Below are 279,122 nucleotides of genomic sequence, written 5' to 3' on the forward strand. Positions count from 1 at the left end.
TCATTACAAATAAATGTCTGATAATATAAATTTGCCAATATCCGGCTGGTGATATATTGGACCGATATTTATCGTGCATCACTCATTTGTACATACAATGATAAAAGAAAATGTTTTTCGGGACTTCGTAGGCTCCTCAACAGTTTTGTTGCGGGGATGTTCACAACTTTATCATTCTTTCAGTACATAACGACCTCAGGTCTAACCTAAGTCACCTGTGAGGGTATGTGGGACCATTAATCCACAAGAGTCGATCATATTTAATAAGATAATCATATGTATTGTGTGTTTATTCAAAGTAACTTGTTAATTAATGTAGTTAAGTGAACAGTTCAATATTTATCTCTGAAATGTGAAAAGTAGCATAAATTGGATAAATATATATTGATATTATAGTCAAGCAGTACAAATGTAACATAACAGGATAGTTTTATACTATGGGACCCAAGAGGCCAAGCGGGGAAATCACAATGTTGTCAGGTGCCTGACCCTGGAGCCTTTATAGGTGATTATAAAAGTCTTACATTTGGTCAGTAGTGAGTGTTTAAAGGATTGATGAGACATGACACCTGGACCTGGCCAGAGGGTAAGCAGTAGCATTCTAGGCCACTTACAGCATATCTATGATCAATATATTTAAGAACTTATAGTCCAGCTAGGATGAAATCAATATATCCATCTCAGTTTAAGACACACCTGGTCTGGGACTGGTAGTGTTAAAGAAAATACCGTAACCTCTAAGGCTGTCTTACAGATGAAGATGATAAATCGATACATATAAAGGACATAGATTCTGCTCAGCGGCGGATTATTTTTTTTGGTAACTGATGAAGCTACCCATGAACAGGTGCACGTTTTATTTGGCTACATGCAGTGTTGAGCATTGGCAGCCTCCCAGTGAAATAACTTGGAACCCGGTGCTGCACAAAATACTGAACCGCGGAAGATTCACATCACTGATAACATAAGAAATTGTGTAAAATTATTCCCAAAACACATTTTTAGGGGCTTTAAAAACATTTGTTTTTATGAAAACAGATTATTTTAATGGACATACTAATATGTAATGCTTCTGTTCATACTGAAGCCTGTAATATATCATTAGATTGTTTATTGTTGCTTATATGTTTATTTATATGGAACTGTAAGCATTAACCAATACTGACATTTTGAAAAATACAATGTAAAATATAAAGAGGCTTAATTTGCATCCTTAGTACCAACACAACTAAAACAAACTGATAAAAAAACATTATACACAATAGTTGCAAAAATGAAAATCCCAATACTGTTCAAATAAATAAGGCAATAACGTTTGCTCCTGAGGGTGATGGTGGCTGCTCCGTTTTTCATGTTCCCAGTGGCTGACTTACATCACCAGCTGGAACAACCACACAACCCTCCAAAACAACTTTCACCATCACAGCATGGCAAATGTGGAAAGTTATAGATTTCAGCTTTAATATTGATGTCAGTGCATGCCTGCTGCTCAGAGTTGGATCTCTGTGTACACACAAAGCAATAAAATATTCCTTTTCCCCATAAAATGGTGCCGACATCTCCACAGGCATCAGGAGGCTCTTACAGAGAAACCATCTAACATTACTCCTAACTACAACCAACTCTGTGTTCTTAAGTAACACATCAACCCACTTACTTTCTGACAGAGCCTGCTCTCTCATTACTCTGCTTAAATATGCACAGTGTGTCTTCCAACAACTTCCTATTTTCACAATATGTGACACAGCATTTATGTGCTTTATAATCTATGTTGTCACAACCTGCTACTGCACTATTCCAGGGCTGGAAATGTCTTACTTTATGCAAAAAAACCTGCCTTCTCCTGCAGGTTTTGATGGTGAATATCACACTCATAACAATGAGCAATAGACATTTGCGATACATGTTGTTAAAGAGAACAATGTCACATGTTAACCAACACATTGAATCTCACAATTACAGAAATGTGAGCACACAGTCTGTGGCCACTGCATGTTTTTTTTCTTCTCTTTTGGCAAAATTTCTCAAAAGACTCCAGATTGTGTCTCCTTCTGTTGAAGCTTGAGTATCAATTCAAGTAGGTTCATCTGCATTGTCAGCTCCTGAATAACACACAACAGTGGAAAAAGCAATTAGTTAGGACACACATCGCCACCTGCTGGACATCTGTCTGCATCACAAGTGCATTATGGTTTTAGTATACATTACACTACAATGAGTAGATGGATGCAGACGCTAACCTGAGGATTGGTGGTGATATAAAACCCTGGGACTCCGGCCTTCTCCAGGGTGTTCTGCTGGTCTATCACTTTTTGATCCATTTCCGCTACAATCTTCTTATCCATCATTCTTTGTTCATCTTTCACACGGATTTCCAGAGCCTGATAACAAAACACACAAATGTTAGAAAACCAAAAGGCATATGGAAATTAGAGTCCAACTGATATATAGTGTAGTACATGTAGTCCGATATAAAAACTCTTTAAAGGGAAATTAGGATACAGAAAAAGACGCTTGGGATCGTTAATAATTATTGAATTCCAAATAAAGTTTACAATTTCACTGCACCTATGTCTTTATAGACATTCAAGTTAAACTTTAAAAATATCCCACCACTGTTACATATCCTTGACGTGATTGTTTGACCACATCTGACAGATAATAGTCAAAAATGTTGATATCACACTTATCCCTACTCCCAAATTCAGGGACTGGCATCTGCCACAAAAGTCTAAATAGAGTGAGGGCTCTAATGGGAACAACCCCTTTAGCAAGAGGTATCTGCATTTCAGTGTTTTACCTCTAGTTCTGCTTGTTGGTTTGTTTTGAGAAGAGCAAGGTTGTGAGACTTGCATGACTGCAGAGCATCTTTGTGTTTCCGAGTAAGATCTTGTTTCAGTCCTACACATAGAAGAAATATAAACAGTCAAGCATCACACTGGCATTTGCAATTACAAGTTTACACTGAGGGCCTGTTCCAGGAAGCAGGTTTGGTGCTTCATATAGGTCTTGTTTTGAGGGGATACATAGTTTTACTCAGTTATTCAGGTAACAGGCATGGACTTGCTTATCTGGACAGGCTGTAACAAGTCTATGTTTACAAGTCTATGTTCACAGTTAAGCAGAGCACCAACCTTGGTGTTCACAGTGCAGCTTCTGCCTCTGGTTGTACAGATTTTTCTCTGTCAGGTGCTGAATATCCAGGAGCCCCTGCACAATTTCATACACAGTCCCATCTATGAGTGCTAAGGCCAGGTCACTCAGCGTGTTGTAGGAGAGGCGCTGCTGGAAGGAGCTGAACATGGAGAAAGACATCGTCAAAGATGCAGTTATAAAACCGCCCGTCCAGGTAAAACTGAGGCAATTAGCTTACTGGTATAACTACTTCTGTCTATTTATGTGAAGGAAGTCTTCCCTGACGGTAAGGTAACATTACCTTGGTAAATCTTTGACTAAAGCCTGTAGTTCAGATAACAGGTAGTAATGTCTCTCTTGTTGCTTTGTGGAATCACCACCACTGACTCCGGGATAACCCTCCATCTCCTTAACTGATAAGATGAGAATACCGAAACATTCAGCTAGCTAGCTACAAGTATGGGCTAGTTGAACTATTTTATAGTTAAAAGTTTTCAGAAACAAGATAACTATGTTATCTAATGGAGACTAGTCTGATGTCTGTAAGTTAACAAAACACGGTTTAATTTTCTAAACCAATGTAATATGAAGAAAGTGGTTATTTTTAAGCTGTAGGTTTGTTCGTTGTTTATTAGCTTCCATTCACTCCGATGAGGACCCTAAGTAGCTGCCCGTGAGGATGCCTGTCTGTAATGACGCGTGCTGTAGCCTGATATGTTCGCCAGGTGGCGCCCTTTATCAAAGAAGAGACGCTCCAGAGGATCAGGCACTTACCAGGTAAGACCATACATTTACGGGGATTACAAATGACTAATTTAATTGTTGTACGACATGGTATTTGAAAAGGCAACAGCAGCAGTTACACACAGATTGTGAACGATGTTAAATATGAAAACATTACATCTCAAATGCTGCTGTAAATGCAATTTATCCGATCATGTTCATGTCAGAATGGACATTTCTGATGATTCATACATTTGTCCTGTTTAAGAAGAGCTGCTTTAAGACGGACATCGCCAAAACCCGGCTCATCTGTCCTCAACGTCTCCCACAGTGTTCAGCCTGCCGCACTGACTGGGATGGATGCATGCGCGCCTGTGTCGCGCGCTACTGGTGGGCTGCGCGCCGTCACGCGCTGAAGGTGCCGTGAAATGAAGAAAACTCAGAGGGGAGACCACTGTTTATAAGAGCGCGTATGGGAACATAGGAGGAACTGGATTAATAGCTCACTCGACTCAAAATGGCCAGAAACACATCTCTGTATTTCAGAATTGTCGAGGGCAGGAACCTCCCCGCCAAAGACGTGTAAGTAATCTCTGAATGGCATGTGCTTCTGTGCTCAAGTGTCAGAATAGACAGACTCGACATTGTTTAAATTCATCAGGGTAGTCAGATGAAAGAAAAAGTTAAGCCTCCATTTTCCTGGTCAGGCTGCATTCCAGTGAAACAGTTGAAGGAATTATAGGTGAGAGTCAGGTGTAATAGACCTCAGCGTATGTGGAGACGTAAAATGAAACACGTGAGCAGGTGACTTGACTATGCTTATATGTCTCATTCTTTATATTTTCTCTTCATCTTAAGCTCCGGGACCAGTGACCCATACTGCATTGTAAAAGTCGACAATGAAGTTGTGGCCAGGTGAGTTCTGCCTGATTCTTAATGAAGATATGTGCATGGAAAGCATCTTGTTTTATATCAAGCTGCAGCCAGAAGATATCAGTAGTCTGTTTTTGAATATCTTCATCCCAGGTGAGATATTTGCAGTAGTTTAGTGTGTGTGGCTGTGCTCCCGCTACTCTGCACATGTAAACCAGGCTGGAGTGTGTATGATCAGGGTGCTGGTGCCCACGGCGTGGCCCCTCCAATGCAGAGAACCTGATACCGGTCTGGCCTTTAAAACACCCGCAGGTAACCATGGAGAGGCTGCATCAATTATTGCAGGGAGATCCTGGTGTAAGCAAGGAGAATGCTGGGAGCAGAGTACACGAGTTCAGAGGTGCCTGAGTGCAAAAGTACAGATGAGTTCATCCTCCAAATTATTCAAACACAGCAGCTCCAGTACAGTTTATTTCCAGGTTGTGTTGTTTGACAGCCAGCCAGATTGCTCTCCAGAAAAAACACGTTTGCTGTTGGGGTTAAATTCAGTGGCTATTGTTCCATCTGGCATCATGAGGGAAAACAGCACCATGATTCACTGCAGACACTCACACTAATTATCTTGTACTTGTGGTGTTAGTGGCCAACTGACTCCTTGAGTGTGATGTTCATGGATGATGTGGCTGTTAGATCGTGTTGGGAGATAACGATTGCAGGACGCTCTTAGAAATACGAGGTTTTATCGCAACAATACAGGGTTCAGAAATTGTTCCGATTGTAGGTTATATTAAGGAGTACAATCATGTCTTTCTATGAAACACCTCTTTTTTAATTTAGATGTTTTATAAAAAAGAAAACATGAAATGAATAATATATAAACTTGCGTAAATGAAATTAAAATGTTCCAAATCAGGAACCACTGATCAAGGAATAGATAAACAAAACCACAAATCTGACCAGGCAGTCAGTGCCTGTATTCTGGACTTGTTTTCAGTACTATTTTTTTATAGACACATTCAGTCAGCATAAAAATGTATTGATGTTCTTTCCTATGTAGAGGCTGCAATAGTTTTTAAGCAGGACATCTGAACTCAATGTAGAGCAGTGATTGCTTACCTTTGTACCATGTCATGCCATAAAATTATGCATTGCCTGTTTGCAAAGCAGCATATGTCACAAAGTTTTAAGCAGACCTACTAAAGGGGGATTTGTCAGGATGTTTTCATTTAATATTTTCAAGGGCTAAGCAAGTGGAATTCACAAAAAAAGCTAATTTTAGATAAACATCAGAAAAAAACAATTTGATTTTGTACTTTTTACATATTACTTGAAAAGCATATGATCTGTTGCGGTGCAGTGCTGGTACAGAAAGATGTTGGTATCTGTGCAGAGATTTGGTACAAAATCTCATTGTTGATTAGTTTTTTTTTATAGCTTTGATACTTTAGATTGCTGTCGAAAGCAGATGTCATTTTGTTTGAAACGCATATTGAAAAAGCACTAAAGTATCAATATTTTGGCCAACCTTTTCCTCAGGCACACTACAAAGTGGGGAAATGAGGGATTATCCTGCTTTCACAAGTACAATCATGCCATTATTACTCTACTGGACTCTATTGTTGCATACATTCATGTGAGGTCTGGTTAAACCTCTCTTTTCAGGACCGCCACTGTATGGAAGAACCTGAATCCTTTCTGGGGTGAAGAGTACACGCTGCACCTCCCCATGGGGTTCCACTCACTCTCCTTTCATGTCATGGACGAGGACACGATTGGGTAAACTGTCATCCGAAGTTTTCTCAAAATCATTCCATCTTATTCAATCACAAGTTTTGACTGATGGAGCTTGGCAGTTGTTTTAAAGTCCTCTAAGCCAGGAGTGTTTTCTTAACTTGGCTTCTGATTTGATATATTTGGGTCAAAACCTCCTGTTCACTTCAAATGTTTGGGGAAGAAAAACACCAAGCTTTGAATAAACAAACATCATGAGGCAGATGGTCGCCCAGACTGAGTGATTAAAGGTTGTTTTTTCCTCCTCTTCTCGTGACCACCAGTTCTCTAATCAGCCTGTCTTCAGATTCACCTCATTTAACTCCAGCAAGATCAAACAACTTTGATCGTATTTTCAAACGCCTCTGTGTCATAATCTCTTCTTTTATCTGTTCCACAGCCACGATGATGTTATTGGGAAGATAACTCTGAGTAAAGATGCCATTGGATCTCAAGCTAAAGGTACGACTGAACAGATCTGCATCAGTCTGTCAGGCGGTGGGTGTATGACCAAAGCTCAGAGGTTACACATACATGGCTTCCTCTGAGCAAGTCAAAGGTCTGAGTGATTGAGGAGAGAAGCCGTTTTAAAACTGTGGGAATGTCTCTTAGAGTTCTCTCACACATTTAATTTGTCCAGGAGCCATTTTTTGTTGTTTTGTTTTTAAAAAAACTACATGGTGTTGCAGTTTGAGTTTAAATGTCACAATCACAGTACATCCTCCTTTATTTAAAACAGACATACGTATTTGTGTTATATGAGGATGCTGAGAAGAAAGTTATTTTGGATATTCAGGATGCATATACTAAGTTTTTTGATGCATTCATCACATTGAGTTGTTTTTTTTCACTTACTCCCCCTGCCGCAACCCAAATCTAAATCATCAATCAAGCCAACTCAACATGTGAGTGTTATTTACTGTGCGTTCATGTGCTGTCTGAATTATAGGACAAATTTATTTCCGAGTGGGAAAATTCCCTCTCAAGTTGGAACAACAACTTGGAATGTCTGAAAAATGGTGGAAAGTAAACATTGGGTTGATGATGAGAGACTTATACCAAACTCATGTATTGTAGTCCCTGTATCATTTCATTTGCTCTTCCTTGTCACTCAAATACTGGAAACAGCTGTTAACATGTTTAAACGCTCTGAGTGAAAAAAATGCGAAACAACTTTTGCGTTTTTTTTTTGGCGTCCACTTCGCTCCCACATTCTAACATGACACACATGAACACACCGAAGTCCGAAGTACAACTTCCGACCTTGGGGAATGGAACCAGCGGAGGAGCACGTGAACGCAGCAAGTCCACCCCTATAGGTGTCCATGAGGCTTAGCGACGTAACTGAAAGCCACAACACAAAAGTTGAAAATCAATCTGAAGACACACCACACTTCACCGGATGGATAATAGAATTAAACTTGTTGACTTTGACTTGTGAAACTTCAGGACGCACTGTGATTGCACATTTTTAACTCAAACATTGATTGACTTGTAGTTCTTTAACAAAACAACAAAAAAATGGCTCCCACAATTTCATTGGCTCACATTTAATGTAATGAAATCAGCACTCACGCTGATGACTCTGCTGGAGCTTGTCTGCATAAAGGGTTTTTGGGTTTTTTTCATAAACCGTCCTATTGTGTGGAGGCCCACAGCGCTGTTAAATGAGCAGAGCAACCAAAGCATTTTAAATGGCTCCAAACCATTTAATGTCTGGCTCTCTAACAAAGCCTTTAACATTCAAGAAAGTGCTCACAGTGTTTACCTCAGCATGAACTCTAGCACTCTCTGAACTGTCTTGGCCAGACACACAGCTTTTAAAATCACGGTATGTCGTGATGATGTTGCAATTTTATTAGATTGCCCAAAGTATTTACCAGAGTATGTTAGCTGCATACTGATGCTTCTCTCCTGAGAGCCACCTGGCGTGGCCTTCACTCCTGTGATTAATTGCTACAAATGGCGGTACTGAGTCAGTTACTCCCTCACAGGAGTCTTCTCACAGTCTGGCCTTGACATCGTACCCAAGCTTGTGTCTGCTATTTCTCAAGTGATGAAAAAGAACACTTTGAATTCAACATGACTGAAATGTAATTTACATGTTGTTCAGACTGCCAAGGACTGTACTGCAGGCTTTTCTTTGACTGTGCATGCCTTCACCTTGTCTTGTATTCGCAGGGCATCTGCTCAAAATTTCCTATTTTAAAATATGTACTTACCCAAACATGTAAAGATGAAAGATAAAATGGCCACTGCAATTTCCTAAAACCCACAGTGATGCAAATCCTCTCAACAGAGGAGCTGGAACTTTAAGTGATTATGAGAAAAGTTGCAGATTATTTTTCTGTCGATCAACTAATTGATTACGTGATTCTCTAATTTTACTTGCTCAGCTCTCTTTTTGTTGAGTTAAGAATAATTTTACATTGACAGTCACTGAAATGATCAGTTAATGAATCAATTTCTAAGTTTACTAAAAGCAACAATATAATTTGCATCCCTACCATTTATTATCGTTTATAATATTTAACGCAGACATGAGTGTTTTAATGAGTGATATCTCTCTGTGTGCTGTGGTCAGGGTTAGACAGCTGGGTGAACCTGACGAGGGTCGACCCTGATGATGAAGTCCAGGGTGAGATCCACCTGAGTCTGGAGCTGCTGAAAGATGCAGAGAAGATCAGCCTGCGGTGTAAAGTCATTGAAGCCAGGTAACATAACTGTGAGATTGAAATCCTTCAGCTGCAAGAAAATGAGCACATTTACAGATAGCTCACGACCAGGGGGGTCAGTAGACAGCATGTGCAAATATAGTTTCAAAGGGTGAGACTATCATTTATCTTAAATGTAGTTAAAGTGATTAATTTGTCATCAGTCAGAAGTTAAGTTTCTGTAGCTGAATCCTTGCAGTGCCATCACTGCTTCTGTGCTGACATCTTATCGGCATCACCCTGCAGGCGTCCACACCCCCCTTCTGAGTCATCCTGCCACTATCGCACCACTCACTGCCCCATCTGTGTGTCCCGGGCTACAGCTTCTCCCTCTCAGGCAGGGCACTAATGAGCATGTCAATCAGGGTTTGACACTGTGTGATTCAGACGTGCATCTGATGAATGTGAATTAAGTTTGAAAGGATGAGGTCACGTAGAAAGTCTTGTTTTTTTACTGCTGCCCCACACTAACTAATTGAATTTGCAGAACAGGTACCGGGAGCTTGTTGAGGTTTTTAGTGTATTGATCACTTCTGATGTCCTTTTGATCTGGTGATACCCGCAGAGACTTGGCTCCAAGAGACATTTCTGGAACCTCTGATCCATTTGCAAGAGTTATTTTCAACAACCACAGTGCAGAGACCTCGGTGAGCTCTACAGTATGTGTGTGAACGGACAGGACAGTATGTGTCGGTTTCAGCTGAACCTTAAAGGAACAGTTCACCCAAAAATGAAAATTCAATTATTATCTACTCAGCCGCATGCAAATGAAATAGTCAGGTGAAGTTTAGTAATCCACAAAACATCTCTGGAGCTTCACAGCAACAACTGAAGGCGATGGGGACTTTATAAAGTAGAAAAACAACTGAAAACAAAAAACATAAAATGACTTCATACAGCTTGTCCAGCGTAATCCAGGTCTCCAGATGCCCCAAGATCCTAAATTGATTAGGAAAGACGTTATTTTCATTTTTAGGTGAACTGTTCCTTCCATTGTAATTGATGGTTGTATGATGTCTTATTGTCTGTCATTTTATTTCATGTTAGTGTTGTGAAGTTTAGTGAAGAGAGATCTTGTTTTAGGGCTTCCTAACAGCCCTACCTGCTGGGTTTTAGATTATCAAGAAGACCCGTTTCCCTCACTGGGGAGAGACCCTGGAGCTGGAGCTGGACCCAGCGGAGCTGAGCGAGGAGGGTAGTGTGACGGTGGAGGTCTGGGACTGGGACATGGTGGGCAGGAATGACTTTCTGGGAAAGGTGAGGATGCCGTAATTAGTACGATAATCCATATTTCATAGATTTCATGTTCTGATCGTGACAGTACAGTACATTTTCCCCATTGTAAATTCTTTAATGAGTTATTTTTCCCTCCTGGTACTGTATCCATGTTTGTTCTTTATTTCCTCAGGTGGAAATCCCTTTTGCTTGTTTGCACAAGACACCTCTGTTAGAGGGCTGGTTTCGTTTGCTGCCCTTGGGAAACAATGAGGTTGACGCAGGGTGAGGATTATGGGTGTGCTTGTTTGTTCAATGTAGTGAGTTTGTGTGTTTGTATAACTGAGTCAAGAACTTTGCTTTAAGACTCATACTGATCAACAGTTTTCACACAGTGTTTTAGAATGCACTCAATGAAAGTGTCTGTTCCTCTCCATGCCGTCTTTCTGGCTTTTCAGTGAACATTCACAGGTGTAGAGCCAGGTCTCTGACAGCATCTGTTCCTTGCGATAATTTTAGAACAAAGGGAGCTGAGTGAAGCGCTAAAGGATGGCGTCAAAGTAAAGTGAATCTCAGAGGTTTATTAGGAAGTGACTCAGTTATTTAGGGGAGTAGAAGCTGGTTAGAGACCTACTTTTACCAAAGTAGCGGAAGTGTGTTGGCTTTTGAAAGCAGTGTGAACAGACCTTTTTCACAGTTTTCTTTAACGTAAGGACTAAATAATGTGTCAAGATTCTGATTCTGAACCAAAAATTGATGGGAATGATCTCTCAATTTTGAAATTAAAATCGGGATCAACAGTTCTCCCAATATTTTTTTTCTCTCCTCCTCCGCATATTTGTGCACACCCGAAGAAGAAAAAATATCGTACCAGTTGCCTTTAGCTGCGCTTCCGGGCACGTATCATGTGTACACAAAGACGATCAATTGACTGCCACCAGAGAAAGCTGTTGGGTTTATTTTCTTTTTCAGAAATCCTTTGGGAAGAGGGTTTACTTGTGACAGGTTTCAGAAAACAAACTTTGTAACAAACTGAGTTTCTATCTTTTGTTGTTTATTGTTGAATCCCAGAAGGGTGTTATTTTTGGTTGTACTCAGGGATCTTTATTTTTGGTGATTAGTAATTGAACTTACCTAAACTAAAGAGGAATTAAAAAATGTAAATCACAGTTATCAGGATAAAACCATCTGTTGATTTTAACTACAAGGAACTTTTCAGTGTTTATGAAACAGTCTTGTGATTCCTCTGATGAATATAAATGGCCTGTAACAGCAAACGAGACTGATATTTTTATATAGTTATTATTAATGCCTGTGCTCAGGTCTGATCACATATAAAAAGACATATAAATACATTACCTCTTCAAAGCACACGCTTCCGGCATGAGCTAGCAAAGATCTTCATGACAGCAGGCGCTGGTGTTGTACTGCTTTTGTAGAAAAAGGGCAGCGATAATAAACCAAAACTGAAAGTTCATCGTATTCACTTAAACGAATCCTGGTGCATAGCTGTCTGTGCTGGAAAAAAAGTTTAAATCAAAAGAATGGAATGGAATCGAATCGTGACCTTAAAATTGAAAGTCAAATCAAATTGGGAATTTTAAGAATCGTGCAATAATTTTAAACAAATCCAAAGATAATCAAGTGTCTAACTAACAGAAAAACAAAGTAGTCCAGGGGCTTATGTTTGTTAAAAAAACACCTTTCCCACATAAACATTCTGGCTGCTTTCAGATTCACCTTTCTCCTTCTCTGCCAGCATATTTTAAATGGAGACTTACCTCATAATAAGATCAGTGTGTGCAGAAAATCTCTCTTACTCACTCTGGGGTGTTTTGCTCTGTTGCCAGTGGCAAGCTGGGGGCTCTGCGTCTGAAGGTGCGTTTGGTGGAGGATCGGATCTTGCCGTCTGTGTACTATCAGCCCCTCATTCACCTTCTGGTGGAGTCTGTCATCTCCCCTACAGAGGTCAGCATCACAATTTGTCTTCAGTACTAATACTGAACCTTTCCCTTTACTTAATCCACACTTTTCTCGACTCAGCCCGGTTCACTCATTTTGTGTGGGATCCATATGACAGAAAAACGCTTTGTCCGTGTCAGCAGCATGTCTTGGTTTGACCTCAGTCCGCTTCTCACCAGGTGGAAGACAGCAGTGCGCTGACCATGCTGGAGGAGGTGACCACGGTCGAGAGCCGGCAGGATGTAGCCATGACCCTGGTGAAGATCTACCTTGGCCAGGGCCTGGTGGTGCCATTCCTGGATTACCTTAACACCCGGGAGGTCAACCACACCAGTAAGACTAAAGGAACAATATTAGAACTGCCAGCCAAATACACATCACATCCACAATGCATACGTCTTAATATGTAGACTGGGCTTAAGAAAAGTGTTTTTTGTTTATTTATTTTTGTTTACTTAGTAAATTTATGTGAAGTCAATTTGTATTGTTAATCTATCTTCATAGTGGGGATGCAGATTTTAATTCCTTTAATTGATAGTTGGCTGCCTTGACTATAGATGATCGTTCAGTCATTAGTAATATATGAAAAATCCTGTTTCCCTTAAATGTCAGTGGTTAAACTGTTAACCACTGACATGATCTATGTTCAGTGCAAAATTAGAATGGGCTACATTAGGACTTAAAAGAACAGATAAAGTAAACACCAAGTTACTTGAAAGATCAACTCAATATCACAAAATAATGACGTGATTTTAAATGTGGTGCTCCCCCGTCGCTATTCAACAACAACTAACCCATACTGAGGCTACTAAATGGCTAAAATGTAATAATATCACTTTGCATAGAAAGTCTTTACATACAATTACTTGTATTTTAATTACAGACATTTTCTCATACCAGTAATTTGTATCTTAAAAAACAAAAACAACAATAAATTGTGGTCTGAACCAAACCACAGATTTGGAGAAATGTAATGTTGGATATGCAAAGAGTCTGAATGCTGTGTACTCTAGCTTGTACTTCAGAGAGCTGACTCATGTGCTCTTGTCGCATAGAGAGGCATTATTTTAATTTAACGCCTACATACATTAGCTTAAGACATGTAACAACTGTGATTACACAATACTCAGTGTGCATAAGACCTAAGTTTATCTCTATTAGTCATGTTCTTATTAGTCAGAGTTTGGGACATGCGTGTTTGTTATTGCTCTGTTCTCCAGAGACCTTCTGAGGGCTGCTTCTGTTTAACTGTGAATTGACATGAAGGTCTCTGAACACCACGTTCACGGTCTGTGTGTGGGCAGCTTAAGTCTACCAGCACTATATTTACTAGCTCAATGCCAATTATTTACTCACCCAACAGTCTTTTCATGGCTTCTCTTGTGGTCTGTGTTAGTCATGTTTTTGCCTCCGCACCACGTCCCCATTGCTAATTCACACACAGAGTTTGGCTCTGGTGGTCTTTGGGTTCTGTTAGTGTAGTTTGAGATAATAAGCATAGTGCCCAAGTCTCCATAGCAACTCCACATGATCCAAACGCTAACTGCTTGATCAGGAATAGATGCTGTGAGCAGCCAGACATTAAAGTTAGGCTCGGGGGTAAAGAAAAGGGAAATGTACTGTACACCCACTGGGCTGCATTGAAAAACCCAGCCTTCCCCCATATGTCAGCATCTTTGAATCCAAAAAATTTTACCTGGCAACCAAGGCCTGTCAGCATGGATATTTTAGTACTGCCACCTGGAATGATACAAACACATTATATCTAACGTTTCTGCCTTTAAATGCTTAAAAATGACTAAATCTGTGTTATATATTTTATTGAGTTCTGTACTAACATTATCCCACGTGTTTACAACAATTTTCAAACCCAGAGAAATCTGATTTTACAAAAATGTTTCAGCATTGTTTTATTTGTTCGCCTGCTATAACTTCCGGGGAAACATTATATGATATGCAGAGAGAGGAAGGAAGATGGTGAACAAGACAAAACATAACGTGAATAAAACTTCAATACATTACCTTGTCCATAAACATTTCTGCCTGAGTCACTTCAGGTAGATAGAACAACTCCCATGATCCCACGCCACTTCACGACATCGTCAAATTGTTTTCAGACCCGTAGCAGCAGTACTTGTGAAACTCAGCCTTGGGTTGCGAAAATGTCAATCAATTCTTGGCTGATAAACGAAGATCAAACAGAATAGAAAGCATGCACATCTACCAGACCAAGAGCCTGTGCTGAGGGTGGAAACAGCCGAAGGATCCACACACTGCATTAAGAGCTTTCAATTAATTTAATGAAGCCATGTGTCATTATGTGCCTGATGAGGCTCTCTGTGAAAGCTTAAATGTAGCTTCATTACATTCATTGGAAACTATTAATAGAGTGGTGGGACCTTTTTCTGTTTCTGCCCAAAGATAAGCATCAAACTCGATGTCTTCTTAGGACTATTTGGGGCATTAAATGCCGTTTTCAGACAGACAACAGTAGAGAGATGACAGGAAATGAAGTCAGTGTTTTTTATATCTCATTATTTAAACTACGTGGAGAGAGCCGACTGAGATCACTTAGTGAAGTGACACAAGTAAAGTTTATGCCAAAAATCACAAGTTTATCAGAAGGCAGTTTTATATGGAGAAATTCTCCATCTTTGTTTCCTTGATTCAGATGGAGACAAATAAAAAAAATTGGGAGAAATTTTAGTTTTAAACATTAAAAAATAACATTATCAACAGAGTTTGAAGATACAACAGTGCTGTCGTTACATCAGACGTCTATGTAATGTGCTGCAGTGATTTCTACTGAAGTTAGCATGCTAACCAGCTAGCCCCGACCCGTCCAGTCTCCTGATAACACTTTGTACCACAAGAGGCGACAGTCTGACAGCCCCCGAGGTTTCAACTGGGAGATAATAGCTGCAGTATGTCAGTGGCGAGATTGTTACGTTTCACAAGCTCTTTTAGCTTTTAGTGTAATAGAGGAACGGTAGCTAGCTACAACCAAAGGTAGCTAGCAATGAGCAGCAGTTGTTGGTTACTTTGGTGATATGTTGCCTCCCGTATTTTTGGTGCTATCTTGAATTCTCTTCCATATTTGACAAATTTCACCTTTAAATGTTATTGATTAATGTATTTCTATAACTCTTACTCTCTGTTTTGCTCTCCTAGCTGATCCAAACACTTTATTTCGCTCAAACTCTCTTTCCTCCAAGGCCATGGAACAATTCATGAAGGTGTGTTGACGCGTCTCTTTTATTTTCTCAGACATTCTAAGTAATTGATTTTTCTGTCTCTGCCGTGAGTAAAAGCATGACTGTTATTATTATCTCTAACCTTTCAGTCATTGTCCTCCTTCCTCGTCTCTGTTACATATACGTTGAGTTAGTTTCATATCTTCTGCTCCCCTGCTGTATCATTCTGTGCCTTGTTTACGCTCTCTATGATGCGGATTTACACATTTAGAATGAAATCTCGTTAGCACAGATGCACATGAGATCTCTTCAACATATGGTATTGTTTTGCTGTCAGGCTGTTGGCATGCTGTATTTGCATGAGGTGCTGAAGCCCATCATCAACCGCATCTTTGATGAGAAGAAGTACATCGAGCTGGACCCATGTAAGATCGACCTGAACCGCACAAGGTAAAACACAATGCCATTATTGTATTCTGACCTAATAATAGTAACAGATCTGCTTCACAGGCACTTGTCTTAAGCCACAAATGATATGAGTGGATTTCTGGTGGTAGGTTTTTGTGTGTAGTTCACAATCTGTGTGGTAAAATGGTCGAATAGTAAAAGCTGCCACAGGAAAAAAACGACTTCCTTAACGCTTCACCCTTGAGAGGAAGACATCAATGTGAGAAAATGAAAAAAAAAAAAGGCTGGAAAAAGGGGGAAGGCTGTTGCTTGGCAACAGCTATGAGCCCCCTGAGATGTCTATCTCTGACATGGAGGGAGATCATCCAGGATCTGACATGCTCTACGCCTGCAGTACATCTGCCTGCCGTCACCTTATTTGTTGTCTCCACTCCCTGTGTAAATATGTCTCCAGACAATTCTGCCGTCAGTATCTCTGTTTTTCTGTCCAGTCGTTGAAATAGCATGCTCTGACATGTAATGACATAATCAGGAACACATAGGTTATCAGTTATATTGTAAGAGACATTGTAAATTTGATTAGTGAGCTTAATTGAGTGTGTTTTTTACGTGATTCAGTCAAATATATATACATAGATTCTGGTCCTTCGTCTTATTTGAGAGACTATGTGTACACAATAGGTGCTGACACAGGGATGCTCGCTGAAATGCGATCAGAATAGTTATCCAGGCATAAGGAAAATTGCATTTTAAGGCAAGGTGTAAATGCGTCTTCATCAGATCTGACTGACCACATCTGGTGCTAATTGGCTCGCATTGTGTTTGTATATAGATGTAAATGCAGTCTGTACAAGAGACACAACATAACACTGATACAGATATTTGCACGTAGAACACAAGTTGTTGTTTAAATTAAGAGTGACAGCAAACGAGAAAGCTAAAAGAAACACACCTCTAATTACTGAGTGTAATTGTACTGTGTGCCATGAAACACCCAGAAAATGCGTTATGCAGGCTTTCTGGTTTTGGATTCTTAATCAGACTGCTTTTGTTGCCTGCCGTTGTGATGCCTGCCTTTTTATTGTCTGTATTTTGTTTCCTTGGATTTCAACTTTATTTTATTAAAACACGCCTTTTGGTTTTATACAAATAAAAGAATAACATTTACATACCTATTACATTTGCTGAATTTACTGGAGGTGACAAATAATTGAAAACTTTTTGTAAACAGTGTTTTATCATGTTTATAGTTTCCTCCAACTGAACAACTCACAAAGTTCTGTGATTTTTTTTTTACATAGTCTGGGGCTGATTTGCTGCTACCTCAAATTACTCAGGAGCAGGTTTTGCTCAGGAGGAATGATCTGATCTCAGTGAGGATAATGAGAACACATTAAAAATACGAGGTTAAACACAAAGGCAAGATCAGATCATTTACTATCCAGATAACGTGTCTGGAATCAGACAGCATATTAATACAAGGTGTAAATGGGTTGAGGGACTCAATCATTTACAGTGTTTTTCTTTCTCTCCAAAGACGAATTTCATTCAAGGGTGCCGTGTCAGAGCAAGAGGTGCGGGACAGCAGTGTGGAGATGCTGCAGAGCTACTTGACCAGCATCATTGAATCAATCGTGGGCTCCGTCGATCAGTGTCCTCCTGTCATGAGAGTGGCCTTCAAGCAGCTACACAAGAGAGTAGAGGAGCAATTTGCTGAACCAGAGAATGAGGTCAGTCTGGAGGAAAATGCACAGAAGAAAAACAGCTTGAAACACCATCAGTGCATTATAATGTATCTGTAGGGATGTGCATTTGACATTCAATCGTTTTACATTAACATTACATGTTATATATTCAGCTACGGCTGTGTACCTGAGAGAAAACATTCAGGCTCATTAACTTTCTTGTCATATTGACTCCATTTGTACAGGATGTGAAGTATCTGGCCATCAGTGGATTCTTTTTCCTGCGTTTCTTTGCTCCTGCGATCCTCACACCGAAACTGTTCCAGCTGAGGGATCAGCACGCTGATACGCGTACGAGCAGAACTCTGCTGCTACTCGCCAAGGTACGATAAACAACACAGACATACACACAGACATTGCTATGAATAATTTATTCATGTCCAGACATCACAGTGCAGAAGTAAACAAGTGGATTCACTCAGTATGAGGCTACATGCTGTCTGCCAGCTGCGAGGAATTTAAACAAATAAATATGAAGCAGGGTTACAACATATGATGTTTCCCTATGTGTACAGTGCTTTTGTAGTTTTGCAGTGAATACCAGCACATATACCACTGAGCCGACTTTTTGCTTTTTCTCCTTGCTAGGTAATTACATGACGCTGGTTATTTAGCAATATCTAATTGAAGATATAACATTTCTGCATCAAAATGTCTAAAAATGACTGGACCTTTGTTATGTATTTTCTTGAGTAATGTGTTATTATCCCAAGTGTTTCCAACAGTGTTCAGACCAAGAGAAATCGACAAGTTCACTCAGGGTAGTGGTGTGTTTAATGTGGTCGCCTTTCTCCATTAATTATGGCGAAACATCAGGTGATATGTCAGAGAGTGAGGAAGGAGAGAGGCAAACGTTACTAACTGCAACAAAAAAAAAGTGCTGCCCACACCAAGAACAATCACTATTCTGTTCTGTTAATGACTTTAACTCTAACGATAACGATGTGAGCATCCACACTGATCGACAATAGCGATCTATAAACGGCGGCGCAAAGCGTGTGCTGCACACTCCAGCTGTGGCGACACTCGGCAGATAAGGAGAATGGATATTGATGACCTATTTTTCACAGCACAGAGAAACAAAAAAAAAAGAGAAATGCGTCAACAAAATTCTTCAGGGACGAGAGTAGTTAGAAAAATCCAACACCATGTTACAAGAGTTGTCGTCCTTTAACAACAAATTTGAATCATACCTTGTGTGAGTCGACATCAGTGGTCCTGGCGATCGTCAAAGAGCGCATCACTCAGCCATCCACTTGAGTTACAACAACTTTTAAAAAGGTATGTTAAAATCTATTGTTATAATTATCGTTCTCCGTGTGGATGGCCCTTAAAACTTTTATACATTACCTCGTCTGTGAACATGATTTCCGTATAAAGTCAGACAAAGAATGAATTACACACAACAACTACGAACAACTCCTCCCACGCTACTCTACTTTTGTTTTTATTGTTTTGATTAAGATACCCCTAGTGGCAGATGTATTATAATATGCGTTTGAATGAAATTTTAATTTTATGTCAGTGAACTGTAATTGTTAAACTAGAAACACAACATGGTGTTCGTGTCCTGGAGGCTGGAATTAGAGGAAGAAATTTGTGACAACTCAAGATCCTGCACAGCATGACTTACTGTAAAACTTTAAACAATGCCTCCTCACATCATGCTCTGCTCAAACATTTCTAATGGATCAAATTACAAAAGATACCACAGACAAAACATTTCCTTGTAACAGAAGAAAGGTGTCTAGCAGGTTATGATGGAGCGTTTAAATGTGAAATGGCCACACTCGATTAAAAACAGGGGTTTCCTGGTCACGTGTTAAAAGATAAGTGAAACCTCGCTGCTCTCCCACGTGTGGCTTTGCGTTTGCTGTCCATGGTACTGAAGTGCTGTTGCCATGGGTCCTCTACAGAGAAAGGGAACATGCTATTTTTACCTCTGTGTGGCTGCGACCAGACTCCGGTTCAAAGCCCAGCTTCAGAGAGGTGTGTAGGGAGGGACTTCCTGCCTGGGCGTGGGCCGGACAAAGGGCCTCACAGCATGCTTGGCCTCAGGGACCCTTTTGATCTCCGACTTTGAGATATGCAGTCACTCACACTGAGTTCTGTCAGTAAGTGCGGGTCTGATGTGCTGGAGATGTGAGTGTTGAGTGGATTTTGTGTCTTCGTGGTCGCCAGGCTTTACAGAGTGTCGGGAACCTGGGCCTTCAGCTGGGTCACGGGAAGGAGCAGTGGATGGCGCCTCTTCATCCCATCATCCTCCGCAGTGTGGCCTCCGTCAAAGACTTCCTGGACAAGTTGATCGACATAGATCACGATATTGGTAAGACTGAGCACAGTGAACACAACCAGAGGTGGAATGTAACTTACTACATTGACTGAAGTACTGTTCACAATACCAAGTATGAATTCAAGACTAGTAATTACAGCTTATACTGCTTGAGACTTCGACATCATGACATCCCAGAGAAATAATATTTTACTTTTTACTCCTCTGCATTTGTTTGACATCTTTAATTACTGGTTAATTTTCAGATCACAATGTTTTATACCCTTCATGTTCAGAAAAAGAAAGGTTTCTCCAAATGTGTTCATTTTGAATAATAAACTGAAGGATGAAGTGTTCCTTCATGTATTGAGAACTTCTCCTACTTCTTGAAGGAACAGTACGCCTAAAAATGAAAATTCAGTCATGAAAAACTGACTTTTTAGAGATACGTGGTTCTCCAAGGGCAGCCACACTACACACATATGATGATTTTATAGAATATGATGCATTGCTGTAGATTAAACTAGCCAACAATATACAGTATAAATGAGTTAGAATGAGCTCAACCTTAGAGTGATGGTTCGGGTCTTTTGATGAGGGGTTGTATGAGGTACTTATCCCCAGTCAGTGTATTACCTGCAGTAGATGACTGTCAGATCTCCCCTGTGTGTAGAAGCAGCGAGTAGCATTGACAGGCAAGCAGAGCATTGTACTGCTGTACAGAGCACCGTCAGCAAGACTTATTTTAGCCACCTTAAAGAAGGCCCTCCTAAAATATATATATCCGTTTAAGTGTACGCCATGTTCTGAAAATTTTTGATGCTTTACACGGCAGCAGACAGCCGCGGGAAGTCCAACCCAAACATCTGATCTGTGGTATTATACAGTGCGCGCCAGGCATGGCTGCACTTGTGCGTAGGAATAAGGACAATGCACAATTGAGGGAATGTGGTGCCAAAGGAAAGGGCTGTCTGACGGCAATGTAAAGCGCCAAAAATGTTTAAAATGTAGCGTACACTTAAACAGATATGCTACACGCTGCCTCTCCACACAGGGGGAGAGCTGACGGTATGAGAGCTGACATCTACTGCAGCAATACACTGACTAGGTATAAGTACCTCATACAACCCCACGTCAAAAGACCCAAACTATCCCTTTAAACATCTACAGCAGTAAAATGCAACATGTACATTAATGTAGCAGTACTATGAATCAGTGAATCATATGAACCAGTGTTGTAAAAAGTACCCAAAAGTCATACTTTAGTAAAAGTAAAAATATCATGTTACAATATTACTTTGGTAAAAGTGAAAGTTACTCATATGAATAGTACTTAAAGTATCTGATATTAAATGTACCTTAGTGACAAAAATAATTTTTCTATTTTTTCTAAGTATTAAAAGTAAAAGTAATTATACATGCAGAATATTTATATAAATGTATATATTGTATACTATGGGTTGGGTCGACTGACTAGCAGCCTGGACGGTTACCAGATCTGATATTCAGCATTTGGAATCAGTGTTTTTTGTAATCTCATAGCCTATAAAATGAATTAATTTAAAAATGTGGCACTCTGATGCAGCATGTGATCTGCAAAGTAACTAGTAACTAAAGTTATCAAATGAATGAAGTGCAGCAAAAAGTACAATGTCTGCCTCCAACATGTGGTGGAGTGGAAGTATAAAGTAGCAGAAAATGGAAATACTCAAGTAAAGTACAAATACTTAAACACTGTACTCTGGTAAAATACTTCATGAGAGTACTCAGTTACATTCCATCACTGTATAATAGCAAAAAGACTGAATGAAGAATGAATGCATGACATTTACCTGTAGTGGAGTATTTTCACACTACTTCCACCACTGAACATATCACTAAACTTGTAATGAAAAGGAGAGGAGGTCATGCTGTTAATCAGCCACAGACCAGCTGTTAGCGTATCAGCTCCGTCAGGATTAAGTGAAACAACACTATGGCTCAGTGGTGAAATATTCATAACTAGCTGGAAAAGTAGAAAAGAGATGACACGGTCAGCGAGCTGGCGAGGAGCTGGAGTGAGAAGCCGCAGACGCCGCTACACGCCACACTGCTTGCACAACGTGTCTTGGCTGCTTTCTTACTGTCATGTGTCAGCGAGGCCGTTTGTTGTGAAACATCTTCCCCCTCTGATGTATCATGTTTCTGCCTCCTTCTGCACATCACACCCACTCTTTTCTCTTAAAGGCCACTTTGACATTTAATGCTCTTCGGGTGGATTTGTTGGACAGAAGAGGATGCTTGTTAAGCCTCTTTGAAGCTGTCTGTCATGTGGTGATGGAGGAGGCTGAGGTGCCTTCAATAACAACGTGCTGAACATGAAGACTTGCACTGTACACGAAAAAAAGAATATCTGCCTACTGCCTATTAAGTATTTTAATTACATGTAAATTTCAATCTAATTCTATTACATAAGTTCGCTGTATAGTATCACATTTAATGCTAAATGTATCTGTCATGTTGAATTAATATGTATAAATTAAACAACCATGAGGGTGAGGAGACAGAATGACACATTTGTAATGCATTACTTTATGTATAATAGTTGAATAATGTAGAAGTTCCTCTTAACTTTACATGTAAAAATTGTATAAACAAATAAGTTTATGTTCAAGTCTGTATTATTTTACTTTAATCAGACTAAGTTATTAAATGTATTTATAATATTTACATTGACTCAACAAATGTGACACTTAACATTAAACTGTAAAAGTGTACATGTAACTAAAATTCTTTTCTACACATTTTTTTGTGTGTAGTTTAACAAAACAACAGTTTATTGTCACAGCACCACCTTGTGTTTATGTGGATGAACATGCCATTACTAAGTGTTAAAACTCTTGTGACTTCCTCCTGCAGTGTCGGAGGTGCCACAGAGGGCTGTCTTCATGCCCTCAGTCACTGTTAAAGAGGGGTACCTCCACAAATACAAGGCAGAGGGACCCCAACTGCTCTCCCGCTTTGCCTTCAAGAAACGCTACTTCTGGTTGACGAGTGAGACGCTGTCCTACGCCAAGACACCTGACTGGCAGGTTGGTAATTGAACCAATAGGACAGAGCTTTATAATCCAGCCACTGTGTCAAGATGTGGCTAGTTAGTGTTTGTAAGGGGAGACACTACAGATGACTACAGACCACGAATTGATATCACCATGACACTTCCCCAGTTGATTAAGTATATCAAGACAACTATTTCTGTAGTACTTTTTCTGAAATTTTCTGTTGCATGAAAATGCATGAATGTAGGATAAAGTTCCAGATGAGAACATTGAATAAAGCTAGGTTCCAAATTCTTGTTTCATTTTGCTAATATAGTAAAGTCAGAGATATTTACAGAGGGAATTTTGGATCTCTTTTTATCAATCCATGAATCAGAAAATACTGTCAACAGCTAGTCAACAAATATAGTCCTTGGAAAACTACTTTTGTGAAATAGCTAAGATATGTTAAAAAGTTCCATACAGTTTAAGACAAAAATGGTGAATAGGAAAACAAGATGTAACTGTGAAACTTCCCCAGCTGATTACTTACATTAAGTAAATAATTTTGTGTTTTAAATGTTTACTGAAATTGTGTGTTTAAATATGCAATTTGGGCATTTTCTAGTTAAAAATGCACTCATTTGCATACACTTTCAGAACAGAAGTCTGAACGAAAAATGTGTATTTTGGAGATTTTCTTTCCACTGGTCTGAAAGAAGACATTTTATGTGTAGTGTAGTGTCTCACCTCAGAGGAAAAGTTCACTATAGTCCACAACACATTTCTGAAGCTTCATCATTAAACAGCATTGCGGCATTCTCCTTAACAACAAAAGGGGGAAAAAATAGGGACTTCTTTTAAAATGTAAAAAACAACCAGAAAAAACCCCAAAACAAAACATAAAATGTCTCCATACCCCTCGTCCGGCATAATCCAAGTCTGCGGCAGCTCAGAGATCCCAAACTGATTCATAAAGAGATGTTATTTACACCCTTTCTAAGCTGAAATCTTCACTATAGCTGCTAAGGTAAAAGCGTTAGCGCGCATCCTGTTTGAAATGGTTTTGCACCAGCTCAACTGCACATCGAGGGTGTAAATACCATCTTTTCAAATCAATTTAGGATCTGGAGAGACTTGAAATACACATTATGAGCTGTATGGAGACATTTTATGGATTTTTTGGTTGTTTTTTTACATTTTAAGTCTCCAGCTACTTCAGTCGTTCAGAATAATGCTGCAATGCTGTTTTTCTCCAGAAATCTTTTGTGGACTTCAAAACTTCACCTAACTTTCTATCCACATGTGGGTGAGAAGATAATGACTGAATTTTTATTTTTAGGTGAACTTTTAAATCTGTCTTCTATCGTGACGTCTGGATATTCATTTTTAATAAGTAATGTCTACCAGAGAAATGCGTACTTATTATCTTTTTCATAAATACAAAAATAGATGTGAAAACTAAGAATCATGTGAAAGTGACTCATCCATTATTATTAGAAGCTGATCCGGCTTCTGTTGATGAATCAGCCTCTGTGTATTACCTCTGAAGGACATTTATCAACTTGGCTCATAACAAGAGGAAACATTTTAGTCGTCCCCAGCTCGCTTCATTATTTTTGTGTTGGTCTCCTTGTGAGAACATCATTAGCGTTATTAGCATGTGGTGCCCAACCCTGTGATAATGATCTCCTCTCATTCACCAGCCAGAGATTGAGAGAGAGAGAGGGGGGGACTGAGAGCGGAGCAGGCTCTCTCCACCCAAGTAAAAAGCTCTCTCTTTGAGCCAGTCTCGTCTTTGTGTGACTGGAATAAAGGCGGTGGGTAATTGAAGGCTGTGGATATTCATGCTAACATTGCAAATCAGATCGCAGACAATGTCCTGGCCCCTTTCCTCAATGTTGGAGCACTCCAGTCTCGGTGAGGCGAGCTCCCATTGGAAGTGGCTGATTTACACTTTAAAGTGGCCTTTGCTGCCATGCTGATCTCATCTTCACTTCCTCCTTGTCTTACCCTGTTCCTGCTCTCCTAATGTGTGCAGAATATTTCAGTATTAGACACTGCTCCACTAATTTGCTCTGTGATCAAATGTCTCTTTTACTTCGCTTAAACCTCCGTCTAAACTGCCTCAGGCAAAAGCACGATCCATCATTAGCAGCCTGTGCCTTACTCGTGGTAATTGGTGTTGTTGTTGTGGTTTTGTGGCTGAATTGTTGCAGGTGCGCTCCTCGATCCCCATTCAGTGTGTGTGTGCCGTGGAGAGGGTGGATGAAAATGCCTTTCAGCAGCAGAATGTAATGCAGGTCATCACCCAGGACAACGACGGGCAGCTGCACACCATGTGCATCCAGTGCAAGGTGCATGGGTACTGACACCAGCCAGTCACCAAAATCATTATTTCCTAAATCCATTACTTTGTTGACAGTTTTTAGATTAGAGTTAAGTAAGGATTCACTGAGGCCTTGTCCACATGTACACAGATATTTCTCAAAACAAAGCTTTTTCTGTGTGTTTTGACCTTTCATACTCACATAAACAGCACTTTTAGGTCACTGAAAACAGAAACTCTGTTTTCAGCGCATGTAGCATCATCGGCAAATGTGAACTCGGAGTGTGTGTTACTATATAGTGGAGTGTTTGAGTTTGTACATTGACGGAATGGACGTTGTATTGTCCACATTTAGAGAGACACAAACAGGCATTGAAACACAATGACGGAAAAGAAAGACAAAAACGGCCGATGATGATGTTTGAATAAAAATAGCATTATCCAGGAGGATTCTTGGAAGAGCAGTCACGTTTAGCTGCCTCATCATTTTTGTCCTATTTTCAGGAAAAATTACCTGTTGCCTTGGTAACAGCTGGTACCTGTAACTAGTGCTGGGTATTGTTAAAAAAAAAATATTAAAAAATGTATGAAATCTGTTTTAACAAAAGATTACACCACACACAAACGTAGTGAGCCCCGTCTCCTGGGCATAACCTAGTGTTTGTCCTGCGTGCCTCAAGACAGACACAATTAGACCTCGGCACAACAAGCATGCTGCATACTTGAAATGATGAGATTACCTCCTTAGGTATTGAGTATTTGAGAGAGAGAGTGTGTAAGAGTCTTACAGTTTGTTACCCAGCGCTACCTTTAGCATATTTAATGGAACTAAATGTAAAAGTAAGCAAGTACGGAAAAAGTAACCAAAATATAAAAATCATTCACAGTATTTTCTGTAACTAAGCCACCAAACACAGTCTTTCTTTTGTTTACACTGGCATGCACATGCCTAGTGCACGTGAATCTCAATGTCTCAATCTCAATGTGATATGTGTCTTCAGGTGTATTAGTATGGATGGAGATCATGAATTGGTGCTAAAACCCTTGATAAACTTCATTCTGCTTTCTTTTGGAAAAAGTAAAATTATTGTATTTATATGTTATTTCATTGATACATGAGTTTAAGAAGGAACGTTAACTTCAGGCATAAAGAAATAACAATAGTTTAATCTGATTACTTTTTGGTCACAGTATGTGGTAACTGGTGTTTTTCTGTCCGAACAGAATGTGAATGAGTTGAACCAGTGGCTGTCTGCGATCAGAAAAGCCAGCATCTGCAATGAGCGCATGCTGCCCTCTTTCCACCCGGGGGCTCATCGCAGTGGCAAGTGGACCTGCTGCCTGCAGGCGGACCGTGCTGGTAATCCTGCGCTCATTACTTCTGATGCTGCACAAACGAGGGCCGAGGATGTCACTGTTTAAACTGTTTTTAGTGTAATGTTTGAAAAATGTAGCAGAGCCACACCTACATATATGTTAAATTACACACAAGATACCTCCCGAAGGATCATCAGAAATGAACCCAGGCATGAGCAGTGTTGTCCATCAGCATGCAGTCTTTCATCCAGACCACAACAGTTCTTACTTTCCTCCTGGTCCACTAACTTGTACCCAGCTTCAAACAGCGCATGAGCTCCTGGCGATTCATATTTAATGGATAAACCCCCAATTTGTAGCTGCCATGTTTCTGTTGCTTCAGTGGAGAATGAGCCCTGAGAAACATAATATGATTTTCTCTGACCAATTACATTTAGTCGCTGTCTGAAAGCCTTTCTCGAGCAACAGTCTCATTTTATCAGCCACATGTATATGACGTGTTCCCTAATGTCAAGTTGAAGGATATGTTGTGTTGGCCTGTGTGTAGAGCACCGTGGTTCAATAAAAGGCTGGTTCTCAGTTACAGGCTGCAGTAGAACCCACTCAGCTGTGACTCTGGGTGACTGGAGTGACCCGCTGGATCCTGACGTAGAGACGCAGACCATATACAAGCAGATTCTCCAGGGCAGAGACAAACTCAGGTCAGTTCAGAAAACAGTCTGTAAACATCCTCAGTTTGGATGCAGTTCACTTACTGGACACTAGAGGTCTATGTTGCAGCACAGGAGCTCTGCTGCTGCTGCTGCTGCTTCCTGACAAGACAAACAAATGTTTGTCCCTCCTTGAAAAGACCTCCTTGCAAAGACTAAGCAGCTTCTAGAGAATAGTTTGTGATCATATGATTAATGACCTTATGATTCATGTTGAAACATCTTCCCCTTCTGATGTCTGATGTGTCACCCTCCTGCAAATCATACCTGCTTTTCTCTTAAAGGCTAGTTAGACATGTGATGCTCCTCAGGTGGATTTGTTTGGCAAGAGTGGAAGCACGTGACGTTATTCCTACTTGAATGTGATCTTATGATGAATGTTTCTGACTGATACTGCAGGAAAAAACACCTTGAGGTGCCCGACGGTGATCAGACGTCCGGCAATAAAGAAAACTCTGGCATTCTCCCAGGTATGGCTGCAGCATCTGAAGTGTATTTTTTACTGTTTGTGTCCTTATGTTATCATCATGATCATCTATTTTGGTTTGACAGCATTGCACACTTTCTTTTTCATAGATGGTGCAGAGTGCAACGTTCAGCTAATGAAGTCAGGTCAGAGCGTTGCAGCTCGGCTGTTGTCGGTGATAGAGGATCTGGAGCAGGCTCATGCCACTTTCCAGCGCAGAGAAAAAGAGGACGGCACTAGTGTCATTCTGAATCCCTAGACTCGACACAGACTGGGGTCCACTGACGCCCAAAAGAAGAGGGGGGGGGCCCAGCATCCTGTACCGACACGAGCAAGCATCAGAAATCCACTGTCTTGACTGTCAGGGAGAGTAAAGTGGCCATAGGATGCGATCTCCTCCAGCCTTTAAGTATATTTCCTCCTGTAAAGAGCAGAGGGAATCCTGCCACTTTGAATATTTTTGTATTCTCCAAGTGCCACCGGCTTCAACAGCGCCGGCTGGGGAGAGATTATGATACTTGACGATAAAGAGGGCCGAGGGACTTTGAAGCATGATCTGACTCGATATTTTTTATGTAGATAACAAGCAATCCCTTGCATGGCCTGCCTGCATCCACTTGTTGTGAAATGTGAAAAGAAGCTTTTATATTTTGAGATACTGTACAGGACCTCGGTCGCACATTTTTATGCAAAAAGCTTGTTGTAGTGTAATCTACAGTACCTGAATGTAAGGTGTTTTGATATTTTGCTTTTATCAACGTTTTGTTTTTTATTGAGTCAATTTATCACCATGGTTGAAAATGTAGCAGTGACATTAACATTATAGGTCAAACCACAATGAGTTTATGAAGCGCTGGTGCACATGCCACAGTATAACGCTGCCTGTACAGTAAGCAAAATGAATATGATTTTAATCGTTGCTTTGGTCCCTTTATACAAACCAATGTGCTTTTGTTTGGTGCTATGGCCAGTCAACTTAAACGTTTGGTTCTGATGTAATTTACTTACTTAATGTAGCCATTTCTAAAGTCATAAGGGTAATACTTACCTTTCCATACATATACAAGATCAGTCTTTAATATAACAGAGTCAATAGAAGTTACAATGATATTATATTATATAAGATATTCCTATTTGATACGTTTACATTTACTTAAGATTTTGGTGCCACTACATTGGGCTCACAGGTGTCAGGATACGTTTGAAATGCCAAATTTGTTTTTAAAAATGTTTAAGATTTCAATATCTAAACACTTGAATCACACAAGGACACACAAACTGTACACAGACATGTTGTAAAGCCATTTCCCGGTCATGATCGGTGTCTTTCCAGTAAACAGAGGTCAGTGATTGTAATGGAGATCAGATCTGTGATCTCTCATATCGCCTCTGCAGGCCGCCCTGCCTGTGGAGCTGTTTAGATTATATTCTGGTGCAGCTACTGTAGTGTCTGTCTTTCTTTTCTAGAGGAATAACTGTGGACTAGTTATGTGTGGAGTAAACATTTTCACTGCCTTAGAAGTAACACTGTCGTACACATTCCAGACATGACAATCAATAGGCTGCTTTCATACGGCGTTTTGATGTTTGCTGCACTACAACCTTTGTTTTAGTGATTTGCCACTTCAGATCTATCACACAATCTTTAAAACTAGAGTAAACATCAAGTGTTGCTTGTGAATCTTGATATTCCCTGAAAGAGGGCTTTTATTTTGAAAAAGAAAGAAGGGAAACACTACTGCCTGTACTTTATTTTGCAAATACACCATGATGGTTTGTTCCAAGTGGATTGTTACTGTGAACTAAACAACTGTATTATTCAGTAAACTCTTACAGCTCATAAGTCTAGGGTGTTCTCTTCTAGTCATCGGTGTAGTGGAACAAAGTACATTTGCAAGTACTTGCACTTTACTTGAGTCTTTCCATTTGATGGAACTTTGGGGAACTACTGTCCTTTTTACTCCACTACATTTATCTGACAGCTTTAGTTACTTAGAGTCTTTACAAATTGAAATTATTAATAAAAAAATATAACCAACTAATAAATTATTATGTATTATTCTGGACAAAGCTTCCCTGCAATACATGAAGTAGTTAAAATGTGCTCAGCCAGCTGCAACATTAGTGATGCTCAGTGATCAATAATTAAATTCCATTAATATAATATACTGTATATCATTCTGAAGTAGGCCAGTATGCATAATGAGTACTTTGGTCTTTTAAAGATATAATGTAAGAATTCTGTTTAAATTTTTAAAAACCACCAGCAAGTGAGTTTGACCAACCAGCCAGATTTCTGCACACTAGCTGCTAGTAAGAAAGCAACGCCGTGCACTGCGGGTGTGTGTGCATGTGTGTTGGAGTTCAGGTCAACTCTCATTGAACTCAGCACTCACCAGAGACTCCGGTTCCCTCTCTTATTTCCCCCTCTCCTCTCTGTATTGTTATGTTAATGAAATAAAGTACATTTCCCCTTCAGCTCAAGTTGGCAGTCAACTTTACAGAACATAAACACCCAACAATGGAGGGATCGTAGCTGCAGTCAGGTTGACTGGATCAACCTGACTGCAGGAGCGGAATGCCGCGTAACTCTGGGTGTTTATTCCTCCAGAAGGTCTGCCTCTGCACCCGACACTGTCCTCCAGAGCTAGTCAGCGCTGAGCAGCTGAGCAGTGGTTCTGCCCAATACCAGACACAACCAGAGGCAGACTTGCAATTGGGCAAAGGTTGACAATTGCCTTGGGCCCCGAGCTACCAAGGGCCCCATAAAACGGCTCATAAACTTATGGTTAAGAACCTTTTCTTTTACTTTTTGTTAGGTTTTTTTTTTTAACCCATGTGCTAAAATGGCATCACAATATTAATCCATCATGAGTTTCTCGGGGCCCCCTTCAGTCCCCACTACATTGGACTGCGCCATCTTACTGCACATGTGCTTTTCCTTAAGTAATATTTTGAATGCAGGACGGTAACTTGTAAGCGTAAGAGTATTTCTGCACTAGAAGGTTTGAGTACTTCTTCCATCACTTCATTAATTCATTGTGTAGAATTAAGAGCAGAAATTATTCATACTAAGTATCTAATATTCAGTCTAATGTCTATTTCTCTCCCAGTCAGTTTTAAAGTGGAAGGTCTGACTCAGTGCAGGCAGTGACATACATTCATGGTATTACAGGAAATGTCATTACGTGTCTGACAGATCCCAGAGCAGCCTCTGGTGTCATGGTTACCACACCGCCCCTTTGTTCAAATGAATAATTTAATCAAAACATCATAACCACAGACTTTACAATCCAACAGGAGTCAGAATCTAATGTGAAATCATATCTCACAAACATTGTTTATGTGGCATAAGCCGTTCCTCCTCCCGGCCTTATTTAAATGCTAATGAGAGCGGTGATGCAGCAGGATGAGTCTCCCCGCTAGCTCTCTCATTAGGCATGAGAGGTGAGCGATGAGAGGAGGCAGGGCAGGAGGGTTTAGGTACCAGAACCACGAGGAGACTGACCCCTGAGCCGCTGGAAGGAAGAAGGTGTTAGTTGAAGGGGAAGCTGATCTCCCGCAGGCCCCTGGTGAAAGCTTTAGTATGCACCAACCACAGCTCTTCACCACAGCGGCGACATACAGCAGCCGGTGACAGAAAATGACCGTAAAGCAAATTTACGGCCGGTGAGGACTGTTTCCTCTGCACTCCACAGCTCCGGCAAAGCTCATTTATATCCACATAACGAGGTTGTGGAGCGCAGAGCTGCTCGGGGAGGAGGAAATGGTGGAGCTAAGTGGAGGAAGGAGGGGGAGGAGAAAATGAGGAAGAGCCAAGGTGACAAAAGGTCAAACAAACTACCCCTGTCGAGGGCACATTTATTTTTCCACAAGAAACACACAAACATGCAACAAGGTCATCACAATTCAATAAAGACTGATAGATTAAGAAGCCCTTTATAGTTTAATCAATGTCTCTCGATATCTTGCTTTTAGTTGATCTCAGTTTGAACCATTTTCAAATAGCAATATGCGGACACTGCTGAAGAGAAATCAAACCACAGAAATCATGATTTGAAAATGTCAATTAAAATGGGCACTTAAAAATGCAAAACATTCGGATGTTTTACATGTCGTGGAAAGAGAGTGAGGAGAGCAGCCAAACGCTGCCTCGTCCCCCATCTGTGTAAATCAAACCTGATAGAGGAAAACACCTGTCTAACTAACTGGAGTAAGATGCAAAACCACAGTGCTAAATCACCAAGAAAGACCTGGGCGATATCTCTAAAGAAGCTATGATGTTTTCATACGCAAAAAAGCTATTGTCAATAAATTTGCTCACAGTTTGGTTAACATGCACCTCTAGGAGAACATTACTGTATCTGTAAAGGACATGAACCTAAGACTCGTTTACTAGACGCACGCTCGGCGCACACTCACACGCGCTCGCACGGACAAACGAATACAAACGCACAGTATATCAACACAAAATGTTAAGGTATCGTTTAGAGAGAGAAGTACAGTTTTGCAGTTGACGATATGAGAGAGTACAAATGTAAATACTTCATACGTTGGGACAAAGTGATTTCATCCCGCTTCTAATCAAATGGAAAATAGTATGGAATGAATCTTAACGAGAGTAATACAGCGATGTTATGTTATAGTTCTTTTAGAGACAATCATCATTCAAAAAAAGACATCAAAAATATATGTTTTCTAATATATAGCCCGTGAACATCCTCGGATCGCGACCCCTTTGTTTAGAAACCTGGAGGTAGGCACCCCATAAAGAAAACATCCATTGTCATTTAAAACCAAAAGAATCCGCCTTCGTGCTACACATTAAATCATGTATCAGATCTTAAAATAGTAAATTGCATAAACACCATCTCTCTCTCTTAATCAGACAAAATACCAAACCGTGTTTTTTATTCATCGTTCCCATAGAAGTCTGTACACACCTGAAAAGTCTAAAGGGCCTGCGTCGTTCACACTACAAGGCCGACACATGGAAAGGAAAAGTCGAAGAAGAAGCGAACATTTGGATTTCTCTGGTTAATGAAACTTCACTCAACATGGACAAAATTCCCTGATAGATTGGAAGCATTCTTTCTTGCTGATGTTTCATAAAGGGAGTCAAAAAGGTTGCGAAGGAGAAAACTTGAGATGGAACAGGCCGAACAGTTCCACACCTGCGTCAAAATCACACCTACGAATACTTTCAGGGGTTTGTTTTAGCTCGTGAAGGTGACAGAGAGTTGGAGTTTAAACACAGAATACAGAAAAGCCCCTGAAAACCTGGTGTTTCTCTCTAACATGAAATACTTGCGATTAAATAAGCAGCAATCAAAGGTAATATTTGAGAAATTTCTAATTTTAGCATAAGCTAGCTAGCAACCATATATGAAAAACTAGATACCAAATGCAACGATGGCGCCTATTCAGCCGAATGTCGCTGTATTATCCAGGTCTGAACAGTGGATTTATGCTAGCAACAAAAAATTGCTAGCTAGAGTAGCTTAGTGTAGCCACAAAATGTTATTGTGCCTAAACCTAACCAGATCCTAACCACAGCGCTGTGACATTAGAAAACACATTTAGACGCCGATAACACAGATGCGTCACCAGAAATATGCCGCCAGAAACGCATCGCCAGCAAAATTATTTTTAGAATATGTTCTACTTTTTGGTCGCACCGCTTTTCCCAATAATTACATATGATGGCCGAACGTGCTGTTTCGTCCTAAACAGGCTTTTCCGAAGGCTTTTGTTGCACAGCCTGTAGCAACGAGTCTCTGTGTGATAGGGGTCTTAATTTGTACAATGAGCACAAAAAATATATGTACAAATCTTTTCGCAAATCTATAGTTACTATCTCGCACTGACCGCTACTTAGCGTCAGAGATTGATTTTTTGAGGCAAAACAGCAGACACACAAGTATATACATTAAACAAAACCTCATGTAAAATACCCAAAAATGCTCTAACTTTGGGAAAAACTGAATTGTGTTTATGTAGGACCTATCAAGGGTTCGAGTTAGGAAATAATTGAGTAACCAGGTTTACAGGGCCTTTTGTATTCTGTGTACTGACAACTGACTGAGGTCAATCCCACCAATCTGTAGCTCGACTTGGCTAAAACAAACTCCAAGAATGATCTGGAGCTTTTATTTAACCCAGGCGCGCTGTTTTCATCTTCAAACTGAGCACAGAGTGCTGACTGCATCCATTCCCATGTTCAGGACAAGTAGAAAAAGAGAAATGGCCCACTTGGGGGGGAAACGGTCATCTTCATGCTGCTAAAGCTCCCCCACCAATAATAGAGACACATTTACTGTATTTATTGGGGTCCCACAGAGGATCAACTACACAGATTCTACATTAAGGTCACGACAGCAGCATACGCTAAGACTACTTGTAATATAAGACGTCCATAACATGTCGTACATATTTCAACAGTCCCTGACATACTGACAAATTCATCTTTGCCAGATTTTATGTATTCGTGTTAACATGTGCCTGTGTATAGATATGTGGGCCACTCGATATCTTTATATTCTCTATATAGAAGAGTATAAAAATAAATTAAACTTACACCATCGACTCAAATTGAGCTTGAATTTAAAGGTATATCACATCTGCAAATGTATATTATATATATTTTTCAAAGCATCGCAAGCCAGTTTATAAACAACAACTTAAAAAAAGACATACTTTAAGACATTTCTCCTAAAAATTAAACAACCGATTAAACAAAACTGTTGCCTCAAAGTGCTATGGAAGACTATGATTCACTCCGAAATTAAGCTCACAGCTGGGTGCCCACACGATAAAACCTTACATCAACAACAACCCCGCTCATTAAAATTGATCAGATATATTTATGGAGAATTATGCAGCGCTGGGTTATCTTTTATCTCAGATTAAAGAAACATCACAAGATCTCCACCAAGGACCTTCAGAAAGTCTCCAGCTCACGGGCATAATATCTGAGAGGGAACGAGGGGAGCGCGGGAAAAATAGTCCCCAGCCAACCGCAGACCAACATTAGCACGCTTCCTCCTAGAATCAAGCGCTGCTGCCGAGTAGGAAAGTGGGGGCGAGGCCATACATCAGGATCGAGTGAGCTCGCACAGGGAATGAGTTGTTTCTCTGCTCGCTATACAAACAGTGGAGCCCAATGCACTGCCCTGCAGCAAACAAGCTCACCAGAGACTTGTAGATGGCAGGCGAGCAGACGCTGCTGCTCAGGATGCATCTCCGAGGGGAAAACTGTTGGAGTTTGAAAGAGGGACGTCCATCTGTGAAGAGCCCGTTCAGCTTTATCTCCTCAAGGACTTCCAGCCAGCATATTAAAGCCTCAGTGCACGCAATCACACACTCGCCCCTCAAGTATGGTCAGCATGATGGATCGCGCCGACGCCTGGGTCCGCTCCAACAGGGAGAAATATAATGCAGGCTTTATATTCACAGAGGTCAGCGTCATCAGTGTGTCAACAAAACAAATGAGTTTAACCTTGGAGCGTGGCAAAGGCCCGCTTCAAACCTCGTAACAAGCATCAAACTGACTGGTAAGATGCTTGTTTCATATATTTCACATCTCCTCTCATAGACAGTCTACAAGGTTAACCATACAACATACGTTTATCACCAAACACTAATATTTCATAGCCTTTCGCTCTCTGGAATGCAATACAGAACACTTTCATTTTACAGAACCACTGGCCTCGTGTGTCAGAATCAGAAAAAATCTGAGACGCCCAGTGCAACTTTAACAGCCACAGTCTTTTCCTTCAAATCACAAAACCAAGTTTCACCACTTGTTACAGGACATCAATATTTATTAGAGAAAAAGGGGAGAGCAAATAATGGATCTGGATAAATTCAGACTGCAAAAATTCTCTTAAATTTCTCTTCACAAAATCAAGCAACAACAGATCTATCGACACCTCGCCCTATTGCAGATAATCGCCCAGCATTCATTATGCAGCGTTAGTCCGGGCCATGCATTCTGGAGTTCAGCATTTACAAATATGCCTTTTGTATAGTCTGGGCCCCTCGCAGAGGAACAGCTTCGGTTCGAATCTAAAAGGGGTTAAACAACGTTTACCTGCAGCTATTGACATCAAGACAGAAATGTCACCTTGTCTTTACATTCTTCAACCCTCTGAGAAAATCTGGCATGAATGCAACATGCTCGAGGCATGGATCAAGAGACAGCAGGGGGGAGATCTTAGGTTATACAAATCAAAGTGTTGATCATAACCGCAGCGTTTAATTAGCTTCCTTTGCTCTTGTGCCACCACTTCTGCAGGGTATTTTTGTTTGTGGGGAGTAAAGAGTTGTCAGCTGCATGTTGACCCGTCATGCAGTGTCCCTATTCTCTGGGAGAAAGCGGGGCATGGTGGGTAATGTTCCCGTGGACCAACTCAGCTGGTCATCAGTCCTTCAGGTTGTCCTCGCCGACTCCCTGGGCCGACAGCTCTGTCAGGACGTTGTCCAGGTAGTTGGGGTCGGGGTAGCCGTGGCCCGTCAGGTTGGAGCCGAATTCTGTCTTGTGGTGAATCTCGTTCCACACCACCGTGTCCGACTCGCCCGTGGTGCTGGACGTGCCGATGGTGAAGATGAGACGTCGGTCCCAGGCCATGATCAGCAGCTTCAGGACCTGGAGATACAGCAGCAGTTTTTGACTGGTTATGAAGCTGTATCGATGTAATACTGATGCCTCTATACGACCAACATGAACACAAGATTGGCTATTTCTGGATAGTTATTATAGTTAATCTTACAACTTATCTGGGCTGGATAAATTATAAAACAAAACTGTTTTTAATGGCGGAGTACTGAGAATAAATAAAGAAGCTGCTCTGTAGTCTGGTGGTCCAGCACTAAACAAGTTTACTTTGTTTCACTTTGTCAAATCAACGCTTGTTGTAGCAGCTTTATGTAAAGTACGAACAGAAAGAGCAGAAAAAAAAGTTCCCCTGTGAAGAAAAGAAATTGAAGCCAGGTTCACTGGGTTTTAATGCCTGTTGGGCCTTTAGAGTAACACCACTGTGTCCTCAGAGCCATGTCAGAGCTTACCTTCCTGCCTTTCTCATTGTCAGGGAGGTAGCAGTGTCGAGGGAACCCTCTCGCGCTGAACTTCTTCCCTGGGTTGGGGTGCTCGTTGGTCTGGTGAAAATGTCAAGAACAAAAACCAACGTTACAACTCGTTCTCTTCCAATTACAACTTAATTGTGTAGAAAATGTCAACAGCACCCGCAGGACGAGCTTTACTGTTCGTGCCGCTTACACTGGCCCTTTGTACAAATCATCTGAGAGCCGGGCTACTGTAAATATCCAATTATCTCTTTAAATATCAGATTTTACAATGCTGCTTTCAAGGCTCCAATGTGAAATGAGGATTACCGCCTCGCAGTTGTATACACAGCAGACAAGTTGTAGTTTACATTAATGTCTGTTCAGACTCGTATTATAAATGTGGTAAAGACTATTGTTGAAGAAATTTAATAAGAAGTATTAAGTTTAGTTCTTGGTGGAATGGAAGTTGGACAAATCCCCAGACTCCTTTATAAAATTGCATTTTTCTTTCATTGTGTAACAACATTGTTTCCATTCATCCTGGCGACGTTCATGTTTATTTGTATGAAGTGAAAACAGGAGGAAGATGTCGGATCTTACAGAACATTTCTGTTGGTTCTATATAGAATAATGAAATTAATCAGATATTCAAGAGCACCATCGTCTGGATTATCTTTTCTTTTACATGTTCGGGCTTCCTCTGGAAACCCATGGTAACCCTATGTTTAATGTTACAACGCAATGAAATGTGGATAATTCCCTAAAGCAAAGTCAGCAGAAATGCACACAAAAGTGGCTGGAAAGGGACGGACAGACAACCTGAAAACATACTGCCTCTGGCCACGGCTGGTGCCAGTGCAGAGAAGGAAGCACTGGTCCCCACTGAAATAACCACCTCTTACTGCACCCTCGCCAGACCCCCCCCCCCCATTAATGAAGAAATCCTATGTAGTTACAGTTGCCTTGTTAAGACTAACGGGTTGCATAATTTCCTCGTTCTCCTTATTTCTAGTGAAGTTTAAATCGTGTTGCATAGAAATAGCTGCTCTTCCAAGCCTGCCTCTATTAGGAGCACTAATTGGACGGACTAAAATGTCACTTTTTTTGCACTAACTCCCCTCTTTCTTCAACAGGGAGTATATATATCCCAATGAGTCCCACCAACAAACCAATCTGAGGGCCAAAGCAGCAGAAAACTACTGAATGTATTCATGTAGAGCGACACGTAGTGTCTTTTCTTAATGGTATTAGAAGGAGAGCTAACAGAAATGTTCCCTGGCGATACTGCTGCTGTGCTGACCTGAGTGGTCAGGTGACCCCCACTGTTCTCTGTCCCCAGGGACACTAATCCTGCTCCTCTGGTGGAAAAAGGTCAGTTTATTGACTCTATTAAAGCTCCTCTCAGCAGTCAGGATGAAATACGCAACCTTCTCATCTCACCGACTCACATCCAGGCTGCAAAACATGCTCTCCCCTTTACTGCAAATGTGATGTAAAATGCCCTTCACTGGATTAATCTTAGTTGTATTTCTCCGATAAATACACTAAACGGTGAATTAACGGCTTAAAAACCTGCATATTAATAGACGATGAAGACAAATCAGACTCCTAGACGTCTATCTCCACAGAGTGATCTCTGAGAATGCTGTTTCCTCAGTGACTTACACCTCACCCTACTGCACGAACAACCCAATGTCAAACTTAAGCAGATAAGCAGCAGTTGGAGAAAGGGCACAGATTCAGAGAGGTGAGACAGTGGATCAGGGCAACAAAAGCAGCACGGTGGATTTAGTGAAGTAGCACGGTTCTGACCTGGATCCCGGCAGGAATGTCATAGACGATGCGGATGGTCTTGGAGTCTGGGTAACCGGGCAGGCAGTGGGGGATGACGTGGTACTCCATCTTCCCAGGAGGCTGCGTGCCTGTTTTCTCCCCGTAGATGGTTTTGCATGTCGGACACTGAAGACTGCCATCCTGGTGTGAAGACAGATAAATGTAAAGGCTTGATTGACACAATAAGATGATAATGGCACTTACTGCTCGTTATCTTATTGTTTTCATATATGGAGCATCTTAAAATAATCTAGGAAGTGACATCATTGTCAGCAAAAACACCAATCTAAGCACTGGAGATTTTCTATCTCAAAAACTTAAAAGATTTACAACAGTTGAAATTACTTATGGAGTGTTAAAAATATTTTTGTTTACGTTTCCACATGAAATCTTTTGGATCGATACGCTTTGTGTGTTTTTTCAGTAATATTTGATAAAAAAAACCCAACACATTTTTATAATATTGTAAACCCACTGCACACTAACTGTCCAGAAGCAAACCACAGCCAAACAATATTAGCAACTAGCTAACAAACCAAGTGGACATTTATCAGGATATTTACCCCGTAGAAGTTAAACAAGAGTTAAAAGAAGAGATTCATCTGTAAATCCAAATCGCTGTATCTACTGGAAAAAATAGACAATTGTATGCTAACACATCAAACTCAGAAGGTCATTTTATCTCAATGTGGCCTCCAAGTGGTCAAAAAATCAATTTATGCTGCTTTAAAAAAAATTCAACAGCAAAGCTTCTTTCCAAAAACAAAGGCTGTTGACAGGCTGTTTGGTGAATTATCCAGAGTAATTCTGGTTTTCTTCTTTGACATTTTCAAATGTGGTCTTTCAGCGGTCTGTACACCACAGCAGGGAATGAAAACAGAAATCTTAAAACAGATCATCTGGAAATATAAAAACAAAACACATCTATCTATGTCTGGATACCACAATAGGAATGTAAGAAAATATGTGTGATAGTAATGAATAAACTGATTTAATATCAATAGAGCAACTACGTTTGTTCATGTAACTCTTGGGTTCTTACTAAATCTGCTTCCATTTGCCTCTTCTGCATTAACAAGCAGAACATTTGTATTTCATGTAAGTAAATGAACTGAGCAGAATGTAGATGATCTTACAAAGTGCTGTGCTGTCAAGACTGATATAACTGATCAGATAAGACAATATAAAATCCCCATCTGCGTAAAGCAATACTGAAGCCTTGTCATCTGCCAGTGCCATGTGATCCAGTCAAGCTGTAAGACATCGCAGGTTTATCATTTGAGCCCAGAGTGACATCACAACAACTCCTGGCTCACAAGCTCTTACCCACCTTATTGCCATTGTTGTACATGGCCACCAGGCACAGCAGATGGTACATGTGCCCGCACTTGCCAAGTTTGCCCACCAGCTCTGGCTTGATGCCTTTGTGCTGCAGGATGCCTTCATATCCCGATGACATGACCAGCCTCTCCATGCAGATGGTACAGTCCTGGAATAGCCAACCAAAATGCTTCATCTGCCATTCTACTGTACATGACTGCGTATTTATGACACTTTCACTTGGTGGGCTCAAAACTTCTCTTCCTCTGTTGGCGTGCATTTTTGTATCTTTTTCTTACCTCGTCTGGCAACACTTTAATCTTCTCCGTGTATCTTCGCACCACATCCTCTGGGTTTTTGCCTTAGTCATAGGACAAGTCATAAGAGAGATGTGCTGACATTAGAGAAAAACAAAACTTGCCCCTTAATTATACCCACACACCACAAGTAAATATGGAAAAAGGCAAGATGAAACCACTGGATTGTCATTCGAACACAAGAGAATAACAGCTAGATCTTGACGGATGACCACCTTTGATCAGTTCCAGCGGCCACTCTGCTCTGGGCCTCACTCTTTTCTGATAAAAGACGTGCGTGCATGTGAACGGAGAGTCTGTGATGTTGAGGAGGTCACCTTCAAACTAACACATAACAACCAGCCATCCCAGCGCTCTCTGATAATCCCTGTGTGCACCCAGGCTAGCATGGCTGAGAGCACACCCACAGCTTACACCCCTAATACGCTTACAGGCAACCTCTTTTCCCCCGGAGCCTTTGTTTGTTCATTTGAGGGACAGCCAGTGAACACAGGGAGGGAGCGCAGTGGAAAGAGACAGAGTGAGCAAAAAAACAATGTTAAGGTATAAAGGGCAGGGAAGACAGAGGAGGCAGGGAGCTACTGTATGAAGAGACGCAGGAGAGAAAACAGAAAAAAGGAGGAGAAAGAGAAGAGACTCAATTATGCTTTTTACGCTACTGCTATTTTGACGCCTTCATTAGTCGGATAGAAAGCCTCTCTGACCTTTTTCTGTACGGAAAGCAGAGCAGGCTTAGCTCAAAATCTCCCTGCATGAGAAAAAACACATCTCCATTCCCTCCACAGACCTCCAGTATCTCTGAATTCACACTCCGTCTGCAGACAGCACACACAGGCTGCACATTTGGCTGCTGCCTCATTCTTCAATCTACAGTGTTACACATTTTAAAAAGGTCCATCATTTCTAAACGATTTCTAGGAAAGTGTCATTTGGCATTAATTACAGGGAAAAAGAGAGAAATTGTTGGCATCGTTACCTTAACTTTAACCTGCTGCTAACGTCTATTTTTCAGTGTTTGGGTTGTTAGCTCGGTGGTTGTTCTTGCTGCCTCCAACAGAAACGGGGACTTTGGAAATGCTAACATGCAGATAGCACAAAGAAGCAGAATGCTGACTGAGATAGTAATACCCACAGTGAGTCAGACCAGCATTGCTGTAAACTCTTGTTTGATGAGATCATCAGAGGTTGCTGGTTGGGGAATGGGATCGGGTTTTTAGGAATTTCCATGAAATAATTGCTCCATTTAAATCCCCTAAAATATGTATTCATTTATTTTTCCTATTATTCTTCAAATACAGCATGTTGGATTGTACGCGGGCCTGTAAAAGGGTTCAAGGTTCTGTAGCAATTAATTGCATCTACAAGTGGACCAACTGAACACTGTCTCCATTTTCCATATAATTATTACCAAATTAAACACTATAATCCGCTGCTGGAAGCTATAAATTCCTTCCTGTTAAATAAGAGGAAACTATGAAACCCATGAAAAAGAGTGTTGCTGCATCATCAGTACTGTATGTAATGGAGAGCTCTGAAGGGTTGAAGAGGACAATCACATGGCAGGGATGGAAAACCAACAGCCTCACTGATCAATTAGGACAAAACATCCCTTGGGAGGCCGGCGGTTTCCACGGCTTCCATCGACCAGCACTTATTCAAGCCCAAAGCTGTCCGACTAAAACAGAGCCCCTCTCAAACCGGCTCAGTACAACAGTCCCGTGTTAATTACTTTCCTTACAACTGCCTCTGTCAATCTGCATGTAGCTTAACGTCTATAAAATTGTTACAGTAACATTTTCGCATTGCGTTGGCTCATAAATCTGACCTAGCAATCATCATTACATTTTATAGGAGCTTTTTGAAAAGGCTCATGAACGCTTTTCTAACTACTCACCAGCGACTTTGGGTGAGGTTGGATTTATTGTTACACCCTTACGGAGCTTAAATGGGAGACATTTAAAGAACAATTATGGCCCCTTGATCACAACACAAAACAGCTTTGGTTTTGTTGACACACTAAACAACAGACTCGCAGACAGCTGATACGGAACATCCTGCGAAGCTTGGCAGGACAGAGAGAGTCTGCTGACTGTCAGTGGTGGGTCTGTTTGTTTCCTCACTGCATTTCAAATGTATTCACCAACACACTATAAAAATACATTCCCCCTTCTTTGTTTTCGTATCATTTCTCCCCTCTTGTCTCTGTCTTACCTCTCCTCAGGTGCTTTTTCTTGGTTTTGCGGCGCATGCCATTGATCCCTGGCACGGGCTTCATGTCGCTCTTGTTGATGGGTGGTGGGTGCAGTATGGGCTTTGGGGCCCGAGTCAGGCAAACAGGCAGACCTGCAGCGCACATCAGGATACCTGTCATACCTGATGCATATGTAGAGCACACAGACACACACACACACACACACACACACACACACACACACACACACACACACACACATAGAAGAGTGGAAAAAGCACTGATCGTGAATTTCTTTCAGTATCAACAGGAGTAGACATTTAACTATAAACTGTGAACAACTTTGAAACTTTTATTTATCATTTTGAGGTAAATGCTGATTGCATATTGTAGTAATGGCTGTAGAAAATTGCACCATCCGGGTATAGATTGGTTCCCTATAAACCTTACGTTCATAATGCTATTTGGTTTGGCACCTGGCTGGATTTTTCCCTGAAAAAGGAAGGACGGATTACAACACAAACGCAAAGTCTGTTCCCCTGCTGATATGTGTTTCCTCTTACCACCGGGACTTGAGACGATTCAAAATCAGCATTCTTTCTACTCAATCAGTAAGTAACAAAATCTCCCTACTTATTAATATCACCACTCATATAGTTGTTTCTTGTTTCGGACAGTAGCCAGGCTGCTAGTGGTATCCATGTTGCTAACGCTATCATTTTGTGAATGCTGCTTTCCAGTTACCGTTGGAAGTCAGAATTTCCGAGCTGAAATTTCCAACTTCCAACCTCAAAGTGCTGCACAAAGCCAAAAGTTAACAAACAACTTTTAACTGTGCAGCCTCCTTGCACATATAAACACATGAAGTAACAGACGCCATTATACAATTTATTGAACCCTTTAGACTTTTATACTTGGGAACGTATCTCAATATTTCATTCACTAGCCTGATATGAACACTTTTGTCTACAAATCCATTCTGGTGTCAGATAACTGCTCCCTCATGAGGTCGGGGTACACTGATGTGCCCTAAGTTAACAAGCATGACGTCTGTCTTTAAATGGCATTCCAGTGCACTTTTTCTAGTGGGAAGTCGAAATATTCAAGCATATATAATAGCACAGGGAAACCAAAATGTTTGCTGTTTTCTAAGCATGTGCTACACAATGAATGTTGTCTAACCTGCTAGTGCTGGGTGCACAGGTCCAGATCCAGTCAGGTTCTTCACTGGCAGGGCAGGAACCCTAAAAGAGGAAAGAAAGAAAGGACTTTCTTGACTGATGTCTTTAAAGTACCTCATGGCTAACATCCTTCATTCATTCAGGGTCACACAACCAACTCCTCTGCGTGGCTAAGAGTACTTCATTTCATTTCATTTCATGCCAGTATTTTCTGGTTCATTTTTAAAAGGGCCCTGTGACCTCCAAAATGAACAGTAAAATTGTCACGATTGCGCAACACTGCCTATTACACAGCAGAGAATACTGAGAACAGCAGCTCGTTCTGTTCTGCACACCATGAAAAAAACTCGAGTTAAAATGTCACATGTGCTCCACCACTGAGACAGAGACTACCGAAATGGGATGAGACAGCTTGACTCATGTACAAAGCACTGCAGCAGAGCCTGATTCAGGGTGACATTTGGTGAGGCTGGAGTTCACAGCGAACGCAGACGACAAAGACAGTTGACTTGCGCACTCTTCAAGATCTGTGGAGCAGAGCGGACAAAAGCGCTTGAGGCATTAATATGAGCATACAAGTCAGTGAGTCTCTTTTCAGAGGGCCGGAGCCTCGATTCAAACAGCACCCAACAACAAGGTCCACTGAGCAGCAGAGAACAAGTTTCCTTTCCTCTGGTTAAATGTTAGCCCCAGCGTGACAAACCAACTCAAGTACTGAGTCATTTGATGGAGATGCTGGGTTCATTAAAACTGCAATTACAATCAACATCTTGTGCTAAATCAAATTAGCAACTTCTTCATCTATATCTGAACCTTACATACTGCGTCCGGTTGAAGCCGCCGTGTGTGGAATTTGTTATGTTGTTATAGCATCTTTCAAATTGCTCTGTGAATGACTTCTCTGACGTCGGCAGAAAGAAATTGAGATAATGTAACACAACTAAACATAAAAGGTCTGGTCATTTTCAGACTTTTACTGCCGAATAGTGACACATTATATCTTTAAGAGCCAGATGTCTTTATCAGGAGTGAGTGGAGACCAAAACAGAGCTGAAACAGTGTGGAAACTGAACTTCAGGTGGTCAGGTGATGTAAAGTACAACCCCAATTGAACGCTAATGTGGCTTTGTGTCTGCTGAACAAGTACATAGGCAATACTTTGATAAATACCAACATGTCTGCCATATTACAGCTGCTGTGAGTGTTGTCGTCTTTTTAGCTAACTTCCAGTCCGTTTAGCAAATCCCTCCTTGCATGACTTTGTTTTTTTTCAAGTGTTTTTCCTCTCTTGGCCTGTTTGGTAGTATATGGCGTCAACAGGAGGGCTAGAAGTGGTAGCTTCCCCCGTCCTGCCTTTGCAGGTAAACAGGAGGATCCTGCTCTCTCCACGAGCAGACAGGACCGCCTCTTTATAGAGTTCTCTGTCCTGATTGGATAAAGTGGGCAGGGATACCAGAAAATGTTCTATCCCTTTTGCGCATGAGGGGAGAGACCGGGGTTATTAACCGAACAGTCTATAACGGTAATTACTGTTGGATAAAGTTGATTTGCTGAAAGTCTTACAAACCTGCATGGTCTACGAGTCCTGTGCACTGCTTTATCGCACAACACTGCCACCTACAGTCAATCATGAAGGTGTCAGTTATGTTTTTGTTGATCTCAACTGGTAGACGTGTTTATACACCAAGCTAGTGTGATAAGATGCTTCAAGGTCTAATTAAGAATGATTTATGCATATTCATGGGTAGTTGATGGATAATTAGCCTTATTTGCATAAGTAATGAATACTTTATGATTCAAATGTCTTAATAACAAAAACAAGATGCATGCTAAAACTTCAGTTATTCGTCAGGATATTCATATTTGCTTTATTACTAACTGTGCTGTATTTGTATTCTCCGTTATGTTTTTTTTTTTTCTTTTGTTCTTTCTAGGTTTCATTTTTAAAAAGCCTCCTGTGGACAGCTGTTGTTAATTAGGATGTTACTTTTAAAGTGCAGCACATCTGTTGCTTGTGTATGACTGCGTGTTGCAGCACCAAGGTTACCATTATGTTTATGTCAAATAAACTAAACTAGACTTTGGTAAAATGCGGATAAATCATTTCATAAATCTACTCAGTTCATTCTCACTACCTCCACCCCCCCACACATGTGCATTACTGTCACATGCAATCGGCAGCCATGTGTACGCTGTCACTCACTGGCTTGTGATCGCTGGAGCAGTTGTGCAAAAGAAACAGCAGCACCAGGAGTGGTCAAAGCTCGACCTTCTCAAAAGTATTGTGGACTCCTGTGGTTGCATTCCCTAACAAGGGCCATTAGCTATCTAGATTAAATAAAATGTAGATGAAAGTCACATGAAATGAGTCATTTCTTAGTTATCTCACAGTACCAACCACACACACACTGCACATATACTTCTGAATCTTTCTGCTCTTTGACCAAGGAGCGACTGAGGTCTCTGGCTCTGCAGCTCCCGGGTGTTTCACAAATCCGCATCAAGAGACTGCTTTGATATTAGTGAGAGCCTCTGTTCCTGTGCCAGGGGAAGCCCTTTAATAAGCTGAGTGCAATCACAGAAAGGGACACGAGGCCTGGCTGAGGCTCATGTGTCTTATCGCATCTCCGGTAGGGACTCAGACACACTGTGTCTCACACCAGTGGAGCAGACACCAGGATCACCTGACTCCTGTTGTGTACGAGACCAATGTAGGTCCAGATAACTCAAAGTACAGCGGTGTGTAGCTGTGACAAACACCTCGTGTCAGAAAGTCGAAGTCAGGGGTGTGAAACCATGACAGGTTTGACTCTGGCTGCGGGATTTTGTTTTCGAGCAAAGACTACAGCGGGTGATTTCACACCTTCGTCTGTAGCAGAGGAATTGATGGGAGGACTCAGCTGCTTCAGTCAGCGCTTGTAACAAAAACGAACCACTCGATACATCACAGAGGTTTGCAGGCTATTCTGTCCGTTTGCTTGCACTGCTGAGGAGAATGCAGAAGGTGGAGGAATGCCAGCTCACCCAGAATTCTTTTCCTGTTCATGTCATGGGTTTTCTCAGGAAAAAAAATCATGTTAAAACTTTGCATAATCCTACAGATGTATTCCAAATAGTTACACACTTTTGCAGTTTGGTCCTCGGAGCTAGATTACATAGTTCTTGTGATTCTATGTATGTGTATTCTGGGCCTCACCAATCGCTTATTTTTCACTGGATTAACATTTGAGAAACCCTAAGGATAATTTGCAACTTGTATTCTTTTCAATGGAAATCACATTAATATCAATAAATATACACCAAAAAAGAACCTCTCCTTTAATTAATATCTACATTAGTTCTCATTTTCTTGCTGCCAAATTTTGATTCTGTGTATAATTAAAGGCTTACGTGTGAAAGGTTTTGTGGCTGCTAAAAATAATTATTATATCCCATTTCTGTCAATAGAGCCCACCAAATTCATCTCACTGGACCTTTAATATATTTCAATCACATCTAGAAGTTATTTGGTCATGTATAAAAAAACCCAAAGGGCTTGCTTAATACCGCTTCGGAGCTCAAAAGCACAGTTGTTATATCGCTACTTCATCATTTAATCATAATAAAAGAAACATGTTATGAACCAGGAGGGCCCGGTGAGTTGTAACGGAATGAATCCTTAGGAAACTAGAATAGTGATCGTCTAAAGCAGAACGTGATACTCAATAAAAAGCTAATTAGGTGCTGCCCAGCGGAGGAGTTCCTCATTCATTTAAGATGCACTTAGGCCTAAATCTAATCAAAACACACCGTGAACAAGATGCCTCCCTTTATGAGTGCATGTCTAATTTAGGTTGTTCACAGAACGCTGTGAACAAACAAATCATTTTCATTAGGAGGAGAAACACCACGAGAGCCCTCCACACCATCTCATTGTGCACAACTGCACACTCCTATAAGCACACAGTGAAGAGGATCCGTCAAGGATCCATAACATAACATTAATTAGGAAATGCTTTTCATCTTTATTGCTCTCCAGCTCAAGCAAAGATCCCAATGTCAGCTGGAGTGCCTGCTGCATAATAAATATGCAACGTTGATGCAACAGCTGCACACTGTGTGATTCCACAAGCACCAAAATAACACTCAGCCGCAGCTACTGATGATCATTATCTGCCACACACAAAAAAACAAGCTAACACACTTAACCTACACTGGTTTATTTTTTTACAAAATAGATAGTTCCACATCTTGCAAGCAATTTCCCGTCGCGCTGTACCTCATTATTCCTGCAAAGCTTGTGATTACCAATCTGTGCACTGCAGAAACTGCTCCTGCACCAGGCTGCACCTTTAACCAGCCGGCCAACCTGTGGCCTGTGTGCAGCTGCCACCCTTCATCTCATTCTGCACGCTGCTAAGCCCTTTTCTCCTGACTTGTTTTTGTAGAAATGTGCACCTCTGGAGGCACTGACCCTGTCTGTCCTGGCTGTGCTGTGAGCACTGGGGGTTAAGACACATGCCACCTCTTCACACTCTGCTGACAATCCCTAATGCTGGTTGACTTCAAGGGTTTAACTTGGGTTTAACTCCTCCCTCTGGCTCCTCGGTCCTCTCCTTAGGGCTGAGAGTTCGGGCTGGGCTATTTTTTGATATATCTTTGATATGAGACTATATGTATTGTCTTACATTTTTGATATGGTTATATCATGAAGTGGCCTTTAAAAACAGGAAAAGTGAGGTCTTTTTCCTGTTTTTAAAGGCTCTATAACAGTAAACTACTTGTTCTAATTAAGGCCTTTAGCTACAGTATTTAGTCACTGTATCCACATTACTGATGATTATTTATGGGAAATCTCATTTTTTAAATATTTTGTAAGAGGACCAATAGTGATTCCTACAATTTTGTTATCCAGTCCAAACATTTTTGAAGGTGTATGAGGAGAATTTAGAATATTGAGATATATATTGTGTTTTGCGATATAGCCGAAATGATTGTGAGATTATTTTAAAGGGGGTATGTAACACAGGTATGTTATTAAATAATTTACATCAGTAACATAGTTATTTTAACCCAATCATCATGTTTCCCTAAGCCTAACCCAGTAGTTTTCTAGCCTAAACCTAATGACCGTACGACGAAGGTCATGATGTTTTGGGAACGGCCGTACTATACATTACTCATTTTGGGAGTCACTGGCAATCAATCTATTGAATTGTTTAGATGTGAGGATGTGCTGCACCCAGAAGCAGAAGTGCACTAAAATCCATTGTCATTACTAATTTCTATGCTAAACAAACAGTGTGGGAAGTATCCAGTGATCCTGAACATCAGGCTGTGTTGGCTCATGCTCATATCTTGCGAGCAATGATATCTCATCATTAGTGTAATCAGGAGCAGACCTCTTGCCTTCCTACCACAACGCCGCTGCTCCAGCTCTCAAGCATGACAAGGAACATTCAGCGAACCAGACTGAACCTCGTCACCTCCGCATTTCTTTCGCCCTGCCAACTCTAATTTATCTCTTCCTCCTGACCGGTATTCACTTCCTCGCTCTCTTCTATCAATCTTCTCTGGATGAAAACCCAACACCTAAACCTTTGACAGAGGACAGCACTGTGTCTTTCAAACAAATTTCCTACGGAGGTACATTTCATGCCTAATGCTGTAATTTCTGACCTAAAACCAATGCAATTAAGTGATAAATCCAGCCCCTACATACCTAACCCATTAACACCACATTAATTATGCCCCCTGTCAGGTCAAGGCACAAGGGTCGCCGTCACTCTTCTGCGTCCTGCTCATCCACCCATTCCTGGGTGGAATCTCCGGCCTGCCTGGAGGAATTAATCAGACTGAGAGCGATGTGATTCCCCAAATAGAGAGACCACATTAGTCCTAGTTAGGAAAGTGCTGACGGAGTACTAATATCTCCTCATCTGTTTATTATGCACCATAAAGACAGTGAGAGGGGGTTGTATGGAGAGAACTCCACGAGTGCTTAATTGCATATTGATGCGGGTAGCGGGAGGCAGAGGCAAGCCCTACCCCCCGCTACACTGAGGGGGGTTACAAGCAGGGTAAAGTACCTTACAACGCACCTGAAGTTCCCTGAGAATGAACAATAACGACACCAAGAATTTCCAAAATTGCGTCAGTTCGGTGCAGATGAGCTCATGATTTATTCATTCATTTCAATATTAATTTTGGTCTTATGGTGAGCACCAGAGCGGAGCGGTGCAGCAGCCCACTGAGGGATAATGATCTCTGCACTCGACACTCAGCCCTCCAGTCAGAACTCGAGACGAGCAGTCTTAACACAAGGAGAGTGGAAGTTGTAAACACAGCCAGCAGCGGCGTGCATATGAAAACACACACTCTTATATTTTTGTCTAAAGAAAACCGGACTTCTTCTTCCTACTTCTCAGCTTTTCGCCTGTCTACATGCGTTTAGGCTTGTGCAGAAAAGCAAGACTTTACAGTTATTCTGTCTGAAGACGTACAGCACAGATCTAAAGTCAGTTACCACAGTGCACGAACACAGTGTGCACAAGAGGAAGTGGTTTGGCTGAGAAAAACGATGTGAGAAAATTCCCCAGAGGTCTTGTGAAATTCTGTCTCTGTTCATCCAGCTCTAAATGTGTCTTTAACGCAGACCGATGATTTAATGTTAACACTTCTTATCTCTGCATGTAATCATATCATGACAAGAAATCTCATATCGAGAGACTGCGGTTCACGTTTCAATTAATTTTACCAAAATACGTCACGTGGTGAAATACTTGAATAATGTATCTAGCACTTTATTCTAGTTAAACACCATGTAACCTGGGGGGTAACACTTTACTTTAGCCCGCTCTGTTAAGAATTCATAAGCAGTATATTAACATTTAATAAGTGTGTACGCTACAATGTAAACAGATAATGAATGACAGTATAGTAAAACACTGTGGTTATAAATAATGAAAATGTCTTCATATTTTATATTAACACAACAGTGAGAAATGTTGAACACTTCCACATCTTATATCTGCCATTACAATGTGTTACAAACCATTAATTAGATTTTTATATAGTGCTTATAAATGCTAAGAAGAGGGTCAAAGTAGTAAAGCTAAAGTATTATCCAAAACATGTTTGACTAGAAGGGAAATACATAAGTTTAACTTTATCTCATGTAAACTCAATTATAAATAAAGTAACATTTAAAATGTGTGAATTATTCTTTGATTTTAGCTTCTAAAATCTGCAAATTTGCTGGTTATCTCTGTCTTATATCCTTGTAAAATTAAAGCTACTGCAAGTAACTTTTTCTTGATGTTTCTGGTGGCCCTATTGGACAAGAGGTGCTGATGGTGAAACAAGGTAAACTTTGTTTCAGTGCCGTACCACCAGACTACAGAACAGCTTCTTACCTCAGGCTGTGTAAACATTTCATTTTATGGCTAATCCACCCTAAGTATTCAAAAACCTCACCCGCTGACAGGCATTAAATATAACTATAATAATAATGCAGAAATAGTTAATCGGCTGATGGTTCGCAATTGATAATGTACCGTATATAATACAGAGGCGTCAGTGTTAAATTGAGATGGTTTCTAACCGGTTAAGAACTCCCTGTAGTAAGTTTATATCATTTAATTCTCACAATTTCTACACCCAATTATTAAAAGCAAACAATTGGCAGATTGATCGATAACGCCAAAGCCCAACAGTCCTCTTTAATTCAATCAAGCCTAATTCAGTATCAAATTAAATACTCCTGTATCACTCTAAATTTTTAATCCAATCATAATTTAAGCTCAACAGATCTAGGATCTGCGTCAAATTGTACTCACTCATAGATACCCGCCACACAAATATGTCTGATTTTTTTCATCGTGATCCACACATTATTTACTGAGAAATGAATGAAAATGTTGAAAAAACATGAAAGAGAAAGGGAGAAAAAAAATCCCAACAAAAGTTAAGGGTGTGTACTCTTGGCCATCCAAGTTGCATGGAAATACATTCATGTTTGTGCGATGCTGCTGACAAACCAACAAACCAACAAGCCAACCAACTAACCAAAAAACCAACTAACCAACCAACCGACACGTATGAAAACACGACCTCCTCGGTGGAGGTAATGATCTTTAGCTGCAGCCCTACTTTTAGGTTTTACAGAGGGGTTAGTAAGCGCGGCACACAGGCTTTACCTGTTTCTGGCACATGCGACAGTGTAAACTGTGGGTGACCTCAATAATTCAAATTCAAATTCAAAATCTATGGCAGCCTGCACCTGTCCTTCTACACGTTCACAAACCACAGGGTCTCTGTTTATAGCAGGTGACATGTAAAGGCAGCTGGTGATAAAGGGGGCTGTGTCTACCCTGTAATAAGATAAACTGATGTGTTTACACGTACCAGCAGATGGTGCCACTTATGATATTTGCGCACGTAAGACAGATGCATGAAGCAACACACACTCCCCCTCCCCAACACCACCACCACCATCATTTACAGCCCGTAACCAGTGGTTTCTGGAGACAGTAAAAAGATCAATATTTGAACTGCACGCTTCACCATCAATGACACGCGGCTCATAAACACTCATACTGTGCTGTGGTAGCTTACGCAAAGATCAAATCAATCATATACAAGAGTGCTTTTATATATCGCGAGTATTTAAATATTATTATAGTAGAAACAGAGTAATACAACAGCCACATCAACTCATGTAAATAAGCCACAGTGTGCCAAACACCTTCCTTGTACCCAACACAAGTTGTATTAGGGTGTGGGTGTGTGAACAACAGATCTGATGTTTTACATTCTGTGTGGGTTCTTCTGTTATCTGTCTGCAGCATGCTTGTGGGAATTTACGAGGGAGTTCACATTTCAGTGTGTGTGTGTGTGTGCGTGTGTGTGCGCGTGTGAGCTCTCATGTCCTGCTGTGTGTATGTTAACCACACTCATCCTGTATGTTGAGCCACTCGACTGGGAACCTACACACTCTGCCTCACCCCGTGCCTCTACCCCCTTTGTCGCTCTCGCTCCCTCTCCGCAGAAAGCCTTTGTGCTGCCGAGAGGTGAAAAAGTCACAAATTTATCCACGACTCCGACGCGCATCTGAGCTTTCACTGAATTCTTAAAATACAGCGGGAACGTCCCTGAGTAGGTCAGTCAGTGCTGGTTTTTATCTCTCGCGCGTACACCTTCGCAGAGACACATCATTTCCCACCTGCTCGCTGCACGAAACAAGGTCATGGCCTGCTATGATGAGCAAAAAACCCATACGTTTCCTTTTGGTGACACAGAATTAGGCCAGAGAAAGTGAAAGCATGTGCGCCTGGGCGAAGGACGGTATTATTCAAACATGCAGTAAGTGTGTCTCTCCCCATGAGCGACAAGAACAAAATGGAATCAAATTAGATCAGGAGAGGGTTTATTTTAGTAAAAGAAAGCAGGATAGGGGACTGAAGTATCGGTTACAAAGCCAGACACACTTCTGTTCCTCGGCTCCTTTCGCTGAATCGCTCAGAGGTCAGAACGCTCTGCTGAAGCTCCCATTTTTCCTTGATCCATTATTCATTCTTCCCCAGTGGAGCTCTGCCTCCATGGCAAATAGGTTTCCACAGCTACACCAGAGCCAGCGTCACATGTCAGACCACACTTACACACACACACACATCCAGATACTCCACACACGACGTCAGAATTTTTCACATCCTACGACAGCCACAGCGTAGTGTGATAGTAACAAATTAGTTCAAAGCAGAAGCAACAGAATGATCAGAAGGGCTGCAGTATTTTACGCCTATTGGGGCCAACATAAGCTCATTACGAGGCGGTAACCATGGCAAACACATATTAGAAAGAGAAAGGCTCTTCTTCCTCTGTAGAGGAGCATCAGCTGGACCCAAGGCTTTTTTCTGTTCCATTGATCAGCAAGTTAACGAGAGCAGTCATAAATGAAAATGGGAAAGAGAGAGAATATGACAGAGAATAATACACCAGACACATGCAGGCTCAAGCTCTGTGAAGCAGACAGGCAGAAACGGAGATTGTCTCTTTGCTTTTTATATCCTCCCATTGCCTCAGCTGAACTGTAAATTCAACCGAATCACAGCATTATGCCCGCGCTGTAACAAGTAACAGGCTGCTGTACACTCCTGAAAATCCAAATGAGAAAATAAGGGGACAGTATGATTGTGTATGCAAACATCATTACCCTGGTGGGATGGCTCCTCTGGCAGTGCCCATGGAAATGCGCTGGGTGCCGGGCCGGTTCAGGTTGTTCTGTCCATTGATGGTGAGAGCGTGGTGGCCATGGGCGGATGAAAGAGATGGCATCACGGGGGAACAGGGGAAGTTGGCAGTGGACAGTGGCAACTGCACCTGTTCAGCTTTGGCATGCCCACCTCCCACACTTATGTTATTGTTGTTGGTGCCGGAGGAGGCGGATGTCGGGGACCAGAGGGAGGTTCCAGCAAAGGTGTTGCTCTGTCGCACCACGCTGAGGGTTCCCGCGGCGCCTGTGTTACCCGCTGTCCCTCCGTAGAGCTTACGCCGCTGAGAGGCTAGAATAGCATTCGAGGCGGCTCTCGTACTGTTGACCAGGATGCACTGCTGGCAGGAGCAGGGCTGGCCGGAGCTGGCCCCCACGGGCCATGACTGCGACTTGGGGATGGATCCCATGATGAGCGGGTAGGCCAGGTCCATGCGTCTCCGCAGGCGTCTCTTGCGCTGGCTCTGCCTGTTGGTCTGACACATGCTGTTGAAGTCGATGAGGTAGCAGAAGCCCAGGGAGGTCAGGTCGAGCCAGGGGTGCTGCTTCTCGTAGGCGTTCTGGATGGTCACGCAGATCTCCATGTCGTACGGCGTCCACGAGCCGTTGTCGTTCTCCCACTCCCACACCACGCCTTTCCCCGGGGCAGACGACGGCTCATAGAAGTTCCTCTGCACAGGTCTCATGGTGCCTAAAAGCAAAAGACACAGAAGAGAAGGAACATGATTTATCTTTTTTAACAGCATTTATCTATATCTCAAAATCCACTTGTGTGCCTGAAGTTGGCTTTTCACTTATATTTACGGGTGTAAACTAGAGTCTGACCGACTTTTGTAAATAAAAACATTCCGATATTGATTTTTCAGCTGATATACACACGTTTTTGTCCATGATCCTTCAAATGTGATTATCAAACACTTATCTCTGGCATCTTTCATTAAATTATACTCTCTAAAAAGAAATATATCAGCACATATTAATATATTTGTGATAGGTCAATATCAGCTGGCAATATTAGCCAACCAATGAATCGGTCTGGCTCCAGTGTAAACCATTTCTTATGCTCAGCTACTATACACGTCTAGGTGAGCAGGTTACTCAAAGGAGAGAATAAAGTCCTGATAAAAGACGATCACTGATGATTACTGTGCAGAACATTAGACAACCAATTTCTTCTGCATTGATTTTTTTTAAGTGCTGATTGTCTATGTTTTGCATCTTTGACACCTCAGAGGCATTACAGATTCAAGTCCATTAACTGCTCCACGGAAAATGTTTTTCATTTTGGAAGCCGTCATTAAAAGTGTACGCCTGCAATTTACTATGTCGCTTCTATAAAGTTGGGGGAATTGCAAGAGACGGTGATGTAATGAAAAATGTTTTTTAAGTCTCTAACAAGGGTCAAGCTCCATAAACTAAATCCTACATTTCCCATAACGCAACTGGATAACTTTCATTAGGCCTCCTGTGCCGTCAGTATGCCTGAATCTTTCAAAAAGCCCACACCTCCAGTTTGTAAGGCAGAATCTCTGTTAAAACTTTAAGTCTTAAGTCATTAGAGTTATTTATACAAACTCTGAAAAGCTCCTCAAGAGTGCCTCTTTAATCTATTTTAATTAACTGCTTCGTCCTAAAGGCAGAAAATGAGATGATGAGAAAAACACCAGATATTTTCTGGATATTTCACAGCTTTACAAACCCAGAACACTGCTTATAATTTGTCATCATATTTCACAGTTAATGAAGTAAATGAGTAATTGTGTAAATGATAAACAGGAAAAGCGCTGATTGATTAATGGTGACATTAGCCTGAGGAGGCGAGATGCGGCTTGAATTTTGCTTCAGTTTCAAGCTCATCAAGTCAGCTAACAAGTGTTGAGGCGGCAACTTGACCAACTGCTGGAGATGAGGTGTAACACATCAGTGTTCACTTCAGCCTGAGGGGACGTAGGTTGCAAACTGTAGTGTTAAGTCAGCGGCTCAAGAGTGATACAAGCATTGTAATAAGCTGAGGTGCACACGCGAGAATAAATCCTCTCAACTCTCAAAGCTCTGCCTGTGTTTTAAAGTGAGGAGCGTCCAGCTGCAGCCTCGCAGAGCGCACAAACCACAACCCTTACAAACCACTGCCCCTGCAAAACACCCCCACCTGTGCACATCGCTACAACAGAAGAGGAAACCACAGAAAATCAAAAATAAATTCATGTTATCTTAAGTAGCCTGATAGTAAAATGGAATTTAAGTTCCCCCGTTAAGCAGTTACGCTGTGTTTAAGGTCACTGGGTTTTATTGTGAAGGTATAAAAACAAAAAAGTCTGTCTGTCAACTTCTAACCCCCAGCTACAATATTTATGAACATTAAAATGTAGTTTTTGACCTTTTTTTGTGACCAAATCAGCCTATGAACCCTGGATGAACTATATTTGGAAGTCAAACTTCCTTCGACTTCCTTTAAGTTGGTGCTGCAGCTGCAGCTGGATGTGCTTGATTAACTTGACTACATGCACGGCCTCAACACAGACACCCATGATCTCTTCTGTCTCACTGTGCACTCTGCTCTTCTGTATGGTGACAAGAAGGGTGACACGAAGCCGGCAGCTTTGTACTTTGTCCCTCTGCTGATGGCCACTCAGCTCCCACCTCCATTATAACACAATTACTGTAGTCACATGGGAAATCAGGACACCTCTGCCTATCCATCTCCTCGCTGCACGTCAGCAAGGGTATCCAGGCACTCCGCCGGAGACCATCGCCCCCTCCTTCCCCCACCTAATTTAACGGGTAAATGCACACTCCCCTGCCAGGGAGGACCTGGGTGATAATGGAGAGATGGTGTGCAGAGGATGAATGGGTGTGGGAATGAGGAGAGGGGTTGGTGGGCAGCGGTAACCCCTCATCCGGCAGCTTGGTGCTGGCTCCGGAGAATAAAATGCATCAGCAGAATCAGCAAGTCTGACCTTGAGTCTTTGCTGCAGACTGCTGCTAAAGGACTCGGCTTGACGGCTAATTTCATTTGGAGCAGCTGAGAAACCACACACACACACACACACACACACACACACACACACACACACACACGCTCACGCTCACAGATGACTGCTCAGTGAGCCAGCTGCCTGTGTCTCTCACGTCTTCAGTCAGTCAGCCATGAACAACTTTCTCTGCCAGTTGTATCCGTGCCTGCTCACAGCTTGCTTGATTTCTTAAATTTTCTCTGAAAACAATAATGATTTTTCCTAAATGGATTTCAAAATAAAACAATCATTGATTTCCTCTGAGTAAGTAATTTTTCTCTGTACTTTTAGCTAAACCCTGTGATGGCGAGCCACATGTCTGAACCTTTTATCACTGTGTGCTCCTCAGGGATGCATTAGGCTCAACACTTTCAGCATGGCTGCGTGTTCCTGGCCGTGATCAATAGTGGCACAGCTCTGCACTGACTTGCACAGTGGTAAGTGTAACACAAGTTTCATAAATATTTGAACATGTGGAGATGTTTTATTCCCAGGCATCAATTTAAACATCTAAACTTTGGTGAGGGGAGATAAGAAGATCTGTCTTTTGCCTTTTGTGCTGGTAATTGTTCATGAGAGCTCTGATGGAGCCCGACGCTTGAAATGTGCTCAGCTGAAAGATTTTCTATAAACAGTCCAGTGGGCTCGGAGGGATGGTTGTTTGGCAGACGGATAGATTTCTTCAGCGTGGTTAAAGTGAGCAAGGACCGTACATGGCTCAGTATTCACAGACCTGGCCTGAGTGTGTGACTCTGGTGTATTACCATTCCAGTCACAGAGCTACGCATCAGATTTTCAGAAAAATTAATACCCATTGATCTTAGAAAAGCAGTCGTTTAACAAGACTTTGATTTCCATAACACCCATCTAAAGATCTGGATGAAAAAAAAAAACATCTGTTGCACAGTAAAAAGATATCGAACTGGTTTCAATTTTTTCAAAGAATGATGAATATTTATAGTTCAGTAAATCAGAGGCTTAGCTCTGTGATTTAATGGTGATACAAAACACGGGAGGCACAAACGGGGCCTACCAAGGTAAAGGAAATGGTGATGATTAGCTTATCTTTGCATGAAGTCCAGTGGCAGGGGAAACCAGTTAGCCTGTCTGTGTCCAATGCTTAAAGGTCATATGTTGACAAATCATCTTTTAAAAATACATCTGCAGAGCTTGTAGAAAGGTGCAGAATAAAAAAGTCTGTTTTTACATGGCATCTGTAACGTCAGCAATCGAGAGTCTGCCAGTTTGTAGGGGAAAAAGTAAAAACGGCCAAATTCTACGGTATGTGGCCAGTGTACTGTACCACCATGACGTTAGCTAGCAAGCGCTACCAATGTTAACGTTAGCAATGTTAACGTTAGCAATGTTAACGTTTGTTCCATGATTCCAACAACAGCGGCGTTGGGACATGAATGCAATGGAGGGGGGAGATTGAGGCCACATTTTCTGTGGCTGAATGTTACCAATAACACCTTTAAGAAATGCTTCTAAAACTACCTCTAATTTTTGCTAATCATTATTTCTCTACAGGCACCTTTGCCATGCCACAAGTAACTTCCCATAAAATCAGAGATTGTCATCTTTACTCTCATTTGTGTACTAAATGAGATCTAACATGTTGAAAAGTGAGTTTTAATTGTTCTAGCTGGTAAGTTTCCTGTCAACAGAGGTAAGGTAGCTGTTTGCCACTTGTTTCCAGCTGATGCTAAGTATTTCCAAAACGTCATCATCCAACTTTAGAAGTTTACTTTATACAGTTTTGTTTATGTTTCACCTTTGTTTTCTTTTCCGAATAACTCTGGCTAACCCTGGTGTTTCTTTTAAACCTCTTAGACTGTGTGACCGCTTGTAAGTTGCCCTGCTTGACTTCTTTTCACAAATGATCTACATTCTCACAGTTAACCTCATAAGTACAGCACTATTGTAACCAGTTGACATGATGGCCCAAACTATAAAAAATAAGACCATAGCTCTAACAAACCAGAGTTATTCTTAAAATATTTGCATTCTTCAGCAGGGACTCGGCAGGCAGCTGATCAGGGGCCTTGAGAGAAAGGAGCAAAGGCCACAACAACACAGGAGTCCAGGGGCCTCATGTGGGAAGTTTTACTCAAAACATACAGCCTGAAACTCTGCTAACTGCCTCCCACTTTGCTGTAATTTACTGCTGCGTACCTACCTCAGCCAAAAAGCCAGGCTGTGCTGTTGATGTTCTCCCCGTGACCCTCTGCTCTCCCTAACAGGAAACTAAGCGAGAGTGGCCACTTCCTGTCTGACCCTGTGTGCCTTCTGCAGCCATCTTTCCTGCCCTCCCTTCACTTCCCTTGTCCTCACTCCCATGACGTCCTCCAGCTGTCCTTGCCCGACAGCAGCGTGGTTCCCCTCGGGTGAGCAGTAGTCGTGTGATGTATTGCCTCTTCAGGCGTCGCAGTGGGACGTTAACCCCGCTGTCAGGCAGGGCCAGGTAGGTTCAGGGTGAGCCTGGCTGCCCTCTCACATAGTAGCCGGGGGCAAAACTTCCTGCAGCGTGTTGGCCATATGGGACCACGCCAGTCACTACCCTTGATAGGTTTGTTTTCGTCTGGAATTGAGGGAGGGCCTGTCTGAATCGCTCTTTTAAATGGAAGGACATGCAACATTAAATTGCAACATCCGTGAGTGCCCTCGGAGGCCTGCCGCTGGGAAAGATAGCAGATTGGCAAACTGATGCTTTGTAGTTCATTTTGGTGGAAGCTTTTATCTGAGCTGTTAACAACTGCAATTAAAGCACATGTTGAATTTTTTTTAAAGATATAAAAGGGTGGCCTGAAAACACAATTCAACCTCCAAGCAGAACTCCAGACTCTTTAATAAGTCAAGTAGGTAAGATAATGTTTTTATGGACATCTTTTGCAATTCCTTGCGTATGTTGCTGCTTGCAGAGGATGCACGTCTTTCTTTAAATGTATTGACTCTACCATCAAAGAACGGCACATTCTATGACCCATAATCTGTAACTCTGCAGGCTTATAACAGGAATGACAGATGCAATATTCTTTATCAACCTTTTGTGTTTGATGTCAGAACATAATATTGAGTTTTTTGCAGTACGGTAAACAGAAATCGATGCCTTTTAGCTGCTAACAATGAGTTGCCTTGATGAAAACAAGAACACACAGGCATGTATAGCCTACAGTGCATCATGTTTCAACAGCAACTGTGAAGTAAGAAATCTCTGGCTGTGTGTCTGTATGTGATTCACATATCTCGAGCACCATTCATCTGATATACTTCACACTTGGCAGGATTATTGCTGAGGACCCAAAGAAGTGCAGTGTCGAATTTGGTCCAATTTAAAAAAACAGAACAAAAAAAAAAACCTATTACCAATTAACCTGTTTACCTGTGTTGAGGCAAAACATCAACTATATCGTCTTCGTACCGTTTTCGACTAAGTATTTGTCGAAAAGCTTTATCAAATACTGTTTTACACAGCATCCAGACTTTTTTGGAATCAGGGTTGTATTATCTTCTCTAAATAACTAATAAGAAAAATGAAGAAGTGAAATTGCGGCTTTGCCATTGAGGGACCAAATCCACTCCTCTAGGAGCTCATCTCGGGGGTTAACCTGCTTCAATCCACACAGTGAGCGGTAAATCCCATCCAAACCTGTCACTGAAGTTATTGATGTTTGTGTTCCTCACACCCTAACACCTCTGTGGGCACACAGGAAAAGTGCGAGGAAAACACCCTTCATGGAAACTGCTGGTGATGCGTACCTGATGTGTTACCACAGGTAATATCTGAACAGCTGCTGCAAAATGCACAAGATTCAGGCTTCGTTGTCATGGAAACACTAGGGATGCAATCTATCCCGGGGGCTGGGAGTAGTGGGAGGAGGACGGGGGGTTGCCCATATGTATGTGAACGTTCCTACTACTCCTTTCCCTGAGCACAGCGCCAACAGAGTCAACTCCTCCTCCACTCACTCATCTCATCTGCTGCTGACGCCAGCTTTCCCCCGCTCTCCACCGTCTCTCCTGGCTCCTCACCAACACTGTCCCGCTGAGCCATTCTTCACATTTTCCACTCTGTCACTCATTGGACCCCGTCCTGCTCTCACACAACACTCAACTCTTGGACTGAGAGTGGAAATCTGTGTCATTGAATTAGAGCCCACATCACCTTGTAGTTAATGCTCCTCCTCATGCTGCTGCTGCTGCAGCAGCTGTGAGAGGAGAGGCAGACGAGAAGCGCCTGGATCAAGCTCTATACTATATCCTTATAATTGACAAGCCTCGTCAATTTTCCCTGGGGCTGAGTTGAGCCTGTTAAAACATAGTGCCGCATTTTTCCTTTTAACTACAGAAGGAGGGAGGCCAGTAACAGGTCCAGCATCATACGGCTCAATGCTGTCTGAGAGGTATTTAAAGCTTGCTAATTTATGATGTCTGCTGGAGAACAGGCAGACCTCTGACAGAGAGGAGATGCTGTATATACAGAAGAGAAAGCTCAAGGTCCCATACTATAGAAGGTGAGAATTTCATGTCTTTTTATAGTTTAAAACAGGTCCAGGGGCTATATAAATACTGTGAGAGTATCAAATCCATGGAGTAATGCACACAGCCTGATTTAAAAAACAAACAGGCAGTCAGGACTTCTTTAAGCTTGTGATGTCACAACTACACAGTCACCTACCTCAGCCCCGCCCCCAGCACGGCTTTGTTTTCAAAGACACAAACAGCTGATGCTGAGGAGGGAACACAGTGGGCGGTGCATTCTCAGGCCTGTGCAAGTTGACCAACCACAGCAGACTGAGAACGTGGGAGGGCTTTCTTAAAGAGACCGATACTAACTTACTAACGGACAACATTGGGATGCAACATTAGAAATAAGTCAAAAGTAAAATAAGTTAGCTGCCACGATTGTTTCATGCTCTTTATAAAGAAAAGGGCCGTATCACACTGAAACAACAGAGTTCTCATAACCCTCAGTTATAAGTATGACTCCGTAAAACCTCTAACCCCTCTATTCCAACAAGAATGGGGACACCCATACCCTTAATCTATTTCTATTAAAGGGTACAATATGTAAGAATTAGCTACCTGTCAAATTCAAACTCCAAACAAATGGGGGCAGCATATAGCTGCAGTTAGTTAGTTAGCTCATTTAGCAGTGCAGCTAGTGATCTGGACTGTAAGCTTGGAACACCAGGGGAGTTTCGATGTTGTTTACACAGCGCGTGGAGGAGCTTTGGACTGGGGGGTTAGCCGGTTAGCATGCTAACTTCAGTCAACATCTCTGCAACACAATAGACACCTTTGACATACCATCAAAACTGATCTTTTCCATAAATATACCTAATGTTTGAATGTTTTAAAGTAAAATTCTTACATATTGCACCTTAAATTGTGCAAAATTTACTTCATTGTGAACAGATACTGGTGACATGCAGTATTTCGTATTCTGCCATTTGTGTTTTGGAGGTATACTTCTCCTTTTCTCATGGACATTTAGTCAAACATACAGGTTTGTTTCCAGGACAGCTGCAATGCAAACTCACTGTGTAAGAACAGTAAAACTGAGACCATCTCTAGTAAATCTGGAGTGACGAACGAGAGGAAACAACACCAAATGTAATTGCACAAGGAGAGATTCATCACAGCAGAGACAGAAAAGTCAATTTCTACTTGAGTTCCAGCCACAGAGATGCAGCTTATCACGTGTGTGAAACACAACAACCCCCCTGTCAGTGGTTTTTGGTTATTTGAACAACAATGCAGAGAAAACCAAGGCATTGTTCTCTCACATTTACTTTACCAGAAAACCTTTTATGTTGTTGTTGCCTTGTCCCCGTTCTCTTTCAGACTACATGAAGCAGAAAGGTTTCTTCTCCAAAAGGTTTTGTTGCTGCTGTAGCTTCAGCAGCGTCGAGCCGCTTGGTTTGAAACACAAGGTTCTTTTTTTTATTTTTCAGTCAGTGGAAGCTGTTCTTCATTTCACTGAACAGTAAATCAGCTTTCGCTCAGACAAAAGGCCTACAGAGCTAGAAGCAGCACCATCAGTGTGCAGACACAGAACATGAATTATCGTCATACAGCCTTGGTAATATCCTACATATGAATAGTGAACCCATGATGAATATGCTAATAAACTCTACAGTATGGTGGAAATAAAATAATTGAAGCGCGTTTGATGTTTTCACATAAACCCCAGAGCACAGCTCGGGAAAAAGGACTTTCATCTCCCAAAAAGGCCTTCACAAACAATAAACCCAGGCTGGCTATTAGAGATGATGAAGAGACAGAACACTGCAGAGTGGTTAAAAATGCATCACAGGCTGAGAGAAAACATCTGGCTCAAAGAGATCTGATACTACAGAATGTGAATATGATAACAAGTGAACTTTTCATTTAGACGAGTGTGCCACTGAGGCTTTAGATGTAAAACCCCTCCTGCTCAAAAGGCGTTGTCATACCTGTACATCAAAGTCGGAGAGATCTGTAAGAGCATTATCTGCTCATTAACGAATACCCAGAGATCACACACCATAATAATGAGGATGACAGTCTGGCATTAAGCTGCTTTAACGGTATTATATGTTACAATATCGCCGCTCTCACAAACTCACACATTTAAGCTCATTTTCTTTACTGGAATGACACTTTCGTTTTCCCAGAATGCAGTTCTTTATAATGAGTTACAGTAGTGAATAGCGACTCGGATTCCCTTAAGCGTCCCGTTCTCTTTGTCGGCGATCGTGATGGATGAACAAAAGCCGGGGAGATGCCGCCGGTTGGGAGGCAGGGGGAGAAAGAGGGAGACACTGGTGGAGGATGAGAAGGAGCAGAGAGCATGAAAGGAAGGTGGAGTGAAAGAAAAAGGGGATTTGAAAGGAGGAAAGCAGGAAGAGGAAAGATGATGAAGGGCCAGACAAAGGAGACGAGGAAGAAAAAGGGGAAGGAATGTAAGGAGGGAGGGAGGGAGGGGATACTAAAGGAGGCATGTGATGAGGGGAGATTTTCTGCCAAATAACAATAAAAAAAGAGGATGTCTCACTTCTGCTCGGGCTTAGAAAGTGAACACTGCAGTAAAACAGGCCCCACTGATACAGTTCTGCTGCCAGGAAAGACAAAGTGGTGAGGAAAAGTGGCTTAACTCCCACTGCAAACGTCCTCATCCTCAGCCCCTTCAACACTCCAAACTCTCCCACACCCCCGGCCTGGGGAGCCGGCCAGTTACCGTGCACTTGTGCAGAGTTTGCAGTTACTGTAGTGGGGTAACAAAAAAAAAAAAGACAGAGTGGCTAAAAAAATCTTGAGAAAATGAAGTTACAGTCCTGTCCACCTGCCAGCTCCGGTGCTGCAGTGAAGCAACAGACCCTGAAACAACCTTCTGACTCGCTGGATGTCGTGACCGTCCTCAGCTGAGCAGCTTCAGCTCTGCCAAGGATGCTCACTGACTCACATGGTGTGTGTGTGTGTGTGTACACAACTACCAGTTCATGGGCAAGCGACTGTGTATCTGTGTACATGTGAACAAGAACTGCAACAATGAGTTGATTAATCTGTTATTTTATTGAAAGTAAAATTAGTATTAATCACTGAAGTCATTTTTCAAGCGAAATCGTCAAACATTAGCTGGTTCCAACTTCTTAAACATGGCAATTTGCTGCTTTTCTTTGTCATTTATTATGGTAAATGACAACAGAGCCAAGTACATTTCTGCAAAACCACAGACAAGTTAAAACTGAATGTTTCTTTATGTTGCAACTTTCAGGTTGTTCATGTGGAAATTTTCAAATTTCTCCTTTGTCACAGCGCTATGCTTATGCTGTCTTTTGGTTTTGACACCTCAAAAATGCCACCAGGTGTCCTTAAAAATATCATCTGGTGTGACTCGAACTCCCGTTGTCTGTTTGGCAGCCTTGTTGGCTCGCAAACGGCACCACCTTCCTCTCCACCTCCTGCTGCGAGGGGACTAATAAGCATATAATGTGAACGTGATATACCACATTTGGTACACGTCAACCTTGGATGTTACTGTATTTTGCAATAAAGTTAACTGGTAACATAATATCCTGGTGGCTGGGATATGTAAATGACAAATGTCATGTCAGCTGTTGTGTTGAGCATTTTTCACAGTTCTTTCTCGACATTTTATTGACTAAACGATTAATTGTGCAAATAATTGCCAGATTAATCGTTAACGCCAGAATTGGTGCACACCGAAGAGGTGAGCGTGCCTGAATGTGCGGTGCGAGCATATGTGTGTTTCACTGCACAGTCCGTCTCGTCCAATTCACACCACTTCAGCCTCATCAGGTCCAGCAGGAACCTCGTTAGCGTGTCAGCGCCGCGCCGTCACGTCACAAGGACAAGGGAGTAGGAGGCACAGCTCCAGGTTATACAACACACACACACACACACACACACACACACACACACACACACACACACACACACACACAGAGAGAAACCTGCAGCCTTGGCTACACATGACAACAGGCCAGCACTGCCAAGGAGCAGTGTCAGGGTTACAGTAAAACAGGCTTCTTGTTAGCAGAGAGGAGTCACTTTCACACACATGGAAAACAAAATCCCTCCACGTGATCGTTTCAAGTAAAGACGGCAGATCCTGCACACAAAACTGAAACAATGACAACTTCTTTGGTCGACGCAGCATTTGTCAACATTTCAGTTTCCTTCTGACGTATGACATTCTCTAATTTTCGGGGATTTTTGCCGACTTATCCCTCGTGAACTCCAGAGGCTTTTTATTTCATCACAACATATCTTCTCATCCCTGACAGCTGCCAACCAATGACTTCTTATTCCTGGGTGCTACAGAGCTTCTATATTCTGGCATCAGGCCAGTTTGAACTCAGTGCTGCCAAGTGATACTGCACAACATATTAAACATCAAATGGTAAAACGTGTTTCACCAATGTGAAAAAAATTCAACATTTTTCACACTTTTTTGACATTCTATAGGAAATATAACTTAATATATTAATTGATAATGAAAATAGTCATTAGTTGCAGCTCTAATATGCAGTAACCTAATGCAGAATGTTTGTGAATGTACTATGATTTTATGACCACACTTTTATTGTGCATACAGTAAATAGGATTCAGTTGAAACGAGTTATATGGAGCTGAGGTCTCTAAGGTGAAAAAGCTATGTGGACCTTACCGTAGATATTGGAGAGAGACGTTATTCACCATGACTCACTTGTTTTAACAATCTGACCTCGTACACAGTCAATTTCAAATGCACTGTCAGTTTGGACTGTTTTCATTTTGATAGAATGTTCAATGTCAATGTCAGGTTTTGTTTTCACCTTCCAGAGCAAGAGATGATTGAAAATGTCGGCCTAAAAAGTCATTTTACAAAACAGGAATGTCTCATCTTTTGGAATATGTGTGTGTGTGTGAGTGTGTGTAGCTTTGTATAAAATTCTGCACTAAAAATGTTATCTCTCAGTTACAATGATTTAAATAACATAAGTACTATATTTTCTCTTTTTCTTTTTTCTTTCATTTTGCTCAATCATTACTGTCAGTCATTGTTGTTAATTGTTGTTCTAAGTCATTGCTGTTGCAGTCACGGTTTGTAATGGCTGATTTTCTGACCGTTTTATTGTTAGTCTCTGTGCCTGTTTTTAACTGTTGCATTATGTTTTATTCTCAAAAGCCTGCAAATTAGCTACAGCTAGAGGCCCTATATACATTGCATCTGTTGCATTTTATTAAGTTGTAACAGTGCCCACATGTAACGTCCCTGTCAAGTAAACCAATAAAATAAACTCGCCTTCTGCAAGTAGACAACACCGTTTAAAGGAACACCTGGTGGATGAAAAGCCTGCTGTCAGCTGGAGGTTCTGCAGGTCTGTCTGGAACCAGAAAATATGACCCTTGGACACATTAATGAGGGTTTAGGGTCATAATATCATGAAGATGAGAGAAGTCTTCATGATATCACGAGAGATGGAGAAACTGTATCAAACAAATCAGTAAATAATGTTTTCATCTCTTGTAATATCTAACAATGGGACACAGATCATTGCTTTGTACATCAGTTTGATTATTTCATGGAGTGTGACTTCAGAGCTGCGACAATTAGATGATAAATCAATCAGTTGACTAAAAGAAAAGTGGTCCACAACTATTTTGAAAATCTATTAATTTTTTCAGCCATTTTTCAGGAGAGAAAAAGTCAAACATTTGCTGGTTCCAGCTTCTAAAATGTGAGGATTTGCTGCTTTCCTTTGTCATTTATGACAGTAAATGAAGAGTCTTGACAAAAGCCATGCAGCTTGAAGCTGTTACTCTGGATTCTAGACAAATTGTGATGAGCATTTTTCACAAATTGACATTTTTTAGACTAAAATAACTTATCGTATAGATAATTATAATTTGCAGCCCTACAGTATGTGATTTATGCATGCATTTGCCATATCATGGTATACGTCAACATCAGAAAGCATACAATATAGATACAAATATATTGTATGGTGACATTAATGTGATATCAATAGGAATATTGTGATGTTTCAAAATGACTCAGACCATTTAGTCCTACAGCTGACCTTGCACTGCTCCTCCCTCTATTCAATACAAGTAAAAGTGACACACACACACACAAACACACACACACACACACACACACACACACACACACACACACACACACACACACACACACACACACACACACACACACACACACACACACCACCCAGCATGCTGCTCAACTGTGACAACATGATATTTCATGTCAGCCGTCACGACAGACTGTACATCAGTGAAACCATTTTGCCCGCTCAGCAGAAAGCTGATTGATGGCCGAACCACGTCACATGAGAAATGGCTCACACGGCTCTCCATCAGATGACCTCTGCCACACTGTACATGCAACACTTAACTGCTACATGACTGGATCTGGTATCAATCAGTCTATGAGGTGTGTGCAGACTGCAGCGTCACTGAATACAATCTGAACTTTGCAAACTAGGGCAGCAAAAAGGTCAAGTTCTAGAAAGAAGAGGAAGTTTTCCACATGATCACCACCTCATCTCTTACTGTGGTGAATGTTTCAGACGTCATACATGTCTGACTCATTTCCACGGAACCTGTGGGTGGTTGTGTTCACATTAAATACTTATCATATACAGTATGAATCATTCACAATATGTGCATTGAACCTTTGAGAATCTTCTGAGAAAGGTCATTATCGGCTGCCATGTACACGCAGAAATATATATAGAGGAAGTATTTTGAGTAAAAGTACTCACACAACACTGCACAAACTCTATTACAAGTAAAAGTCCTGAACTTAAAACGTTATTTAAAGGAGCTCTGTGGAACTTCTGTGTTGTGCTGGAAGCTGGTTGTTAGTTTATGCCAGCGCACTTCATTTCTAAATGAACTACTGTTGCTCTGTGCTAGTGGAGTGGAGAGAGGCACTGAGACTAGGCACTGGAGAACCTGCACAAAGTCACAATCCTTTGTCCTTCGCAAAGAAATCCACAGTCCAGCAGCATTAAGGATATAGTAAAGTAAAAAGTACCATATTTCCCTCTGAGATTTGGTGGAGTACTGAAGTAGCCATGAAAACAAAGAAAAGTGAAGTAGAAGTGCCTCAAATTTGTAGTTAAGTAGAGTACTTGAGTAAAGAGTACTTTTTACACTTCACCACTGACAAACAAGGATACTTAAGTTCTGACAAATGATATAATAACATCAAAGCTGTTCCCGGGAAGCACCAAGAGGGAAAAGACTGCTCGGAATATTACATTTGACAAATAAAGGGAGGCTGAGTCATTGAGATGAACAGCGTGCAGTAAATGAGTTTGCTGAGACAGGCTTTTATAAACTCGCTTCATGGCTGTCAGACGCGGTCAGGTCTTATCAGAGGAAACGTCTGGTTACATTACAGCGAGTTGTCACCGCGCCAGACTACAGTGGTCAGCTCTGATCAGCAGTACAGTAGACATGGTGTGAGAGAGGTCAGAGGCCATGTGACCGCCCTGCAGGGAGGAAACGCTTGTGTCCATTTTGTCCATTTCTTAATAGATTTACCAAACACAACGTCTCCTTAACTGTGTTCTACTTTCCAAAGGAGGTTTTAATATCAGGCCCAGACCTTTTCCCTGCTGAATCACAAGTGTAATCACATCTCCTCTGTGTTCACACCACAAAATTAATGGAGAGACGTTCATTTTTTTAGTATTAATAGCTCACCTTAATAGCTCAATTATTTTTAATGCCATATTTGTGCAATGTTCACTTCCTAAATCTGACTATTAGGTCTATTAAGAAGAACAGAGAATATTCAGGCAACCAGCTCGTCGAGGCTAAGTGTCAGAGGCTTGAATAAAATCAGGGTCGTGTCCTGGTTGGAAAGTTGCTGTTGGATCGCTAAAAGCTTTTAGCGAGCTTAAACTGAACATGAGTCCAATGGGCTTTATCGAGACTGCAGAGGCGTAACGGTGCTACATGGACTCTGAGGTCAAAGCTTCTAGGAGAATTCATTTTCACAAATCCACTTTTTCAGAAGTCATCAGATCTGTGGCGGCGAAGGAGGAACTGAAAGCTGCTGATACGTGAATGATATTGTTATGGGAGACTGTGTATTGAAAGTACGATCCCACTGTATTATAATGAAAGGTTGTTTACAGGGTTATGTCAGTTCACGCAGATGACTTCATGTTCTCCGGGCTCTAATAGCTGCTAGAAACAGATAATTTATACAGAATAATTCAATTATGACTTTATGGGAAGGCTTAATTAGAACAGATGAGGGTCAGCTCTGAAATTCAATTTATGTTGCACTGATAGGGGCTGAGATTATTGGGCTTTAAGTGATACACTACCCAGAACACTAAAACTCAGCTGGACGAAGCGTTTGCAGTAGCCGGTTGTATGGCAGCTTTTTGCCGGCATCACGTGTACTCATTTGGCAGGTGAAAATATCAGCAGCCGAAATGTCCAGCAGCATATACATTTGTTTAGTGTCGGGCTATTTTGGCTGTTTTTTAACAAATGATTACCATGCCAATGTTTTGTATTTTTTGTGGCATACTGTATCAGCATATTGGACCCAAAACGCACAGGTCCCATCCCAATTTTCAATGCTGAAGGAGTTCATCTCATCAGCGTCAGTGAGCCAATATGTAGTGTATGCAGCATGCTCGCTGTGCCAAGATCTAATAGTGCTGGTGATTGGCTGTCTCTAGGCGTGCAGGAAAAAACACTAGGTTACACCCAGAGACGGGGCTCACCTCGAGTATGTGTCATGTTATCTTTTGTTAAAACGGATCTCAGAAAATTGGTACGTCAAGAAGTAGCGTTCAGGAACCAGTATTGAAGTCAAGGTATCTAACAATATCAAGCACTAATCTTGCATACTATACACATTACATACACAAATGTTTTTTTTTAAATAAAATGTATTTTAGTTTAAACCAGCAATTTTGACGGAACCTCTCTATGTGGCAGTTTTTTCACTGCTACGTCTTGAACCAGTCACATGATCTGATCACGGCTTAAATATAAACTTCTATTAAGCAAAAGTTTGGTTCTGCCTCCGCTGGGAGGACATGTGCGATGTTTTTTTCTCACACTGCACGTGTTTTTCGTCCCAGTACTCTGCCTGTGATTCCTGCCTGAAAAAAAAAATACATGGACGCGAGATTCAAAAGCTGCATACACCAGCAACAGCCCTGAGCTCTGGTTTGACAGCAGTACAACACGGTCTGAAGTGTTGAAGGCGAGGCAGACGTCCCTGGGCCAGTCTAATAAACAGAAAACAACAATTGATGGTGCAACAAGTGCTGCAGCCGAGGCCAGCAGAATCACAGAGAGCATCGAGCTCTGCTCATCAACAAATGAAGGATACGACGGCAAACAACAAGAAAATATGTCTCAAACCAGAGTGGCAGCAGTTCATCTGGGCAGCCAGTTATACAAATCAGTCAATCTTCTTGTTGATGGTTATGTTGGTCATATAGAGGCACTGATATCAGTTAAAGGTTTCTTGCAGTACGTTGAAGTAGTTTGCTCCACAGCGTGCTTTGTATCTCAGTTTTTACAGTTCGCTCATGACTCCATGAATACTGGCTTTAGTGAGGCCACACATTATCTAACATAATTCATTTTAACTCATTCTACGCTTTTTTTATCGTCTTTTTTCACAATCTGAAGAATGAAACGCCGGTTTTCTTTGTTTTTGACACTTTAATATTGGAAAAAAGATATTTATGCGTATGTACTTCAGATAATGCCTTATTTGCCTTTTTCTCAGACGATTCTGTCTTGTGGAGTTGTTTTCTGGAATAATAAATCTGCTCCGGTGTCAAGTTCCCTAATGAAATTATCACTGCTTGCGTGATGCGTTTTTTTTTAATCGGTTGATTTACTATCAGTCTTAACCAACAGGTATTTCAGGTCAAGTACATTGCTGAAGTGATTTCATTCCTTTCGTATGTTGACAAATGTCTCTGATTGAATGCATCCCTACAAAGGGACAGGGCAGTGTAGAAGCAATTACCACTGAAGTCTGATAAAAAATCACCTTGAGGCTAAAGTAATATAAATTCTGCAGGGTCTCATTAATAATGTCAGAAGAAGTGACAGTGTGTGAGCAGCTCTTTTGAGGGGCAACAATGGAGGTTTGAAGGAGTTTCTGCCAGAAGCGCCTGGCAAATATTCATCTCACAGCTTGCTGCAGGATGTTCCTCACACTCACCAGTCACAGGACTTGGACTCTGACCAGGAGCCATGATTTAGAAGCACTTACAGGTGACACGGAGAGAGGAGGAGAGCAGGGTGACCGGGAGAGAGAGAGACTCATATTGATATTCTGCTGAGCGCCTGGGCTGCAAACAATCAAAATAAGTGATTGTTTTCTGTGTGTGAATGTGAGGGAATGTGAACCTGTTACGTGCATGCGTGTGCTCGTCGCACTCCTTGTCGCAGTAATTCCTCCTCTCATTTCCATTAGACCGAAACCAGCCACTGTGCATTCAGCACGCAGGCGACGGCAGACAAAACCTCGAGAACAAACAACGCCTGCAACCAACCATGATCATTACTACATGTCAGGATATTGCAATACTATTGGCTCTACAACTACAATTGGCTCTACAACTGCTGTTGTTCAGTTAATCCTCTCAGCGCTAACTGTTATGAGACTACTACAACAGTCTACAGCTATGCTAACGGCTGCAGGTGGTGCTTTAAGCTAATGGCTAATGTCAGAATGCTAACATGCAGGTACAATCTTTACTAGGTTCACCATCTTGGTGCAAACCTTTGATAATTAGCACTTTTTGTAATTTTATCTGGATGAAAAGTCAGGGGATTGTTGTCACTAGAGCAACATTGCTTGAGAAAAAAAAACGTGGCTCAGTAAGAATTAGTTAAAGTTTTTTCCCATGTTAGCATTGAATTGCACTTGCAAGTTGGAAATAACCTTCCTTGTTTCATTTGGTAAGTTTTGTATATATAATTTATTGTTTTTTTTTAAACTTACCAATTCATGTCTAGGATTTTCTTGAGAAAATGATGTAAAAACTTACAAACTAATTAAATTCATGGGACCTTGCACAATCCCATAGCTGAATTTTGAAAGTTTGGACCATTTTTTGTATGGGTTATCTTGGCCTCATCAATTGCTTATTTTTCACTGGTTTGGGTTGAAATTTGCTTGAAATTTTCAAGTAAATTTAAATAATCCTTTTTGGGAAATTATACGGTCAAAATGTGTCAAAATGAGTGTTTTTTTTCCAGAGATCTGAGGCACTTTATTTTTTATACAAGACCTAGTAATTTCTAGTTGGAATAGAACTATTATTAATACTTCCAAAAAATCTAAATTTGTTTGCAAGAAAGTGAAAACTAGTGGAGATGATTTTGGAAATAGAAGATTTTTCGTTCATGGAAAAAATGATGAATTGTTATCAATTTGTTTCCTCTGATCATTCAACAACAATTTACATAAACACTCTACATGTTGTAAATTATTCTCAGGGTCTCTTGTTGAGGAGAAATCTCAACCCACTCCGGTAAAGAATAAGAGGCTTAGAATTGGTGAAGATTCCAGTACACATACACAGAATCATAAAAATGATTCAATTTAGCTCTGAGGGCCAAACTTCAAAAATTCATAACTAAAAAAGTCTTTGGAGTCGTCCCATGAATTTTTACATCTTTACTTCTTTTCAAGAAAATCCACGACATGAACTGGGAGTGCCTCGGTGAGTTGGTAATGGATATGTAGAATAAATAAAGTCCTATTTTAGACAGAGAGTGTCAGTGTAATCTGTGAAGAAACATACTGTATACAATGAGAAGATGTTGACAGAATTTACACTGTGGCAGCGTCTTGGTTGTTACTACAGTGTTGGAGTAGCGAGTAACTCCTGCCTGTGTGTTCAGACTTAAAAAGATCATTTTTGGCCATTACAGTGGCTCACACAGGAACAATGACGACCGTCTTACCACTAAGATGCTTTTGAGAAAACCATCCCGGTTTCGGCTTTAGCGATTTGTCATGCCGCCACTGCGCCGAAGTGAGCTAAGGGTGCATTTTTTGCGAAGTGAGTGGAAATACAGAGACCAAAACAAAAAGTCCCACTCTGTGTTTCTGCCTTCACCGAGACTGATCAAGAGAGCTCTGAACTTGGCTCGCTGCAACCGCTGGCAGCTTGAGTTGCGTCAGTGCAGCTCTGGTCTCAGTCAGACGAAGCTTTCTGTAAATGTTCGACCACGCACTCCTGTAGATCAAAGACAGTCATGTGTTACAGCAGCAGCACTCTGTCCCTGTTCAATATAACAACTACCTGACATCTGCTTTGTGTACAGAAGAGCTCCAGGCCTATAAAGCTACATAACATTGTTCTTTTCCACATAATACAGGTCAACATTCACTTTATTTATCACGTTTTGTAACAGCTCTGTTGACTCGAGTGACCATGACATTTTTCTGAATAAAATCCTGGATGGCACAACACACTTCGACAACAGATCTGTCAACAAATGTAACCAGGAGATGGATGATAGTTTACCCAAACAGTTTAGAGAAGATGCTCTACTCCTATCTTTGCAGAAGCCAGCTGATGGGCTGAGGCAGACAACAGCTTACAATCTGAGTGACCTCCCAGACTGGCCTGATAAGCAAGCGGTGCAGAGAGCAGCTTTAAAGCTGCTTCCCCGATAAAAGAGTAAGATATCCACTTTAGAAGTTAAAAGTGGTGACTCGCTGGATTAAAAGTTAAAAGCAGATCTGGAGAGACGTCTCTGCTCCCAACGCCGGAGGCTGCCAGAAGCTGCACGGACGGATGTGTAATAAGGATGTGGACGGGCGGACCAAAGTACTGCAACCCTGCAAGGAAGGTCGCTCTTAAGAGGGAATAGGAGCCTGAGTGATGTTTTATAGGGATGAAACAAAATATTTAATAAGTGTAGTGCTGAAAGTATTATTCGAATAACTAATGCTACTTTAATTTTCTTTATTGAATATATTTGGAAATGTTTGGGACAAAACAAATAATTTAAAGACTTCAACTTCAGCTCTGGAATATTGTGGTGTGGGGCATTTTTCTACATTTTCGGATATTTTACCACTCACTACCTCAATAAAGTAAAAGTATACTTATTAAAATGTTTTATTTTGCTGCTGCTTGCATTTTAGCTCCAGATATCAGTCATTGCTTCAGTAAAAGGAGTAAAGTGTCTTCAGAACTTGAGAAATTTTCAATTTTGCTTAATCTCCTACATTTCATGTCAATATAGATAAATCCAGCAGCCAATTTGTGTGTTATGCCATCAAGTGTCACCACCATTACTGCCGGGCAGCTCAGTGTCTGCAGCTGCCTGCTGACAGTGACAGCAGTGTGAGTATTTTGATAGAAAACATTAGACAGTGGCCCCGAGTTACTGATTGAGGTACCTTATATTGGTGATTTCAACATTATTCAGATTTGACATATTAGACATTGGTGATGACAATAGCCCCAATAGATAATGCAGAAATAGAGATAAACTCCACCACATTTCAAGTGATGAAATATATTAAAGGAGATCATATTAAGCTAATTTACAGATTCATACTTTATTTTCAAAAAAAAACATTTTATTTTTCTCATATGGTGCATCGCTGCAGCATCCCTTTACACACTGTGTCTTGAATGCTCTGTTTAAGCTACAGAGTGAGACACCTCACCTCTGTTCAATCTTTGGTGAGAGTTGCACATGCGCATTACTGAATGGTCAGGATGCAGCCAATCAGAGGCAGAGTAGGGCGGGTCATGCCGAGCAAGGTAGTGTGATCCAAAATAACGCCATTACAGCTGGTAACCATGGCTGCAGTACAGCCGTATATACTTTATAATATATATGCATGTTACGCCTGTTACATAGTGATGCACATAAGTTACGGAAGTAAAGGCTCGACTCCAAACCAGGTGATTCAGGCAGTGCAGGAAAACTCCCTTTGGCATGGACTCTGGCCTTTTTCACTTTGCAGACCTTTTACGTGCACAAAAATGCTACAAAACACAATAAAGGAAAGGCAAAAACCCAGAAAGCATAATATGACCTCATACTAGGCAGCTGGCATAATTGATTGAGAGCTGCATTTAATCATTACAGGCAAGTTACAAAAAATACTAGAATTGCAATCAGTAGAGTGCATACCTCTGCCAAGGCCCAACAGTCCCCTTTTGTATTTCCTCATATATACCAGCCACCTAAACACTTGACTTTTTTGCATCAAGATGCATGCATGACTCCCTGAGAAATTAACGAAAACGGTGAAATTTGCAATGTTAATGAAACTGAGAAAAACATCCTCGAGTAAAAGGAGTAAAATGTGCTTCACCACTTTAGAAATGCTCAGCTTTGCTTGATATACATTTTGTGTCAGTAAAAACAAAGAATCTTGGTTATAGTTTCTTGTGTTGGCTGCTTATCAGACCATATACAGTAAATGGCCTGTGACAGACATACAGTATGCCTCTTGTGTTTTCTTATTCAATATTCAGTGTTCTGCAGATCTGATTGTATTGTTTTTAAATAATTTGGCTCTCTAAATCTTCTTTTGATAATGCTGCAGTAACATAACAATTCCCCTCAAGCGATCAATAAAGTATATCTATCCATCGTGTTACATTCTCTAAACAAAATATTAAGTCAGATACAAAACGGCCGGATTAATTCTTAATTAAAACAAGCACACCTTGAGGCCCTGGATGGGGAAGTGTACAGCAACAAGACAAAAGCTGTGTGTGTGTGTGTGTGTGTGTGTGTGTGTGTGAGAGTGTGTGAGTGTGTGTGAGAGAGAGAGACAGAGAGAGAGAGCAGGGGAATGTGCACAGCTGAGGGTCTTTTCACTGTTATTATCCCTCCCTCCACCACTGACTGTCACTTTCCATCAGGAAAGCACTCCACCTCTCCCTCTGTTCCTCTTCTCTCCTCACCTCCATCAGCTGCCCACCCCCACCTCTTCCCCACCTCTTCCCTCTCCACAGCGCCGCTCCAGTCCCTTTCCTGCCGACATCCAAGTGGAATTCAGCCAGCTGCTTTGGGCTATAATGGACCCCTGTGTACAGTCACACCTTAGCACTGCGTTGGCTAAGCACCAGTTTGATTAAAGACCTTCACTGATTAATTACGCTAATTACAAAAAGCTTTGAAAGAAAAAGAATTTGGTCATTATGTCACGTCTGTTTATCTTTAGTCCAGACTGAGAATGTTGTCTGGAGGTGACTTTCTGCAGAGAGAAGAGCTGCTTAGATTAGATTAGTTGATAAGTTAGAAAAAAAATTAATCATCTTCTGTTTCGACAATCGATTTATCAATTCGGTCATTTTTCAAGCAAAAATGTCAAACACTTGCTTATTCCAGCTTCTTCAAATGTAAGGATTTGCTGTTTTTTGTTTGTCATTTATGACAGTAAATGAAGAGTAAATGCTGATTGGACGAAAGAAGCAATCTGAAGACGTCACTTTGGGCTCAGGGAAAGTTTTGTAGCCAGTGGCTGATTGTCATCAACTATTGGGCAACAGGGTTGTCATTTTTTATTCAAAATTCGTACAGTTGTTCGAATGTGGGGTGAAAAGTTAATATTCGAGCGGTAATAGCCTGTTTGAAATGTACAGTCTGTCAGTGCATTAGGCCGTTTGTTGTAGTTTACGATCCAGCAGAGGGCGCTCTAAAACTTCACCATCAGCTTGACTTATGGTTCTTTACCCAGCAGTAAACTAAGCTAACGACAACAGCGAGCAGGGTCATCCGGAGCAGACAGTAAAGACACCAAAACATCTGAGAAGCAATGTGTGGAAGTATTTAGGGTACCACACCGTAAATGGCAAAGTCACAAACAATAATAAGGCTGTTTGTTGACTTTGTAAAAGGCAGCTGTCTTACTGTTAAACAACAACAAATGTGCTAGCTTACCACTCAATTGAGGGAGCGGAGGCACAACAGACGAGCGTAGCAGTGCAAAGTGTACAACCACATTTGACTGCATATTATTCGGCTAACCTTGTTTTCAAGCTTCTGAGGCCGAACCAAGCCCCCAGGCTCTGAAGGCAACTTTCTTAGTGGCCAAACTGTGTAATTACAACACCACGTGAAGGTCTGGGGCCTAAGTAAGCTTATATTGTGAAAGAAGCAGCTGTAAAATGGCGGATACATTTTTTGGGCATCATGAAATGAGTCGTTTCACTCTCATAATTTGAGCCATTCGGTCCAATGACATTTGGAAAGTGTGAAAGAGACGCAAGATTAAATCACTTAGTCCTCATTCAAGTTAGTCGGGCGCCAAACCGGAAATTAGCCAGCACGGTTAGTGGAAGCCTGTAGTGCACACTATGGGCTCCACCACATGATCCAAGTAATTTTATACCCGGGATGTCGAGCATTTTTGGCTTCAGGTACCAATGAGAAGCTTTCATAGGAATAAATAGGGCTTTGGCTCCGCCGCTGCAACCAGATTTAAGTTGCTGTATCAATGGTCCAAACACAGCTAAGTTATGGACGTGTGGTGGGGAGACTGCGACCCTTTAAAACTCGCCATGGGGATGCATGCCGGACGCTCACTGGGTGAGACAGCTGTAGGTTGCCGTCAGAGCGCCGGTGGCAAACACAGTCATGTTAGGTTTTGTTTATCAGTGACTACATTGGTGTGCTAATTAGCAACTACTGCCTTATAGTGCTGTCATGGTACGGTAATGTCTATTTTTGATTGTATTTTTCGTGTGTATGTAACTTTATACATATAAGTATGCAAATGTCTGTATATGGGTGCATATATGTACCGTATACTATCCTTTCTCCTGTCCATACAGCAGTTATAGAGAATGATACATGATTGTGAAGCTGATCTTCTGATGTTAAAATTGAAATAAAAACACTGTGGCATAGAAGACAAATATAACAAGGCTTGTGTTCTGTGTGTTAAGCACAACAGGAAGTTAATTTACTCCTGCCCATGTTGGCACTACAGCTTGTATGTATTACATCACTGTCAGAGAGAAGAGTGCAAAAATGCAGCTGGTACTGGAGCATTGACACTGTGAGAAATGAGTAATGAAAACATTTCAAAATATTCAGTATCGATACTTATTTGTATTTCAGTGTTTTTGACAACACTGCCGTCTTACGGCAACTCTGAGGGGACACACAACGTCAAATACAGAAACACATAGTGACCCCCCCACCCCCAACAACGTCATCATCCATAGCACTGTGGACATGTGCCAACTCAGTAGACCTCACGCAACCCTATTGATGAGCAATACTCACAAATGATTCATTGTGACAATAATTGGCAGACTACCTGATAATGAAAATAACTGTTGGTGTCAGCCCTACTACAGAGTATTATACAGTATACTGTACATGGTCCGTCTTTAGATTTACAATCCGTTTGACCAAAACAACAGCCCCACATTGTAAAACATAAGAAAACACTTTGACACATTGTAATATAAAAGCTCCTGAGTGCCGGCTTCTGTCTCGTCTCTATTACTGCTTCTTTCTTGACATTTCTGTTCTAAATTCAGGAATTTAGAGTCTTTGGGCTCCACTCTTTGCTCACTCTGCTTTCTTCTGACGCAAGTGGGATTTCACAGTCAGAGCTGATGCATACAGCACCTGACCTTTAGCGCGTACATGGCGGGAATCCTTTTTACAGCTTCCTCCCACAGACCACCAGAACAGTTCCCACACACATTTACTACATACTGAAGTACATGAAAGACAAACAAAACCTAAAGCGCTGCCCTCCTCGGCAATCTGCAGCATTACATATGCTCTGCAAGTTTACAGGCAGCATCCAGACCACAACCGCAGCCTCTGCTGTTTGTCAGCTTAACACAAAACAGACATGAGAACACGACCATCTCATCTTTGTCTACTGGCGTTTTTTTCACTGTAAATCATTGTGGAGGGCTGTTGGCTGAGGGAAATAAGCCAGAGGGGAGGAGGTTCTCACGCCTGTGGAACCAAAACAAACAAAGGCCCACACCGGCAACACAGCAGCCAACAGCCGCTGATAGGGGTTATCTCTGCAGTCACACATGGACCATCTCACAACAGTGAGCACCAAACAGCTGTAATGGCCTTTACAACAACAGACACACAAAAGCACAGACTCACACATTCATCGTACACTGCACACCGTCTGTGTTGAACTGACATTTTGTTTTGTTGCCGAAAATGTAAACTGTAATGATTCTTTAAGTATTTATATTCAGTTTTTCAGACATTTGTGAAAATGGCATCAATGGTTCAACTCTTTGGGTTGAGGTTTTGCTTGGCAGAGATTGGCTGACTTCTTGTAAAAGAGATTTTAATCTCAATGTGACTTATGAGCCAAATTAAAGTTGTATTCATATATCTGCGGGCCAGCGTTGCTAGGCGACATGCAGTCAACTTCTGTGGCGCACGAAAACACGCCGCAGCACTGTATAGGTGACACACAGCGATTTCTCAACAAACCCACTTGGCTATCAACACAAAACTGATATTGTTTTACACTCAAGGGCCATAAAAACACAACTCCTGACATAGAATCACCTTTTAAAAAAGATATAATATCTAACATTTCTGCCTTAAAATGTCTAAAAACGACAAGACATTTGTTATTTTTTTGTTCCAACCCAAAGAAATTCATACATATACTTCCGGGAAGACATCAGATGATACGACAGGATGACGAAGGAAGTCTGCAAACATAACTAAACACAACATGGGTAAAACTTTATAACATTATTTCATTTGTGAACATTCTTGCCTGAGTCATGCAGAAAGATTTTAATGAGCAATGGTGAAGAAAAAAGATGTTACTAGGCAACGACTAACAATGTCTGTTTAAAAGGTCCAGTGTGTCAGCAAATATGGAATATAATATTCATGTTCTCATTGTTCTCATTAGTGTTTAATCACCTGAAAATAATACAAATTTAAATTAAGATTTTCATGTCGATAAAGCAGTTCTGTGTTGTTTTTGTCCAAGTGGTGTTGCCGTATGTCCAAAAAAGCAAGCAGCCACTCACATTGGGCAGTGACAATGGCTCTTCCACTGAGTCCGCCATGTTCCACCACCATGTTTCTACAGTAGCCCAGAAAAGACAAACCAAACACTGGCTCCAGAGGGACTTGTGTTTTTTTTTTCGCATTGTAGAAAATCATATACACACTGTACCTTTAATTGTGAGAACTGAAGTCATATTGTTGGAACACACAGGGATATACACTGACGCAACATTTTGTTTCAAAGATGAAATGCTGTTATATAAAAACACGTGTCATGGTTGAAGATGTGACTAAACAAGTAAATACTGTCCAATTTAATCAATTCAGTGATACATTTACGTTCCTTTCACCTTGTGAGTCAATGTCATTTTTCTGCTGCTGTGTTGTGTGTTTTGACCTGTTTACCGTGCTTTAATGATCGCCTGCTATACAGTAAGTTTCTCTTGCAGTCAAATGACGTCACAGCAGTGACCAGCGTGACCCCTCTTCATTGAATAATAATAATGTTTTGGGTGCTGATGTTACATCTATGAGCAATCATCACTGACTTATCCATCTTTCATGAACATGAACTTGCTCTTCTCTTTGCTTTGTGCCATCCCTCCATCATTTGACAAAACACAGAAAAAGCAAATGCTTAAAAGCCAGGCGGCAGAAGCAATAGCTGCAGTGTGAAATCCATCAGACAGGCCATAAGTGTTGGTATATGATGGAGATGGCAGATAAGCCCATGTGTTTTGCTATGGGAGTGGGTGTAGTGAAAGGGGATCAGTCCACAGCAGTGTTTAGAGGTTCAAAAGCCCCTCTGGGGAGGAGAGCGGATCGATCCGCCTTGGCCTGGAGCCAATCCTCTCCCTGCCCTCGGCCAGATATTCATCCACACTATATATAAGCCTCTAAGCCTTGAGTGATACTGTATATACAAAGCACTGGGGTTCAGGATTTCACCACAGACTGGTGTTCTTCTCCTGTATTTGTGTTACGGACTCCACGCCCTGCGTTTTCCAATGCCAACTAAATGCAGATGTGTTTAGGCTGCTCTCCACAGAGAGGGGCCCTGCCGTTTTCATCTGTGGTGTGTGCCTTGTCGTCATCCATGCTCTGATTAGAGGGAGCCATGGAGATAAACTATGGCTGCTGTCTCATTAGTCCGAGTAACTCTGCCCACAGGAGCTCCTCCCAAACCCACAGGAGAGCAGGGCACCCCCACACGGCCTGCAGGGACAGGACAAAAACACCACAGCTGCCACCACTGGCAGAGTGCACCATCGCACACACGTCAGCAAACTCACTCACATACACACACAAACACATGGGACAAAGCACACTCAACTCTCCTCCCAGCTCTTGGCAAAAACCAGCATCAGAGGACGATCACTGGCTCCGCGACAAAATGGGGTTTCCCCACAGGGACACTCCATAAGCCTGCAGCAGAGCGAGTGGCTGCGGGTGACCCGCTGCGCTACAAATATAGCAAACATCTGATGTGAAACAGATGCATCAAAATCCACAATAACACAAGCTCACCGAGGTCCTTGGTGCAGTACAACAACATCACTACAGCCTTGAAGCTAAGGCTCATGGGAGCTCAGATCGATGGCCGTGGCCTGGCAGAGGTTTGCCCACGTTTGGGGACAGGAACAGAGCACCCAGAGGAGGAGGAGGAAGGAGGAGGCAGAGGAGGCAGCGGGTGTCCATCAGGCCCGGCCGTGACAGGTTTATCCCAGCCGAGGGGGAAGGTAACACACCGAACGGCACAATGAGGACCGATAAACGTCAGGCCTGGCCGCCGCGCCGTGGTAATGGCTGACAAACGGCTCAGTGGCTCATCTCGCAGGCAGTCAACCTGAGACACATGTGCTGCTCAGTGTTCTGTTCTATCAGAGGGGATAACACCAACAAGAAGAAGCTCCTTACACTACAACCCTCCTGACAGTCAGGCAGAAACACTGCCGCTCATATTCAGCAGTTCAAACATGAAGAAATACAATACAAGGAACACAAAGAGTAAAGGGAGCCTAATATATCAAGTGCTATATATACACTACATGCTGTAAGCAGCAAATACTTCTCATATGGGGCTTCAGATCTTGTACATGCCTTCAGAGCCTTCACAAATGCTTTTAACTTTCTTTATGTGGCCCTTCTGTTCAGAAATATTATAGGGATTGACTTGTTGGTGTCTGTGTGTTGTTCTTCTGATGATGTAATAACTAAAGTGTATTTAAATATTCCTCTATATGGCTCAACAGTGTGTAATAAAGCATGTTTACTGTATATATGCAGCATTAATGAAACAAGTGATGTCAGAGCAGGAATAATAGCATGTTATTTATCCATAAAACATCTTTCCTTTATCATTTTTTTTTTTATTCTATTGATTTTTATTTTCAAAGGGGAAAGTATATGCAGCTTCGACCGGTGCCACATACCGCAGAATTTATAGCCTGAGCTAGCTTTGCTACGCCCGTCTGTAGATGGGTTTCTATAAAAACACACATGCAGTGTAACAAGAGAGCACAAGCACGAGTGACAAGAGCTGCAAGTGTATGAGATTTTCACGGTAGGATGGTTATTATTATATTGATTTCTTCACAGTCTGTTGATAGTTTTACTTAATTAAAATGTTTTCAACTAAAAATTCTTACATATTGCACCTTTAAAAGGAATGAAAAAAGACTATTTACTTTAATTTCACAAAATATAGTGTCCTGGCAGACATTAGCCTTGATAGAAACTTAAAATATATATTTCACCAATATGGTAGAATTCAATACGGTAGATACACAAATGTACACGGTGCAATCACCATCAATTTTCATACCATGGTATATCTTTAAACAGGTATATCGCTGCAACCTGCAACCACAACTCATTACAGTTGTGTGTACTTTTGCAGTTTTGACCCTTTTTTACATGTTGAATACTTTAGAAATCAGTTAGAAAGAAATAAATGCATTTAAACAGAGTTAAAAGCTTATTGTTTTTTATTTCCTCTCAATAAAACTATACTCATGTAAATCTTTACTTCTTTAATTTCCCATTGTTTCTCATAAATGACTTGTCTGCCTGTGGTGGGAGCATTTTAAATCTGATTTAAAGAGGAAAGAAGGTCAGGAGCCTCCTGATTTTACAGACAAGCTCTCTTCATGTGGCTCAAGGGTGTCCTGCAAATATAAATCTTAAATAACTATGGAAGAAATTGTTTCCAAATTTACTTGGCGACCCAAATAAAATATTCTCAGTCTCTGGGAATGACTGATTCAGAGAAACATTTCATTACATTTGGACAGTTTTTTACATAATCAAGCGTTTATTAGACTGACAGTTGGTCCGAGGAGCTTTCTGAATTTGAGCTCTACTCTGTTTACTCAGTATCCTTAAAAACACTGCCAACTCAGTCCACATAGCTTGATGCATGTGCAGATGAATCACTGCAAATGAATCAAAAGGTGACATAATGCAGCTGATGCACAGCGAGGTCACCTTCTGTACACCCCCCTGTGTATTTGCTTGTACCTCTTATGATGCTCTGATGTTACATAAAACCTTCAAGCAAGAGACTTAAAGTGAGGTTTTTACTCTTCGTGCTCCGCCTCATCAAAGAGGTGATGAAACATTGCTTTTTATTGCAGACATGACCTGTCCCCCGAGCGTCTAACACAGAATTCCCTTGACTTATAATTGCCTCTAACACAGTGATATGTAGCTGAATCAGACATGAAGAATAACTCAGGCAGCTGAAATCTGACCAAGGCTGGTTTTTAACAGATGCCTAAAACCTCCCCCACATCTCCGCTTCAAACACGGGGACAGCAGGAAGGTGAATCCACACACAGAGACAAACACAGAGAGAAAACATCTGGACATGTTTAAAGAGGTAGCAGAGTCACTTACAACTAAACAAAGACTGTAGGAGTGGATTTCACTTCATCTAAAGCAAAGTCTACTGCTATTACTGTTAAAAGGGATTGATCCCTTCTGATTTTTCAGATACAGATTATTAGTAATCAAGAAAGATACAGATAACTGATATTTGGAACCGCTGTAAAAATAAAAATCTCAGTGTCCAAATTTTGAAATAACCAGAATAACAATTACTTGCAACGTGTAACAAATCAGATAGTCTTGTAGGCAGGACAATGCGTGAGACCAGAGTTCAAACTACAGACTGGGCATGGGATGATATGAACTGCGACTGATGATATTGTACAAAACTCTATTATCACTTGTTTGGAAACAAACAAATCACAGCATCACAGATAGGACAGGAGATGGGTAGTAGCCTCTTCTCACTGTTGTTTTGTAGTTTGGAACCCACAGTTTTTACATCCGATTTAACTTACAATGTTCAAGCCGAGCCTTCGGCCGTGGTGACAAGCTGAGGCAATTCATAACAAAATCAATAAAACAACATACGTCTGTACGCCAGCGAGCTGGACGGCTTTTTAAAGTCGTTCATGTGAGGATATTCATGATTATCCTGAAAATTCTCCCTGACCAACTTACTGTGAGTGGTTTTTGTTTTTGATAGCTGGAAGGCTGTTACTTGTGACGTGCCACCAATCAGATAGTGTTGTGGGCGGGACGATGAGTGAGACACGGTTTGGTGACATCAGCCGGAGAAAGGATGTCGCATCAGAGACAAAGTATTGCATTTTTTAATGTATTTATTTTATGGCCAATCGGACACAAAAAACACTGATACCGATAATCTGAAAAATGCTGAATATCGTCCCCGATAATCAGTCATCTGATAATCAGTCTATCCCTAATCATTACTCTGACTATACTACTAGGGACGCCTGATATATATCAGACCGATACATTATCAGCCCAATACTGGGATATTTGTATTATTGACTATTTATCGGTATTGGTGAAATTCTAGCAGATAAATAGAGCCAATAATATAAAGCCACATAGCTGTCTTTGAGTTGACAAAGCAACATTTACAAACTCTGATAGAGCAGGTGAGAAGAAGAAGAAGAAGAAGAAGAAGAAGAAGAAGAAGAAGAAGATCCCCATCAGACATCCCTACTGTGAGCATGTCATGACGTAATCTGTCTCACCTTGTCCACTGGTCTTGTGCTTTCTTACAGAACACAACTTAAACATAAAACTGAGGAGAAACTTTTTATTTGACCGCTCAGTATTCAGGCATAGTGAGACATTGATTCAACCTCTAATATATAACCAGATTATTCCATATAGTGTATATTCTTTCCATCATGTGGAGTTATGTAAATTGAGATAACGTGGCGGAAACCATGAGCACTGTCTCCTAAACAGTGACTGCGTACAACATCACCAACCGCTCCTGTGATTGTCGTTCTTCCAAAGCAATGACAACACATTTTAATATCACAACAGGCTGAGGAGCGTGAGGAGCGTCACACTGAGCCCCGGCACTCATCTGCCTGATGAACGCTCGGCCCCCTCGAACACGGTGACCTTTGGCAAGGTCGTGGCATTCCAGCAGCCGCATAAAGACACTCATGAATGAATAAATTACTGCTCATCTGGCTGCTTTGTGTCCTGTTTGTTGCGTCGCCCCGAAGCTCAACCTGTGGCTCGTCAACACGAGTCCCAAAGCGGACGGGACATTCAGGACTCCCCTTCCCTGGAAGTTACATAACATGTGTGTAGCAGCCACATCAAGCTCTAATGAAATGGGTCCCTGTGTGACAATATGATATGATAATAATATGTGCATCATTTGTGGTGAGGGCAGCCAAACATAATTCTTTTATCTACCTATTTCAGACGTTAGTATTGATGTAAAGATAGCTGGTGTGTTTACGTCCACACTACCTGTTCTTTGGTTGACACCCCCACCTGTGACACGAAACCTTCACGTCTCTTACCTGTGTCCTGTCGGAACTGGTGCATGGACTGCAGGTCGATGATGTAAGGAGAGAGCTGGCCATCCACCTGCCCCAGCACCACACTTCCCCGGGCGTCCCCCTTCAGTACATTCTCAATATGGTGGCAAACAGCTGCGGTGTAGGGCCTCCAGCGCCCGTGTTCGTTCAGCCACTCCCAGACCACCACCCGGGCCAGGTTCTGAGGAGGGTACCCCAGCCCGTTGACGGGCACCAGCAGCCCTGATCCTGGACGAGCCATCTTCCTCTGTGGTGTCTGCGCTCGGGGCTCGAACAGCTCTGCAACCCTGCCAGTCAACTGGCACACTGGAACATTTTCATCAGCGGTGAAGAGAAAAAGCTAGACTCAGCGATAAGTGCGGGGGTTCTCAATTATCTCATGCTGCTCTCAAGCACGCAGCTCTGCTGGAGTCATCATCTACAGGTGACTGTTTGCGCTTTGATCAGCCAAAAGCAGCCCCTGTCCTCTCGAGTGTTGTCGTGTTTGAAGTGGCAGATGATGGTGGTGGTGGTGATGATGATGAGATTTGCAGCCGTAGCAGTCTCAGTCCTCCACGGCGGCGGCAGGTAGACAGGAGACACTCTCTGCACAAAAGACCAGGAGAAGAAAAGGACACACTGGTAAACAAACGATGTGATGTCTCCCAGGAGTTATTACTCCACAGTCTGTTTCAAAGGAGATGACACAAACCAGCTCTGTGCTCGAGTCCCATTAGTGGCCTGCAGCTCCTGGCAATGCTGTTTACTTACAAAGTGTAGTGAGAGGAGAAAATGCACAGGAGCCGTGTGAGCAGTTTCAGAAGCAGACTAACTGTGATTGTCATCATGTTTGTGTGGAAGGGACAGAGCAGCAGCCAGATGCTATCATAATCCTAGCAGACACCATATCACTCAGCCGTTTCCACACACAAAGCTGCTCAGGTGCAGTGGAGGCAGAGCAGGGGACGCTGTCTCTGTTGCTTCTGTGATGTGTAAACAGAATGAAACCTCCGGGGCTCGTTCTCAGTGTGTCTTGCAGCATGCATGGATTGATACAGACCTGTAGGCTGCAGTTGTGGAGCCACACATCTGTCAGGTGGAGGCTGCATCTCACGGGCTCCGGCCGAAAATCAGATCGCAAATAAGAAAGAAGAAAAAACAAAACGAGGTGCAAAATCTCGTAACGCACCTGCCTCTTCACATCTGTGAATTCTCCTCTCCTTCAAACTGAAATCTTCCTTCGAACCCTCCTCCTCCTCCTCCTCCTCCTCCTCCTCCCGCAGCTCCGCTAATCCAACGCTCCCGCACGAAACAAACCCAGCGAGACGTCGTTCTGTCCTCGTGAATGTGCCACAGACTACAGCAGCTTGTTGGTCCGCTGTGTTAAAGTGAATGCATGCCCCAGTTGCACGGCTGTCAGTGTGTGAGCCGCACACGCATCCCGCTGTACACGCGCATTTCTGCCTCGAACGCCGAACGCCGCGCGTTCACATAGTAAACACGCATTTTCTCGCCGCCCGCAAATTACGCACAAATGTCCGGGCGCACCTGTGTGGTCAGCCGCTGAAAATCATCCAAAGTGTCAATTAGAGCAAAACAAAAACACACACAACTTCCGGTGTCTGGTTTCAAAATAAAACCCCTGCTGATACAGACAGAATACAGTGAGGGATGTTAGATGCAGATGAACTCCTCTCAGGCATTTTGGCAAAGATGATCACATGGAGATATTTTATTTTTAAATGTTAGCATCTGATAAAACATTCAGGGAGACACGTGACATCCACCTGACACAACAACAACATACTGTCACCCTCAGAACAGGGACCATGGATGCACTTCACAGAGCCCACAGCTCAGGCTCCTGGGCTCCTGGATGTATGCCATCAACAGACCATGGGTACGTCCAGTGGTGGAAGTACATTTACTCAAATACTGTGCTTAAGAACAATTTTGAGGTACTTGTACCTGTGTATTCCACTCTACTACACTTTGGAGGCATATCACTGGCCAATTTATCTTTCCTGTTCGAAAGGTTCGACAGTAAAGTCCCTCTCCATCACATTAAAACAGTGAAATACTGATAGCCACATAAAAAAACAGTCTATCAGAACAGTAACTCCAGTCCTCTTTTGTCGATGAAGCAATACACAAGACAAGTACATTAGATCTGACAGTAAACCACAAGACAGCTGTACACAGAGGGCACATGTCTGTAAAATGAACCAGAAATCAACACTGTAGTCATACAATTAGCTCTAACCTTCACATCTGTCTCTATCGGTTATCTGTTTGTAACATGAACCTGGTTTGATGAACATGTGGATCCTTGTTTGAATAACTGAAAGAAATGAGAGGGTGATAATTACAAGTCTCAGAATATTAGAAATGTTCACAAAACTATGTGAAAAGTAAAAAAAAAATATCATACGATATTGATATTTTGCAGAAGCATTGCTATGATTCGTACATTGCAGTTTCTCATGGACAATGTTGACCTCACTGAGTTCATCATGATAGCTGATCTGAAGCTACAAGAGTGCTAGATGATAAAAGGTACAGATCTGATCACATCACTGCAGAACATCTAAGCAGTTGAAAAACTTGCTGAAGCTTATTTTGCTGGTGTTCTAGTTCACGGTGCGTCTGCTTGATGAGCTCAGTGCTGTTGGTTCCTGTCAGTAAAGATCAAATAGGTCACATCAGTAGTACTGACTTTGGATTGTAACCAATTAGTCTTGCTCGTATGATTTCCAAAGTGACTGTGAGAAATGTGATAAACAGAATTGCTTATTCGCAGATTCTTGCTCTAAAGCAAGATATTTTTTGAGAGTTTTGCAGTTGGTATGCCTTTAGAGGCCTTGAAAACTCTTTTTAATAAAAAAAAAAAAAAAGAGTACATGTTCGAAGAGAATCTTCATATCAAATCAAAAGTGGTGGCTGTGTTGGCATCAAATGATGCAGGCTGGATAGCAGCAATGATGCATGTTTACTCACATCATTATCGGAGTGACAGGGTGAGATATTATTGAATTCATGTTTAACTTCTATATGGATGACAGGTCAGTCTTAAAAACTCCCATAGATCAGTGTTTTGTACGCAGATGATTTGGTTAGATTATTTTCCTGGTGTGCTGTTCCTTCTCTTACTTTTTTGACTACTTGTTCATTTTAAAGTAAGCAGAAAGGTCAAATGTCTGAATCAACATTTTATAGATGATTTCAGTGAGGATTGTTGACGCTGTTGCACTAATGTAACATGTTTAACTGACGTCCAGGTCTGCCTGTTGCTGCAGCCTGTCTCAGTTGAATCATTTGATGTTAATCCTGCTAAATAAGACAACAGTACCATCTGCTGCAAAATGAATGTAACTGCAAAAACAAGGACTTTCTGGCTGTAATCAGCAGAATGGACTCTTTTGGTTTTCAGGTTAGATATGTAGAAGGTTTTATAGAAGTGGGGCCTTTATACGGTTCTCTCTGTCTCTCTAGACATGTTCCAACATCACACAAAATACATGGTAACTACATAAACTGCACAAATATTTGCATATTTACTGGAACAAATCCTTCATGTGCACACTGCCATCCAATCCACAACATTTCTTTCTCTTCTGGAAATGAAACCATGTTAAAAACGTACCTGTATCGCGTGAATGTAGCCAACAAGGATCTTGGCATTGATGAATTTCTCCATTCTGTTGATCATCACAGCTCTAAAAACAGCTTATAGAAAAGGATTAATAGAAACATTTATGAACTCAATGAACTTTAGATAAAATTATTAATGAAATAGTCATTCAGTCATCAACTTTTAAAAAAAAGTTCATTTCAGTGCAGTCTGACTGACTTGACATGTATGGAGTGTAAAGTACAGCAGAACTGTGAAGAATAAAGTTGTTTTTTTGAAGGAATTCTCCACATTATGCTTTCAATTTGGCTTCATTAAACAGGTTCACTCTGCAAAGTCAAACAAACCTCCCTCATTTTATGTAGGTTGGTCACTTTGGAGCAAGAATCTAGGAGATCATATTTATCCAACTCAAAAGCTTGCAATTATTTGGAGAACATCACCATCGTGTGGCCTGTTGTTGTTAGTAAAATACAGGACACTCAGCTCTGTAAACATGAGGTTGTGTTCAGCTTTGTGGAAGCTGCTGTGGAATCCAGTTTACCAGAGTGTTGTCCTCAAGAGTTGTTATGAACACAATCTACTTAAAACAGCCCAAACTAGTCTGTTTCTACATTGTGGAGTTCAGTATAAAATCATAAAGCTGTGATTCCAGTGCTGTACTAGTACTCTGTCAAAGTAACCCCGTCAATGTGACCTCTGAGGTGATTTAAATACACCATATTATTTTTATTTGGGACTGCTGCAAAATCAGCGACACCTAGTGGGCTATTCAATACACATCAGGGGCAGCTGCATACTGTATATTGCATGTTCTGGCATGTGTTTGTGTCTGTATTGCTTATTGGGATATTTGTCAAATTCACAATGAACTACTCACATTGTAGGTTAAGCCTATACAAGTCCTTCCACAAGTGGCAAAGTATATGTATAGTCAAGTACAGCACAGGTAAAACTGATGATGATGATGAGTGAGAACATTAAACCTTCATTTATCCCCCATATCATACATGAAAACATGGTGTTAGGAGGGTATATACTGTGTTTGTCTTTGGTTTTTTCATTTACACAAAAATGAATCTTTGTCAGGAATCATAATTCAATCAACATCATATCTTATAATAAAATAAAAATGTTTGTTTTTACTAACCGGCCCACCTGCACACACAATAAATACGAATCAGTGGAAAATGTTTAATAGTGAGTAAAATACATTGAAATCCTTTAAAAATCAAGCAACTCCTCGTTCAAGTCCATGTGAATACGTAACAGAATATAACTGTTATTTGTGCTTTTTTCCAATCAAAATTGAATGTTTTGATTTTTACAACATAGCTTTTATACAAATATACATACAGTAGTGATATACATGATCACAGACTTCTGGTGTTATTAGATCCTGCATCATTCACGGGTCATCGATGGCTCGACCTTAAAATGACTGTGAATGATATCATAAACATCATTAAGAAGAGACCAGATGGAACCAATTTATCTGTCGGTCAAACAAGAACTGCTGGTGAAGTAACAGTGCAGCCGGATATCTCACAGAACAACGTATATGAAGAGAGCCATGATGGCGGCACTGATCAGCCCGGAGATAGGAACTGTGACAAACCAAGCGATGAAGATGTTCCTGAACAGACGCCAGTCAACTGACTTCCTGGAGCGCAGCCAGCCTACAGCCACCACAGATCCTACCTGTCATCACATGATCAAAACATGTAAAGGTTGAATATTACATTTCACAGCAGCAAACAAGTATGACGTTTCTGCAAAGCGTGTTCACATCCACAATACATGTCATATCATGTTCACATAACATGTTTATGACCTGACTTTGTTATCAGGAGGTGGAGGCGATATTGGTGGAGTTGAGCTAGGCGAGAGAAGGCTGCCAATACAGTGACCACAATTCTGGATAGTTTTGAAGAAAGTTTTTTCAACATTTGTAAGCATGACACCACTGGATATTTTAAGGAGTCCTTGCTATGTTTGTGCCAACAGAACCTGATGTTTTAAACAAGACCTAGGGACTTGTCAGGCATGATGTTTTCCCCAACCTTAATCAAGTATTTTCTGTGGCTAAACCAGGAACAGCCTGACATTCCGAAACCCCTCCATCCCGACACACCCCACTCCGACACACCACTGTTCCGAATCCGACTTTCAACTTCCAATTACTTCCCAATATGGTTAGGGTTAGGGGTTAGGGTCAGGGGTACCACAATAGCCTTTTCGGAATAGCGGGGTCTTTAAAAAAAATGGGAAACCACGGCATTACGATGAAGCACAGTGTTATCACCACATAAAATTTAACCTATAGAATCGTAAAGTTTCAACATATCTGTGGTTTGCCGTAACATATGTTGCCAAAATGTATTCTGGCAACTGGGCTGAGTGGAGTAATGGCGTCCTGAACAGTTAGTACATTTGAATCCCTTGAAGTCTTTCCCATGTCAACATGGCAGCCTGGTAAGACACTTTCTCATATTACAGCTTAAAAGTACATTAAAATATGTTTCTGAAAACATTTAAAGATAAAAAAGAAGTAGGCTGTGCAGTAACAGAATCTTAATTCATATTAGATCAGCACTGTCTAATTTAAGAGTTTGATCTGAGATACATGGGCATCTGTTTCAAAGGACCCAAAATGGCGGCCGACTCGTCATAAACTTTCTACTTTTAGGGTGAAATAGTCCACTAAAATATGTTTCTGAAAACATTTTAAAAGATTATCAACAGAAAGTTAAAGAATATTAGTTTTGATGTTTTTTGAAAGGCTTCTTTGTATTGTTTTGCAGAGACATTGTGTGAAGTTAGCATGTTAACCAGCTAGCCTCCAGCTAGGTTCCTGTGCTAAACACTCCCCCATCGCTTGGAACTCATAGTCCGGTTATATTCGAGGCAGCTAATAGGACCACTAGCTACACAGCTAACTGAGCTAACTAGGCAACTGCAATTAGCCACAGTTAGCAGTTAGCAGTTAGCTTTTTGTTTTGAGTATGAACTCAACAGGTGGCCAATTCTTACATACCGCTCCTTTCAGTAAGAAATAGCCTAGGCTTTGCAGTAACATAATGTGATTTGACAGTTTGATGTAAGTTTTGTTTGAAAGGTTTGTTCAGATGGCCCTTTCTTTTTCCCTTTTCACAACTTTACTGAGTTAGTGACATGCACATTTGTTGTGGTCTCTGCTGGTGCTCTAGTGTGATATGTAGCGCCAGTGAATGTCGTATATTTCACCTTTAACCAACATGTGAACATTAGCTTCGTGACTATACAATTTTTTATTACACTGACTCAACTTTTGAAGATCATATTCATTCATTTGCGTTGAGGTTTGTTTCCTTACCTTGCAGTGGGTGGTGCTGACAGGAAGACCAATATTGGATGCCACAACAACTGTGAGTGCTGAAGCTAGCTCAATGCTGAATCCACTAAATTGAAAGAAAATGTGTTGGTACACTTTGACAATAATATATCAGAATTTTAGCTGTTGTAGGATGTAAGTGTGTGTCATACCTGGAGGGTGTAATGGGTGTAAGGTCTTTGCCCATGGTCTGGATCACTCTTCGTCCCCAGACCCAGAGTCCAGCACAGATGCCCACTCCGCCATAAAGAAGCAACCAAATGGGCGTTGGTGAGTTGGACGCCACAGAGCCGCTCTCGTACAGAAGCCACAGAGCCACCAGTGGACCGATCGCATTGCTAGTGATGACAATGTCTTCTGTAAGTTCTCTGAATGAGCAGCACATACACAAATCCCTGAGGAGAAAACCACCCTTGCCTACCTGACATCGTTCCCTCCGTGAGCGAAGGAACCAAAGCACGCCGTGAGTATCTGCAGGAACTGGAAAAGTGAGGAAACGGCTGGTTGGTCGACCTCCAGCTCGTCCTCCTCCAGAGCGGGGTCTGGGCCAGCTTCCTGAGTCACACTCCCGTCCTGGACTGTGCTCCCGCTGGTCACCGCTGAGCTGTAGCTGCTGTAGCTGTCCACCCTGGACCTTCTCTGCAGCCCAACCTCCAGGTCTTTGTATTTAGGATCTCCTTGGATACCATAAATGGCCATGGTGTAGGAGGTGTAGCTGTTGTTCCTCCTGATGGGTCGCTCCTCTGTATCACTGTCACCGATGCAGTCGCCGACCTTCGCCATGTGAAGCTTGTGTAGGAGATCTTTGTAAAGGCCAGAGTCTTTGTGGATGGTGTGGGAGCGTCCACTGTGAGGATCAGTGATCATCATAGCACCAACAGCGCCATTCAGACCTGTGAAAATAAAATGTTTATGTTCACGTGTTCATTCTAATGCAATTAGTGAGGTATATCTCCATGAATGCAGCCACTTAAGGAAATACATTCGAAATTACAACGTCAGATGAAGCATAAATTGGGTAATTTATTCCAATCCATTCATTTCTCACCATTGCCTATATCCAGGTCTTTGGTTTCCATATCATTGTTGTCCAAATCAGCTTCCTCTGAACCCCCAAGTTTGAAGGCCACCTTCTCACTTTCTGCTGGAGGAAGCTGGGGTCGCGGGTCGTGAGGTGGGGGCTGCTCTGCTGACGGAGGTTTGCTGGAGTTCTTCTCCATTAGTGGAGTTTCACATGGAGCAGGAGCTGTGTCTCCTGAAGTACATTACAGTGTTCAACTGAGATCAAGTGTCACATTGTAGGCAAGAGTGTTTGTGCGAGACAAAAAGTTTAAGTCCAAAATTTGCTATCGAATGAAGCAAGAAATTTAAAACTCACCCGATTTTCATTATTGTTCTTACCAAAGTTAATTTAATGCCACTTCAGCCACATTGACTCAATGTTTTAATACTGACCCGTGTGCATAAAACTGTTTTTCTCATCAAAATGCATTTGGTGAATGGAAGTCTGTGTGATTTACTCACGTCTGATTTTCTTCCTGAGCCGTGGACAGACAACGAACCAAACGAACAAAGCTGTGACGAGGGCACAGCCCAGTGCAATGCACAGTGTACCCCACCACGGCACTCTGTCAAAGCCCAGCACTGTGCACACAAGACATGAGAGAGAGCTCCGTCTCAGATAAAGAGTAACAGGAACAGAACACTTTTGTTTCATTCATTAACAACTGATGCTGCTTCTTTGAAAATAGTGACAAAAGAAACTGTTAGCATGTAAAAAATACCCAAATGTCATACTTGAGTAAAAGTTAAGATATCGTGTTAAAATATTAGGCAACTTTGGTTAAAGTGAAGGTTGGTCATACAAATAGTACTTAGTAAAGTAAAAGTAAACTATACAGTTCATATTTCATGTCGACTGATTATCAGCCTAGACAATTATTGGGTCTCATCTTAAGCATTTTTCTGATCATTGGGATCAATGGTTTTTTTTTAATCTTATCTTGAATAAAATTAATTAAAGGAACAGTTCACTCAAAAATGAAAATTCAGTCATTATCTATTTAGCCCCATGTGGATGGAAAGTCAGGTAAAATTTGTGGAAACAAAGCATTCTCCTAAACAACTGAAGTAGATGGGGACTGTTTTGTCATTTAGACACTTTTTAAAGACAAAAACTTCACCGTGGCTGCTAAGCCAACAGTGTTACCGCGCACTGCATCTGACATGGCTGCACGAGCTCTACCAGGCGTTGAGAGTGTAAATAACATCTTTTCAAATCAATTTGGGATCCTGGGGCTTCCAGAGACTTGGATTATGTTGGTCAGGCTTTATGGAGCCATGGTTTTTTTTTTTCAGTTATTTTTCTTCATTTTAAAACAAGGCCCCATCTGATTTGGTTGTTTAAGAGACTGTGCAACTGTGTCTTGCTTTGGAGCTCCAGAAATGTTCTGTGGACTATGAAACTTCACCTAACTTTCCATCAGCATGGTGGTGAGTAGTTAATGACTGAATTTTCATTTTTGGGTGACCTGTTCCTGTTGCACTACTTTGGATCTGATGCAGTATGTAATCTATGAAGTAACTAGTAACTACAGTTATCAAATAAATGTAGTGGAGTGGAAGCATTAAGTAGCACAAAATGGAAATACCTCAACGTTGGACTTAAGCATAGTACTTAAGTAAATCTACTTTTGTACACCTAAACAGTCAGACACATTTTAGGAGCATGACCCATATTACATTTTGCAACAGTTCCAAGAAGTTAAACATGATAATTTATTCCAGAGTATCCACACCCCTTCTATCTCATGAGCTGTTGCCATGTGACATGTCAAAACTGGACAACATGTCTCCATGGTCTGCTCCAGTGTTTCGGTTTGTCAGACAGCAGTATCAGCAAGAGAACACACTCAACCAGTCAGATAGTGAGGAAGAGACCAGCCTTGCAGCCAAGTGATAGTATACTGAGAGCACACTCACACTTCTAGTTATTCCACCTTTCTTTAAAGGCTAAACTGCTGCTGTTACTGTTAAATGGCAGGTTAGTATGACAATATTGACTTTTCCCTATTACAACTTACCTGTTTGCTCTTGTAGACAACAGCAGGTTAACAACAAATAAAAAACCACGTGGTGAAAGCAGCGACTTTCATCAGCAACATGGCTGAGAAGCCACACAAACACTCTTCCATACACAGCTGACGTGTGTAGGCAGAAAATATTGTTCTTTCTGTGTCTGTGTCATGAAATAAAGTGTTGGCTGGAACATGTGTGTGCAGTATCATTGTGAGAAGTGCACTCTGCATAGCAGGAGTTATGGTGTGTTATATTCCTTGACCACACACCGGCCTGCAGCCTTCAGTGAAGGGCCCAGGCCAGTTGACTTCTTGATAAGTTCAATCCTGCAAATGAAACAAAAAGGAGTGGAAATTGTCCTTTTAATAGTTGTATCATTCTTAAATTCCCATTCAACTGCTTTTTCTTTATACTTGTTGGTTTAAGTCTTCTGCAGTCCTGTCTTAATATGTGTCTGGGGGGTTTTTCACTGGTGTTATCTTTAAGGGAACAGTTTAGCAGACGGATGACGGAAATTAGGAAACATTTCATTTAAAAAAAAGATTCAGATTATGCATGTTTGGGTCATTCTGGAGATCATTATGTCCTCTGTGTCTCCAATGAAACTTTATTCAGACCTCACCTCGCTCCCGGCTTTTCAACAGCTGCTGTGCTAGAGCAGTGCGGTGAGGGAGAGTCAAAACACTCATGGGTGGATGTGTGGACACGGTACTCACGTGGTGCTCCTGTAAACATGATGGAGAAGAGGTTGATGCCCATAGTGATCGCATAGAAGACAGGAAGAGCTCTGAGGCCGTTGGGGACGGGGTCAGCCTGTGGAGATGAGTGTGTGAGACATGTCTGGGTCATATATAAACCTACTTAGCTAGCTAGCTAGCTGGTTAGCATGCTTCTGCAAGCAAATTCTGTAGACGTGACATTACATAAACATCTTTGCATATTGCAACACTGTTGTTCCTCCACATTCTGCTGATAATAGTCATTTCTGAATGATCTAAATTCTGGCCATATCTTACACATGACCTCTTTTAGACTTTTTGATAATAGTACCAATACATTTTCATTAAAGTGGCACCATGTAGTTTTGGAGAAGAAATTCAAACTCAGAATTTTAATATTCATAATATTAATGAGGTAATAATACAAACTCAGAAATATTATGTTTTTCCATAACTCAATAAACAAGCTGGTCTCAGAGGAAAAAAAGGTCCCCAGAAGACTGTTAGGAGGGTGGCAGGGTCTGCCAAATGTAAACAAAAGGTCAGTTTGTTTAATCAGTTTATTCAGTCATGAAAACAAAGAGAGTTTGTTTATTTAGTTTGTTTAAGAAAAAAACAAATCAGTCAGTGAAGCTCCTTCTCTTTTGATTAAAACGTCTTCTACAAAACTATATAGTGCACCTTTAATTTAGCCTATACTTTAAATACAGGACTTTCACTTGTAATGGAGTATTTAATATTGTGATACTGGTACTTCTGAGGACTTTATTTACCATTAGTTACTTAAAATTACACTCACAATCAACCATGTCCACTATTTAGTTTGAGGATTACACTCACCTTGTTCAGAATGAATTTGCGGACAGAATAGAAGAGGACTCCTGACATGATGCCTGACAGCACAGGTGACAGGAACCAGGAGGCCACTTTGGAGATCAAAAGACATTTGAAAGAACATTGATTCATAAGTTTTCAGCATTTATGTTTCTGTTAAAGCAAATACTTTTAAAACGTTGCGGATAACAACATCTATTCACCAATGCGCAGAATCTCAATCCATTTGACCCCTTGGTGACCTCTGGCTACCATGGAGAATCCAATTGTGGCTCCAACAATGCAGTGTGTTCCAGAGATGGGGAGCTTCAGGAATGATGCAGCCAGCTGCCACACAGCAGAGCCTGTGGGACAAAAACACGAGCGAGGCCTCTTCTCATAATCTGAAAACTCACTCGTCAAAAATATCTTCTTTACTTCATCTTTGTTGCACCTTTTAAGCAGCTCTGTGTAACATATGTGAATGCTTACCGAACATTGCACTTATGGACCCTGCCATCAGGACGTGTTCGGAGCCGTTGTACATCCGGACGTCAATGATCCCCTGCCGGATGGTCTCGCTGACTTTGGCCCCCAGCAGCACCGAGCCCACCGTCTCAAAGATAGTGGCCAGGATGCAGGCCTGACGCAAGGTGACCACTCCGGAGCCCACTGCAGTGCCAAAGGAGTTGGCCACATCGTTGGCTCCCACAGAGAAAGCCAGGACGAAGGCGATGACGAAGCCCAACACCAGCAGCCACGTGTAGCCTGACATGTCAGTCTGAGAGGCCACAGCCATGGTGGTGACAGCAGCCAGGCTTGCTAGAGTACTTGTATCCATCATTATTTAATGAAAACAATTTAAAAAAAAGCTAATATATTGTGGTTTGACAGCGACTTATGAGGTAATATGTTTTTATAAATAAATTTCTACAACACAATGGATGAAAGAACCTCTTGGCTCAGTTCTAAAGGTGCAACTGGGACGAAGTCAGAATGTTTTGTGAGCTTGGTATGCAGAGTTCATCTGTAGGCTTCACCATTAAATGACAGGGTTTAGAAGCAGGAGAGACACCCATTGTGACAGCGATGATACTCACTGCAAAAACACAAACACATGACTTAGTGGTTAATATTCCTCATTTACAGGGTCAAAAACAAAGGTTAAGTTACATATTAACAAGCCCAGAACCAAACAGCATCATTTCGTTCTGTGGGGAATGATTTACAGCATGCTGTGGCAAGGGGAAGTGGTTTTATAACAAAGTGCTTTATATCAGTAATAAGTCATAATGGGGCAAGCCACATTAAAGTCTGACATACAATTGCTGTAACATAAAATTACTGTAGAGTTATATGTCTGAGCAGGAGGCTGCGGGGAGCTCGGTTAATTACCTCTGCCAGAGAGGTTATGTTTTCATTTTACGTGTACGTGTGTGGCTGGTCGGTTTTTCAGCAGGATTACACAAAAACTACTGGACGGATTTCCACGAGACTTGGATAGATGATGGGTCTCGGCCCAGGAGAGACCCCATTAACTTCTGGTGCGGATCCAGGAATTTTTCTCACTTTCTGTAATAGTTAAAAAGTTTTAAAAGCCGTGTTCATCCGTGAAGACTGTCTTGCTGAGCAAAACTTGTGTTTGTCACAGATTCTTATTTTCTGCAGTAATCAAAAATTCCATTCGCTTTTTGTCAAGGGTGAGGCTAACTTCCAGGATGGCCTTCAAAAGTACTTCATTCGCACCACTCAGTACTGCGAGTTTTTCAACATTTCTGTTAATTAATCAGGATCCTGGTGAAAAAGATCAGGTGTATTTACAGTAGGTGGCTGGTATCAATGAGACTGTTGGAAAAAAAACCAAGAAGAATAACTTCATAAATGATACAATGTGAAGGTTATATAAGCATCAATCACCCCCGGATAAATAAAACCTGTGTTGACGAAGTGAATTGTTTTAAATTAAAAAACTGATTTATGTGGTTTGCTGTTTTTGTATCATTATTGTATTATCACTGTCTTCTTTATGTACTGACTGTTTTTATTGGCTTTGTAAAGTTTTCTTGGGTGACTTGAAAAGCGCTTATAAATAAAATATATTATCATTATTATTGTTGTTGTTATTAAACATGTCGGTCTGTTAGTACAACAGTGACTTTGCCCTTTACACAGTGCTTAGTCTCCTGGGGTGTTATAATAGGATTTGATCTTGGACCAATAATAGCTGAGAATTCTGTCTGTGTAATGAAATCTTGAGGACCTGTGTAAAAAATGTCCCTGCAGCACTTTGTCTCAAACATTCATCAACAATCATTACAGCCGCCAAAGTCTGTAAAAATGTCGGTTGCGTAGTAAAACCACGAATAAATCCACTTAAAACTTCAAAACGAGACTTTAGAGCTGCTGGATAACTGGCCCATTCATTCAGGACATTATCATCGTGAACAAACTCTCCATCAGTATAGAAAGCAGAGGCATGTTAATCTCCTTAGCTGCTATTGCATAATTCAAATGGCGACGAAGACAAAACAGAAGAAAAAAGAGAGTAAGCAGAGAAACTGAGGTGGGATATACTCACAGGTGAGAGCGGAGTGGAGGTGTGGATCCAGCTGTGTGTGTGTGAGGTGAGATCAGCCTGTGTCAGCTCAGTGAGAGGATGTCAGTGTGTGTGTGTCAAGGTCCAGCAGTGTGTGTGATGTTTGACAGACCGGTGCTGCACGCTGCTTTATACGCGAGCAGCCCTCAGTACACGCCTCTCCAGTCATGAGACCTCTGCTGTCTCAAGTTAATGTGTAGCTGCTTGTTGGCACGGAGGAATAATTACAGTTGTGTTCATTTCAACCTGAAATCCCCAAATGATGTTTTCCCCTCACCACCGCGGAGACACAGAAATGTCCTTTGTTTCTGCCTAAATATATCCTGCTCATGGTGCTGAGGGAGGGGAGGAAACATTTTGGGCTACGGTGTGTTTGTGGTAATCAGGGTGTGTTGTTTATTATGTAATCGGAGTAATGTTCCCATAATATTCCTCGAAACTATCTATAGGCCCGGTGTTGCTTCTTTCGTGGAAGTACAAATAGGAAACACGTGCTTAATGAGCTGATTGTTATTTAATGAAGTGACCACAGGTGATGACAGCATGGCCTCCGCTCTGGTGCCACCTACCGGCCAAACTTCCTGTTTTTATTCCAATTAAAAGAGCAGTTCACCCAGAAATCTAACTCCACTTCATTTATTAAAATGTAGTTACTAGTAACTTTACAGATATAGAGCCAAAGTAGCATATTTTTAAAGGAAAAGTACACCAAAGTTAAAATGCAGCCCCATGCCGATGGAAAGTCAGGCAGGTTTCGTAGTTCACAAAACATTTCTGGAGCTTCACAGCAAAACAGCGTTGCAGCATCTTTTTTGAAACAACTGACCTATCTGGGGACTTGTTCTAAAGCATAGAAAAAATAAAAATAAACATAAAATGGCTCTGTCAGCCTAATCCAAGTGTCTGGAAGTCCCAAGGGCCCAAATTAATTTGAAAACATGTCATTAACATCCTCATGGTTGAACTTGTGCACCCACCTCAGATGTTGTGCACACTAACGCTTTTAGCTTAGCAGCTACAGTCAAGATCTGGGCTGAAGAAGGGTGTAAATAATGTCTTTTCAAATCAATGTGAGATCTCAGACTTGGATTACGCTGGATGACCTGTATGGAGCCATTTTATGTTTTTTTATTTTTTTATTGTTTATTTACGCGTTAAAACAAGTCCCGAGCTACTTCAGTTGTTGTTTTGCCGTCAAGCTCCAGAAATGTTTTGTGGATTGCGAAACTTCATTCACTTCATCAGCATGGGGGCGAGAAGATAATGACAACATTTTTATTTTTGGGTGACTATATCCTTTGAAGCTCTAAAGCTACTGTGTATTTAAGGGGTGCACAAACAACACAAAATTCTGAGTAACAGCTTCACATTTACAAGCAAATGCCACTGGCTGTCAATTTCAGAGCCTTCTGTGTTGTTTAGCAGAATATTGCAGCACTGTTTTGCTGTGAAACTCCAGATGTAACTGTGGACTGATGAGAAAATGACTGATCGTTTAACGTTATAAAAACGTTTCCTTTCCTTTTATAGACTTTTAAAGAAAGTCTTGTTCCTTTCCCTGAGTCTCTTTCTCCTCGTCCATCTCTTTCCACAAGAATGTTTAAGAATACCCTCCACAGAAATATGCATTCTGCTACAATATGAAAGTTCAGTTGATGTGAGATCACCTGTTGTGTGCACAGCCCAGGAAGCAGGTGTACGCAGGTGAACGCAAAGCAACAGTCACATACTACAGGATGTTACTCATCAACCTGTTATGAGTACTCACTTTACTGAGAAACTCCTCCAGCCTGACAGGCCGCCTTCACTGTCAGCAGAATTTACTCTTTTTCCGAGATGCTACATTGCCTCCAAATCTGCTGATGAGTTCCTCTTCATTACTCATTTATTAAGTGTCTGCTGGATGATGTCGTTTGGATCGTTTGGAACATTTTGACCTTTCCAGAGCATGTGACAGGTCCAAATCTCTGTGACTCACGCTGCTAGAGGAAATAAATGTGAAAGTGGCAGAAAATCTGCATATTTCTGAGTTGTTTGTATGAGCTCGTCAGAAAAAAGGGGGCAGCGAGCACATCCTGTGTCATATTAAACAAGTGTTCCATCAGTTGATGTTGGTAAGCTGAATTTCTTGTCAAGCTTTCTTCAGCTCAGATCAGCTACACTGACATCCAGAGAGTAAGAAATGTGTGGCCAAACATTAACTTGTGAAGGACGGTGCCAAAACATATACTGTACAACACAGACACTATTACCTTTACTGAAGCCTCCACTTACAGAGAGCTCAATTTGATTTTTAAATAAGATGCCGGATATTAAAACCAAATCCTAATTCAATTCCCAATTCAGTATTTACTAATGTATCAGCTATGCATACCCTCTGTTGCCCAAGAGTGGTCAATGTAAGTGTCAGCAAACAACTGACGTATTGAAACTTTACATGTCTAGGTTAGGTTTAGGCACACAGCTGTTTGTTTGGGTTAGGTGTTGTTGGCGCTAACATGGCTCTAAAATATTGTGACATCTTGTCATAAAAAAATCTGGTGTTGTCCCGACATCTCATCAAAAATGTCTGATTCTGTTGGCAGTAACAGAGCAGGTAAATGTCTGGATATCTCGTCAATAATATGTATTTGTTGCAGCTAACACAGCCTGAAAACGTCCCAACATCTTGCAAAAATTTCCCTTTTCTTGCCACCAACACAGCAGTAAAATGTCCAGATGTGTCGTCAAAAATGTCTGGTTTTGTTGCCACTAACATGGCTTGGAAATGTCTTTGTCTCCTTAAAAAATTCCAGTGGTTTCGAACAATGTTTTCTCGTTTTCTCCCAGCTGTCAGGCTACCACCGTCTCCTGCTCCTCATGCCAACACGAAAGTCAGCTCATATACATGTAAGATGAAAGTGATATGACACATATTGTATCAATGTTAATATGATATGCAGGATGTCAACATTTTATTCTTGCGACTCAGCTGATGTAGTTCTTTTTAGTTTATGATAACAAAAAGTGTTTGTGGATTCTTTGTTGTTGCTGCTTTTTCTTTTTAAGTCTGGTTTTATCCTAAAAAAACACAGAAAAACATTTGTTGTGCTGTTATATAACTGGGATAATGTTTGTGACAAACGCTTGTGAGGGTTTGGTGTCTATTAAAATGTCTCCGTTGATGTTACATGAAATGCAGCTGCGTTAACAGCAGTTCACATGTCCAAAAACTACGAGTAAGCATAAAGCTGCTTTAAAGGGCTTGATTCAAATCATATCCAATTGCTATTGTGGGTTAAATAAAGCTGCCACCCAGCGGTTCACGACCGAACAATTATCATTTAAACAATTATCCCAGATCTTTGATCATTTAGATACAAAGAGGTTGAACCAGAAGCTTGGAAATGAATCATGCTCTGCTCCCCATCAGAGAAAAAATCATTCCATGCAATCATGTTCTCATGAGATTACAGCTGTAATTTCAGTTATTTACAAAATGCTTCATGCTTTGTTGATAGTGATCTTACTCTCGACAGACAAGACAAAGTGCAAGAATTTTCCCAGAGGGCTCGGGCCAATCCTCTAAACTGTAGTCCAAACTTAATTACCACTGCCGCAGTCAAATTGAGTTAAATGTTGTTTTCTGTCATGTTTGAGGTATTTAGAATCATAATTATCTTTTATTGTTGCCTCAAACAACAATGTGCATTTGTTGCGGAGCAGCTTGAGAAGTTTTTTCTCTTCTCATTCTCATGACAGCCTCTTTCAACTCAGTTGTACTAGACAGCATCGCTCAATAGCTGAACACTTTTTTATTTATTTTATAACACAAACTTTTGCATAATTGTGGCTTAGTGCATCGAACAAAGAGTTTCTTTATCTTTAAACAGATAAAGGTGTTTAAAAAAATATAAGTTAAGAACCTTTAAACTGCAAATGGTGCAAGGTCATTACTCATGCAGCCTCGCCCCTGTCCATTGTAGTATTGCTAAATAAGATTTGAAGTGGATTAAGAGCATATGAATGAAGTGTGGCGTGCAGCTGTAAGAACCTGTAATGGAGTCGCCTCCTAGTGGTAAAGTATTGTCTCTCCCTTTCTCTTTCTCTCTCTGTTTAGTTTCTAAAGGTCACTCTGTCAGGCAACATTTGGCCCACAACAACACGTTTAGTGGCGGGGCTGTGTTTTTAGCTGCCTGAGCTGTTCATCATGCAACGTGAGACCAGTTGTCAGTGACGCAGTTGGCTGTTTGAGGTTTACCCAAGGGCCTCTAGATGGCATCAATGCCCCTGTTCAGGTTACACTGGTTAATGAGTACACCTCATGTGGAAATACCAGTTTTAACACTTAATGAGGAAAAGTAATAACCAGCAGTTTGGTTGTTGTTTGCTCCTTTGTGTGTGGACAAGTCTGTTTGACGTACATTCTTTGTTACTGTATGGTGGATTTTAAGAGGTTTTGTGCAGATGTCTCAACTCAAACCACCCTATAGCGTAAGCTTGTCCACGTTTAACGATTTATCTTAACAATTATTCTGTTAACACATTAAATACACATTTCCCCTACATGATTTACAACTTTCCTCTCATGTTGTTCAACTTGTGAGCACATTACGGTTATTTCCCACCTCTTTAAAATTGACCAACTCTGTAATTTCAAAGACAGAAGCTTTGGATTTTCTTTTAAAAATGTGGCTTATCGTGTTTAAAGTTAGACAAGATAGGACATGCAAATAAGTAACTGAAGAGCTCGACTGGTTCTCATGCTCAGGCCTATATTAGCCCAACCCTTCCTTCCCCGCTTCCCTCCCTCCTATCCCTTGCCAAACAGGATCTGTAGGATCTTACAGAGTCATTTTCTCAGGAGACAGGAATGTCAGAACACAAGGCCTGGTGCCTGCTGCAACATGCAGCCTACATTCCCTCAAACTTACAGGAAAAAGTCCCGAATGTGTTGCTCATACATCCATTTAATTTCCACACAGTGTGTGGCAACAAGGCTCCATGTAAAACGCCGTGTGAGCACCGGACGTGGTGCAGACGAGAACTGACTCACTCCAAATTAGGTTGTCTGGTAAACCCAACCCATTTTTACAAGGTGAATTGACGACCTTTGAAAGTGAGTTTTGTTCATTTTGTGATATCCTAAAACAAAAATTTCCAAGATTGAAACAGACAAAAGATTTGTCAGATGATACAAAACAAATGACGACCACACACAAAACTATGAAAGAATTTTTGAGATTTTATTTTTTCAAGATCTTTTGAAGAGTCTTTGTTTTGTGTACAGCTTTTAAGCATTATATCTTACAGCAGATAGGTGAGTCAGTTAGACTATAAGAAACCCAGATGTATCAGAATATAAATATAATACAACAAAACTGTGGCATTCAGGCTGCATAAAAGAATGACACAAAATGAAAAAGAAATGTAAAGGATCATTTGGCAGATTTTTCAAATCCTCCCACATCACCATCCACTGTATCTCAGATGCTATCGACAAGCAGAGAGAAGAAATGTAACAAAACAAGGACGTCCCATTCATGCTACATTCGTCTGTGTGTCTTAAATTTGGACACATCGAAGTCCAAAGTGACAGCACTCCTGGATCTGTTAGCTCTCACCACCAGCGCTGGCATTTCCATCGCTCAATAAGCAGAGCTGCACGCAGTGAAATGTTAAAAAGTAAAGTTTCTTCCCACTTCAGGGATCATTTCTGATTCAAATGACAGACCAGTGGCTTGAGGTGGGCGATGAGCTGCTGGTGGACTCTTTGCGGGACTGATTTGAGCTGTGGCTGTAGGTTGGGGAGTGAGTAACACTCGGACTGCTGGGCGGTGTGGAGGAACAGGAGGAAGACTTGGATTTGATCTGCAGCCACTTGTCACCCAGTGCCTTGGCGAAGTGGTCGTCGACAGACAGGCTGATGGAGAGCTGCTGGGAGCGAGCTTTCTGGTAGTTCGCTCCGAGGCTCCTCTGGAAATGCTCCTCGACCACGTGGTCGTAGGTGGATTTGGGAACCACTGTAAGAGAAAGGATGAATGGATGAAACATCAAATACACACCTTCAGTGAGTCAGTAAAAGTGAGTGGATGTCTGTAATATGACACGTGAGTGACGATTAGGGAGGGACCGTCTAGTGGATTAACTCATTCACAGGAGTGTGAGACTGACCTGATGAATGGCCTCTGTGAACCTCAGGCCTGCAGGAAGGGTTTCTTAACGAGGAGACGCAAGTGATCACAGAGGGACGCATCTGAAGACATAAACCAAAAGAAGATGAGTCATTAATTACATGAAAAGACATAGAGAAAGGACTTCATTCATTCATACCACAGCATACCTGCTTTATGTCTCTCTTTTTATCCCACAAAATGATTACTATCACCTAAACCTCAATGTGCAATTCGTCCCATTACCACAAATAGCGTACAATGTTCAATTAGAAAAACCCAAATGATTTGAAGACTGATTAAACTGGTTGGGTTTGGCCTATGAAAAACAGATCACTCCCAGTGTGGTGGCATATGCAGGTCAAAGAGGGAGCAGTCTGTTTGGTCTTGTTGATGGCATTCCTCCCTCCATTGCTCACATTTTCTTCCTGAATCCTGCTGGATTGCATAGCACCGACAAGCTTAGGCCTGTATGCACTCTTGGAGGAAGAATGTCTGTGCTGTTGGATTCACTGACTACAGGTGGGAGATGTACCACCGCTGTGGTTAGCCTCGAGCTACACTCAGACAACAAAGGGACGTGCAGTGATGCCACTGTACTTGAGTTCTGACAGCCCAAACATCCTGCACTACACAGTGTTTGCAGGTGAATTACCTGGATTTGAGTGGCAGCAGAGCTTTTAGTCTTCTCCTCTGTGTTTTCAGGGTCTTTTCTTGGTTTCTTGATGAGGGCGAGTGGTTCATCCATGACCGGTGCGTAGTACACATGGGTGGGCAGAGGGCTGGTGGGGCTTGGTGTTGGACTCCAAGTGGATGTGGGGCTCTGAGGCCTGTTAAACACCGCCGGTGCTGGTGCTGCTCTCTGGGCAGCTCTACCACTGCTCCTGCTCAGCGCCCGCTCTCGCCTGAAACATGAAATCATCAGAAAATGTCACATCTCATTGACAGGATTTATATTTGATCAATCATGGTTTAAAATGTTCAATTATCGTTGGAAAAATGAGCACAACTGTTTCACAAACCTTTCTTCCAATGTCAGGCCTCTCTCGTGGCTGCGCTTGCGTTTCATTGGATAAACCGTTGGGACTCGAGGTCGGTCATTTGTCATGTGTCTGTATCTGTCTTCGCTTCTGAGGTGAGGCTGACCTGAAAAACATAAAATTCAAGTTTAGAATAAGCAGGTTTGTTTAGGCTCATTTTCTCAAGAAGAAGACTGTTGCCAGAAGGATGGCCAGTTACTGGCAGTGATGATTTTACTACAGTTGTAACAGTGTGTCACTCAGTGGTGAGTAACTACTTGTTTTGATCCGTGACATCAACCTGCATGACTACTATTCGTGGGAAAATGTTTTTTTGTCACCGTTAATTGTAAACTCCGTTAACTCGTAGAACCCGATCTACCTGATCAGTGAGGCTTACAACACTCCACAGCTGATTCAATGCTAACGGTAAATGTTGTTTTTCTGCATAATGTTGGCAATCAGCCCTGTCACACAGTCTAAAGGGCACAATCAACAGGTTCTGTTATGGATGTGTGCCACATATCTAACAGCCTAGTGTTTGAAGGACCCCGTCTTGGGCGGCACCCGTTTGTGAACGGGCCATCAGGGAGAATACACACTGGGCTTTTCTGCAACTACACAAGTTGAAACACATCAAGAAGAGGAAGCTGATGATGTCACTGATGTGTTGAAGAAGACAAATTGAAATATGAATTCTAAGTTAAATGATTTTAGGTGAATTTATAACACTTACCAAATTTGACTCAAAGCAAAAAAAAGAAGTTATATTTTTATCCATGAACTCAACCCCAACTCAATCCATGAACTCAACATGAGCTACTGCTGCACATCATGTTCCAAGCAGTCACGCATACAGTCAAAACACAAAGCTTTGTTTGAAAATGTAATGGCAGCATAATTGCACTGTGGCCCATTGTTTGACTGTATGCTTAGTTAACACTTGGAAATAGACACTGATGGGGCAGCGGGAGTCCTCCAATGCTCCTTCAACTATATTCAAATCTGTCATTGTGGGTTTTAAAAGAGGTCACACTTACATGGAGCACCTTATTGAAATCTAACAATGGGCTGATGCTGTTTGTCACTGGAAGAACAATAAAAGCTGTTCACAGTGGCTTCGCGCCCCAATCCACATTACCTGCTGGGTGAACACTCCAACACCTGTGAGCACAGTGCCATTGTGGAGGGGGAGGTATAACCACACCTATGCTGATTTTCTAATGCCTCGGGCATGGATATTTCTTCCTTCTTACCAGCAGGACTACACTGCCTGACCTTCTGTTTTGCTGCGTTGAATCAGATTATGGATATATAACAGAAACACGGGATAGTTGTGAGCGAAAACACAATTTAAATGAGTTCAATATTAGTTTTAATAGAGAGTCATTTATTCTTCAGTCTCAGTAGATGTCCTGTATGAAATCTACTTATTTTTTTCCTTTTTGATAAATAAACTAAACATATTTCACAATGTATATTTTAATAGTCCCTGTTAGTTTTCATGTCACTGTCACGTCTCTTTCCATTTTAAACAGTTTATACATAAATATCATGTGAAAAACAAAAAAGGCAAATGACACTGTAATAAGCAGTATAATATAAGATATACGGTTATAATATTAAAAGGTCATGACATAAGGATCTTAGCACACAAACCTGTGATATTTAGGTGTTATAGCACAACTACAGCAGAAAATTCATTCAACTGATTGGGGTAAAGTAGCATGAAAATAAAAGTAATGATCAATCTTACCTTCTAAAATGTAGACCTTGAAGCCGCTGCTCATCCGAGTAATGTATTGGAAATTAGCCACAGCCATGACTCCTTATCTTTCTGAAGCCAAACACAGAGGAACACCTTGACTGCTGGATCTCACAGCACACAATGAGCCTCAGTTTGAGATTGTATTGGACAGGTAATGAGATGCTGGGACTGAGCTCAGACAGGTAAAGTATCAGGTGGGTGCAGATAGGTGCAATGGCTTCCCTGTGACTCAGTCCTCGCGTTCAGATTGGCTACCGTCTCAGCCAATCAAGAAGCCGTTCAGCGTTGTTATTGTCCTGAGGGCGGAATGAGCTCACGGGTCAGCCTGTCTCACAGGTAGAAAGTGGTGAATGTCAGTAGAGTACCACAGAATCCACACTGTTTTAAGAAGCTTCTGGCTTTATTCAACACTTTCTTTTGTACAAGATTATCATCACAAAATATTCACCTCTTTGGTCTTGAATCATGTTCATCACACAGTTTTTTAAGATTTCTCTGAACAAAGTGAAGTGTGTCTTTTGTTTCCCTCCATGCAGTCAGCACCTGTCCCCCTCCCCTCACCTCCCCTCCCTCCCACCTAATCTGCAATCTCACCAAACCGCATTTTTTCGAGCTCTTAGCCCACCGGAGCTCCAGTCATTCCACTGACCTGCCCATACACGCACGCAGCTGCACTGTGAGCCTGCCTCACCAGTAATCCAAAGGCTTTTGTTGATGGCCAGACAAAGACTCCTAAGTCCTGGAAATGCTGCTGCCATGAGAACAATCTCGCCTGAGCACACTGAGGAGTTTGGCCACACGTAGGAAGTCTTTGGAGGCCACTCACTATAGATACTGTGTGACATTGCTCACAGAATAATTATGGGGATATATGACATATACAGACATATCAATTACATGTTTATGATGGATCATGGTTAAATTAATTGAGAAAACTGATCCTCTGTGCTGCCATAGTATTGGCTGACACATTATTTTGTTTCAGGCTGTTTAATGTCCCAACAAAGTGATTGGTTCAAAAATGTGAAAGAGCTGCACATATAAAGGTCTTACTGTGAATACATGCATGAAAAGTGTGATGCTGAACTCAATCTAAGCTCAACAGTGCCACCCCAAGTCATAACTTGAATTCCATCATTACCTGCACTTGGGTCCTGTGTATGCATTTCATCAAAGAATGGCAAACATGTTGTACTCATTTTGAAAACACGTCTGGTCACTGGCAGAGTCCTTCCTTAAACATGCAAATCTGGGTTTAGTATGTGTGGAATCTGTGAGTGTGTGACAGTTGTTCTTGATTTGTAGCATTATTTGTCGTCTGCACGTCAAACAGCTAAGAGTGATCTCTTCCGGTTGTTTTGTTTATGTCTGTACTGGCACAATGACCAAATAATTTGCTCTTCATGCTGAAAAAGAGAAACAAAGTGCAGCAAAAATGTTTGTTTCAATACACAAGAAATAGTACTCATCTTTGTCTGATCCAGCTGTTTGCACAATCCCCAACATGATGTGATACTCCATATGAGAGGTTGTGACGTGGATCTTCTTAGTAGTAGAAGGCTCAAGTGTTAACACTGCAACAGGAACATTAGTATTCAGCTCATGATTAATTATTTATCGGTAAGTGGATTCATTAAAATGATTACGTAACAAGATATTTTTTATTCAACCGGGACTGAAACCACCAGGTATTAACCTGACAAAACGTAAGCCGTACACTACTGTTGAGTAAATAATGTAATCGTGATATTGTTAATAAAATCAACAAAGACTTTAGAGCTTTGCTTTGTAGAGTGTGTTGCTGCTCTGTGAGTGAATGTGTTCCCACCACTGTGTCTGCACAGCAGTCGTACTGAGACATGTTGACAAATGACTCAACCAGAGAGGCAGAATTTTTGGACTGAACTTGAAAGGTGTAGTGTAAACATGAAGGCAATGGATTAGTCTCTAAATGTATGAACTGCTAAATAAACAAATTTAAAAAGACATAGTCTGCATCAAAATTTAAATATACATAATTATCTTGTCAAAACATTTTTAAATGACGATTATTTTGTCATGAAAAAGTCTTTAAATGTCTCTTTAAGCTTTTATATGATACCGAAATGTCTTGTAACAAATATTTCCCAACAATATACTGAATTGTTTTATTACAATGTGAACAGCAGCACTCAGGGCTGTGTAGAAACAGAGTCAATGGACCAAGTACTTCAGATTTCATTTGAAAAAGCTCAATAACTCTGTAGTTTGATTATAGTTATGTTTTCATGGATTACTTGATCGCATATTTGATTATGGCAAAATTGATGATTTTTTTCCCACGATTATGTCGTGAAAAGTGTGTTTGACAAACAGAGCCATCCATTTTTTTTCTATTAAAAAAAGTATAGGCAGCAGTATAGTGGATCTTTTTAGAGGGCAAGAAGTAGAAATAGTATCAGTGTTACCCCCCCCCATCCCCAACCCCGGGACTCATCACACCCTGACAGTACCAAAACATGTGTGTTTGTTCAATGAGGACTCATGTGCACACACTTTGACTCTCTTAAACACACCCAATAAATCTATTTGAAGGCCAACAATATCTGCCAACCCCTGAAAAAACCCCTCAAGGGTCCCGATCCCTAAATTTAGAACCAATATAGTATAATATAGGTCAGGTATAGTAAGCATACTGTAGGTGCAATATTTTAAATGTTTGATTTTGATGTAGGCCTACTCCAAAAGTATTCAGATGTTACATTTTTTTAAATGCAGTGGATTACTAATTACACAATTGCCATGTAATATGTAAAGAGACCACATTTCACAGTAATCTGACACAACACTGACTCTACTGGTTGATGTAAGAAGTGCGCTGAGGAATGTTTATCAGTGTCCATCAGTCAGCTTCCATAGTACGGGCCAGGGGCTCCCCGGGGGGCTGTGTTGATCACTTGCTCTGTGTGTCACCAACAGATGGCGCATCTCACGACCTGTATTGACTGAAAATCAAAAGTAACACCATGTGTCAGCGTCCTGAGAGCCGATCATCCACTGCTGCTTCACTGGCCGCAGCAGGAAGCAGCATCACATCAACACCCGTGTGCACCCCGTGGAGTCAACAGCAGGCTCATGTCTGACAGTGAGCGACGCCCCTGTGTCACCCTGTCCTCATCAGCACCACCATCATATCCCAACACAGAGCTGCGTCAAGTCACACACAGGCACACTGAACGACACAGGAAGTGTTGTAATATTCCCTTTAATACAACTCAAAACACAGAAATACATCACCCTGTTCGGAACTACAGTTTGTTACTATTAACCACATCCTGAAATCCAATTAGATTGTCAAGACTCACCTTAGAATTAAAATACAAAAACATCTTCAGCCCATCAACATGTCTTATTTTGAAAGCAACACCCGGAAGTGCCGCACCTCACCCCGCCTAGCTCTACTGTGGTCCAGCCTCTCAGGCTCCCTTCCCTCCGGATGACTGGGAGTGACGCAGGGCAGGCAGACGGAAAAAACTGGGGCTTGAGTGGAAGGACAGGGAGAACGGCGGTGATGCAGGAAGGACTGTAGCTTCCATCTCACAGGTTCAAGCCCGATGCTCGGCCTGCCCGCCCGCACACAGGACATGAGAGACACGCATACGCTGGCTTTCCTGTGAGAGATCATAATAAGGCATCATCACCTCATCCTTTGGGGCGGATCAGTGCTCGATACACTCCCAGGTAGGCTTGTTATCATGACACTTGCTCCTGATCAGAGGTCGCTTTGATTTGCCTGTTTGTGAAGAAAATTGGCTATAAATCAGATTTAATGGTGAAAGTAATTGATTTCATTTGAGTCAGTCGTGTGCACCCTCATTTTTCCATCTTAAACCAAGAGGTTGTGTGATGGTTTGCTAATTCCTTAAGCGACTCAGTCACGATTCCTCAGCAGGATCCTGTAATCAGATATCAGAATTCTGCTCCTGATCGATAACACAAGGCTCGTTTCTCTTTAGGCAACATTGATGCCACATCTGCACATGGGAAAGTAGCCTAGTCATTCCGTTTTCTCCCTGAACTTGTAAGTATAAGCATCCACTTTGAGGATCTCTGGACACCCCTTTCCGTCATTTTATTAAGTCTCCATCATGAACTACCTGCGTCGACGACTCTCGGACAGCAATTTCATGTCCAACCTGCCCAATGGCTACATGACCGATCTCCAACGCCCCGAGCCGCCGCAGCAAAGCCCCGCAGTGTCGCCAGGGCCGTCGGAGAGGCGCCAGTCCACCAGCCAGCCGCAGCCTGCAGCAGGTGGAGGCTCCGGCTTCTTCTCATCCATATCCAATGCTGTCAAACAGACCACAGCTGCTGCGGCTGCGACCTTATCCGAGGCGGCGGACCGGGCAGGAGTCTCCAGCAGTGCCAAGATCCTCTTGGTTATCGACGACCAGCAGACCGACTGGTAAGAGCAGTGCGCATCGCCAGCGCGGTGCCTCGTCTAGACAGAAATGTGTGCCAGACCGTGGGTTGCAGTGGCCTTAACATCTAGAAGGTCATATGATTCATCCAGTGCTGGGAGATATATCACGTGTAACAGCCCGTTAGGCTCACAACAGAAACACCTTGCAGGTCTGTGCGCTAGTGGTGCCCTGGCAAAGAGCGCAACAGACTGAAGGCAGAGAAGCCATTTTCATTAGACGATCAGCTGTTGCTTGTGTCGAAGTAATGTTGGATTCTGCCAATAAAATGATGAAAACGATGCCAATACCTAGGCTGGTACCATGATGAGGCAGGTTTTTTTTTGTTCAAATCGAGGTGATGTAAGGACCAGTTCTGCACAAGAAAAATGCATGCACCAGGGAAACCAAGCCTCTACACCAGTGTGCATAATGCATTATTATTAGTCTCAGGCGATGAAACACCGCACTCCTGTCTCTGAATGACACCCTAGATGATAATACACCAGGCAGATGTGTGCACCATCACACCACAGAGACTATGTGCTTCTCTTGCTCTGTCAGAACTGCCAGGAGATGTGGATATTTATGTTTCATAGGATGGATGTAAAATGCAAGGATCAGTATGTCCTCCTTATGTCCAGTTCATGTTAGATAGTCCTCCTGATTTAGCTTGACCGTTTTGTTTATGTTGCAAGGTGTATCTAAAAAGGCTGAAACAGCCTAATCCTGATGCACTGCCAGCAGGGAGAGTAATTATGCAGCATACTGCCTCTAATAGATTACTGTGTCTGTGAAAAATAGCATTTTCTTCCATTGTTGTCAGCTTATTTGAGGAGGAGTATTCTCAGAGTTTTGAAAATGTTTCGCAAATGCTGGAGAGAATGTCAGCTGTCAATTACAGGAGAACATTTGCAAAATGAAATTCATGTTTTGTGTCTCCATGTGAACAACAACTGGATTCAAATCCTCATCTCACATGCAGGGTAAAGGTCTTCAGAGGAAGGAAGGTCCACGGAGAATATGACATCAAGGTAGAACAGGTAGGTTTCACATCTCTTCATAACTCTTTGCTGGATTCTGTCCGACTGTGCAACTTTACATCCCTCCAGAAGGACGGGAAACTGAAATACAGACCGCAGAGGCTGGACTTGTTGAAAGAAATGACCCAAGCTTTACTTAGACTCATGACCAGACATTGAACTTCAAATGGAGGGATGTTACATCATTCTTTCATCAGAATATTTTGTGTTGTGCGGTGCCTCACTGCCTGTGATCTATTTATATAAGATCTTGTTTCTGAACAGTTTAGCTTCCACCTCTTTAGATGACAACATTATTGTAGTATGAGTTGATTGTATTTACTTCTGGTCACGATTCTCTCTAAAAGCAAAAGCAGCTATAAATTGTCAATGGAAAATGTGCCCCTAGAAATATTATGCATCATTTATCTTCACTTTTTTGGTTTCAAACCTTTATTTTCTGAGGGAGTTTCATGTGTCTTGTCGGGTCATTTTGTTGAGTAACCCTTACTAATTTGTCCCCTTGCATTTGAGCTACACTGGTCAACAACAGGCTCGATAATAACATGAAATAATTCATGTTTTTTAAATAAATTATCCACCACAATGGAAGCCATTACCGCGTTCATACAGAGTCCTTAGAATGATAAATGTCACTCCAGGTCCAGGTCACTAATGAGTATTTGTAGAAGAGGGGGACTGCTGCATTCATTCATTGATTTGTTCTCCTGACACTGGATTAAGAAAATTATATTTTGTTTGACAGATGCCTCCACAAAACCATTCTGAATGCATTTTATTGCAATCTCTTATAAAGATAAATCAGCTGTTTGTGTAACGTAACAGCTGACCAATACTCAGTTGTGTGTGACTTGTAAACTGAAGCCTCATAAGAATATTTATTAATACAAGTGCCACTGGCTATTTATGCTGTAATCCACCCAACAGCACTTTGAAGAGACTCTCAAAGTTTAAAATCTCATTCTTAGCCTGAGGCACTTTCCACTCTTCCTATTTTTGTCCCTCTACTTCATGTTGCGCTTGCGTTTCCATTATTTCCCCTGTGGCCCCTTAGCAGGAAGAACACACTTCAGATAAAGTCTGCTGTCTTATAATTATACCATGTTCAACCTGGCTCATGTGGAGTAGGGAGTCATCATCCGTTCTCCTGCTCTGATCGAAGTGTTCGATGAGGATTAACCATGCTGTTGTCCTTTTAGGCAGAGTTCTCTGAAATCAACCTGGTGGCCAATTCCATAGGCTCCTACAACGTGAACATTGATGCGATCAGGGGCGGCCATAAGGTTACCAAGTAAGTACTCTGTAAAATATTTCTAGTAAAGGGAACAGTTCACCCAAAGATGAAAATTTGGTCAGTATCTACTCACCTTCATGATGATGGAAAGTTGGGTGAAGTTCCGTAGTCCACAAAACATTTCTGGAGCTGCACAGTTTTGCTTCATTCTCCTAAACAACTAATGTAGCTGGGGACTTGTTTTAATCCTAAAAAACAACAACCAAAAAACATGAAATGGCTCCATACTGCTCATCCTGCACGATCGTAATCTCTGGAAGCCCCCACATCCCAAATTAATGTGAAGCAACTTTATTTACACCCTTTTAAGGACAAAAACTTTATTATACCTGCCAAGCTAAAAGCGTTAGCATGCACCGCATCTGAAGTGGGTGCACGAGCTTGACCTGCATTAAGGGCGTAAATAACATCTTTTCCAATCAATTTGGGATCTCGGGACTTCCTGAGACTTAAATTACATAGCTGTATGTAATGACTGAATTTTGGGTGAACTGTCCCTTTAAGAACACAGTCCACAGTGCTGCTGCAAGTTTGAGGTTATGTTGAAGTCTATCCTGATGAAAGTACCTCATAACTGCTCAGTTTGAAACACAGTTTAATATTTTGCTAATGTCCTCTGTCTTAGATCCATTAAGCCAGACTTTGTGCTGATCAGACAGCATGCCTTCAGCATGGACAAGAATGGAGACCACCGGAACATGGTGATCGGACTGCAGTACGCTGGCCTGCCAAGTGTGAACTCTTTGCACTCTGTTTACAACTTCTGTGACAAACCATGGGTGGTAAGTAAAGAGTAAAGGTAAAAGTAAAGGTGCAGTAAGCGATTCTGGAAGAAGGTGTTTGTGCTTTGGGTTGGGGTGCCATAATTTGCCTTTTACAAGTCCTTGAATTCTATCAAGAGCACAAACCTTGCTTTTTATTTAAACATAACTTGACATGTGACATGTTTTCTGTTCCAACTATAGGTTGTTCTTTTGATAACTGATGCGTCAATTTGACTAATTGACGCAAAAAAAGTCTCTCACAAGTGAATATTTTCTGGTTTCTTCATTCCTCTTTGATAGTGAACTGAATATCTTTGGTTTGTGGGAGAAACAAGATATTTAAGGCGTCATCTTGGGTTGTGGGAAAGACCTTTAAAGACAACTAATTGATTAATGAAGAAAAGAATCAACAGAAGTCAATGAAAATAAACACTAGCTGCAGCCTTAGAGTCTACAGTATAGGCTACATTGTATTTTAGTATTAGTAGTAAGTATTTTAAAACCATATTGCACATTAAATTCAGCTACATAAACATGTTAAACTTTGTTTTGGATTACAAATCCCCCGTATTTGTGTTTATTTCAGTTTGCTCAGATGTCTAGACTCCACAAGCAACTGGGCCCAGAGGAGTTCCCACTGATTGAACAGGTTTACTATCCAAACCACAAGGAAATGGTGAGTTCTTTGCCATCTGCTCTCCTCCTCTTTCTCCTCCCCCCTTTCCGCCTGTGCTGATGGGTATGTATTGATGCTAAGCAACCCTTAAAGAGACACACACACACGGACAGGTCTTAAAGGGTCACGTTTTAGGAGCTAATTCACTTCCGTGTCAATATTCAGTCTCATGTGGCAGCTGAGACCAATCTAATTTTCTAGGGAGTGTCTTGTTTTTTTGTGTTCCAGGCAGAGACAGAGTTTTTTTTTTTTTGGTGATTTGTGTGCCAAGTCAGAGTCATTACATTATACCAAGTCTGTTGGTGCAGAGCAGTCATCTCCACCCCTGCAGTCACAGGCTGACAGTACTCGGCTGGCTTTCAAGCCATCAATATGAATCAGAATTCCCTGCAAAAATAGAAGCAAGGTGCAATTTGTCATTTCCTGTTTGATTTAAATTGATTAATTTATCAGTGCTTTTAATCACTAGAGTACTCCACTGAAGTTCATTTATGTGATAAATGAGTATGTGATAATGCTGTTGTTACAGATTACCTCCCCCCGCTTCCCTGTAGTGGTAAAGATGGGTCATGCTCACTCAGGAATGGGAAAGGTAGTATTGGAATGTTTACACTATTCGATGTAAACACAATATTTCTGGGACCTATATATATGCCGGTATATTTATATTTTGATTGCTACCCCAGGTAAAAGTGGACAATCAATACGATTTTCAAGATATTGCCAGTGTTGTGGCACTGACCAAGACTTACGCCACATCTGAGCCCTTCATTGATGCAAAGTATGATGTCCGCATCCAGAAGATTGGCGACAACTACAAAGCTTACATGTGAGTGAAATTAGGATTCTACTCTCTTCCGTTTCAACCTTCACACTGTTACTTTATTAAATTAAGGTTGTTTAACATGAAAATTATGTTTTAATTTTAATTAACAGGAGAACATCAATTTCTGGCAACTGGAAAACCAACACTGGCTCATCTATGCTTGAGCAGGTGGCCATGTCAGACAAGTAAGAGCTCTTAAATGCAGATGAGATGAGAAACAGTAAATCCTGTAATGTCACCCCGCACTATTATAGATCTGTTTAACATGTTCTTGCAGGTACAGAATGTGGGTGGACTCTTGTGCTGACATTTTTGGAGGGTTGGATATCTGTGCTGTGGAGGCTCTACATGGTAAAGATGGCAAGGACTACATCATAGAGGTACGGGCAGGCAGTATAATGATATCAAGGGAATGTTTGTCTGTAAACAGAAAAGGAATCCATGAAAGCCATCATCTTGTTGATTTTTAGGTTGATGACTGTTCGATGCCACTAATTGGGGACCAACAGGATGAAGATCGCGTTCAGATTGCAGAGCTGGTGATTTCTAAGATGAACCAGTTTGTACCACACAGCTCTTCAGCAGGACAGCCGACACAGGTGCTCAAACCACAGATAGTCAATACTTAATACAGTAAACGCTTAATTTGCATTATTTAACAATTTGTATTAGTTAGAACAGCGAACATTAGTATTCAACAACTTCCTTGCTGACATTATCTAGTGGTAGTGTTACTATCACTAGATAATCTATGCCTGGATGTTAATATGATCAAATTATTGATTCAAATGATACAAACAGGTCCAACACCAATATTTGTATAAGTCTGATTCTGTGATATTGAAGCCATCAAACTTTACAGTAATGTCTGAAAATGCATTTCTATATCGGACTGGACCAATACTCAACATCTCAGTCTTACAGTATTTTGCATTCAGGTGCATTGAATAAGCTGACATATACTTATGAGTTATCAGACAAGCACTTTCAAGGATAGATGCCATGCTCAATGGGTACATATCAGCGTAGAAGTGGAGATTTATGTCACATTTATGGTCATATGATTAAAAGACAACATAAAATTGAATAGTAATGGGCTAAGCACTGATCCCTGGGGGACTATAGACTTGATAAAGAGATCTGAGGCGGTCTCATTCTAATCAGATATCACCTATGAGACAATGGACGAGAAAGGCAGAAGTAGTAAAACATCCCGCACTGGCATCATTTCGCATTCCTGCAATGGAGGATGTCTTACATGTTGTGGCAGAGCGTCTTTACATAGAAATTATTTGGAATATTATTTTCTATCACTTTCTACTTTCGATAAATATTTATTCTCTGCCCTTTAAACCCCTGTGTGTTTCATAGAAAGCAGTGTCTCCTCAGCCTGTCTCACAGCCCAGAGTACCACAGGCTCAACAGCGCCCCTCACCTCAGGGTAAGAAACGTTTTACAGTGACAAAAATTATTTTCTTTATCCCCAAGGGTATTAGGAAAGTGAGTGTCATGGCTTATTTCATTTTTCTCCTGTAGGTGGTCAAAGTCCCCCATCTCAGCAGCGCCCACAACCTCAAGGCCAACCTCCCGCACAGTCCCAGCAATCTGCCAGCCCTGTTCCCGCTGAGCCCATTGCCCAGACTAAGGCTAGCCAAGGACCTGCAGCTCAGCAACGGCCACCAGGTCAGGGAGCTACTCAAGGCCAGAGACCTCCCTCTGGCCAGGGCTCTCCTCAGAGAAGCCAGGGAGGTTCACCTCAAACTCAGAGGCAACAGTCTGTCACCCAGCAGCAGAAACCGTCTGCAGGCCAGAAACCTCCAGCAGGCCAGCAGCAGAGGCCTGCCCAGCCCCCTAGGCAGCAGTCACAGGGAGGGCCACAGAGGGCTGGTCAGCAGGGTCGTCCTGGAGCACCGACCACCCAGCAGCCACGACCTGCTGCTCAAGGCCAAGGGGGCCCGGGTGGACGCCCCCCACTGCAGCAAAAGCCTCAGCCCCCTCAGAAGCCCAGTCAGGACAACCCGACTGTGGGCGGCTCCCCACAACTAAAGTAAGTAACTATATATGATAAATGACGTGGGATCAGTTTCCTCTCATTTTTCATTAAATGAACTTTGCACTTGACCTAAAGAGGAGATTCTTTCTTACTTTTTGCCTGCATTAAGATTGGCATGCCACATTGGAAAAATCTCTTCCGCGATCTGCCTGAATGTGCATGATTTATCGATCCTTATGTATTTACGTCCTCCAACAGCCGTTTCACAAAACATAACATTTTCAGATCACCTGGAGAGAATGTGATACGCTAAAACAACAAGCGGAAGCTGGCTTGCAGTTGTTCAAAACCATAATGAATCTATCACATCTGTCACATGTTTCAGGATGCAGGAGACCAAATTCTCTAAATCCAACTTTTTAATATTTTTTCCTCTTTGTAGCAAGGATATACAGAAAAATAACAATTGATATAGTTAATTACTCTGCAGTTTTTCAACTTTAAGAAACCTTTAGTCGTTTTGTTTTTAATAATTTGTCATATCAGTAAGGGATAAAAACCAGAACTGTCACAACCCTCCAATACCATGGTCAGTTACCAAAGCTGCTGAGGGTTTGACTAATTGCTGGAACAATTTATAACATCCCATAAGGTTCATATGCAATGACAACATTGTTCTCTACTCCAGTAAACAGGACTAAATTTAGATATTACTTGACAACCCCAGATAAAGTAGTCCGCTCAGCTGATTGAACCCTTCGGCTCAGCTTTTAGCCAGAAAGCTAATGTTATGCTTGCAAGATTCAAAGTCAATAACATTGGGTATGGTTGACAAATAGTAAATATCATTGTTTAACAACAGGACTAGCTAGCTAGCCAGCAATGTCACTGTCACTGTAGGAACAAACGATGGGCATTGTGAATTGTTTCTGCAGCCAGAAGTAGTAGTTCCTTCTGTGTTTGTTTATCAAGAGTTATTTGACACCCTGTGATATAGAGTAATTTTAATTATCCTCTTCTATCTACCAATAGTGGGATTTTCCATTATCAAATATGCTGTCAAATGAAAAATAGACAATATTTAATTTTATTGTGGCATATAATCAAAATACTTTCCTAATGTATAATGCAAGGTGAATTATATTTAAAAGAAAATAAAAGACAAAGCTACATTCAAAAAACTGCATTTATTTCTACCAACAACTTATAGAACTTGTTTTGAGTTAAGATATCAAACAAACTATCAAAGCTATACAAGTACACATACATTTCTTCTGTATTTGTGAATGCTTTAGAACATTTTCCGTTGGCTTTTGATCCAAAAAGAATCTGTGTGACTGCTTCTACCTTAGTGCTCGATACATTGTGATGGTTTTCATGGACAAATGACACACATAATCCAGATTTTGGATTTTATGAATTATATTGCATTATACTCTCTTGAAATAGAGTCATAAAGTACTTGTCATCAGTCCCTGACACAACATGCATTACTTTGCATCCAGACAAGTCATTCACTATTCATATCATATCAAAGCTACCTTGAAATGATAAGGTAATACTGAATGACTGTAAGGAAGGAATGCGCTTTTATCATCTTTTACAGAGCCTTTCCTCTCCAGTCTCTCTCTCTCTTTGTCTTGCCGTGCTCCAGTCTTTCCATTCCATGGGTTTGCTGCATGACTTTAATAGCCTCTTCCTCTCCTCTATTGCCATTTTCCTCTCTTTATAGCAAGTCCCAGTCTCTTACCAATACCTTCAACATTCCAGAAACCCCAGCGCCACGAGCCAGCCTTAGCCAGGATGAGGTGAAGGCTGAAACCATACGCAATCTACGCAAATCTTTTGCCAGTCTCTTCTCAGACTGAGACGGCATAAGCCCCCCTCTCCCCTCCTCCTACTGACAGAAAGATGGACAGGCAAACTGAAGGGCATATTCCCCCCAATGATCAAGGACCAACAGGATGCCGTCTCCAATTCATGTGCATTGACCCTGAGATGAAAATGTACACACTTGACACCCACTGCCTAAAAAGTTAAAATATTTTAAATGAACAAAAAGTAGAACACAGAGTAAATTCAGGCACTGACGCCTGAAACATTCCTTGCCTCGCCTCAAGTTTAAGTCATTGTGTCACACAAAACAACACCTTACAGAAGCCTGTTTATGCATGAACACATACACAAAAATATGGAACAAAATACTGCTGCCACTTGTTTGTTGGTGCTGTAAAGTCATTGTGATCTTTATGTTTGATTTTTGGTTGGTTTGCTGACCGACCAAATCAATTAAGGGACTGTATGAAAATGATAGGGCTGGGGAGGTGTGCTGAATATACAAAACAGTGAAAATACAACAACTCACCGTTGCTTACATTGTGACGTAGCTGGATTTGTGAGATCATGTGATCTTGTGAATCCATTATCCCACAGTGGTTCAAACCAGAAAGTCAAGCCATCAGTGTCCTAAAGACTATTAACAACAGGCAGCAATGTGTGAACACCAGTGAGAGAAGCATCCGTTTGTTTAAAAAGAGGTTAGCGTAGAAGCTATAGCATCAGTTATATTAGAACTGGAGAGTATATTTGATTGAAAGAAGAGCAAAGAACAATGTTTTGCTCTTCTTCCGACCGGCTTTGGCAAGAGATTGATTTGTCAACAGCTTCAGCTGGTCGTAATGATCCCCTACTGTTGATCTGAATGGTTGAACTTTGTTCAATCACCTGCCAAGTATCTTTTTAAAAGTGCCTGACCTTTTTCCAAACAGTTTCCAAGGATGACTACCAGATGGTTCTGCGTAACAAACCATCTGGAGCACAAGGTTACATATCCTCTGCAAAGGAGAAAATGCACCTCCGTGACCCACATTAAAGTCATCTTTTCAATTTAACTATTTGATCTCTTTCTATCTAATATTGTCACAAACATAAAATATGAAACAGAATAGAAATATAGGCTTAGAAAAAATACCTTCCCCTGCTCTCCCAAAAAAGTTAGACTACCTGACTTCTGCCCCCCTCTGCCCCTAATACTTTTTGTACAGTCCCTAACTCAGCACAGCCGCGCACATAGGATGTCCAGTGTTTAGCTAATGCTAGATCTCTTGACTGCTCATGGTGATGTCTTAGCTGCATGTCAACAGGAGGCAATGGTTGCATTTTCCAACCCCTGACATTGGCGCTTGTAACTGTGTTGTCACATGTAGTTGAATTAGCTAGCTAGCAGAGTAACCTAGTAGGTGTTGTGAGTATGTTGTTGCTGCCACTTTTTTCTTCCAGTTTCTTTTCGTCGCACAAGAACAAAAAGCCTGAAAGCTCTCCACCTTGAACGCATGCCTTACACAGACAAGACCGTCAGATCAAATGGAGTTGTCTCAGGGATGTCCAATTGATTGTGACACTTGTATGTTGGTGAGGGTCTTCCATTACGGTTTTATTGTGGTCATTTACCAATAATGAAGGGAAAGCATGCATTTTAATGAGGTAGAATGTTTTTTTTATTATCATGAATCATTCAAATGCTTTTGCACACAGAGGATACTGCAAAATTATACTTGAATACAGTGACACTGACTGAGGTATGGGGTCAATATTTTCAGGTTTATCCACCTGCCACGTGACAAAGCAGCAATTCAGTGGTCCCACCCTGGGGTGCTGCTGGGTCTGTTGTGGGTGCAGCACAGTAGAATACAGCATAAGCAGGGTTGACAACTGTTCGTGGAAAATGACAGTTTCATTTCATATTCCCTTGATTTCAAAGCTATGTAATGTATACACACTGACTGTAAACCAGCTATGAATTTAATGGATGTACAATAAGTTAGTGGATTATATCAGGGTTTAGCAGTAGGTCAGTGCATTGTCATTTTGCACTCAAGTCGGCCTTCAGTTTGCATCATTTGGTGCAGCAGAGTTTCTGCTTCCATATATGCCTCCTGGGCTCACACTTTGAAGAGGCTATACAATAAAGAAACTAAATAATGTAAAAGTATAGGAATGTCAACCGTGGGATGCACCTCTGCAGTAGGTTTTAGCACTCCCTGCCACCCCTCCTTTGCACTGACAACCCTTTCTTTGATCACAACTCTAAAAAATTCGAAACTGTTACTGAAAACAACTCTGTTTCCAGGCACTAAAAAAATGTCTTCCAGAAGGAGTGCTTTCCATTCAATGTTGACGTAGTATGGCAATATCATGCTTTTTAGAGAAGACCCATGAGCCAAAAAAGTATAAAGGAGCCCTGGTTCCCCTGCAGATTCTCCATACTGCCTGTGTTTATCAGTCTATTTGTGTAGCCACAGTGACCCCTTGTGCTCAATAGTGCATAAATGTGTGAATGTTGTTCTGTAACTGGTCAAACCAAATAGATGTGAGTGATGCAGATTGTCACCTTTATCCCCTGCTGCTATTTGTGCTTGTTGGTATTATGTGTGTCTCTAAACTCTTTAAGCTTTATTTTTGAAACTTTGGCATTTTTGTTTAAATTATTTTGTAAATGCTTTATTTTTTCTATGAGGCAGGACTATCTGGGGCTTGTCAGTTTATGCATTAGTGATTCAGGGCTTCATTTTTAAACTTTACAGTGACTCAGTGTCAGTGCATGACTGTCAGATTTATCGTGGTACAGCCTACAGCCAAGAGAATCATTAAGAGCAGCTTTGTGTAATTGTTACACTGAGTGTGTAATTTATGAAAATGAGCCATCACAATTAGCATGGATGGTTAACTTTGAAAAATGTCATCTTGTCACTCAGAGGCTTCGTCGCCATATTAAGACATACCATTTGGCACCTCTTGAGCCTGACAGGATGAGCTGTGACAGCAATGCAAAGAAGTAGTTTTATGCATTTATGTTTTTGATATTCACAGATTCTTTCTTACATTATTTATGGTGGATATATTTGACTGTGAATGTACATTATTTCCTTTGTTACAGCTAAGTTTTATTGTTTTCTAAATGCATTGTATAATCATTGTGAAAAGATTTAAGTCCTTACAAATTTGAGTGGAACTGATTGTCAGTCGATGCCTGCCAGATTTAAAAACGTGCATCATAAATGTAAGTGCAAGAATCAAAAAGCTGAGATTTTTGTTGATCATAAAATAAATCATGGTGGATTATTGAATTAGATGTATAAAAAAAGAAGAATATTTGATGTTATATGCAATGTAGCTATATTATGTGATAATGAGTATGTTATTAAAACATGCACATGTCGAATAAAGTCTATGACCAACGAAGACTGTTTTTGATTTTTTATTGTTGACTGAATATGAAACAGTAACAATGATGCTTTCAGGTTCAAGATATATTTCATCATATCTGTCCATCCTGGACAACACATCCTCACACCGAAACGACGAGTAGGTGGATTGCCAGCTAAAACATGACCTTTGTAGTGTGCCATTGACAGGCATACTGGACCGTATCGTATGCATGTAGTCTTGTTAGGTTTAGGAATCATCGTAGTTTGGATGTACTTGATGTCATTTTACTTTGTTAGTAATTTAAAATAGCTCACTGTTGACCTTTGATTGCACACTGGACATGACCAGCGGTGCCATGAGTGAAAGTCCTGTGCTTGTTTAACCTGACAATCCATCCCCAACCTCCTCCTTAAGCAGACTTTCTTGTGCTTTAGACAACTTGCCTGACTTCCTCCTTTGCTGCCATAATAATTACTACAGTCACTAGAGGTCCCTGAAAAAACAAGAAACGTAAATATGGTAGACCATATTTGTATTATATATCATTTCATATGTAAAAATCTGCTTTCACAGTTGACCTTTTCTGATGAGGACGGGCTGTCCTGGAAGATGATCTCTTCTGGTAATCTTCCTGAGGTAATGAAATTAAGATTGAGTGAGTAACAAGTATCCGGTATAGATAAGATTATCATCATTATCATAAGAGTATCATCCAAGTAAAATGTTTCAATATTAGGAAAATCCTCATAGCTGACTGGTGTTCATTCATTCACGTTTATAAAAATGAGCAGTTTTGAGGGTATTCTGTAAATACTTTCCCCATGAATAATAAATATAGCAACTTCTGATCAACCAGTATCAATTTCATGCTTAACATCTTCCGGTTTTAATACAAGTTATTCCTAATATGGCTACAGATACAGCTATTTTAGTTTGCTGAAAAGACACAGATACAGATACAGATACAGATAATGGTGAACTCGCTCATACCTACTTAAACATGTAATTTTTGTTGAATGTTTCCTTTTGCAAGTTGAAGGTCTAAAGATAGTGTGTTGTATGTTGTTCATTTGAAGCCCCAAATCAAAAAGATTTCATAAAAATAAACTGTCTTGATCTGACATGACATACAGACATACAGATTAAGGTTGAATGTATGAATTCGGCCTTAAAATGTCCATATTAAACATGTAGGAGTTGTGCCTGTAGTGCCAATTAGCTAGCAAAATGACCAAAACACCCAAAATATGAGGTCAGGAAGGATCTGAAAAATTCTTACAGTGTTATGCAGAGTAGTTGCAATAGCAGACTTACTAATGTGGCCACAAGGTGGTGCGGGCCTTCAGTCTGACTACCATAGCTTCAATACTGCATGAGATTAATCGGGTTATATAATTCATTTTACACTGGTGTAATGAGCACAGCCTTTTATGTCCCTGTCTGTTTGATCAGAACTATTCATTACCTAACATTACATTCATTTGGTAAATGCTTTAGCCCGAAGCAATTTACAGTATGTGTATTCAAATTTGATGTTAATGTGAGTGAGGCATCAGCAAAAAATGGAAATACAGTCAAAACATGTTCAGTGCTACAGTCCAACTATGGATTTGAGGTTTTTGTTATGTGGATGTTGGCGAGTCACTGACTGCTGAACCATTATTATGTTGGTGATGCTGCAGAGAGTTTTATTGCAGTTTGGTCCTCTATTATGTTAAAAACTCCAATGAGGTCTCTCATTCATTGTCTCCCGAGAAATTCATTTTAATGACACAATTCTGAGTCGTGATCACACAAAATACACAAACACCAATGTGTGCATAATCCTATTAAACAAAACTAATCTGGCAGATATGAACAAATGGCTCCCTGAATGGCGCTCATCATAGTTTAGCCTTCGTCCTTTCTTCGTATAATAATGGCCTAATTCATGGTGCTTGAGGAAAAACACATGTATTATGCTCCAATATCTTGTGGGCTTTCATTAGGGCTGCAAATCTGAATGGAGCAGCTGCAGCTGAGAGAGGCTAGTAGTATTATGCATCCCCAGTCAAAAGAAAGACTGCGTTTCATTGCCTTGTTTTGCACAAATCAATGACTGCTATCTACAGCTGAAACAAACACATTCAAACTGAGATGTTTGCTGTCTAGATATTTCAGCTGGCAGGTTTTATACACTGAGAGAGAGAGCTCAGTTTTAATCACCAAATGGATCAATTTCTTTTTCCTGTTAAAGTTTTCATTGCAGACAAAAGTGTCTGCCGTGCAGAATCCAATTTGCAGGCAGGACGTTATAGAGCAGTGCACTCACGAAAGGTCAGTGTCGTTTTTATAGCTCTGTCTGCTGGCGTGACTTTCTTATCTGGCTGCCCAGCGGGCCATGGTGTCCTCTCCTAACAAATCCAGGTGTGTATATCAGTGAAGATGCTCTTCTGATCAGTAAAGATGAGATTTTATACTGAAAGTGTTATGGTAGATAATTACCTTGTTCTTATTTGGCATCTTAAATGTGTAAATCTTTCAGAGGTGACACTTTCACATTTTGAGCCTACATAAATAAAGGAATGACTTTAGTGTCTGTGGTCGGGCATTATCTGTTAACCTAAGCCATCCATTCACAAGAAAAACGCACAAATTGTGATTTTCTCCCACTAGCCACACACTTGAGGCGTTGTGTAATCATTCTCTTACAACTTCAATGACTTTGCACATCACAAGTAAAACATTCAAGGGTGTTCTCAGCAATAGTCTTGTTCTGTTGCGAGCAGAGAGAAGACAAAAGAGGAGGGGTAACTCTGAGCCAGGATATTTCTAGAGCTGACCCATTTAAACAGCCTGGAGAAGCTGCGAGCACAGGTGCATCTGGAATGCGTAATTACATACATTAAGTGTCAAAACTGATTTGCTCATGCAATTTGATGGGTGGATGTGCAAACTAGGGAGAAATTCCAGGCGTGGGGTTGAATCCCGTTTGTTTTATTCATTTCAAATACTCGAAAAAATACTTTTCACCAAGTGTTCTCGTCCAATAAAGAAAGAAAAGAAATGCTGTCAGTCCACTACTCAGTTCTTTCATTCAGCAATGACATGCTAGTCTCTGAATGGAAAACAGTGGCTGTTACAGCTATTATACATAGCCTGCAGCCTTGCACAATTAGTGCAAGTCAGTACTGCTTTGCATTGTGCTGCTGTGGGATGGAGAGTGAGAGATATCCATATTTAGAAGGACCTCATTGATTCTCCCTAACCGGGGCACAAAAGATTTGTTGTCTGTCCAGTCTTGAATAAGCACGACCTTAATGACAGCGCTGCATTATAAAAACCTCCTGCTGGGCTCAATCACTGTTTGAAAAATGTGATGAAACTCGGAGCGAGAGGCAGTTTGCTCTAACCGTAATATAACTGCGTTCCGTTTCTCTGCTGTTACATAACAATATCACAGTGACAATGCACAACCACAAATAATTCACACCATCAGGAGCCCTCGCAAAGATACTGCACCCACCAACAGGCCCGTCTCTTCCTTCCAAATGTGTTTCCCCTTTAATAAACCTGCACACATGACTGAATGGTTCCTCAGCCAAAATGGCAGATGATGAAGGATGAGAGAGGAGTGTGTAGTAAAGATTTAATTAAGACTCACCATGGGATGTCTTACTGACTCCAGAGAGCAGGACAGAGGAGTTTGTGTTTGCACACTGCAGCTGTGAATAATATCTACACTATTCTTACTTTGACCTACATGTAGAATATGCCCACATGAGCGCAGGTCTTTGTTCCTGCTTTATTTTTGCCATGAGGCTGCCAGGGAGAGGGGGTCTCCTTATGGTTAACCTTATGTTAACTTTTAAACTGTCAATCTATGCTGGACATAATCAGGGACATAAGAGGCAACCACTGAACACACAGCCGATTTAAAGACGCGCTGCTGATTCCCTCCTGCAGCGCATTCGCAGATTGAAGGTTTAAAGGCAATTTTCACCTCCATTCCTCTTTTCTTAGTGACGTGGATTTTTATGGTCTCCATGGAAGACTCCCATCAGCAATTTACCTCATTCCCTTTGAAATCAATTCAGTCTCTTTTGCTCCTACTCAGTGTGGGTTACCATGGATACTGCTCCCAAATGGTTCGGCTTGTACATGAATTTGTTTATGAGTGTTACTTGGAGTGGATTAGAATGTTCTTTTTTTTGTGTGCAGCCAAAGTAAACATAATTTGCTAATTGAGTGTAGCGAAAATTACACTCAAATTGTTGTTCTAGTCTTCAGGTCTCAGCCCGAAGGAAGCGTCCCCCTTTGAAACATGCAACATCAGCTACATGGGGACACCAGTAAGGGTTCCTCTAGTAACTCTAGTCCACTCAGGAAAAGCCTAGCAATCCGCTGAATATAATCTAGTCTGATCCACTGGGAATCGAAGCTACGCCAACGTTGCTTCTTCGGTTCCCCAATGAGCCAAAGAAGCATCCAAATACTTGACTTGGCTGCGTCCAAATCCTCGGTCTGAGTGGTGTGCGCCCTATATGGACCACCACAACTGTAAATTATGTCGGGGGAAGGAAAGTTGGAGGGAGAGGATTGGGTGGTTTAATTTGTTGAGGACTTAGTCGGAGTTCATTTGGATTTAAGGGAAGACTGGGTGCATCTCCCACTGAGTCTTCAGATTCACCGCTCCTGCTGCTGCACTTCATCCTCCTCTGCGTCCACTGAACTGGAGTTGTACATATTTCATACAGGGCATGAAGGGGTCCTTTAAGATCTCAAGGAACCACCCACATTCAAACATATGTCTATCTAAGAGGTCTTATTCTGGCTGTGTGAAATATTCACCACTGCAGGGACCGTGGAGAACATCCCCGGGGGTTTCTTGTGAAAGCTGAAATGTGTTTGCCTTATCTCTGTCTAATGTGTTTTCCTTGTTTCCTCTGACATATCATTACAGTCCAAAATAAGTGAAGCTGAGAGTTGCTTTGTATTAGCCTGCCATCCTGGCTATTTTGGGCTGGACTTTGTAAGCAGTGGGGCCTGGCTGTGAGTGCATCCCCGCAATCTCTTATGTAATTCCCTCCAATAGGAACACAGGAATCAGAGAGAAAGTTTGTAGAGAGTCGTTTACTCTTACGTAGAGCTAATTGGAGACAGCGGGAGAACTGAAGGTTGTTTTCTGAGCCAGCATGAGCCGGGAACAGTGTAGGAACAAAGCAGAACGTCCAGATTCTTCCTTATGGCTCATCATGGTGGATATGTCAGAGCAGCATGAAAGCTTGTTTAAACATCGGAGGCAGTGTGAAGCAGTGTCTGCTTCACTGTTGTTACGTTGTGGTGGTATATGCCTGATTGATCCCTGTCAGAGGGGCCCTTTAATCAACAGAGAGCCATTGATTTCCTCTCCACAGAGCCTACGAGGTGCCTGAGACACCTGCTAGCAGCCAGCTGACAGACACTTATGCCTGCTAACCAACAGCTGACACAAACTGATGCCAATGCACTGTGCTGGAGAGGGTGAGTCACACATGCTCGGATGGATCCCACTCTCAGGGATGCTGGAAGCCGCACAATGTGAGATCCACTGTACTGTCATTCTGAATCATATCTCGTACACGTGGTATGTCACAGATGGAGTCTCGGTTAGCTGTGGCGTTTTGTAACCAGGATGCAGGCAGGAAAAGTGTAGATAATGGAAAAATCGACTGTGTGCGAGCAGTGCAAAGCTGTTATTCCTGTTACAAAATGAGCACTGTCAAAGCGAAGTATCATTGCTATCTTCAGCCTGATCAGCACAGTTTGTCTGTGGTGATTTCTATCTGCCGTGAGAGTGCTTCAGTAAGCAGTTTTGCAGTGGCAGTCACATGCTCCAGGCTGGGGCTCACAGCCAGCTGTCCCCACCATCAATTCAGACAATGCAGAAAGCTGTGGCGAGGTGAGACTCTGGGCCAGATGTGTGTGGCACAGGGCAGGCCCGGCAATGGATATTGTAACTGATTTTTCATCAGGCAAGATTGGGGGAAAGAAAAGATGATGTGCAAGCAAGATCATGTTGTAACAAGGAAGACTTCTATCAGGAATAAGGACTTTTTTATAGGCTACAAGTGCTCAGATTCACAGATCACTATCAGCAAATCTGGTCACCAGAATAGATGTTGGGGATATATGTTCCTGCAAAAAATGGATATGTTAAAACTTTACATTTCTATATGTTCAATTTTGAATTTTATGTTGTGACAACACTGTGCTTATGGTCTGGTAGGATAGACACAAAATCTCCCTGGTTCACGTTGGGAAAAGATCATGTTATGGCTTACCTGGTTCTGTTGCCACAAACACAGCTAGAAATTTAACCAACGTCTTGGGAAAAAAACCCAACAGGTTTTCAGATGCATTTTGTCCCAAATTCTTTTCAAAAATATTTTGTTTTTTCTTGACAAACAGCTGAATTCCTGATGTCATGTTGAAAATATCTAGTGGTTTCATGCTTACAAAAAAATTACCCCAATATCATTTGATAATAATATTCTGCTATTTTCCAATAAGCAGTCAATAGATAGCTGCTAATTTATTGAATAGATTTCCAGGAATATTCCCCTGGTTTCTGCTTAACCACTTAGCTGATAATGTTATTTCCAACTGTGTGTCCGGGTCCCCCTAAGCCGACCACTGTTGTATTTGTTTGTAATTAGCCTTTAGTGGCTAACTTTTAAAAAAAATGGACATTATAAAACTTTGACGTTTGAAACTTTGTGTCTCAAGTTGGACTGATCTGCTGAATTATAGAAATTGGTGCGAATGTAAATGTTAACAAAATGTACTTCAGTTTACTGCCATGCAGAAATTGGACAGATACTTGGTGGATATTAAGCTGCAACAACTTAATTCAATCTAGTGGCCTGCTGAGGAAAGGCTGGACAGAAACTAGTTGAAAGTTTCCTGGACATGTACTGAAGTAATTACCAGTTATTCATTAAATGCTAAATGGGAAAATATATATATATATATATTGGGGTAATTTTCAATAGACATTGGGGTATTTATTGTGGTAATCTGTGGTATTGGTGGTAGTTTGTTTCTTAGTAATTACCACCTACTTATCATGACATTTGCAGACCTATAAAATGATGTGTTAACTCCATCACATTACAGCCTTAAAGGGGCACTATGTCGGTTTTTAAATTCAAACTCAGTTTTAATATTTACAATATTAATGAGGTAATAATACAAACTCAGAAATATTACATTTTTCCATAAGTGAATAAACAAGCTGTTCTCAGAGGAAAAAATGGTCCGCAGAACACTGTTTGAAGCTAGAAAGGTGGCAGGGTCCGCCAAATGTAAACAAAGTAAAACAGTATGAAGCTGTGTTGTCCTTTAAGGTCAGTTTGTTTATTCAGTTTATTCTATCATGAGAAATAAGAGAGTTTGTTTATTTAGTTTGTTTAGGCATAAAAAAACAGTCAATGTAGATCTTTCTCTTCTGATTAAAATATCATCCCCAAAACTACATAGTGCACCTTTAACAATAAGTTGATTCATTAATTAGCCACTCAACAAAAATGTAATCACGTCTTTTTCAAGCAAAATGCCAAATATATAGCTCAAGCTTCTTAAATGCAATAATATTTGTCATACATAGATGTATAAATGTCAAAAACTAGATATCATCTTGAGTCATTTTTCACAATTTTCTGACATTTCATTGATGGGAAAGGTAATGACGACAATCACTTGCAGCCTCTCATCACACAAAGTGCAAAATGACAGTATGTTGGCACGGGACTGCTTCTTCTCAGCATCACTTGCTTCTCTAAAAAGTGTAGGAGGAAGACCAGATGTGACCAGCCAAGTGTAGGAGAGGCCCGATCCTGCGGGCGGTCTGCAAACTTTCTAAAAATGTATCCTACATGTCGGAAAGGCTCTGCCTCACGGTGAGAAGAGCTAATTAAAAGCACCTTACACTGCAGGATGAGCGAACCACCAGATACCCAGGCAGTCGTCTTCAGGGCTCCATATTCAGCGATGAACGGAGAGACCGCATTGCTGCCTTGAGACCGAACACCCCCCCTCCGCCCTGCTCCACCGCACCTCCTTCCCTCCACACAAAAACACGCACAACCACGCCTCCAGAGGCACGCGCACAAGCGCAGGCTCAGACACACCTCCTCCTTCCCCTCCATCACACACACAAACACGATGACACGCACACGCAAAGACATAAGCGAGTGTGAGAGCATCGCAGGCTGACGAGGACAACATGTAAGGCAGCGGGAGGGACGGCTCTGCTGCGGGAGGATCACGGCAGGTGCGGTTGTGCGGGGTGAAGCTGCACCCTCACGGAGAAACGGGCTGCCGCTTCACCATGTCCACCGCATCCGATCGGCTCTCTGACGAGACGGTAAGGCCCCGCGTTCACTTCTACCACCCTTACATTTCCAAACTTAGACGAACTCATTCTCTCCCTATCCGCCTCCCCGTCGGGCTCTGTCCTGGTTTGAACCCGCTGCTTTTTTGTCTCTCTCCCGCAAATGATGTCACTCCGGGCTCAAAGGCATTAGGTCAGCCACAAAGGATGGATGGCCGTCCGTGCCGCAGCACCAAAATAAAAGGGGTGCTGAAGTGCGTTAGAGCAAGTATTTGGTAAGGCTTCAAGGCTGAATGCGCCTCTGCGTGGCCCCGCGGGGAGGATTCAGGCGGATCTGCATCACATTTGTTATTGTCTGGAAATCCTCGCAATGAACGCTAAAATACAGTCTTCCAAGTTGTTTTCACAAATCTGCAATCAAATGCAAATGAGCCTAATTCCCATTCGTAGAAGGATAACACCACTGGCTGTGTAAATAGGCCATTATAAGAACATCATTGCTGTATCCTTTCATAAGGTCAATATAAAGTCGCACTTGTGTAACAGATGGATTTTGCCCACACAGAAAACATCACAGCAATTCAGCAATACTCACGAGTCCAAGCCCAGTTCCCGAGTTTATGTAATTTATACAGCACTTTGTAAGCAGACAGGTTTTGCAGCAAAGTGCTCCACAAAAAACAGCATAGTTTATACAAACACATACAGACAGGCAAGATTAAACTGAAGGGAGCTCTAACCAGGCAAACATTAAACATATAAGCCGTATGTGCATTGCAATGTGAAAGATGAAATGAAACAATTCAAACCATCAATTTAAAACCCGGTTAATCAGATAGAAATGAAAACAGGTTAAACACAGAAACGTGTTTCCAGGCTGAAATTGTGCCCCCGGTGCAACTCCAGGAGTGTTTCATGGTTTCTTTGCTGTGTGCTGTAGCCATGGAGACAGTATGTGGCATGTGGTTTAATACTTGTGCTAGAAAGTGTAGTCCCCCTATTGAAGAACAGCCTCAGACCATGAAGATGAGTTGAGGAAGGAATGCAAGCGCTCAGTTAGTCTACGCATCTCGTTCTCTCCTCTGATTTTAAAAGCAAATCTGCTAATATGTCTTATCTTCAGTCCTAAATCAGTGCGATCAAACACATTAACATTTTTCTACAGAATAAAGCCTCATAATATTCCTACAGGGACTTAAAAGAGTGTCTGCGGTGGTCAGTAGTGATGTCAAGAGAGCTACATAACTAATCTTATATCTTAATATTTTATTAATCTCTTGTGGTATTGATCTACTGTAACACTCCTATTGGGATTTGAATAGTAGCTGTGCAGCTCTATTTTTATGGTATCAATAGTGGGAGTTCATATCCATTAATGTTTTAAGCTGTGTGGCTGTTTAAGACAGATTGTGGGAGTGAACTACTCACTGAATGCCCACCATTACATCCTGCACCCTGTTGGGCCTAATTTTATACTGTATAAATAAATAAAGGCTATCATCAAGGCCTTTGCCATCTTCCTGACACCTCACCTCATTAATTTAAACATTGAATATGAGGATTGAAAGTAAAATCGATTAAAGAACTTTCTCCTGTTTTGTGGCAAATAGTTTGAACTCAGTATTGGCAAGTGACATAGACTGAGACCTAAATTGTAGTGATATTATAATGACACTCAGGCATCAATTAGACATTAGTGACCATTAGTCATGTCATTAGTGATATTATCGGCTGATATTGGCCTACAGATATAACAGTATCAGCAAACAGTATATGGTGTTCAATAAGAGCCAATATGAAAAATTATTTTTTTAAAAATGGTAATGCAGAAAAAGAGTCTTCAGATAATTTGTAATTGTTAAAATCCCAGTAAAGGTTATGGCTTTAGTGAACTGCTGTCATTTTAGACAATAAAGTTTATTGTTTAACTGTAAAATATCCTGCCTCTGTGACATATCTCTGTCAAATGTGTTTGATAACCACATTTGAGTGATGATTGTAAAAAATATGTGTATATTGTCTGGTATATATCGATATTGGAATGTTTTAACTTCCTATTATCGGTGTCGGTATCATCCCCTAAAGTATCGGTCGGGCTCTAAATATTACAGTATGTAATCTGTATTTTTTGGAACAGCAGACTTTTTGGAAATTATTATTTTCTACACAGTTTGTTCCCCTTTTGATGATGATGTTTCCCCTTTATTCACTATCATTTTCAGTTTCATTTTGACAATTTAGGCTTCATGTTCGAGCATTTCCAGTCAAACTTTTGCATTTTAACTTCACCTCACATTTTTCATGGTCACTTTATATTTTCAGCTTGATTATTCCTTACTCGTGTGGTAAAATAATAATCTTTTGAATTTGTCTCTTTTAATTTGTCTGTTTGGACTTGTGATTTATATCCATACTACACTGTTTGTACAAGGATTGAATTTACCAGGCCAACTTGATACTTTGAATTTACAGCTGAAACTCTGTAACAAGAAAAACTGATATTGTAAAAAACAATGATTACCCCAAATTTAGGTGATCCATCTCGCAAAAAATGAAGCGCTACAATCTGGTCTGATATCTAATTGATATCCATTTGTGAAAATCTAAATGTTGAAATCATGTAAATAATCCTTGTATGCAACTGTAGCTGTAGGGGGTCAAGCAAAGACATGAATTACAGAGTTGGTTTGTCTGTCGAGGTTGGTCATTTGTGAGCAGACGTGATATTAAGGTGTGTTGTGGAGACATGACAGAGAGATGGCTGGTCAGTTCTCTCTCTTCACCATGAACAGATGGTAACTCAGGGTTAGCTCGTGGGTGGGTGCCAACAAGAAAGCCCATGTGTGTGTGACACAAAAATTCATTGTTGAAATGGAATGGTTTTGTCCATGGTAATGTTTGAAAGCTTAACAAAATACTGTTGTCTGCTTGTTATTTATTTATTTATTAGATGTGAGTAATAACACACACAGTAGAAAACAGAAATGATTTGTTGCATTTTATTCACATTTTAAAACAAGTAAAGGCACTTTATAAAACTCAGACTCACGTTTTATGATAATTTATTATATTCTATGGATACAGGTTTTAATGCTAAACCAAAACATACTATAGTAACTCAATAAAATTATTATTAGTACTACTTAGGGCTAGGCAATATTATATCATTATCGTGATATGAGACTTTATATCGTCTTAGATTTTGGATATTGTTATATCGTGATATGGTATATAAGTGTTGTCTTTTTCTGGTTTTAATGGCTGCATTAGATGCATTATACTTGTTCTAATACTTGACTTTACCCATGTAGTCATTAATCCACATTACTGATTACTCTTTTTGTTAATATTTTTGTCAAAGTATTAGTAAACCCTACAAGATTATCATAATATCAATATCAAGGTATTCGTTCAAAACATTGTGATATTTGATTGTGTCCAGGTCCTGCATTAATCAAGTGCTTTTGAGTAGATTCCAAAATCTCAGGATATATGTTGTATATGTTGTGTATCACGATATGGTCTTAAAAAGTATTGCAATATTAATTTAGGGCCATAATAATGATAAAAACTACATACACTATATTGACCTTTCACATTTTACATACATATATAATCAGAAAAAGTTAAAATAGCTTTAATATTACTGTCTCCAATAATACTAGTTTTAAATTAAAGTAAAAATGAAGATTTTATTTACCAGCAATTTTGTATAATGCTATGCAAATTATGTTCTGCATTTTCTTATCATTGAAAAAGTTGGCAGTGAAAGATAATATGAATAGCTAATTTCTGCTCACAGTGTCTCCAGTCTCATTAAAATTAAAAATTAACCCAAATAATGACTGGTTGTCACATTGCTCAGATGCAATGTTGCATTGTGGCTGTTGGTAGGAAATTAACTTGGTTAGTAAATGAGAAACTACTGCTAAATCTAAAGTCCTCACTGCAGGTATCTGCCATGTGGTCGGGTTGTTGTACAGATTACAGCTTTATAGATGTAAATAAAAAGTATTAAAATGTGTATTGAGATTTGGTTCACAGACAAATCAAATATAAACTGATCCCACTGTTGGTAAACAACTGAACTTATAGATGTAAAAACTACTTCCTGTCTGCCTCCTTTTAGCAGAACATTTACCTCACTACTATAGCCTACATTTAAGTGCATTGAAGTGTGTTTATTTCTATCTATCTCTTTCTTTCCACAGGCTGTGTTGATCTTGAATCACACTGAATGGAGAGCACTGAAGTTCCTCTAAGATGACACGAACACATCCCCCTGATATACTGGCATCGACTCTTTATCAGGACTTTACTCTAAATCCCCTTACTGACCACCCCGTTTCTCTCCACTCCTCTCGGCAGTGCGACTTGAAAATGATCGACAAACCAGAAATCATCAACAAAAGACACTGCCGTAGCTTTGACTTCATTGAGTCACTGGATGACCCACAGACCTTTCCTTCCTCAATGGAGTACCCATACAAGAGGACTGAGCATCAGACATTAAACAAAGATCTAATGTGGACTAATGGACTAGATCAGCCTGGGCACCTTCGCTTCTCATCTCCTGATCTGTTCAACACGAGGCAGTTCCAACAGCAAACCACCCAGGATAAAACCAACCATCTTACATGGTCAGACTCTAAAAAGAGAACAAGATCTAAGAGTGCTCCAAGAATCAAGGCCACCCTCACTCCTGTGCCCATCTCAGTGTCTCCTCCAGCAGCCAGGAAGGGGAGGGATGCACCTCAAGCTGCATCTGATACCTTAAAGACTTCGGACACACATCGAGAATCCTACTTATCGAACAGGGCTTTTGTGAATGATGTGCATCCTATCAAACTGCAGCCTCATTCTCCCCTCTATGTCTCAGACTGTTTTGAGGAGGATAAACCAGAGAAACCAGCCATAACCCCTCATGTCCGGTGCCGTGTTGACATTAAACCGGATGCTTCTGTACTGCAGCACACATCTAGGCAGGTTCCCAATGTGCGGACTGATCAACTCTGGCAGAGATACTCCCAGGCCAGTAGCAGTAGAGGTTTGTATGTACCACGACAGATTGTCTCCTCACCAACGCCCACTCCAAGCGAATGCTACAGTGGAGATTTTAGACAAGGATACCACTATACCACCAGCATGTCTCCCATCTCTTACCAGCATGTCGACATGCACAGAATGCCGTCACCAACAGCGCCATATCTGAGTCAGGAACAAAGAGCCTACTCAAATCCTAACATCCCGACCAAGTTTTTCTACACAGAAGACCCTGTTCGGTATCCGGTCCATCCCTATTCTAGGGCATACTTTCAGGATGATCGGTCCAGTTTAACGAGCCATGGTAGTACAATGACTAGTCAGTATGATCCTAGGACTCGATGGGTGCACACCCTTCCTGTCAGGTCGTATTACACAGACCACCTTTCCAACAGAGAGCCAGCAAACTCTGTATATAGTAGGCCTTACTCCACAAGTGAGGCCGGATCCTACTTTTCTCAAACTCCACTCTCTAGATCATACTATGGAGATGCGGACAGCCGATTCAATCCATACCATATGAATGGCTCAAGGTTGTTTTATTCCAAACCGTACAGCTCTCCTGAGGAGCCATACTTTCCAGCAAGACCATATCATACAGAGGGACGTCGACGCCCTCGAATGTCCCCGGCCTTTTCATATGACTGGTATCGCTCAAGTATATCAGGTTATTCTAACCATTCCTCTCAGCACACACCACCAAGAGTGGGGCAAGATCCCAGTATACCCCCATGGTTTCCTAACAGCTGTGTGGAGACAAATAGACTAGGAGCAGAGGTCAAAAGCCACTCCAAGTCTTGGGACAATATTCTATACCCACGGCATGACAGAGAGCAATCAGTGCCTCGTGGACGAAGCTATGAGAACCTGTTTTACCAAGCAAGGCAAGGAGCATCCTCTGATGTTACCTCCCAGCCTGTTATACTTAACCTCTCAAGTTCACCAAGGCGCTACGCTGCCCTTTCGCTCTCTGAGAACTCTCTCTCTGACAGGGGCTCAAGCAATCCTTGGAGGAATTCCAAGAGTGGGCACTGGTTTGTAACTCCTGAGATCACTATAACAGACAATGACTTAAATGCAGGCAACAGCAAGCGGCGTGATGTGCACACTGTCAGCTGGGATATGTTGGACGATGAGAAGACGCCATCTCCGAAAGTATTGAATCCAAAGCAGCCATGCAACACACCAGACATAAGCAAAGAGAGGAAACACAACAACTTCTCCCTCCAGCAGAGTCTGGAGCAACTGGACGAACTCTTAGCTGATTTGGTTGTTGATTACAAACCACCAACCAGTAGAAAGTCAAGTGTAGACCTTTTAGACCAGCTGAAACAACTAATCATTGAAGATGATGACAAAGACAGAAGATCTTCTGAAATTCTCGACACACAGCTCCCATCCTCTAAATCCAGCCCTGACACAATCAAAGACCCTGATAGCGGATGTGATGCTTTACAAAGGAGTGCAGAGGAATGTTCTCCAGACCACAGCACAGATGAAGATGACACCATGGCGTGTGCTAACAAGAAGTGCAACCGGATTGAGAGTATGTTCAATGCCTGCTTGTACTTCAAATCGTGCCACAGTTGCTACACCTTTTACTGCTCACGAAACTGTCGCAGGGATGACTGGGAGATCCACAAAGAGACCTGTCTGTACGGTCGTGTCAACAGTGTGTGTCGACACACTCTGAAGTTCTGCAGAGAGAATTCTGAGATCCACAAAGCCTTCTCTCGCGTTGCTAAAGCTGGCTACCTCTCAAGAGGGAGAGGCGTTCTCTTTCTGGGTTTTGCTAATCCAGAGACAGCTGACAACTTCCTGCAAGTTGGGCTAGAGAGCCTCCTCATGTCTCCAACATACTTATCTCTCAGAGAGCTGGACGGCTTCAAGGACAACCTAGGCGAATATTGCAAGGAGCTGCAGCATGCAGGTAACGAGTACGACCCCAATGAATGTTTCCTTCTGAATGTATCCGTAGCTGTTGGTGAACTAGTGCCTAACAGACCTTCACCAAGGGTCCAAGCACCAACAGTCCGAAAATATGCAAAGGTGTCCTTGGCCTCCTCAAGCCCTGACAAAAAGGTACTCAAGAAGGATAGTGAAATGGAAACTCTCATCCTCACTCCGCCTCCAGGCACACCAGACATTGACAAGGAGGGGGAGGAGGGAAGAAAAGCCAGAGAGGTGTGCTTTGTCAATATCCAGCGAGAGCTCAGGACCAGAGGAGTCTTCCTTCGTCACGAGTACCCCAAAATCTATAATCAGCTGTGTGAGTTTGTGGAGAGCAACAAAAGGTTCACGCCAACTACCATTTACCCAATAGATAAGAGAACAGGGAAACAGTTCATGTGCATGATCATGGCTGCATCCGAGCCAAGAACACTGGACTGGGTGGGTACACCGCATCTCTTGGATGATATTATATAGTATAGCACTAAATAGTAATGATAATGATGTCAGAAACGCTAAATGTACATTCTGTAAATACATGGTGTGGTTTAGCAAATTGAACAATGGTATGGAAACAAGTGTATATATGTGACCAATCTAACCTTTTGTCTCTCTCTTTCTCTTATTTCTCTCTGTTGCCACACACACATACACACACACACGCACGTGTGCACGCACGCACGCACGCGCACACACACACACACACACACACACATTATAAACACACTTTTAAAGGTTGCCCTATGTTGTTATTGGCTTGTTTTGATCCTGTTGCACTCAAAAGAGTTAATAGCCTGCATGTAGACTAGGCACAAACCCAGTTATCCAGGTGTTTAAGATGTGAACATGTATGATCTGTGCAGTTTCGGCAGAAAATGTGTGAAGCACACATTATTTATAAAGTACACATCTCATTGCCACCACATAATAGTAGGCAAATCCAGGTCTCATTTTGTAACAGTCATCCACTATTGATTTCTCCAAAAATGTTATATCATACGTTTATATTATAACTTGTTACAGTGGTTGTAACATTACAACTGTTTATTAGTACTTAAGTATTATTTCCTAGGTATACTGTAGTTCTGTGGGTATTTTTTTTATTATTGCTATATTAGTTATTGTTTGATAGACAAAGAAGTACAATCCAACCACCTATTTGTTTTCCCACTTCATTAAGAATTTTGGTTGGAACTTATTTCATCTTGTGATAAGACTTGATGTCATTCTCGTATAAATTGCTTTGGTTGAAAGTGGCCTTCAGTCGAAAAAAAAAATGCATTTGACACAAAGCAATGTATAGGTTTAGCTATTTCTAAAGGCTTGACAGCTCTTGACTTAGGTTGTTTGAACTACCATTGTAAATGAACAATTATTTTGCTCAAAGCATGTTATTTATATTCAGGTATTTTAATATGGATATTGCTTATAGTTAAATTTATTATGTTGATGAGATACCATTTGATGCTTAGAAATGTAAGAGGTATATATATTGAATATTAGATAATTTGAACATCACAACCTTGAGACCTTATTGTAACTAATACCACAGTATGTTCTTAAACAATATGCAATAAAAGAGCAACCTTAACATCTATATTGTAAAATTCTATTTTATTATCAATATTGAATAATCCCTTGGAGCCACGAGCTGCAAAGACTTCTTTTGCACTAAAATATAAATTATAAAATGAGAATGTTCCTAACACAGCTGCAGCACTGAACCCAGATATGATAATATGCCTGCTTCGATTGCCATTGTTGACTAATCTAAGGTTGCTCTTTTACTTGATTCTATACAGTATATCTTTGTGCAAGACCTTCCTGAACTTTATATTTTGTGATGTTTATAACCCATATATAAATATATAATAAATGGAATTTAACAAGTGACCTTGTGGCTTTGCCTTCCTCTTTCACTGTACTCATTAGGTATTTGATCAGAGGGGAAAAATAACACAGTTCCCATCAGTCAGAATGAGATAATCCAGTGGTTCCCTACTAGTATGACGCTGCACACTGTGCCCTAAGGCAAGAACAGGTCTGCCGTGGGATTTTGTTACAACCATAGATTAATATTGCAATATACAACTATATAACAAGTAATGAATACGTTTTCAATTTACTAATTCAGTTCTTTGTACATCCATTTTCTTTAAATATAATCCTTTGAAAACCTTCCAAGGAACCAAAAATAAATGTATACAGAGTGATTAAATAACACGTTGTAGAGGCTATTAATGAAGCCAGGTGTGCATTTAGATTGCGCCTTTCCCTTTGCCTTCTGCACAAAACATATGAAAGCCACTGATATACACAATGATTAATGTTTTGTCATATATTCTTTTATGGCACACATGCAGAGTTCAAGCAAGAAAAATAAGAAGAACCAACTCCCTCCCTCAGAGGTAAAAGTGTACATTATATAAGAATCAAACATTTAAAACAGCATTTTTTAGATATTTCTTTTAGTTTGCAGTCAGATAAAAACATTGATTCCAATAATCATTCAAATGAAGAATATTGAATCAGATAACCTGCACGGATGATAATCAGTCGACCTAGAATTTACATTATATACATATAACTATATAAGTAGAATTTACATTTACTTATCGACTGATACTAAAGCATATTATTTGTGCCAGGAAATTACTTTATGATGCTTATACATCAGATACTTTAAGACTCAGACTAGTACTATTCGTATGGGTGACTTTCACTTTTAACAAATTAATTTTTCAACATATTTTTACTAAAGTATGATTTTTGGGTATTATTTACAACACTGACTGTAACGGAAATCTCCTAACTGCATGCCTTGCTTCAGGCATTGAGTTTCCAGATTGGCTGATGCCAGCAGATTCTGCCTCTCACTCTCTCTCTCTTTATTACTATTAGTGTGCTGTAACATGGCTGATTCATGTTACTGTAACAATTTGCTCACCCAAGGATTTACAATACTTCCTCCTGTGTCTTTCCTGTATATCCTTAGGCCTCCACCTAGTGGAGCATTGCATGTATTACTATCTGTTTTTAAATATTAATAACCCTTATATCTGCATTCTGCTGTCTTTATAAAAAACAACAACTAATCTTTCAAAGTATCAAAGTGAAAAATGTGCTCATTTTTTGTTGGCCTGTGTTCTTGTACTTCATTGTAATACTACTGTACTGTCAGGGGGTGATGATCAGGTAATTATCCTGCTTTAGTGGTTTTTTAACCAGTGTAGATCTAGATGACAAGAAAGTGCACCTCAGTCCTAGTATTTCATTACCTGATAATATAAAGATTGATATGATGAACCTGTCAATGTATAGATAAATATGATTTTTGTCAGACAGTTGCATGTTAATGCATTATTAACGCGTTTACTGTAAACATTGTTTTAAGTCTGTCTTAAAACAACAGGTCACAGCATGAACATACTGTATGAATCAATTAATTTGAAGTTAATATGAGGCTTCAGCAGACTGAGATTTTTAATTCAAGTGGATATTCCAAAGTTACAGTCTTTTTAGTTTAATATCTCCTCTTTGTGTTACTCACCGTGTGTTCTGGCTGAGCTGTGATGAAGGGATAGTAAAACAAAGATCTTTTGGGAATTTTGGACTAAAAAGACTGTAGCTTCTGAAAATGCCCACTTGATTTGTCTAACTCATTCTCCTGAATCCTCATATTATGGTTAAATAAACATGAGAATCATTTGTGCTTGGATCAAAGACTGTGGATCCCCAATCACTTAAGGGCATGTGATTGATTCTTTTAATGGCCAGTATGGATAGCAGGAAATATTTCAGCCAGCAAAGTGGATTTCAATGTTCATACAGGCAACTGATGATTAATTTTAGATGGACTTGAAAAAATGATGTTAGCTCATCCTTAACAGCTTGGATGTTTTCCTGTAATGACCTCATCTTGGCACTCTGCAGAAGCTTCATCCAGCAGAGAACAGTGACAGAGGTACAGTGTGTGTGAAATGAAGTTTAGTCAGCTTTACAAAGAACATTTGAAAACATTTTATGATGGCCAAGCACTGTAGGTTTTTAATACACAAACATGAAAACCTAAAATACAGTTAAAGAGTTCATTATTATAAATTGCCTGGCTTTGAATGCAGTGATACGTACCAGCATCAGTGTGCCGATAATGTACATGAATACTAGGATAAGATCAAGAGATGAACAGTCTTAAGTCCCTGAGCCTGGTGGTGGAGGACCAGAAGCTGTGGTACAGTCTGCTGGACGACGGCAGGCGGAGGTAATGGTGGCTGGGGTCACTGGGTTCTTAGTTAATGCTGTTGGACCTCTTCCTGCACCGCTGGGTATAGAGGTCCTCCATCCATGGCTGCTCACTCCTGGTGATTTTGTGAGCAGTTTGCTGTGATGCAGCCAATCAGCTGCGCCTGTGGAGTATTATCTCCTATAGGTAGTGCATTACGATAGATATTTCCTATCTAACAGAATGAGCTACCATACGTTTAATCCCATTAATAGGGGTTATATGTCTGTGTACAAACACAGTTGTTAGAGATGTAGTTTATCAGGCTACAGTGGGTTGCACCAACTTTTAATGGAGGAAAAGATGTATTACTGGGGAAATATTGCCCTCTATGGGTCAACCCTAGCATTGCCATGGGAGGGTTGTTTTCCATTGTGTGTGTCTTGTTTCCTTTACTCATTATGGACTATGCATATATTAACACAGTTTTTTCACGAGGAGTAAGATGTGTTGTAAGAACTTTTGGAGAAAGCAGTTGAAGATGAAGAGGGACAATAGATGAAGAACAGTGGAGGTGAGTCAGATGTATGCTCCTCCTTTTTAAAATTGCATTGACTATTTTTGACATTAATATAGCCTATTCCTCAAATTTGTACATTAATACTTTACATACTTTAATGTGAGATATAAGAACACAGATTTACTTATACTTGTACTTTTGCACACATTTGTTAACAATTCCCAACTACATAATTGCCCAATTAGACAGACTAAGAATATTAATCTTCCTTTGTAATAAAAATCCCATGTCATTGTCTACATACGAAAAAAAACTTGCCCTGCCGTCAAAATCATTTGATTAAGAACAATAATGATGACTCTCAGGAGCTGTTGTTCATACTGTGAATATGACTATTACACCAGCATTTTCTCATTCTTATTCTACACTCATCTTTAATGTGCAATTTTTGAACACTTATATTTAAAAAATGTATTTGTGAGCTTCTCTGCTGTATTTTTACCTCTTGTTATTCTTTTGGATGTAATTCGTTTTTAATACAGTATAAAGGCTATCAGCCATTGCAGGTTTCACCCTCATTAAGATAAGATAAGATAAGATGTTCCTTTACTGATCCCCCTTGGGAGAAATTTGCAGGTAACACAGCAGTACAGAGAGAAATAAGTAGCAGCACAAGAGTAAGTCTCAAAAAATAGAGACAATAATAAAGAGATACTGGAAGAATAAAATAACAATTTGAACAAATATATATTATAAAAACTACTAGAATAAAGATAAACATACTATATACAGTAACTGTCCTTGTATGTACATGACGTGTGCAATATATAATAAATGTGCCTGTGCAAATGTGCAACGTGCAGGGTTCCTGAGATAATAAATAACAACAAGAACAAAAAAAACAACAACCAGTCTTTGTGACAGTGAAGCGTATGGTTGAGTCCTTAGTCATTCAATCTTCATGTGTTTTGTATTTATATGTGTGAGACAAATAAACACAACAAACAAACAATATGAACCAAATTACTTGGAAAATTTGTAGTGAGCAGCATACAAAAAACCCAACACATTCTTGACAGTGATAATGACTTTTGGACTCTTGTGTTCACAGAGAAATTGAGTTTTAGATATTATCCAGTAAGGTAGGACCTATGCTTGTGAATCAGTTCTATTTAAAACGGATGAACGATTTGTTTAAAGTCGCATCAAACTCTTTTATTACAGAATTATGTCGAGGCTTTTTTCTCTACCAGTGTAAAGTCCCTTTAACAGTCATTTGCGCATGCGTGTTGCGCAGGTCTCCTCGTGATGACAGCAAATGACAGCACTGTTCGTTCCTGCAGAAGCCAGTGAGAGACGGCTAACCGCCAACAAACAACCCCACTGACTCGAGAAATCTTATGAACAGCTGTGTTTAGAGAAACCGTGGACGACCAGTAGACGCTAATTACATTTGGTAAGTGGCTAAATATACGTTTTGTTGATCTCATCTGGCCATCTAGGAGCTTGCAGCCTAAAGCTAAGCTAACATAGCTAACTAGCTTATCGTTAGCTTACCCTGTTTGACTAGCAAACGTTAGCCGAGTTTAACTTGGTTAACGTAAGCAGGTTTCCTCTTGGTTAGCTTCTTCAACAGTTTACTGTTGGTTCTCCAAATCAGTGCAAACACAAATCCGTGTTGACTCGTACCAAGCTAGCGCCCGGGTGCTTGAAGTGTGTCGGTTTCCCTCATATCGTTTAGCTAACCTAACGCTGGTTACGTGGTTTATTTGATATTCTCATCTTGTCTGGTGGTAAGTTGATGTAAGACAACTTTGACGTTACCTAGCTAGCGTCAACAGACCTCACCTTAACCCAACCCATATTAATTTGTCTGGCTAACTATCTGGCTAAATCTTGACTGACCAGTGCTAATGTTACACCATTGAATCAAGGGCACTATAAACGTTCAACTTTTTGTGTCTAATGTGCCCACACCCACCCATGGAGCCTGTGACAGGGATTTCTAAAGTTGAGGTCTGACAACAGAAGCGTTCAGACATTATATATGTAACATTAGGGGTTGAGGCCGTGGGATATAATGGCATACTGTCATTAACATCATAAATGTTTAAACACGGGATATTACCATTAACCCTTTGTAGCATAGAAGTACATTATCTCCCCACCATGTCCGATATTGCTGTAATTGGTAACAGGCAACATACAGTCAATAAAGTTAACCACTAATGTATTTTTATGAAGCTATAATGCTGAACATTTGCTTGTCAGTTATCACATGTGGATTTTAGTTTTTTTCATGTTTTATATCTCCAAATTAAATGTTATTGTATTTCCTTACCAGGCAGGCTCAGTGGAATTGTGACTAATAGCTGAAATGATGAAAATATTAATTAATTACAACCCAAATATACAGTCATTACATCCCACTATGACAATCACTGTTGCCATAGCGAATTAGTCCTGAATTATCCAAGCCTCATATCCGCTCACCATGAAAGGACAAACATCTTTGCCCGGGGCCAGATGCCACATTACGCTGCAAATCATTCCTTACAATGTCAAAAGTCACTTTCAGTAACTCACTCTATCGTGTGATTATGACTTATTCATAATGTGGTCTGTCAACCAGACTTTCTTTCCTCTGGACTGATGACGAAAGATTGCCTGGAAATGTAGTCACTTGACTTGATGGTTTGAAGTGGAATGACTTTTGAAGTGTGACAAACGTATCGTATTTGCTGTGAAACCGGACTCATAGTAGTTCCTCCATTCATTCATTACTTCAAAGTAGGTTCATCATTCCTTGTCAGAATGCACAATAGTGAAAGTTTTGCATAGAACCGAGAACAGTGATGGTTGTTTCAGTAGATAACATTATTCTTCATAAATTGCAATACCACCATCTGTTTCCTCTATCTAGTGGTGTCTATGATTGATATATTTGAGTTAGAATCACTGCTTCATCATCTTGTCCTGATGTATTGCTTAACTCCTGAGAAACTGTCGTAACTGAAGGAGGTCACTACAAGTTAAAAAGGATATTGGACTGCAGAGCTGGTGGCATGTGTATCTGTGTTTGTGGCTTCACTTTGTCTTTAGGATTTTGTTTCTGGTGAAATGTTTGTGCCCTCATATTGCACACCGCAGATTAATTGTTGTCAAAATTTCCTTGAAGCCCTTTCACTCATAAGTGTTGATTGAGTGTGTTGGGCAGCAAGACATGGTTCAACCCATGTTCATGGGTCCGTCACAGGGCCTCAACCTAAACCTCTTTCACAGTCGGCACGATCATGTCAAACACTTACTGATTGTGGGTACTTGTCTTCCAGACAACAGATAAAATGATAACACATAAGGTTAACTGGGTTATGTTCCAGTTTAAAGTACATGTGTGACATTAACTTTCACACAGGATGGACACGTGGTAAATGGTGTTTCATGTTAATGTTAAATGCTGTTTATCCATAAAACTTATAAAACTGTTTTTCTCAACTGAAAATAGAGCAGCGACATAAAACGGATCTTGTTGGCCCTTCATGCTGTATTTGGTGTAAAAACATGGACATAGGAAGAATCAAGACTGTAACGTGTGTTCAGTTTTTTCTCTTTTTTTTCCTCCACTGCAGCTTCGTGTGTTAGAGGTGGAGGATGATTTGAAACATTTCTTCGGGGGTAGTGGTCGCCTGAAGGTTAGAGAGGTGTCTGGCCAGAAGGTCGCTTATTCCATTCCGAGACCAGCACGATAAATCTGAACGGGGAAAGTGAAAGACTCGTGCTTGCCCGTCTCTCACCTTACCCAAATAACCAACCCTTAGAATCTGACCAAACACTCAAAAGCATCTTTCAGTTATTGACAGTTATTTCTTTTTTTAGAATCAGTGGTACATAATTAATCAGAATATTAAAGAAAATCATAGCCAACGTGCAATATCTAAATGGCAGGAGCTGCAAGTTTGTGATTAAAGTAGAATAACATTAATTACAACCTGGCATGAAAAATTCAAAAAATAACCATTCTCACTAAAGCCATGACTTGTATCGCAGTATCTGTCAAAATAATCTCTCAAAATAATTATTTTTTTGGATTATGGAAACATTTTAACCTGTACTGGTGATGGAAAACTATAGAGGTTCTGAACCGAGCCCAAATGGTGGGAAAGGTCACTCATAAACCTCACGATATACAATATAAAAGGGGGAGGGGAGTGGGAGTATTTGCTTGCTGAGCAGTGTAAGAAATTATCTCAAAAGGAAGTGTGAAGAGGATGTTGACTCAGGGCCATGAATACCTTTAGTAGAAAGTGAAATCCTTTGAATATCTATCTATAAAAAGAACTTTGTTCCATTGGACGGTGCGTCTCTGACTGTGGATGTGTGTGTTAGATCATGTAGTGGGAGGACAGGGCTGTGTTCCAAACATCTTTACTGTGGTGCTGTGGTATTACACTGTTGTTTTGTGCTTCATATTTTAGAGATAATGTCAAACTTTTAAACATTTAGATTAGATTACTGAAGTGGTTGGACTGGGTGGGGAATTTAAAATCCTCTGTTTGTCTTTGCCCTGCCTCTTGTCTCCTAGGCTGCCTTGTTGTTATAATTATGGTGCTTACACAGATGTTATGGTTGAACCGTTGGTCCTCTTGTCTGTCATGTGAACAGCATTCACTGGCTAAACTATGCCAAAACTATGATCATTGTCACATAACTCAGAAGGTTTCAGATTATGTCCCTGATGCTGTCTGTTGTTTGGTTTCTCTTCTGCTTTAGAGTTCCTCAGTGTGTTCCATGACTGACTCACCAGGTAGCTTTATGCAGTAGATTGTGTTGGAGGGGATGGGCACAGGGGGGCCATGACAAATGGCAGTTAACCTCTGTGCTAGCCGCTTAATAGCCAAGTTGCTTTTTCACTTCCTTCCAAGTATGTGTGGAATGTGCTTATTCAAGAACACGAGTGTAATGTGTGTAAGTGCACCGTGTGTGTACTTGTCAGCCAGTAACCTGTCCGTTCATTCAGGTATAAATTGAAGAAAACTTTAAAAATGTAAGTTTTTACACATTATTCATTTAAATATCCAGATCTATTAATCTAGAAAAGGTCTTAAATGTAGATCAGTTGACAACAAACGAAAGACCTCACCCAGTGGTTGGTTTTAGTGCAGCCTACTTCTGTAAGTTTTCACGTCATACAGTACACGAGTTTCTGTTCTGTCCTGAGACGCCAAACTCAATTCTATGAGTGACCACACTAGTTCTAGTAAAAAGGACTGATTAAAAAAATTCATACATACTCAGCTGACAAACTTAAGATTCAGAAGGCCAAAACATTTTCTGAGGATTAGCTCACTTGTAGAGAATGGCATATAATTTAAATGATTAGATGATTCATTGGCAATTTCGTGAATTTTTTTTTGTCATTTTAAAGAAAAAAAAATCTCTTTTTAGCCTCTCTAATTCGCATATTTGCTGGTTTTCTCAGCCTTCATTGGGCATAAATATTTTGGGATTTTGGACCGGGCTCAGGGAAAATTGTGCAGACATTTTTCAGTAATTTCTGACATTTTACAATCTAAACAATTCGATTATTCTATAATGAAAATAATTATTACTTGCAGCCCTAGTTATGCTGCCTCCATTCACTTCATAGCAGGTCAGATGACAGATACATTCTGTGTGTGTGTGTGTCTGTGTGTCTCTGTGTGTGTGTGTGTGCGATAAACTAGTGAGGCACAACACAGAATTTTTCCAGCTGATACCAATAACTGTGTTTATTGGCAGATTGCAAACCGACTGTAAGGATGCCTACCCCCGCCTACTGTATTGGAGTGTGTAGATGTAGTGTTATTATCGTCTATATTTATCGTCCATAATTTCACTCATGCTGACAATTTTTAGGCCCTATATTGGGAAACGTATTTTCAGTCAATTATTTAGTCTTTATGTCAAAATGAATTGAAGATAATACAAGTCAGTGCCATCACAAATACACATTCATAATTATATTCATGCTACGATGTGATGAAACCAACACACTGTAATCGGCGAACGTTTGATATTTATTTTGAGTTTTGACTGAATGCTCAGTTGCTCGTGAGCAGGCGGCCATCATGTTTCTCACATGATAAGGGGCAGCTGTGCCTTACGAAGAACTTGAAAGACGCAGTGGATATGCATTTTTCTCCACCAACCATAAAATATCATACTGTATGTGTATTTGTATTAGAGTCGTATTTGTTGGTATTTAAACTAGACCTAAAACTTTACAAAAATAATGACAATTAACTATCAGTAATCACTGTTTATTCTTGGTTTGCTCAGGAAATTTAATGTAGAGCCTATCATTATGTGTTTAAATCTGCATAACCAATTAGATTTGTCAGGCATATCAGCTCCGACGTTGTGGTTGTCTGTTAGCTTGCGAGCAGTGCCACTGCCTTGCAGTCATTCCCATTCTGCGACAGTTTTCTCCAGTCTAGTCTCATTCTCCTCCCGGAGCCATAACTCTACAGCTAAATCTGTGTTTGCTATGTTAGCAACCAGCCACAAAGAAGCTTTTGTGCAAAGGATTCACCACGAAATCATTCAAATTTCATGCACTCCGCTTGGTTTGTATGTCTTGGCTGTGTATGTTTGGAAAACGGAGAGGGATTTGCATATTCTGCTATGTAGCGTCTCCTGAAGCTTGTGAAAAGGCGTGCTTTGCCTGTTGTCGTCAGGCCAGTGTGTGCAGCACATGGAATGCAAATGACTTCCCCTGCATGACGCGAGCATCATGTGTGAGTTTGTGTTCAGCCAGACCTTTACAGAAAAGGGAACTGTTTCCTGCTTTTCCTGTAAATACATTTACTTAAAAAGGCAAATCAAATAATAAAAACTGATAATATTAGCTGCTGTATACTAAAAAAAAGAAATTAAGGATGTGGTCAGGTAAGGTAAACTACTGTAAATGTCAACCATTAGTAAAGAAATTTACCAATATGTCACAAATAATGGATTTCCATGAACATGGAAAGAAAATACAGTAAAATGTATGTCCTTAAAGAACTGCTAAACTGATGATGGCCACTATCACTTATTTACAAATGTTGTGTTGATACTTTGGCCAGGTCATCATCAAAAAAGCAGGACATTCATGATTTTGTCCATGTTGAGATTAGTAGCTTCATCAATTTTCATTGAAAGCTAGAAGCTTTTCAGATAGACGTTGTCTAAACTCTGGGACAAGGTCATTGAAGGCACAGTGGCAGCTGTAGCCGTCGTTCCCGGTAACGTACTTGTATGACAGAGTGCACGGACCGAAGCTTTGTGACTGGCACCTAATTCATGACGAGCGAGCACTTTCCTCCCGCTGCTGCCATACAGTAGCTTCTTCGAACACATGCCGCAGAAGCAAGCACCTGGCTCCCTCAATTTATGCTGAATGGCTTCCCATCTCCACCATTTTCCTCTATCTATGCCCAGCGCCATCTGTTCTTAACTCCTCTCTCAAGTACAACTGTATCTTCGCCAGGTTTACTAATCTTTGCTACTTGCAGGGCTATCGCACCGCAATCATGTTTCTTGGCAAGACCCGCCCTATTGGGGCTGATTGGCTAGCACTCGTTGGTTGGCCTCATACCATTGGTAGCTGGAACTACCCCTTTGCTGTGCTGAAGATGATTGGTTAAACCATGTCAAAAACAAATCCCATGTGGACACAGGGCAGTTGTATAACTCTATTGAATGCGCTCTGTCTTAGAATCTCACGTCCAATTGCTAACTCAACTCAAATTGCCACTGTGGCTTCTGGGTTGATCAAATTCAGTGGCCAGTGGCAGGTGCTAATTTCCCACCCTGTCCAGAGCTATAGACTGCTTCTACACCAACTGCTTTCACATGCCGAATCATACTACTATCTGTGACAAGTAAATATAGTAATATAGTATAGTAATTTGTAAAATTTGTTGGGTTTCCCCTTGAACACAACTGACCTAAGAAACTAACTTTTTTTCTTGTTCATGTGACTTTGGTCTAACATTTGATTAAGGTACGTTATTTAAGCTTTAATATACTTTCTGTTCCACATAATCATCTTTTATCTGTTTCCCTTCCATCTTGTCCTTTTTGTCCTTCAGTCATTTAGCTCTCTGCTTGTGTGAGCTGGTGAAGATGGTGAAGCCAGACATCCACACTCTGGCCCACCACCTGAAGCAGGAGCGGCTGTACGTGGCATCGGAGAAGCAGCTGATCCAGAGGCTCAACAGTGATGTGCTGAAGACAGCTGAGAGGCTGTACCGGGCTGCATGGATTTCGAAGCAGCAGAGGATCAATCTCGATCGTCTCATTCTCACCAGGTCAGGCCTAAAATTTTGATCCACTCTGGCCTAATATGTCTACCAGCACCTCTGAAACTCACATGAAACCGGTTTGAAAGTTAACATTTCCTGTTATGTGTGCCTGTTATGAACAAATGGCAGAGAGCAGTATTCAGTATGTTGGCTGGGAAAAATACTGCTAAAAGCAAATATGTTCCTTATTTTTAGAGTTTGTAGTTCAATAATATTTTTTTTAAATTTGAGGCTATAGAGTTTAAAAATGTAAATTCTATTTCATGCAGTTCTGGGCTAGAACAAGTGCTAAGATACAAACCCAAGAATACAAATATGAGATCAGGTTTGATGCTGTATAGTGTTCTTGTGTCACTAGTTTGACCAGATGTCCTAAAAGGGACCCTGCAGGGCTGGAGCATCCCTTTGTTCTTTGAGCATGTGATATAATACATTTGCTAGAGGAGTGAATCTTAACTGGTGTCACGTTTCGATTCAATTAAGATTCACCTGTCAATGATTCAAATGCACAGTGATCAGCATCTTGATGCATCTCAATGGATCACATCATCAGTATTCTATTTTACTGCACATGGTTACTTTTCATCAACTAATACAAGCAGTCAAATAAATCTAAACTCCTTTTTTATTTAGAAAGTAATTTTCAAAAATTAGAGTACAACAGTGTACCATATAGAAATCTGCATCTTTTCAGTACCAGTATCTGTGTGACCCACTTCTGCACATAAACATTAATGAAACAACATAAATCAGGTTTTACCACATAACAGCTCTATGACAGGGCGTTTCCTGAATGTGGCAAACGTGACTCTGTTGCACTCACCTCTCTGAGTTGGACTACAAAGTTGACATCACCTCCTCAGTTCTTGGCTGAATTAGCTGGGCTCACTGCATCCTTTATAGTTGCAGACATTACTTTCAAGTGAAAATTACTAACATGGTTAGTAACTGTTGTGAAGCAGATTTTATGCACAGCTTGTCCAGTTCATGCTTCCCAGTAAGTGTATAAAATCTTAAATGTGGCCAGATTTCTGCTTTTGCGCACTCACTTCTGATTTTTGCCTCTTTCTGACATATTTCCCAGCACAAAGTTTAAAAAAATGTTAGCCTAAAGTGTGCCGTCAGTTCACTGCACGAGTGAGACGTTGCGATGTAACTTTACAACATCATTGTCCTGTTGTGACTGGAAAATCAACAGTTGTGTAGGCTGCTAACTCCTCTAGCATGTACTTGCTTGTCTAAAGTTGGATATACACCAGTCAGAACTAGGTTGGATGATTTGTCTTCAACTTCTTAGAAAAAGCTAATATGTACTCTTGTAGACCCACTGTGTTTGTGGGTGGGATGAGATTCAGTCGTCACAGTGAGAAGGAACTACAGTAACTAATGATAGTAGTTGTTGGTCCAAGTGATCGTATATGAAAAATATTAATAATGAAACAACTCTGTTCTGCAGTGCGGAGGCCTCTCCAGCCGAATGCTGCCAACATGCCAAAATGCTGGAAGACACACAGTTTGTCGATGGTTACAAGACTCTGGGCTTCCAGGAGACGATCTACGGCGAGTTCTTGGCCAGATTGAGGGACAATCCTAGACTGGTGGCATCCTGTCTGGTGGCAGGAGAGAGGCTGAACCAGGAGCACACCCAGTCGGTCATCCATACAGTCTTCACCTCGCTTTATGGCAACTGTATCATGCAGGAGGATGAGAGCTACCTGCTACAGGTCAGGAATCATATCTGGCTCTTGTGTTATTTAATAGCCTCTCAGTAAGATGATCTGATGCAACTTTCTTTCTTGCCAAATTGCAGGTGTTGCGATACCTGGTAGAGTTTGAGCTGAAGGAGAGTGACAACCCTCGCCGTCTACTGCGACGGGGAACCTGTGCCTTCAGCATCCTTTTCAAGCTCTTCTCTGAGGGCCTGTACTCAGCCAAGCTCTTCCTCACTGCCACCCTCCATGAACCCATTATGCAGCTCCTGGTGGAAGATGAAGATCACCTGGAGACGGACCCTGCCAAGGTGACAGAGCGCCTCACTCCGGCCCAGCAGGAACGTTTTGGAGAGAAGGGTTCTGAGGGCTACAAACAGCGGGTGCAGGCAGCTGTGGAGGCCAACGAAGCCAAGCTGGTAGCTCTGGTCAATAAGTTCATTGGTTATCTGAAGCAGAACACCTACTGCTTTCCCCACAGCCTGCGCTGGATTGTGTCACAGATGTACAAGACTTTGTCATGTGTGGAGCGTCTTGAAGTGGGTGAGGTGCGCACCATGTGTACAGACCTACTGCTGACCTGCTTCATCTGCCCAGCTATCGTTAACCCAGAGCAGTATGGTATCATCTCAGATGCTCCCATCAATGAAGTGGCCCGCTTCAATCTAATGCAGGTCAGTGGCACAGCATGTATTCTTTTCCCACATCGTACCACAGTGTAGATTGATATTGCGTACTTTTTGTTACACAGGTTGGGCAGCTTCTGCAGCAGTTGGCCATGGCTGATGATGATGCAGACCCAAGACGGAAGAGCAGTTTGTCGAAATTTGATAAGGTGTGTGAACCATTGCATCATTTTATTAATTCCAGCCTAAGTGCAACATATTTATCCTTCGAATACATTTTATGTACCTTTCTTCTTCTTTGTCTGTAGAGTTGTGTTGCTGCCTTTCTGGATGTGGTGATTGGAGGAAGAGCAGTCGAGACCCCACCCATGTCCTCAATGAACCTTCTCGAAGGCCTCAGTAGAACTGCGTGCTATATTACACATAATCAGCTGCTCGTGCTGGTAGGCTCTCTTACAGTTCATATCCAAGTGTAACATTAGTATCATTTGAAAGTTTGACTTATGTGTTGCTACCCATATACAGGGTACACTGTTTCTCACAGGATTTTGTAAGACTATGGTGGGTGGACCTTGCACTAGGGGGTCCGGGAGCATCTTCCCCCAGAGGAAAATTCTGCACATTTTTAAGTTAAATGTATCAATCTGGTGAACTTTTAGAGAAAAATTAAAAGGCTATCTCATAAATAACGTGACCATAAATGAGAAATTGTGGAGAATATAAAATGTAGAAAATAATCAAATATAACATTAAGCTTTGCTCCGCTGCCTGGTGATTAGTCCAGTCTTTACAATTTACTCTACTACGCAGCTCTGGCTATACATTGTTAGCACAAGCCTATAAGCTATAGTCAATAGTCAATATCAGTCCATTGCTTTTAATCTTGTAGCCTATTAGTCCTGACTTGTAACTTAACGTTGACTGAGACCAGATAATTACTGTCTTGTTTTTTAAATTATGAGTGCCCGTGAGTGTGATCTTAAGTATATATTGTCTGGTCTAACCCATGTACACGCGCCACAGGGTTATCTTTCTGAGCCGTGGCTCATTCATGCTCTGCCCATTGGCATTTATCAAAAGTAATAAAGTCTCACGTTTTTCAGAGAGACAGAGAAATATAGGCTATGTACTGCCCAGCTGGGCAACAAGACAAACAGACTGGTGAGTGATTGACTACAAGCTAGCACATCAACTTAACGTTACTGACTGACTAAGAATTAAAGATGCAAAACATTCTTCAGTGCTATATGACAAGTGAAAAACATTTTTGGATCAATGTGAGACTATGGTGCAGCAACTTAGAGTCTCATTAATTAATGGGAAAGACTGGGGTAGAGCTTGAGAACAACACATTCTAAAACTACCACGCTTATATCTTTGTTCCTCCTTACAGACAAGGTGATTTGATAAGATTTTGGAGCACCTTGCTGCATAAATTTACAGAGTTCCTTGAAACCCCTAGTACTGCTTAAAATCTTCCAATACAGAGGTCATGTATAGGCAGTGGTTAAGATAACACAAATGTCTACTGTGCACTAGACATCCTTTTTAAAATTCTCAGTATGTTTAGCTTTTTTTTTAAATTAGGGATGTTGATTCAGGTCTATCTAATTTTTCAGGTACAGTTTGTTGTATTGTTCAGCAAATATCTTAACTGCACAGTGAGTCTCCAGTCAATGTTGTTTTGTTGACTTTCTTGTTACCAGATGCCATTGTCACTAGGGATACACAATATATATCAGGCATATGATGGGGAAATATTGTCAAACAGCTGATAAATAATTTAAAGTTGATAAATACAGCTAATAATACAAAGTGCAAATTGCTTTCATTGACTTCATAAGCAGTAGTTTATGGTAAGGAATTTGCCAATAAACACAGAGAAGAAGTAGATAAAGAAAAGAAGAAGTGCAACATGCTGTTGGTGCTCATGACCTCAAAGTGCTGCACCTATGCAGAGCCATGAAGTGTAGACTAGAGAGCATGAAAGATTTTTGCCTGTGGATGTCTTTTTTTCACAGGAAGAAAACACAATTGCAATTTGCAACACAAAAGATCAGAGAGGAAGGAAAAAGTCTACGAGTTATCACGCAACAAATCTTATTGGAGCTATGGAATATTAAATCATCCAACTTTGCACTTAGCCTTTCCTACCCTCACATGTGCATACACTACAGGTTATGAACTTCTTTTAAATATACAGAACTGTGAGGCTGTTGATTATCTTATTAGTGTCAGCCATTGGAAGCGGGTAATTATCGGATATTGGTAACGGCTAAAAATGTCCAAATCATCCGTACCTACTTATGTTCCTTAACCTGTTGTCACATTACAACATTGTGCAGTGTTTACATATGAATTACTGGCAGTTCAACCATGACTATTTAGGTCATATTTTAAAAGGGAACAACACAAGTAAAACTGAAACTCTAATAGATGGGTGACAAAAACTGTAAGTGCAGCCCACACAAAGGTGAAAACAGGCTGGATATTCTGCATGAATTCTAGGTGAATCAGTTTAAAACATAGCAAGAATGTGGTAAGACGAGAGGCTTTAGTATTAACTTACCTTGCGACCTCTGTGTGACTTCAGCGCAGGGTGTGTGTATCAATTCATATGATGTTTGTGTCAGGACATAGGCTCGAGTGCCTTTTGTTTTTGTTTGTGTATGAAAGCTGTGTGTGGTTTTCTTTTCCTCCATTCATTTCGAAATAACTTTTGTCAGTGAACTCTTAATAAAGCTGTGTATAATCTCATGTTTTGTACTGGAAACAATTTAGATTCATGTCAAACAAGACTTCAGCATGTACAGACTTGTCATCTCACACCCAGTTTACTTCCAGTCATTGATTCATTGTGATGTTCTGAAGAATAATGTCTTCCTCTTCCGGCACAGGTGGACTTTGTGCGGAGTGTGATGGCAGGGGACCATCTTCGGGAGGAGGAGCACATGGCTCTGGAGACCCTGGTTGCCAACGTGCCCCAGAATCGAACTGTGAAGAGCAACAGTCTGGAGCTCACTCCATCCAACACTCCCCAGCTCTCCCCAGCTACCACTCCTGCCAACAAGAAGAACAGGCTCCCCATAGGTACCTACCTCGGCGGTCTCTAAGTGTCTGTCTTCCTGCCACTTTGGTTTTTATAGATAGATGTATTGATGCACTCAAAGTGATGCAACCTCTTTTAAATTCCTAATGTGAGGATCAAAAGGATATTTTGCCTTATAGGAATACCACAATTTGAAACATGAACTAGAAGTAGTAGTGTAATATTTTGTCTAATGAGAAGCAAAATAAACAAGTAGAGTTGAGTGGTGATGGCTAGTGAAAGGCCTGCGTTTCATAGGAAGCTAATGAGCTTCTTCTCAGCTTGTTATGAAGATAATTAGCATGGCCTGGATTGAGGCTCAATTACAGAAATGACAACCAATTAAATTACCAAATATAAATGAACTCATTTTAATTGGAATGGATGGAAAAGATGCATAGACTACCTTCATTAGCATTCTCGAGACAAATGATGCTGTAGTAACACCCCCGTAATTAGAAATGAACCACTTGTGCTTGCTGCTCTGAAATATGACGTTTATACACACAATCTTGACTTGACTTGAAAAACTTTCAATTCTGAGATGTGCTCTGTATTCTTTCTCCAACTCCCTACCTTGTCCTTCTCCTTTCCTTCCGTGCTGCCAATGAATGACCAGGACAACACTTAGCCGCTATAACATCCTGGGACCCCACATCCACCACTCTGTCTGCACACATTCCATTAGTAACCCCTTTTGGTGGGTAGACTGTCGTTGGTGTTAGAGCTGGAGAGAAACTATCTCATGTATCTATCTCACCCAGTTGCGTGTTAGTTGACACTCATCTAGTCCATGCTCCTAGCTGCACAGTAACCTCCCTGCCTCGCCACTTCTTCCCAACACTGCTGTTGTCCATGTGCTCTCACCATGCTTGCTTTGCCATGCACAGTGCTTTGGCTCATTATTAGAGCTGAGATGTTTTTCCACTCATTTCGTTCTCTTAAGTTTCCCCCTTTTTGCTTCCTCATTCAGCGGATTATGGCTTTTCATTACCAGGTAGAGTGAGGAAAAATCTGTATTCCACTTTTTTCCCTTCTGGTCTGTTTCTTAGTTGTGGTCAAAGTAAATGAGAAATTAGTACAATAGACTATATTCACACAGCAGCCATTTTCCCTTGATGTCATACTCGGGTGGGAGCAAATGCTCAAATGTCTTGTTGCTGTTCCGTGTAAGAAGTTGTATAAATGTAGATAATCTGATAATCTCATTATCATTTCAACACTTCTGTTTAATCATCAGAAGGAAAGACGAGGAATATTGAAAATCCTAAGGGACGGGGACGGCTGTATGGGTGAATGTGACAAGTGTTATAAAGTCCATTTACCTCAACCATATTTCAACTAATCAACAACAACTTCCGCTAGTTTGAGCATTTCCAGGCATAAGTAAATGTGTCTGATATGTGCATTGACATTTTAGAAATAATTTATGCCTTTTCTATCGTATAATGTAACACTTTCAACAGTAGTGTTGGCTAGGATGTGGTTTAATGCTAACATTAGCTAATGGGCTTCAAATATGTTGTTTAACCTTGAATTATCAATGTCCTTTCAAATTTTTACCATCCATTGTCTTTTCAGTTGCTAATCAATCAGAAAGTGGGAAACTGATATTTTGTCAGATTTCTTACGTTTATAAGACTTTCCACCCTGAGTGTGACATTAGAGGGAAATGGCTGGCGTGCGATGGTGACTGTGATAGTATAGTTATGTTCTTAATAGCACATGTGGTATCTACTCATCTCTGTGAGAGCAGGGGCAGAACTAATAATAGTGTCAATATCAAGGAGTTTGAGTGATTTTATTGGCTCTTTATTTGACGCAATGGGTTTCAGTTTCAGATTCTCAACAGAGGTATGTGTCACAATTAAAGAGCTTGCGGTAGAACCAGCATCCTTTTTGTGGTCTTCAAATTGTTAATTCTTTGTAATGCTATGGAAGCATTGCATATAAAAAAAGTGTATCAAAAAGGAAACAGGATGAGTGTAATTTGGTCAGCTGTCTTGTTTATATTGTTAAGAGGACTGGAGCAGTCAGTGCCAGGCAGTGTCCAGACTTAGTTTTTTGTTTTAATTTACTTGATATATCCAGTGGATGGAGCCAAAGGACCAATGTTGTGTGCTGCAGCCTCAAAAATGCAGCGCTGAAATATGTCGGACCAGTCTGTAGAGTAGTGTGAAAGTCATGTGCTGCTTGAGAGTTTCATTATTTCAGGCCTGACATTATAATCCCAGAAACACTGTGGAAGCAGATCATTTTGTATTTCAACATGCACGGAATATCATGTTTCAGCAAAGGTCATACCAAATGATAAAGTAAATGTGACTCTGTGAAGTTCAATGATTTTAGATTAATTGATTTTAAACTGATAATGTTTTACGTTTTATACATTAACAGCGCTAAAATAATTTCATTCAAATAATATGGCAGATGTATGGCCTTATGAGCTTTGTATGCGCCTGTGTGTGTATCTGTTTTCAGCTTGACCAGTCAGCAGTGCACAGTGGTAAAAACATTTTCAGATTTCAGAAACATTTTCATGCTGAAAGAAAACTTGGGCTTTGTTCTTGTTTATTAACTGTCTGACTAACTGTCCATCATTGAGAAACAAGTGATACACTTGTCTTTGATGTCACACCAGTGTTGGCTACAAATGGAAAGAACGGGAAAACATTCAAAAGATAATTGTCACATTTTCTTTGTGAAGCCATTGTGGCTTATTGACGTATTAGCTGCTAAATAAACCTGCAACAACCTACCTGATTAATCCATTAGTGGATGGAAAGTAAATGAATTGCCAGCTGTTGTTAAACGATCATTTGTTTCAAATGTCAAACATTTGCTGGTTTCAGCTTCTTAAATGAAAGAAATTGTTGCTTTTCTCTTATTTATTAAGAGTCTTTGGGTTTTGGACAAAAGAAGCTATTTGAAAATGTCACTTTGGGCTCTGGGAAATTGGTATTTTTGATATTTTATAAACTAAATGATCAATTAAACAATCGATCATGAAAATAATTGCCAGAGTAATCGATAATCAAAATAATTGTTAGTTGTGGCCCTACAACAAAAGTCATTTTCAATACTTATGAATAACAGTTACAGACAACACATTGGTGTGACATACCAGATGAGGGCCTTGGTTCCGTGCTGTTCATTTTCACAAATGCTGTTGTTTGGTGAAACATGAATTCCTGAATGTATCACCTGAACCCAACAACATTTTTAGGTATAAAACATGTTGTTATTCAGTATCCTGTGAATGTAACAGTCAGAGAATAACAGTGTATCCCTTTGAATTCCCTCCAACTGGCCAACTAGCAGCTGCTCGTAGCCGCAGCCGTACCAACATCGCCCAGGAGGGGGAGGCAGAGGCCAGCACCCAAGAACCCCTACAGGAGCTGATGCCAGAGGAGGTGCTGGTGATTTCACTGGGAACTGGTCCTCAGACTGTCCCTGGGATGATGTCAGAGAATGAGGTAATGTGACTTGAATTAATGTACTCATTTGCAGAAGAGATCATGATGTGATGAGTCCAGTGTCATATTTTTTCCTTGTCACTGAAGGGGAGTAAGACTTCTCAAAGTCTTTGTCATGTGCTTTGTGTGTGCTTGTTATGTTATGCAACTGATAAGAAACCTTGTATCTCATGTATAAACAACACCTCTCTCATCCCCTGCAGTCTTTGAATGAGGTAATGCTCATGAGGTAATCACCAAACATATTTTTTAATGTATGGATGTCCTCTCTCCTGCTCTGTAGGTTTTGAACCTGCAGATGGCTGATGGGACCCAGGGGGATGGTCATGCTGATGATACTAAGCTGCATGGTAAACCAGACAAAACCCTGCGCTTCTCGCTCTGCAGTGACAACTTGGAAGGAATCTCAGAGGGTCAGTCTGCAGTCTAATGACAAAGATAAACCATAAAAAAACAAGTTGTTTTTCTTCAATATTTTCCAAGTAATATCAAAAAACATATAAAATAAAGTGTTTTAAAAAAACAAATAACAAAAAAAAGAGAACGATACAATTCATGTTTACGCTCCAATATACATTTATAAAGATCACAAGGTCATAACTGGTATATGAATTACAGCTGACTGTATTGCTGAACACCTAATCTATGTTTTTATTTGTTTATTTTTTCCCTCAGGTCCATCCAATCGTTCAAACTCTGTGTCATCTCTGGACCTGGAAGGAGAGTCTGTTTCTGAGCTGGGGGCTGGACCATCAGGGAGTAATGGGGTGGAGGCTCTCCAGCTTTTGGAGCATGAACAAGGTACGTGTGTATTTCTGAATGTTGCCAAAAAGTTGAGTTGAAAGCATGAATATATATTTTTCAGATGCAGCAGTTTTATAAACATTAAAGATATTGATTAGTGGGCACAGGCTAACATAATACTGAATGTCTCCTTCAGCCACCACTCAGGACAACCTGGATGACAAACTACGCAAGTTTGAGATCAGAGACATGATGGGTCTGACAGATGATCGGGACATCTCTGAGACGGTCAGCGAAACCTGGAGCACTGATGTGCTTGGCAGCGACTTTGACCCCAACATGGATGAAGATCGGCTGCAGGAAATAGCAGGTGGGGGATAGCTTCTACCTGTATCTGTCAATATCAATCTGTACTTATCAGTAAGAGGGCTTCATTACATCTGGAGAACAAGATTTGTGAGCCCGGAAATCTCTTCAGCACCATAGTACTTTTATTAAAATGCTGTTTTGGAGCACATTTTACCATTATCAAAAATATTGCAGCTTCTTGTAATCTGGATATTGCACTCAGCCATATTGTGATTTTGATAATATTTCAATAAATTGTGCAGCCATGATCAGTAACCAGATGAATTGATCTGCGCAGCCTGTGTGACATTGTATGGACATAGGGACCTTCTCTGACTGTTGATTAAAATCGATTCAGGGAAATGTCATCACCTTGTGGTATGTGGGTGAAATAGCATCAAAAGGCAGGTCTTAAGTTCAGCTTGCGTTCTATACAGAATTGCACCAGGTGTCATATGGTACAGCTTCGACACATTCATTGACTTTGTTAGCATTTCCTTGTGAAAATGAATCAAATCGCATTTCAGCATTTAAATATATTTGGTACCCAATTAAGCTGAGGGTAATAATATAGACCAATGTTTCTTGTTGTTTCTGGATGATTAATTGGATCGAAAGAAAATTAATTACCACCTATTTTGAGAATCCGTTGATAGTTTCAGTCATTTTTCAAGCAAAAATGTCAAACATTTGCTGGTTCCAGCTTCTTAAATGTAAGGATTTGCTGCTTTTCTTTATCATTTAAGACAGTAAATGGGCTGTCAGACTAAAGAAGCAATTTGAAAAAGTCACATTGGGCGCTGGGAAATTATTAAGAGCAATATTATTATTATTTTTTTTACCTTTTTCAGACTAAACTGTTAATCAATTAATTGTAAAATGTATCATTAAACTGATGATACCTTTTTGCGTCTGAAGTTCAGTGCCATTGCTGTAAAACAATTTCCGATGCTTAGTTTGAGGAATACAATATATGTGAGCATTACACTTTTGCAATTAAAGAAAAAAAAGATTATATATTCTTGTTTTGATTATATAGTGACGATAAAGCAAAAAGTTTTCATCTACTGCCACCAACTCTTAGATTTGCCTGAATATGTAATTATCTTCCAATTCATAGGATACACGAGTGAAGTGGATGCATTTGATTAAAATGGACTCTTGGGGCAAACCAAGTTATTTTCTGCGTGTCTCTCGAAGCATATTCTGTAGTTGGCTTGCATTATCACAGTGGCAGTAGCTAATAAGTACATGCATAATTGTAAGTTAATTATATGTGAGATAAATATCTTCTGTAGATAGTGGAGGGCAAGTTCGGCCTCTGCACTGCACCGTAAACACAGGTCGTAAAGATAACCGGCTCATCTAATGTGAAACCAAAATATTTGAGTGTTATTCAGACTCTCATCTTCCTCTGCCTCAGTCTTTCTCGTCACAGCCTTCTCCTCCTGCCCATCTCTCTATCCTTCTCTCTCTCTCTGACATTCACTCAGTCCCTGCAGTCTTATTGACCTTGGTTCCTTCTCATTTGCATCCACCATTTTTCATTCTTCGGAATATGGCGTTGGGGGACTTTTCCATCATTAAGTGAATTTACAGCGATTTCCTTATGTGTTTTCTCCAAGGGATTGGGTTATGAGATGCACATTAAATATCCATTAATACCTCATTATCCCACTGATAAGATTACCATGATAATGAGGCAGAAATTCTAATTGTTTCACTTCTTGTTGTGCCACTCATTTAATCATCCACCTGAAAGACAAGTACTCTGCGCCCCTACCTTGAAGACTGTAAACACGGACAGCGGGATAGAGCTCTCCCACCGTCAATGAGAGCCCTGCCCCCGCCAATATCAGTGCACACTGTTGCCTCGGTGCTGGCATGCATGCGTTCACATGGTGTGCGTGTGCCATGAAGTGGAAGCATGACATACCAGGGGGCACGGCTACCACAGGTCGACTTTTTGGTCTTGAGTCTTGGCCACCGACTCCCACTCACACCTGCTAGCTCTTTTCCCCCTCCTCCACATTCTTCCGCCTTGTTAAGCTACGGCTTCCCAAATGGAGATGGAGGGACACTGTGCGGAGGACTTTGTAGGAGGGTGGGCAAAGCGGTAATTTGGTTGTGAGTAATGCTAGGCTTAATCAACAGCTCAAAGTCACGGCCCTGGAGGCCAGGGAAGGGTGAGATATTACCATTAACCTCTGACCTTTGGCACAGTGGTATATGTGCCTGTGGGCCCCAGCATGAAATGCATGTGACCTCCAACTCTGTGTCTCTGGATGCAAAGCTCACTGTCTCTGAAGCCCCATCCACACAACGTTTACACAGGGTTTATGTCATGTTTTTGCTTATCTCAGGCCAATCCACTGTGGTGTTTAAAAAAGTTAGACCTGAAGGCATCATGTAAAGGTGATGGAGCAGGTTTTAATTAAGTTATAGCATGTGAATTCAATACATTAGGTACAATATAGTCAGGGTCAGTTTCTGGCTGCTGAGTGAAGCAAATCTACCAGCAGCTTTCATATTTTAAAGGCATTTGTCTGTTGCTAATTTTGCGCCATGCATATAGTGCTGAAACAATTACTCACTCAATAGACAAGTGTTTTAAAAGAAAACTGATTATAATTCATTATGAATTCAGTCATTTCAGTGATTCATCAAGCAACAAATGCCAAATATTGCTGGTTCCAGCTTTCAGGTGTGCTATTTTTCTCAGTTTTTAGTCTTAGAAACAAAGATGTCACATCATTAACACGCAGTTTCTTCAATCTGAGACACATTCCAAACTCAGATCTGTTGTATCACAGCCTGAGCTAGAAATGATAGTTCATGCTTTAATATTATCCTTGCTGGAAGATTGCAATTCCCTTTTCACCTGCCTCAGCAAGTCATTCCTGGACTGTCTAAAATTAGTCCAGAAAGCTGCTGCTGACCAGGTCCAGCAGGATGAGTCACATCACTCTGATTTTCTTTACCCTGGCTTGCATTTAAGCTCAAGGTTCTTGTTTCCACATACAGAACCCTGCATGGTCAGGCATCTGTGTATATTTCTGAGCTGCTTCATCCTTCTACATATCACCAGTAGGTCACTTAGGTTTTCTGACCAGGGCTTATTGGTTGTCCACTGCACTCTACTTAAAACAAAAGGGTGATTGTACCTTTGACGTGGTGGCTCGGACATCGTGGAATGCCCTTCCTACAGACCTGCATTATGCTGTCTGTTGTTTCCTTTATAAAGCAGCTGAAGACATTACAGTATTTATTCAAACTGGCCTTTGTCCTGCCGAGTGCTGTGTAGTGTTTTATTTTTTATTCCTTTTGCTCTTTTCATGTTCTGATGTTTTGATTAATTTTACTCATTAAGCACTTTGTGACCTTGCTTAGTGAAAAGTACAATATTAAATAAACTTTACTTACTGTTTCAAATGTAGCAATTTGAAGATTTTATTTTGGGCTAAGTTGAAGTAGACATTTACAATTTTCTTTCTTTTTATAAACTAAATGATTCCTCAAGTGAAACATCTTTTGATAGATCAGTTGATGATAAAAGTAGTTGTTAGCTGCAGCCCTTGTACCAAAAATGAAAATACAAATTTATATGCTGTGGAATGGAGGATTAAATATGAACATGCATGTAACTGAAATATTTAAACCTTTTACCAAAGGAGTCATTTCTGTAGTGGCATTCTTTCAAGTTCACATGTTGCTCATATTTAAGGCCTGAATAATTTATAAGAACTAATTACAGAATATGAATCAACACACAGTGCCTTAACAACACATAGAGGCTTGATTTAAGAACAAAAGGGTGCCTTCAGGATGACCTTGCCACTATAAAGGTGACTTCTTGCTGGTCTCAACACTTTTCCAGACAAAAAAAAGCTGTTTCATGCTGTGGCAGGAGGTTAACTCTTTGTCTCTGTGCTCTCAGGGGCAGCTGCAGAGAACATGCTTGGCAGCCTGCTGTGTCTTCCTGGCTCTGGTTCAGTCCTGCTCGACCCCTATGGCTCCACCATCTCAGAGACCACAAGCGAGGCCTGGAGCGTGGAAGTCCTTCCCAGTGACTCAGGTAGGTTCATTCAGTTGTTGTAGACGCCCTCTGACTGGTCCTTTGCTTTTGTTATTGTCTTCATCTTCATGCCAGCCTCAGATGTCTCTTTGCATGCATATTTATGTTTGTTCCATACAGTGGGGGTTGGGACACCAGGTGTGGCCGCACGGCACTACATACCAGAAATGTGTGTGTGCATCTGTCATCATATTTGTGTGCACTTGCCTGTCTTTCAGGGCAGATCTGCGTGTGCCAGTAAAAGGCAGCTCATGGTTTCCTTAGAGGGACCACCAGGTGTGTTTGCACCTGTGGTGGAGCTGTGTGGTGGGAGGAACGGGGACAGCAGCTGTCCTCAGTCAGTTTTACTGTGTCAGTTTTTTATCCAGCTCGACATAACATATAGCTCTGAGACTGGTCTTTACATCTTATATTGTTTGGACAACAACCACACAAACACAAATACAGTCTTATAAATCATAGCGTATATACTCTGTTGATCGGCTGTTTTTGTTAATTGAACATACAGTCCAACCTTTTATTAATCAGAGATTATGTTCTTAACTCCCCCTTTTGAAAACCAGTGTTTTGTGGAAATCAGTAGACTGTTTTATGAACAGCGTTAAGTGTTTCTTTGAAAAGCCTGGGCCTTATGTTAATTGAAGTGGTACACCACTTCAATATGTGCAGTGCAGAAATGACATGCATGAGTGTCTTGATTGCTTTTTGTTCCGTTTGCTGCCCCTGTTCTGCTCGGTAATAGCACGATCGGAGGCTTGCTTGGAGTACAGCGCTTGTTTCATGGCTAGGCAGCAGAAAACTACACTCTGAAGAGCACTTCACCAACACATTATTACTAACGAGCATGCAAATGAGTACTGCTGTTAGTATGGAGCCTCTGGGTTCGACCCAACAGCTCCATTGGGTAGCCGAAGAATTGGCCGTACTAGCTTTATGGTTTGGTTTGGCAGTTAGAAGACATGATAATGTATGCTTTGTTTGATTTCATGCATATGTGCGCACTTGGTTTCCCAATAATCATAATGGGGGGGCTGGGGGGGTGGAAACAATGAATGACCATCATCTGTTGTAAACTGCCACAAGTGAAGTGGATCATGAGTTTCATTTAAAAAGCACTTTATCCATACTTAAGATTAGCAAAGTACACATTTTTCTCTCAGAGGGAATTTATATATATCTTTTTATATTCGCAGAAGCCCCGGACCTGAAACAGGAAGAGCGTCTTCAGGAGCTTGAGAGCTGCTCAGGGGTTGGCAGCACCTCGGATGACACCGAGGTCAGAGAGGTCAGCTCGAGACCCAGCACACCAGGCCTCAGTGTTGTCTCAGGTACAAACATAACCTCTCCTCCACTTCCTCTCCCTAACATGTACTCTGAAACAATTGTTTCTATTTCTGTTTCTGATCCTGTTCTCCATTTTGTCTTTCATAAGTTGAAAAAGTCCTAAATTGACCTGCGTAGTTAAATAAACTGACAAATTCTGCCTGTTTCTCACCCTCCTTGACTCTGTGTAGAGCGGTCATGTTGCTGGGAGGGTTGTTAACCAGTGTAATGGGGTCAGTGTGAATTTTTCTGTATGACACAGGCTATTGCTGCTTGTCTTTTTTGTGGGCTCAGGTGGACATGCATGAAGTAGTATCCTAGATTAAGAAGCCAGCGGTGATGTTCCTGGCTCGGCTCACAGGAAAACGTCCCGCGGGATCCGGCCGATGGATAGTCTGCATCTGATGATCACTCTTATACTCTGTCTTTCCCCTCACCCATGGGAGCTTACGCTACCAATTTAGAGTTCCCACTGGGTTCCCATCTCAGAGAGACATTGCAGTGTAGTAAAGAGAAAAATATCCTCTTTTGTTTGAGAGACATTGAACATGCAGCTTCTGTTTTTTGACTGCTACCAAGCTGAAGTATTTTACTGTGTTTTCTGTTGCTTTGATCTTGATTGTCAACCAAACTGTTTTTTTCTCCTGCTGCAGGTATCAGTGCAACCTCAGAAGACATCCCCAACAAGATTGAGGACCTGCGGTCAGAGTGCAGCTCAGACTTTGGAGGGAAAGACTCTGTGACCAGTCCAGATGGGGAGGAGTCAGGCCACGGTAGGAGAGTGTCACATCCCCGCTAGGCTAGCTAAGCCATCAGTCCAGTGTTTATCTTGTCTAAACAGCAGCAGCCAGAACTATCAATCCCTGTCACCTTCACAGCTGCCACTGAGTTAAATCACTGTTTTAGTTCTCAACAATTGTTAAATAAAGTTATAGTGTGGTGTTAAATATTCATTGTTAGCCTGGTTGGGGAATCACAGTTGGCGGCCAGACTATTTTCATTTTAACTGAAAATTATAAGCCATTTTCTGTTGAATAACAGCAATGTGCTTTTGTGAATCGGTGGTTAATTTAGTAAATGTTCTTAATTGTTTGGTATCCTCTTGTGTTTTTACAGGAGCGCACCATCTAACATCTCCACCCTCACAGTCCGAGTCCTTACTGGCCATGTTCGATCCCCTCTCCTCTGCTGAAGGTAATTTACACTCCCAGAATGCTCTACAGCCAATCAGAGCTAGAAATTAGTATCATTAAATCTCAACACTAATGTCGCGGGCTCACAGAACAGCTTGAGCTCTGTGAAATTAACCAGGAGTGCCTCATACAGCCCTTACCCCAATTACCGGACTTATTATAAGTGCAAGTGAAATGTCATTTCATTTGGCCCATTTAAGATCCCAAATTATTCTTTGCGCTCTTTGTCCCAGTGCATTTTGTTTGTAGCGCAGGTGGAAATAGTGGGAGAGAGGAATGGTCGCTGCTGTGTGTCTGTGGCAAGGTGAAGGGACGACAGGTTGAGAGACCTCACCCCAGGCTCTTTGGCACTGTCCCCTTGTCCCACTGTGCTCATGGCACGAAGCTGCCATTGGAAGCTTTTCAGGAGAGAGAGTGTACCCTTGGAACAGGTGGCCTACCTATACCTAGGGCTCATCTCCCACCAACATCTCTCTTTAGCACTCTACCCCCACTTTTGAGGTGTTTTTCTCCACTCGCTTTATAATGTTTAACAACTACTCTTTAGAGACAAGTGAGATTTTTCATCTTGGTATACCTACTTGTAGAATTTCTTAGGTATTTTGAAGACTTTAAAAACAGTTAAAAAGAAATATCTACTTAGGGAAAAAGTCTTTGTGAATCCTGTGCAGTGGGCTGGTAACTCAAATACTAGAGTGAATGTAATGAAAACTGCTCATACAAGGTGTACAGGGATGTTTAAATATGATCCATATTTATCCAGAAAAAATCCATCAACTCAAGAATCTTATTATCTGTCTTTTATCACCTCAGGCTCCTCCACTGGAACAATAGTAAGGCCTAAAGTGCATTACGCAAGGCCCCCTCACCCTCCCCCTGATCCACCCATCCCTGAAGCTAGTGCCCTGGGGCAGGAGACGCGCCACTCTCTCTTCATGCCTCACTGCCTGGCCCAGGCTGAGCTGGAGCACACCAAGCAGCGTCACTCCTTCCCTGACAGGCTGGTCCGGAGCCGCAGCTCTGACATCGTGTGCCCAGGCCGTCGGCCAACAAGTGACCCAGGCCTTAACCGGCGGGTCGCAGTCGAAGAGCGCGACCCTGCCGGAGCCTTCGCCTTAGGACCGTCCTCGTCCCCTAGCAAAGACTCCCTGAAAGGAGAGGTGAGCAGCTACAGCAGTGCTCTAAGTTACTGCTGTTGTCAATATTTTTTTTTTCTTTTTCTAATGCTGCTGAGGAACAAACTAAAATAAGTAAATTGTTTTCTTTTGTATGGATTGCAGCTGTTGTGTGTAATGATCTACCTGCCTGTGTCTAAATGTGTCTTGGTAATTTCCATCTGAAGGTTGAGGACAGGAAAGACAGTGACGATGAGAAGTCTGATCGCAACAGACCATGGTGGAAGAAGCGTTTTGTGTCTGCAATTCCTAAAGGTAAGGAAACTGACCACACCCTCTTCTAACCAGAAAAATGACCTTTTATACATTTAAAAGTGATCTGTTTGATTGCTGTGCTCCTTTATCGCTCCTTTATTTTTGTGTTGTGGGAAAAAAAGGTTCTCTTAATCGCAACTGACAGGAAATATCACACTTTAAAGAGCAGCGCGAAAACCAATTTATAATGTGAGAAAGAGAATGATGATCCATGTTGTCCACTCCATTGCTGATGCTCCAGTTGGAAAATTATGTTTCTTGTTGTTTGAAGTTACTCCAGAGACGTGTCCAGTCCTTTTTCTCTCACGTCTCACTGGCTGCAGATTTATAGAGACTTTTCAAAGCTAATCAGTCATCAGAGGAGCTTTAGCTGTGTAGATTGTATGGCTGTAGCCCTCCCAGCAGTGCTGTCAGCCAGCGGCTAATGGTCATTAGATAGACCTTTCTGTCATCAGCACTGATAGATGACACATCTCTTGTTGCAGTTCTACTCTACAACCATCTCTCATACATCTGTCTGGGAAATAATGAGCTGTGCCCACACAGAATGACTGCTTATTACTCTTTGAGATAATGATGTTTCTTGAGTAAACATTGAATTGATATTCATAAAATGGAGGACTGTGTGCACATGGAAAATTAGAGAGCCGCGAAGCTTAAACCACCCGCCAAATGTCTGTAGAACCCGTTGTGTTTGTCCTGTTGCTCTGCATGGTGACGCACAGTCAGTTGTCCGGTGGTGCAGCAGGCTGTGTGTGAAAGGCCAACCCTGTCTGTTGTGTTCCTCACAGTGCTGTATTGGACGGCTGAGAGTGATGTCCCAGGTAACGCTTCCATGCTGTCGTCATTGAGCTAGCTTTCCTGCTGGAGCCAGCGGCTGCGTGCCCATGCTGCTTTGTAGATGTCGCCTTAGAGCTGTAGAGCTGTGATGTGACATGTTGTAGCCTGAGTTCCTACGTGCACACTCCTCATCCATGCATCCGTTTTACCACCCTTTTTCCTTTTTTTTGCAACAATATGTCACATTTTCCTGTATGGAGAATACAGAATATCAATGTAAATACTTCACCCAGTGTTTCCTGTGTGTGTCATCAAATTGTAGACTCTGTGTCTCTGTTGTTTGTCCTGTTTGCACCTTTGTGTTAATAGGATAAGCGTCATTAAGCTAATTTACATCTATATCGACTGGATTTAATGAGTTATAGTGGACCTTTGTGATATTCTGGTATGAACCAATGGTTTGATTCACCATTTCAATATTCTTTTGCTTTTTAAGTAAAGTTCTACACTAGACTTTTTTTGTTTACTACTGTATGACCATACATCCTGTACTGAGATTTTTGGTCTCAATACAAACCATAAAAAATACCAAAGAAGTGGCTGTCAACAGGTGACTCATGATCAGCTCCATCCATTGATAGTAAAAGTCGTGTCAGCCCGCTAATCACGTGTCTCTCCTCTACAGCTCCGATAGCAGCATTTCGGAAAAGGGACAAGCAGGAGAAAGACGAGATTGCCCCGGAGCGGATCCCGCAAGGTCTGTCCTGGTTTGGTGTAATTATACTCCTAGACTGAATCCGAATGTCCAAACTGCTGGGAAGTCCGCGAGTGCTGAGGGCTGTCCAAACTCACAATTCATCCAGTCCACAAGGGAGCTCAAGCATACTTTCTGCAGACTTGCAAAGAGTCTGCTTGGAGTGCAGATTTCACCAGACTTCACAGATTTAAACGTAGTACAAGGAACTTTTAATTGGTTATGAAAAAGTCTCAATTCAACACAGATCCTTCTATATGACATATAGGGCTGTCTTATCAGTGGTTTATATAGCCTTGCAGTCTCGCTCTCACAGTATGAATGACTGAAGTCTATGAGGGCTCAGTCCGCAAGTCCAGATGGTAGACATTTGTATTCAGCCCTAATGTTGCTAACCACATCCTATACTACATGTGGATATCTATTGTAGTGGGTTTGATTGTAATGCATCTCATGTGTGGTTGGGTTTATCAGATGACCCATTGCCCAGACAGAGCTGTCAGGCGCAGGCAGCTGAAGACATCCTGGACAAGTACAGGAACATCAAGAGAACCAGCCCTAGTGATGGAGCCACAGGTGGAGCTTCTTATGATGGGACAGGAGGTCAGTAAACGCTATTGTATATATGGCCATCACACACACTTACAGTAGATAATCAGAATGAGGTTTATTGCCAAGTGGGTTTCTAGAAAGGAGGAATTTGCCTTGGAGTTTTGGTGCCATATATATTATAATATATGAAAACACAAAGAAAAAATTGTAATTTCCCTCTTTTTGTATATGTTGGCAGATCTTTGTGGGGATGACAACGTGCACGACTCTCCTCGAGAAGACACTCTGCAGAACATTTCCACAGATGACCTCCCGGACTCAGCCAGCCAGACAGCACAGCAGCATGACTCCAAGTTCTCTTTCAGGTCTGGAGTTCACAGTCCTGCAGAAAACTAATTTACAAACAATCACCCAAGACCTCTCAGCAGATCTTCTCAACAAATGTTGTTAATTAGAAACTTTGTGTCTTCCAGTGATGCAAAGAAGAAGTTGAGGCTGGCGTTGTGCTCTGCAGACTCTGTGGCTCTGCCCATCATGGCTCCTGCAACCACAAGAAATGGGCTGCCTGACCACATGGACTCTGAAGGTAGGCAGTTCTAATGCATCTATGGAAAGAGGGAGCTTTTTATTTCTGGCATTTTTCTATTTGAGGCAGAACATTTTAGTGCTTCTGTCGTGACAAATAACAGTTTCGACTGATCAATGAACACAATTTTTTAGGACGTGTTTGAAGTTAGACAGTGCAGTAATTTAGAACTTGGTATTATCTGCTAGACTTTAGGCATCTTTGTCACAACTCTCCGTAGGGAGCAGGGTACAAGCCCTTAATGTTGGCAAGCATCCAACCTGCTGAAAGTGTCCTTAAGCAAGACACCAAATCTGTACCACCTTCACCTTCTGACTCGCCTTCCAAGGTTTGGGGCAAGGTTGGAAGAGTGGGGGATGTTATAAGAGAATTCCCATATGGTGTTGGTAAAATGTCTCATTATTAGACCATTGTAGATATTAGAAATGCTTGTGTAACCACATAGATTACTTGTCCAACATTTATCAGAAAAATACAAGCATATTGATGCTGCACAAAATAAAGACCGGCCTCTCAAGCCTCCCTCAAAGCTTTTCTGTAAGGAAGCACCATCACATCCTGAAGTGGGACAATTGCAGACAAAATCAAGTGACATCCTGTAAAATGGTCAACAGTAAAACCATAAGACTCCATCTTTGTGGTCATCAGTCACATTGTCATGTGGAGGCAGCAGGTTGATCAGATTACAGCAACCAGCCGGTCCTTTGTGAGCAGCGAGCAGTGTTGTCTAATGCGGTCTCCTTATCGTCCTCTCCCACAGACAATGAGATCGTCTGCTTCCTGAAGGTACAGCTAGCAGAGGCTATCAACCTTCAGGATAAGAACCAGATGGCCCAGATCCAGGAGACCACGCGCTGTGTCAGTCGCTTCGATCCACGCACCTGCAGGAAGCTGCTGGCTGCCATTGCGGAGGATTACAGGTAACTATGGAGGCCTGGGTAGCTGAAGCAAGCCCACTTAAGGCACCCCTTGGGTCCTTCATTTTGTTATTGTTTCTTTATTCACTGCATAATGTTGTTTGAGGCCACTACAGATGTAGCCAGTAATAATAAAATACAAATGTTTGTGTGTGTTTCCTTTAGAAAGCGGGCACCATACATAGCGTATCTAACCAGGTGTCGTCAGGGCCTTCAGACCTCTCAGGCCCATCTGGAGAGGCTCCTCCAGAGGGTGCTGAGAGACAAGGAGGTGGCTAACCGCTACTTCACCACCGTCTGTGTTCGACTCCTTCTGGAACACATGGAGTCCAAGATGCTTGACTTCATTAAAGGTATCTCTACATTTCATATTAGAACTCGGTATCAACCCTAATTTCCTGAATCAATCCAATTTCCAATTCCATTAGTATTGATTCAGTGAGGGATATTTCAGTTACGATACCAATTTTGCTCGGATATGAAAGAAATTCTGAGAGAACTAATGCTTTAAATGGTACAAGAACTCCTCTAACCTGGTGCATTTTTAAAAATCTTAATGTTTACATTGAGAATTGAATAAAACATTTGTGGTTAAAATCTTCCTGTAGAGAAATTAATGGAATTATCCAACACAGACAGGCAGCAGAGGACAGAAGCAGCACGCCCGTTAATGTCACCAAAATATGGTAGAGACTCTCAGCATAGTTTTCGTGACAACAATCTGTGGTTTATACAACAGCTAAACAGCTGCCACTTTACGTTTTTTGACAAATTTTGAGGATTTTTACTGGCAAAAAAGTGAAGGAGTCAAGGTGCAGGCAAAATGGTGAGAAGTCAACCATTGTTCATTTGTATGTACGACCGACATGGTAGTGAAACAAAACTGGTTAAAAAATTGGCAAAGTTCCTGTTTAAGTCATTGATATGATTTCAGGTTTTCCGCCTACCATTAAAGTTTGACAATTAAATATCAGCTAATATGAAATTACTCCACATTTTTTGGGGTAAAGATGTATTCCCCTTTTTTTTATTCGTCATCACAATTTATTTTCAACTATTTGAAATGCCTGTAAGTCTTTACACAACAGCCCTTCCAAGCCTGACTAGCTTGAAAACAGCTATGTCCTGTTCTGGTGCTACATCTGTTGTTTCTCTGCTCCCCTCCAGCGTTCCAGGGGTGCACGGCAGCGGATGACAAGACAGCAGCAGTGGAGGATTTTCTGCGCTACTTGTACGGTGCCATGGCCCGTGATGCCATTTGGCAGTATGCGAGCGAGGACCAGCTGCAGGATGCCCAGATGGCTATCGAGCGCAGCGTTATGAACCGCATCTTCAAACTGGCCTTCTACCCCAACCAGGATGGAGATATTCTCAGAGACCAGTGAGTAGCTGGAATGACACCAGGGCCGCACAGTCTCAGCAGGCAGTATTATGTTTTATTTCAGTTATTTTAGGAAGTTTCGGGTCTGATAATTGAACAACAACTTTCAAATATATTTAAAAGCCACTTAACCAATCGCTAGGAAAGGAGAGAGAAGAGAAATTAAAATAACCTGCTAAATATTTAGACTTCATGTTACCAGAAGAGCTGCACTGTTGGATTGGACAGATTGTGTCTCTCTTGTCATATACTGACTTGTTTGTCTCCCACAGACTTTTTTATGAACACATCCAGCGGCTCTCAAAAGTGGTGACGGCCAATCATAAAGCTCTTCAAGTCCCAGAGGTAACTTCTTTTTTTTCATCACACCTGTGCATTTCTAGACAACGAAGAGACTTGTTGGTACATGTAGCTCTAAAAGGTGTTGACATTGATTATGTTTTTAACTTTTCTGGTTGCAGGTTTACCTGAAGGAGGCCCCCTGGCCCTCTGCTCAGTCTGAGATCAAGACCATCAACGCGTACAAAACGCCACGTGACAAGGTTCAGTGTATACTGCGCATGTGTTCCACCATCATGAACCTCCTCAGTCTGGCCAACGAAGACTCAGTCCCTGGGGCGGATGACTTTGTCCCTGTACTTGTGTTTGTCCTCATTAGGGTAAGTCTGTTCTTCATTTTACTCCACAGTCAAATTTTCAAGTCATTTTACTGCCAGTATTGATCCCTTATTGATTTTTTTTTTATAAACACAAACTGAGAATTATCAGAAAATGTTTCCCTAAATGACTGTAGTGTAACACCCGAGAGGCTTCTATTTGCTAACCTGTGTGGATATATTTTACATATTTACATATTTATAATTGTAATCTGTACGGCGTTGCGTGAGGTTCTTTCAGTGGCTAATGTGGGCCCATCCCCACATCTCCTCCCCTCCAGGCAAACCCGCCCTGCCTGCTGTCCACCGTTCAGTACATCAATAATTTCTATGCCAGCCGGCTGAGTGGGGAGGAGTGCTATTGGTGGATGCAGTTCACCGCGGCGCTGGAATTCATTAAGACCATCGACGATCGCAAGTGAAGCAGAACAGCCACCTGTATGGGCAGACTGCGGGGGAAGGAGCCGGGAGACTGGGAGACTTCCCAACCAACTGCTCCCTCTGCACAGCTTAGAAAACCTGGCCCTCAGCCTGCTCTTTATTTGTATAGCTTGTACATAGCCAGAGACGTTGAAAGATTACAAAATATATATTACTGTACGTATGTGGACAAATCCAGGTTTTAGCCGTGCTGAAAAAAACGGCCTTGGGGAAAAATTAGCAAGATGTTAACTTTGAACCTGATTTGGATTTTTCCTTCTCGTTTTGTCTCTTCAATCATATTTCACTTTTGGGGTCTGTATTAGGAATTGTATATATACACACAATTATCATTACCATTACTGATATGACATTAAATCAAACTAAAAGATAATCCTATATGAAGGGACCAGACTTCCTTGATGTGATCACTGATCTTTTTTTCCCCCCTGAGTGAGAGGGAAGGGCTTCCAATTAAATTACAATATAATGTTGATTAAATGCATTGTAACGTGGGGATTTACAGTGCGTGATAGTTACTGATGGGATTTAGTGGCTCATAAACACTGAGATCAATTCACAATAACCATAGCACTCATAAGGTTAGTGTATCAAACAGTAGGGCAGCTTATTTCATGAATTGTTTACTTCATCTGATTCCCAAAAACGAGTGTGTCAGTGACAATTTGGACATAAGGGCCCACATATTTATATGAAATAAAATGTATTTATTTCTGTAATTCTATTTAATGCTTTGTTTATCTCATTTAAAAAAAAAAAAATGCAAATGCATATCATGCCCGTTTAAGATGTCTGAGGCGAGTGGTGTTATTATAAAGAAAAGCTTGAGTTAGGAAGGCACCTTAGTGATGAGTAGCCCACGGGTGGGGATGCTGATACAGGGTCAACTCGTGCACAGAGCAGTGGTGGCATTTTTTTGGAAATATTATTGAAATAGTGCCTTTGATGTGGGGGCGCTCTGTACAGGTAGATTTTTTTTTTTAACCTAGCATAGGCATTATCCCCACCCTTCCCCACCCGCCAAACACTCCAATAGGCCAACCACGCACCACCACATCGCTGATTGTCATGGCTCAGTCCCTTTAAAGCACTTGAGTTTGAACAAATTTCCCCTCTGGTGTTCTAGATCCTACCTCAGAGTTGAAACCAATGAGCCTGATATCAGTCTGTACACAGTAACTGTCTTGCATTGGTTCACAACAGGGTACTGGATCACTTCTGCACTGGTTAAAAATTAGTGAGGGGAAGGTAGGAAACGTTAGATATTATGCTGCTGTGATGCTTGTTGTGGTCACATCACCCTTAATTAAAGGAACACTTCACCTAAAAATGAAGATTCAGTCAATATGTTCTCACCCCCATGCAGATGGAAAGTCAGGTGAAGTTTTGTATTCCACAAAACATTTCTGGAGCTTCACAGCAAAAACATGTTAACTGAAGTAAATGGGGATTTGTTTTAAAATGTAAAAAATAAACCCACAAAATGGCTTCATACAGTTTGTCCAGTTTACGGAAGCCCCTAGATCCCACATTGATTTGAAAAGACGTTATTAACACCCTCAACACACACTTCAGACGTGGTGCATTCTAAGGCTTTTAGCTTAACAGCTACATTGAAAGGGCCTAAATAAAATCTTTTGAATTTTTTGAATGTAGTCCCCAGCTACATCAATTGATTAGGAGAATGTTGCAGTGTTGTTTTGCTGTGAAGCTCCAGAAATGTTTCGTAGACTATGAATATGCACCTGACTTTCCATTGACATGGGGTTGAGTAGATAATGACTGAATTTTCATGTTTGAGTGAATTGTTCCTTTAACACAAGCCTTTCTTAGCGAACAAAGACATTTTAGATTTGAATCTTAGACCTGAGATGCCACATGTGTCCACATGGGCAGACTAGTGATTATTGGATATTAGCTCTCTACCTCCTCATAAGTTCAAGAAAGGGACTCTTGTTTATGTGCACTTATATTTCTTTTTCTTTCCCAATTTGGCGTGCTGTGATATCCCAGTGTCATTGTAACTTTCCAATTATAATACAAGCATGTCTTTAATTATCCAGAAATGACTAAAACTCATCTTCTCTTGAAATCCTCTGCTTCATTTTTGCGCACACACGTGCCACGTGTATTATAGTTTGATAACCCATGACTTTTCACGGTAAATGACCTGACAGCACAATACACAGTAGGATAGAAGAGCAAATAATCAACACTATTGACTTGTTACTGACTTGCAGTTTATGCTAAAGTGGTTGGTGTAATACGTGAGTGTGGTTTTTATCTAGTGAGCGCGTGTGAGATGATCGTGTGACTGCTTGACCCTCTGCCTCCTCTTGCATGAAGTCATTGGATGGTCTGTACATTCTCATTCATGATAAACAGTAGAATAGGATTAGTATCTGCCACAGGCCAGTAATTGAACCTGCAAGAGGACGCAAGGCTTCTCTTTGTGTCCGTGATACTTGCATATCAGAACTCGATGATTTATTTTGCACAAAACAGATGTGTTCTCCTGAACAGATTGACAGGGAGCAGTGCATTTTGAAATGTCATTACTTCTCACTTAAACCTTTTGTGATTAAAATAATATTTGAGTAGCGGAGTTAAGCACCTGACTGTTACTCTCTCGAGCTGATGAACATCCACATTTATGGGCAACCTCACAAATGCGTTTTCACATCCGTCTACAGCAGCACGTGCGCCAGATTTGTACGTGTCTGTGCAGTATGCTTCCTTGCAGAGTCTGTGTAATCAATTTGATGAGAAAACCATGCACTGGAAAATCAAGTTGCAGGTTGCATCTATACTAATTAGGTTTATGTGATGTCACTTTAATTGGAAATACATACTCCACAAATCTGATGAAATTATTTGGACCTGGCTTATGTTTCAGCGTTTCCTCTGATAGCTGGTCGCAGCAGCTCCTCATGACCCCGGAGAAGTACTGATCAAAACACTGCATTATTTACACAACAGCACATCTGACTGTGATAGCAACTGTACGTTTAGCTCTGATTGTATGCAAACCACTGGACAGTGGTGTCAAGACTGAGTCGGTCTGTTCTTCAAAGCTTTACTGCTCTGCTCCCTGTGCAATTGAGTTGAAAGCAGAGAAAAAAAAAATAGAGTTTTACATCTTAACATCTAATTTTACATTTAATTGTAAGCTTGCACAATTATGACATGCGGGGAAAATCCGGTTTGTCTTTACTGTGATTAATGCATTATGTAATTCTTTAAAAACAATAAAAGAAGCAGAAGTTTTTTTCTTTTCTTCTTCTTCAGTGGCTCTTCAGACACGTTCTGCACTGCAGCGGGACCAGTGTCACACAACAGTGTTTCATTATTGTGCGGCTCGTCGGACAGTTGTAGGTATATCTGGCCGACTGTTCGCACAATAGGAGAGATGGTGGGGAAATTTATGCGAGGAATATAATTGTTAGTGGGGGCAGTGGAGCAGCATCATCCAATCTAGCAGCCACAAATAGCAACCTCTCAGCAAACATTTCATTACAGCTGACAAGTGTACGGCGGATTGTAATTGGAGATATCCCCTCATCTAAAAGCCCTCCTTACTTCACCGATTGCCTTCTCTAATACTCATCTTTTTTTCATCATAAACTTCTTCGTGGGGTGCTTTGTGTCCCCTGATGATATCTCGCAATTGTTAATTTAAATTCAAATTTTGGTGTGTGAAGTTAATTAGTTGCATAAGCCAATGGCTAGATAGGCCAGATTTGGAGATTGGATCTTTTGACTATGTGGCACTTAGCTGATTTGAGATACAAGGAGGCTGGGTTTTGTTTTGTATCATGCTGCTTCACATGCTGTATTATTATTGGCTGATACCTTCCTCAGTGGTGAACTAGAGGCAACACGAGGCTGCACAGTGTAATATTACTTCCAATTTATAGAAGGTATCAGTGCAGGGAAGTTTGTTTTACAGGTGACAGCAGATGGATCAAGTGAAGAAGAAGAGGAAGAGGGGGTTGTTGGACTCGTCTGACTTTTATATTGATGTCATTCTGTTGCTTGAAGACATGAACAGGCCTGAGGTCTCACCCAGATGGCTGAGGAGAGACAGATGATCAGTCCAGTGGGGCTCGTGCATGACTTCACACGTTGGTCTGGTACTTCCCACGTGTGCTTGTAGGAACAGTGGAAGAGGGTCCCCCCCCCCCCCCCCCCCATCAACTGTATTTTATAAAATCACATAAATTTATCCCAGACTGACTTCCTGTAGGCCTCACTATAAAGCTCCCACTAACTTTAGACAACAATGGGAAGTTATTAAAACACTTGTCTGCACGAAGAGCTCGTTAATCTTACAGTAGAACAATAAAATTGCCATTCATATAATTATGATAAATAATTCATAATCTATTGTAAAGTTTGGGCAGTAATAGATCCCTAAAGATGGGCTGAAATTGATGTAATCCTAGAGTAGAAAAATTAAAATATGGCACTATAAGATGACTAGGCACACCATTACATGGTACAGACATGGCTGTAACTATAATACATAGGCTACACTGGGGGACACACCCCCCACTAACATTTAAATTTGCTTAAAGCATCCCCCCAAAATATTGATATAAAGGTAGAAGAAAAAAACAACAGTGCAATCCAAACTAGTCATGAGCAAATGTAATCATTAAATAACTAAAGTGGTGTTAGAACTACCACCAGTCCTGGTGTTATTGTGTACCACAGTGCTGTGTGCCCTCGGCTGTACTTGCTAATGATAAATAATATTATTACCGTTTGATTAAAGTGCAATCAGTGTTATTACAGTCAGCTTTCATTCACAGTCAGTGTCATCATGAACAAGAGGAAGGCGTTGACGTTGAGCAGTTTTTTGAGCAGCCTCAGAAAAGAAGAAAAGTAAGTTGAGAGCAGTGAGAAAATGAGAACTAGTCAGATAATAGAACTATACACCATGTTGTAAAAATACCCAACATGAAGACATTGTGTAAAAAATGACTGGTAAAAATGAAGTCACCCATACAAATATTACTTACTACCTATCTGACATTACATGTACTTAACTATCAATAGTTGTTTTCTTTCAGTACTTTCACTACGCAAGTACTGTATATACTGTATCCTATGAGATATGAATATCTTTACATGAATGTATATACAGTATAGAATGAGATCTGATATTCATTATTATTCTTATCATCAGTTTTTTAAAATCCGATTACTGATAAAATAAATTAATTTAAAAATTAGCCACTTTGGCTCCAAAATGATTAAATACATGTAGTGGAGTACAATATTTACCTCCACATGTAGTGGATTTGGAAAGTGGCAATGGAAATAGTAAAGAAAAATACAAGTATTTAAAAATCGTACTTAAGTACGACATTTGAGTAAATGTGCTTAGTTACATTCCATCACGGAGTATAAAGTCGTAGGAATGATTATGGTTATGGCTATACTCTATTACATACAATGAAATGAGAAAACATAAAGAAGAAAAAAAGCAATGTGATACGATACACTATAAGATATTTTTGTTAAAATTAGAATATAAATAATTAGTTCATCCCATGTGATAGTGAATGATTGAAACATTTGATATATGAGTCTTCAATTGATGAATTTTTCTCAAATGTGCCAGACCCCCCCGGCAGATGTTGTCCCCCCCGTTGACTCCATGGTTACGGCCATGTCTACAGACACAGTTACATTACCTGGAATTCTACAATGATTTTAGCTTTATTCCAATTCATTATCCAGGATTTCAATGCAGCTGCAGGAAAAAACATCACCATCATCATCATCATCATCAGTAGCAGCAGCAGCAGCAGCAGCACTGTTCTCCTCAGCGACTGTACCTGCGACCCACTGTACAGCTGTGTGTTTCTCCCTCGGTGTCCTGCAGATGGCAGACACACCATTCCTGACGACGGTCAGCAGATCTGATCTGAGAGCGGCTCAGACAAAGAACACCACGGGGCACGACGGCTTGACATTTAAAACCAGTGGGACTCGCTGTCTGGAACTGGATCTGTTTGGTTTATTGTGGAGATTCCTCAAATTAAAAATGTTATTATTAATGTTATTATTTGTATTATTCTTACTGATGTAAATATTCTTATTATTGCTTCAGTAGTTGTAGGACGACATAAAACACACTTCAAGCTTAATAAACAGACAAAACCTGCTGATACTTTTTATTACTTGGCTCATGAGAAAGGTCTCTTGTTGACTGTTGTTGAAGCTTCCTTGTGGCATTTTTCTTGATGTGAAAAAACATCACACAAGCATTCGCCCTCTTTCCGCCCCTCACGTCTATACACTACTGCATTTTACAGGTCTGTATGCACACATCCAGCTGGTCTAATGTGCTGCTGGTGGCAGGGAATCTTCACTAAGGACAGAATAAACAACACAAGGCAGCAGCACGTCAATTAAATTAAGTGTAGGGGGAGGAGGAGAGGGGTCCAAATGAACAAAAATGTCAAATACACATATTAAAACTTAAATGAAATAGCCGCAAGGATGCAGGCAGAGGAGGAGATTAAAACTCAAAGGGATACCAAGTCTCTGTGCCCTGAGGTGGAGATACTGTAAGAGATGCAAATAGTAAAAGTGAGCACCATTCTCTGTGATGATTTCAGCTTAAACTACACAGACAAAGGAGATTTGTGTCTTGTCACAAATAACAGAAGAGCTGTGGTTCATTATGAGAATCTATATTAAACAATGGGAATACAGTAAACGCTAACCCTAACAGTCATGTTTCAGCATCACTCCAAAAGGACAGATATGTGGACTGTTGCATCCCTTTGCACATTTTATAGTGCCATTAAAGCTGCAGTCTGAAACAGTATGAATGAATGACATCCCCCATGTTTTCCTTTACTGCTCACCACAAAGGATATCAATTAAGCTAAAGGTGTCAGTTACAATGGTTCTTCTGAGACTGCCTCTCCTTCCTTATATTGTTCTTATATCATTAGAAAAAGAACAATTTTCACAGGCACACACAGCTAATCACCTACGAGAGAAAGAGTGGGTGGTGACATCAAATTGAACCGTGGAAATGGAACAGGAATTAGATGCACTTAGCCATCACATGTTAATGGCAGCAATCAACAGCCAATTACCCGGCGTACTTGAGTACCTTGACAAGTGCAGGTGTACCCTACAACTAACGCAGGCCTCTTTCACGCATTTCCATAAATTTCGACAGTAAACCCCCGCTCTGATTGAGCATGCATGTTTCATCGGGGTTGCAATTAAGCAGTATTGTTAGGGAAGTGTCAAGTGTGGATCGTAAGGGGGAAAAAAATATCCCTTAAGGGCAACAATAACATGTATTTTACCTGCATGCATGTAAATCAATAGTGGTATTTGTTTATGTTAACCCCTTCATACATGAATTATTCAATCACGTTTGTTTTTATTCTAAACAAGTGAAAAATCATGCCAATAACTGTTTTTTTTCAGAAAATATATGTTATTTTGAAGGAGTTACATACATGTCATAAGGCATCAAACGTATAAAAAGTAATGCAGGGACAACTGTTAAATCCTGAAGTAAAAACATAAAGATAATCTAATGAGTATTTGTGACAATTCATGAGCAAACAGACACCAGAAAGGCCGCTGCTTGGTCGACTTTGTTTGCATATTTATTACACACGTCGCTGAAATTGTGAGATGAAAGCTGAGGTGGAGAACGCCCTACACGAACAAGGCAATAGTCCACTGGTGGTTTGTACAGTAAGTAAATGATGCTCCATAGCATTTTACAAAAGCAATTAAGGGTTTGACTGTAGTCAGCTGAATATTAGTACATACATTAATTATCTTTGGATTGAGTTTAACCTTTAACTCCAACTTGTGAGAATATTTAATGACATTCTTGTGAAAAAAGAAAAGAAAACCCAGCGTAGGAACATGAAGGTAAAGCTTACAAATGACTTACAAGGAACAACATATGTTGTGGAACATTTATACATATAATGTGGAACATTAGTTGAACATACGTTGGTCAACAAAGATGATGGAATGGTTTCCTGTTTGTTGAGTGTTTGTATGTCATTTATTTAACATCTGTACAGTTCAACAAAATGATTCTCAGAATATGAAGGTTTATGTTCATGACTTGTCAAAACAGCTGAATTTTTCAATAAGCTGCTGAAACATTAGAAATACTCTGTGAACCTCTCTGTAGGCAGACTGTCAAGTGTCACCTGTTCGTTCTTGTACATCCTTTTTCTGTGACTGGAAACACTGTTCACTCCAGTGGATGTACTGCACCAAAGGGAACATTCTGCCTACAGGACGGCTTATGTTTGGATAAAACCTTAAGACTATTTAAAATAGCTGTTTAAGTGTATATTATATTATCATTTTAAAGAAAACATGGGGGAAAAAAGGCAAAATCTAAATATGCAGAATATACACTTAACGTCCATCTCCTCTTCCCTCCGCCATTTTGAATTTATGATGCCATATCCTAAAATGACCAGACAAGAGATTCAAGGATAATAATCAAATTGGATTGTGCACAAGGCTTTGGGCATCTGCTGTCTGGTCATTCAAACATGGTACTAAAATGTATGTATAAAGGTTCAAAATTAAAGCCTGACCGATACTGGATTTTTGGGGCAATGCTGACACTGATACGATGGTGAAAAAAAAAATCCGGTATGATCGTCCGATATATTCTTGTATAGACAGAATATATACCTAAACACATATTCTTTGTAATGATATCTCAAAGTGTATCAGATATATTGTCAGTTATAGTTATAAATTACCTAAAGCATCTTTTTCTGAACCGACACAGATATATGTGGGCCGACCCATATATTGGCCGGACTCTATTAACAACGGCTGCCAAATATTAGTCCACTGCAGTGGGCAGCATTCTTACAAAGGGTTAAAATGGCCTTTGTTTTTCTGCCGAGAGAAATGTTCATATTGCTTCTACATGTTTGCTGATTTAAACATCTCAGAATCAGAAATGTGTTGGCAGGATGTGTATTTTGGTACCACTGGACAGTGCAGCGGTGTCAGTGCCTGGCACAGCTCTCATTGTGAACATGATCCAGGCTGAAGATCTGCTGCTGATGCTGATGATCTCTGTCACTGGGGTGGATTTCAGGGCTCAGCTCTGACTACTGCCCTGACAAGTCTAGGAACACACACGCACGCACGCACACACACACACACACACACACACGCATTAGATGAACACATCAGCCCTGCGCACGCTCTGAGGCCAGCGTCCCAATATGACCCACTTTGATTATTCTGTCCTTAAGCAACAGGTGACGGGGCTTCCCCGGATGTCATCTGTGTCGTTGGCCTCTGTTCAGAGACAGCATTCAGGACCCAGGGAGAGCTGGCTGGCAACATGCCCGATCTACAAGTGAGCTGTCCTATCATTGACATCAAGTAAGCCGAAGATGTCATGTCTTCATCTTGTGAGAGTTCAATCCCCCTTTCAGGATGGATCAAGCTCTCTGTCGCTGGAGAGAGGCTGTGCAGATAAGTGTAGCGGGTCATACAGTACCTTCTCTGGGGAATGTCTAGAATATAACCCTCGGGATACAGGCGTGCTTAATAACGGCTGCTTTATTGGTGATCATGAAGCAATAAATTGCAACAATGTGTGCGTGCACTCCGTATCCTACAGCACTAGATTTTACATGTACAAAAACATATCCTACAGCACTAGATTTTACATGTACAAAAACAATCTACAATCACAAGTTGAAGTGTACATTGTTGCACAGGTCTTGGCTGATTTTGCTCTGTACGTCTAGTCACGGGAACATGTTTTGTATGAGTCCTGCATGGTCTGGCGTTCAGGCTACAGTCCATCTGGTGGACAGCACTGAAAGCTGCAGCAGTGCCGAGCTCTGATCCAAACAGCTGGCAGACAGACTTCACACTGGAAGATGGAGGAGAAAGACTTAAAAGAGAGAGTGTGGAGGCGTATCAATAATCTGATTAAAAAACAAAACAGATTTTGAAGAGAAAAGAAACATCATGTTGTACGGAAGCTCACTGTTGTGGTCGTAATTATTAAAATGTTAATTAAATTAATTTCTGCTCGGTTTAGATGTTTTTATTATTGTAAGTCAATAGACAGCCAGTGACTAATAGCATATTCTTCTCATGAAGCCAACATATTTTATAATATTCGATAAAGTACAATACGACCATTGACAGTCCATTAGCTTTTAAGAATGACCTGTTCCTTCCCTCCTCTTTCTCTCACTTTTGTTTGCCCTCCAGCTACTTGACTCGTTCTACTTGACTCCTGAACCATTTTAATATCAGGCTGCCATGGGTTTCCTTCCTGTAAGCCAGCGCCTTCATATTTCTGTTTCTGCCCTCCCAGAACGAGAGATAAAAACTGGAGTGCTAGGGATGCTGTTGCTCTACTGGTGTATATTAAAAGATGGAGTGACCCTGTTAATGGCCTTTTTTTCCTTTTTTTTTTTTTTAACACGGTGGAGAGCGTGCGAGAAGCGCAAATGTTGAGAAAATATTTTGGATTAATTTGAGGATGATATTTGTGCAGAAAGAGCCAAACAAAACACCTATGTTCTGCTGTTGCAAAGATAATGACTTCCTACTGATGTACTCTGATCTTTGAGCCCAGAACACTGCACTGATCTGCTTCTACACATTTTCCACACATCGTATTGCAGTTTGACGTATTATAGCGTATTTTGAATTATTTTCACCCGTGCACAATGTTGGAAAAATCAAAGAAATCAGTATATTTCTGCGTGTCGCTTCAGTTTTGTTTAGTGCTAAAAGCAACAGCTAGTTAACACTTCATATTAATCACTTTTGAAATGACATCAATAAAGCAGCCCAACGGAAAAATGGCAATTAAGCATTTATTGGCCCAACGTGATCAGTGTTGTCAGAGGTCATGTGCAGACATCAATGGCAGTGTGTGTGTGTGTGTGTTTGAATGCACGTACAGCTTGTGTGCCTGTGCATATTAAATCTGGCCCAACTTTTCTCTTTATGACAAACAGCCTCTATAAAAGATGCAGCCTGTCTCTCTGCAACGAACCTCTTACGCTCCGTCTCTCTGTCACCGCCACTTCATTGCTTACTCACAGAGGAGTCCACAATGCTATATATTAATTAAGGGTTTCAGAAACAATAATGGTGACAATAAAGACAGTCCTCCCTCTTTGTCCTCAGCGTTCTGCCGTCAGACAACATTAGGAGGCATTTGAGAGGAGATAGGGGAGGAGGAGGAGGGGATGGAGGAGAGATAGCTCCTTCCCTCCAGAATGTAATCTCCCTGATGTTACATGGTGCAGCCTAAACTGATAAATTGCAGATTAAATGGCGGCCACACTCCACTTCACCCTACAGCCTACACCACACCCCCTTAGTTCCACACATTTTTGCTATTCACTGCCTTCTTGGCCTGTCAATTCTGCCTAATCGTGAGAGGCACTAAAACACCAGGTCTTGACAGAGCCAGATCAAGAATGATGAACATCTCTCAATGGCAAAAGACTCGTGCTCCTAACTCTACTAGAAGGCTCGCATCACTTATGCAGAAATCAGCGGCGTGCCAGCATCCAGGAATTATGCCTGCTGACAGGAGATGCATGAGGTACGCATTGTGCAGCTGGAGCAGCCTTGACAAGTTATAGTTAACTGCAGCTGTGGCGACCCCGAACACAAAGGATACAGCGGCTTATTAATGGTGGAGCATCCATGTCAATAATCTCTGCTTTTGGGTTGTGTCCAGAGTCATGCATCTTGCCACTACAAGTGGCACACACACTTGGTTTCACAGCATACATATATATATATATATATATATATATATATACACACACACACATACACAGTGTGTATTCTCTCAGGGGTTATGGGCCAGAAAGCTTGCTTTTCCCATTGAATGAATGGCACAGCAACTGGAAGAAAAAAAAAAGATAGGTGAATATAAATATCAATATATACACCTGTGTTTAATTATTCATCTGTTTTCCTCACAAAAGCCTGCCGACGGGAGGTGCCCTCCCAACCTAATCCATAAGCATGAATACAAAGAAATAAGTCATTAAATTCCTAACCGCATGTTGCTGATGTCGTCTATGGAAATATTTGTAATGTATATTCTAATTTTTCTGAATAAATTAGGCAGAGATGCATTTCCATGTAAATTTATTCAAGGCGAAAGGAAGAGGAGTGTGGGGGGTGCGCTAAGATCTGCCAGATTATGCATAATTGTAGTATTGTAGCCCTCATTTCTACATCTAGCTCCGTATTGCGTGGTCATTAAATTCTAAAATAATGGCAACCTCACAGCTTCTCCGTCCTAATTGCCCCTTCCATACAATCGCCTTCTCAAGACAATATGATGAAGTGTGCTGTAGGATGTGTTAATAAGCTGGCATTTTTAACCGAGGAGGACAAACGCTCTGGAGCCGTGCTACCAGGTGGAGTGGCTTCACTCACTCACTGTCTTTCTGATTCGCTCACCTTTTTGCCGTTTGATGCCTTTGAGGCGGCAAACAGCCGAACTCACTGGAGTCCTGACACATCAGGAGGAAGCTGGGATTTCAGCTTGTCTCCACTCATTTCAATATGTGGAGAAATCAAAGAGGGAAAAAGGCTCATTAATAAAAAGACGTGTCTCTAATCCACTCAGCGGTTGGGAGGAAATTTTTTTAATGAAATGCAACACGTTAGCTAATTGCGCGGCCGCACCAGGAGCACAGTATACATTTCAAAGGAAAATATGCATGAATTTCAAATGTAGTATCTCTCAATTGAGACCAGACACGAGTGAGAGGAAGGGAAGGAGAGATCAATCTCTGTGATGATGTGTGAAAAGGGCATGCTCCTCGCCCAGCATGTACTTTTCCTCATTACCTTTCATTTGAGCATCTTCCACTTGATACAAAATAAACAACTTGAATGCAGCGTGATGATTTTCAGCCGTCTGTGGCCGCAGTGGAACCTGCATCTCCTCATCTGGGCACATTTGTAAACACACATTTCAGACTGGAAGCTTTAGTTGCACTTGCATGATAGAAGGTTATTATAATGCGTTTAAAGTGTCCCCCAGTGGACATTTTGTCCACGCGGAGACCTGCTGGACTCATCACCAGCACTTCTGTCTGTGCCGCAGCCCCTCACACACACACACACACACACACACACACACACACACACAATTACACACACAGAACACCCCAGAGTGCTCTCCTCGTAGCCTAACCCACCTAAACATCCTCTCAGCTCACTCTGCCGCTGACGTTTAGCCATGCTTCATCTCCGCATCCTTAAAAGCAGAAATTAATGACAAGCACAAAGCTGCTCATTTATAATTGCTTCATTATACTGTTGTGTTCTCCTGACAATAATGGTGTTGCTGGTGTTTTTCTAATTATATGGCATTTTTTTTGCTCGTTATCAAGGACTTCAGGTAATTGTGGAGAAAATAATGACTGCCTGCCTGCCTGCTTCCTCCGTCTCTCATGGATTGCACATCACAAACAGTCTCAGTGCAACCAAGAGCCTTATCAGGGAGGCTGTTGGGTTGCCTTTTAAAGCCGACTCCATTTACACTGCTAGTCATCAGTGGCCCAGTGGCTCAAGCGTCTCTAATGAGCAACTTGTATTCAAGTGTTTAACTCAAGGTTTATGACAGATTACAATTAGCTTCTGTTTTTGTTGCACTTGAGTCACAGTCTTACTAATTCTAATTTCATATTTGTTCTTTTTGCCAGCACCTCTGTTAGGGTCTGAGGTGATTAGGAGAACTCGGGAAAAATACAACCCCCTCTCCAGAGTAAATGTTGGCAATGTACGTTTCTGCAAACCACAGATTGAAAACTTTACCTTTCTTCATGTTGCAACTTTACATTCAATTTACAATGTTATCTTGCGACAACGCTGTGCTTATGATCTGGTTATAGGTTTAGGAACAAAAACCACTTGGTTAGGGTTAGGAAAAGATCCTGTTTTGGCCTAAAATACCTGTTTTGGTTGCCACAAACAGGGTTGGAGATGTCCAGAGTGCTTGATAAATACACCTGTTTTTGTCACCACAAACATGGCTAGAGATATCCTGAATCTCCATTAAAAACACCAGAATTTGTGGCCACAAACAGGCGTGTCGTGCTTACAAATGTTGAAATGCTGCAAACTCTGGTAAAAGATATCCAGTGGTTTCATTATGAATGTTGAAATCCAGTGGTTTCACACTTCCAAATGTTTAAACGCAGCGTTGAACTTCAATCGCTTGACAACCTCCCCGCCTCTAACTCCTGCACCATCCCCTCCACCTCTCGATATGAAAGCCTGGTTATAGAAACATAATGTGAATGTGATATGTTTTGTGGAATTGTCAGTATGTTATATAGTCTATGATACGTACAAATATGAACTTATCAGTGGTTTGCAGAAATGTGACTAGACTGAGAAATAATAGTCTTTTAAAACTATTTAACCACAAATTAATAATATGACACTAAAAAAGAAAAACATGCCTCTCTCCTCACTCTGTAACCATATACACTAAGTCTCATATAAGAAGTCTCCAATATGATTTGCAACAGTGACGATAACATCACTAATAATGCTGTCTGTGCAGTGTGATTTCATTCAGCTGTGGGGAGATTAGTGATTTGCATTTAATACCCGGTGTGCTCTGCTGTTCCTTTTTCATGCAACATTGCCGGATATGGATGATGACATTATAATAATTAAAGAACATTATGGACAGAGGGCGCCTCGCTATTTGCTACCGTGCGTAATGGCGGCCAACACTGTTATTTCTATTTGAAGAATGCATCCATGTGTGAAATAATAATACTCCCTCCAGGAACACCATTGTCATATTTTATTCGTCAGTATAAAAAGATGAAACAGAAAAACATAATAAAAAATGAACTCTCACTCTTCATTTCCATCCTTCTTCCTTTTGTTTTTTAATTCTGCTGTTGCAGCATCCAGCACCATTGCTGTCTGAAAACCTCAGAGGCGGACTTAATTAGTTGCTAAGAGAAAGCTGCCAGTGGTGGGGAGCTAAGAGAGTGGGGCAGATTTTTAGTTTGCTCTGAACTTTGCTAATTATCAGGTAGGATGTAATTTTCTCTGGTCCCAAGAGGCGCCCAGCGGAGAGCTGCTCCGACTAAAAGGAGAGAAACAAGGCTGAGCCCGGAAAAACTATGAAATATTGAGCGTTCCGAACAAATGCTTTTGTTATTATTTCTTCTTCCGCATCACTAAGAGTTATTCTTTTTCTGCCATTTCTGGAGGTGTGATTATAGTCTAATGGCGTGACACATCGCAAACACTACCTAAGAATGTGGGAGAGAACGTTTGCGCAAAGTGGTGATCATAGAGGGATGGAAACACAGCCCACCAGACCGAAATGTTCAAAGTTTACGTTTCTGCAAACCACTGATACTGTCAGATTTGTACGTGTTATATGTACCATACTGACATTTCCACCCATATGTGTGATATCACGTTCACATGTTTATTACCTGATTTTCATATGGGTAGAGGGGGTGGAGTTGCAGGCGAGAAGGCTTCCTGTGTGAAACCACTGAATACTTTTAAGGAGACAATTTCCAGCCTGTGGCAACCAAAACAGGTATTTTTAGCCAAAACAAGATCTTTTCCTAACCCTAACCAGGTGTTTTTACAACACGTTCTCACTCAGCAGTCGTCAAATTCGGCAGCTTGGTCAGTGGCCTTAAGCTTTAAACTACAAGAATGGTTCTGCGGTCAAGTTAGTACTAATACGTCATATAAAATGTCCAGTTAACTTTCAAAAATAAAGCGTGCTGAATACTTATAATGTTATTAACGTTGTCAAATGCTCATGGTTTGGTTAGGTTTACACAAAGAAAAGACTTGGTTAGGTCAGGAAAAGTAGTGATGCAACTCACGTCACTTGTGTCATGTATGTACGTTCATTTACTTGCATTACATAAAAATATAAATAAATAAAATCACTATGATGAAATGACTCTTTAGTCACACAAGAGATGCAAACTGTCCAGAGAGAAAGTCTTATTAATAACCCACCTCCCAACTCTGACTTTCTTGCTCTTTACAGTACTGCACTATAGTTCAGAAGGGACTATTGGGGTAATTACAGCATCAAACTTTGAAGCCTAGACTACCGACCAGGCTGCTGTATTTGACACATCGTGACAATGGGCTGGTTTTTGTGCCTAAACCTAACTAAAGCACAAGTGTTGTCACAAGATGAAATAGAAAATGAAGCCTAAAGAAACTTAAATTTGCAACATAAAGAAATGTGAAGTTTCAACATATCGGTGCTTTGCAGAAACGTGCATCTCCAACATTTACTCTGGGTTGTGTGGAAGAGGACGTTTGCACCAACTAGTGATCATGGACAGGTGCAAACAGGATGCAGTGCGGCTCAGACTGGAGATGGCAAGCGCCGAGCGTATATCATTTATATCCAGCAATGTCTGAGCAGTGACAGCGACTGTGTTTAGCAGGTTCCTATCCCACATGCATCACATTATGATTCTGAAGTGCCTCAGACGAAAGAGGAGGTTGAATTGCCGTTGACCTGAGTGAGCTAAAATGACATAGATTCAGACAAATAGAGCACTGAGCTAAGCGGGAAAACAAGATGGATGTCTAGTGGCAGCACATCTGCACGGGCTCCCTCTCTCTCTCTCCCTCTCTCTCTCTCACTGTGTGTGTGTGTTTGTTTGGTGAGCTCAAACTTTTGACATTTTCCCCAGATACACCACATCTAAAGCCGTCCGGGCGCACACTTAATGGGCTGGCGTACGTGCAACTTAAAACTCTAGAAATTACGCAATTTCTCGATTCGGAACACGCATTTCTTTGAGTGCTGCAGTGACTCAGAGAGCATCCTTTGACTGCGCACAACTTGACATTAAATCTAAGGACTATTCAAAGAGATCTCTCTGTGTTCTAAAATGTCAACGTGAAGTTTTCAGAGCGCCTTTTACAAGCTTCCCAGTTTAAATCTTGGCAGACTCTTCTGTGTGTGAGTGTATCACCATGGTTGCGGCGTCTAATATGCACGCCCCAGTGCATTGAGAAAAGAGAGTACTTCTTCCTCTCTTGGTTTAATTGTCCCTCAGAGACCTGTGGAATTGGAATCTAAGTGGAATACCAGTCTCTTTTCTCCAGCCTTGCCCCCCCCACCCTCCCCGGCACCACCACCACCTCCCCCACCCTCTCCCCCTCTCTCCGGGGTTGGAGCGGGCATTCGGAGACTCTTGATTTGGTCCTGTCTTTATTTCATCACAGGCATCTTCTCGGCTTGTTCCTCGCCGTGGTGCTTTAGCGCCACAGCGTTCAGCTTTATTAACCCCCCTAAGCAAGAAGTACCTAAGGGAGGTCAGACACTGGTCGTTAAAAATCTATTGTGACTTGTCTGAAAAATGAATAAATGAGCACATTATTTCCCCCCGTTCCGCAGCCCCGGTGCGCTGTTTGTCTAATCAAGTGCGGGAGCAGGCAAAGTCAACCAGGGTTGACATGCACATTTTATTTAAGTTTTTGTCTGTCAGAGGAGTTTAAATGTGTAATGAACAAAGGAGTGGTGATTTGAAATATAATCCCATTACACTGATGAAATTACAAAGACGGCGAGAGTTCACAAATCATGCTCATTGTTTTCTATCATGAGCGATGCCCCTGTTGAGGTTGTGGCGCGAGGAGGAAGGGCAGACCGTGAATGAATAGTGACAGCACTGTAAGGGGATTGGGAGTGCAGCATGGCCCGGCCTCGCTGCACCTCCCCGTACTGGGAGATGTTAAAGGGCTTTGTTCTTGCCTCTGCCGTGGCTCAGGATGAACCCATTAGAACCGGGCCAAGACAAAATTACGGAGCCAAAAGAGCCGTGTCGTGGTCAGAGAAGAGGTGGGCATATTTAGGAAAAGATTCTTTGAGCCTTTTTCCAAAAGTCGTGCTGATAAATGAAGTGAAACAGCCTTGACCCAGTGTGGGCAAAATGAGATTTTCAGACTAGAAGTTATGGTTTCAATTTATGTATTACACTGTTTTCGTAAATGGAGGATGAGATCGTGAACTGTATAGTCATTGCTAAGATTTGTTTACATCCCCGCAAATGCTACCTCCGAGCAACTCTGAGGATGGACAACATCAGCAATCATAATCGAACTGTTGCTTCTTTTTTTCCCCGAGTCAAGCTTGTATGATTTTGTCTTTAGGATTAATATAGCTGTGTGTGCGCACGCTGCAGAAGTCCTTTGATGTCTGCCTTTGATAAGGAGGGTGCTAACAGTTAGGCCCATGGCTTAGAAAAAAGTTGCATCCAACTCGAAGAAAAAAAGAAAAAAACATTGGAGAAACTTCTGTTTTAGTTTCCTACAGCTTTAATTGGGAGCCTCATATGCCCCTTAAACAGCATCATCTGAAGCTAATAAGACTTAAAAAGTACATCTGGCTCTAAAATGCTTACCATTTTTAACACTAATGAACTGAGGCATGCAGTAGAGATGGCCAAACTGCAGGGAGACATACAGTATATTCTGGAGAATTCCCCTGCTGCACAGGAGCTCATAAAACACATCTGAAGACAGGAACTTGTATCTGGTTATTCGTGTTTAATTGGAGGCGCTGAGTGATGCAAACTAGGTTTTAATGCCCTCCCCTGCTGCCTGACTACAAGTAGCATCAGTGTTGCCACCCCTCCTTTTCCATCTATCCTTGCAGAAATGACCAAACATATTGCTAACAACGTCTGAAGCACACTCTCACAAACTCCCCTCTAAACGCGGCGACACAACATGCAGATATTACCTGCTAAATGCATCTAAATGCCACAGTTTTGTTTGATTTCCTGGCGTGAAGAGACGTGCAAAAGAATTTGTCACAATCCTGCCAAAGATAGTCGTATGACTCATGTGGGGACTATTAAATAACGCTTGTTTTAGATTATTTTGGTTACTAATGACTCTCTGTTTGAAAGTGTCGGGATTTATAATGCGATACTTATGCCATCAGTCTAGGAAGCTGGGACTTGGCTGTCCTCTGAAGCCCATGGCAGGGGGGAAAAACCAACATGTAAAGTGAGAAAGCTGGGTGTCATCCCTGTGATGCATTAAATCTATCGAGTTGACAATTACATCATTCAAAACAGAACGACAGGGAGGCTCCGCCAAGCCCTCCGACTGTAGGGGCAGTTTGATATTAATTTTCTTTAACTGTCACATGTGTTCTCTGGCGTGCTTTGTCCGATGTCCGTTTTTTTGTTAATCGCTTGACACGACGCTCTGTCTCGCGCTATTACGTCCTCTTCCAGGCTTTGATCTTCTCCATGTACAATATAATAGCTCATCCTGTAAACATGAGAACAGATTGAATAAAGAATACTTTGCTTTCCCTTGGCCCTGGAAAACAGTTCTGTCATGTGCTGTCCACGCTCATCTCAGCTCTGGGCTGGCTGTGGCGCCTTTATTCAATGTGACAGAGGAGAGCTGGGGACTCTTTCTCCTGGCACCCCGGTACGCGCCACACTGACACTCTCCTCTGAAGTGCCACATTAATTCTAATAAAGCGCTGCCTTACCAGGGCCCATGAAGACCAGGGCTGTTGCGGGGGGGCAGACGCTCGTATAAATACCAGGCTTAATGAAGGGAGGCAGTGGTGGCGCAGGTGGTGTGGCAGTGCAGGTGGCACCTCTCGCCCTCAGGCTCCTGGGTGAGTCCGCTGCCACTGCCACTCCAGGGGGCACAGCAGCAGAGATTGCATTTTAATTACCAGGTACACCTTGTCCTCCTGACGGGTCACCGCCTTGGTGGGAGTGAGTCTGCAGACTGTTTTGCTTTATCTCTACCTGCATGTTTACAATGAGATACTCCCGTAAACGTTGTAACGCTCCAGCACGAATAGGGGTCTTATTGTTCATGCTCGGCCTGTCACTACTCAACATAACTAATTCTGTATATGGGAGAGGCCGGCATCTTCCCTGAATTATGTGCACCTCTCTCCCTGTGGGGAGGCATCCATCCAGCCCCAGTCATCGCTAAGCCTCCCCTTGAGGAGCTCTATCCACAGGGAGGTCCACACCTGTTTCCTCCCCCCTCCCTCCTCACTCTGGAAAAATCATCCCTCTCCCTCCTCCAGTGGTAACTCAAAACTCTTGACATTTCAAATGCTTCTTTGGTTTTGGATTCGAGTTTGGTTCAAGCGGCGTGCCTGGGTGAGAAATGGATCCTGGTTTCACTTCACCAATCCTTTCTGTGTGTCAGGACCCTGTACAGATGGGTGATGAGAGGGCTTGGATGTAGGGAGGGAGGGTTGTATGTCCAGGACATGTGAAGACACCACCAACACCCCCACTCTCTCTCTCTGTCTCTCTCCCTCTCTGGGGAGGCTTCTGTCAGCACACACCAGCACTCAGCAGCACAGATGTTGTTGCATTGTCTGGAGCACCAAAGCCCAGATCAGCCCAACTGGGAGCTTCTACTCATTAGCTATTGTCTCTGTGTGTCTGACTAGGCCTTTGATGAATGCAGCAGTTAGCCGAAGATCAGACACCAGACAGAGAGCACAGAAAATGAACCATCCATCCATCTGAAAGATACAGTTCAAAAGATAATACCCCGCTATGTTCAACATGTCCAAATGACCATCGCCGATTTCATTCAAATTCATTCGAGTCCCGCCCTCTTTTTCAATAAATGCAAACCATAGCGGAGGTGGATCTTCTCCTTGATCGTGTAGTTTGTCTCATAGCTTTCTCTGCACTCAGCAAACACACTATATCATCTTAAGCTTTGTATTTACCATGAAGAGCATGGGCTCTAAGCTCCGGAAAATAAAAGGGCGCACCGTGTCTGCCACTTGGAAACTCTGCTTCCCTCTTTGCTTACTCACCCAGAGAAAGGCCATGCTATTATTTATTTAATTCCCCCTCCATCCCGCCGTCTCTCTTCCCCTTCATGCACCCACCCAGCCAGCCAGCCAGCCGGGCTATGAACACATTGCGGGGCCTGAGGGCAGTACTGTGGACAACCTGCGCTGTGTTCACATGGCTGAGCAGAGAGCGAGTGAGGAAGACTGGCACGCTGAAACCAAACAGGTGTATGATTCAGAGGCGTGAGCTGTGAAGGGTGAATTTCTTATACAAGTCAATGTTGCTTTTGGAGCAAACAGCGGCTTGGAGCTGTCCCAGGAAACATTTACACGCATTGTGACTTTTTCCTCTCGTAAGCCAAAAAATGCATTTTCCATTGTTTCAAAGGCAGGGCGAATTTTGCATTCTCCGTCTTACTTTATCACTACATCACGATTAAAAGTAAAATATTGGCTTGTATCACATTCATCAACATGACAAAATAGTAAAATATAAGTAATGATATCCCATTTTGAATGTGCATGATGCTGTGATGTCTGGATTTTCTCTAGATGAGTTCTCAGTTTGTGTAGGTGGGCCTCTTATTTGGCCACAGACGGTATCACACTTTTGTCACAGTTCTATTTATTTATTTCATGCTGACAAAAAGTTCCTGTGCATCAGTGAATTTATATTTGGAATTATCTGGATACAGGAGAATTTCAATTTCAGTCTCAGAACGTCACAGATTAGAAGCATAAATCACCTGCTCTGTGTTTTTGCCATTTTATCAATGTAGCCGATTTATTCTTTTTTACCGCTTTAGTTCTGCAGTGGCTCTGCCTGACAATACATTACTGTCCCTCATTTTACCTCACGACACAGCTGGATCCAAACATCACAAAGTAACGTAGGAATCACAACACTGCCTTCTCCGCCATAGTGGCAATGGCAAAAATGTAGGAAGTAGTGGATTACATCTTTAAATTGCTCTGATTATTGTGAAAAACTTTGGTTTGTTTAAGCATTTCTCACATAATTCTTTAACATGGTAGCTGTGAGAACAGCAAATTTGTATCGTAAAGTGCAATAGATAGTTTATGAGCAGAGAGTTTGTCTGAGACGGTTGACACTGGTGCGCTTCCTGCTGGGTTTATCATTTGATCCAGCTCAATTCATATCAAAGTAGCTTAATCCTCTACAATCTAACTGGCTAGTTAGCCTGTAGTATATTTTTACTTTAGTACAACTTGGGACTCATTTTTGCACTTTTTGCTCTAATTTATTTTGATAATGATCATGAAAGGACTGCTGAGAGCTGGGAACACGTCAACATTGCTACAAGATAGAGCAAGAATAAACATTTTGCCAATCGGACAGGTTGTAAGCAAGCTAACAGGCTAGATAGCCCATCTAAACCAGTCTATTTCAAGCTAAACACAAAAATAATTCCATCTGTAATGACAGTTAGCAAAACTGTGACAGTAAATCAAAGTTTAAGGAGGACGTTTGTCCCTAACTGTAATAGATGTTTATAACGGACAGTAACAATGGCTTATAAATGAACCTTATAGCTTCTTGCTCTTTCAGGTATCTTGGGCAGTATTTACCTCTGCCAAGAAGATTATATTTTCTCCCGTGTCCATTTGTTGGTTTGTCAGCAGGATTCCACAAATGATGAACAGATTTTCATAAAACTCTGATGGAGGATGGGTCTAGGCCCAGGATCGACCCCATAAACGTTTGGTGCTGGTCCGTAGGTATGTGCTTTTGAATTGAATTTTGAATTGGTGGAGGTCTGCGCTCTACTGAGTGTTTCACTGATTGCATTTCTTAACCCATTGGATTACGGTACTTTTAGAAATGTCTCTGCATTTACCTTGGTTAGAAACCACAATTTTCCTTCCTTAAAGATATAACATATAACATGTCTGCATTAAAATGTCTAAAAAAGAATAGAGCTTTGTTATATATTTGTATCAGTTGTGTTCTTACATTAAACCCAGAGAAATCAGTTATTTTACTCAAGGTAACGGTGCGTTTCATTGGGTAAAATAGTGAGGAAGGAAGTCAGTCAAGATGACTTAATACAAAACTTAAATACATTACCTGAGTCACTAGGTAGAGTTTCATCAGCAATGGTGGTTGTTTAACAATGAAGACAACAACTCCCAAGATCCCACACTACTTCAGAACTACATCAAACGACGTATTTGGTTTACATTGTTTTGAGCGAGAGACACAAAGTGGCTGAAAATACATAGTGTGCATTTAAGGTAGCTTGTAAATGTAACACTGAAGTACATTTAGGTTTCATGCAGAGAGAACAGTGGGTGTTAACTGTGCTGCTGTACAAAGGATATTTTTGGGTACAGAGTCTTTGAGACTGCATTAGCTCTGTAGGATTCTTTCTCAGAGCAGCACTCTCAGTGAACTGCAGCTACATAACTGGAAATATAATTTTAAGAGCACTAAAGTCATACAATTTTAATGCCCCTTATTTTACTACCTAACCTATAATCAATGACAATCAAAGAAAGCTATGGAGCAACCTCAAGCCATTTCATACCCTCAGCCCTTTTCACTTCTACAAAAAGACTCCTGCAAACCGGGAAAGCGCAGTGTTTAATAATGTGGTTTAACCCGAAATCAACAGACCTCTCCACACTTTGGAATACAGAAATGACACAATGTCCCGGAGGAGTCACTATAAGGAAGCGGACATAAATCTCCGCGCAGTCACTCCTTGAAGGCTAGACCTTGAGGTTAAGATAAGAGACCATGTTAGTGGTTATTAAGTGAAAGTTTCCAATCGATGGCCAGAGAGACGTAATCAGGGAGGGTTTAATTGCACAGGGGAAGACATCTATTCACGTTATTGCAGCAGCTGTCCAGAAAAGCTTCATTTTTTGCCCCAGAGTCTCCCTCCCACCACCTGACCCCGGCTGACCCCCTGAAAGGCTACCGCTCGCGCCGTGTGGAGGTGTCAGACATTTAGTGATATCACTCCGGTTTTATTTTGTGACATTTTGTATGACTCATCTCTCTACAGTGCCACAGCGTATTATTGACGTCAATGCATTGTAATAAAAAAAAGAAGAACAGAACAGTAGTCTTCTCTCTTACCTCTGTGGAGAATTATTTCTTTTGCATGCATGATGCATGGCATTAAATAGACTCCAGACAATGCCACTTTCTCTCATATTAAAACAAACACAAGAAAATAACTACATCTTCTTTCAGACAGGACTTTTCTTTGTCTCAGAAAGTAAGACTCCAATGAGCATGTGGGAAGCGTTTATCAGCTTTCCAGAAGGAAAGGGAAAACTTATGAATACAACTCCCTTTTTTATGACTCCGAATTCTCCAAAGCATTAACCTTTAAAAATTAGATTTACATCTGCATTTGTCAACCTCCACCGGGTAAACCTGGCAATAAACACCTTAGAGACTCCAAACATCTCCCATGACCTCAGAAAATATTTGACTCTAGTTATATATCAAGCATCAATTACCACTTGTAAAATGAATCACTGGATACAACAGTTATTCCTTTGCTTCTGTCCGGTACATCAGCACAGAAAAGAAAGTCATGTAGTTCAAAGGAAAAGGGATTTTTAAGCAATATTCCAGCATTAATCACTTGGAAATTCATTGTAGTTTCTGCTAATAAGGTGCTTAAATATAAGGATTCAGCATTACAGATAAATTGGATTCTCACAATGAAAATGAGGCGCGTTATTCAGCGCACTGGTTGTCTCCTTTCTTATTTAAAGAGACTCTTCTACATTACGTTGCGTGATCATAATAAACATAAAAGCCATTCATTTCCACTCCAGTCCTGTTCTTGGTTCTGCAGCAGCCTGTGCTCATTTCTGGCTCCATGTGCTGCTTGATCACCAAAATCCAAAGGCGACTTATTGCGGGGAATTTCATGCCATGAAATGATGATGATGATGTGAATGGATGGCTGATGCCGTGTCAAATCCAGTAGATGTCAGTAAATTGGAACATATGTTACTTAAACTATAACATCATGATAATTCTCCTCCAAGATGGCTCATAAAACTGGAATTTATTAGGCTAAATCTAGGGTGATGATAACATAGATAATTTTTAATGGAAGGTTAATGCGAGAATCAAAAGATAAAAATGGACCCTTTGGCCTTGTATCAGCTGGATCCTACAGTGCCAGTGCTAAAATCTGAACAATTTTTATGCACCGTGGGGTGTTCCCCTTTCATTACATTTTATAGCTTAAAGCATAAAAATATACGGAACATTTTCATGGCTAATAAAATCCCAGATCTTTACATGATAAGCAGAATGGAGACACAGTGTAAAGGAAATCCAGACAGAGCGATGCTTCTGCAAAAATATTCCCTCTGCTATTTGTCCCAGCGCTGTCCCACCAGAACGAGGAGTGTGTTCAGCTGCTCGCGAGCCATACCTCCTCCCAGCGGGGACCTGGAGAGCCTGCTCTGACACAAGCACACAGCGCTTCCTCTATTCCCACAGACGCACTTTTAAAATAGGCCACATCGGAGAAAACATGACTTTTCACTATTCTAATAAATGGGAGCCTGCCTGTTTATTATTAATGACATCCCAGCACACTTTTCAGATTTGGTTGGTGTTACGCTGTGTGAGTAATTTATATTCATGCCAGCGTGAGAGCCTGCGTGTGTATGCTTACTGTCTTTTTACTGTCAGCTATGTGTAGTAGTTCCATGAAATTTTAATGTTTACCAGGTCAGTCCTGACCTTCTTAATCCTCCTGGTTATTAATATGGTTAAGCCAACACGGAGGAACAATTAATCAAAAACACCTCTTTTTCTTCCCTTTCTCACCTTTCATACATATTAATTATATTCGGCTGCCTTGGGCTGAGGAGTGCATTAACATGTATGTACCAGAGCAGAGAAATAAGTCAAAAAGCAGAGCGAGTCTGCCCCTACAGCGCGAGGTAGTTCCCCAGGATTAGCCTTATGAGGCTGAGTGGCAGGAACTTGAACATGACAGAGCACTGATACACTTTCTTGTCCAGACAATTATCTGTGCCCTACTTTTAAAGCTAATTCTACACGGGCCCCCCAGGTTGTGTGTGAAGCATCCCGGTGGGGGGGCAGCAGTGGAGGGTGTCAGTCACACGAGGACCAGACTGCCCCGGAGCAAAGCTGCGGGTCCCTTCTCAGAGGGAGGGGGGCCGATGATTGAAATAGAAGTTGAGATGTAGGACACATAAATAAAGCGATTTTTTTTTTTCCTGGAATACACTTCCCTCTCGTCGCATTTACATAATACTCTACCATGCGCACCATCACTTCTATCAGCCCCAAGGTTTATGGAGTCATGTGATGATGCATGGAGCAGCGGGATTGGCCAGTAATTCACCACAGCTTCCTAAATATTAGCAGTGCCACTCAAAACATCGTGTTTACTGCAGGTAAACATATTTATGTTTCTTTGTTCCTAATTTCTCACCCACGCCGGACCTGAAGGCCGGCATGGTTTCACTTTTGCAGCTTATAGGCTATTGTACTTGCACACCGCATGACCTCCAAGGAGAGATGGAAGACAATGCGAGCGTGCTGGATGAAAGGGCATCAGAGAGCGGCCGCGTCCATGGGTGGGGGAACAGGGAGGATGGGAAGCAGATGGCAGTGGCTCCGTCCCATCAGCACAACAGAAGGGGGACTCAAGATGGCCACAGGCCCCCCTCACATTAACAGCATTCAGGGAGACGCCTTATCATCCCGCCAGCGTGATACGTTTTTAACAACATCCACCTCCTCCCCCAGCCCCTAATCACACCATACTGGAGATGCTGAATCAATCATCTGGGTACTTACAGTATTACATTAAAGTCAAGGGTAGAGCCTATCGCATATAGCCTAAAAATGGGATCTCGATGAGGAAATATATTCTTCAAAATGAGACAGAATAAAATCAGGTTTAAGATGACGGGGCACGACCTGCCTGACGCGCCTCGTGGTCGACTATGAATGAGGCTGTGGCGTCTCCGAGCAGCTTGTCTGGGAGATAACCTTCAGCAGCCTCCCATCCCTCGCCTCTCCTCGCTGTGTGAAGAGCATGTACTGAATAGGTGCTAATTAAGCTTTGTGAATATAAAGAAGATGCCATACTGTTTCAGTCAGAAAAAAAATCCACACACTTTTACAGTAAGGCACGCTACGTTTTTCTCCAGTCAAGACATCACAGTTCGCTCAGAAGATCCTGTGGTACGGCACACATTTATTTCAGCGCATCGGTTGAAAGAGGATTTTTTTTGCTTGAGAAATGTATATGTATATAGCCACAGTAAATCAGAGGTTGAATCTAAATTGTTCATCTGATGACTTTTCCTCACGCAGCATAGTTCATCATACAGGCCAGCGACAGAGCAGCAAAAAACCAAAGAATCATGCATCTTTGCGAGTAGAAATTAATAAAAACACTATGTCAAGGAGCCAGGAAAAATGGTTTCCCCTAATGGATTCTCCACAGAAAACAGCTTTTAGACAATCAATCTTTTCTTTGAAGGCCCAATTATTTAAGTAATTGTTCCTTACAATTGCCACAGGAATTTGTCCTCTGGATGCTGTAAAAGTAAGCATCTTTTGTCACTCGTAAAATGGCTCATACCATTTTTATTGTACTTGTTTAATATCTTTTGCTACAGTTCTACTTAACACGCTCTGTCTACATTTATAAAACGGTTCATTCTCTATTTGTCAAAGACACACACACACACACACACACACACACACACGGATTGCAGTATTACGGCATAATCGAAAGTGGTACAGAGTGCAGTGTCAATCAGAAGTGGAGCTTTGTTTACAGTCTGCTATGAACACCTGTTGACTGACACGCTGTCATGTCTACAGTACATGGTAATGAATATACAGCATGATATCTTATTGGTAAACTGGCAACGTCTGATTTTCCTGTCCTGTCATTCAGTCAACCTCGCTTAATTCGTGGTTACAAATTGAAATGAAATGACTATTCATGAAACAACAAAAATCATTCAACAGATCATTATTTACCCAGTTTCAGCCTCTTACAATTTTTAACAATTGCTTACTTAATTATTTAAAAAAAAAACAATCAATGTTCACTTTATCTTCAAACTGTTTTTTCTTTTTTTAAAAGCAACAGTAAATGTCTCCTCTAACAACAGGTTGCATTACAAGATGCATCATTTTTTCTTTGAATTATCAACGTTTTAAAAATCTTAACAAACGAGATGCAGCAGTCAAAGTTAAATTCATAGGAGCACATCAGAAATGCTACAATTCTTTACTGACTTTATTTTAGCTTTTTTTCCCTGCATTAAGCATTCTCACAGATGGATTAACTACTGGGCATAACGGGCAACACCCCAGAGGCCCCAAACCTCCAGGGGCCCCTAAAAACCTACAAATTCAGTGTGTGTATTGTGCTTTGGATCTGCAAATGTGTTGCAAATTAGCACCACTTACTGTAAGTGCAGTATCATCTGAGGTGGTTCCTGCATTTTAACCTTAAGAACATTGCTTACAAGCCATTAAAAATCTGTCAGCATGAATCGGATACCTTCATTATTTACAAATGTCTGTCAATATTACAACTCGTATGCTGGCCAGGGACTCCAGATGAAAACTTGCATCTTGGCTAATTCTTTCATATTCACAGAAATGTTCAATAATTCACACTGTCCCTGAATGAAACCGTCCCTTGTTATTTTCAAATAGGGCTGTGTTTAATCAAATGACCTCAAACTGATTTACACACAGAAACCCTGCAGCCAGGTTCAACAGGGGCCCCACGGCAAATATTGGCCCCGGGGCCTCTGAGAAGCTTTCGTCTGGCCATGAGTAAAATGTGATGCATTGGTATAAAATACACTCAAATTAAAGTGTGATACAGAAATCATGCTCTATATAGTGAATAAATACATATGAGCATGCTGTCCAGGCTGCCAGCATTCATTGCATCCACTGTCATGAACTCTGCACCTCTGTGGAAAATAATTCTCGGCAGGGTTAATGAATGGAGTGCAGAGTGAGAGGATGGATACAAAACTGGAAAAGCTGTTGATGTATTTCTGTAAGATTTGCTTCAGAAAACCTTCAAATGGATTGGTTACCCGTTGAAGTTATAAGTAATACAGTAAGAGGAGAAGGTGTATTTGCTAATAGAGCTGCAGTGATTAATCGATTAGTCAACTGAAAGAAAGTTAGTTGTCAACTATTTTGAGAATGGATTAATTGTTTCAGTAATTTTTCAAGCAAAAATATCAAACGTGAGGTGGTTCCAGCTTCTTAAATGTGAGTGTTTGCTGCTTTCCTTTGTCATTTATGACAGTCAATGAAGAGTCTTTTGGTTTTGCACTGTTTGGTTTGGACATAGTATTAATTTGAGGACGTCACTTTGGGCTCTGGGAAATTGAAATGATGAGCATTTTCCTTAATGCCATTGACATTTTAACAAGATTAATTGATTAATTGTGGAAATAATCTCCAGCTTAATCGATAATGAAAATAATTGTCAGTTGCAGCTGTACTTGCTAAATTAGCTGTATATGAAGAAGCATATCTTTGGTTCAAATGTATACTGTAAGTAGGAACAAATTCAAAGTGGCAAAAATCCACATTTTAGTCACCAAACCAAATGGACTGCTGTTGTGGTTTTGTAAAAAGTGTTCTGAAATCATATGGTGAAACACACATAAAAAACTAAGATTCATATACAGGTACACCAGTTTGATTTGTATTAAGCAGATGTTACACAGGCAGACAAAAGTCAAACACAAAAGAAACATTTTAAACCAAATATAATTAACCTCTCCCAGAAATGTAATATAAGCCAATGGTCTTCTAAAAGGCTTTACTTGCATCATTATTATAATTTTGTTTTGCTTGTTAGTGTCCAGGTTACTGACAGCCTGCAAAATACTGTTACAATTAGGCCTGGCAGCAGTGCCAGATGTTTCTCTGAGAGGAGAGAGGGAGATGTCAAAACACCTGTCTGATCACCATGGTGCACATGCTGGTGCAACCAGCAACAGTGCAACCAGTCCTTGTTAGTTTAGTCTCCTCTTCAAGGCCCAGTCTGTGACTACACAGTGGACACGTCTGCTGACAAAGACTCTGCACTTTATTTTTTCAACATCACTACATGTGCATGAGTAAGTCCCAGAGGCAGAGTTTCATGTAGTGCAGCATTTATGCAGTGTTTTAGATTCACACCTTTTCTTTACTTTATTTGCTCTCTGTGTGTGAAACAGTAATCGTCAATGGACAAATTACATTTGTGAAAGAATTATTTGCTGTATGACTTTGACTTTGTGAACCTTCCATAATAAATGTGAATATTGTAACATGTCAAATTATGTCAAATTAGATTTTCTATGTTGGAACGTTGTTGCCAAATGATATGCTGATGTTCAAAGGGAGTTACACGTTAACACTGAATTCATTAGTTGCTTACCCACAGCTAAACTTAACTAAAAATATCATGTGTAAATACAGTTGAAAACAAGTTCTCCTCGCTGTCACCAACATGTCACTAAAAGAGCCTGAGATGTGAAAGTGGTTCAGGGTGCAGGATTTTCTCACCATTTGCTAAGTGACAACTTTAACTTTCTGTATCCTTTCCCTGAACTCCTGCACATGAAATGGCTGAAATACATATCCGATTTTTTTACTTTTCTTCAAGCACTTTAAATATGTCTTTTATAGAAAAAAATAATAATAATAAAATCTGGTTGTACAAATCCTGTTAAACCTTACTGGTGAACTTGTGATGTTTTTTTAATTACATGATGCAGAAGATTCTTGAATCTGCCATTGCTGTGGATTTCTATGTACATACTTATAACTTTTATATTTCAAGGCGTGGAGGGGGTGGTGGTGCAGTCACAGCTAGGCAACAAGGCTGCCAAGCCAGTGCTGCAGTTCGGGACGGCATTGCAAAATTTGTGTTGACACGACTGGATATTTCAACGAGACCTGGGATCATCTCCAGCTACGTTAGTTGTGACCTGAGCAGGAATTTTATGCCAAAACATGACCTAACCAGAGCATAGGCAACAGCTTTGTCACAACATGACATTTAACCTTAAAAAACATTAAGTTGCCACATATCTGTGGTTTGTGTACATTGCCTACATTTATTATATTAACACTAGAGCAGCAGCATCTTCAGCCCTGATCACACAGAGACCCGTCACTACAGGAGCGGCTGCTTCAAAAACTTCAAAAAGCATATTTTGGGCTGAACAGTGTTGTGTGCCATTGGAGTGGCGTGCGAGCACAACCAAGCATTCATGTGTCATGCTGTACCATAGGAAAACAATGGATTCGCTGGTGACACTGTTCTAACAGCGTGTTTCTGTGTGATTGGCTGCTTAGAAACAAAACAAAGCAAATGCGGGTTGTTCACTTTATGACGTTTGGAAAAAAAAGAAAGCAAAATCTGACCACAAGCTGGAATAAACAGTCTCACTAGGCATTGTTGATCAAATATGAGTCCAGATTCTGTTACTGCACAGCCTATTTATGGCTTCAAATGTCTTTAAAAACATATTTTAGTGTACTGTTTAGCTGTAATATGACAAAGTTTCTTACAAGGCCGCCATGTTGAGAAGTGTGACATTTTCCTCTGTTTAGGATGCTATTACTCCACTAACTTTACACAGAAAATTGCAGCTATTTAAATTCACAATCTCATATTTAACCTTTAATTTAAAAAAAAGTATAAAAAACTGCAGGATACAATAATAATGAACAAGGTGATATCGTAAAAAGATGGAATACGTTTTTCATGCAAAACTTTTTTTGGGGGGGCCACCAATGTAAAATATTCATTAACAGACCATTCAGCAGTGAACCTAACATGCAATCAAAATCTGGCCAAATCTTAATGTTAACTGATGTTACTGTTTCACACTAAGCAGTGGACATTATAACCACATTAAGCCAACATTACGTCAGGCGTTTATTGGTATGTATGTTCAATAAATTCTTCCAGTAGCTTGTGGGCCAATATATACTGTAGTGTTACTCATCCTTTCAAGTGTTCAGGTCAGTTACTATGGCAACCTGCACAAACTGGGGATGAGATAAGGGCCGGAGCCGTGGCCTTGAGGGAGTCGTTAAGCATCTGTCTCCTGACTCCCCCCTTCAGTCTGCGTATGGAGGAGGCTGCCAGGGAGGCAGCACATAAACAACAAAAGGTGGCTCACCCTTGCTCCCTCTCCAAGGGCTGACCATCATCACGCTGAGTTAACAGTGCCACCCATCACCGCTGAATCTGATGGGGATCAGGGAGATAATGTTGAGGATTCAAAGAGTTTTGGTGTTTAGATATTTTGTGTGCTTTTTACTTTTATTTGCTCAAAAGGTTTACCTTTTATATCACTCACACACTCTCCTTTTCATTTATGCTTTTCTGGTTCTCAAAAAAGATGATACTTAAAGCAGAAGACAGAGTGAAGATTCTCTTTTCCCGGTCACGTGATGTTTATTTCGTGCGAGTAAAGCGTGTGACTTTTTGTATTTACTTCTCAAAGTGAGAGCAAGTGAGAGACATCACTATGGATACTCTGGGCAGTCGGGATCGGTGGTCATGTGTTCGTGAACCCGTGCCGAGGTATACGTGCTGAAAAATGAAATACTGCTTTAAATTATTCTGACTCCATCGCTGTACAAGTGTGAAGACAAGAGAGATGTCAGAGGCTAAGTTCATCAGTGGATTCTGATGAGGTTGGTGCTGCTGCTGCAGCGAGTGAGCACGCCTCACTGAGTTTCAATGCTGCTGCGCTTTTCAAGATGTTCCAATCAAGATGTAACCGTCTCCTTTAGAAGAGTGAGCTTTGTAACGGGATACAATACCCTGAATTTGTGCTAAAAAGTCTTGAGAGGGTGGTTCAGGACAAAGATTTTAGAAAGGTTTTGTTTCATAAAAAGGCTATTGAAATGTGATATTGAAGTCTTGACACAGATGTTTTGTTGGAGTGTCTCTGTCCTCTTTAATTCTATAGAAATCTGTTGAAAAGATTTCAAGAGTGGAAATATTATTTTTAATGTTATGTCAAAGACTCTTGACATAAAGGCAATGTATGCTTGTGCTCACAGCCTCTTTTTTTGCTCGTCAGCATCCCGTCTGTGGCCTGAATCCAGCTTTTCTCCCTACTGAATGAATTAATCATTCTCTAAACACACAAAACAGCAAGAGTCAGCTAACAAGAGGCCCCTGCTGGTTGACCACAGCATGTCAATGTCAATAACAGCAACATTTACTGGACTCAACACCACCGCACAATGAGGACTACAATTTGGAGGCATGGTACTCCTTAAGATACCACCGCTCAGGGTCTTACAGGGGTACCTCTTATGTTAAAGTGTCATGTTGCTGTTTAAACTCCGAGCACAGAGCATCAAGGCTACAGTCCACCTACAGCCTCACCTAGCAGCGTGTGGACCTGGAGCAGCCAGCCTTGCTTTAGAAACAGATGATAAATAAATCAAAGTGCACTAAGCACTGCTTCCACATGGCAATCGCCTCCTTCATAGCGTCTGCACCTCATCAATCACGCCATTGTCTGCTTGAAAGGCGAGCCTTGTAAATGTCATATCCACTCAAACCCAAGGAGAGGCGGATCAGAATGCGGCTCAGTTTTTTTTTTTTTTTTTTTTTTTTAATTGGATAGTGTAATTAAACTAAAAAACCCTGCTAGGCTGCCTTTTGACAGGACAGATGAAGACCCCTTTTAATAGGGCTATGAAACATATTTGTTAAAAGGATGAGGCAATATGTACCATATGATTGGGTGCCCTTATGTGTCACACTTTTCATTTATGATTAAAACGGCAAAAAGGTGTCTTTATGAAAAAAAGAGAGATTCTTCAAAGGTCCCCATATATAAGAATAATTAATGAAATTTGGCAACCAAATTATAAAAATTTCTTGGAACCAATCGAAAAAGAAATCGTATCGTATATTACACACACCAATCAGATGCATATATCAAAGCATATGTTCAGCAACATTTGTGAAACATTCATCTTGGGACCAAGCGATTAAGAGAGGTAGAGCTTGTTCTTGATTAAAGTAACAACCGAGAGAGGCCAAGCTATAATATTGATTACATGCACAAACGGGATACGGGTCACTTTGCTACCCACACATGCTTTCTATTTAATTTCATTAGCTGCGTTCTTTCCTGATGTACTAATGTTACACAAACACCAGAGGAATACATGGACGCATACACTAAAAAAACAAACACTCGCTGTCACATGTCCGGGGTCATAAAAGCAGTGACACACATACACACACATGTACATTCAATACCGCAGTGCTTTAGAGTTGATTTTGATGGTTACCGGTGAGAACCTGGCTTTGAGAGGTCTCTCCTGAGAGGCAGAGTAAGGCCTCCGCACGAAAGATCGATAGGACAGGGGTGCACAAATAAATCAGCATGCTCTAGTGACGTCTGTCATAAAGCTCCCACCACAGTTGCAGCTCTTAGGTTTATGGCAGCGTTGAGTGTTATTGCAATCTTTTGATAGCTTTGGTTAATTTATCTGATTACAAGAGCACCCAAAGAACAAGCTGCAGTCAACCTTTCACAAGTGTTGCATCGAAGCAGTTCTGGGGTTTAAGTGTATACATACGCAGTCATGGTTAGCAATGAAGTGTACCGTTCTCTGGTTTCCTCTTCGGAAAAGGAAATCCTATGCCTATTTGGTAAGTGAACCTATGCTGTAGAAGTGTAAAGCTACAATAATCAATATTCTTACATTAACAGAGGATCTGGTGACTAGGTAAAACGGGAAAAGGGTCACTGTCACTTGTCACCTAACGCTGCAGCTTCTGTGTGCTCTATAGTTACATTTTATGGCCCATGACTATAATATTTTGGTCCGTCTCTCTTATCAGGCTGTTGTTTTCCACAAGAAAAGCTTTAAAACCCTGCTACACTTCCAGTAGACATACAAAGTTAGCAGCTAGCTAGCTCGGCGGGGGTTGGTGGAGACCAAAACAGAGCTCAAAGGACAGTGAACATTGGACTTACATTCAAAAGGTGGCTATAGAGATGTTTCCAAATGAATGGCTAATGTCTCTCTGTAGCTGCTGGATGTGTAAATAAACAGTTTGCAAACAGGTTAGCTAAATTAAATTAAGGAGGTGATAAAACGTACATTTTTTACACCTGCTTGTGCCTCTGTCAAGTGGCCAAACAACTAGTTAATGCAAACTTTAAGTTGAAATAGACTTTTTTTTGTTGCTTAAACATTTAAATATGAAGTAAATATTGACTGAAGATGGCGAAGAGGGAGAGAAAGTGAGGGAATAAACCGATAGGTACAGAATGGAGAGTGCTCCAGGGCTCACAGAGACTTAAAAGGGTTAAAAATGACGTTTTGTCAGCCTTCTTTTTACTTAATCAGTGAATAAAACAGCATGCCTACTTATTAATACAACCTTGTGTTTTATCATGGCATCTAAATAGGGCTTTATAGGTCAAATTTGGATTCTTACAGTTCAGTTTTGCTTTGGACAGTTGCCAGGCTGCTAGCAGTAGCCCTTTTGCTAAGGCTACCCCAGCGGAGGAGGAGCGCTCAAGCGAAGAGCTAAAGAAGCTAACATTCGTTTTTCGCAACTAGCGTTAGCGATCTGGATCCAACAACATAACCCTTTAACAATGCCTGAGGAAAAAGTATTCTGTTTCCACTTTACGATGTTTTTACTCCAAATCTGTAATCCAGAAATTAGTGCTGATTTCAATCAAAATGTTATCTTTCGCCATGTACAGCGGTTGCCATTTTTCAGCAAAATGCACTGTAATAATGTAAATCTTAACACCCCCCAAAAAAGAGAAAAAGAAAAAGGAATGGGGTTAAAGTGAACATTTTAACACAGGTCCACAGGTGCGTGGTCTTTTCTGTTAAATTTACTTTTCTTTTATGTTTCAAAAGGAACAGTATCTGCTTTATCATCATTCTCTTGTTTTATCATCTCACTGTTATTGGTGGCTCAAGAGAAGCAATGAAACCCTGGCAGACAATAGAGTAGGTGAAGACTGTAGACCTTATCCAAAGGGGCATTTGGCAAAAGTGAATGAACACGTCAGCTACCTCATGGTTTTAAATGAAACTGCATAAAGGCTTGCCCTGCCATTCTATCTACTGGCAGCCAGTGTGAATTGTGCTGGAAAATCTATTTTGGAGAGCTGGGCCTTTCAATTCGAAGGGAAAAGACTGACTGCTGAAGTGACATCAATCAAACTGGGACGCTGTGGTGGATTTGCTACACAAGTGGAAGGTCCGGAGTTCACGGGTTAAAACAGGCAATATAAACGGCAGAGCTGGGGGCTGACTGCTGTTGGTCTGTGCTATCTCCTCAGTGGAAGTGTTGGAGAGGTACCCCCCCTCCTGTATAAGCTGGACTTCATTAATCTTCATGCCATCTTCTTTAACTAGTCATGTAGAACGGCTCAATAGAAAGCCGTATAATGGGGAAGGCCCAGTGCCAATTACTAGGTTAACATAGTGTTCAGCCCCAGTGCAACAAAGGAATGAGATGGAGGAGGAGAGCTGGCTCACAGGGAGAGATGCACAGCATTTGAATTGACAAGAGATGCAAAATGCAAGTTCTCGCTCTGTTATTTGACCTGTAGAAAAACTCCAGGGTGCCAATAAAAATATCATGCAAGTATATATTTATGTAGTAAAAAAATCATAACAAACTGAATGTCAAACTAACAGGGTAGTTTTACAGTCACGTTTGACATCACACTGTTAAAACAGAGGTGATTATTAGAACTGCAATATAATGTGAAAATCACTGGCATATGTAAGTTAAAATATAAAGTGGTCTAACCTGCTCTTGCATGACATGTGACAGTTTGGATTGGATTTGTCAAATAAACTAGTTGTCAGAAAAGCTTTTAAAGCAGCATAGACATAACAGCCGGCAGCTCGAACACTTCACAGTGTGATACAGCATAAAGCATTTCTAGTGGAATAAACTAATCTTTACAAAAGTCTTTTCAGTCCGTGTAGATTAAGTTTACAGATTACACAACAAGGAGTCATGAAGAAGGGACTCTGGATTATTGTCAGGGGAATCGGTTTAGATGTTATGATAAAAATATTGATATTTGGCACCAGTGTATCGATGATTGTATCGCAAGAGAAAGCAATACAATATAATGCTGTGTATTTTGTTCTACTCCTAGAAGTTTTACAATTTACCCAATTCAGCTAATTTTATTTTCAGACTATGTCAGAACTTGGTGATATGGCCTTAAAATAATATTGCAATATTTTTAGGATATATAGATATACGATACGATACAGATATATCATGATATTTTGAAATCTCAAAAAGCACTTTATAAGTGCCAGGACTCTGCCTCAAAATCACACATCACAATATTTTTGACCAAATATGACCTGATATTGTGACAATATTGTAGGGATGACTATTAGTACTTTCACAAAACATTAACACAATGAGGTATTTGATGAATAATATGTAGGAAAAGGCAAGTAGAACAGTCAGAAAATGACTCACTTTACTGTAATCCAATCTTCAAAAACAGGAAAACACTTATGACATAGCACCAGAGAATGATTTCTAAAATTAAAGACGATATATAGTCTCATACCACGATAACGATAGAATAGATATATTATCCGGCCCTACATCAAATTATATTGTAAAAAAGTACAGCATCAGCAATTATGTCAGGGAAGCCATGGCCATCCTTGGCAACCCCGTGGGGACGCCCCTGGTTATTACAGAATGAAATAAAGTTGCTGAAGAAACATGGGCTGCGTTCCAGATCGTATACTGTCCAGAAGTACATACTCTGCTTCGTCATGACGAAATGTGTGTGTGTGCCTTGAACTCTGACCCTCTCGCGCCTATGTGCGTCGCAGCCTTAGCGCAAAATTTAGGAGTTCAAAGAAAAGGTACTTCCACTTGAATGTGGTGTCATATGTCATTGCGGCGTCTGTCATTCTGTCAAAGCAGCTGTCATCTGTCAGCGAGCTGTCAAATGTTTGTGCTCTCTCGGCTTTATTGGTATTCGAGCAACACGCCGTGACGTATCTTCCGCTGCGCAGAGGATTGTGGGTCAGAATAGCCAGAAAAGCATGCTGGCTTGTATACTGCAAAATGCGACTGGGCGTAGTATTTTTAGCGCACTGCATTTCACATTGTTTGTATTGGGACATATTAAATGGTATGGTAGTATGGATACTGGAACACACGCATGATTAGTATTTCAACAGACTTCCCAGCATGCATTATTTCAGAACCCCTCATGTTTCAATGAAAAAGTATCTTATATGAAGTAATGGTTATTTCTTTTTAGGATTATAAAAACAATGATAATCATGTCTTGTATTTTACAACTCATCAGCCAGTTTATTTAATGTTTAACTTTAGTTCAGTTGACTCATTTTTAAGTCAGCAGAAAAATATATGTTTAAGTTAAACATTTTTTATCAAAACTATTTTGGCTATGATGTCATTTGGTAACTCAGCCCCACGAAATGAAATATAATGCAACTCTATTTAAGAAAAAACAAACTAGTAAAAAAAGAAAATAATAACAATGTGGTCACATTACTCAAGTCAATAATAATCATCATAGAAAACCCTGATATCTTTTTTAAAAGCATCTTTCACTATAGTTCTCAGTAATAGTAAGTATCACTCCTGTCATCTTCAGCCTCCATTTACTTTGTTTTTATTCTTTATTTGACTAGAGGGGAAGTTTGCTGTGCAAACTACTTGTCATGACTGCTGTCAGAACAAGTACAGTGTTAAACTGTAGTTATTTAATTCCATGTGATTAAAATGGGACTGGGTCCGTTTGGGAAGGGCCTGTAGGCTATGGTTTTATTTAGAGGACCAAGATTAAACTCGAGTAAAATGGAAATGTCACACCGTCATGGAAGATGCTGCGGGAGTTGTGAGAAGGATAATATTATTGTGATGTGAAGTGATAATTCCGCCCTGTCCACCCTCATTATCCAGCAGCCCAGTGTATTTCTGGCTCGCAGCTGTATGTGTGTGTGTGCAGATGCCCTTTCCTTTCTCCACACACTCACTGCAAATTCGCAAAACAGGAAACATGGGGAAACACATTTGGCATCTTTGCATTTTTATTGTTGTCAAGGCACCCAAATTGGGGCACAGAGAGGACACAGCACATGTGTGTTTATCTGTGTGTGCGGCATAAGAAGGGTGTGGCCCTGCATGAGTGTGTGTTTGGATGGGTGATCATATTGTGTTTGCATAAACTCAAGCACACGCAGTATCAAGAGTAGTTCCCCACACTCCCTTCACCGCCACCGACAGCAACAATGACACAAAACAAAGCAGAAGATTCCGTCCCGAATTACATGCAGAGGAGCAACCCAACAGCAAAATAACAACAGCCCCAACAAACAGTAACAACCTATCCAGATGCAACACAAAGAAATTGAACAAGAGGATGATCTGGAGAGGCTCCACATTCATGCAGACCCCAGCAGTCCGAGATAAGGTATATTTTTGTCTGGCAAGATAAGGGAGAGAAAGCAAACATATTACAGGGCTCAAAATTCTATATCTATAGCTCCTTTTCGTGAGTCCAATAATTCATTCATTCATGGCCTCTGTTTCCTCTGCCTCTTGGAACATCTGCCTCATACATACATCACCGCACTGATAAAGATCGCAGACAGAATTGGTAATACACTGTGAATGGGAGACTGCAGCGCTGATTAAATAACTTCGGTGGCACACTAAAATTGAAGCGGCCATGGGATGAAAGGGGACTTATCGGGGGCTTTATTAAAGGCACTCGAGGATGATTTTAGGTTTAGGGTGATGTACACAATTTAAGACACAATGTCCTGCAACACTGCCAGGGGATTTAAAAGAGAAAACAAAAATGGCCTTTTTGACCTCTGTCAACGTATTTCCCCCCCAACACACACACATAACGGAGGAGAAAATATAATCCTATATGTGCCGGGAATGAAAAGAGATCTGAGGTTACGACATGTGAGGGAGAATTTAAAAGTTTTTGTAGAGTACTTTACAACATCAGAAAAGTGTTGAGTTTTGCTCTGGAAAGTCTTGCTGATTGTTTTATTATTTATTACAGCTGCATTTTCTTAAAATGTACCTTCTAATCATATTTTTCTATTAAAGGTGTAAAGATTTTCTGCGGTTTACTTCCTGGTGTGATCATGTTTGGGTGCTTTTGGTGTCACTTAATTCAAAATAACGGCTCCCCAGATGGGTGAAATCAATCTCTGCTTGGTGGCAGGTCCTTCTCAGCTCGTATCCGTCCCCCTGACATATTGTAGTTGTACATGAAGACAGGGTTGACCAGTATCTAATCCAGTCTGGTAATGACTCTTTTAATCAGTCACATTGATTCTTCAGTGCAGCTCTTTCTGCATTTGAAACACCACTTAGCTGACAGGGGGGTTTGCTTAAAAAGGCTCATATCTGGCCTCAATGTGAAACAACAAATACACAGACGTTTTTGAAGATGGCCCTAATAAATACAAAAAAAGAAAAAAAAGAGACAATATCGCAAATTTGACATTTTTTTTTAAATAATACAGAAATTCAAAATATAACTATTAGGCTACTACAGCATGTTTCATGCTTTATACTTTACATGGGCTATGCATTAACAAATATTTATCTGCCAACAAGTCAGTAACAAACAAAGAAATGGGCAGGAGGTTATCCAACAGAGTAGCATTACTTATGTTTGCAGTCACTTAGACCTCTCATGAAAAAACTGTCAGTAACACTTTATATTAAGACCCTAATAACCTAACCTAACCTAACCTAACCTAACCTAACTTAAGCGTAATAACCCTATAGGTCCTTATAAGATTTTTAACATCATTACCATCATAAAGATGTTTATTATTAATTATCAGACATTCATAAACACAACATTTATTTACAGTTTATAGACGCTCAAGAACGATAATCAAAGCTTTGTTTCATTTATTATACATTAGCCTTACAAACACCTTCAATAAGCTTTGTGTGTTGCTTAATACACACTTAATATGCATTCATTAGCAGTTAACTATTGACTTATTAACTACTGCAAAAAGCACAGTTAACTGTGAATAAGAGCATAATGAAGGATCTCATAACACTATCAAGACATTATTCTTGCTTTAGATGTAGTAGCTGCAGAAAGCTGCATAGTTAGCCTTCATAAATACATAGTAAAGCGTGTATTAATTTCAATTAAGCAACAGATAAGTTTAGTGAAAGGTTTAACAATGACATAATAGGCAAGTGAATTAAAAGTTCCTAGTGTTAGTGTTTGTAATGCTTTTATAAACAAGTGCAAGAAACTAAAAGGGCTTTTACAAATGTTCCTGAGCAGTCTTACATTCTAACATTCAGTATGCTATTATTAACGCTTAAAGATTTTAACCAGCATCTTTAAAAGTACGTTATTATCTATTAACTGATGTTTATTACAACAACATTCATTTTAAACGTTACCTGAAAGTCCATACATCAGAAATCCCAAAATTCTTATTTGGGATTTAGGAGGGTAATGGCGTGTAAAAACATAACAGAAAAAAATACATAAATAAATAAATCATTGTACTTGAGCATGTACCACAGCTGGTGTCTCTTTGAACCCAAAGTGAAGTAATGTGTCATTTTCTGTAGTAGACTTAAATAGGTCACCAGTAGGAAATCATTTTATTCAATGCAATGTTCACAAAAACAAACACAAACAAATCATGATGTATCACGATAATTAAACAATGTTAAGTATGTTTTTAAGCTGTTAAATAGAGGTCAACAAGACCCCAAAGGAGCATGCATTGATTTCCTTTGTTTCCTTTAGTCTACTGTAAATGCTCATGTATACAATGTCAGGTCAAGTTACTTTCCTGTATATAGGCCCAAATCCCAAATTTGCCTCAAAGGTCATTCAATCTTACACCCCACATGGAAAAGGAAAAACCTGCCCGAAAATAACCTTTAATGAAAGTGTGCATGTTTAGTAGATGATTGGATGCAACATACAATATGTCGGTTAAAGTTAAATGGTCAAAAAAATGTCACTGTGGTCGAGCTTTCAGTAAATAACTGAATATAGAATTTATTTCAATCCACAACCCATTGAACTTTTGAGGTTTAACAGGAATTTTCCTCCCTATTCATCTTCTTTATGCTTTTTATATTGAATCACTTCCCTGTAGACTTCCTGACAAACTATAAAAGTTTTAATTTTATATTTCTTATTTTTCTGCACGGAGCCAACGTGTAAAGATTTCACTCAAATCAGTTTCTATTTACATTCGACTCAGAGAAAAGCCCCGGTGGAATTTACCCAGTGCAGTTAATCTACGCTGATGGTCTAACAGGGATTGTCTGCACATAACAGTATCTCCACAGCCAAATCATACAGTATGAAACTGCATCAAATGAACAGATGGCAGTGACACGAATTAAAAGCACAGAACAATAGTAGAATATAAACCAGAAATGACACCCAAAGTGGCTGTTGATTTATAGCCGTAGCGAGTTTGGTACTGGGCTTCCATGTATATTAGTGCTACAAATCTGGGTCCATTTAGCAGGGAGATGCTCATACATACATCACCGACTCCTGCTCCAAGCCAAGGTCAGTCCTTATTGCATCAATCTTTTCAACAGAGGCTACTCCACACAGCAGCAGTTTTGTAACTGTCGCAGCTGTAATGGAATCTTTTTTCTCGCGCTTCATCTTTCTCTTATCACATGAAATATATATTCAACTTCTCTTCTTTCCCTCATTCTCCAGATTCTTTTTATTTTATCTGTAAAACATTCCCCGGGACCTCATTCCTTTTCTGGGGGGACACACTCCAAGTAGCACAGATTTTAACCCTTTCGTGTCTTTTCGAAGCGGGTCACTTCTGAACACATAGAAATAACAATATGAAAATTTAAAAAACACATTACGTGAGAATAGATTTGTCTCATTTATAGGATGCGTTGAGTCTTTGACAAGACACGTATTAAAATCCTTCCACCTCCCTCTGCCGTATACATTATGCACAAAGTCATTTCCCAAAGGTTTGACAGACATAAGAGCTCTTAACATCTGTGCTCCACTCATGGTAGTTCTTGAGATAGATTCTTTCTAAAACATGAAATGTCACTTTTCCTGAATTTTATCTTAAATGTCATTAGACTAAAAAAAAACACCCTCCTCAGTGTGTTGTGGAAGAGTCCGAGTTGCTGAATTGTGAGGTGCCAGTTTAAGACATTCGTGCTGAGTCAGTTTCTGTTGTCCTGATTACTCATGCTACAGCCTCACATAGTACTTTAATAAATGAAGAAATAATAAAATCAATCATTTTAAATAGCGCCGGACCATTTACAGCGAGGGGAGGGAAAAAAAAGAGTAGACTTTTAATTGATGAACTTGACCTGCTTTTCCCTGATAACAAATTTCATTTGTTCTATAAAAATTATGCTCAAGTGACATTATTTGACGGGATCTTTATCACCTGCAGAGTAAATAAGAGTAATTTATGCTGTTTAATTCTGAGCATGGATTATAAATCATAGCTCTATCATACATTACGGAGCTCGCATTGATGAGGGGAGTGAGAGCGGGGCCAGCTGATTGGGTTGTTAAGGTAGCAGTACGAAGCAACGGCAACAGCAGCGCCTCGTTCTCCCTGCATGGGTCTTTACTGCCGGCAGATTGATGCATATGATAAATGATGATAAACAGCGAACACAGCCAAGAGGTGAAAGATAGACTTTTAAATAAATTATAAAGTATGCATCATTAAAAATCAGACCACAGCTTGATGCAGAAACAGATTACAGGTGTGTATACTGTCTTCCACAAGTTAATAATCATCACTGTAAATCCAGTTGTGTGTTCATGCTACATTGCTTTTGCAGCAATAACATGATCACATGATACAATAAAGTGCGATGCATTATAACAATAATAATAAAAAAGCTCAAGATATATTGTGATATGACAAAATGTAATGTAAATTAATACAGACATAATTCCGTCTGCGAAGGCTGATTACAGGCACCACTCTCCTGCAGGTGAAGCCTTGCAGCGCACTGAAGCAGTCATACAGTAAGCCGTCTCCTGGCTGAGAAGACCCTCAGATCCTCTGTCAAAGAGATGGCTTCTGACAAATATCAGTCTGCAGTGATGAAGACATGACAGCTGTCAATCATCTCCTAATAACGGGGAAGCAGAGTAGCTCACTCGACGGGAGTTTGACCTGTGAGGCCACATAGACACACACACTTTGATTTATCTACCTACCAGCTTTTATTAGCAAATATAAAACAGCAGGGGGTGAAACATGGGTAATACTTAAAACAGCGGTAGAGCATTTAACATCACCAGAGAATATCACATTAATCACAGCATAAAAACAATCTGCAGGAGATCCTTCGAGAAATAGTTTGACACTTTGGAAAATATTTTTCTTGCCAAGAGTTGGATGAGAAGATTGATACCACTCACATGTCAGTACAGTAAATATGAAGCTACAGCCAGCTGACAGTTAGCTTATCTTAGCATATAAACTAGAAGCAGAGCTAAACAGCGGCTGGCTCCTGATCAAAAACCAAAACGTAAAAAATGACACGTGTGGCTTTATTTGTCATGTGATTTTGTTCAAATTAAAGACAAAAATTCATTTCATGTTTGTTGTTCATTACAATATGAGAGTCTTGAGTACCTCTGCCAGACAATAGTGTTGCTGTACTGGTGGGAAGAAGCCATAAAACTAGTTCCCAACCAATAAAAATATACGTTATACCACACTGGATATTTTCAACAAGATGTTGGGGCACATTTCAGCTTCGTTGTAGCAACAGAACCAGGTAAGCCGAAACATGATCTTTTCCTTGCCCTATGCAAATTGTTCTCCATCTTAGTTGGATGTCAAATAAGACATTACATTATGAATCATTTAAATGCACATTTGTTTTAATGAGTGAAATGTGTCAACATTAATGCAAAAGGAAATGATCTTAAGTTGCAAATTAAGACAATTTGCCGGAACAAAATATTGGCATGTTCAGGATACATACAAGACATGTATCATATCAACCTTTCTACAATACGTGTCATATCACTTTAGGTGGAGAATGGTGGTAACCAAGCCACCGACAAGGCGACATTTCAACATTTGCAAGCGTGAAACTTAAGGCTAGAAAATCTACAATCTCTCAATTCCAGCTGAGATTGTAGTGACAGAAACAGGAAAGCCAAACATGAACTTTTCCTAACCCTAACCTGGTGTTTTTGTCCCTAAACCTTGCCATGCCAGAACCACAACATTGTTACACCATAAAATCAAAAAATTAACATAACGAAATGCACAATGTCAACATATCTGTGGTTTGCAGAAACATAATTACGTTGCTGACATTTATTCTCACGACTGGTTTGCGAATATTTACAACAATAAACTGTAAATTCAGGCGACATCTCTGAAAAAGTTTATTTTGAAAGTCAGACTTTAAAGTGTACCCCATAAAGAACGCCATCTGCAATCAGCTAATGTGATTGCAGATGCAGCGAAATACTGGTCCCGAGCCTGGATGCAGTACAGCGCAGAGCGTCTTGTATTCAGATGAAGGAGGATTAATAATGCTCTTCCTCCTCTCGTCTCATCCTGCAGAGCTTTATGAGTTCCTTCGATCCCTGCTTTCAGAAGCCATTAGCGCTCTTCCTCTTGAGAGATAGAAGGCGAAGCCCGGAGCCATAGTGAGAGTCCTCTTCCTGCTCTAACTAGAAATGACACAATGTCAATAAGTATACTGATTATTCTGCCCATTTGTTTTGCGCAATGCAGTTAACGAGCTTTATTATACAAAAGACATTGTGAAAACCCAATAACCATTCTTTATCATTTGTTTTGATGAGAGTAATAGAGTGGCTCTTGTGGATGGCCCCGCTCTGTAGAAACTTCTGTTAGTGGAGAACACAATGGATGATCCCTCCCGTCTGCAGCCGCTGCAGCAGGTATGAGGGTGAGCTGAGGAGGAACCCCCACCACAGTGTGTAGTGGGATAGGGCCTCAGTCCACTCCATCGTCTTGAAGTGTTTGTGTTCCTACATCAGCTGTCCTCCCAATTCACCATTTATCTTCCCTGAACTGTCCTAACCTTTTCAAGCTTTCACTTATGACAGATTTCAGATACACTGGGCCAAGCCTCACTGGGAGCCAGCTACAGTATCATACACGCAACTGTCAGTATAAAAGGAGGCCTACACATGGCCCGGCACACTGGATTGGCCTCCTCCTATACAGCCACATAAATCTCAGCAGCATCAGACAGGTGGGAGGAGGCTCTGGCAGATGTAGCCACGAGGAATGAAGGTAGTGATGCTTCAGACAGGTCCTCTTCCCAACCTCTGGCCCTGTTACGCTGCAGAAAGCGAAAGGGTTGTAGGAGTGTGAAACAAAGGTGAGTTTTCTGGCATTCAGAAAAGTTTGGCAGGAGGAATAGAAGTCTGCAGAAACAGCTGTCAAAAGTTTGGTCACACAAATAGAATTGAAAGAAATTACTTAAAGGTCTAATTTGTAAGAATTTGTTTCAGCTTGTGAAAAACTGATGCTTTTAGTTTTCCAACTCATCAAAGTCTGAGGCTTTTGGATTGTGGGTCAGTTTGGCCGCCATCCCAAAGCATCTGTATTATTTATATGGGAATTCTTACAAATTGGACCATTAAAAACTAAATTAACCCAAAAATGCATTTGCAATGAAGAAGAGTCAGTAAAAGCTTATGAACACTGGTGGAAAATATTTTGCTTGAGACAAACTGAAATGTTAAATACAACCATTTTATTAAATGACAGAACATCTTTCAACAAGAAAAGAAAATGTAAAATGTTTCAAGCCTAATTGAACAAGTGTACAAGAACATTAGTAACTTCATTTTGAGAAAAGCAACCAAGAGCAGCTTTGAAACAACATTTTCAGAAATTAATCATGGAAAGCATCACACTTCAAATACTGACATTAGCATTACTTAAACCAACTGGACGATAAGATAAACATGGGTACTGATGGACTGAAGCCCTGTTTGCCACAGAATGAATCAGATAAAGTTAAAACTCCTCTGCTCTCTGAAGAGAAGAGGGATACCCTCTCTCTGTCCAGTTTATTCTCTCTGCACATGATTCTATGACATCACAACACTTTAATTAAAAATATCAACATTAATTATATCCTCATGTCAACATGCCAGTTGGCTGTAGTCACTATATACGTGGGGCCACATGGTGTTGTTTCTTTGGCGCCCTAATGGGTGAAAGATGTTGGTTTTTCTAATGATTGCCCTGTTTGTGATTTAGCCAGAACAATAAAGGCTTTTTGATATTTCCTTTCTTGTTTCTTGATATTTTCTTTTTTGCAATGCCTGGATTACCTTTGGAGTCACCCTTTTAGAGCACCTCACACAATTTTTGTCTGAATTGTGTTAAATAGAGCAACCTGTCATCTTCTCTCTTTTTTTATGACTTACTTAAAATCGAGAATTCATCTTTTTTATCTCTTAGAATAGGGAAAGTTCCATTATTTGCCATTTTAAATCTCTGCTCAATAATGTACGGAAAATGTTGAATAAAGACTTAATAAATAATTGTTATCCTCAAACATTTGTGGTTGTTGTCTTCAGCTGAATTTGAGAAGTATTTGAAGATCCCTAGGCCTCAACAAGCTCAAGGAAAAAATAGAAACATGAGATCTCTTCTTGGATTTATGTTCTCCTGTGGGGATAGCTGAGAACGTCATTTCTAACCGAGAGCTCTAAATGAGCAGTTCTGAAGCGGACTTGATTGACCGAACCTTACAGCCTGTCAACTAATCAGCGGGCTAACCAAGTCTGTGCTGTACTTACCTTGCCATTCACTGTCTGTTGTTGTTGGAAAGCTGATGGACCAATTCACTTCTCTTCCTTCACAGCTACAGTAACAATGCCAAGGCACACATTGAGTCTGAGAGGTCTGGATGTTTCATTGCGCTGAATGAATCTGTGCTGCCAATTTTTTAAGTTTGTGAATATTTAACAATCAGAAGTAAAAATACAAATAAAGTGACATGATTCCGAGACAAAGATCTTAATGTGTTTGGTCATTAAATGAAGTGCAGCTCTGTGTCACTTACATTCAGACTTCACAACATGGCAACTTGTCATGCCACACAGCTCCAGTCACATGCGTGCTCTCCTCCTGTGGGCAAAGTGTAATGTGGGTTAGTTACAAGAGACTGTGGCTTGTTTACTTATCTCTGTATGAGCGATATGACAAGCTGAGTGACTGACGATGATCTACTGAATTTTGTTGGCCCTGCTTTACCGTCCGGCAAGTATCTGACAACCTTGATTAACATTATTACACCCAGCTATAGGCTGCATGTAAAGCACTTGTGTGACAAAGGCACAAAGATGTTTGGCATGCTTACGTCATTGCATAATGTTGATACGTGAAGAGATACAGAAAATGAGAGCTAAGCCCTTGCATGCATCTTATTCATCTACTGCTGCAAAACCTTTTCTAAATCTAGACATTAAAGACAGATTTTTTTTTTAAATAAAAGAAGAAGCCTTCAAGTGTCTGCTGCAGTGACCCACTTTGCACACTGCCTCAAATTTTCATTATGTATTGTTTGGTCTTGACTGATTTAAAAGATCTTTTTGTAAGAAAAGTTGATTTTTGAGTCTCATTCCCAACTCGTCAAATAATGTCGCTTTGGGATTGTAGGACGACCGGCTGCCATCCCAAAGTGACAAATTGGGAGTGAGATTCAAAAATCAGTTTGTTTTTTTTTGTTTTGTTTTTTCTTACAAAAAGGCCCTTTAAGGGGAGGTAGCTGTTACTGTGAACAGGTAGGTGGGATCTCAAATGTTATTTTATAAAAACAAAAATCAAGACCCTGCACAAAACTATTTACATGTTCTTTGGATCCTTCTACCCTCCTCCCTATAAGTCCAAATTAGGTATGTATGACAAATATAACAAAATACAGCTACTCTCTATTTTTGAGTAATGGGCTGTGGTGTTTGGGTCTAGCAACCAATAAATAAATGACCTAGGCCTTATTGTGTTAGTGCAGATGGACTGAAGTGCTGTATTATTTTTGCCCCAGATTGAACTAAGAACATAATAGTAGGATGATAGAAAGTAAAAAGACTCTCCTCTGCTCACCCAAGAATAACAGATGCCCTCCCTTGAGTATACTGTCTCTTTTTCTAACCTCCCACCCCAAATTAATAATTCTAGTGTAACCCCTAAATTGAGTTCACATAAACATGGCAGTCTGTATTCATCATAGTTGACACCAGGTTTTTTCAAAAGATAAGAATGTGCACATTTTTGACATTACAGAAAAAAACTTTTAACAAAAATTGCAGAACAGTAACGTTTGAACATCATATTTGTTTGAGAGCAAAAGAAACTAACAACTCTGTACCTGAATGTTGCTTCAGACAATCAGGCTGTTTCTGATCTCTGTACATGTGGTTTGCATCATTAGACAGTTTTCAGGAAGCTTTGGGAGGTAAGTATCATTGTGCGAAAAGATAAAGTACAGTGTGGTGTCCCACAAGGCTTTGTTCTCAGTCCCATTTTATTCTCTCTACTCTCTACTTGATTCCACAAGGTCATGTAATCCAGATATACAGCTACCGTTATTTTTCCTTTTCCTCTTCTTACCTCCGCCAAGGAGTCTCTGTTTCTTCCTGTGTCCGTTTGTTTGTTGGTTGGTTTGTCAGCAGGATTACACAAAAACTGCGGGTATATGGACGGATCCATGAATTTTTTTCTCACTTCATTTAATATTTAGAGACAGGAGTTTATTTATTTATTTTACATTTTTTGTTAATTTTGTCAAGAAATAATGCATGGCTCTTGATTAAACATGCAATCTATAAGTGAATACAATTTGATGCAGTTCCTATATCTGGTGAGCTAAACATATGGTTAAGCAGTTATGGGTAGTTTAAAATTTAGTGAGATACAGGGCTATTTAGTTTGACATTGCATAGGTTTGATTGGATTTATTACTGTTGTTGTTTCTGTTGTTGTTTTGTTTTTGTATTGCTCTGGGAGAGTGAGCCATATACCCTAAATGTTGGAAAATGGCATATTCATATGATAAACACCATATTGAAGTGTCTTATATCAAGTTATCTTAAATTGTATCTGAAGTTAATTAAAAGCAGCTAATTAGCAGAGAATGTGATTGTGATGCCTTTAAAAGTGGCGCTAAGCTAGGCTGGTAAATTGCCTTTTTGATATGTGAAATAACATTGATGCAGAACGCTGCATTAGCTCCACAAAGCACCAAAGGTAGCAGGTTAGCAGTGAGGATGTTGGCTCTGAGGCGCAGTGGGGCTGGGCGGGGGGTGGGGGCTGTTTTCAGCCATCTTCTTGATGGGTTTGCATTTCAAAAGACCTTGGTCCAATCCATTAGGGGTGTAGGAAAACAAGATGTTCCTCTCCAGTTGGACTAATTAGGTTTTTTTGAGGGAACCTTCCATATCCTTAAATTGCTGTGGGGATCCAGATGTGTAACTAGGCTAATGACTGACTGGCTAACAAAGAAAAATGGGCTTTAATCCTTGAGCAGCATAATAAGTCACCTTCTGTGAGGCGGTAGTGAATAGTCATTGTCCATGTAGCTCTGCTCACAGCATACAGCCAACCTTGATGTACTCTGGGGTCAAAGCATATGCAAGCTCCCCATTAGATACACTCTAAATAGAGTGATTACAAGTCCATTTACATGTGGCAACATCCTCTGTGCAGCGACAGAAGAGATGAAAAGTGACCATGAGAGGATGGGAGTGGCCCGGGGGGTGAAGGGTGAGAAGGCGCGGCAGTGTTGTGCTGAAGCCGTGTGTCGGCTTTGAGGAGGAGTAGAGCTGACAGAGGCCACCTCAAGAGACTCTTCACTCTCCATCAAAGAGCTGAGAAGAAGAGGCAGGGTCTGTCAGGGGTTCCCAATTCCTACAGAGCACCCACATGCTGCACCTCCCACCCTAAACACCTTTAGTCAGTCTCACAAAGCTCCTCACGCTGCCACAAGCCTCCAGACTCATTGGCAATGCATGACCAATCCCCAGCTCAACCACCCAAACATCACCAGAGTTTAGCACTTAGAACATGACAGACACGTCCGGGGGCTTCATTTCCACACAGTCTGCAAACAGTGGGATCATATGTAACCCAGCATGCACTATGTGATGAAATGTTATCATAGGTAGCATCAGATAAAATGTGCAATACAGTTTCACAGCACAATTATCAAACAATATTATATTATATCTGATAGAAATCCTAAACTATTGAGACAACTAAGATAAGATTTCTCCCTGTGAAAGCAGCCTGGCCATATCTGGACAACCAATTTGACTTGTTCCCCCTGCAAATTGAGATTCCTTCACCTGCCCCCCACCTTTTGAACAAGGGCTATCAGTTTTAATTTTCCAAACTTTCTCTTTTCCGTCAAAATTGGGTAGGAGGAAAAGGGGGTGTACAGAGGCAGGGACCACCATTCCAAGTTTTATCTGGTCTACAAAATGCCGTTATCTTAGTGCGGTGTCAAGAACTCTATCTCTTTTTTTCCAGGTGACAGGCACAGACGAGAGATAAGATTGGAAAAGAATCCCACTCCACTGAGTAAATAAATAATCAATACTCATCTAAATGTAAATGAGAAAGTAGCCCCCTTTGATAGGAGGGTTTTTATCAACCAACCAATTTTCTACAGGCACTCACTGGGCCTCAACCAAATCACCATCATTCAGCTCCCATGTAATGGATAAGAAAGGGGGGTGTGGGGGGGCAACGGGGGTGGGCTATGGGGGAGAAAAGAGGAAGGGTCATCTGAGATCAGCCACGTTCACAGGGCTGCATCAATAGCACAGTCCCACAGACGACTGTATGCACAAGCTCTGTTTTGTAAGAGACTGTTAAATACACATACAGATTTTTGCATGACAAGTAATGCTACATGAGACCAGGTGATGATGATAATGATGCATGATTAAATGCACAAATCTGAAAAACCCTGAATTAAGTAGAAAAAGAGAATCTACTGTACTTTTGCAATATGATTTGGTTTTATTGCAAAAGGGCATTCCAGGGCCAGAATCAGATAAATGCTAATCTTAAGTGACCATCCTGGGAGATATTATAAAGGTTAAATACAATATCAAAGATAGAATAGGCTTCTTTTGTGAGAAGGAGAGGAAGCCAAAAGAAAGAGGTTTCTTTCACATGATAACTTGATTATTTGACCTTATTTTTTTTATCCTATCAGCTTTCTGTACCTGAATAATCTCTAGAAAACATTTTCCTACATTGAGCCCATCGCTTCATGTTTGGTGAACATAACTAATCACATTCGCTACTGTCAAGTGATATTCCAGCAGAATTTACCCTCAAAATCAAAAAAGACAAGTCTGTACATGCATCATTTCTCACGCTCCTACGCGTTAACATTTCTGATACCGCTGCACTTTTCTAACCTTCCCTGATGTTGTGTACATGGGGCGAGATTAGCATTTTATTGTCATCAGACTACACTGCTCTGACTTTAAATTGATCCAATAAAAAACCCTCAAATACTATTTTCCTCATCCTCATTGCATTAGGTTTTATTTCATAACTCATAGATGTCAATAATGGAAACCATTATAAAGCAGTATACTCAATAACAGAATTTTCCTGCTTGAAATGCATGCAGTATTGATTTCATGTTTTTCTGGGTCCATAAGGGCAAGTAGCGTGGCGGAGGTTGTTTTACTGTACTCAGTCAGCGATGCACAGAAAACAACATGGAGAGTGCACTGAGAGCGTCACTGCTAAAAAAGTACAGCTTTAGGAAAAGAATGAAAAGCCACAAGCTAAAACAAGACTTTAATGTATAAAATAAACAGATTTAATATCTAAAATGTTAGATTTTTGCTTTAATGCACAAGAATTTCAATGCAATAATAACAATAATGCAATAATGTGTCACTTCAGATCTAACATCCAGTCACATGCTATTAACACTACATTTAAGATGGCTGTGAATGCAGTGTATGAGTTATGGGCTGCTGCTGTGCAGGAAAATACTTATTTTCCAATGATGGTCCATTGTTTTATAAAGAATAAAATCAATCTGGACAGCAGTATTTTTACAACAGCTGTAGAGTGTCTGAGGCTGGTACTGTACTGTGGAAGGCTCCAGGTGAAGCTGCGGTCGGTGGCCAAGCTGTGTTTGATTTTTATTGTGCTGAATTGGAATGACAGAGCAAAGCATTTCACAGAGTGTGTCTTCCATTTCTTCCCTGGGATCCCTCCAAGCTAGCCTCTCGCGTCCCACGGGAAACAGACCCATCCGGCTAATATGCCATAAGCTGACAGCCCTCCTCTGAAATGTGTGTTAAAGAGCCGGGTTTGGAAACATAAAGGCATTCTTCAGACACTGACGCAATTTCTTTTGAAAATCACACCTCTCAGTGCATGCAGAATGCTCACAGCTCTGTTAATGCTGTGATTTTAAGCATATCCACATGCACATAATACAACATTGTCCATATGAAATACATTTTCTACTAATAACAAATCATATAATGTTTCAGAAGAACTTCTAAATCCAGCACAGGGAGGCAACAAAGTCACAGTGATGCTTTTAGTAGAAAAAAAAAAGTCAAGAAAATGGACTTTACCGTATTATATGCCTCTGACTCACTGATATCTATGCAATTTAGCAAGTACATGAAATTGCCCCAAGTTTTCCAACCTCAGCTGTAATCCGCTCAAGGAGGATTTGCAGACTGTTCCTCCAAACCATTTTAAATCAGACAGAAATGCGAGGGTGAAAAAAAATAACACTTTAAACGGAAATCTTGACAGGATAGTGCGACGTTAATGTTACACCACAGCTGCTTTTGTTTAAATCCAGCGCATTCACACCTCTTAAAAATATTGCATCACCGCTGGTTTATAATCTGTATGCAATTTCACTCTTTGATGGTCTTAAAGAATAAAAAGTGCTGTTCCCTGACTTATTTTCATAAGAATTACAGAATGTAAGCATTTATCACACTACACAGGCCAAGCTGAATTGCAACATTTAGACGCTGTCCACACCTACTGAGACTTCCTGTTGTGCTCTTATTCAATTTACACAAAAATATTAAAGCCCCAACTTTTAAGTACAAGAGGCAATATTGCTGTTTCATAGAGCAATCTTTCACAAGCACATTGTTCAACAACAGAATCACCGGCCGTTTAAAGACCAATACCAGAGACCATAACGCCTTTATAGCTGGTGTTGTCAACTCAATTTTCAAATTCCACCCCACACTCCGGCTCTTCTATTGAAGTGTCATCTGATCTGCTGAATTACTGACAAGGCCACAGTCATCACCGTATCGCTCTGCCTTTCTCTCCAACAACACCCATCAGCAGCTGCATTACATTCACCTTAAACCAGGGAAATAACAGCTCTGTGGGAAAAAAAAAGCTGCTTGAAGCCGGTGCGCCATCAACCTCTACAAGTACCAGTCTCTTTTATCTGAAGGACTGCGTTTCAGCCTACTGATGTACTACTGTGCTGCAGCTCACATTATCAATGAGACAAGATTTATTTATTTATTTACTTACATATCAAATCAAAATTGGGACTGTTACAATTCTTACTGATCACACAGTGATCAAATACTACCTAGTACCAAGCAGCAAGCTTCATCCAGTCAGCAGGAAGTCATTTTAAAAAATAAATAAATAACATTACATTTTAAATGTTTAAATGTGTTAATTTAATTTTTCAAGTCATAATATCAAAGATTTTCATTTAAACAGATGTCTGTAAAGTCACTATCCCGGTAACACAATGGTGATTGGGCCTGTGGTCCACTGATGATAGTGATGGTGATTAGGGGATGACCTCTAGTGGTCTCAGTAATTATTACAGCAGCAAAGGAGGAAGTCAGCAGAAGTGGTTTAAAAGGATGACAACGTATGCATAGGACAGAGGATGGGGTGGACAGTTAAGCAGGCACCAGACTTTCACCCAGGGGGGCTGATGTTTGTGTCGACAGTCCACAATCAAGCTATTTTACTGTCTAATGTAGTTAAAGGTGCAATATATAAAACATTTTTTAAAACTGCCCACAAAAACAAATGTGAAGGAATATCAGTTTTGATGTTGTGTCAAAGACATATTGTTTTGCACTGTTTAGCATTTTTCTTCTTCACTGTGTAAATGCCACCATCACTCCCCTGGTATTCTCAGCTCACAGTCTGAACAGCTGTTGCTTTTGTGATATGCTGCCCCTATTGTTTGGAGTATGAATTTGACAGGTGGCCAGTATTGTACCTTTCTTTCAAGTAATGCCACATGCACAATGTAACTCAAGTTATGTATATGACCTAAGAAAAGTAGTTATTTGAACCCAAACCACATTTTTTTCCTAAACCTAACCAGGCAGTTCTCTTGCCCAAAGTCAGTCACACTGCGTATGAACAAGGTAATTTTGTTTTGTGGACGATGATAGTGTATATGTTGTTTTAGGTGTCACTGGCAAATGATCAGATTTAGTGGTTGATATAAAAGGTTGTGTTGGATGAAAGCCCTTGCACTCGCAGTATTACAAACTAGATGGCGGTTGTGACAATTCCAGGAAAAATCCCAACACTAATCACCATCAACCAGCAACCGATTCACCCTTTCACGCACTTGTGTTTATTCTGGTGCCTGCTAGCATTGCAACCTGCTAGTAAACAGTTACGGAAAAAAAACAAAAAGATGGATGACTGCAGGCGACACTGTTAGGATCACTGGGAAATAAAGTCCAAAAAGACCTGTAATTACTGCTTTCTGCCATAGGTGCCACCAAAGAGAACAAAATACAGATCTTTGAGATTGTTGCTTTAATTTTCTCTTTAACATTTAACATTATGCTTTTGGGGCCATAGTTTTGTGCTGGTACTATATTGGACCACATTATAGTGAAAGGTGTTCCGAATTGCGGACTGTGTATGGTAATGTATTGGACAGGTGTAGGCCCACCTATAGACTAGAGTAAAAGTATAGGTTTAAAGCAATTTCAACAATTTGGACTTCTTGCGAGCAAATCAAACAGAAGTGCCAACACTGCATGTCAGTAAACAGAGGTAACCTCATGCAGGTAAACATTCACTTTCTCCCACTGTTTAATGAGATTTCTTTTTAAAAAAACTTTGGTCAACAGGAATAAGCTCACTTTTGCAGTAGTAAGACCGGGGTGACCCACAACTTTTCACCTCATACTGAAAGATTCGGCAAACTCACCTGAGACTCTGGTCCCAGGGGCAGCAGAATGGCTGAGAGAGGTCCTCTGGGAAAATATTCAGCTCACTACCAAACAAAAGTCAAGGGCAGTATGGAATGGAAAGGTTGCCGATATGACCACTGATGTAGAGGGACCAACAGACAGTCAGTGCAAGGAGAAGAGCTACGAGGAGCTGGCAGCACTCTCACTGCTCATTGGTAAAATTGTCAAGCACTCACTGAGATTCAGTTTCTGACAAGGACACTGGGACACTTTTTGTTGGTCAGCGTGGTGATAGTCCTTCCTGTAGTAGTTTACTATTATTTAGCCTGTTATCAAGCTAGAGATTTCTGAACTGAGAGCTACATGTAAACTTTGCATCTTGATGACAGTGTGATAAATTATTTCAAACTGCGCACCCTACTCTGCACTCTGATTGGCTCATTGCTTATTCAGGGATAGGGTTGGAGGATTGGTTAGATGGTTAGGGATAAAAAATGTTGGAGTCGGAGCCAATCAGAGTGTGCATTTTAAGAGAAATAGGTGCTTGTTTTTGGGACAACGGGCTGTTGGACAAATTCGATTTTGGTCCGATGTGACATTTTTCTACCTATTGACATTTCATAATTTTGAGCTGCTTGAACAATGACACGGCACCAGCAAAAGTTCTAAATATGTTCTCCCACAGATTAGGAAGCCCCTCTGAGCTGTTTTTTCTTTTTCTTTTTTTTTAGAGTAATTGCACTTTCTGCCTCAGGCACCATCGCATTACAGGTCACGAGAGACCTATGCAACGTTTTCATGGACTTAAGCCCCTTGAAGACTGTTAGCACCTCTATTATTTATTATCAAATGGCGAAGCTGAATTTGGATGCACTTATGCTCTGAAAGGGGACATTTTGACCTGCTTTATGGAAGACCAAATTAAATGTCCCAAATACCATGTATGCAGTAGAGACTCCAAACTTTTGGCTCATTTTTTATTTTAAACACACGCATGGCAACTAACCAACGATATTTTGGTGTCAGAGATGGACTGTTAATAAAATGTATGTGTTGATTTTAAACCTCAATACATTTTGGCATGGTACACTAAATGTAAATGTAACTTTTGTTAGTTTATCACACACACACCTTTAATAGGTCCAGTGTGTAGGATTTAGTGGCAGAAATAGACTTGTTGCGTTTCTGTTGCCTCAGAACGAGCCCTTCATCACAACTTGGAGAGAGGGTCCTCTTCCGTGGAGTCCACCATGTTGCACAACCATGTTTCTTCAGTAGCACAGAATGAACAGAACACGGACTGTAGAGAGGGCCTTTTGCATTTTTATCGGGTATCGTAGGGGAGGTGAGACGAGAGGTGTTTAGTTGGTTGCAATCTGCAACTTCACCGATAGATGCCACAAAATCCTACACACTGGATCTTCAGTACACCTTTTTATTATTCTATTAATTTACAGTTTACTCATCTAACCATGCAGATAGTTGTGGTTGTATCCAGCAGTGTGTCTTCAGACAGCCACTGTTTGAACCAACTGATAATTCCTTTTAACTCCAATATTCAATTCTAGTTAATACATGTTTGCTGGATGAACTGTATTTCCTCTAACTCAAAAATATATATATATTTCACAGTGAGCTCAGGGGCATCACGGTTGAGTTTTTCTAATATCATTGTTCAGTTTGAGTCCCACAAATGATATTCCATCACCTCCATTGTATTAATGTGGTGGGAGTTATCTCAAACCCTCAGCTAATGCAGCCAACCGTATCTACATGGTTGAATTCCACTCAGGCTAATTGAGAAAATATATGTTTTTTATGTGATTTGAGTGAATTGACCCTTTAAGTTGCGCATGTTTGTGTGTGTACAGAGCTCGTTTTACAAGCCGGTCCTCCTCTACACATCTGCTCCTGGTAATGCCGTCTCCGAGCAGCATTCCTGATGCTCAGGTGAGTGTTCTCCTGGTGTGAATTGCAGACCTTGTGCTGAACATTGATGCACTGCCTCCATTACCGCCCTGCCTCCTTCCGAGGAGTCGACGCTATTGTTTATGACACTGACACATGCAGTAATGGGTATTTCACTTCTGCACCTATACTGAGCGCGTGTTGAAACTGGAAACACAGATAAATATGGTGCGTATCCACAACATCAGTAAATTTCTATTTCATCAACTGAAGCATTAGACTGATCACTAGAAAAACCACAGTGTAGTGGGAGCATTGCTCATTGGACACACTGCTATTAGAAAACTGAAATCATAAGATTGTCTTAAAAGAGCAGAAATGATCCCATGGGTAAAACAGTAGCTTCTGCAAATTCACTATCACTCTGTTTGGTCTCTCTGTTATTTCTAGGACTTAAACGTTCAGGGAATTCAAGGCGCAAAACTTGTGTAAAGATTTAACTGGAACCTCTCTTCAGGAAAATCATCAAACATGTAAAGATGTGTCTCAGGGGATTTGAGGAACTTCAGACATACTGTACAAGTCAGATGAATCCTCCAGTACAGTACGTCCCTGCAGACTGGGGAACATGGCAGCTGTCACTAACAAGGAAAGTCACATGCCACTCTTCTCCTTTATGTTCAAATACAAACACAGACTCTGGTGTATTAGTGCCAGATATTTTCAATTATCTCGTGTCAACCTTTATCTCTCCACATTGACTGCCGTACAGCTGGATTGATGCCTTCCCTTTTTTCATATTTCAAGCACTCGTGTACTTCAGAGGAGATGGAGGAGAAGATCACAACAGTTTCATCCAACTTTTATGTAGCTGTTTTAGATTCTGGTAGCCTCGGGGAATATGGTGCATTGTAAAACTCTTTAACAAAGCTTTTAGCCCAACGATGATTGTACATAAAAACGAAGGCTCCCAGGAAATGTTTGTCTCAAAAGAAACCAAACAGGTCGTTCATGTCAAACGCAGAAATTATCTGTACAGATAAAAGACTGATCAAGTTTGCAGATGCAGAAAAAAATCCAGTGTAGTCCCAGTGTTGATGCTATACTGTATATTTGCAGAGTAGCTGTAGAGCACAGCGTGGTTTTACATCTCCTCAGTGGTTTTCTATTACAGTACAACAAAAAGCCTTTTTCTGTTTACACACTCAGCTTGCATCAAGTGGAGGATTGTGCACATACAATTACAATAATAGGCGGCCACCGCGTTTGCTAATGTGCCTCTCTGGATGATGGGGCATGCAGAGACTTGCTGAGGAACAGACAATGTGGCAAAAACAGAAAAAGCCCCAGTATATCCTCATTTTTCCAGACCCTGTTTAGTACATGGGTGTGCAGCCACCCCAGGAGCAGAGAGGTTACCCCACATCTGGAGAAATGAGTTTGACCCTCTCAAAGGGCACAGGAAGTTGCCCCTGAAAGCTGCAAACAAAAGCAGCAGTGGCGAGCAGGAGCCCAGAGCGCCATTCATCGCGGCTAATGACTTGTTCATTAAGAGTGATGATGGATAAAGACTTCTCACGCTGAGATGAAATCAAGATTTATATGCGTTGTTTCCTCACCCAACTTGTGGGAAGATCATCATCATTTAATTCTATCTCTGCGGCCGGTGATGGGCATCCAGAGAGCGGGCTATCAAACGGTGCAGTCAGCTGGCAAAATCCAAAACGTGCCGTTGGCACATCTGGAGCTTGCCGTCGCAGCTGAGGGTGAGCAATGGCTGCTGGCGGGTGGCCAAATTACAGGCAGAGACGCTTCAGGACTCCACAGCCTCCACCCTGGCTTCTCCTCGTTTAGATCATCATCATTATTTATTTGCTTATTTATTATTTTTTCCATTATGTGTGCTGTGTTGCATTTCAACAGCACTTTTTATTTTTTCCTCAGCATCAGCGTATTATCACACTGCGCTAGACCCTCGACCCACCTCTCTCTGTAGGTTCTTATCTCGAGCTGGAAATAGGCCCCAAGACACTTCATCAGTGTCCTTCACCCAGCTATCTGCTGCTCCCAACTTTTATTAAAACTTCAGCCTTTATCAGCTCCTGGGTAATTCAGGCATGACAAATTGGGCACCAGATGCCACCTCCATTTGAGGCCGCTGTACATCTCTTGCTCCCCTATCAAGACAATGGGAGGTGGCGGGCTGCAGCATTGTGGGATATCCACCTTCAGCCCACCACATCAGGTTACTTCAACAAACTTCCTACATCCATCTGAATGCTGAAAACAGTGTGTGCTATTGTCAAAGTTCTTTAATGCACATCTCCTCTACATCAGAGAGTTGCTACATTCTAGATAACATTTCAACAACCAACTGCCAGAGTAAGCTCCTTTTCTGGTTTGGTTCTGAATTGAAAAAAGAAATGTAAAAACAGGCCTGAAATGTATATTGTCTAGTATTTTCTCAATTTCATTTTCTTGTAAAAAGTCAGTATTAATGAATATCTTAGTTGTCAAGCTTCCTTGTCGTCAGATGCAGTGTTTCATTTTATAACATGTTATTGTTATCACACACAATATTACTAAAATACTGTAAATATAAAAGGCCTGATTCTAATGGTACTAGTATTGCTGCTACATGTTATAATAAATAGGCAAAATAAAGAAATTCTATCGCGATATTGTTCCACCCAAATATCACATTGGATGATATTATCATCATGACATGAAACACAAAGATTTTATTTGGACTGAGATGTTATATGGTGTTCACCTCTTTTACTTCTCCCTTTGCAGCAACATATACAACACTCTTAAATGACAAAATTACATCTTTAGTGCAAAGAATAGATTGTAAACACAACAGAATAGCCTACAATATGAGGTGCTGCTAGTCTGTCACTGGTTCCCTTCCCTATTAATTCTAGAGGACAAGTGAGGTGAAAAATAACACTGTGATAAAATAATAAATCAAAAAAGAAGCACACAGCTGGTCGATATTTGATTATTGTGAAAAATATTGCATATGAGAGCAAATATAGCAATATTCGATGATGTCAGCCCGGGTCTCATAAAAAGTAAAAAGTAAAAGTAAAAGTAAAGTAATCTTAAGTACACTACTTGAGTAAATTGTATTCAGTTACATTCTATCACAGGCTGTTCGAAATTGTGACACTTAGATTTTTTATTTCTTACTGCAAATGTATATCAGTAAGAAATATTGAGTATCGGTCTCCTTGATTACTAATAATCAGTATCGGCCATGAAAAAACACATCGGTCAATCCCCAGATCTGAGCACAAACCTGTTTTTGTCTTGAGAATACGAGCAATCGTTAAAAGCAATAAATAAATGAAATATATTTATAGAGAATTGCGTTTCTGAGCCAGAAATCCACAATTAGCATCCCATGGTGCTTTCCAGTGCACTCATCTTGATGACATGGACAAGAAGAGCACCGGACAGCTCATATTTACTGTCTCCTCCTCCTGCACATTTCATTTTGGGCATGTTTAAAGATAGGACATAATTTATGATGCATTTTAAAAGAGGGAATGTGGAGCAGAGTTGTACGCTCTGTTAAATAAAACCACAGCAGCGCCAGGATATAGAAAAAGAATCAGTCAATGCCATTAGTTCATTTATATCTTAAAGATTAATAATCTTGAGGGTTTCAGCTGACTGTGGCTCCTGAGACAAGACAATAGACGTCTACTCGCATGTGAGATAACCTCATTCTGAAGTAAAAAGGTTGTGAAGTTGACAGCATTCATCTCCCTGCACATATTGTAGCTAGTTGGATCAGTTACTGGAACTCTTGAATCGTATTCATGGTGGTAGGGACAGTATTCATGGGATATGGTCTCTACCTCGACCTGCACATCATCTGCTCCTCAGGGGATTCAGCGAGGGTCCTGCCTGTAAATAAGAATCCATGATAGAGGGGCAGCAGGCGTGAAGCATGAGATTGGAAACCAAAGGCATCACACTGGGCTGTTGGATCTTAGTGATGTTTAGCAACACATAACTCTACACATAGACCCTGAATTTGGCATGAGCTAGTACACACCCGTGCACACAGGGGCAGCCATGCATGTGAGCACTCTCTCACGCGCTGCATTACAGTGAACTCCCTCCTTCACAAACATATCTTTCAAATTAGTTTGCAATAATCAAAGCCTGCTCTTGCAACGAGTTGTCGGTTCAGACAGGGGATGTGTTGGGAATGAAAAGTGTACTAACACCGCGGCATAGATCCACTCTCATTATTCCAACTGGGTTCCATTTTAATTTCTCTCCAACATCCACGTTTGGTCCTTCCATGCCCAACACAGCAGTGCTGGCCAAGATACCAGCTGTGTTTCAGGGCTAAAATGTGTTTTAAGAGCTGCTGCAGGATGGTAATGTGTTGTGCAACCTGCCAGCCCATGAGCATCCCGAGGCAAATGGGAGAAGCAGTGGTTAAAAAGCAGGCTTTTTTGGGCTAGAGCCAGGGAGTAATCTACCACATAAAGGCATGGCATAACCGGAGGCTATCATATGGGATATGCCTCCCACAAGACACCATTTTTTAGGAGACCTCCCATCATTTGGTGCCAGTGGAATTTGGCACCGAAAGCCTCTTTTAGTCAATTAAGATTTAAAATTAAAAAGCACTTTACATCGCCGTGTTAAGTAAATTAGCAAACAATAGATTAATTTGTCAGTGATGTTGCAGCATCACAGAGCCACAGCAGAGAAAACACTCACAGTGAACAGGAAATGGAGACTGACCTGGAAGACAGCACTGAGATGTGCTCCTTCTTTCACACATTTACCTATTGGTTTGAAAAATATACCAATTCCCCGGCTGAAAAGCCTTTCATTTTGGCAATTTGTTATGTCAAATAAGTTTGCTGGGCGAACTGGACTTGGGTACAGAAGCCTGTGATGAATAGTATCCATTAAGCCGGAATCTTACAAACCTTAAAGTGAAAACATACCTAAAACAAGAGCATCATTAGGAAAATGAGCAAAGACCTGAACCTGGAGTGTTTCTGAGCAGAGATGAATGATGGCATCACACCTCGGTCCATTATAGACTCTATTTATACACAGGGACACAGAGGAGCAACACTAGTTAGAGGCTTCTCTCCAATTAGGTTATTACTGGTCTGGGAGCCTTTCTACTCAAGGAAATTTCAGAATAGAAATTGTGTCTTTAATCAAGCGTAAGGAAATCTGTCATGGAATAGCTCACATTTACCCCGTTCATTCTAGTTTGGAATCAAATCATGCACTTCCTCATGCTGTACGTAAATGATTATTTTCCAATGTTAGATGAAAATAAATAGTCTGCTAATTAATACAACTTCCATGCATTGATTGCTTGCTTTAAACTTGTGTGCATGTATGGCTGGAATGTCTTAAAAGATGTAAAAAAAAAATATAGAGATTATTATAAAAAGATTATTTTGATGCCTTTTTCATACGTAATAGATTGGATATTTTAATTGCCAGTGACTCCCAAAACGACATATCACCATTCCCAAAATAATCTGACCATTGCATGTTACCATCAACATGTGTACCAGACCTTTGTCGTACGTTCGCTGCTTGGTTAGGTTTAGGAAAACATCGCTGTTTGGCAAATATAACTACATTACTTTTGTTAGTTCAGTTACAAATGTACCTACGTTACGTACATAACTTCACGTACTTCATGTACTTAACTACTACGTTAGTCAGTTAAAATAGCTCAGCGTTGACTTTTGCTTTCACAAGTGACATGAGCTGCAGTCTCCTGGGTGGAAGTCCTGTGCTTGTTTGACCCAACCATCTGACCCTGTCCTCCTTGTGTGACTTGTCGCTCTCTAATAAACGTAAATATGGGTCGTAATAAGTGGCTTTAACAGTTGACTGATATGGGTGTTTTTCTGATGAAGATGGTCTGACCATAACCACTAAGCCTGAGGCTCATTATTTCCAATGGAGGTCTAACACCGCCACACTAGAAATAGAAACATCTATCAGTATCGCATCATGACATACATTACAACATATGTTTTTGTGTTTATTTCCACATTGTTACGAATTACAAGCTTATCACCTTATCATGACAAACTTCTCTTACAATATGCGATTTATCTTGTTATATCATGAAACTTGCACATTATAACGTGACAATTTCCTGTCACATGAATCGTTTGTTTTTAACCAAAAACATTTCTTTTTCTGGTCCAGCTGCCACTGATTCCCACTGAAACCGCAAACCTGCATCACAAATAAATGCTTTCATTTGTAAATAAGGCTCAATAATTTCCTAAAACATCTTGGCTGTAGAAAACATTACTCAAACATGAAAAATAGTGCATTTGTTGCAGACTATTTTCAGCTGTGGATTAATATGCACTGATGGATATTTATGACATTTACGTGGGATTGACCCAAAATACACTCCAGAGTGTGTGTGAGTCCATGATAACTGAAGGAACCCGGTGCAACTGTGTTGTTCATTGTGAAGAATGAGATACACAGTTGGATACACAGACTTGTCAGTAGGATCAGTTAATTTGTGGTTTTGGTCTTTTCATGGCATTTGCATGAAGAAAAATATAAAATATAACTAGTCACATCCTTTAACAACGTTGTCCATCCACATCCTTGTTCTGAAGGGTTAGGGTAAAGGTTAAGAGCACCAATGTGTTGCCAATAAAACACGGGGCTAATGTAAGGTATAGTGTGGCCCCTCGCACACAGCCTGAGTGGCAGGTCAGCGTACAGCCCTGGAATTCCCCCCGCGCTCCTCCTCATCGCAGGACATGGTGGCCTCACTTGAAGTCGAGCGAGGAATAAAGGATTGCCTTCTGTATTTTTTCATTAGACTTTTCTTTTGTTACTGAATACATAAATCCATTGTGGCAAGATGCAATATGTATCATGGCGCTCCACCTGCGGACGTCTCATAATGGCTGCCATGTCCCTCCAGTCAGGGATGATAAGTGAACCCCCCGTGAATGTTAATGATAGTGATCATTCTGAACCAGCCCGCCTCTCCGTCTTCGCTCACAGCCCGGGTGTCACACACAGGGTGGCAAGGTTCAAGGGACTAAAATGAAAACAAACACTCAGGGAGATATATAAATAAATAAAGACAGAAATGAATGAATGAGGCTGAATGGATGAATGTACATAGCAGCACCTGAGTAAAAAATACGCCTTTGAAGAGGTGACCATACAGAGCGGGTGCACAGACTTTCTGGATTACTTTAATGTTTTATTTTATACTGTTGATTAATTATTGTGTCATTTAATGCAAAGTCCATGCTGCTGTAATATTTCTCATGCAGTCACAGTAATATGCTGGACTTATTTCATTATTTACAGGGCCAGTAAACACTGGGGAGCAGGTGGGTTCAAACAGATGTGGCTGTTTACATGACCGCAATAGTCTGGGCTTCATATCTGGTCATTGCTCGTAAATAGCTTTGACAACATGCACACTTGCATGGCCAGACAAAGGCTTGACTCAGCTAATCAAAACTGACAATACTGAAAACACAATGAGCCTTTTTCTATCAAGCACTGTGAGTCAAATGGGAGATGAGCTTAAGTATCCCAATAATCTTGAACAGCACACGTACAACAGAGATAACCTGGAAAGTGGAACAACTGCTGCCTGTTAGCAAAATTATACAAACAGTTCCACGGTCTAACGTGTAACGGAGCCTAATTTTAGTCAAATTTTTAGCCGACTCTCTGCAACTTTATCCTTCAGCGTTCACTGGATTGTTTTGACCAAAACAGCAGCCTCTCCAAGCAACACACCCAGCTTCAAGTAACAGGCAGGGGAGAAAGCAAACACAGAGTCCATGCCAGCTCATCCCCCTCTCTACATCTCACCGCTTCCTCCTTGTCTAACTTTGCCAAAGTCCTTGGAACTTGCCAAATCCGGTCATGCCTGCTTAGCTTGCTGGACTGATTGTGCCAGAAAAGAAAATAAGACACAGATGTATACAAACTCTTGGTGGTGCCAGTGGAGAGACAGCTAATGGCTTCATCTCGACCCTCCCATTGTAGCCGGGCACAGGTGGGGATAATTAGAGATCGCTCGCTCCGCTCAAAGTCGATTCTTTTCTAGTTGTGACAACCGAAAGGAGGCTAGTATGTGAGGCTACACCCCCTCCCATCATCAACCTCCTTACCCCCATCACAGCCTTGGTAAGAACAACAAAGCGTCACCCATACAGCTTCTCCTTTATAGTCCGTGACACCACTGGACCCTGCCTATACCTGTGGTTTGTGTTGGCAACAATGGAGGAAACTCTGAGTTTTCTAAATAGACACCAAGAAACATCCCACTGGAAAACAAAGCTCCTTAGCAGACCTTCTCCTGTCAAGCAAGGCTATGTCATAGCACAGAAAAACCACAAGCAGCGGGACTCAGGGAGTGTTTCATAGCCAAGACTAATCTACTGCTCAAAAGAGCTCAAGCTTGGTAGACATGTAAAGTAAAAAAAATGTCAAGAAATGTAATGTTTTTCAGCCTTTGGAAATTGAATACCTTCAAGTGCACCGTGAAAAACAGTTAGGTGTCTCAATCCAGATTGCTGCCTCATTTAATAATTTATGTTCCTGAACTCCAGATGTTTGAATGAGCTCCAGAGTGTGACCTCTGTCCTCTCTCTGGGAGACTTGTAATGAAATAATCCTGCATGAGCAATTCCTGATGCAAAGCGGAGTGCTATCATATAGCCTGTGTGCTTCAAAAGGCTCGAAAAGCCCTTTTTCCTCCGTTAGCCTGAGTGACAGCAGAGAGACATGTGTCTTCAGATGAGAGGAGGCGAGTCTCATTACGCCGTATTTGGTTGACACTGAGTGATTCAAGTGTTCCTGGACAATTCAGACACACTGATATAAAACACATTAAATGTCTTTCACAGCACTTTACCTGACACTGTTCATCTACGCTCATCTGTTATCCCTGACGAGCCGGCTTTTGTCGTTGCTTCAAGTCTGGGATCAGGACTGTGGTGAGTAAAAAGGAGCTGCAATGAAATACACACAGAGGAAAAAAAAAAATCTGAATTTGAGATCTTAAGATATGAAATATCAAATCTCCCTTTGGATTTGGTTTTCAAAGACAATTTGCAACTTTTATGTTGCTTGTAAGAAGAATATAATTAATCTCTTTCTTGGTGCTGTGATGCTGAATTGGAAATAAACAGCAGGTACCAGTGGATGTATACTTTTGTCAAATTTGATAGACCACATGCAGATAAAATCAAACACATACTGTAATCCTAGCTGATACATATGAGTGTCTGACAAGGTAAACCGCCCTAAAAATGATATTTCTTGTTGCGCAGTAATCACATATGACACAACATAATGTTATTTTGACATCCTGCATTTAAAAAAAAAAAGAAAGAGAGCAGTAACGCAGGCAGGCATGTGCATGATGTACAGTTCCTGCAGGAGTGACAGGCATAGAGACATGATGACACAGTGAACTGAGCAACCTGAGAGACAATCACTGTGACACTGACGATTTGCAGCTCAGTCAGGATGAAGAGGAAACTCCATCTTCTACATCAGCAAAACTCAGTGAATGAAAGTTGTCAGGCTAGTTCCCAAGTATTACACTATTCGACACTGTATGGCCATGCAATACATGCAACCACAAGAATAAATGTTTTTCCACACCCTACAGAAAAAAACTGCATTCTCTCTATTAGTCACTTACGGTTAACGTGAAGGTTTGTCACATGTCAGACTGGGAGAATTATCAAAAACCAACAAACCGAAGTCAGCACCCGGAACCGATACTTGTAAGTCCGCAGTCAGAAATTGTTAGCTTACATCTCTCCTCTTTGACACCGAGGCGTTGATCCTCATTCTTGCTGCAAAGACTTTGAGGTGAGAGTGAGGCGAGGATAGTGATAACGGTGGAGGCGGTGATACGGCAGGTGAGTGGAGAGGATGCCAAGCCCAGTGGTCAGCGGGTAACAGAGAGAGGGCGGCTGTCACATCCTGCTGACTTAGCCAAGACAGATGAGACAATCAGCAAGCCAAGGCCCGGACAGTTCTTCAACTCTGCCTGCATCCTGCGTTTGAGGGCAGCTTTCCACAACATCTCAAACCTGAACTCACCTTTCACTCTGCTACAATGTGGAGGTGAGGCCACTGCTCAGGAATGTGCTAGAATTCTTGGAATCTCAAAACATATACAATGTACTCTGTTGATAATTGTAATGCTAGGCTGAATAAATTGTTTTTTTTATAATAATACCAATGGATCAAATGATTATTTGTAATTTCTTGGTCTTTCAGTCAAACCAATGAAAACAAAAGATTTAGCTTGTTGACGCAATGAAGAATGGGATCATGGGAGTTGTTGTCATGTATCATTGTTGCATCATAACCAACACATCCTCATACCACAATGACTAAATAGGTCGACTGCTAGTGATTCCCAAAATTACATGAATCACAGTTCTCATAACAACTTGATGCTGTCCAGTCAGTTTGATTAGGTTTAGGCAAGAAAACTACTTGGTTAGGTTACAAACATACCTATGTTACATAAGGAACTAACATTATGTTATATATATGCTGTTACTTAAAAACTTTAGTAAGTTTTAAGAACTCAGCGTTTACTTTTGGTTTCACACTGGACATGAACGGCGGTCTCCTGAATAAAGATAATGTACTTAACCCGACCTTCTGTCCCCGACCTATTTCTGATACCGACTTTTTGATCTTCACACTACTTCTTCTCACTTCCTCATTTGCAGCGGTAATAATTACTACAGCCACTAGAGGTAACCTCCTAACAAGAAATGTAAATATGGCTCGTAATAAGCTGCTTTCAAAGTCAACCCATATGGATGTTTTTCTGATGAGGACAGGCTGACGATAACACTGGAAATCTATCTCACTGATGGAAAAAAACTTTTATTCATATTACATTCAGTCTCATTTGCTGATTTCCTTCCACACTTTCTGACTCTCTCCCGGAAGTTAAAGCTGGAGTGTGTAAATTATTTCTAGCGTCATTTGGTCAAAAATCAATAATAACCTTTGAGCATTTTGTAATTCATAGTGTTATGACAGAACACTGCACATCTGTGTCTCCTCTTGGCTCTGTATTCAGGCTTTAAAAAATCAGTGCCATGACGGCAGTGTTCAGCCAATGATAGTTCATTTTACAGAGCAAGCTTTTTTGGGCGTTCCTATTGGTTGCTCGACCAAAGTCGATGTGCGTTCACCTTCCATGGTGGTGAAGATGCAATGGCGGACGTCCCGGCAGGAAAAGCCGCTATCCCGGCATTATCAACAAAGGCATACACGGCTAAGCAAGCCAAAAAAAGGAAGACCGATGTAGAGAAACAAGAGTCTAAGAGGGAGAGTGACAATAGACGGAATAAATCGCGTGTAAACATTGGACAAGCATATCCGAGGTGGGGAGAGCTGAGCGATAGCATCGGGCTGAAGTTGGATACTGAGCTTGCTGTTCTTCTCCTGGACAGGTGAGCCTCCAATACAAGTTTTACATAGCTTATAATCTAAATGTGTGGTAGTAATTGGCTGTGTAGTTGAAATGATGGTGAATCTAATAAAGCAGGCGGTTTGTGGTCACAATTGATGAGTAATGTTTTGAGTTGATTAGCTTTATGCTAACCGTAGCCAAAGGCTCACGACAGCTACAAGCAAGTCAGAGCCAAAGTCAACGTCAAATGTATTGTCAGTAGCGTTATATGTTCACGACATACAGAGGATGTGTGTCGTGTAGATATGGATGTGACAGTTATTTATTTTCAGGTTGCGGTGAAAAGACAGAAGTGTCTGAATAAAGTGGTTGTCTCCGATAGTCTGTGCATGTGGGGGTAATTGTTTACTTTAGCGTTATATGTTTTATTATTCTTAGCATTCACACCTCTTTCCCGTGATATATAAGTGTTGCTGTTGTCATTAGATTATGCTACATAAGTATCACATCAGTATGACAAATATCGTAGCGTTATTAGTGCCAGACAGGTAGGCTATGTCATGCTGAGACGTTAGCAAGAAGTAATTGTCGTCGGTCTCTAAACGATGCAAAAGTAATGTCTAATGTTTATGCGTTCAATTTGTTCACGAGAGAAAGGCAAAGTACTTTCTTACCTGTAATTCGGCCACGGCAAGTGTATGACAGAAAAGCTCCGACGTGAATATTCCTAGCACTAGTGCGCGTCCACGAGAATGGAAAGTGAAAGCTACGGAGTTGAAACAGGGAGGGGAGGGAGGAGAGCAGTTGTTTCCATCCCAGTCTCATGCACTTTTCACATATTCTACAAACTCCAGCTTTAAAGCAACAGAAGAACAAACGAAATGCACCTTTACATAAAACAAAATTACAGATTTCTCTGCGTTTGAACATTGTTGGAATCATTATCAGTACACAACTCAGCGAAACATTTAACAATAACAACAAATGTCTAATCGTTTATAGACACTTTAATGTGATGGTTCAGTGGTTTAATGTGTTTAAACACCGTTTAGCTCTTTGTTTTGGTTTTCTGGCCCTCAGCTTTACTGTTTAGGTTGACTCTCACCTCTGTCATTAACCTTGATTCAAGCCACACCAAGCAGCTGTTATACTTTTATTTTATCTTTTCTAAATTAAATATCTGTGATAAACATGTAGAAACTGCACCAAACTGCTGACAGGAAAAGATAACGACTAGCATAGTGAACTTAGTGAAGCATTTAGACATGAAAGATCCAAATATTTCTGTTCAGCATGGAGACCACAACAAAGCTAAAAGGAGTCATTATTGGACTGAATGAATATTAAGAGTAATATTAACAGTCAATATTGGCCAATTACACAATTCTGTATAAATGCTAATGTTTTTCTGTGTCTGCTTGATGTGTAAATAGGCAATTGTTTGCTAACACGTCCGCTATATCAACTTGACAATATGTTAATGTTGAGTTTTCAAATTGTTCCTCTCTTAAGCGACCAAAACAAATAATTGAAATGAAAAATGAACAATCATCAATGCTTTAATGGTGAATGTAAATATAAAATATTAATAAGGTGAAGTTCTGCTTATATTATTTAAACCCCATCTGTCACTGAACAATATATATATATAAATGAGGTTTAACAGAAAATGTTCCTTTCCTTTTCTTTCTCAGTGTCTTTTGAGGCACTAAACACACGGCGGTTCATTTTCTTCAACCACAGCTAGATGTAAAGATTCCTCTTGCTAACAGACACTGGACAGAGTGAAATGTCATGGCTGCATGTAAACCTTGGACCAGAGTAGAGGTATCATAAGCAAAGGGGTTTATGGGGTATGTGGTCTTAATTTTGATAAACGCTAACATCAATAAAGGTGGTGTGAGACAGGGGCAACCAATCATGTGAACCGTTGTCTCATTTGTTTGTGGTAATTATACCAAGGTGTCACAATTAATTTGACAATGACATATTGATGTTTAAAAACGCGACACATTGCACCTTAAAGCATTGCTTCAGATGTACTCACTGGTATCACTGCTGCTAATGATGCCTTCGTGTGTCCCAGATCGAAAAAAAGAAAAGTTTTTTGTGTGTCTTTGTGTGTGTCAAAAATTTCCTAAGGACCATGCTGGACCCCAGGCCAGCTTCCAGCCTCTTTCCTAATTGCATTGATTTTTAGCACAGTAAATCTAGCTGTGTCACAATCTGCACTCCCCAGGCATGATGTAGTGCTCCAATGCCAGCCTGCACGTCTGCTCCCAAATCTGCTGGCTTAAAATCTGAACTGTAATGGCTTGATTAATGGTTAAATTAATTAATTGCTAAATGTATGCTAATTGTTTAATTGGTTGCCTGATCTATATAAGATCATTTATAAATTAAATGAGTTGATTTACAAAGTTTATTGATTAAATGTGACAATGAGTTATACGGCTGACTACCTGATTTGCAATTTTACCAATTAAATTCACAAAGTGTGGTTTTGCAAAGTGTGCCCGATCCAAGTGATCTATACCAGACCTGACACTGCTGTACTTATTTATGAAATCAGACAGCTGATAATGATGCATTAATATTAATGCAAACTGTAAATTTTCTTATTGCTCTGCAGAAACCAATCCAAGAACATTTGTCATTGTAAATCCATCCATATTTCACATTTTTAATGCAAATTAAAGTGGAAGTCCTCGGTAAGGTCAGGTATCTGGGAGGAATCTGATTTTTTTTGGTTCCGTGAGCTACAGGTGAATTATCTTGGGAAGACGTGTGAAGGACAATCTTACGGAAATGCTCATGAATACGCTGCACATGACTCTTTTGGAGTGAAACGTGTGACACTAAGTATATATATATATATATATATATATATATATACATATATAATACATGTTTCTAGGACACGCCCTGGAAAACATTAAAGGAGTATAAATGTAAGGGTGTGTCACAAATGTTGAACTATTCCTTTGAACAACTACATGATAAAATATACCAAAAATCAGTGTGTTCAGTATTTGTTTACAGGGTGTTACAGTGGTGAAGGTACATTTTCTCAGGCTGCCTCTTCAGCTCTGATTTATTGCTGTTTTATGATAAAATACAGCTCAGCTCACCAAGAGTTTAGATCCCTTAAATTGCATCAAAAATGTAAAGAAACAATCAATCGTAGTCCAGCACCATGGCACAACGGTACACTCAACTTCCTGTCTGTGAATTACCATTTTTGTTTTCTGTTGATGATGAGAAATATGGAATCATGGCAATCACAGCCTATTCTCGCTCCCACTGCATTAAATACAGCAACCTGGTCCATGGCCACTCCTAAGTTTGATGCTGTAGTTACCCCTCTGGTGCCAGTTTTGAAGGGCCCCACTAGTGCAGTCGTGTAAAGAGCAAGAAAAGTCTGAGACAGGGTGGTTGGATGGGTCAGACACTGGACTTTCCCTCCAGAGATCGGAGTTTGCATCTTGTTTGTGACTATGAGTCAAGAATTTGTTTTTGAGTGAAGTTACGTAAGTAAGTTAATGTACATACATGACGTAACTTACATTATGTAACTTACATTACGTAATGTAAGTGGCGCATGTTATGTTCATGACTGAACGTGTAGTTGTTGCAACCCAAAGTATAATCTTGTCCTAAACCTATCCAGGTAGGTTTGGAGCCTCAACCTAACCAAGTGTTTTTTATACACAAGTATTGGATGCTTCATATAAGGAGTTGCGATTCTTGACTAACACGTCTTTATATCTACTACAATTGCATTTAAGTGTTTTATTAGCTATTTATTTAATGTATATCTACAGTGCATGGATGCTAAATTGTGCTGTGAAGCTAATGGGTAGCCTCCAGTAAGTTTCATAATGATCGTTGTTCTGACTTGTCTGAACTCAAAATGAGGAAAAGCCATCTGCTGTTACCTGAAGGTTCACGTCTGCCTGACCTGGAAGAGGGATCCCTCGTCTGTTGCTCTTCCTGAGGTTTCTTTCATTTTTTCACCATTAAACCAATCAAAAAAAAAAAAAAAAAAAGGAAAAAGGAGCTTCCTTATCGGAACCAAGGGTCTAAGGACAGAGCATGTCCAGATTGTAAAACCCCTTGAGGCACATTGTGATTTGTGATACTGGGTTATATAAATAAAAACTGACTTGACTTGACTTGTCACTCTTTTGGTAATGGGCTCCCCTGCTTGAAGTTAGGTTTAGCCATCAATACACAACTGACAGATCATACTTTTTGCTAATGCGCACTCATGTAAATATTTTACATAAATACTGTAGGCAATATATAAATCGCTGGTCCAATCTAGCTTGCTAAGCTCAGCACTAGATTGATGGCGGGGGTAATTTACAGTATTGAGCTACAGGAAAACACTTTCAAATAAGTACATGGACTTTATGTGTCTGCCACAGCACACAGGGCCCCTGTCTGCTGCCGGATGGGATGGCAGCGTATGGCAATGGGATGCAGCGATGGAGGCCAAAGTGGGAAGCAGTGAGGAGGCCTACCAAATTTAAATATATTCACACAAACTTCAGAGCCTAGTCGCAAGAAAAAAGTGTTGGCATTGTTCGTTTCTGCAAACCACGGATACGTTAAATCTGCTTCATTTGTTGCTGCTTCAATAAGAAACATATTACTGTACGTCCAGATTACATGTATGTTAGCTGACCTTCATATCTACAGGGGGAGGGGATGTTCGTGGTGTACCACATAAGCAAGAATTCTGCCAAGCGAGAGACTGCTGTTTGAATCCTGTTTAATTGTGCAATTTTACCAACCACTCAGGACATTTTAAGCCTAAACACAGTCTATTCCTATCCCTAACCATGTCACTGTTGTGCCGTAACCTAACCAGACCATAAGCACAGCGTTGGTTCAACATAAAACTGAAAATTAAAATGTAAAGAAAAGTTTAAACATGTCCTTATGAAATGAAATGTACAAACTGAACATTTTGCAGAAACATACAATGCCAACATTTATTGGCAAGTGGATTAAAATTTCAGCCCTTTTTTTCTCTGAGAGTTAATTATATTGTATCCGTTGTAATTTTGAATAATCTTTTAATCAGGCATTACAAGCACAGTTATGTCAACTAAAACATTTATTCCAACTTCCTTAACAGGCATCATGTCTTTTTACCTTCATTATCCATATTTATAGTGACCAAAGCTGTGACATATTGAAGCTGGCAGCGCAATCAAAGATGATAAACAAATGTATGCTCAAAGACAGAGAAAGATAGAGAGACTTAGTCTGTCCATGACCAATTTGGCCAATTTATTGTGGTCCATGGCCAACACTTCTATGTATAAAGCCTGTAAAAGTGCATCTCTGTCTGGACATACACTGGGAAGTCGTTTTCATGCAAACAGATGAATTCCAAAAATGAAATCCAGGTTTTTCCCTGAATTCAGAACTGCCAAGAATCCTACCTTTCAGATACATTCATCTTCTTCTTTGTCTTGTCTCCCACCGTCTGTTTATTCTGGCATTCATCAGTGCCATTACTGCCATGCCCGTCAGATCTCTTCGAGGGAAATGAAAAACAGCAGTCATTTTAAGGTGCAGGCTAAAGGTTAGTTCATGTAGTGGGAGTCTGGTGCATCATTTCTAGTGTGCATCTCTCCCATGCTGGTGTATATTCTAGTGTGTTGCGCTGTGCATACCAGAGCAAAAGCTCATAAAATGCCTCTGAATTCAGTATCTGGGTTTGAAAAAGGTTACTGGTGAAAGATGGAGAAAATAGAGAACTGCAGCAACTGTTCTGAAACTGACAGACACACTGGGATTTGATTTAAAAGCTGTCAGGATTAGTTCTTAAAATGAACAAAACGTGAAAAAAAAACACACAGAAAAAGTGTCCTCAACTTTGCACACTACACTTTTTGCTCTTTGAAAATTCTTTCCATGTGAGAAAGCCACATTTTCCATCTCAAATGCCTCATTAGATTAGATCCATCCCTGCGAGTAAATGAAGAGCAATTAGCCCTGTTAAAGTCTCCAAAAGGCCACAATGGCAATAAAAAGGAATGATTGTACAGGTGGCAAACATTGTCTCGTCTTCAGGAGTGGAATGCACTTTTGCTAATGTTGGTGGTGTTGGTCCAGAGGTTACATGGGTAGCTTGTGGTGATTTCTTTTTTTTTTTTTTTTAGCTTTTTGTAGTTCCTCGGAGGTGATGAATGGCAATGGGTATAGTGCCAGTAGCGATGTCTCTAGAAGTAGCTTATTCTGTGCTGCCAAGCATGATTTATGACAAGAAAGGGAGGGGGGAATCTCTGACTTCACCATTTGCCCTCCTGCACTTTTCCATATCGTCCAAGAGGAGTTCGGGGGTATTGGATTGACACAAGCAACTGCACACATCTGGTTTGAAGATACAGCCCGGCCGTTTTCAAGCCAACGACCATTTGAAGGAAATAGGTGGAAATGGAAAAATGGAAATATGATGTGGCAAAGGAGGGAATACTATCCACGACAAAGATTATTATTGCTTTTTTAAAGGTCCCACATTGTTGGATTTGTTGTCAGGACTTCCTTAACTCGAGAAGAATAATGTGCTTGTGAGCTTTTTCGAGTAAATGTAGATTATGGAGGGGATATATCTTTTACGCTTATGTTCTCACACACAGAAATATTGGTTGCTGACTTGTGATTCAAACAACACTGCTGAGTGCACGTTTTCTGTCGGGTGTGTCAGTTGAAATATTACTGCGACCTGACTGACCGGAAGATTTAAGTTTCTCTGAGGGAAATCACGTCAAATTGTGATACATTTATGGTAGCTGCTAATCTAAATCAGCACTATTTTCCCTTTTTAAAAAGAAAAGCAGTGACATGAACTTGGACTTTTGTTGTAATATATTTATTGTAAGAATGTTACACAAAATGCATTTCCACAATGATTTTTTCCGCTTTCCCTTTCACTTTCTCCCTCTAAAATAGACTCCTTAGCGATAGGTACTTAGACCAGATTACTTAATCAATTAACCAAGTAAGCAATCAATCAAAATAAAGTCTTTTTTTGTTTAGTATTGAAATGATGAGAAAATATTACATTTCCATAAGTATATTCATATAATTATTTTATGTTTGTTAACATGTATCATTTATGTGATTTTATTTTCATGAATGTTGAATGTTTTGTATTGCAAATAGGCATTTAGTAGCTGCAAACAGAAAGTATATGTTGATCATGGACACATTTAGTTTTCCCTCTCCATGGAGCGGGAAGTTGCACGCTGAAATTATAAGAGTATTAAGATGATGTTACTTTGCTCATTGTGAAGGTTCATATGGTTTAACTGGACTCATTCCATCTTGGTGTTTTGCCAGCGAGGTGTGTTTATTTATGTTTTTTATGTAGCGTTGTGCATACTCACAGTTAGGTCTCTGCTGTCTCTGAGTGATACCAACGTGTGCTTATTCTGTACATTTGCTTGTACTCCACATCAGTGTAGACTATGGTTTGCATGTTCTACATATCATTTTGTCATGTGAGTGTGGGACTTGTAGTCTTTGGCTTCGCTTGTTCTCTGTAAATATTGTTCTTTGTAAATAGTTAATACATACAATTTTTGAATAAATAATTTCATTATATTATTAATGTGCATTAATTATTAACAAAAGTTTAATTAACTATACATTTACCATATATACATGATGGTTATGGTTAATTGTTACCAAGAAAAACCCCTCTGAAGAAGCATTCTGGACATTTCTACTCAATGTTATCCTGATTTCCAGATTAATTTGATGGTACTGTACGAAGTAAAAATCGATACGCGAGAGAGATGATTGAGATGTGAACCTTGGGTCAAGTGCTGTATTCAAACTCATAAAAATATGGTAAATACTATAAGCTGTGATGCCAAAGAGCTCCTTATCTGCCCCATAAATGCTGCACTTGAACAGATTTGTAGCATTAAAGGGGAATAACCTCAGGCCATTAGTCCACTCAAACAGGGGTTCAAAATTTACTTTGGTTTGTTTTTCTCCACAACCATAAAGCTTGAACATCAACTGACGTAACTCCGAACAATCCACTCTAATATACAGCAGCTATGATAAATTTAATGCTAATGATGCAACTTCAGTCTCAAGTAATTCTGGTGGAGCATTTTATTGTTCAGACACGCTTTTAAGGACCTCTGTCTTCCTAAATAATATTCATATAAAATCAATGCGGTTAAAATGTTCAAGGAGGATTTTAGCAGCATAAGGATGAATTAGACATTCAGAAACTCTATTAATTTCAGCAGTACGCGGCGTCATATTTAGATTTAATAGAAAGTTTTTAATGAAGCAGATTGGAAAAGGGATCCTTGCCTCCATTACTGGATGATGGATAACTGAGAAAGGTTAGCACCAACTCATTAACACTCTCTTAAATTACGAAAGTACTTGGCGCTTTTTTTCCCCTCCACCTTTCATTTTTTCCCTTAAATGAGATAAAATAATATTGAGAGGATGAGCATTGAATCAAGTCCAACCATAATTAAATACACTGATGGGGTTAAAGTGTTCTCGAGTGCTGCTGCTGTTTGAAAATGTTGCGGTGAGTTAAGATCGTGTGAAGCACTTGTGTTTCAATCCACACGGCTGTCTGTGGGAGTGTGATGGATAAGTGCAGAGAACAGATTTGTGTGTTAGAAAATAACTACACTTGTATGTGTTGTTAACCCTTGAATGATGTCATCCTGGAAAATGAAGCTTTTTGGATTAAGGCAGTAACAACTAACACCAAACATGTATTTTTATTCTTGAACTGACAACATATTTTTTTATTTTATTTTTATATGGGCTCTGCCAAATGGTTGGTACATCCATTTTAAGTTAAAAACAAAACAAAAAAAACATAAAAGTCCATCAATTGTGTTTTCATTTTGTATGTGTGTTTTAACTCATTAATTCATCAGCCCTGTGGAGTCTCTCATTTGGGGGGTGAAGCTAGCAGGAACTGTGGCCTTACATGAGCCTCATAAAAAAACAACTTAAAAAGATCGAAATTGATAAAGTAGAACAACAAAGATTTACTCAAAAAACATTTACTCAGATTTTAACTCAAATCAGACCGGCACCAACAATTCAGATTTCATGTGGATCAAATTTCACTCCAATGTGAATGCAGATGCACCTTTTACCTTATATTGCTACAAACCTAGTAACTTAATTAGATCTGACCTGTTTTCAGTGATTCATCTTATTGTCTCTTTCCATGTATGCTTTCCATTGGGGGTTTGTATCAGTATATGTGTATCAGGTGTCAGTGCTATGGAGTTGTATTGTTGGTGTGTTTGTAATGACGTAAGCTGCTGGTAATTGGTTCCATGTGTGTCTAATCAAGCCCTAGATGACTGAGTAGATGCACCTGTGGAGTAACCTACATATAAGGTGACCCAGAATGCGAGCCTCACTCTGCATTAGGGAAAGTCAAACATGTACCAAAATGTTAGGACTTTTGCACGCTATGCACATTTTTTCACTGTATTTATAGCCCTGTCGTATATGAAATGGAGACATTTAAGACTAGTCTGACTCTTTTTTTGCTCCCTGTGTGCAAGTACTCCCTTGCTGCATCAAAAAGTATGAAAACCAATGAATAACAGAGGCAACTATTCAGTGAGTTCTTTACAGCCTATCCCACCATTAAGTAGAATGGGACACAACCAGACATAGATGATTTTCATAGGAATACACAAGGAGGAGTTACAAGCATTGATGATAACTCATTTTACTCATAATCACCTGAGATATCAATATGTTGATTGACAGTGAGATAGACCAACGCATGTGCAAGTAATTTTACATATAACATAAACATAACATTTGTTTTAAGATGAGTGAAAAAAAAACAGTCACATAAGTCTCATTTTCTGGGTGATAGATCTCTTGTGATTTAGAATTGTCTTCATTTCCTATAAGTATTTCCTGTACACTTCAATCTATAACACCCTTTGTGCAGGAGTTGCACCGCCCCTAGGTATCAGAGCAAGGTTTGTCAACATCCACAGCTGTTATTGTGCTCAAAGTTGTTTTTGTTGAACCATTTTTAGTATTATCAACAGAGCCAAGATATATCAGTCGACAGATATTATTGGCCGATATTGGCCTATCACAGATATATCAACATCAGTGAATAAGTAATCTATAATCCATATGATTATTTAAAGTTACAAAGTTTATTGTTAAACTGTAAAATATTCTGCCTCATATCTTTGACACAAGTTTTGAGGGCTCACTGCAAAAAGTTGGTGTATATTGGCCGATACATTAAGAATCTTTAACTGTGTATATATTTTCTTTGAAAATGCCAAAAAAGTCATACAAATATAGCAACTTCAATAAATATACAATGAAAAAACATTAGATCTGTCACACTGACAACAGTTGATGATCAGAAAACTTTGTTTTCATATTTTTCAGTTTCTGCAAATGATTGAGAAGCACATTAATGAGTTATTAATCAAGACAGCACTGCATATTGAGTCAGCAAATGGAGTCACCTGCTCCAAATTCATATGGTATGCTGAAAAAATGAGGCTTTAATGTTTTCTCTTTGTAAACTTTAGTATATACATTGCATAAATTCAACCTGTCAGATTTATTCTCATGGCAGGTTAAGAACTACAGCAGATACACATGAGGGAGACCGGGGTAACGGAGCATCTGATAAAAATAGAGGTCATAAGGTATTCTTCATTTCGCTGAGTGCTACAGAATTGGAACCACTTGGGATGTTGGTATATAGGACACCCGCTGCTAAAACACCGCCATGCAGCACCATGATTACGACTTGATCCTTCCTCCACTGAAAGCTCACGCTGGCGGAAATCAAGTACCCCGAGGCTTACAGCACGCAGCCCAAGGCCTAAAAGGTAATAGCATGAAATATAGATACGGAGGTGACAGATGTTTACAGTGCGTCGCGAGATGGCATTGAGACACAACACAGTGGCTCCCTCCATTGGAGAGGAACCTGATGAGTGGTATAGTAAAGAGATGGAGTGATATAGGAGGTGCTCCGGCAGTGTTTGCAGGCAGATCATTAGGGCCCCTCTTTAACTCAACCCCCAGTGACAATCTATTGCTCTCCTCCCCTGTCAGCGAATCATTATGGTCTGATCATTAGTGACATCGCCACATGCCCATCACTCAGGCTGGTGCCATATTGGCAGATGAACAGCCTCTGCCCCAGGCCCACTAATCTAGAGACTTCAGACAGGGAGGATGAAGGAATGTTCGCTGAGCATCAAAAAGACTGGACTCACTGCCTTCACTCACATATCAGATGCAGACTTCTCTGCACCAAGAGGGGAGCGATAATAGGTGCGATAATCCAAATGAAGTGCACATGATTACTTCTTGATTGTTTTGATTTTCCATTTCATCAATGATTTGTAAGGCATTCTTCAAAATCATGACATCCCGGACTATATACAGTGTAAATATTACATGTGAGCAGTGTTGTGAAAAGTCTTAAAGTACCTAATATTAAATGTACTTAACTTACTTTATATGAGTTAATAGCAATAAGTCTTATAATTTAAAATAACCATATTTAACAGATGCAATAATAAATGGGATCAAATAATCCTTGACAATGTAACGGGAATCTGATTACAACTGTATGTAATCTGATTACATAATTCTTCACTGACCCCCAGACCTTTATTTAAGATCCTATCCACAGACACTGAATATGTCAGGCTTTAAATCTTTAAAAATGATGCACAAGCTCTGAGAATGTTTTTATTTGATGGGATGTCGCAGCCATAAAACACACAAAGTCCTGAGTTTTATTATATTTCACTGAGTGTAAACATCATTTAGCTTCAGTGAAGGGTTGATACAGAATATATGTGTTCCTGTCAGACATTGTGGACTAAGATTATTTTTTCAACTTAAAAGTTACTCAATGGAAAAAATGTGTTCAGGTCTTGAGATGTTTAATCATTTTTATAACTCAGTTTTCTATTTCTCACTTAGGTTTTCATCATTTATCTGATTTCAGGCAGCACACCTGTTAAAGACTGCTTTTAGTCATTCATATTCAACATCCACACTGCAGTGGCAATTAATGAGCGGAAAGTCAGCAACTTTATTACACAAAAACATTTCTTTTAAAGACTCTTGATTAGGTTGAAAATTACATAAATTGCCTTTAGTGGCAGGTGGAATTCAAATACAGAGTTATATTCTGATTGAATGCTTTGGTGCATGTAATCACACACCTTATTGGATTTCTTTATTTAGCATCCATGCAAACAGTTAAGTTGGAATCTCTAATCAGAATGACTTCAATTGGATTGAAGAAATATCGTCCATGTAAGCACGTATTATACATTTAAATACCGTCACCATTGCATGCTTTTCATATTGCACATCTCCGTGTGTTTATTCCCTTTGCTTCTTTCGCTCATCATTTCACATTCAACACAGGCTATAATTAAAAAGCTACACGAGTAAAAAACAACAATGCATTCCAGTTCAACATGTATACCAATACAGGCAGAAAAAAGTAATTAGTTTTGAACATATTATGCGTGTTATGATTGATTTCATATGGAAGAGCTCCAGAGATGCTCTCAGCTCTGTGCTGTATGTTTTTGAGATGATGATGCAACAAGAACAGCAATGCTTGGCCTCTGCTCTGTGACCTGTAAATAATTGATAAATCAATTTTCTTGACTAGAACACCAAATAATGAAGCAATGCAATTCTTATCAATTACATTTTCGTCTTAATTGTTGACTTCACTTAGCACAAAGCAGCACAGCGAAACACCATGCCATTTTTCAATTAAAAGGTCCAGATGTTTTTGGAGGCTTCAGTAGACACAGGCAGTTGTGAGAAATGCTTTATCTGCATTGTAATAATCACTAGAACATCAGCTCCAGGCTGCATTTACATACTCATGTTTTATTCCAGCCCTCTTTCTAATGCACCGCTTAATTATACTGAGCGCAGACAATGTCAGACCCCCATAGCCCCAAATTTATTATTGCACTGTGTGAAGCAGCAACCATCAAACCTAGTGCCCCTCATCACGACATACAGTACCACACTCTTCACTGCTGGCACACTATGAAATACATATTATGCTCTCGGAATTGAACTCATATCAAAATTTCTGAATCACTTTACTCACATTTTCCTCCCCTTAGATTGAAAAGTCTGCAGTATTTATTCAATAACTTTATAGGAAATATCATGTATGACATTTAAACTTTTTAACAGATTTTAATGTCAGAAATGTCTTTGTAAAGTCTCTAATTCATCTGTAAAATCATACAATTTATTCACCTTTTGTCCTCTTAGATGTTGTAATTCTAGCATCAGAAAAATGCAGTGAGGAGCACAACAGAGCGATGTTAATGCAGAGTATTTAGATGGGGCAGTCAGTCAGTATTGACCCAAACATGCAAAGCAGGCAGTGTTTCATGATGTTGCACAATGCAACAACAAGATCTCTGTCTAATGGCTAACTGCATGCTCATTAATGTCTATAGGACATGTAAATAATTGCTATTGAGAGTTTGTATTCGTAACTGCACATGCTGTTTTTCATAAGAAAGATTACATTGTTATGAGATTCATGATATAAATTGGATTCAAGATGTATAATCATGAGATCTAATTAATTTCAAAGGCCAAATAGCAGTCTGTCATAAGGAACGCCTGCCTCAAAACTATTGTCTTGTTTGTTTCAATCATTTCCTTTGATGTGAACATTTCTGTCATAAGTAAACACTGACAACAGTTCATCATGCAGAGAACATTTGTAGCCTTCAAGGAGGAAGTATTCAGATCCTTTGGTTAAGTAAAAGTAGCAGTACGACACTGCACTTGCAATGCACTTCCTCCATTGAAATGTTGAGTGAATGTCAGTATTAGCAAAGTGTTTTTGACGTAATTATTTTTAATAAACATTGTTTACTTACTTACTTACTAACTTGTTTTTTTATTTTGCATTTTTTCCCCAGTCTACTCATTTTGCTGAATTTGATTTTTACATTATTTCATGTATGACTTTTTTACTTGGGAATGAAAAATAGATTTATGTTCACTCCCATTTATCAACCTGACTGCAGCAGGCTGATGAACTGAGAGGAGACTAGAAAAAAAAGAGAAAGAACCGGAGTCACTGGTGAGTGCTGAGTACAATGAGAGTTGACCTGGAACCAAACACATAGACATTCACACCCTCAGGACGTGCCTTTGCTCGCTAGCTAATGGCTGATGTACAGTCATAATAATCTGATGGTTTAGGGCAAGTACATTCTGGCATGAGTATTGCAAAAATCACAAATGATACCGTGGTCAAACTTGCGTGAGTTACACAAGGTGAACATTTGCTTCGCCAGCAGTGAACACACCATTAAACAACCACCTTTGCTGATGAAAATGATGTGACGTGACTCAGGCACAAATGTTTACAGATGAGGTAATGTTTTTAAATTTTACTCACGTTATGTTTAGTCTTGTTTCTGACTTCTTTCCTCAAACTCTAAAGTTATAGAGACAGTCGACCAAAATAAAATGCACCATTTGCTTGGGTAAATTTGTGGATTTAACAACGTTGGAAACATTTTGGATAGTGTAAGAACGCAACTCAACAACGTATATGACAAAGGTATAGTCTTTTTAATTTTAATGCAGAAATCTTAGATATTATAACAGTGCTTTAGTAAATGTTACATTCTAGCACTGATCGTTTATGACTTGTACACATTTGACATCTGAGAGGAAGAAAGAAAGAAAGAAAGAATGCAATGTTTAAATTCATTTCAAGTAACTTATTAATCAGTATCCTTTTCTTTGTGGTTGGTAAATATTTACCTCAGAACATCAGCGGGTTCTGGATTCACGTCCAGAGACATAAATCAAATAGACCGAGCAAGCAATTAAAAAACTAAACAGATAAAAAGTACACCTCTCATCCTACTAAAGGTACAACAGTTTTGCAGTTTTGTATAAAAGGTTGATCCATGGTTTGGTTCTCATATCTTATATCTAAAGATAAAACAGACATCCTGAGTGCACAGTACATAGAAAACAGCTCTTACAGCAATACAAGCCGACATCTCCAGTTTGGTAAGGTCACATGTTCCGTTACAGTAGGCAGACAGTGGATAACCCCCCCAACCCCCCCGTACATCCAACAACTGAGCCCTGCTGCACACCAATCCTTCTGAGCACAGCCAAGCATGGAAGAAATATTCTTATTTAGATGAGGGCTCTGCAAGGGGCATAGTATGGGATAACAGAAGGAGAATACAATGTAGTGTGGCATGCATTGAGAGTGACTCCAACACAGCCCCCTTTACAGAAGGCAATCAAATCTGGCAGTCATGTGTAAAGATACTTATCTGCCTGGAGAGGATCTCAACACCATATTTCTGTGAGAAATGGAAATCAATGCTGACAGCAGCATGTCAGTGTTATATATTCAGAACATCTGATCTCAATAGAGAAACTTCCTGCAGAAAAGAGGAATAATGAAGAGATATTTTGTAGTGAAAGGTCAATTCTACATTGTGAATACAATTAAAACAGAGCAGGGGAGATTTGCTCGTGCAGTAAGCGTTTAGTATCCTGATGAGAATACACTGATCTCACCATGGTTTTTTTTACACACTTTACATTGCACATTTCCTATTGGCTTTGTCTGGAATTTGGCACCTCACACTGCTTCACAGATGAGATCTAACATATTTCTCTCTCTTTTCTGATATGGTTTTTCAGATATGTTGTTGTACCTTGTGCTCCTGACATATCTGTAAATTCAGTGTCAAAACTAACCCTGGCGTCGCCTTCTGGGGACTCGTGAAATACGACAATACTCGAGCAAAGAGAGACTTTGGCACGGACAAAGGCACTTTTTATGAGCTGGTATTCCTGCAAATGTGGAATTATCGCCCAACCAGCGGAACGACTTCACAATTCCAGCAAGCGGCGTTAATCAGATTTTCCCACTAGAGCTGTAGTTCATTGTCATTGCTAATGGAGCCTCCTCTGCAGGTTGTTGCTCTTCACTAAATTAGTGTGAAGCCTTATCCCAAAAACATTGACTAATACTGCAGTTAATCTTAGAAACTCTCAACTCCCGTGAAAAATCTCATCTGGAATGACACTGATGCATCGGAGCGTCGGCTCGCATTGCATTCATCATGTTCCTGACAAAATTAATCTTGATAGACTGAAACCAAATTACACCTGAGTTCACACCCATTGCTCACCACAACCACTGAATAAATATTTATTGATGATATTTTCCTCTGCATGTGGTAAAGTTGTTTTCTGAGGATAAAGATGAAATAAGAAAAACTTTCAAAACAAAATGCAGAATATTTGTGCAGGTTGATAAAGAAGATGCTCCCAGGCAAATAAAAAAGAGAGGAGCCAGGGGCATTTCCTCAAGGTGGAAAACTTGAAAGTCTTCACTGAAGGCGATTCGAAACTGAACAATTAAAAGCTCAAACACTGCGCTGTGCTTTGACCATAGTGGATGTTGGAGTCATGAATTATTTCAAAATGAACTTGACTCTTTTATCTCTAAAGTAAAACTTCAGAAACTTGGTGAAAGTGCTTTTATTTGACAAAAAACAAGTTAGCAGAGCGATAACTGCTTTGCTTTTTGTCACTGCATACAGCCATTAGCCAACATTTTAATCAAGTAGCATTGGACATGATTACAGTGGCCATATGGCAATATTTTGAGAATGCTTTCTATAAATCCCTTCTACAAACACTACCATTTTATTTGCAGCCTACTCTATAATTTTATATTATTTTAAAGGATTATGAAACCATCAGCATCCCCGTTTAAGTGGCCTCATAAGCTATGCAAATTGCGTCTCTCCCCTCTCCGTGCGAACGGGTTGAAAAACACCCATCTTTAGCCCTGCCAACCAAAAACAGACATGCACAGCTCACGTTATTTATCTTCCAAATGAACTCATTTTTCACGACTAATTAAAACATGTTGAGATGAGGAGGAGAACATGGAGGAAGGGAAGCATTTGTTTGAGAACTGCACAGTCATTCATTTAGACACGTATGTTTGGCTTCTGTTTAAAGGAAGCAAAGTGATGTACGAACACAGAGCAAGTTGTTGTCACTAATAGCGACAGGGAGTCGTTTGTATTGTCGCCGTGACGCTGACACACCAAACAGATTGACAGGCTTTAAAAATATTGAGAGGTTTGCTAACCTTTTCGGTCGCCATGTTTTTTAAAATAGATCATCCCGTCGCCTCTTTAATGTACCTTAATCTGTTATGTACACAGCAAACCAACAAAAATATTTTTAGGTGATGGGTTTTTGTCATTTTATGGCTTTTGTGTCTGTGATTAATTGCATAAAAAGATGGCATTTCACAAATCATCCCTTTAATTAGTCTGCGAGCGTCAGAGGGACGACGCTGCCTCTGTCTGAAAACACGGAGACGGGGCTCGAGGTACCAGCCAGAGCTCCAGCAGGGGCCGGGGGCCGTTAGGGGGCTTTGAAGGGGGGGGGGGCGTCGGTGGTGGTGGTGGTGGTGGTGGTGGGGGGGTGAGGCAGTGCAGCCCCAGGCAGCCTGTGCTGCACACCCAGGTGCTGTTGTCAGCTGGAGTCCTGCTCCAGCTGCTCGCCAAAGATTGATTTAATTATTTCCATTCCCTCTGTCCCTGTATTTCTTAAATTCTTTGTCTTCTCTACCTTGTTGCCTTTTGGCTTCTCTCTCTGTCGTGACTCCATGGTGATATGAAAACCTAAAGGTCTATTGTTGTCAAAACAATGCATGATATATATTCAAATCTGCACATTTAATTTCATGCACATGTAAAGCGCCGCTCACTCTGTTCCTTTAAAGCGGCTCGCAGAAAATTGAAAAACACTCGATAAGTCACATTTTCTAAGCCAAATTTTGACTCGCGTATCACTTAATCTACTTCCTTTCATTCGCTTCATTTTCACACATAATGAGACAGATTCATTTTATAATTACAGATGTACTGCATTGTTACAGTCCATAAGTGCTGAAGGAGATTTCGGCTCCGCTCGCTGAGTTTGAGGTCGTACGACTCGTGTTATCAGTTCTCAATGATTTAAATGACCAAAGTTCTTTTTCTCTTATCTGATCTTTTAAAGGGCAATGAAAAGGCCCATCTTTTCACTGAAACCCGTCCTCAATCACTGTTAATGTTAACTCCGTGTACACATAAGAGGGCTGATAAAGAATCATTAGTCTCGTTAATGGAATCACAGGTCCAATCCCTCTATCCTTTTCTATTGAAAAGCGCTCTTCATTTCAAAGTTGTTCTGCTTTATTAAAGCTCATTACCATTTCTCTTTTAATAAGCACTCTTTAAAGTCATTACCTGCAGTGGAGTTAAAGGCTCAGCTATTAAAAGGTTACTTTAATGTGAATAATGGCCTCCCGATATACTCAAGTTAATTACTATTGGATACTGGATCTAGTTTAATCTAATGCTTAAACCTTAATGAAAGATATGTCACAGTGCAATGAAATGGCCAAAAAATTGTTCCTGATCAACACAACTGTTTGTGCTATCTCCCCCTCACACAGGCAACATTCCTCCATCTTCAGCTCCTTCCAATACTTTGAATTGCAGCGTGCACTATTTTCTCAGAATATCAATAGACTCATGGTTAGCATGGTTAATTGCAATTGAAGTCAATCTTATTAACGTTGTCGCCATCAATCACTTTTTCTAACGCACTCAGTTAGCGCTCTTTCCTTTTATTCCTCAGGCAAAGATGTTATGATTTTTTTCATTTTGGAAAGCAAACATGCTAAGCCATGCTACAGCATAATGCTGCCGCAGATGTTGGAAAGCTGTGTTCAAAGGCACAGTTTGACTTACTTCTGTTTTTTTTTTCAGCCTGGACCAACAATCCTGACTCCTTTAAATCACATTCATGCACTTTGAATCTACAACAGTAAAACTACCTTTTAGAGGCATAAAGGTGGTGCCAAGTCGCAAAACACTTTTATCAAGTAAAAAATTCAACGTCCTTGAAAATCTCCTAAAACATGATAAAACTTTTTGGAAGGGTACATACGGCCAGCACTCTGTTAAAGTGGCTGTAATCAAGATTTTCACATTAACAATAAATTACAAGACTACTTGATTGTGAAAGGAGTCGTTTTTCCCGATAGAGAATCATCACCAGACTCTGCAAAGCTTTTAAGTGTCTTTCAGCTCATTGTTTTGATTTTTGGCCAGCAGCTTTACTGTTTTGTTTCACTCTCACTGCTCTCATGATGTTATTTCTGGCAGCAGGAGGCAGCTGTTTTCAGTCAAATGGCGCCAAAACCAATCCCAGTTAGCAGAATACAATTGTTGGCATTCTACGTTTCTGTAAACCATGGATACATTAAATTTGAACATTTCATGTGTCATATCACATTCAGATCACATCCTCCTCTTCTTTGATTTCATGCCAGGAAGAGGAAGGAGATGACAGCTGCCTAGCTTTCCACCATTTGTAGGCAGGAAACCTCTGGATATTTTTAGCGAAATGTGGGGATGTTTAGAAGCCGTCGTTATGTCAACAAAACCAGATATTATGATCTCAAACATGAGCTAAGCAGAGCACTGCATCGTCACAACATAAAATTGAAAATGTAAACATAAAGAAATGTAAAGTTTCACATATCTGCATGATACATATAGTAAAAAGTTGATATAATAAGTATGAAACGTACACATTTTACATATAAACGTGGTTTGCAGAAGCATACAATGCCGACATCTATTGTGACGATTGGGTCACTAAAAACTCGCCAGCATCAAACCACATAGCATCGAGAGAGTAAACAGCTAAATATGTGCCAAATATTTCCCTTAGGATTTAGTGAGAGCAAAACAGAGCTAACAGGAGAGTGAATATTACATTTCGTTCACTGGAACAGAACATCTCGACTGAACATGACCACGTTTCGCTCAAAACAGTACAGGAACCATCAATTGTATTAGGGACAGGGTTGCATTCAAGGCAACAAACTAATACAGAATGAAAGGCCCATTGAGCACATCAAATATTAGCAGATATTTGCAGGAAAAACAGTAAAAAACCCAGAGAGTGCACATCAAATTATTCACCGCTCAGAATCCTGGCCCTGTAATGTGACACCTTTGAACTCTGCGTTATCGTCTTCTTTGGGGGCAGATGATGAAAGCTGACCTCTCCATTTCAAACTGTTTTAATTCACATGTGAAAAGCCTAATTGCGGCGATCTGCACAGGAGGCCAGAGGTAAAGGCTCCTGAGAAGCATTAACCTTGAGAACTTAGTGCAGTACACTTTCCAGAGGAATTGGTGCTGCAGCTTGGGGAGAAAAATCGGGATGTTCGGAACACATTTTTACCAAAAACATCTAGACAGGCTGATGTAAATCCACAACATATCTAACAGTGTTGCTGAAGCAAAACCTGAACACCTTTCTTCTTCTAGCACACTCTCTAACTTCCCACTGCCCCTCTCGGGGACGGAACACATACACCGTATAATTACTGAATTCCAAGACACTCTCGCTGACACACTGAAAACCTTTCAAATCAGCAATTTTCACTAATTCGCATATCATCACAAGAAAAATAATTATAGCCAGGATGATATCACCAGTTAACAAATTACATGTAGTCCTAGTTGCTAAAGAGCAGATTCGCTTAATGTTTAAGATAGAGAAAAGAACGCATCATTCTGAAGCTCCATTTTTATTTTTCCTGAAGTGAAATATGTGTCGTATTCATGCACAGAATTAATGTGCACCAAATGCACCACATTAGCATTTTCCAGTGATACGTTTCCCTCTCTCTTAAGGTCATGTGGCTTTAACGGGAGGCTTAAGTAAGACTCATGTGCATGTGTATGACCCATTTCATAAATCCCATCGCCTCCTCAGCGAGATAGTGGATACTAAATGTCACAAACCAGTGGGTCATCTAATCCCTTTTCCTCGACAAACTGCATTAAAACAATGATAAGGAATAAGCAGCGGTTGTGTTGGAGGGCTTCACCGTGCTAAAATACTCTGATGACAACAAACATTTTCCATCATGTCAACAACAAACGGTGCATTCATGAATTGGTTTGTTGAGATGTGGTGGACAGATGTTGTTATAGTCGTCGGTCTCCATGCTTGACAGATTATTTGCAGAACTTCAATGTATCTTTGAAGCCCAGGGGTCGCCCACTGCCAGCCAAACAGAAATGGCACTGTCAGAGAGAGGATGGACAAGCGACTTCCAGCAAAGAGCGGCATGATGAAAAGACACAACATTGTTTCTTGATCAAGAGCACAAGGCTTCTGTTGCATGGGCTTTTAAGATCAAATATTTCAGCTGAAAATTGGCTGTAGCACGGGCTGTATGCCGCTGTACTTCATAAATATTGTACTGTATGTTTCACATGAATGCCTTGCTAACAAGATGAGCGGGACACAGACAGACATATTCACCTGGAGATGTTTGAAGAAAGCTGACAATAAAAAGTGTAATCTTGTGACTTCATAGAAGCTAAAAATAAAGAATTTTTCTTTTAGCATTTATTAAAATGCTCCTGATTACACGAACCAGACTGACTGCTGAGATGCACCTGATCTTTCTCTTGCTTTCTTTTTGTTTTCGTTTTCCTTCTCTTTGAGCTCTCCATACAGGACACTTAAGAGGAAAAAAAGACAGCTATTGGTGAGTACGGTCACATTCGCACCACTACTTGTCAGCGCTCCAACATTAATGAACTCACCGGTGAGCTGTTAGGTACAATAGGATTATTTTCTCTCTGGCGTGTTTTCATAGACATAAAGGATGACAAATGTTTGGAAAGGGGAAAAACAACTGTCTTATCGACTGCCTGACATTTGTGTCGGCACTTCGAAATGAAACATTTAAAAGTAAGCGTCGTTACTGTAAAAGGGAATTTAAAGTTTATATTATATGAGTTTGTAACTGAGATTCCTGAAAAAGTTGTAAAAAAAAAATAAAGGTTGTATATTTTAAACTAGCTCACAATTATTTCATTGTACTTTGTACATTGAAATGGGAAGAGTAATACCACTTTTATAAGCGGTCATCTTATCTGAGGTCAAAATGCACTCGAACTCCCTGCTGATTAGCTTAGCTTAGCACAAAGAAGCTAGCCCGCCCTTGTCCAAAGTTAATAAAACACCTCTAAAGTTAACTTATTAACACATTACATCACGTTTTATTGTCTTTCAGCAAAAATCAACACCCTTCACTCTGTTTTCAGTCTTTGTGCTAAGCTACTGTAAGCTAATCTGCTGGTGGTGGTAGCTTCATGCTAACTGTACAGACATGAGAGCAGTATCAATCTTCTTATATATTTCTCGGCAAGAAAGCATTCTTGTTTCCTTCTTTACTGACAAAATTCGGAATATTAGACGAGCTGTCAGTCCCTTTGTATCAGGCATCAGTTGTGTATTGTTTCTGCTTGGGTCTACTACTTAATTTAGCAGGACACAAATCGATCCTATCAACTATTAAACCTGAAGTCCTAATCTTGCGGCTGCCTTAACATATAACCCACAGACTTTTTCAAGTGTTTTTAACTAGATGAATTCAGATCTTCAAATTATCAACACTTTTCTTCGGCCCATATGCCCTGAAAACTGCAGTTATTAGTCCACTCTTAAAAAGCATAATCTTACTACCACACTAATGAACAACTATAGACCCATATCATTTTTTTAGGTGAGATCATTGAAATGGTTCTCTTTCAACATCTTAACACCATAACACGGAGACTGCTCTTACAATTGTAAATGACATTAACTTAAACGCATTCAGTGAAAACGTTTCAGCCTTCGTATTATTGCAGCTCAGTACCGCATTCAGCATGGTTCACCACTATTATATACAGACTGGAAAAATGAGTGGGGCTGGTTTAATTCCTATTTGAAGAATCAGGACTACTTTGTCTCAATCAGTAATTAGAAATCTTATATGACAATGGCATTGAGTTCCTCAAGGATCCATTCTCGAGCCTCCTCTGTTCAACATCTACATTCTCCCAGTAGTGCAGAAAGGAAACACAAAAATATCTTAGACCACAAACCAGGCCAAGATTCACAGTGTAGTCATGGACTTAAATTTCAATAGTTGCATTGGACAACTGCAAAATCAGCTTGCCATCACCTTAAGAAAGAATGAAATGACTTTTGTCTCAGAGAGATGTAGAAAGACTTCACCATGTGTTTATCTCTTATAGACTTGACTATTGTAATACTGTCTTTACAGCTTTCTCTAAAATGTTGATTGATTCAAAATGCTGCTGCTTAAGTCCTCGCTGAGACAGAGAGTGGCTCATCTCCACTCTGGCCTCCTGTGGAGCCACACCTCAATTTTTATTCTGCTGTTTTATCCTGTTTTAGCCATTTTTATCTTCTACTTTATTTTAAATCCAATTTGAACGTGTCTTTTTATATTGTCTATGTTATATTGCCTTGTGTTTGTCTTCTCAGTGCTTTTTATGTCTTATGTAAATCACTTTGAATTACCTTATTGTTGAAAGGTGCTATACAAAAAGATTTGCATTGCCTGACTCGTGTCAAGAAAGGAAAGCATTTGACTCTAACTTTGTTTCGCTCCTGAAAGCATGATCACGTTTACCATGTGCATGTACTGTACTAATCCATTACGCCTCCTTTTGCTGTTGTTTTATACATTTTTTATCCAAAATGTTCTGTTTGTTTGCACCACTATTCCTTCATGCACCACAGACTTTCAATGAAACAACAGTTTCAGATAAGACATGCTATTTTTGAACGCCGCACATACTACACTCTTTCCCTCAATTGGGAGAAAAAGATAGTAACTGCACTGCACCTCCATAAGAGGCTCATAAAAATAATGAAACTCTGATGCTAGCTGCTCTCCCTGCTTCCAGCAACACTACATTTGAACTGTATGTCGACAAAGCAACAAAGTCATCACTATCTACAGCGAGCGCCTGCATTTTGCTGATGAATGGAGAGCCCTGCCAGATTACTTGATTTGATAAGCAGTACAACCCATCGGTAACATAATACATCACAAATTGTTTTGTCAACAATTTATGATACCATTTATCAAATGACCATCGCAGTGGGCTGAGTTATGGTGTCATAGCTGGCATAATGTCAATACTCAAGCTGAGTTGAGGGCAGTCTGGCCACAGTGATTTAGACACGCAACACTCTGACCTCTTTGGAGATTTTTCTCTTCATTACCAGACAAATTGATGTTGAAGGGAGAAAAAAGTTGTAAAATTTTATGTTTAAATCTTTACAATTAAATATATGAAGGAGATAAAGCAAAAGAGATCCGAAGTCGATATTGTGCAGGGCGGCTGCACTTCGATGAAGACTTCAGATTCGAAAAATGGGCACACAGTTTAGCTTTGATTAAAATTTTGACTATTTGAATAAGCAGCTTATGTTCAAAGAATTAACACTAAGATATTTAATTCAGCACTAGTTGATATTTACGACCGCATGAAAAGCAGTTTGTTTGCAGATTTTTACGTCTACCTGTCCATTCATGGTGGAAACAGGATGAGCAAGTCCGTTTCCCCACCACAATCTTTTTGTCGCATAAAAAGTTTTAAAAACATCTGTGAAATGGTTGTGCGTTTTTTTTTTCTTCAATGAAAGCACTGCAATCAAGGTCTGATTTTACTGCGTGTAGAGAATCAATGTGGGCTGCAGCCTGGATGACAATTAAAACGTAAGGCCTTAAAATGCCTCCTCAAGTCAATCCCTGTCTCTGGTATTGACCACAGTATATGGCCCGTGTCCAAGCCACCAACACTCGCTAGCCAATCTTAAAGGTTACTGCAACCACTACATGTACCCACATTAGCAGGACACTCACCTCTCTGGGTTTATGGCCTGTGTAATAATTTTAAGCAAAGAGAGAAGTGCATTCAGTGGAGACAGTAACAGCGAGAGAGTCGAGGGAGGACAAGTATAGTATGATTGATCGCGGTGAGCAGTATAGCTGTGTACCTCTCACCTTCCCCCCCTGATTACTGCCTGCTCCTGATCTCTCACATCTGTCTTGACTTCCTAAAGATACAGATTCCTTGGATATGATACTTTTCACTCTTGGGATTAAAACTTTGTCAAAAGATTGACTTTTTAAGGAACATCCTGCTTTATATTTGTCCAGTTATACACATGGACGAGGTGCACATTGGAGTAGCTGAGGGTGCAGAAGGTGTGGTGTATTTACATGGTTATATTTTATGGAACAGAGACTTCTGCTTTTGGATGTTTATTAGCTGTTCCAGACCAACAAACCCAAAACAACCTGCAAAGTCACTCCTGTCCCACGAACATGTTGGAGATGTATCAACTCTCTAATCGTGCATTTAACATTCTTAACAGTTTATTAGTTTACCTCCCACACTAACACTTGAAATGATTTAATAACTGCAGGGGGAGTTAACAACGCTCATTAGCAGATGCAATATTTCCTACATTGTTATCTACCTTTCAAGAACACTACTGAACATGCAGGCAATGATGGGATGTAACAATGTACTGTCCTCAAATTTAAAGATTCTTGTACTTTACAGATGCTTTATAATTTACGTCCATTATAAGTCAAAGGACAATATTGTACGTTTTATTCCACATAATTTATTTGACAGCAAAACACATGACCAGCTCATGAAATATGATACATTTACACATAGATTAAACTACTCAATTGTATATATATATAAAAAATAGCTCCTTCTTCACCAGCTGCAACAGTTTAAAACTGATGCTGATCACAAGCTTATGAATCAGTACCCATAAAGAGTACTTTTACTTTTGATACTTTTTTCAGTGCATTTCTGTATAATCAGAATCAACTTGATTTGCCAAATACGTATGTGTACAAGAACAACAAAGGCTGAACAAATAAAATGTACACAAGTGTGTTACAAAATAATAAAACGTGTGTGTGTGTGTGTGCGTGTATATATATATATAAATATACACACTGTATATAGTTCTACTACTGCATGCAAATCATCAATGACTGACAACATGAATAACTGAACTCTTAGTAGTAGTGCAGACAAATCAATACTGAATTGAAATACAGCATGTATACGTCTATATACATTATGTACAATTTGCAAGATTTATATTGACAATGACAGTGCATGATAAGTACATGTTAAAAACTGTGCATCTTAAAGGTGTAATATGTAATAGTTAGCCACTTCTCAAATTCACACTCCAAAGGGGGACTAGGGGGCAGCATATCACCAGAGTAACTGCTAACTGCTTCTAACAGTATCTACTGTTAGCTAGTTAGCCCATTTAGCTCAAGCCCCCAGGAAGACTGCCAGGCTTTGATGCCAGTTTTCTCAGTGGCCAGATGGTATAGTTACATCGTCTCGTGATGCACTGCAGCCCAAAAAAACTTTTTCCCATAAGTTTACATCGTGAAAGAAGTGTCTGTAAAACGGTGGATATATATTTTAGGGGGTCACATCCCCCATTCAAGTTAGCCTGCCGCCAAACTGGAAGTTAGCCGGCTCGTGCAGCGGAAGTCTCTATAGCTCAAGCTCTATGGGCCACACAACACACTTTCATAAGAATGAATAGGGATCAGCCTTCAACACTGTGTCCAGATTTAATGTAATGTCCTTGATTTAGCCATGCTGCTGACTCTGCCTGGACTGAGAGCTCAGAACACCAGGGGATTGTCTGTGAATTCTGGCAATGGGTAGCGCTGAAATGGGCATCGCAACCAACAGCCTCCCAGTGAACACGGGACCAAACACAGCCTTTGAGACCAACAGAGGCCAGCTTGACAACGGGGATTACTGTACCGAGGTGATTTACAGGGGCTCCAACCAGGACGCTGACTCCAAGGACGACGAAGACACAGTGAGTCCGGGGACTGGGGAGAGGAGAGAAGGGAAACAGGAGAGGAGTGATAGGGAGGTCGTGCATCAGTTAGGATCAGCCCCGTGGTGCCAGGAGCCAAACCCCCTTTTAGGGTACTAAGTGGCGTTACGACACAGGATGGGCTGAGGCTAGCTGATAAGCATGCTAACTTCGGTAGATATATCTGAGATACAATACTTTTTTTTGACATGACATCAGACTGTTTTTTGTTTTGTTTTGAGTGTTTTAAAGTGAGTGCCAATAAAAAACTAATGAATGCTCTTCATTTGTAGTGGTACTGCTACTTTTTCCTAAGTGAAGATCTGTAACTTGCACCACTATCTTCAGTACACAACTCCTGATACTTTGAACTTTGAATATCATCTCTGAAACATGCATCTGAATATAAGGCACCTTGGACACCAGTTCACTAAATGAAACCAGATCCAACAAATGCTCATGCTACCTCTCTCTGCTTTCACATGTGCAACCGTAATGAAGACAAAGTGCATGCACACCAGCGACAAATACCAGGAAATAAATAAGAATAAAGTATCCAAACCGAATGAAAGACTGTTCATAATTGGGTTAGTAATGTCTCTGGCACCGTCTGCTCAGTCATTTCCTCCTATCTCCCCGAGCAACAGGGCATCACACAGGCGACACTCAAACCAGGAGCTATGTCGCTGCCGTGTGACAGGCTGCCTTCACCGGGCTCCAGCGTTCTTTCAGCAAGCGTTCTGATGGAAGGCAGCCGGGAGAAAAGACGAGCATCATCCTCAGATGTAAAATGCAGCGATTTCACAAATCTTTTAATGATTTGTGACCCCTTTGTGGATGGCGAAATTGTGAAATCATGCACCCATAACTTCTCACTTAATCTGTATTACTCTCATCACAACAGAGCAAGCCACTCTATCAGTAAATGCTAATCTCCTAATTAACAAGCTAATTAGGCAATTACAGCTTTGCAGAAGGATGCCTAAATGAAATATGACAACACAGTCACTTTCTACAGCACCTGTGGGTCTTTTCAGATGTCACAATGAGAAGCATAATGACAAAGTGTTGTCTCTGCACTCATAGGTGCTAATTCTTATGCCTCGCTTAGCTCGTTTGTAAAAATATTGTCATTTTATTTAACCTAATGTACAGTGCATGTGGAAACAACTTGTCAACTTATATGTCATTTATTTGTCTTCAAATTAAGTGACCTGCAGCATTTTCAGGGCATTATTACGGCACTGTAATTTCAGAAATGAAGCGTACAGAAAACAGCGGCTAGCACAACCTCTTGGCTATGTAAACAAGGTTTTGTGAACTGGTAGCGCCACAGTGTCTGACTGTAAGGAGCTGTCACATACGGAAATGAATTATGTTGACATATGGCTGAAAACAACGGTGAATAGGCCCCGCTATGCAATGCAATGAAGAATCATGCACTGCAACAGAGGAGAGGAGCCGGAGCTGTACCTTTGAGCCCTTCTTGACAGGTATGTAGTGTGACTTGACAGCTCAGTATTTCAATGATAAATGCAGTAGTCCTGGGACTCCCAGTCACTAAACTCAAGAGTGTGTTGCTCCGATACTTCAAGGTCAAATGACTGAGCCGAACCACACAGACCGCTAAAGACAATCTGTATTTTATCTCACATATTCACGGTCGCATTAACTTTAAGAGACTTGAACATCAGTGATGTCCTCATGTGGCCTTTTAATGACAAATTAAACACCTTAATCCTGAAACATTATGTTGATATACCTGTGAATAAAACTATCAATATTCATTTTGATTATATCCTCTTCTAACTAAATGCACTACAGTTATTGTATTTTATTCCTCACTTATCTTTGGACATCTTTGACTCATCCTCATCCAGTGACTCGAAACTCAAGACCAGACAGGAAAAAAAAGCAGGAAGATGTTTTTTTATCCTTTCCCAGAAAGATAATCAAAGTTTTTTTCAAAGTAATGACTCACTGTATCATGACCTGAGTTGAACTTCTTACAGTAAAAGTTGTTTCCGTTTCTGAAGATTAATTCAGCCACTCATGAAGATGAATCATGATCTATTATTATGTACTGAGGACACAGTATTTCAGGATCACTGACTAATACCAGGACAGGGTATGCATTAATGGATATGCTTAACTGTTAACAGTTACTGTTAAGTGTTCTCAGTCTTATGTTTGTAAAAATCACTTGCTCGGTGTATTGCACCGTATATTTCTGTCTCATTTTGCAGATAGTTTCAGAAGATCATTTACACTGTAATATATTTCTGTCTCATTTTGTTGTATCTTTTGTTTTGTTGCACATTTTCAATTGCCATGTTTTATTTGTATATAGTTTCTGAATATTATTTTCACTCTTTGTTGCACTACTTAATTGTGTTGTTTATGTTCAATGTATAATATATTTCTCTGCAAAAAGTCAGTATTGCTTCATTGTCCTCTATTATGATTTAATAACCTTTCTATTTACTCTCTGGACTTTATTGGACACATCTATACAGTCAGTAAATTAAACTTAGTTTTACACCTGTTTTTCACGGAAAAAGACAGAGGGTAATATTATAATAAATGTCTCTGTTACTTGCATAGGAAAGGTCAGCTGTAGACAAATAATCATATCGAAGTCTAAAACACCTAAGTACATCTTTTTAAATTAAAAAAACTAAACATCCTGAGGTTCTCTCTGAGTTCACAGCAACTGACTTGTGTTTTTTTTTTTTTTTAATTCTGGTAAATTCATAAATTCTCAGACAAAGCAAATGTAAAATTGGGACTTTACTGAAGCCAGAGTGAAAATAACAGTTCTCCTGAATCAGTTGATGTAAGGCACTAGATGCTGACTGCTAAAATACAGTCGGAAAAACAAACTAAATACAGCAGAATCAGGCAAGCCAGAAACTGTTGCAGGTCTTTGAGGGTTATTAAAGACCATGTTAATAAAAATGAGTCAGAAATGATAGTTTATTAGAACCTGATGGACACCAACCACGTGTCTCACATTTGGTGGTTATGTCCATCTGTTACTGAGAGAAATGGGTTGAAGTCTCATATAGGTTAACTACAACTGTGTGTAACGTCACTGTCAAACATTGTACCCTGGAATAATTAAGACCAAGAGCTTCCACGCCAGAGATTTAGTTGCTGTTCATCAAATTTACATAGCTTTGTGTCACAAAGATGATGCTCTAGCTGCACTTAATCTCAGTGTCAGCGTGCTGTTGCCAAGTATTTTCAGATGTTTTTGACTAATTTCACAATAAATGTTCAGCAAGCGCAAATTATTCTTTATTTTTACTGTAAAGCAGTCGAGCAGATTTCAAATTTGACTCAAAAGGCACCAGCTGTTAAATACAAAGTTATAGGCTGTGATACTCAATGATGGTCTGTCTGGTAGAACTGATCACTGTGAGTATCGATCACTAAAGATGCTGCATAGTGCCTTTAAAAGTGGGACTTAGCATCCATTTTACATGAATTTACTTATTTATGCAAACATTTTGGTGTACATTTATGTACACTATTCTGGATATTTACTGTCATATAGGAAATTGATGTTTGTTATTATTGTTTTTATGTTTCATGTGGGGAATGTGATTGGTTGCAGCCACTCTCTCATTTAAGATGGCCTCTCATTGTCACAGACTATTTCCCTGTTTATGTTAGACAGTTAGACAGTGTGCAGGAGTTTGCTTGCAGCCTTTAACAGTGAAAATATCACATCCCTGCATGGTAAAGACGTTTTGTGCGCACAACAGGAGGAATAAAAATACCGCAACCAACAAGACTTCTGAAACATGGAAAGTTCTTCCACTGAGCGACTGGTGACTGCTGGTGAAGTTATTTCCTACAACAGATCAAGTTCCTGGGAACATGAGGATTGACTTTGTCAGGATTTCAATCTCTGTTTGGCTCATCAGTTTACGAAATTAAAAAAGAAAAAGTGGAAAAAAGTGCTGCGGACTATTTTAATTTTGATTTCACATTTACAGGGTTGTCATACTGAGATCCCAGATTCCTTTTTATAATGGAGACCTGGCCAAGAATGACAGCAACACACAGTTACAACAGTAAAGTCCCAGAAAAACACACATAAAAAAAAAAAAATCAGATAAAACATCTGCACAAAGAAACCCTGGACTCTGGATTTCACCGGCTTTAAAACTGTTCAGTGGCACAGTATTCTGCAGTCCGGTCTGTAGATTGGTCCATGCAGTGGCTGCCAGACACCTAAAACCTTTTTTTCCCTACTCAGTTTGGACTTTGGGAACAAAATATCACAAGGAAATGTCAAGAGAACAAAGAGT

The 279,122-nt window shown here is 40.6% G+C and overlaps 8 protein-coding genes across 16 annotated transcripts; 4 read left to right on the forward strand and 4 right to left on the reverse strand.

Moving 5' to 3' along the window:
• Positions 1-939: 939 nt before the first annotated feature.
• dgcr6 (DiGeorge syndrome critical region gene 6) lies at positions 940-3,757 on the reverse strand. The gene is made up of 5 exons (XM_084359656.1): positions 3,437-3,757; positions 3,135-3,295; positions 2,801-2,901; positions 2,241-2,381; positions 940-2,102 (listed from the first exon to the last, which is right to left on the reverse strand). Exons 1-5 carry the CDS (start codon positions 3,538-3,540, stop codon positions 2,025-2,027), a joined length of 585 nt encoding a protein of 194 aa, XP_084215782.1. The 5' UTR covers positions 3,541-3,757; the 3' UTR covers positions 940-2,024.
• Positions 3,758-3,854: 97 nt separating this feature from the next.
• On the forward strand, positions 3,855-29,781 carry rasal1 (RAS protein activator like 1). Its single transcript, XM_084359657.1, has 22 exons — positions 3,855-3,912; positions 4,130-4,440; positions 4,717-4,773; positions 6,394-6,507; positions 6,902-6,963; positions 9,086-9,215; positions 9,781-9,862; positions 10,332-10,472; positions 10,624-10,715; positions 12,281-12,398; positions 12,572-12,725; positions 15,564-15,628; positions 15,924-16,036; positions 17,532-17,724; positions 17,925-18,062; positions 19,921-20,065; positions 22,910-23,082; positions 25,248-25,385; positions 26,582-26,717; positions 27,255-27,375; positions 27,784-27,854; positions 27,961-29,781. Exons 2-22 carry the CDS (start codon positions 4,376-4,378, stop codon positions 28,107-28,109), a joined length of 2,457 nt encoding a protein of 818 aa, XP_084215783.1. The 5' UTR covers positions 3,855-3,912; positions 4,130-4,375; the 3' UTR covers positions 28,110-29,781.
• Positions 29,782-31,681: 1,900 nt separating this feature from the next.
• On the reverse strand, positions 31,682-87,997 carry dtx1 (deltex 1, E3 ubiquitin ligase). Of its 4 annotated transcripts, none has more exons than XM_084359145.1 (10): positions 87,601-87,997; positions 86,415-87,017; positions 53,951-54,698; positions 43,760-43,821; positions 42,598-42,759; positions 40,369-40,430; positions 40,080-40,238; positions 38,729-38,890; positions 36,917-37,006; positions 31,682-36,497 (listed from the first exon to the last, which is right to left on the reverse strand). In XM_084359145.1, the coding sequence occupies exons 2-10, from the start codon at positions 86,671-86,673 to the stop codon at positions 36,273-36,275; spliced, it is 1,929 nt and encodes a 642-aa protein (XP_084215271.1). In that variant the 5' UTR covers positions 86,674-87,017; positions 87,601-87,997; the 3' UTR covers positions 31,682-36,272. The 4 variants fall into 4 exon arrangements, with proteins under 4 accessions (XP_084215271.1, XP_084215273.1, XP_084215272.1 ...); XM_084359147.1 differs by having other exon boundaries at positions 42,598-42,729; positions 87,472-87,997; XM_084359146.1 differs by having other exon boundaries at positions 42,598-42,750; positions 87,472-87,997.
• Positions 87,998-91,222: 3,225 nt separating this feature from the next.
• On the reverse strand, positions 91,223-100,714 carry slc20a1a (solute carrier family 20 member 1a). The gene is made up of 11 exons (XM_084360786.1): positions 100,604-100,714; positions 98,518-99,124; positions 98,250-98,390; positions 98,053-98,138; positions 97,210-97,306; positions 94,940-95,059; positions 94,464-94,670; positions 93,837-94,308; positions 93,568-93,753; positions 93,398-93,482; positions 91,223-91,743 (listed from the first exon to the last, which is right to left on the reverse strand). The coding sequence occupies exons 2-11, from the start codon at positions 98,867-98,869 to the stop codon at positions 91,588-91,590; spliced, it is 1,902 nt and encodes a 633-aa protein (XP_084216912.1). The 5' UTR covers positions 98,870-99,124; positions 100,604-100,714; the 3' UTR covers positions 91,223-91,587.
• Positions 100,715-105,832: 5,118 nt separating this feature from the next.
• On the reverse strand, positions 105,833-109,713 carry vgll4l (vestigial like 4 like). Its single transcript, XM_084359502.1, has 5 exons — positions 109,549-109,713; positions 107,796-107,919; positions 107,429-107,678; positions 106,775-106,856; positions 105,833-106,623 (listed from the first exon to the last, which is right to left on the reverse strand). Exons 1-5 carry the CDS (start codon positions 109,613-109,615, stop codon positions 106,322-106,324), a joined length of 825 nt encoding a protein of 274 aa, XP_084215628.1. The 5' UTR covers positions 109,616-109,713; the 3' UTR covers positions 105,833-106,321.
• Positions 109,714-112,991: 3,278 nt separating this feature from the next.
• syn1 (synapsin I) lies at positions 112,992-125,836 on the forward strand. Of its 2 annotated transcripts, none has more exons than XM_084359816.1 (14): positions 112,992-113,280; positions 113,556-114,004; positions 114,985-115,042; positions 116,242-116,333; positions 116,962-117,118; positions 117,687-117,776; positions 118,306-118,368; positions 118,463-118,605; positions 118,713-118,787; positions 118,880-118,982; positions 119,073-119,201; positions 119,974-120,043; positions 120,139-120,649; positions 122,328-125,836. In XM_084359816.1, exons 2-14 carry the CDS (start codon positions 113,688-113,690, stop codon positions 122,461-122,463), a joined length of 1,944 nt encoding a protein of 647 aa, XP_084215942.1. In that variant the 5' UTR covers positions 112,992-113,280; positions 113,556-113,687; the 3' UTR covers positions 122,464-125,836. The 2 variants fall into 2 exon arrangements, with proteins under 2 accessions (XP_084215942.1, XP_084215943.1); XM_084359817.1 differs by having other exon boundaries at positions 112,993-113,280; positions 122,366-125,836.
• Positions 125,837-133,914: 8,078 nt separating this feature from the next.
• Positions 133,915-143,042, forward strand: unm_hu7912 (un-named hu7912). Its single transcript, XM_084360024.1, has 2 exons — positions 133,915-134,189; positions 138,368-143,042. Exon 2 carries the CDS (start codon positions 138,420-138,422, stop codon positions 141,624-141,626), a length of 3,207 nt encoding a protein of 1,068 aa, XP_084216150.1. The 5' UTR covers positions 133,915-134,189; positions 138,368-138,419; the 3' UTR covers positions 141,627-143,042.
• Positions 143,043-147,199: 4,157 nt separating this feature from the next.
• On the forward strand, positions 147,200-181,565 carry gapvd1 (GTPase activating protein and VPS9 domains 1). 5 transcript variants are annotated; one of them, XM_084360975.1, is made up of 28 exons: positions 147,200-147,347; positions 154,006-154,224; positions 155,675-155,942; positions 156,029-156,601; positions 156,679-156,762; positions 156,862-156,996; positions 159,451-159,643; positions 160,261-160,341; positions 162,960-163,117; positions 163,401-163,530; positions 163,793-163,918; positions 164,058-164,231; positions 168,147-168,284; positions 169,478-169,612; positions 170,261-170,380; positions 170,724-170,801; positions 171,614-171,960; positions 172,143-172,230; positions 173,696-173,767; positions 174,239-174,367; positions 174,555-174,681; positions 174,790-174,902; positions 175,663-175,822; positions 175,985-176,172; positions 176,987-177,200; positions 177,473-177,545; positions 177,662-177,859; positions 178,138-181,565. In XM_084360975.1, the coding sequence occupies exons 2-28, from the start codon at positions 154,040-154,042 to the stop codon at positions 178,276-178,278; spliced, it is 4,428 nt and encodes a 1,475-aa protein (XP_084217101.1). In that variant the 5' UTR covers positions 147,200-147,347; positions 154,006-154,039; the 3' UTR covers positions 178,279-181,565. The 5 variants fall into 5 exon arrangements, with proteins under 5 accessions (XP_084217101.1, XP_084217102.1, XP_084217104.1 ...); XM_084360976.1 differs by having other exon boundaries at positions 162,963-163,117; XM_084360978.1 differs by lacking the exon at positions 160,261-160,341.
• The last annotated feature ends 97,557 nt before the right edge of the window (positions 181,566-279,122 follow it).

Source organism: Pagrus pagrus (genome assembly GCF_965226575.1).
Source record: "Pagrus pagrus genome assembly, chromosome: 8".
In the NCBI taxonomy this organism is placed as follows: domain Eukaryota; kingdom Metazoa; phylum Chordata; class Actinopteri; order Spariformes; family Sparidae; genus Pagrus; species Pagrus pagrus.

Bases quoted from the DNA above. Each gene is read 5' to 3' on its own strand.
- dgcr6 (XM_084359656.1), bottom strand. From the start codon at position 3,540: ATGGAGGGTTATCCCGGAGTCAGTGGTGGTGATTCCACAAAGCAACAA. The intron at 2,902-3,134 runs GTTGGTGCTCTG...TTCTATGTGTAG, and splicing joins GCTGCACTGTGAACACCAAG to GACTGAAACAAGATCTTACT. The intron at 2,103-2,240 runs GTTAGCGTCTGC...TGTGTTATTCAG, and splicing joins ATATCACCACCAATCCTCAG to GAGCTGACAATGCAGATGAA.
- rasal1 (XM_084359657.1), top strand. From the start codon at position 4,376: ATGGCCAGAAACACATCTCTGTATTTCAGAATTGTCGAGGGCAGGAAC. The intron at 4,774-6,393 runs GTGAGTTCTGCC...CTCTCTTTTCAG, and splicing joins GACAATGAAGTTGTGGCCAG to GACCGCCACTGTATGGAAGA. The intron at 10,473-10,623 runs GTGAGGATGCCG...TTATTTCCTCAG, and splicing joins GGAATGACTTTCTGGGAAAG to GTGGAAATCCCTTTTGCTTG.
- dtx1 (XM_084359145.1), bottom strand. From the start codon at position 86,673: ATGGCTCGTCCAGGATCAGGGCTGCTGGTGCCCGTCAACGGGCTGGGG. The intron at 42,760-43,759 runs GTTAGACAACAT...CATATGCATCAG, and splicing joins TGTGCACCCAGCACTAGCAG to GTATGACAGGTATCCTGATG. The intron at 36,498-36,916 runs GTAAGCTCTGAC...CTGTATCTCCAG, and splicing joins ACAATGAGAAAGGCAGGAAG to GTCCTGAAGCTGCTGATCAT.
- slc20a1a (XM_084360786.1), bottom strand. From the start codon at position 98,869: ATGATGGATACAAGTACTCTAGCAAGCCTGGCTGCTGTCACCACCATG. The intron at 95,060-97,209 runs GTGAGTACCGTG...TTGTGTGCACAG, and splicing joins CATGTTTACAGGAGCACCAC to TGCTGGGCTTTGACAGAGTG. The intron at 94,671-94,939 runs GTGAGTAAATCA...AATGTACTTCAG, and splicing joins GCTCAGGAAGAAAATCAGAC to GAGACACAGCTCCTGCTCCA.
- vgll4l (XM_084359502.1), bottom strand. From the start codon at position 109,615: ATGGCTGTGGCTAATTTCCAATACATTACTCGGATGAGCAGCGGCTTC. The intron at 106,857-107,428 runs GTAATTCACCTG...TTATGTCTTCAG, and splicing joins CTGCTGCCACTCAAATCCAG to ATGCGTCCCTCTGTGATCAC. The intron at 106,624-106,774 runs GTCAGTCTCACA...TTTCTCTTACAG, and splicing joins TCACAGAGGCCATTCATCAG to TGGTTCCCAAATCCACCTAC.
- syn1 (XM_084359816.1), top strand. From the start codon at position 113,688: ATGAACTACCTGCGTCGACGACTCTCGGACAGCAATTTCATGTCCAAC. The intron at 117,119-117,686 runs GTAAGTAAAGAG...TGTTTATTTCAG, and splicing joins TCTGTGACAAACCATGGGTG to TTTGCTCAGATGTCTAGACT. The intron at 118,983-119,072 runs GTACGGGCAGGC...GTTGATTTTTAG, and splicing joins GCAAGGACTACATCATAGAG to GTTGATGACTGTTCGATGCC.
- unm_hu7912 (XM_084360024.1), top strand. From the start codon at position 138,420: ATGACACGAACACATCCCCCTGATATACTGGCATCGACTCTTTATCAG.
- gapvd1 (XM_084360975.1), top strand. From the start codon at position 154,040: ATGGTGAAGCCAGACATCCACACTCTGGCCCACCACCTGAAGCAGGAG. The intron at 163,919-164,057 runs GTACGTGTGTAT...TGTCTCCTTCAG, and splicing joins GCTTTTGGAGCATGAACAAG to CCACCACTCAGGACAACCTG. The intron at 176,173-176,986 runs GTATCTCTACAT...GCTCCCCTCCAG, and splicing joins GATGCTTGACTTCATTAAAG to CGTTCCAGGGGTGCACGGCA.